The 221547-nt window shown below is 35.0% G+C and overlaps 10 protein-coding genes, 2 long non-coding RNA genes and 1 other non-coding gene across 17 annotated transcripts; 6 read left to right on the top strand and 7 right to left on the bottom strand.

Annotated features, from left to right (window-relative positions):
• Positions 1-15957: 15957 nt before the first annotated feature.
• LOC126820592 (uncharacterized) lies at positions 15958-18357 on the bottom strand. The gene is made up of 3 exons (XR_007680014.2): positions 18220-18357; positions 17546-17716; positions 15958-16101 (listed from the first exon to the last, which is right to left on the bottom strand). It is a non-coding gene; the product is annotated as an uncharacterized LOC126820592 (long non-coding RNA).
• A 1273-nt stretch (positions 18358-19630) lies between these two features.
• On the bottom strand, positions 19631-21570 carry LOC126820593 (uncharacterized). The gene is made up of 3 exons (XR_007680015.1): positions 21455-21570; positions 20245-20516; positions 19631-19700 (listed from the first exon to the last, which is right to left on the bottom strand). It is a non-coding gene; the product is annotated as an uncharacterized LOC126820593 (long non-coding RNA).
• Positions 21571-21678: 108 nt separating this feature from the next.
• LOC130012927 (protein Churchill-like) lies at positions 21679-27092 on the top strand. Its single transcript, XM_056101089.1, has 4 exons — positions 21679-21836; positions 21966-22101; positions 23319-23389; positions 24675-27092. Exons 1-4 carry the CDS (start codon positions 21798-21800, stop codon positions 24777-24779), a joined length of 351 nt encoding a protein of 116 aa, XP_055957064.1. The 5' UTR covers positions 21679-21797; the 3' UTR covers positions 24780-27092.
• Positions 27093-37643: 10551 nt separating this feature from the next.
• Positions 37644-40111, bottom strand: LOC126820564 (vitamin D 25-hydroxylase). The gene has a single exon (XM_050548596.2). It carries the CDS (start codon positions 40052-40054, stop codon positions 38561-38563), a length of 1494 nt encoding a protein of 497 aa, XP_050404553.2. The 5' UTR covers positions 40055-40111; the 3' UTR covers positions 37644-38560.
• A 4814-nt stretch (positions 40112-44925) lies between these two features.
• Positions 44926-52363, top strand: LOC126820559 (selenocysteine insertion sequence-binding protein 2-like). Its single transcript, XM_050548590.2, has one exon. It carries the CDS (start codon positions 45112-45114, stop codon positions 48034-48036), a length of 2925 nt encoding a protein of 974 aa, XP_050404547.1. The 5' UTR covers positions 44926-45111; the 3' UTR covers positions 48037-52363.
• Positions 52364-56935: 4572 nt separating this feature from the next.
• On the top strand, positions 56936-82439 carry LOC126820556 (ATP-dependent RNA helicase dhx29). The gene is made up of 29 exons (XM_050548585.1): positions 56936-57102; positions 57420-57496; positions 58133-58246; positions 60122-60251; positions 60927-61081; positions 61354-61479; positions 62220-62346; positions 62670-62927; positions 64405-64585; positions 64894-65020; positions 65732-65833; positions 66249-66389; positions 66989-67249; positions 67819-68088; positions 68587-68763; positions 69729-69818; positions 70342-70437; positions 71464-71553; positions 71868-72007; positions 72755-72928; positions 74364-74492; positions 74853-74928; positions 76118-76342; positions 76965-77101; positions 77716-77806; positions 78845-79141; positions 79991-80122; positions 81370-81466; positions 82052-82439. Exons 1-29 carry the CDS (start codon positions 57066-57068, stop codon positions 82111-82113), a joined length of 4119 nt encoding a protein of 1372 aa, XP_050404542.1. The 5' UTR covers positions 56936-57065; the 3' UTR covers positions 82114-82439.
• A 1574-nt stretch (positions 82440-84013) lies between these two features.
• LOC126820583 (synaptosomal-associated protein 25) lies at positions 84014-150974 on the bottom strand. 3 transcript variants are annotated; one of them, XM_050548633.2, is made up of 8 exons: positions 150901-150974; positions 147083-147236; positions 110634-110675; positions 109057-109105; positions 101973-102090; positions 100208-100345; positions 92046-92190; positions 84014-89551 (listed from the first exon to the last, which is right to left on the bottom strand). In XM_050548633.2, exons 2-8 carry the CDS (start codon positions 147179-147181, stop codon positions 89483-89485), a joined length of 660 nt encoding a protein of 219 aa, XP_050404590.1. In that variant the 5' UTR covers positions 147182-147236; positions 150901-150974; the 3' UTR covers positions 84014-89482. The 3 variants fall into 3 exon arrangements, with proteins under 3 accessions (XP_050404590.1, XP_050404589.1, XP_050404591.1); XM_050548632.2 differs by lacking the exon at positions 109057-109105 and adding an exon at positions 105392-105440; XM_050548634.2 differs by lacking the exon at positions 84014-89551 and adding an exon at positions 89658-90483.
• A 159-nt stretch (positions 150975-151133) lies between these two features.
• LOC126820553 (zinc finger protein 106) lies at positions 151134-171518 on the top strand. 2 transcript variants are annotated; one of them, XM_050548582.2, is made up of 19 exons: positions 151134-151224; positions 153609-153717; positions 154115-154173; positions 154510-154653; positions 155116-157414; positions 158479-158521; positions 158903-159762; positions 160187-160238; positions 160553-161999; positions 163220-163358; positions 164400-164534; positions 165408-165524; positions 166976-167164; positions 167505-167567; positions 168215-168334; positions 168715-168789; positions 170115-170186; positions 170536-170679; positions 170930-171518. In XM_050548582.2, the coding sequence occupies exons 2-19, from the start codon at positions 153643-153645 to the stop codon at positions 170984-170986; spliced, it is 6090 nt and encodes a 2029-aa protein (XP_050404539.1). In that variant the 5' UTR covers positions 151134-151224; positions 153609-153642; the 3' UTR covers positions 170987-171518. The 2 variants fall into 2 exon arrangements, with proteins under 2 accessions (XP_050404539.1, XP_055957388.1); XM_056101413.1 differs by lacking the exons at positions 151134-151224; positions 153609-153717; positions 154115-154173; ... (4 more) ...; positions 160187-160238; positions 160553-161999 and having other exon boundaries at positions 162013-163358.
• A 1416-nt stretch (positions 171519-172934) lies between these two features.
• On the bottom strand, positions 172935-184079 carry LOC126820580 (F-box only protein 44). Its single transcript, XM_050548628.2, has 6 exons — positions 183912-184079; positions 181646-181932; positions 179870-179986; positions 178684-178804; positions 174636-174762; positions 172935-174047 (listed from the first exon to the last, which is right to left on the bottom strand). The coding sequence occupies exons 1-6, from the start codon at positions 183926-183928 to the stop codon at positions 173892-173894; spliced, it is 825 nt and encodes a 274-aa protein (XP_050404585.1). The 5' UTR covers positions 183929-184079; the 3' UTR covers positions 172935-173891.
• A 9639-nt stretch (positions 184080-193718) lies between these two features.
• On the top strand, positions 193719-196065 carry LOC126820562 (cytochrome P450 2D3). The gene has a single exon (XM_050548595.2). It carries the CDS (start codon positions 194390-194392, stop codon positions 195896-195898), a length of 1509 nt encoding a protein of 502 aa, XP_050404552.1. The 5' UTR covers positions 193719-194389; the 3' UTR covers positions 195899-196065.
• A 5100-nt stretch (positions 196066-201165) lies between these two features.
• LOC126820586 (uncharacterized) lies at positions 201166-203724 on the bottom strand. The gene is made up of 3 exons (XR_008788178.1): positions 203593-203724; positions 202526-202685; positions 201166-201271 (listed from the first exon to the last, which is right to left on the bottom strand). It is a non-coding gene; the product is annotated as an uncharacterized LOC126820586 (transcript).
• A 403-nt stretch (positions 203725-204127) lies between these two features.
• LOC126820565 (arylsulfatase B) lies at positions 204128-212179 on the bottom strand. The gene is made up of 8 exons (XM_050548597.2): positions 211911-212179; positions 209091-209277; positions 208249-208433; positions 207884-207995; positions 207289-207384; positions 206163-206403; positions 205501-205652; positions 204128-204432 (listed from the first exon to the last, which is right to left on the bottom strand). The coding sequence occupies exons 1-8, from the start codon at positions 212160-212162 to the stop codon at positions 204167-204169; spliced, it is 1491 nt and encodes a 496-aa protein (XP_050404554.1). The 5' UTR covers positions 212163-212179; the 3' UTR covers positions 204128-204166.
• Positions 212180-213663: 1484 nt separating this feature from the next.
• Positions 213664-221019, top strand: LOC126820577 (macrophage mannose receptor 1). 2 transcript variants are annotated; one of them, XR_008788177.1, is made up of 7 exons: positions 213664-213823; positions 214833-214983; positions 217128-217243; positions 218241-218357; positions 219036-219189; positions 220097-220164; positions 220556-221019. XR_008788177.1 is itself a non-coding variant. In XM_050548622.1 (7 exons), the coding sequence occupies exons 1-7, from the start codon at positions 213760-213762 to the stop codon at positions 220765-220767; spliced, it is 912 nt and encodes a 303-aa protein (XP_050404579.1). In that variant the 5' UTR covers positions 213664-213759; the 3' UTR covers positions 220768-221019. The 2 variants fall into 2 exon arrangements, 1 of the variants encoding a protein (XP_050404579.1); XM_050548622.1 differs by having other exon boundaries at positions 217128-217273.
• Positions 221020-221547: the final 528 nt, after the last annotated feature.

Raw genomic sequence — 221547 nt, 5'->3', positions numbered from 1 at the left:
TAAAGTAACAATCCCTCATTCCCCGCATTCATTTTTCCATGGAGCCTAATATAAAACAATAAAACCGCTAGCCTTTTTTTGTAATGAGTGAAAGAAGTGGGGTTTAACGTTTTTGCTTGTGTAGGTTTTTTGAGAGCCATAAATATCTTTTAAAAAAATTTTTTACGATGGCATAGCTCTAATTCGTGGCGAAGAGCATACGACCCGATCACGATGTTCTACTCTGGCGATGCCGGGGTTAAATTCGAAACAATATTGTTTGCACAGTCCTTCCTTCTGCAAGTGTTCGGGGTGGGGAGTGATGGGGGGGGGGGTCACAAAATTTTACCCTGACCATTGAATTCCAACTGTCAATAAGGGTTCTTTTTCTTGAACGCCAATGTGTATATTTCGTTTTTTTGACCCATCCGAATGACTATACCGCCGTACTGCACCACCGCAGTTGTGTTCCCTTACCAAGAGGACAAACAATGCATTATTGTTGAGGTTTTTTTAAAAATGAAATCCGCTATGTTATTGTTTGTAGATAACCTTTGGCTTTGAATACAAATGAATTTTCAAGGAATCCAGATAAATATAATTTCCGACTTGGTCGTCGGGTGCAACTCTTAACATCGAAATTACATCGAACATGCAAAGCATGGGGCCGCAGTTTTGACCCCATTCCACTCTAATCCTATACATGTATCTAAATGAGCAGAAATATTGACTCTGAGCTTCTTATTTTATAAAATTCCCTTGTAGTCACCAAGACTTCACGCCAGATTTAACCGTTGTCTCCCCCCACCCTGGGGGGATCACGAGGCTCGATAGCCTGGAGGTCGGTTGTTCGATCCCTGCATTGGCCGAGAAAGTTCATCCCGATTTTCCGGCGTGGTTTCCCCTTGTCAGTGATGCAGGACGGAGGGTCTGACAAGGACAGCTGTCTAGTCGTTCGGATTGGACAAAAAACCGAGGTCCCGTGTACACATTGGCGTGCACGTAAAAGATCCCTTGGCAGTTGGAATTCGATATAAGAGTAGGCCGTAGCTCCGCTGCCCGGGCAAAATTCCCCTCATAGCACACTGTATGGCGTATGCCCGTCTTCATTAGACCTGGTTAGGAGCAGAACAGTATAGGACGTTAAACCCCATTTCATTTCCCCCAATATAATGGTTGATGCACAAACCCCCTTTCATTTCATTTAATCGGTCAGGTATATCAGATTGGTATCTTCGCATGGCCTGATGAAAAGAACCATCGGGGTTTATCAAGGCTGGGGCCGCTTTGGCATGCACGCAAGAGAGATTCGATTTCGGAGACAAACCGGTGGGGCTGATTTGGCATGCACATAAAAAATCAAATTACTCTAAATCCCATTGTATATGGGTTACAAATGGATTTTCTGTGACTATAGACACATAATTCCCCAAACTGACCAAGAATTTCGATTGTTCTATCGCTCTAAAACCAGTCGTTATCTGTGTTGACTTCAGAATAAATCAAAAGCTGTAATGAAGGATTTGAATAAACATATTTTTTTTTATCTAATTCAGATATTTACAACAACAAGGCATATATATTTCAAACATTCAATGATTTTAAAGTCGCTCGACAAAGTTCAATCTTCTAAGCTCATTCGGCGTGATAAATACGGTATTTGTAAAATGGATAATTAATCCACGACTGTGATGATCTGAATTGAGACCCAAAAAAGGTGTCTTTACCAATGTCATCATGAGCTTACTGTGTATTATTATGTTTGCTGTGTCTATGGGAAAATTGTTTGTAGCCTGCCATCACTCGATCCTTACTTATGGTATCGTATGGGCCTTTAATAACATATTTCAAGAAATTAGGCAGCTTTTCCAAAACATCCTGAGTTTCCTCCAACGTCTTGACCATAAAGCCAACCGATTCGTCAATTCTGACCATTGTTGACTTCAGATAATTATGCCCAATATTCAATGCCACGCCACTGATTTGCTTGGTTATATTCTGATCTACATCATGAGAATCATTCAACTTCGTGTGGAAGTGAGAATGATGAAACTCTGTTGGTGACCCTTTTCCTCTTCCAACATCCGACATAAAATAAAGTAGCGACGTTTGTGGCAGACTTGCGTTAACGCCTGGGTTTCTCTTGAGCTGGTGAGCGACAATGCTTGGCAACCTCTGGAATAAATGTTGTATATGATATAAACGGTTGTCAAGGATAGACGTTAGCTCTCGACTTCTTGATTTGGTGTCTTCCAATATACCAACCGTCAGTTTTTCAGATAATCGGATAGTTTCAGTTTTAATCCGGTTTTGTATGAGTCTATGCATGATATCTTCTGAATTCATTCCGTAACTTACAGCTTCCTGGGATTGGTTCCGCAATGTGCCATAGTCGAGAGGTTCTCCATAGATATATTTTGCAAAAGTTCCCACAATAAACATAAAAGTTACAACTTTGTTCTTCATGGCACTTGAATTCACAAAACGTTACAACTAAAATATGTTTAGCGCGACGGCCCAAATCAGTTATAAATGACAAAAATTTAATAAATGAATCTTTTTATAATAGAATTCTGGAATATATTAGTTTTGAAATAAGATAAATTTCCAGAAACTGTATATGAGATGAATATGATAAATTATCAATCGAAAAACAATATTCTAATATGAATTATTCAGTTCGATAAACGATTCTTTGCGCTTATCAGAACACACTAAATAGCCGATGATCCGATTATAATGAAGGATGCATATATTTTTTTAAATAGATTACATGGCATCATAATTTCTTTTTAAAAAAGAGGAGATTAGATGGAATTATAACATTCAGATAGTACATTGCCAAGCGAGATTTGACCGGCTGTCACAGAATTCTAAATTCATGCGATATCTCTGAAAATTATGCAAAACCCATTACTCAAAACTATATTTTATTATTTGATGCATTATAGCTCTTGTTTTATTTGTTGTTCTGAATTTTTGTAGTTTGATATAGAATACTGGTAAGTGGGGGCATCTAAACATTAAAACTTCCCAACCGTATCTCATACAAGCACAGTTATTGAAAAAATAAAGTCGGAAACCCAAATAAAACGACAAATAACTCACACTGAACAGTTGTCGGGGTTTTTTTTCCAATCTGAATAAAACACAGATCCTATTTCGTTTTGTTTTTATAGTTCAAAATTTCGTTTCACTTGTCTTTACTACACTAGGATCTGGAAGAGTTGTTACATTACCGACGTTTTGGTTGAAGTGAGGGATAAGCCATGAACGGAACTAGAAACGCCAACGCTGATTGATTAATCATCAATGTCTGACGTCATAGGGTCAAAAGCCGTGCGTACGACCCCTGACACGACCTTCGAGTACAACTTGTCAGATCTTCATGTAGTGTAGGCTATCGAAAGTATAAAAAAAAAAACGAAACGAAATATAGATTAATCAATTGCGTTTTTGGGATATGTGGGGACATCAAACCATTACATATACCCAATCGTATCTAATACATGCTCAATTATTGAAAAATAAATTCTTTGGGAGGAAACCCAATAAAAGGACAAATACATGCAACACATACTGAACAATTTATTTTAGGAATCCCAAAACGACAAATAACCCACATTGAACAATTTTATTTTCTTTTGGACGAAAACCAAATAAAACATCATATATAAACCACATGGTTTTAAACATTTGCTACATTATGATTTTTAAAATATGTTTCCCTATTACAACCAATGTTTACAGTATTGAAGGAGAAGAATGGTACCTTAATCTTTTGTCGTCTTTTATTATTTTTTTAGACACTGTGATAGTGCGTGCGATTCCTGGTAAAATACGTTTAGAAAATTCACTTTTACTGACGTCTTCGCTTTTATGTCCATGAAATTGTTCAAAATTATCTTTTACGCCAGTACTTGGACTGTTTGTGGTTAAAGGGTCTCTGTTATTTATTTCATTAACTTTAACAGCAACTCTACCATTCATGTCATTTGCTCCAAGACTTGTGGGTAACAATGGAGATTTTGGTGGTGTTGGTGATTCTTCTGGACTTTTTGGTTTGTAATAATATTTACGTTTATTCGGCAAAAAGTGGATAAAATGTCTTTCACAGAATGGATTCTCGTCTTTTTCCGTTATTGGCATACCTCTTCTTCGGCCATGCAGTTTTCGATCTGTTCGGACTCCAGCATTTAAGTTATGTGCGAACCCAACTGTTGGCAGACTATGTCGGATTCTAGACAGTTCCTTCCTGATTTTCACAGTTTCTTTGTTATAGATAACTTCCGCACTTCTCCTATATTTATTAAGGATTTTTTCTTGCATTGATAAACGTTTATCTAACAGGGAATTGACAACACGCGTTCTTTCTATAAGCTCAGCATCCAGGCGATTATAAATATCAGGTAGCAAAGCGTTATTTACTGGAGGTGCACTTACGCTGTTCTCCATCTGAACAGATCTAATAGGCCTACTGAACGAAATTCAATAATATAACCACGTTCACTGAAATGGTCAGTGCCTTTAGCTTTTTAGAAATAAATTTCAATACTTAAATTCGCTATATCATATATGTTTCTAAGATCCTATGTTTACACATGGACGTAATCAATCACATTTATTTGGAATTCATCAATAACTGATCAAGATTACTCAGAAATAATGGATTCACTCTTGTTTCACTCTACTTTAACGAAGTATCCATACTTGACAAGAAAATTTCACGTTTGAAACCAGTAGATTGCAGTCGTTACTATTCCAACAACTTCAGCTCTGATGAGAAAGTGGTCAAACGAAAATCGATTGCATTTATCAATAACTGGATTCATTAATAATAAATCTAGTTTAGATATAGTATTTCTCTGGTTATTACATAACGATTTAACACAACTTTAGCACAAATTACAACTCACTGTTTCCATGACCAAGACTATTGAAACGATTGTCAAGTTTGTCAAACTACGGTGTATATTTAATAGTCCACTTATTCAATAATTGAGTACTTTATGGTTTGCCAATTTTATACTCTATATATAACTTGTAAAATGAACCCCCCACTAACACACGGCTGATTTCGAACAATAAATTATAACCGCCATAACATCACGAAATAATGATATGTGCATATGTTTATATACACTGTCATTCGTATCGGATTATTATAATATAAATTCATCTTGGTTTTTGTGTGAGTTATTAAACGTGTGAAGCACAGTGAGGTAAGTCATAAAACAATAAATAAATCACTGCGTAGAAAGGTGTTGTCCGCGGTGTATATTTCAGAGGTCGTATTTCAACTTGGTGATAACAGGGAAGTAATTTGACCATATATAAATTAGGTAATGCGTCTGTTAGAATCTTTTCTGATATCTTACTGCGGTAACAATCATGCCTTTGGAAATTTATGAACCGCCAACATAGAGATACTGTTAATTTCACAAACGTTTGGTGTTATCTTCGTTCTCCCGCACTTCTTTCAGACAGAATTCAAGTTGAAATTGATCATATTTAAATTGGGTAATGCATCTGTTTTTAGAATCTTTTTATCAAACATTTCTGACATCTTGCTCTGATAACGATCATACTTTTGGATTTTTACGAACTGCCACCATCAAAGATACTATTGTTTCGTGTTCTTTTAATTCTCCCGCATTTCTTTCAAAACATAATTCAAGTTGAAAAGAAGTAACCAGTGTCTTTTAAAATTCTCTCCACACAACACAAAATGTTTATCGATTTAGAGCGTACATAATGACGTGAATATTCAAACATAACTTGAGTTCGCGACCTTTCAATCATGTACAACATTAGCCAGCCCCACCCTAAATATTTATCTACCATGGGTGTTAAGTCAATTTAATGTTCAGATTATAGTTAAATTTATCATTAAATCACTTTTATATGCCATTAATACAACATGGTATTTTACAAGTGGAATGAGGTTTACACAGAAACACGGACCTCAAACGATTTTCCTTCACACATAGTTATCATTAAGCGATATGTCAAATTCACAATATACTTGTTATAAATCAACATAGCCTAATTATTGTATAAAATGCCCAGACGCCCTTGTTTTGTTACCAAGCTCTCACTATAAAAGATTATATGTTCAATTAAACACAAACTACGTTACGTTGTCTTCCTTAAAAAGCCTAATTATTATATAATATCCAGATAGTTTAGTTGCCAAGTTCTCGCTGTAAAAGTTAAATGTTCAATTAAAAACTTTCTACGCTACGTTATCTTTTCTTCGTTAAAAAGCCTAATTACCTATTATATAAAATAATATCCAGACGACCAAGTTTTGTGTCCAACTCGTACTGTAAAAAGGTGAAATGTCCCAATTAAACACTTACTATACGTAACGTTTTCTAAGGATGCACATTGTTTTTTGTTCATCGAAACGCCTAATTATTGTATAAATTATCCAAACACTCTGCTTTTGATGCCCAGCTCTCGCTGTAAAAGATGAAATGTTTATTTAAACACTTTCTACACATAACGTTCACTATATAATGATGCCATTATTTATTCAAAACGTTGAATATTGACTAGAATCTCCAAACGCCCGTTTTGTTACCAAGGTCTCACTGTAAAATATTATATGTTAAATTAAACTCTTTCTATACACAAGGTCTGATAATGATGCACATTGTTTTTTGTACGAAAAAGCCTAATTATTATATATAACGTCCAGGCGCCCTGATTTTCTATAAATATGGATTGTTCAATTAAACACTTTTTGAGCTAAGTTTTTAATGATGAACATTAAAAATAAGTGTTAAGTCAGTCCACAAAAAATAGCTGCTGCAATTCCTTGAGTTTTTTATCTTACAAAAACTAGTAGAACTCCCGTACTTACATCTAACCAAAGAATGTTAATTTAAACAGTTTATCATTATTAGCAGTGCAATGCTTTGAAGAATTTCAACACTTTTGTCTATATAAAAAAAAAATAAGCTTCTCTTTTATTTCCGTATGCTGAATATGCAGTTATCCGTTATAAAGGCTACACACAATGTGTTTATACAATATACATGTATTAACAAATTCAATGATTTCACACAGCTTTATCACAGTATTTGAACATTATATAGCGTAGATTTCACACACCATCGATTCACTTTCAATGTTTCAGTCACTATTTAATAAATTAATGCACCTTTTTGTAACGGATCAAACTACTTCATTCAAACACCCCTCGATAAACACGTTTATATCCCTTTGCTTATCAATCAAGTAGACTTTCAACTCACTTCAAAGCTATGAATTTGGGGCGACGAGCCGTTAAGGAAGTACTTGATCGGTTATAAACGACAACGGAAAGGGTTTTCTGCCTTGTATTAAACGTCTCCGTAAATGCTGGAAATATTTATCAAGTAAATGCTACAGTTCTTATTGTTTATAAGTACAGATCTTGTTGGTATCGTCTATGAATCGAACTTAATATCTACTGGCTATCTTTAGTTTTGTGTCCAATATACATTTCTAATCACACATTTGATAAAGCCGATGCAGCTGTTATGCTTAAACAGTAAAATCTCACGTAGTTCACGCTGATGCCATTTGGCATTTGTTATTCTAAGCCTATAATTATATAGATTTTTCCAAAAGCGTCTTTAATTAAATTAATGTTGATTCACTGGCGCATGAAGGATATACGTACATGTATATAGAGTAGATAAAGGTTTACGTGATACAAAATAACAAGTAATGATTAAGGTTGAACCCATGCTTTGTATAATTATGATACATATTTATAGCTATAAGTACCCGGCGTGTCACTGTTTGCATTATCAAATTCATGTATAAATTATATTTTGCTATATTATTTCCATTTAAAAATGAAATAATTGTCATCTTGACATGCATTTTCATAAATCACTTTAAAAAATAAATGTTGTTTAAAGCTTCAACAACTGGAAATTGTTTAACAATCTTACTATTTATTTAGGTAGAATAAAGAAAATGGGATTGTTTATCGCCCACTCAACACAAACTAGTGCACACCTCTTTGGCTCTGTTTCTTATTATTATTTCCGGTTTCCCATAAAGACTCGTGGACGTTACCCCCCCCCCCCCACACACACACACACCGCCCCACACTCTTATTATTATTTACTTACAAAGAGCGACCCTTATTATATAGTCTAGTCTTGGCACGTAAAATAAGTATACCTAATTTAAATACGACAGAAAATATGTAGATAAATAATAAGATAATAAGAAACACAACACCAAATCAAAGATTTATACTATATAAATAAACAGCTGAATGGGGGTTGTTGAAAAACTCTTCAACAGGACAAGGCAATGGAAATACAAGAGAAGCAACGTCAATTCTTGGCTGTTATTAAATCGGTTGGATATTGAAACTGATAACGAAATAGAAATGTAACCGATGCGGTTTTACCCGAGTCATATGCACAAAGACCTTTCTTCTTGCTTCCAAGGCCACTTGTATCTTGTGTTTGTGCTATGGATTTTATATGTTAACAAGAAAAATTCATTTAAAATTCGTGTTAATTGGTCAGTCGTTACAAATGTTTCCAGGTATCTGATTACATTTTCCAAAACTAATTGGAAATCAATAAACCATGCCTAAAGGTTGTGAATAATAAGGTCTATCGTTAGGAGAAGGTCCAGTCGTTGTAGTTTTTTTATATCTTATTCGTTATCTAATACCTGCCATAGTGCCCAACCTGTACTACAAATCGTTTCCTAGTTTGATTCGTAATTTGTTAATTAAAAGGTGAAACAAGTTATAGTTGGGGTTTACGTATATAGATAATTAACAAAATAATATCTGCAACGGCATTGTTATTTATCCAGTTTAAGCAATTGCAAGAAAGACATGTCTTTACATTGTAAAAATTTGCATACCAAACATTCTTAAAATGTGTTCTTAAAATAACGAGCCTCGAAACTAAAAAAAAAGTATGACACGAAAATAAGAGACAAAACCTTTAAATAACTTGGTCAAAGATTGTATATAAAAACAAAGTTAAATTGAAAACAGAACTGTTTATCTAATTTAACAGTTAAGTAGAAATTGGCACTGGAAATCGGAATAAAAGCATAAACAGGAATTACTTATAAACATGTCAACGACAATGTATGTTAAAGGCACCCGTGAACATTCTACAAGACTTACTCTGCAGAGGCGGATTCAATGGGGGGCGCGAGGGGCGCCCCCCCCCCCCTAATTTTCGACAGTGCCCTTTTTTACTGCTGAAAGTGCCTTTTCTCAGACTCAAATATGTCCGTTCCCAACCCGTTGTAGGGATCCCAAATGACCCAAACCATCGACTCAAACACACCAGTCTGGGAAATATATCTTGGAATGGCTACAGATGCAAGGAAATGACGGATAATTTTCTTGGGGACCCCCCCCCCCCCCACAGCGGCGTGCCCCGTCTCCGCGGTCAATGCCTTCCTTTTGCAGCGCCCCCCCTTTTCAAAATTCCTAGATCCGCCCCTGCTCTGGGTGTGCTTTTTATACCGGTATAACAGAAATCTAGGTATACTCGAAGCTAAATGTGTAGTTTTACCTTGATTTAGAATTTTTCCAGATGCGCTAGTGCCTTTTATAGCCTACTTCAATCGTCAATAGAAATAACTAAAGCTATTGAACATTTTATGTGCGTGCCCAATATTCCTGATTTATGATTATTTTTACAGACAATATTTTTAAGAATTCGTGCAGACAGTTAATTTGATAGTTTAGATATAATTGTTTCAATTCAAATCAGTTATTGCCATGACATCACGGTACGATCAAGGCAAGTAAATCTGAAAAGCAGTCATTTCTGTTTAGCACAATAGATCCATTATTTCAGGTAATTACAAATGATATGTATATCAGGTATATTACTATATGACTTCTAAAGGTAATCGATAATATTTATTGGTAACCAGGTATACCCATAATTACGTTATACATGTGTTCTATACCGATATCACGCTCTATTATAGACCTGGTTTATATTCATTTTCATGATTTCAAGATTTTCGACACTCGTGTGATACCTTAACTACGTTAGCCGTTAGTCGACTTTTCTGAAATATGGGGTGAAAATATTTTTGAAAGGGTAAAAGGAGCAATATAACAAGCAACAAATAATGTCAAATTATTTAAGATATACTTTGAACTTTCGTTAAATATCGAAAACCCAATTACTCGCACACTTAAAAATAAAGCAACAACAAATTTGGCACCAATGTATAGATTCGTGGGAAAGTTTAAAATATCTAAGCAATGGGCTGGCAGACATCTCTTAAATTTTGCATACAATCTAGCTGGAATCCTCCTTGCATGTTACTGTAAATACAACAATATTTTCTTTTACCGACCGGCTGTGATCTCCAAGGCGCAATCATCTGGAAAACATAGGCTGAGTCAATGGATATATGTAACACGCACGATCTATTTCTTAATGCCACCTCCAGCTTTCGTCAAGGTCGCTGAATTGTAAGGTTAGGGTAATTGATTGTTGACGAGATTGTTGCTTAAGGTTTGTGTAAGGATTAGGGTTAGGGTTGGGGTTAGCGCTAACCCTGTTTACATTCACTAAATTTGGAGGTGGCCTTAAGAAATAGATCTAACCCACTTTGGTTAGTGCGATAAGGGAGTTATAATAAGCATGTTGTTATTAACTAGATGCATTTATAAGTGGCTACACAAAAAGCAGCATGTAATATCTAGACATATGGAAGATAATATAATTACATGAAGCTTGAAAGGTTTGTTTCACTTGTCAAAATCTTAGCTGTTCGTCTAGAAATATTAATGTAATGGGCACTGAGTTTAAGAAATTGTGCGATAAGTTATTCAAGGGACGTGTTGTTCTGCTTTCCTGTAGAAAACGAAGGGTCAAATAGACCAAACACAGACGTTTTCAGGCTTAGTTCCAAGCAATGCCAGTCTGAAATCCATTCTGCACATATATAGAACTATCTACTTTGAGAATAGAGCCCTGCCCAGAATGGCTGTCAAATTAGTGTACTATTTTTTTATGCCGATATAATACGCTTTATATTTTTCATACACTCAAAAACTAAATAAACATTTTCAATTTCATTAAATATGAACACGGAAGCAGGATAAACACTTCTCAAAATTCTCGAAGTATAATTAATGTTTTCAACTAAAATCGCCGATGTAGGAATTAAAATGTTGGTCAACCCGCTTCGTAATTGTAGACAGACAGCATAAGTTTCGCATGTCTGAAATCATCATTTTACATTTTCGGCAGATATATCCCCTCAATGATCCTTGAGAGACCCAATCTCTTCCATAAATCAATTCAGTCGTAAAACATCTAGCATTGAAATACCATAAAATCATTGACATATCAAGTAAAACCAGTATGGATTCCCTTAAGATTAATTTAACACATTTCTTTAAAGACAGTCTATAATTTAATTGAAATGGATTAGTTTATACAAAAGATCGATCATTGGGAAATGTGTAATTTATTCTAATCTCTAAGCATTTTGGTAAGTGTAGTATATATAAATATAAGAATAAGGTACGGTATAGCAATTCATTCTCAACGTGGACGATACAGAATCACAATGTAATGGATACACGACTGAATTTCGATGTGGCTTATTTTAAAGTCACGTATTTCAAGACGATGGCTAAACTGCTTATGAAAACCAAAATACTTCAATATATACGATATACGTAAATGCGAAAGGGTTACTCGAAGGTAGATAACTCCTGGACACAAACACAGCGTGGATTAACTTACAATGCGCGGACGTGTCAACAAAAGAACAAATAAAATCAGCCTCTTTCTCTAATCTTTTTGCACGTACTACATTCTGATTATTTGATTTTGGCACCATAAACAAGGGAATTTGGTTGAAATGCACTTTACTCTAGTCGACAGTTTGTCGTATACATTCAAATATAATTTAAGTTATGACCTTGGCACAGTCATGGTGCGTGACATAACCGGCTGACTGGTGCCCCGAACCCTCTCCTAGGAGTCAGTAGTAATGATATGTTAGGAACATGGTTTTGTCAAGATTGAATAAACACAATAATTTTGTTTTAAATCAAATGTATTATATACAAATGTAAAAACTTCGTCTATTTCACTGCCACCAGAATGAATGAAACCAATTTAGGCGAATCTATTCATTGACATCTTTGAGTATAGTTATGCCGTACCATTTTCACCATGGTAAGTGAATTCTGATATGACAATAGTGCTACCCACGCTGTACAGAAATAAACCAACGTTCTGTAACATGAGGCTCACGGAGATGGTGATAAACCCGATACGAGGATTGATTATAAACTATAACAGATGCCAACATATGATCACAACCAACAATAACAATGGAACTATAACTATCGATGCTACTGACAAATACACATATAGTCTCTGTTTTGCTCGGTCCTGTTTTCTCTTTAAATGTCGTCCTTCCCACTCCTTAACCAATTCCTGACAATCTTCATACATGAACATAATCATTCGCCATCTTTCCTCTAACACCTCGAGGGCATTCCGAAAATGTTTTTCAGATGTCACTCTTTCATATATTTTATCATATTCATCTGGAAATCTTCCATATCTCACTTCCGTAATCGTTTCATCTCGAGAAATTTTACGCTGAAAGAATAAACGAGAATCACAAATAAGACGCGACATTTTGAAAAGCTCAGGATCAATGACGGTTCTAAACATTCAATAGGGACTAAGTGAACTTTAAAGTTTCGAAACTTCTGATACCGTACTTCTCATTCGAGGAGTATAAAGCTAACAGATTTCTGTTATACGTTGGCAGTTAACAATGTACTTGGTAGTGACTGCTGGTGGTCCCGAGGTTATTTTTTACATAGTTCCACCCATGCTTCTTAAATCCCGGAAATGAAAATGGGTTTAACGTCCTGCTGTTCTGTTCCTAAACTGGGCTAATGAAGACGGGCATACGCCATACAGTGTGCTATGAGGGAAATTTTTCCCGGGAAGCGGCGCTACGGCCTGCTCTTATATCGAATTCCAACTGCCAAGGGATCTTTTACGTGCACGCCAATATGAACACGGGACCTCGGTTTTTCGTCCCATCCGAACGACCAGACAGCTGTCCTTGCCAGGCCCTCCGTCCTGCATTACTGACAAGGGGAAACCACCTTAAATCCCGGTCCAAACCATTTATCCAGTAGGCTTTATGAGGGAATGGTGTCGTCCACAACGCAAGGTATCCTTTCTCTGATACCATGCGCTTGAGGAGTTCAGTCAGCAAATTTTGTTGTATTATTGCTTCGTAACAGTATTCGTCACTTTGCAATCTCTTTCTAGATTATCGCCCATTTTCTATATATAATCAGTAAAACCCTCTTCCTATTGGTATATTTTAAAAATCTTTTTCGGTTTTGTATACAGCGAAAAATAAATTAAGAGCACGATTTGATGATGTAGCATACTGCCAAACTGGGCTAAAAAAAAGAAAGCACACATGATTGATTCCCATTTAATACTCACTCGATTTACTTGAAAGATATCATAAATCATTGTCGTACAAATAGGTATACTGAATCATTTGACATGCTTCATCAAACTAATACATTTATATTCTATTTTAGTCACTTGACATATGCATTGATGACTTTACAAGGAAATTCTCAATATATGTATGTTAAATTGATTTATGTACGTGACAAAGATGTAAAATCTTAGATTAAATTTAAACTTAAAGTGATCTTTGGGTTTTAAATATGTACTTACTGTTAATTTTAACTAAACAAAATTTCCAAAAAGTGAAGACCCCACCGCGAGTCCAATAATCACATCATTTTTAATTGAAAAGATTTTTAGCATTTTTTCGTTCTTCGTTTTTAAGTGTCCCAATTTCCTGAATATGAAACACCAATCACCTCTCTTTATACAAACCAAAGTGAGTAATACTTCAATTAAGTGTTCTGCTCCGATTACAAAATTATACTTTATCAAAATATTTAAAACATCTAATTACTGTTAAACTGTATAGATGGTTTATGTTATATTGATACTAATTTTAATATTTCCTGTAATATCTATCGTTTTTGAAATAAATACTGTGGGCTACGTGGTTTACGAAACGTTCGTATGCGTTGTGAAGATTTCCGTTTAAATAAACATAGCCTATTCTGAAGTTTGTACTGGACTTTTCTTACAAACTTATGTTTATTAACATACCAATACTTAAGTTACATTATACAGCCCAAATGTTAATCCAAGACAAAAAGTTTACCAAATCAAAGTTAAAATTCAGAAAATAATATGTGGACTTCTTAAATGGGATATATCAAAATACACAATACCACAACTGTGACGAAACATATAGAGTATCAGGTCTTTTGGAAAGAGTAAGCATGCTCTAGCAAGCCTGATATCTGATCTGATATCCATAAGGCGAACCTGATATCTGATCTGATGCGTATTTTAGGCTTGGATGGCTATATCTGATCTCCACTGGGAAAGACAATAAGGGTAGGCTTAAATGATTCCCTATAACCCTTCAATATGTCTGTGGCCTGTGAACCAAACATCTGTGGTCAGTATCAGTGGCCTATAATGGAAGACTTGTACCTCCCAACATAAAAACAACAGTTCTAGATACTCACACGTATACTTCGTTTTCTTACAACACCGTGTTCTGGTACATTTCCTGAAAGTTGATTTGTAAACCTTTCTTCTTTTTCTGCCATTCGTCAGTGATTACTTTACAGCTTAGTGTTTTTCATAGGAAGTTTAATCAAGAACCTTCTTATCAGTTATGTATTAGCCAAGTCCAGTCTCTCCAGGTATATTATCATGCGTTTCATTCACATTCCATTAACTGTGGTAAACATTTAACCTAAACCCACCATGTGTTTATGTCTGAAAATCGTACACGCGTGCGAGATCAAAATTAGAAAGAGGATACGTGATACTTGTATATACACCTTAACTGGTTAATCCGCGCTCTACACCTCTCTCTCCCTTGTTTATGACGCCGTGTGTTATAAACCATATGTGAAGAAAATACGTCCAAGTCTTTATTTGATGTTTCCTTACTCTAGACTAAATACCATAAATTAAATTTCTAGCTATGAGTTTTAGTAAATATAAATCCGTCAATTCGCAGTGTTTAAAGAAGATAACTTTTTCGTGTATAATAAAATATTTTGTAGCTATAAATAGTTGTATAAAACAAAGACATATTGTATAAATTCTGCATTTATATTAAATCTAATATTCTAATTTCTGAAGTGACAAAATAAACTTGAAAAATCAATATAAGTGAGCAACCATTTCGCACATTAACTAAATTCTAATTCTTTACATTACAAGCTTTCCATTCTAGCTCTTCCCGGTGTAAAAAGACCGACGTTCTCGTATACTATCGTGTAATATTTGAACATTGGCGTCTCTTTGAAACTATATCTTTCACTCTCATTAAATGTGTTCCATTTTAAATCAAAAGCCATTCACAGATATTCTGCGCATATGAAACTAAAATTTGGATAGGGGGTGAGCTAGGTATAGCTTACGCGGGGCACACCCCGGATTCTGTCTTAATCATTAATTACCTAAGTATTACCTGTAGTTAATATAAGATACCAAAGACGAAACAGAACATCAATACAGTGATTTACAACGATGCGGTACGCAACTGAGACGATAAGCCGAACATCAATATCTTAAAATGGTGTGCAGCCGAACATCAATAACCTACAACGGTGCGCAACTGAGGAGAAACTGAACATCAATAACTTACAATGGTGCACAACTGAGGAGAAACTGAACATCAATAACTTACAATGGTGCGCAACTGAGGAGAAACTTAACATCAATAACTTACAATGGTGCACAACTGAGGAGAAACTGAACATCAATAACTTACAATGGTGCGCAACTGAGGAGAAACTGAACATCAATAACTTACAACGGTGCACAACTGAGAAGAAACTGAACATCAATAACTTACAACGGTGCACAACTGAGGATATATTATTTTTAAAAAATAATAAACCATACAGATTATTTTAACTTTTATTTATTTTCCCAACCTCTGTATTCTCTGTGTGAGAGACATCTATCATCTATAACTGACATTTTTTCTTGTACTGCGTTTACTCTGAAGATATAAAAATAAACAAGATAACAATTTGTCGATTTACCATATAAAATGAGGTCAATCTATTATTAACACCTATAATACCTCGCCCTATCTTACCTATTTTTAGCGGTAAATTAATTAATAAGTCAATCTGTAACGGCTGCACATAAGTCATTTTACACAGTTAAGAGATGACACCAGAAAGAATTTCTGACCCAAAACCTATTTTTATATTTCAGTTAAATATAACTATAGAATTCAGGACCCTAAAGTAATTTATGAAACGAAAGTTCATAAGATGCTGAATGTAGATAGGGTTTGTCCTCTCGTGGCCACAAGCACCAAAAACTGAAGCCTCTATCACGTTCACGGGGTTTCAAAAAAAAATGCAGAACCCGACAATACTTTCCACCAATTTGAACAAAAAATTTCCTTTAAAAACTATAGTTTCTACTGAATTAAGTATTTCGGAAAAGTGCAATAACCCTGGAGCGGAACTGATTCACATCAGAGGGCGAGTGTAGGGGTTAATCAACAGGGTTCGTCGTCATATGACCCCATTACTTATTTTCAAAAAAAACGGTAAAAACTATATAACCCCTATCACTTCACTTCACAAGCCAATTGTTAGTTAACGGACAGATAAATCGACGGAACGGGTGACTGCATAATACACCTAGGATATAATACGCCCACATCAAACAGGTAACCAAAGAGAAACGTAACTGAACCGGTTTTACAAGTGTCCCATGTAGTACGGAGCTAAACCGGGTACTAAGTCAGCTGTGACATTTGGTTTGAAAAATGACGAATGCTTAACTGCCGGATACGTAGTCCTGTTTATTGGTGGCCACTAGCGCGGTACAAAAACGACATCAACTGTGCATATAGCATATTACAGAACATTTACTATAGTATATTTAGGGGCATTTCTGTTACTAAATAAGCAGGTCGGCAAGATATTTATAGTGTTATAATCAAATTTATTAACACACACCATTCCCTTCGTTATAATGTGATTATTTACTAAGGCGCCATATCTATTAGATTATTGTTGCATAATGGGAAATACCTTTACGTCTAATAGATCTGTGATTCAGACGGGTTTACATGGTATGGTTCAATCTGTCGATTCCTCACTAATAATACTGGTAGAAAGTTTTTATTTTAATATCATACTAAATGGCATAGAATGAGGTAACCGTTACTAAAGAGCTTTATGTAATATCAGACCACAGAAGACCATGAAGTGCGTCTATTAAACGGCTGGAAACAAACACGTGTCCATGTCAGAATTACAATTTAACGACGCGAGAAATGACGTGGACGTGGTGCTTATACCTGGTCTCGTCGGGAATTCAATTTAGATGTTTCCTTGGCAAACACGAAACTAATTTATAGTGACACACAATGGCGGTGTAAAATAACGTACAGAGATGACACATAAGAATTAAGTATGTACCCTTCGTGATATCCCCTTTTCCTCCTTCAGAAAATTGCTTTTCCTTTCTTTTCGCCTCTCCTTTTCTTTCTGTTTTTGTATCTTGCGATAGCTTTCTGCTTCTTCCTCAGTCATTCTCTTAGCATGCCTGCCCTTTCTTCTTTTAACACGTCTCTCTACCCCTGTTTCTATCTTTAACAAGAAAAGAAGGAAGACGAAAAACTGAGGTCCCGTGTACACATTGGTGAGCACGTAAAAGATCCCTTGGAAGTTGGAATTCGATATAGTAGGCCATAGCGCCGCTGTTAGGGCAAAATTTCTCTCATAGCACACACTGTATGGCGTATGCCGGTCTTAATTACCCCAGTCGGGGCAGACCACCTCAGCCTTAGATTTTGATTGCAAACTAATCAGTTCTGTCAAATTACGGCAAATCGAAAATTACTTTTTAACGACGGCGGCGACCTCCAAAATTTGATATTTTGGAATATTTGTGCAATAAGTTTGTTATTATACATTTTTGTAACCATTCATTGATTGTACATGAAGATAACACGCGAATTAATACTGACCTCAAACAACACGATAACCAAGAACAACATCATGTTCGAGTTTAGGGTCCAAGCAGATTTAGTGACAGTATCATAAAACAGGTAACTTGGATTAAAGTGTAGTCCAGTATAAACCTATCATACCTTTGATTGAGTAGATTTTGTTTTTGTGTTTTCAGTAATAGTTAATACATAATCTATTACATTATTATCATCTAGGTCTATCTCATTACAACTCACTATCTGTCGGTTAATACAGCTTATATCTTTACTTTCATCATCTGAAAAACATCCATAGTGATTATATCATTGTACCCGAAACATACATTTCCCTTGTCTGATTCATGGCTTTAGGGATAGTTATCTCTTTTCGCTCTAAACTACAGGTTTTAAGGCAGCCATCATTATGTGGTACACTTACAAGACGATGAGTGGACGTGAGCTGACGTTACCGGGCAACCAGGTGTGAGCGTATGTGGCTTGGAGATAGGGGCGCCTTCTCAACCTCGCGGATTTACTCCGGGTACTCCGCCCCCCCACAGGGAAGACCCCTGCGCGTGCGCTACTAAGATAATAAAAAAAAAATAAGACCTGTCTGCGATATCACCTTCGGTGGAAGAGGACGTTAAACACTAAGGACAACAACTAAATATTTTGTAGTAAGTACCCGGTTAGTAGCTCGTGTTTCAACGTCTGCTTCCACAATAGTACTATCCCAGAGAAGTAAATATATATTACCAAATCACACTTTCATAATGGGGAGTGTATGCTTAAAGACTTTGACAGGGGCCACTATGTTTAGCTTTTTATAAACATACTGTATGCGTGGAAACAAATGTAGGAAATATAATCTATCAGAAACGCACCAAATCAGTAATTATGATTATAAAGATGAACAGTCATTATTCACACTTGTCAGTGGTGGAGTATGGGGGGCCTGACAAGACACGCAGCGTCTAGCCGTTCGGATGGTATAAAAACAAGCGGTTGTCATGCAAGATATGCCCATGCATGAAGTTACGGTCCCATAAACCTATACTTTTCAAGTTTTGTAAAATCGGATAAACATTGTGACCTCACCTGTAGAGTATTCACAAACAAAATGGGGTCGGACAGGGGCGACGACGTATACGTCCACATGAAAATGTGGGCCTATAAAAACGAAGTCCCGTAAACGTTGGCGTGTACCCAAACAAAAACCATGACAATTGGAAATATGATAATTTTGCGTGAGTCATGCCATACTTTCACATCCTCAAATGTTTGGTTGTCGATTGTGAGTCGATAATCATCAGATCATTTATATCCCTTTCCGTCAAATTGAAATCCGCCCATTTTCGATAACAATGTTTTTCGATTTTGTTGACGTGGGCAAAGTTGAGACGGGGATTTCTGGTGCACGGACGCAAATAAAAACCCACATTTAAAAACGAGATTAATTCCCATTCCACCCACATGGGGATAAATATTCCACTAGATTTGACATGTTGCAGTTATTTATATATTACTTACCAATCAATTCTAAAATATCTAGACCAAAACTGTTTAATTTATTATTAGGTTTAAAAGATGCTAGTGAATTATATATCAGGGGTGTTGGTATCACAAAGTTGTCATTTGGAAACCTGGAAGAGAAAAAGAAGAGTAAGCGTCTGAATATATTAAAATTTGTTTCAAATATACTTCAATAATTTGGCTTGCATGTGTTCTAATTCTAAGACGTATATTTTAAAATGAACGGAGCTCTTTGATTTTGATTAAAGCAATAATAATTTTGATTTTAATTAAATCTGATAAGTTGATTTGTTTTGCGAAGTAGGCATCTGTCTACATTTGGCTCTATAGATATAGCCAATGTTAATATAATTAATTTTGCGATCAGCAGTGGACAGTATTAACCATAAACAAAACTAAAATTATTAAAAATTGCACTAACTTGTTAATATTTCAAAAAGAAAATTAAATCGTATAGAACTGCCTAGTTACTAATCGGAAAAAAAACCACACCAGATCAACCCAATTAAACATTTTATTTTGACCTAAATCAAAATAGTTTAGCACCAATAATAATATAAAAAGGTTTTAAAAAAATTGAATATTTCTGGTTCCATTACAGGTGATAATTCCAAACGAAAAGTAACTTAAAAAAAGATAAAATCCATGAATTACATCGTATTTTGCGAAAGACGCGGGTTTATTGCGGTTATATCTAAGCCTCTCCATGACATCGGTGTTCTTGGAGTTACTGGCTGACTAAGACTTAAATTAAAAAACGCAGGAAGATTTGGGGTTCTAAATGTTTTGAAGGGATAAAGATGGTCTAATTGTGGTGTTTTGAATCCATAATGTCTAGAACACGTTGGTGGTGTGTTGATCTTTGTCCAGTTGACAGGATCTTGGTAGTTATATCTGTCGTATGTTTCTCCATTTGTTTCGTTGTTCTGAAATTAATAATTTTAAAGCGATAATTTCATATTTTTAAGTTATATTTTTAAAATGTATTAAAATAAATAGATGGTATCTATAAACAGACATACCTTAATAAAGAATAATCCTATTATTATTAATCCTATAATTCACTATTGCCAGTTGAGAAATTGGCAAATATATCATTTTCAACTTCAAATTCAACGTTTGAAGATAGATTTTCCTTGGGGGGGGGGGGGGTAGAAAAACAAGGGAGGTAATTGTGTTATTATTTCCTGTGTGAATGATTTTTAAGTGTGAGAATGATATCTATGATCGTCTAACAGTGAGCTGACAAACTATTGAGCAAAATACATAGCAATAATTATGTTTTGACTTTCTTAGAAAATATGAAATTCTCGCTTTAAAATTAAATTCCCCTGAGGCTGAACCGTGAACGTCATTTGGGGGATTTTTATCCATAGACATGATAGAGTAGTACAATATATTGTGAAAGTTGGATCTCTAAATTTAAAAGGAATATCAGTCCCAAAATGGTTCAATTCCGTTCAGTATTTAAAGTCAAAGACATGATGAATTGATGATTTCCCGCATGCTCGGCTGGACAGGTGATAAACTTAACAATTTACTGAACGGCCAAAATCTTACCACCTGCCTACAAGACAAGGTAAAGGTTTACAAACCAAAAAACGGACAATTATCTACTCCTGTGATTGTGGCAAGACGACCATGAAAGGTGCAATCCACATACGAGACCAAAACTGACCAGAGTGTCAACAAGGCCGAGAGTTTATGTGGGCAATCCTATCCCAGCCAAAGTTACTGATGGAGCGATAGGCTAGAACTTAGAAGAAAAGATTAATCCCCGAAGGCCCCACCCCCACCCTTTTTAACCTCCACCCTTTTCAACTTTAGCCCTTTCGCAAACACGGTGCTAAAAACTTATGAATACCTGGAATATTATTTCTATATCACCGGTAGATAGGACAGGCAAGGGTGAATTTGTTATGTTTTGTAGACAGTGTAACGCCGTCGGTATTTTCATTTTTTTTTTGCAAAAAGTCGTAGAACGCTGTCATGCAGTTCATCGTCGTCTGCTAGCCATCGAGAAAGTAAACATCCGCTTTTTGTGAGTTAAGCTGTGATTGGTTAATTATAACCAATCAGAACCTGTAGTACAAAGGCATATTAATATGGCCGACTACTTTTGATCTAACTTCCGCAATCAGAAAAAGAAATCGATAGTTAGAACATTTACATTAAAGAAGAGAATTTATATTTTATAAACTTAGAAAATGTGCGAAGGGTGTGTTAGAGAAGAATATCCGGACAGGGTAACATCGACTTATCTTTATTTTCTATGCAAACCAAGACTACATACGACAAGAGTCTCTGCAGTACGACTAGTCTACTTTCGTTTTGTTGACAATATGCATGCTAAATTTTTTGTTTACTATTATTAGGGAACGCTATGTTTAGAAAGTGGATGCTACATGATGAATTATGCTGGTTGCCATGAATGTCAGGACAGAAGCACACCCAAAATTGTAAATAAAAAATCAGATGAAATCAATGATGAAGAAATGATAACATTTCAACGTGAGTAGCCTAGATTCCTCATCTAGTTTGAGTTTTATTTTTAATTTCCTTCCTCTAGTTATACAGTTGTAGTGCTAACAACCATGTCATTGTTTCAGAAATATAGTACGCAATCACAGGTGCTATTGGACATTCGCACGAATGACACTGCTAAAAGACCTAGAAATGGTTCCACTACTGATGTCTTCCGCCTTAGGCCTACACCAGCCACAGTAGTGGCTCGTCCTATAGAGTTCCTTGCGCAAGTTTTTTACTCAAATGACTACAAAACTGTTACTGGCCAATAGCTCCCTTAATTTACATATACACTGACCCAAAACTGTACTGCACATAGCTTAACATATAATAAACCAATTCCCATTGAAATAAAGGTGAAGCCTTACTTACCGCATAATTATATGATTTGATGAAACCCAACTGCTACGCGAAATTTCTAGCCTACTGAACTTAAAATGTCCGCCCAGTAAGAAACAGCATGCACACTTCATCTCACGTCAAACATCTCTTTGAAAACGCATTACCACAAAGAAAAACTGTTCAGTAACTATTTTAGTGGTCCAGTCTTCACTATTTGTGATAGAATTACTTATTTCAATACAAACTGTAATGATATGTGTTGACAATTGTGTGTTTAAACACAGTTTAACGATACATTTAATTGTTGCTACTAAAAGACTCTGCAATAATGGAATAATGATCTACAGTTTCACAATGATCCCCATAAGGTTTACGAAGTTGGGTGGCCATTAATTCCCATTTGTCCCTGTTTTTTGATAGGAACAACCCTTTCATTCTTCTCCACTTTGTAATAGCTATGAATAAGTATGGGGAGTAGCAAATATCCTAGAATAATGCAAAAAAGTTAGCCTATTTACCACCAGTACCTTATTTAAACAATAAGGCTATTGTTCTATATGATATTTACTGGGATATAAAAATGCTGTGATCAAAAGATACATAAACCACTATTATATGTAGGCCTATATGGAAGTACATAGTATGAATACAAGTAAAAATTTCTTTATTCTAGGATTAGACTAAAGCAAAGATTGATTACCATGGGTAGAGAATTACTCCTTGCCACCTACATATAGATTGTGACTATCCTTGGCATAATATATATGGAAGCCATCCATCTTTATTATTTAAAAGCATGAAAGATTTATAAAGTTATATTATCTGTTAACTGTTTACCATTTGATCTATATTAATTTTAGATGTCTGTTCAAAATGTAATCACCTAATTGGAGAACATGAACACATATTTAAAGTCTCTGGGGAATACCAGGTAAATAGATTGTTAAAACTATCATTAAAATCTAAGCAAGTAATGTGATAACTAAAGATGCATTATGTAAGAGCTAAATCTGCCTATTGCAGATCTTTCTTTAGGCCTGAAATATTATATAGACTATTAGACACTTATTAACAGAAAAGACCTTAATCAACTCTCTAGACCATCAGATAATTGCGATATTTAATGGTTTGAAACACGGTCGCCATTTAAACATACATTATGCAAGAGATAAATCTGCCTATTGCAGGTCTTTCTTTAGGCCTAAAAAATTATATAAACTATTAATTAGACATTTATTAACATGAAAAGACCTTAATCAACACTCGATGGCATTTTATGTGTCAGATTTTCAATGGATTTGAATACGAATTGCTGCTCAACGCTCACCGATGATTTTAATCAAAAAATGGATAATCGAACCATCTTTAGAAATGATGATCGAGGCTAGGCCTAAAATTCAAACGCTAATATCTCGGTTCAGAGAGTAGTCATTTTCAGCATATTTCCTTTACTTTATCTAGTTTTTAACTATTATAGTGAGAACTGACGGCTCTTTATCTAACCTTTCATAATGCCCCTTTAATAATTTGATTTATAAATGGATTATTGAGACTTTGTTTATTATCGTAACAATGGTACTTTCCAATCAAGACTATATTGTGAACACTTCAAAGCCTAATAAATTCATGCAGAAACAAGTAATTTGAATGAAATTTTCAATATATTCTTTTTTCAATATCTATTTTTGAACAATTATATCAAGAACGGTCAGCTCTTTATTTAAATCTTACATAATGCTTCTTTAAGTGATGAATAGATGTGCACTGTCATATTAATTGTTTAATATATTGCAATTTATTAATCAATTGGTGAACAGATGACCTTATATATGTATACTTGAAGAATTTTTAGAAACATATTAATTCGCTAACCTCTGATCTATAGTTTGGAAAATCGTTTTGGTGGAAATTTTCATTAGTGAATTTTAGACTGCCAATGAACATGTATGTCAGAAATAAGTACTCAGCAAAAGATTTACATTCAAGGAATTTCTAATATTTCACAATACAATCAATTCAAATTTGTAGTCTTTTTCTGTCAACTATAATCAGGGCCAGATTAAGGCATGAGTGAAATGAGCTGCAGCATAGGGTCCTGCACTAACAATCATGTAAATCCTCAAAAGTTTTGCAGATAGCTTTGCTTGAATGGATATTCCTATTTCCAGTGCAAGTAAAAACTTTAATATGATTGCTTTTCATTTCTTTTTTTCCAGTTGTATGAAATGTCTTGTATATTGTGTGGGACAGGTGAAGATCAAAGAAGTATAATGCCCTGTGATCCTAGAGGACCTCAAATGAACAATGACTTCATAGACTGACTTTATGCTATGATACTTTAATTGAAGCTACAATTATGAAAAGACATTGAAATACTCCCAGTATTGACCTTATAATACATAAGGACCATGCTTCCAGGAACAATTCATTGAAATAATTGAATTAAACAAGAGCTAATTCTGCCTATTGCAGGTCTTTCTTTAGGCCTTGAATGTTATATGTATTGTTTAATGGTCGAGAGCGAGACATTAAGTAATATATTGTAACAACAAGAGGGCCATAGGCCCGAGTGTTTTTACAATATATTATGCAATGTCTTAAGCTCCAGACCATTAAACGACTTAAAATACAGACACATGCTTTTACAGTGAAATATGTCACGCGAGTCCATTATTTCACTAGTATATATAATGTACGATTGTCAAGTTGCCCCTACGATTATTTGAGATAATGGTACGCCAACATCAAAGGGTGAGGTCACATCTGTATTTAATAAACTATTAATTAGACATTTATTAACATGACAAGACCATAATGAACTCTCGATGCGGAGGAAGAAGGGCCAGCTCTTTATCTAAATCTAATTCTTACATAATGTGTCTTTAAATATATGGTAAATGTGTACTTATATGAAACTATAAGTTGAACTATGCATGTAGACAGAAAATCAAATAAATCATATCTTCAGTAATCAGCATGGCATTCTTTAAAAGATCGGGATACAAGTTTAGAACAACAAATGTCAATGGGAAATACTCTAGGATTATATATATTGTATCAAATTGAATTTTATGTTGGCCTTCATTTTTATTTTCAAAACATCACAATGCACAAAACAATTTCTATAATGTTGATAAGTAATGTAATTTGTCATTTGGAAAATCTAATAAATTATGCTTTATTATTAAATTAAATTGGTATATCAAAAAAATTATTCTTTAAATAAATTGAAAATATAAGGTTGGAATTGTACATTATTCTTTTTAATATATATGACTTTATAGAAATAGTATTATTTGATATTCCTTGTATTTAGCTGACTGGTTGTACATTTTCTGTTGTTCAAATTACAAAATATAAATTTGTTTATAAACGCAAGCATTTTTTAAGCCAGAGGAGTAGCTTATGCAAGGATCATACCTCAAAATCCTTGTGAACCAGCTTAACCATCTGACACTCAGATGGTTAACAAAGCAAATTTCCACAAAACTTAATGAGCTCGCTAAAGCCAAACATTTTAAGCCGACACATGTAGACCTCTCATATAAGCCAGCTTTCGAACAAAATAATTCTTAAGGAAAGATAGCGAGCCAGGTTTTTATACGCTGCTGTGGACGTATATTATTATTGTGGCCCCTGTCTGTCTGGAATTTGTGGTCATTATACAGGTCACATTTTTTTTATCCGATTTTGAAGAAACTTGAAATATGGGTTTATTTCCCAAAGATCTCGGTTCATTTCGATATTGGCATGTATCTGATCGTAACTTCATGCATTATGGCCCCTGATTGTAAGAAATATCGCGGTTTTAGCCTGTGGTCTCTTTGGAGATCACAATTTTTATTTGATTATGGACACTCCAGATGTCACAATTTTTATCGATTTTAATGAAACTTGAAATAAATGTTTATAACCAAACGATCTCGGGTCCTTTCGATATTCGCATATAACAGATCGTAACTTCCTCGATTATGGCCCTTGATTGTACGAAAAAATCACAACTTTAACTTGTGGACTCCCTAGAGGTCACAATTTTTACCCAATTTTAAATATCGTTCAAATATATCATCCTTACATCCTGATGATGATTGAGTTTAAATTTCAGTTCCTTTGGATATTTGCACATAATATATCAGACCATAACTTCCTGGATTAGGTCGTGGGTCCTCTAAAGGTCATAATTTTTATTCGATTTTAAAAACTGTTTAAATATATTACCGTTCCACCATAATGAAGGTTTAGTTCTAATTTCGTGAAAATCGAAACGAAACTGCCAGACGAAATAGACGCTCCTTGCCATGTACGCATATTGTGTACAGGTATGTAATACCAAGGTTGTTTACCCTCTAGAGGTCACAATTTTAGTCTGATTTTGATGAAACTTAAAATATATCTTTATATCCAAAAGATCTCAGCCCCTTTCGATATTTGTGCATTTCAGATCATAACTTCTTGGATTAAGGCCCCCGATTGTACGAAAAATCGCTTTTTAACATAGATAATCAGGCTTAAAATTTTTGCGATTTGATTAAATGTATGGCACATCAGATTTAATTTTTATTTGTTATTAAATGTTTTTATAAGATGTGTATGGGAATGCATGTGTGCTGGACATAATAAAACATTTTTCTTAATTTTACTGACTTTTCTTTAAAACTATCCATGCGTTGTTTATATCATCACCTTCACTTTTTCTTCTTTATAATGTGGAATTGAATAGTGATCGAACTATGGGAAACAACTCTTGAATTACAGCAGTGTACAGACAGCTAAATCTGTCTACATTAATTTCAACATGAAATTCTGAGCTATTGAACATTCCGACGATCATAATCTTGAAAACTACACTTGTGCACATATAGTCGTCACCCCGTTTGTCCGTCCGTCAACAATTGGCTTGTGAATGGGTTTTTGTTTTAGTTTTAGTCTTGTGAAGCATTGTGTTTATGAGAGGACGACCGTTCTGTTCCGTGGTCTTTCGTGCCAGATTTATGCCCCCTTTTCCGAAACCGTGTGAACGCGATAGAGGCTACTGTTTTAAACGAAATTTAGAAAGGAAGAACTCAGCTTCCCACGATTCTCTGTGACTTTCCGTTCCGGATTTATCCATCCCTTTTTGAACCGATAGCGGCTGTAGTTTTTAAGCAATTGGTTTTTTTTTTTAAAATTGGTGTGAAGCATTGCAGTCATGACTCATGAAAGCCGACTTGTGAAGACGCGTTACCTATCGCATTAATCCCAAATTCCATATTTGCGTATTTTAGCGTGTATTAAAGGAGCTAAATCGCTAACATTTGGGACCTAGAAATTGACAAAAGTGGGTCGCAACGCATATAATACTGTAATATGAATGTATATAAACTGATTTACATTCAATGGTTTCCGTTTTTACTCCAATTTCAAATCAGTTATGTTCGGCGAAATAAGCCAGCAGTCTCAAGCGAGCGCAAATTTCTAGTGTCTGGTTATTCCAGTCTACATACGCAGTTTGATTTGGTGCAATGTGTCTAGACTCGTCCCTCGAGTCTCTTGATGCAACTGGGGCTGAAGCGCATTATGGTACACGATTCGTGTACCAATGGTAAAATGTTTATTTTGTCTTAAATATTGGATATCAAAAGCCCATATTTTCCCGCTAAGATCACAACATGAATGTTGATTTAATTTGACAAATAAATCGTGTTTTCAATGTTGAAGATTTTGGATGATATTGAGTTAGAGACTTGGCTACTTTAAGCTGTGAGAAATTTGATGATGGGAAAATGCAAATGGCCCATCTGGAATCATATGCGACAATACAAAATACAATAAGGTACAATACAAGGGGGTAGTTAAGGCGGATTAAGATCCATAAAAATATTGCTCATATAAATCAGTAACACTGTGAGGATCAGCACGGCGTATTAAACATTTACTAATAGACTAAATTAATTAATTGTGGGAATATTAATTATTTGGATTTAACTGAAATTCGTCCTACTACAATGTTATTATTGTTTAGTTTAACTGAAATTACTGGACTGGATAGAACTTAATAGAACTTAGAAGAGCTCTGTTGTTGTGATATTGCAGACAAGTTGTCTTATTTTCATTGTTTTATTAACTTAGCACACGCGCAGGGGTCTTTGCTGTGGGAGGAAACCGGGGTACCCGGCGTAAACCCGGAGTAAACCAACGGGGTTGAGAAGGCGCCCCTGTCTCTAAGTCTAAGCCACATACCCTCACACCAGGGATCGAAACAATGACTGCAAGCCAGAGGCGACCAGCCAGTGGGAGCACGAAGCGTGACACTCTAGACTACTAGGCCACCCAACCCCTCAGAAAAGCTCTGAATACATAAGTCGCTTCATATTCCCAAAGCAATGAGCAGATAATGCCCTTATCTTAGGTCTAATCAGACGAAACACTGCGAGGAGTATGGAGTCACTGGTGCTCACCCACTATATTGCCCACACACCGACACCAAATGACGTCATAACGATGATTGCATGTAGAAGTTTCGTAGTTCTAAATTTGTTTCATCGTGGACTGTATATTATAAAAAATTCGACTGAACCTAGAACCATGTACCGTATATACAGTCTGTATATACGGTACATGGTTCTAGGTTCAGTCGAATTATTATAAAAAATTCGACTGAACCTAGAACCATGTACCGTATATACAGTCTGTATATACATACCAATACCAATTATTATAAAAAATTCGACTGAACCTAGAACCATGTACCGTATATACAGTCTGTATATACATACCAATACCAATTATTATAAAAAATTCGACTGAACCTAGAACCATGTACCGTATATACAGTCTGTATATACGGTACATGGTTCTAGGTTCAGTCGAATTTTTTATAATAGACATGACATGAAATGCAATTAGACATTACAGAACTAGAAGCTCTGTTTACGCAAAAAACAAAGAAAATTTAACTATAGAATGTTCACAATGTTTCCATAAACTGTGTAATATGGACACTTGATTAGGAATCTTAGATCTATCTCCTTTTAGCGTGAAGCATATATGGCGGAGTTTCCTTATTAATGGCACAGGTGCCCTCAGTGGTCAACTTAGCACCTACTTCCTTAGAAAGAACAAATATTTGGAGAATATTGCTAAACATCAAAAAGATCTGCATCTGACCCAAAGTTTCACCAACACAATACCTTGGTCCAATCATATGCAGGATGTGGCTTAATTTTACCATATTCATCCAAGAATCTTTCTGGTCTGAAGGTCAATGGGTCATTCCAGGTCTTTTGGTCTAAATGACAGGAGAGGACATTGGGAATTACAATAGACTCTTTGGGAATCAAGTAACCTTTGACATAAGCATCTTTGATATTCATATGGGGCACGGAAAGTGGAGCGTTATTTCCTAATCGATATGCTTCCATCAATGTTGCTTCTAAGTATGGAAGATTTGGTTTATCCGACCATCTTACCATTCTCTTTGATCCGACCACTCTATCGATTTCATCTTGGCATTTCTTTTGTATGTTTGGTTGTAGTATCATGTAAAGAAATGCCCAATCTACAACATTTCCATTAGCAATGGAACCAGCGGCAAATAGATCGAGAATGATTCGGGTTAAATTCTGTTCATCAATGAGGTAATTTTTGGTAGTTTTAGTTTTTTTCAAGAACACGTCAATCAAATCTCTGCTTGCGTGTTCAGTGAGTTTCTTTTTGTGTTCATCAATATATCGACTGAATTCCTGTCTTGTTTCAGCAACGTCCTCGTTTTGATCCTCCAGCTTTCCTTCAATACCGGGTAAAAATCTGAGAAACGGTAATGTATGTATAGGAGACATAGACCCCTCGCCTTTAAATAGAGCACGGACCGTGTTAAAAATGTGCATATCTATTTCCTTACTATAATCCAATCTAGATCCGAACGAAACACGACCAATAACACTTGTTGTGGCCTTGATCAAGGCGTTCCTAATCCTTATCGCATCTCCACCACTTGTCGAGAGTCCCTCTATAATATCCATTATTTCATCTTTTATTATTCCTTCAAACGATATTAAACCTATATCGTGAAAGGCCTGTACAACCAAACTCCTGGCGGCTTTCCAGTCTTCACCATTGGCAAATGCCAACCCTGGACCTTTTAAGCCAGCTATTTTGTAACCCCATAGTTTTTCGGTCGGTCTGGCTATAAATACATCGTTTTGATCAACAATTGCTTCTTTGATCGATGCTTGGTCGTTTAAAAATACGGTTAGTTGGTTTCCTAAGTAAATACGGAAAACGGGTCCATATTTGGCCTTCATTTCTTCTAAGTATACGTGTCTCCTTCTCGTATATTTACCTCGCATATTGAAGAGATTGCCAACAACGGGCCAAAATGGCGGCCCGGGTGGAATCCCGGATCTTTCCCAAAATAGTAACACATATCCAATCACTAGCACAATCGCAAGAGCAATCAAACCAGACGACAAACACGTACTCCAAAAATCCGGAATACCAACCATATTGACACTAATGTTGTCTTCTACGTGAATGTTTTTTATCGTTGGATGAACGCTTGGCCGAGTGTATTGACGAACTAATGTTTATAATTTACATCCCACTTCTACTCGTTGCCACTGGCAACCTTTGATAAAACTGTCCTGTTTAATTGCAGTACATGCTTAAAAGTATCCGTGTATCAGAAATGTACAGAAAGAGTACTGATCATTTCTGATATACGGATACTTTTTTTTTCCGTTTTAGATATCTATCAAGCAATAAGTAGCGGACGTTTAATCCGACCCAGATCGCAATTGATAACTAGGCTCTAACCAATGTACATGAAACAACTAGTCAAAATCATAGTAACAAAACAAAATGGGGGGAACTACATGGCAGTTCAAAAACATATACAATGACATTAAATTAACATAACAACATATTACAAAAATCAATTATTATACATACCAATTGGCATCTATTTCATAATTTGGTTTGATTTATATTAATATGCAAAATATATAAATAAGAATATTGAATAATTATTTTAATTAATTGTGATGATAGATGGCGCAGTTCTCTTGCTGGACACTTCACAGGCATTGAAAATAAGCAGGATGAAAAAAAAAACGCCTAGAAAGTCATAAACTTTATTACAAATAAATTTCAACGGAAGAACCATCCGCCGATGCATACTTTCACCAGGAATGACCCACGTTTCGCATTTCCTATACACTACATTTAATAATATCGCAGTCCTCTACGCCATAGACATTGTTTTGACGATGTGGTCTAAACAAACACGTGATTGTTTTACGCTCAGAGTATCATAGCAAGACGTACGTGTGAATACTACTCAGGTCGTCTCTCCACTGCGAAATCATTCTACCATGAAATGTAACGTGAGGCTCAGAAAGGGATAAATAATGAAAGAACTTTTCGGTTGAAACGACTCGATAATAAATACTATTTTTCACATTTGGCTTCACACAATACTCGATAGAAATGTGATGTAAGTAACTTATTAGCACCTTTTCTCGGTGTATCGGTGAATATCAGGACAGTTTTGGTCGGGAGCCGCCTCGGCTCCGCCTCGGCTGGGCCCCTCGACCAAAACTGTCCTGATATTCACCGATACACCTCGGAAAGTGTGCTAATAACTACTACATAAACCACGTTCTGATTAAATGCATGGTTGCACAGGGGGGTTACAAGGGTGGGTTTAGGACAATAGCCTGGAATGTGCTCGTTTTATCACCGGGTGAAAATTTTGTATGTGCAGTAACAGAATCTCTTAGGCCTGTGTGCGATCTTCCACGGTGCCGAACACACGCAACTTAGTGACGCGTAGGTCTCACGCACCGGTTTACTGAAATTTCCCCCGTAGACTGTATATACGACGGGATGTGAGCTACGCTTAAAGTAGCTAAGTCTCTAACTGAATATTGAAAACACGAATTATTTGTTAATTTAAAGGCTCAATACCACTCTTGATGTAACTGAATAATATGTCCCAATCTTTATTCTGGTCAACAAATTGTACTATTTTACAGTATTCCAATTAATTGATGATACAAATTTCACCTTAACACACCTAATTTAAAAAAATGGAAAAATTCAACTAAATGATTTGAAAAGCCTAACGTAAACCTTTTCAAATGTGACTTGGATTTATGGAATTATGGAAGCCTATAACTACCATTCCTAATTTCTACTTTTCGCCTCTTCAGAACAAGAAAGTCGAAAAGTCGAAAAGTAGAAGTTACGACAAAATGTGAGGCGACAAGACGGTATACAAGCCAAAATCAACTCGAAAATAGGAAATTAAGAAATAAAACACTGCGATAATAGCGCCCCCCCGTGTTTTCTTAATTTCTACTTTTCGACTTGCATTTTGGCTTGTATACCGTCTTGTCGACTTTCGACTTAGTCATATTTTTGTATTTATTGATGTCAGTAAGAAGGCGCCAACACGCTATACAAGCCAAAATGCAACTCGAAAAGTAGAAATTAGGAAATTAACACACTGCGCTATTAGCGACTTATGATCTGTCGTACTGTCGAAAATGACTAAGTCAAAAGTCGACAAGACGGTATGCAAGCCAAAATGCAAGTGGAAAAGTAGAAATTAAGAAAAAACGGGGGGCGCTATTATCGCGGTGTGTTATTTTTTAATTTCCTATTTTCGAGTTGATTTTGGCTTGTATACCGTCTTGTCGCCTCACATTTTGTCGTAACTTCTACTTTTCGTGTTCTGAAGAGGCGAAAAGTAGAAATTATGAATGGTAGTTATAGGCTTCCATATGTAATGGATAATTTACACAACAGGTAGGACACTTAAACATCTAATACTTAGAATAAGGCTAATATTTATTTACTGGAGCTGTCAAGCCAGCAAGAGTGTTATTGTCCCTTTAAATCAACACTGATGTTTGATCTTACCGGAAAAGATGGAAATCTGATATCCAATATTTAAAACAAAAGAAACATTTTACCATTGGTACACGAATCGTGTACCATAATGGGTTTCAGGGCCATTTGTAACAAGGGACTCGAAGAACGAGGCTAGACATATTCCACGAGTCATGTCAAACGTCGACGACATATTCTTATCTGGAAAGCATGCGCAATAAATACTATCGGTGTAGACTGGAATAACCAGACGCTAGAGATTGCCATTCGATTGAGACTTCTGGTTATTCAAGCGGAAGGGCCATCTTTTCAACATGGCACCGGCATTGTCAAGGTTCGTAAAAGAAGAAAAAAACCTATTTTTAGCTTTTTCCCGTGCGGGCTACCCAAACTGTGTTTCCTTATGTGCGTTTACGGACACGGTTCCGCATGCGTTTCCGTACCGAACGCTACATGGTCCGTTTCGAAAATCCGCACCGGACGCCGCATACAGAACCGTATCCGCACCTGCACATAAGGAAACACTCTTACTAAAATTCTATGAAAGTGTTTATTTCCGTATCCGCAACCGGACCGGAGCCAGATGGAATCCGTACTAAAGGAAATGCAGCTTAAGTGTCACGCATGGGTTTACTAAAAATGCTCTCGTATACTGCCCATAGTAGCACGTGCGGCGGGTTGTGAGCTAGGCTTAAGACCTGTTTTGTGAAATGAAATGAAATGGAGTTTAACGTCCTACTGTTCTGCTCCTAACCTGGGCTAATGAAGTCGGGACCTGTTTTGTAAGGCGGTATCTGGTCATATATTACTCATCGTGCAAGGTCATGACGTGAAGCAAGTTAGTTGCGATGATTTGATTGCACGCAACCCTCGTGCGTCTCACCATAAAGTTAGCCCCCCAATCTGATCACATATACATGCATTCGTGGACCAAACTAACCGCAATCTAAATTATAAGGAACAATGGAACATTTGTTTAAAACTATTTCAGATAATCGCGTATGTGGTTTAGTCGTGAATTTTAAGATACGTAATCTAATATTGGATTTATATAATATATAAGAAAAGAAGAGGGCCATTTGAACCACTGAAGCAAGTCTGCTCGGATTCCGGCCGCCCAATCTAGTGACACAGAAACTCTTCGGGTCAGTGGCTTGAAAAAAGAAATCCATATTGTCCATTAGTTGCTAATTAAAGCAGTTCAGTTACAGTGCAAAAAGCCACCGCGTAGGTTAGTTATAATTGGATTATTCATAAAGAAGTTAAATAAATGTTTTTGAATACATTTGTTCAAACATTTTATCGGGACTCGAGAAGGAAAGTGGTCTGTACATAATTGCCGAATTTAGAAGGGTCGCCTTTATTCAATATTGGAATACAAGTGAGATACGGGTGTGGGTCCATTGGGTCCGGGTCCGAAATAGTCAGAAAATTCCTCATAAGCGTTCCATTTTTCCAAAGTTCATATATTATAACTCTTAGTTAAACAACACCAACTGTTGACATGAATAAGTTCATAAGCTGTAGTTTTGTGTTTTAACACAACAGACAGCATAGTCCTGGCTACGGTGGCCTTTTAGTGTTATACGTTGATTTATACCCTTTTCTTGTAATATATCACACATGAGAAATCGCAGTGAAAACTATGATAAATCAAAAAACCATGAAAAACCTTAATCCTTTTTCTCCGCGGTGGAACCTTTACGCGGTGTAAACCTTCATGATTTTTTCCCGTGCGGGCTACCCAAACTGTGTTTCCTTATGTGCGTTTACGGACACGGTTCCGCATGCGTTTCCGTACCGAACGCTACATGGTCCGTTTCGAAAATCCGCACCGGACGCCGCATACAGAACCGTATCCGCACCTGCACATAAGGAAACACTCTTACTAAAATTCTATGAAAGTGTTTATTTCCGTATCCGCAACCGGACCGGAGCCAGATGGAATCCGTACTAAAGGAAATGCAGCTTAAGTGTCACGCATGGGTTTACTAAAAATGCTCTCGTATACTGCCCATAGTAGCACGTGCGGCGGGTTGTGAGCTAGGCTTAAGACCTGTTTTGTGAAATGAAATGAAATGGAGTTTAACGTCCTACTGTTCTGCTCCTAACCTGGGCTAATGAAGTCGGGACCTGTTTTGTAAGGCGGTATCTGGTCATATATTACTCATCGTGCAAGGTCATGACGTGAAGCAAGTTAGTTGCGATGATTTGATTGCACGCAACCCTCGTGCGTCTCACCATAAAGTTAGCCCCCCAATCTGATCACATACACATACATTCGTGGACCAAACTAACCGCAATCTAAATTATAAGGAACAATGGTAATTTGTTTAAAACTATTTCGGATAATCGCGTATGTGGTTTAGTCGTGAATTTTAAGATACGTAATCTAATATTGGATTTATATAATATATAAGAAAAGAAGAGGGCCATTTGAACCACTGAAGCAAGTCTGCTCGGATTCCGGCCGCCCAATCTAGTGACATAGAAACTCTTCGGGTCAGTGGCTTGAAAAAAGAAATCCATATTGTCCATTAGTTGCTAATTAAAGCAGTTCAGTTACAGTGCAAAAAGCCACCGCGTAGGTTAGTTATAATTGGATTATTCATAAAGAAGTTAAATAAATGTTTTTGAATACATTTGTTCAAACATTTTATCGGGACTCGAGAAGGAAAGTGGTCTGTACATAATTGCCGAATTTAGAAGGGTCGCCTTTATTCAATATTGGAATACAAGTGAGATACGGGTGTGGGTCCATTGGGTCCGGGTCCGAAATAGTCAGAAAATTCCTCATAAGCGTTCCATTTTTCCAAAGTTCATATATTATAACTCTTAGTTAAACAACACCAACTGTTGACATGAATAAGTTCATAAGCTGTAGTTTTGTGTTTTAACACAACAGACAGCATAGTCCTGGCTACGGTGGCCTTTTAGTGTCATACGTTGATTTATACACTTTTCTTGTAATATATCACACATGAGAAATCGCAGTGAAAACTATGATAAATCAAAAAACCATGAAAGACATTTTCTCCGCGGAGAAAAGGTTTACACCGCGTAAAGGTTCCACCGCGGAGAAAAAGGATTAAGGTTTTTCATGGTTTTTTGATTTATTATAGGTTTCACTGCGATTTCTCATATGAGGTAAATTTCAAGAAAAATGTATAAATCAACGTATGACACACTAAAGGGCCACCGTTCCTGGTGTCGGACGTTAAGTCGCATGGCTAAACGCTTTATAATTTTTGTTAAAAAAACTCATAATTCCGAAACCGGAAGTGGTAGACTAACGCCACCTGGCCTATGTTACTCCCCGGTCCGAGCTACCCCTATACCCCAAATTTCAGACTCGGGGCAGACCTAGTGTAGCCGCCAACCCCGAACAGACCGGCTTCGCTCAGGGTCATAACTCCGAAACCGGAAGTGGTAGACTAACGCCACCTTTTATATGCTACTCCCCGGTCCGAGCTACCCCTATACCCCAAATTTCAGACTCGGGGCAGACCTAGACCTATGATAAATCTATAGGTATACACCAGTGGCGTCGTGCCTATTGGGGAAATAAAAATATTTTTATTGATATTATTAGGCTAAGACAGAAGACCTGTCTGTCTGTATTAGTCATCACACGGTCACCAGGAATTGTATAATTTGTCATTATCTGTGTTTAGTTTGTATTGCACTTTAAATAGTTTAGATGTCATTTGTTAAGGCATCGCTCAACAGCGGCCTCGCTTCGTACACTCTAGCATTTAGCCTCCATCCGGGAGTATGACGTCAACGTAACGGTTAATCTCCGCTCACGACGCCATATAAAAATTAAATCAGTCAACGAAATCCCGTTTAAATCCAAGCTGAATCCAAGCCATCCGTGGGTCCACAGAGTTGATTTTGTGCTTGTTGTGTAAATAAAGATCTAATTTATAATTTCTATGACATCTGAAGCCTAAATAAAGACTTGCAATAATCAGATTTAGCTCTTGCATAATGTATGTTTAAATGATCCATTTTACACATGGTGCCTTGAACATCGGGAAATAATGTTTTATCTATTGTTCAACAAATAACTATAGCATATACTACCCTTACTTTTATCGGTAAACTTCGTTTCAAGTCCGAGTGCGTCTAACATTTCGGTTTGATGATAGGAAAATACATCTCCAATTTGAGTTTTTAATTAATTAACTAAAATTACTATAGACCTCTTTGCTTTGTAAAAATCCAAATGGTCGATTTAATTAAATATATGTCTAATCTACAGAAAGAGACAGTGTTAAAATGTAACTGATGTAATTTTAAACAGTTGAAGGTTTACAAGCAAAACAAGAACAATCATTCGGACTTGGATAGAAGATAATCGCTGCCCCAGTATCAAAGGCATAGTTAAAAACACAATAGTTGAAATACAAACATAGTTTTCGTGAACTCTCTAATTAAAAATGCACGTATATATTAAAAATACTAACAAGTCACAATCACTAGGTCCTGAAATATCCATGTACACGTGTTCCTAAAAAAATTTTTTTTTCATTGCTATTCGTTTACTCACAAATGTAACGTATTGAACTTGGCTTCATTTTGTACAACAGCAACAGAATACGGAAATCCTTAATATAAATTAAAACTAAATTTTCTAATGATATTTTCAAGTTGTTTCTCTTGGGGGAAATGAAAAACCTTGGCCTAAGACCTTTGACCTCATATAATTTGAATAAATGCTCGATATAGTAATTATCCTAATGACGAGCTGAACAATCACAAGGTGATCTTAAAGCGAGAATTTCATATTTTCTAAGAAAGTCAAAACATAATTATATGTCTTTTGCTCAATAGGTTATCAACTCACTATTATACGATCATGGGCATTATTTCCCACCCTTAAAAATCATTGACACAGGAAATAATAACACAATTACCCCCCTTGTTTTCCTATTACCTCTATGGAATAGCTATGTTCAAACGTTTGAATTTGAAGCTGAAAATGATATTTTTGCCAATTTCTCAGCTGGCAATAGTGAATTAAAGGATTAATAGGATTATTATTTTACAAGGTAGGACTGTTTATGGATACCATCTATTTTAAGGCTTTATTTTAATAAATCTTAAAAATATAACTTAAAAATATGAAATTGTATCTTTAAAATAATCACAGAAACTTTAACTGTAGAACGTTCACATGGTTCCAATAACACGTGGCATATCAAAAGCATGATTGGGAATCTTACATCTATCTCCTTTTGGCGTGAATCAGATATGGTGATGTTTCCATATTAATTCCATAGGTACCCTCAGTGGTCAACTTAGCACCTACCTCCTTAGAAAGAACAAATATTTGGAGAATATTGCTGAACATCAAAAAGATCTGCATCTGACCCAAAGTTTCACCGACACAAAACCTTGGTCCAATCATAAACGGCATAAATGCAGGATGTGGCTTAATTTTACCACTTTCATCTAAGAATCTTTCTGGTCTAAATGCCAATGGGTCATTCCAGGTCGTTTGGTCTAAATGACATGAAAGGACATTGGGAATTACAATAGACTCTTTTGGAATTAAGTAACCTTTGACATAAGCATCTTTGGTGTTCATATGGAAGATAGAAAGTGGGGCATTATTTCCTAATCGATATGCTTCCATCAATGTTGCTTCTAAGTATGGAAGATTTGGTTTATCCGACCATCTTACCATTCTCTTTGATCCGACCACTCTATCGATTTCATCTTGGCATTTCTTTTGTATGTTTGGTTGTAGTATCATGTAAAGAAATGCCCAATCTACAACATTTCCATTAGCAATGGAACCAGCGGCAAATAGATCGAGAATGATTCGGGTTAAATTCTGTTCATCAATGAGGTAATTTTTGGTAGTTTTAGTTTTTTTCAAGAACACGTCAATCAAATCTCTGCTTGCGTGTTCAGTGAGTTTCTTTTTGTGTTCATCAATATATCGACTGAATTCCTGTCTTGTTTCAGCAACGTCCTCGTTTTGATCCTCCAGCTTTCCTTCAATACCGGGTAAAAATCTGAGAAACGGTAATGTATGTATAGGAGACATAGACCCCTCGCCTTTAAATAGAGCACGGACCGTGTTAAAAATGTGCATATCTATTTCCTTACTATAATCCAATCTAGATCCGAACGAAACACGACCAATAACACTTGTTGTGGCCTTGATCAAGGCGTTCCTAATCCTTATCGCATCTCCACTACTTGTTGAGAGTAACGCTATAATATCCTTTATTTCATCTCTGATTATTTCTTCAAACGATGTTGAACCTATTTCGTGAAAGGCCTGTACAACTAAACTCCTGGCGGCTTTCCAGTCTTCACCATTGGCCATCGCCAACCCTGGTCCCTCTAAGGCAGACATTTTGTATCCCCATAGTTTTTCGGTCGGTCTGGCTATAAATACATCCTTTTGATCAACAATTGCTTCTTTGATCGATGTTTGGTCGTTTAAAAATACGGTTAGTTGGTTTCCTAAGTAAATACGAAAAACGGGTCCATATTTTGCCTTCATTTCTTCTAAATATACATGTCTCCTTCCGAAATATTTTCCTCTCATATTAAAAATATTACCAACAACGGGCCAGAATGGCGGCCCAGGTGGAATCCCGGATCTTTCCCAAAATAGGAAGACATATCCAATCACTAGCACAATCGCAAGAGCAATCAAACCAGACGTCAAAGATGTACTAAAAAATTCTGGAATACTAACCATATTGACGGTAATGTTGTACGGTTTGTGCTTTATGCGGCATTCAAGCTTGGTTGCCGTATTAATATTATTCATGTAGGGCAGTGACACCTATTTATTGCATGACTGGACAGGAGTTTCATAATATATAGACAGTAAACATAGCGCTTGGCGGGTAATAATCCGAGGCGTGCATTGCTCGCTCTTTATGACGGGACCTCCCTATACAACCTTACAATGGGATACTTCCTCGGCCAACACCAGAATCGAACCCCGGACATCCTGGTTTAAGCCAGTAAGGCACCGTCTGAACCGTCGAATTGACTATAAACTACATATACTATTCAAAAAAAGTAGGGAATATTTGATTTTTAAGTGTTATTAAAGTCACCTAATGAAACTGAGGAAGAAACAAATGACAAAATGAAATGAAGTTCACATTCATCGATTTATTCCAAATGATCGTTAGACTAAGTAAGGCACAGACTGATCATTATAAGGGTAAAATGATACCCGGGGTCAAACAGCAAAGTTACCACAGCATCACAACCAAGTCAGTAACGGGTAAATCCTCCTCTGTTTGCCAAACAAGCATTGATCCGACGTGGCATACTCCTAATGAGACGTCTAAGGTCATTTTGGTCCAGATTGTCCCATTCCTGTTGCAACGCAGCAGCAAGTTCTTGGACATTGGCACTACGTTGTTGACGTTGACGTAACCTCTGTCCAAGCATGTCCCAGACATGCTCGATGGGGGAGAGGTCGGGACTCAGTGCTGGCCAAGGTAATGTGGTGATGTTCTGTTGTTGGAGGTAACTTGTAACGATCCTGGCCCTGTGACATCTTGCGTTGTCATCCTGGAAGATGAAACGGCGGCCATGACGTCGTGCGAACGGCACAACATGGACTGCCAAGATGTTGTCCCGGTAGTACTGGCCTGTAACACGCCCTGCAACAACATGTAAAGCCGTTCTCCCAGCAACAGTGATGCCTCCCCACACCATAACAGAACCACCCCCAAATCGATCACGTCTGTCCAAAAAATCAACAGTGAACCTTGACTCATCTGAAAACATCACATTGCTCCAGCGTCGATTATCCCAGTGTTGACGATCCCTACACCAACGACGTCTTGCCTGAATGTGATGATCTCTCAAACAAGGGATCACGCGAGGACGTCGGGCGCGAAGGTGACCCCTATGCAGTCGATTCCGAATCGTCTGGCCACTCACTCTCACACCAGTGTCTGTTTGAAGACGAGCGCTGATCTGATTTGCTGTGATGACACGATTTCTCAAGGCCAAGGTACGGATAAATCGATCCTGGGCTTGAGTTGTCGCCCTTGGTCGACCTGAGCGTGGTCTGTCCTGTACAGATTGTGTATCACGGTATCTGGACCATAGCCTGCTTATGACAGACTGAGAAACATTCATCGTCCGCGCCACAACCGCCTGTGTTGTGCCGATCTGTAGCATGCCAAGGGCACGTAACCTTTCATTTTGGGTAAGCCGACGCATATCAAAATTTGTTTTCTGGTCACTAAAACAATTAAACTGATGTTTCCACCCTGGAATTCAATGCCACAATGACTGTAACATTCAAAGTCAGAGTCGTGCAAATCTTGGGTTGGACTCCCATGATGATCCCAAGCATCACCTGCATTCCATGCGGTAGCTATTGGTGCGTTTTGGCGTCACATGTAACTGGAAATGTTTCTTCTGTTAGGTTCTATAGTGACTTTTTTCGTAGTCATTTGCATATTTTAGTATTATGCCCCCAAAATCAAATATCCCCTACTTTTTTTGAATAGTATATTTCGATTCTCGTTTGGATGCCGTCTCTCAAAAAAGACAGAAACACCCGATCTCCTGGTTAGGTACCCAGCGCCTTTTTTCACCCAGCCACCATGGCTCTCTATTTATGGACAGTAGGCTACTTGTAATACTGAATCATATGCACTATAATTACCTATAGTTACACACCTTCGGATGTTATTTCCTTTGATCTCCCATGCATGTTGTTATGAAACGTGTCAACCCGTTGTGACATCATCAGATATCACCCTCTGATGACCCCACAACAGATATCTGTTGCAATGCAAAAGGGACACAAATTCTTTCTTTTAACCTTTTATTCACTTTTTGTACAATGTTGTCAAACGATTGGGACGACGAACATTGTCAGGCCCATGTTATTTATTTTCTTCATCTGATCATCAAATTCTGGATTGTGTAGTATATCCACATCAGTTTTATTCGCAATCCGTAAATGTTAAAATTATTCCCATAACTAAATGCGGAATTCGGTGGGTAATATTCATCATTTTATTTTGTTTACTTTTAAAAACTCACTTACATAAATATTATACGTAGCTGTCTGAAATTGTTTCGCGCCTACCGCGCTCGATTTCATTGTATCATCATTCTTCCAATCCTTATTCTTTCTCATCGATGTCGTTTTCACAATGAATCATCCAGTTAGTAGTATACAGGTCACAATTCTATGGAATACAATTACTGCTTTTTACTGAGCGACGTTTCGACTAGGCTTCTCTAGTCATTATCAAGCTATGATAAAAAATGAAAATATGACAGGACAATATATACATGTACACCACAATGCTAATGTATGCTAATTGTATTCCATAGAATTGTGACCTGTATACTCTAGTTCAATTACTAAATGCCATTGAAACAGTTTATCAGTTAGTAGTACTTAGATAGTGAGTGGGTCGTGGGGAGTCTTTCAACTCTCACGAGACAGGCGGAATTAACATGCAGATGATGCAGGCATCGAGATACTGACCCATTTCTTATCCTCTCGTTCACAAGAATTCGCTCCCATTAATGAACGCAAATGCCACTGCCAGCCCAGTCCCAAAAGATTATAGCGGCATTGTTCCTCCACTTTTCGGAGATCTTATACTATCGCATCACTATCATATTCACGGTTATAGTGAACCGCTCAGTTCGCAGTACCACTAGTGTGTGGGGAAACAGACTGTACAAATTTTCTGCTAACTCTTACAAAACAAGCGGAATTGACAGGCAGATCTCAAGATTCTGTTCCACTGACTCCCATTTCTGATCCTCTTGTTCACAAGAATTTGCACCCAGCACAATTAATGGCCTCAAAGGCCAGGACATTGACTCAAATTAACGATCGGCGAACAACTACATGTATATAAGCAATACGATCTATGTTCTACCCGGACGCTCAGGCTGTTATTGCCAGTATTTGTTGACATTCATTGTGGGTGGGATTGTGGTTGGCACCCTAGATTTGACCCCCCTCCCCCTCCACAGGCTACTGCTAACGGATTTTTCGGACATTCTCTTTATACACTTTAGCATCGCTACGCACGACACACGATTTAGTGTAAGTAATGTAATAAAATTTGTTTACTAAAATAAATTGTGTGTAAATTAAGACATAAGTATAGAAACGTCTGGTTGGTATGTTACTTCGAATAGAAGCATTGCATAAAACTTGCCAAATGTTTTTATTGTACATGTATATTTTTGACCACATCTCTAACTTTACCGGAGCAATAAGGCTCCTTCCCAAAAACAGAATTGAACGCAGGAGATGTTCTCAAAAACGCAACCTGACTTCTAAGATGGTAATATGTTCTCCATGATTTTCATGTAACTCATGCTGCACGTGCTGTTCACCGGGACCAGCCCTATAAAATGCACCCCCATACCTGGTTGAATCATTCACACTACAACGTCAGCAGCATGCCACGACTCACACTTGGCCACACAGCCCAAGCCGTTGCCAATCACTTCCAGAGAGTATGGGTCCTGTGGTGTTCCAAAATCTTGGTACAGGGAGAGGAGGCGGCATCACAGCAGTGTGCTACATAGATCAAGCTCTCAGACCCCACGTCATACCACATTTCGCACGTCATCGAAACAACGTTTTACAACATGACAGCGCCCGTGCCCACACCGCCAGAGTTACTCGGGACTTTCTACATCAGAACGGTGTCAACGTTATGCACTGGCCAGCCCTAAGTCCGGACTTAAACCCGATAATTGAACATCTTTGGGATGAAATTCAGAGGAGATCTCGACTTAATAACGTCGTACCGAGACCAAACACAGCCGATGGATTGCGCCAGGATTTTTTGAGAGTGTGGTTCCCAATGGCGTTTATAACTTTATCAATCGTCTGGTCCACTCATACAGACGCTGCGCTGCCGTTATTGACACTCGCGGCGGACTAACCAGATACTGATGTATAGACTGTGTACAGACTCTAAACCTTCTCATAATATATATATATATTATTGTTTAATAAATGCCTGAAGAGCCGCTATCGCAGTGAAAACGTTAGCATAAAAATGTAGTTTTATTTTGCCATATTTAATTTCAATTATATATTACCAAAGAGCAGCTTTAATTAACTATTCTACTATATATCCAAATCAGGTTTTTAAATTATTTCATAGCTACCGATACTCATATATAGAGATATATTGTGGACAATTGAGTGTTGAGTCTGCCCGTAAATGTAATATAGTAGGCTACGAATCATAAGATAGACACTTTGGAAGATGTGTTTACAATGTGGAAATCGATGTTTTACGGTATGGCTAATTCTAAGACAACCCTGGGTTTTACAAAATGTCTGTGTCCCACTATAGATAATTAAGTGGGCCTACGGTATTATCTTAATGGTCCCAATGATCTATCGAATGTGGTTTCATAGTGGATAAAGGGAGACTAATCCATTTAAGTGTGTGACACGATTATTCAGCCTTTTGCGTCAATCGCTTATATTTGCAGGGTTTTTTTCATAGCGCATCTGCAAGTAGCAAATGCGGCTATTTCGTTTATGAAGCAGGTTCACCCTTCATCCATCCACTCATTATAAATTATCAGCTCTCTTTAGTCTGCTTTTTATGGTAGAAGTCTGGATAATTGGTCACTTTTCTGTAACTTCCGGGTGAAAATCAACATGGCTGCCTGGGCTAAGATTACGTAGCAAACATTGAATTGTCATTCGTTTCGCAACGCTGTGGTAGTGACAACGACAGTATTTGGTAGTAACGCCGTATTTACTATGAAGGAAACATGGATCACTTGAAATATCCATTTACACCGATGTCATATGCAGGTATACCAGCTTATGTTAAACATAAGAACATTTCTACTCCAGTTGTCAACAACAATTTTACACGCCCTGCTGTGGCTGGTTTGCTGCCAGTACCACAGCCGTGGAATGACACCCGGACGTTCAACGGCTTTCAACAAAGAGGAAATAATGTGAGACGTGTAAGTGAACAGACAGCAATTGCCCCTAGTTCAAATTTGAAACGTGAGACTGATATCAAAGTACCTGTTAAAATAAAAATGAAAGATAGTCAGTGTCAAACTGATTTTCCAAAGGAAATAGCAGATTTACACTTGAAAGAGTTACCGAATACCCTATTTTTGCCAGAGAAAAATGTGAAGAAAGAAGGGCCAAGAAAGAAGAATTCAATTAATAGTGATGGAGGACTAAACTGTCAGCAAGATCATTCAATGCATAAGAATGTGATATCGAGTGGAACTCATCCGTTGTCTCAACCAACTAAAGACCCCTTGAAAGAGACTGTATCTTACAGTATGATGGCTCAAAAACCTACCATTCCTAAGCTTGAAAATAAAATTACAAATGAAGCCAATTTATCAAGTGATGGAGATGGTAAATCAACTGAAAATGTTGGAACAACTAAAAAGAAACGAAAACGAAATCGTAAAAAAAAGAAACAAAACACTGCTAGTACCAATGAAGAAGTTATTGACAGTGTTGAAAGTGTTGAAGTAAATATTCATTTGGAAGATGAATTTGAATTTCCTGATCTTTCTGGCAAAAAACGGACTACTTTAAATAGATCTAATCCACACGCAATTAATACTTCTCATAAATTAGAACAAGCCATCAAAGACACATGTACGACTGAAACTCAGAATGGTGTAGTTAATTCTGAAAAAGAAAACTTGGTTGAGGTCGAAAATGTTGATTTTGATCCACAAAATGGCAATTTACTAGCATTTAAACAAGCTGGGGAAACCAAAAGTGCTAGAAAACGTAGAAAACGACAAGATCAAGCTAACAAAGCCGCAAAGGATGAGATGGCTGAAATAACTATTGAACAGCAGATGCTCCAGGAACTTGGTCTAAAGTCAAAACAAGAGCAGCCATCAGTTAAAGAAGTTGTTCCATCTGTTCCCGCTAAAACAAAATCTAACAAAAACAATAGAAAATCTAATCAGCCAATTGCCTTAGACTTTGCTGCTATGATAGATGCCTTAGAACAAAGGAGAGATGATGCTGAAACAACCAAAAATGCACCAAAAAAACCAGCAATACGCAAGAAAGTCAAGCCAGCAGAAATAGAACCTCCTCGACGCCCACATAATCCACTAGATTCAACCTGTCCAACTGTTAAAAGAGGAAAGGAAAGAGAATTTCCTAAACCCAAGAAACCAAGTCCTTTGAAGAAGGTTATTCTGAAGGAAAGGGAGCAGAAAAAGAAACTAAGATTATTAGATGAAGACCCTGAAGTGGCTTCAGGTGGAAGTCAAGTATGTGTTGGTGTTGTTAATACTGAAAGTGACCTTTCACAAGACGGAGAAGAGAGGACCAAAGGATCTGCTAGTGCTGAGCTTTCTCCTATAAGCCAAACTTCGCCTTTTAGTATGAGTCCCTTATCGCCAAGTGCCAGTCCCTTGCATTCAGGATTTAACAGTCCCATTGCTAAAGATAGTTCTAATCCTGCCCTGTTAAAAATCCACAGTAGAAGATATCGTGAATACTGTACACAAATTCTAGATAAAGACATTGATAATTGTTGTCTACAATTTCTTCAGAATTTGGTACGTTACCAAGACAAACAATATCACAAAGACCCCAAAAAGGCAAAAACGAAGCGAAGAATTGTCCTTGGATTGAGAGAGGTCACAAAACATTTGAAATTGATGAAGATCAAATGTGTAATTATCTCACCAAATTTAGAAAAAATACAGTCCAAAGGTGGCTTGGACGATGCATTAAATAATATACTAAACATGTGTACTGAACAAGAAGTACCTTATGTGTTCGCTCTTGGTCGTAGGGCACTTGGTCGTGCTTGTGCCAAACTTGTTCCAGTTAGCGTTGTGGGTGTGTTCAACTATGAAGGGTCCGAAAAACAATTTTGGCGTCTGATTGAACTGACTCAGAAGGCTACAGACAGTTACAAAGAAATGGTATCAGTTGTCGAAAAGGACTTACAAGAGAATCCCAATAACCGGATGGGTCCTGCTAATGTCCCTACTTTGTTTGCTCATATGGGTCATTCCAGAACACCATCAGGTTGCAGTGCTATATCCTTTACAAGCAGTATTCTTTCCGAACCAATTTCTGAAAACTACCCTTATTCTGAACCTGAAACTGATAGTAAAGGGTTTGAGGTGTCTAAAACTGGGAGAGGTGCATTGAAAGGAATCAAATCCTCGGTAATCAATGAGAAATCTGCTGCAATATATGAACTTGATGCTGGAAATGAAGCTGATACTGAAGACTTTGCTGAAGCAACTGAACCAACCAATAAACCCAAATATTCAAACAGTTTTAAAAAGGATGAAGAAGATCCTGAGGATGATCCCGATAACATAGAGGAATTACCACATATTGACTCAATACATTATGGCAGCTATGACCTTAGTGTTGAAATCCTTTCACAACATTCATCGCGCACAATCGAAAACAGTGAAGCCATGTCTACACATTCCTCCAAGACTTTACGCGATGGTAGTCCTACGCTGTTGTTAGACAAGTATACAGAACGACACAATCCAACACCCCATAAAATCATTGATAAAGATAGAATACAGAGTTGGGTGGAAGCTACTCAGTCGTGTACAGAAGAGACACATGTCGATGGAAGTGCTGACGAAACAACTACTCATCTAGCAGACGGAGAAATTGATCAATGTGATAATTCAGAAAAAGAAGATGCAGCCGTTAGTTAAAAAATAAATGCAACTACAAACCATATCATTTGTGATCATTTAACTATTAAATATATCTTGTTAAAAGTACTTTGACAATAAAGGATTTTATTAAAAAGAGAAAAAAGTACAAGAAAATTGTTGTGTTTAACGTAGCCAGATTTTTTTTTCACGCAAGAGGTCCAGAAAGATTAGTGCCAATATATTATAATTGAATTCTGAAAATACTGTTGTTTCGCTGTAGAATGTGGTCATTTGGTCGAAATGTTTTGTGTTATTTATACCAGTGATTTATCGAAAGGGCATTTTCTTGTGGTTGAAATAGTGTTTTCATGATTTGTGTGGAATTTTATTTGACTATAATGACGTTACCTATTTAATTTACAATAGAACAGGTAACCGAATAGTCATTGGTTTAAACTGACTTGGATCATGTTTATTCATACATCTTGGGAATATGTAGATATATTTTTATACAGGAGTATGTTTCAAACGTTTTTTGTAAAAATAATAATGGAAACAACAAACTTTATTCATTCATTAACTGTTAATATCAGTTTCTGTGATAACAATGATGAATGGTTTGATTAAATGAGTTTTTACATATATGATGTGTTGTGAACCAAGTGTGTACTAAATTTTAATAGGAGTATCTTCAGATAGTGTTTACATTTTGCTTTTTTGTCACAAATAATGACAAAATTAAAATAACTGAATACATGTACCGGTACATATTAGTTAAAATTGGCATTGGCACCTACACAGAAATTCACAGTTGTCCAGCCCCTACTAAAAATAATAGAATTTTATTCAAAAATTTGAACTTTATCCCTGAGTTTATCTGAACTGAAATTGAACCTTGTGTTTTAATTGTTTGAAATTTGAGTTTCTGTTCAATTATTATTTTAAAAAATAGATTTCCCTGTTATTTGTAGAAAGGCTTGTGTTGTTAAGTTTTGTTATGTAAGTGGTTTTTGATCTATGTTATTATTTAAGATATATTTTATGTTTTTGATTGGATATAAGTTTGTAAAGAAATATGGTGTATATATTTATCTGTAAATACTTGTTTGCATAAATCACAATTAACTAATCTGATGTGATTATTGCGCAACACTGTAAATGGAAGATTTGTGTGCCATGAAGTGATAGAAACATGTAATTAATCGGACAAATTGTGGGTCAAAATTGAATTGAACATCCATTAAGATTTACATTTTTGGCATTATTAAAGGAGCTAAGTCTCTAACTCAATATTTCCTTAATATTTCGAATTAAAAACACAAATTAGAATTCAATATTGGTCCATTTCAATCCATATTGATGTTGTTATGTTGGCGTGAAAATGTGGGATCCTAATATCCAATATTTAAGACACACTGAATGTTTTAAAATATGGTTTCGGATTCAAAAAAATCAATGAACAAAGAAAAACATATCCTAAATTACAATGCGACAGTAAATAGTAATGGCTGATTCACAAATGATAAAATAATAATAAAAAAATGTTTAGAATGAAGGAAGCAGGCGCAAGCGACTGTCATTTTCAGTTTGGGAGTTTATATATTTCACCGAACATAATTGTTTAGAAGTTACAGTTTTTTTTTTTATAAATTGAATATAAATCACTTTATATACACTCATTACATTAATATGTGCTTTTAGAGCCATTTATAGTTTTAAAAAATACAGCCATACACCCTTTAAAATGCAAAAATTGATTTCTTGTTTTTACAGTGTGGTCTTATTGCAAGTCGACTTACATTGAGGGGATAACTTCGAATTTACATGGTTGGCATAGTAATAATACATACAGTAAATTTTTAAGTGGGACATTTAGTTGAATTGAAAATTAATGGAATACAACACTGACTATGGTATGCTACATGTATACCTTTATTATTCTGTATTTATAGGTATGGAGTAAGTGTCTACATTATAGTCTACATGTAATTTGTGTGTGGTTGTTTTGATAATAGAGTTTATTTACTTCAACATCTTATCATTATACTATCATAAATAGGTTAACGATTATTATATTTGACCTTGTTATGATTATTTATTTATAAGATGTTCATTTAATTGGTAGACATTATTACACAAATATTTTGTCAAGAAAAATGTACATGTATTATGTGCCATTATTATTATTATTACACTAAAGGTTTGAGAAAACAGTAGCAGTCTTTACCTGCTTTGTTTTTAAGACAGGGGCACGTGTTTGATTTCATACACAGATTCTGGGATTTTTTACTGAAATTTATACATTTAATATTCATTCTAAAAATATGTGACCTTATGCCTAAGGGTTGTGACAAATCATTTCATGAATGGCCGGGTGCAGGCATATGCAAATGTCCAACTGACACCTTGCCTTCTACCTGATCTGATGAGCAGCCAATGAATAATTGTCAAAGTGAGAATTGAAATGTTATTCTGTTTATTGTATGCTTGTTAACCAATTTATTTTTCCTGTTCTTGAGAAATATCATATCAAGGGATATCAATAGATTGCTTAGTTATTCCTTGAATGAATATAGCTTTAAATTGTTATTTATTAGATATTATACCATACAGCCATATCATGGAGAAGTTGTGCAATTTTAAATTTGACATAAGCAAGTAGTAATTAGGGTTTAATTTGGCTCAATGTATGTTTTAAACAAAAATGGAGAAAAATATACATGTATGTCACCAAGTATTAAAAAGCCTTATATATAGGTAGGCTTGTATATTTCCACGACCCTAGCAAAAACTGCAATATTTTATTTTGTATTTATCAAAATTTAAAAACAAAACAACCATACCATTAACATTTTAATATCTTATTTATTATACACATATATACTAAACTCTGTAAATAACAAGTGATAATCTTAGGTCATTACATTATGTAAGTATGTGAATACTATTTATTATGTAAAATGGTGGCTTGACTTTGGCAGCATCATGACTATGAATAGAACGCATTTATGTAAATATTCAATTCACAAACATAATGTCAGTCTATGACCTGCTACTGTTGCTAAGCAAGAATAGTGTTTTGTGTTTTTAGAGGGGTCAATTATTGAGACTGATTTTCTCCCTGTTGGTAAAAACAGAGGTCCCTGTATACTTTGCATTGACAGTTGGAATTCAGTTTTTGTCCAGTCAAAATTTCCCTTATAGCACACCACATTGCGTATAGTATGCCCGTCTTCATTAGACCGGTTGGAGCAAAACAGTAGGTTGTTAAACCCCATAACGAGAGAAAAAATGATTGACTATAAATCAGTTACTGTCAGCATTAAATCTGATAGAATAATGGCCACTAAATCGAAAACAAAATTGCTGCTTACCGTACGCGACCAAATTCGTGTGGTGAGAATGGTGAATTCTTGTGAACTCTAATGTATTCGGAAACTATCTGCAAATTTCAAAATCGGTTTTGTGCTAAAACATGCAATTAAGTTCTTGGGATGGAATAGGCTACAGTTGACACCGAGACTGGCATTGAATTGAATCATGGAATCATTTATTTATTTCTTGTCTACTTTTGTTTGTATATCTCACCTTTTAAATTTTTGTATTTTATTACACAAGTTTCAGTTATTTTCTATTATTTTAGAGACTGTAGAGGTGAAATGTTACTTTTGAAAATATAATGGTCTATCACAATCTTCGCATTATGCGTTTGGTTGTCCGATGATGTATATCGCTATAATCATGACTAACGCCCATTCCGATTCAAGTAGTCGACGAAGTAGCCAAAACAAAAGGCATCGTCATCGGACCAATAACCCCGGCGATACAATAAAATAAAAACATCGATATAAGTGTATTAACTTGATATAAAAATGTGTCTTATTTCATTAGTTCAATTATGTAACGATGGGTTCACCAAGATTTATATCATGCTCTCAACAAACTACTGTAAATTTAAACATATTGAATCGATCTTGTAGTATTTTCAAGGACAGAAGGGATTAAGAAACGAAAAACTATGGGTGTAGGTATATTTGTTTGTTGGTTGTTAGATACATTGAAAAGAATGCACACATTTTCTCTCGCTGTTCGGCCAGTGAGCTTTAACTTGTTGCCAATACACTACATTCTTACATTCAATTCATAGAATTCTTTTCACTGGATTTAAAACCTGGACCAATATTGTACACCCAATAGTTTGAAGTGAACGTCTGTGAATACTGCAATTTATTTTGTATTAAAATTGAATAGTTTATTTTCATTCTAACTAATCTATTGCAACAACAATAAATATGTATAGAATTTTGAGACAGGAACGAACAATATTATAAAAAATATATACACTGTTGATTGTTAATGAATATTTGTGAATAAAGAAATATTTAGCGGATTTTTTTCCTTTGAAAACCAAAACAAAGAATTAACCAGGTCATTGCTTTTTAAAATGTGATCGTATTTTGCCGTCGCCCCTGTCCGTCCGTCCGGCTCTAGAGGCTAACATAACTAACTGGTAGAAGCAGCGTGAAATGCGGATTTGCCCAAAACCCTTATTGTCTCAATATTAAGTCCGGTCCAAAATGTGTTGAACTCCAACGGTTTAAATCAGTGTTTTTAACCTTTTTATACCCCTTGAGCTTTCATAATATATCCTCGCATCCGTACCTCCGGTTAAGAACCGCTGGTTTAAATTATATAAATGAATCCATTTTTATAGGAAACTTTCGAAAAGTACCCTCTTATCTTTATCGTGATATTCTTGGAGAAACCATTTACAGAGATCAGGTAAAGTCAAATTATTACACACTCTTATACATTTATCTTCAAGTTTACTAATTGCACTTAAATGCCACATTCTCATAGGGTTAGTTATTTCATTTGAAGACTCACCAGTCGTGTTTTGTGTGTTTTAACTATATTTCCAGTTAAATCTTTGTCTTTATTATTGGTTGTAAATCCAGAATCTGCTTATCTAGCAGTAACATGATTGTATACTCGGCAGTTCACCTGCCTGTGCATCGACAAATAATAAACTTGAGCAAGTTAATGACTAAGTCAATAAAAAAGGTTGTGGTGTTACTACGTAACAGATCAAAATTAAATTTGTTATACAAATAATACAGGGGGGTTGGATGGCTGAATGGTTAGTGTGTGCGCGCTGTATCATAAAGTCTGTCATTGAGTCGACTGGCGTGGTTTCGAATCCCCGGTTGTACGTGGAAAGGAGTAGGGTCGCCTGTCCAACCTTGTGGGTTTTCTCTGGGTCCCCCGGTTTCCTCCCACTGCTAAAGACCCCTACGCGCAAGCGAATTATGTAAATAAAATTAAACCATATGTTAGTCCCGAAATGACCTATTTTGTGTCGAGTGGACGTTAAACCCCATTTCTCTCTCTCTCTCTCTCACAAATAATACAAAAGGTTAAATATTTAAAATACAGAAAACATGTAAAAATATTATAAAGTGTCGCTGTCGAGTTGCTCACGTAATCTAGGAAATAATATCGGTGAGCTTTGAATAAGGGTGATATTCTATTCATGACGGTGTCGTGATTAATTTTAAAAGCGTACATTTTCGGACCTGCATGTACTAACAAAAACACATAATAGGCATAGAATATGAGTTATATAAGTAAATGGGCCATGTAGTATTAAAGTAGCTAACTTAATATCATCCAAATTCTTGGATATTGAAAACACGAATTATTTGTGATCTTAACGAGAAAAGATGGGCTTCCGATATTCAATTTAAGACAAAATAAACATTTTACCATTGGTACATGAACCGTGTACCATAATGAATTTCAGCGCCATTTGTAACAAGGGACTCAAAGAATAGGGCTATAGACATATTCCACAAGTCATGTCAAACGGTCACGTCATATTCTTATCCGGAGAGCATGCACAATAAATACTATTGGTGTAGATTGGAATAACCAGACGCTAGAGATTGCCATTCGATTGAGACTTCAGGCGTATTTATAGTAAAAACGGAAATGATTGAGTGTAAATCTACATTTACATTAGTATATGCGTTGCGACTCATTTGTGTAAATTCCTATGTCCCAAATATTAGCAATTTAGCTCCTTTAAAGTTAATAATCTTTTTCACTTGCTATTGTAACATTAATATCATGGAAAAGCCAGGCCTTCGCTTCTACCATTGGCGGATTCGGCGTGTTCAGTCTGAATGGTTATTGAGACGTAGTATTGAAGCCTATAATTGTATTGCGATATGTTGCAATATTTCTATCTCTGTGTTGCAATTTCTCAATATGAGTGATATATGAAAATTATGTATTATTTTGTAATTTGTAATGTGCAGTTTTCAGACTAAAATAATATTCATAATATCAACAAAAGACATGCGAAGTAACCGCTTGGCCAAATTTTATTTAATCCTCCAATTAAAGTGAATATATGTTGTTTGTGTATAATTATTTTTGGTGGTAAAAGCCAAAATCAGTACTATCCTCTTTTGAGCGACTATTCACAAATAATGACAATTTAGATAATTAAAGAATGAAATAGTTCCAGAAATTAAAATGAAAAATCATTGAAGTATCGTAATGTAACTTATTGTTTAGGAGCGCCTAATCTAGTAGGAAGGGCGAAAATCCGAGATCGTGTGAATGTAAATGAACCCCGGACAATTATTGAAATTCGGTGAAGAGTAGGCCTGTGCTCAAAACGTCAAACCCCATTTCATTTCATTTGTTTTAGCCTGTTGGTATTGGTAGTATAAATATAGTACAATAGATTAGCTTTTTTAGTTACTCCATTTTACTTTCCTCGTAGAAAGGTAACATGTGCGTGTTTTGACGCAGGCTAAAAGATTCAACTTTCGAACAGTGTATAATGTTGGGGGGCACGGATGGAATTAGATAAGAAACCTTATCTCTCAACCATGTTTGAAGGAAATTACTTAAAACAAATGTTTCAGTTCTAATAATCATTTTTGAAAATATTATCTGTAACCCAGGGGCCGATAAAATCTTAATCCGGATCTCTGGAACGTATTGAAATGAAATGGAACGCATTGAAAAGAAATGAAATGGGGTTTAACGTCCTACTGTTCTGCTTCGACTGGGCTAATAAAGACTGGCATATACCCCATACCATACAGCGTGCTATGATGGCAATAATTTATTTTGCAGGGACAGTGGCACCGTGACATCTCTTATATGAAATTTCAACTGTAAAGAGTTCGTTGAGTTGCTCGCCAATGTGTACACGGGACCTACGGACTACTCCTATATCTAATTCCAGCTGCCAATTACAGGGTATTTTACATGCATGTGTACACGGGGCCTTGGTTTTTCGTACCATCCAAAAGACTATGCATTGTTCCTTGTTGCCAGGCTCTCTGGAGGAGGTTCAAAGGCGCTGGCTCGCTAACAGAAGGTCCGGGGTTCGATCCCAATGTTGACCGAGAAAGTTCTCCAGGATTCCCCAGTGTAGTTTTCTCTTGTGTGTGGTGCAGGACGGGGGGGGGGGGGTCTGGTCGTTCGGATGGAACAAAAAAGTGGTTCCATGTACCGGGGCATGCACATAAAAGAACCGGATATAGATATAACTATAGGATACGGATATATAACAAGTAGTATAGATATAATCTTATTTACTCACTTGATATCCAAATAAATCTTGTCTCGCATATTTCATAAGTAGTATAGTTCGCCCTTGTTCGGGAAAGCGACATCATAATTAGGATTCCAAGTAGTTTCCGCGAACTTAATTCAAACAGTTCTGTTCAAGTGCTTTGATCCATCCTGCAAAACTGATATAGGGTAACCACGCCGGTACAAAATCCCGATGATCCTTTTCGGTCAATAACGGGATCGAACACGCGACATCCAGTTTAGGGAGCCAGTGTCTTACTAACCGAGCCACCGCGGCTCCCTATATAGTGTAACGCAAGTGATGCGCGATTCACGCTAGAGCGGAGAAGAATGCTGTCGCAAAAAAATAGTAAGTGCACCAAACATTAACATTTAACCCCCAAAAAACAAACCTGCACCTTTTCTTGGACTTGGGGCCCTTTTATTGTATTGGGGGGCTCCGATCAGGGGGTTCATATCAAATTTCCTCCAATTCGGTGTTTTCTTTCAGTTTTATTGTTTGAGATTTCAATAAGAAATTAATTCGTGTCGGAGAGCGCCTCCGCTATAATCTGCTACAGTATAATAGTATAAAATTAACTTATTTTTAAGATGTTACATGCATTAATAAAGAATTTAAGTCTGCAGGGTGAAACTAAAGGCATACAATCGTAGCCAAAAACAAGCCCATCAGTATATCTCAACGTTTTTGGCTACGTTCTCGTAGATTACTGAATCTGTGTCAAATTTTCTGTATATGGTCAAAATGTTTGGTGATCAACAAAAAACATTATTTTGATTAATTAAATCAGTTAGGCCTACTAATGCGTGTATATTAAAAATTGTTTTTAAAGATTTTGTCCGGTCCGACAATACACCCGTTAATTTACAAAGAAACGGATTTCGCTGAGCTCTGCGGCATAAATAAAAATAAATCAAAACACTTTTGCCCAGGTGAGTGGCTTCATATTTTGGAGTTTAGGTGTTTTTACAACAGTAGTTAACCAATTATAAAATGTAAAAAATATGGTTTTATGTAATAGTTTTTGACCAAAAGTTTAAGAATAGCAGCGGGCCCGGGCACACCCTTCATTTTATCTGTGCCTTACATCTGGGCCCTGATTCACGAAATCTTAACTAAAGATAAAATCCAAATTTTAGTAGATACTTCAGTTTTGATTGGCTAAGCACTAAAATCAATCTAATATTATCCAATCAAATAACTAAAAATTTTATTTTATCTTAGTTAAAATTTCGTGAATAAGTCCCCAGGGTGACAGCTAGCGCTTTCTTAATTTTTAGAACCGAAAGTAGAGTGTCAAACGTGTGCGCATGCACAGCTCTGAGGTGCGAAGTAAACTTCCGGTTGTTAGCCGACACGTGTATTTTGTTGTTGTGACATCTCAAAAACGGGCTTATATATTGAATTTTGTTTGATGTAGAAATTTCAGATGTTGCCACATACTTGCAAGTAACAAACAACATAAAGCATGGCGTCAAAAAATAAAAAATCGGCAAAACCTGATGGTAAAACGTTGAAATTTAGAATTCTGCAGATTACAAAAACAAAGAAAAATCTGACATATGATCGCTGATAATTAATGTCAATACAATAAAAATGCTAGCATAATAATTTATGATTAACTGATATTAATGTCTGATGGTATTTATGTATTTTTCCAAAATGTTTTTATTTTTGTCGTTATTGATTTGATGTTAATCGTGCCCACAGACAAGAGGGGAGATTTTTTCGTTAAATTAATAAATTGAAACATATATTGGCAAGAAATAAATATAAATGAACACAAATTCAATGATCGATACACTTTGAATCTGTTTTACAGTTGTTCCAAAGACCTACAAATCCGAGAATTCCAGTGTACTCACTGATACAGTTGAACAAGCTGAAGATCATATGAAGGTAGGCTGCTGTATCAACCCATAAAGATGCATTACATTACATGTATTTAAGATTTAGATAAAAAGAAATGACTGTTCTTGCAATAATAGTTCAAAAATAGATAAGGAAAATTAAATGTACTGAAAATTTCATTCAAATTACCTTATTCTGAGCAAACATATCAGTGTTTGAAGATGTATGCCCTACATAGATAGTTTCGTAACTATCTACTTGACAATCAAGACTAAGTCTAGCTTATAAATTAAATTATTAAATGGCGATCATATTTCAATCCATTTAAATCTGAGCCATCCGATGGTGTTGTTCTGTTAATAAATGTGTAAATCATATAGTTTATATAACCTTTAAAGTAAAAATAATCATCATAATGGAACTTTTAGTAAACTGATGAAAAGACCCGATGTACTAGACTACCAAGTAGGGGGGGGGGGTATCTAGGAATTTTTGCAGGAGGAGTTTGCCAGGAAGGAAATCTGACAGTTGACAATGCATGATGTCATCATCGTCTGTCGGTTTCTGTAGTTATAGAGTTTGACTAATGGCGTTAAATAGTGTCTTCAACATGTTTAAATGTGATTTCTTTGATCATTATAATATGCTATGATGACTAAATGAAAAGAATTTGTTTAAATTTAGGTTAGTATACAGAAGAAATTAGAGACTGACATTCTGAATCTAATCCAAGATGAAACACAACATTCAAAATCATATGGTGAACTATCCCGGCGGCTCACATCTAGAAAACTTGCAGTAAGTTTGAAGACTTTAGATTTGTTTGTAGGATTAGAGTCATTTCTTTTGTAGAACTTTGCTATAAATGTTGTACCATATGAACCGTATGTAAGAGTTACAACACTTTATTAATCTCAATTGATACAATGCTCATCATTTTAAATTCTGCTCAATATTCTTATATGTTTTGCCTTTTACTTCTTAAAAGTAGAAAGCCTAAATAAGTTGTAATGATTAATGAGCCTTTATAATTGATTTATAGCCTTTATGAAATTGTTGAATATCATTAATGAACTGAACTTTTTATCATTCTAATTATTGAATATTATTAATGATCTTTTTATCATAATAATTGTTGAAAATCATTAATGAAAAATACAAATTATTTTGTCAATCCAATCTTGATAACCATTCTTCTTAGCCAATCTGATTAAAATAGAAATTTATGTTGTTGTTAGTTAGTTGTATTTTACGTCCGCTTCTAACTAACAACAACATAAATTTCTAATTTATATTTCGTTTTTCTTTTATACCTTTTGATGGCCTTTAGACCCAATGACATCAGACATTTGATTAACCAATTGCAATAAGTGGCTATTAGGAAATATGTTTATTATGCTTTGTTATGTTTTGTATTACTGCGAACCTTATTTAACAGACAATTTGATTGACTAATCCCTGACATGATCCAGAACTCAGGTTATTTAAAAACTCTTCCAGATACTAGTGTAATGAAGCCAACTACAACGAAATTTGTAACTATAAACAACAAAATGAAATAGGATCTGTGTTTTAATCAGATTGTTCTCAGTCCAAACCAGGATTTAAAAATAGGACATTCTAGCTAGTTTGATAGCCTAGTATAAAGTTTAGGACATTCAGCAATCTAAAATGTACATTTTAAAGCTAACACTGTAAGTTTTTTTCATAAGATATGTCATTTTTGTTATTTGGGGTGATAAACTACATATTATTCACCAAAAAATGCCAATTTTATTTACCAACTATGTTCCAAACTTGGCCAAAAAGCATGATAATAAAGGGTGCTGATGACAACAAAAATCTAATTTTCTCAGTTATACCTGCATGGATTTCCATCAAATTTGGCATCAACAATGATAACGTAATTCCAAGTCCAAGAAACCCATGAATGAAATGCCATGAATATTTTTGGAAATACTATTTGTACTTGCTAAAAAGAGATATTGAAAATCCTTCCCTTAGATCGAAAGTAGATTTCATTATTGACATTTTGACACAAAAAACGTTATAGTATATCAACTCAAAGTATTTTAAAATATTTGTTGACAATTTACCTTCAAACGAGATTTTGTAATTTTTGGTAAATTCTTTGAATGCATCCACAACAAGTTTTAAAATACAACAATTCAGATGTAAAAGTAAATATTTACTTCAGTGCACTACACTACCCTGCTCAAAATCATTTTATACATCCAAAAATGGTAGTCTTCGACCATCAATAAAAAGAAATTCAGCGATGTTGCAGTCGTGATAGATGGTAGACCTGGATAATTCCATTTTAGAGGGAATTCCTTCTTACGTCATATATAGATAGACATCAATGGTCCAGTGTGAAACTGTTGTTGGAGACAGCCATGATTGTTTACTGCGAATAACGCGACCGATGTGTACGACATCATAATTTATTCAAGAACTGATCTAGGTCAGGGAAACTGTCTCGTTTGCTATAGATAGTTTTTTTTTTCCGCTTGCATCTCCATTATTACACAATAAATGGTCAGAGTGTTCTGTATCCTCTGGGTTATTTTACACATGGAACAAGTATGCAAAGTGTTAATAAGATTGGTGCTGAAAAGTGTGTGAGTATCTTAGACTACTCAACGCCCTTAATATAAATGTGATGTATTACAGGATGTATATAATAGTTTATCAGGAGCAGGATTTCAACAGAAACAGATAGAGAATGCTATGAATAATACTATCATGAAAGGTGGTGATCTTATTACAGCTCTTGATTGGCTCTGTTTAAATATACCTAATGGTGAGATTCTATTTTATTATTTTCATCTTATCTTCCGAATGTCAGTGGTGCAGGATGGAGGGCCTGGCAAGGAACAAGGTCTGGTCATTTGGATGGGATGACAAATCGAGGTCCCCTGCACATAAAAGAACCATTGACAGTTGAAATTTGACGAAGAATAGGCAGAAATGCTTGTTTTTGGGCAAAATTGCCCTCAAGGGCGTGGATTTGTCATAACTTTTATGGGTGGGGGGACGGACGAACCCTGAAACCTGGAACATTTCATTACAAAACCAAAATAATAATTATGAACAGTTTACTAAAGGGGGGAACGTCCCCCCTAAATCCATGCCCATGACTGCAATTAAAGTTTAACAGGAGATAACTCTGTTTATTATTCTAATTAACTTTAATAATAGTAATGGATGATGTAAGCTAGCGGATAAGCGTTCAAGAAAGGGGCGAGTAAGCAGATCTCGGACCTGGGGCAAAGCCGGGTATCAAGCTAGTAGTAAATAATATTAAATCCAAGACTTGATTAATTAACTGCTGGCTAGAAATACCATAAAGAATGTCAGGTGCTGTTGATGAAGAGCTGCAACCTAGAAGCGCTTTCTGGATTAAACCACTTTCGGTTCAATAATAGTCATGCTGCTTGGGAATCCCTACCTTTGAATATTGTTCATATATTAACAGATCAACTGCCAACAGGTTTCTCTGAAACATTATTACGAGAAGAAGAGAAGAAAAGAAGACCACAGTTTGATCAATCTCTTCAAGTACAGAAAACGAGCGTCGCTGAAGGAGGAGCGGATTCTCAAAATAAATCACCAACTAAAAAAAAGAAAAAGGTCAGTACATTCAGAAATGATTTGTGATTGCAGCAAACCTATTTGGAAAAAGACATTATATGCTTTGCAACAAAAGATTTGTAATCATTTGGGGGATCCTACCTGTTAAGTCAAACAAAAATTACTTTTAGTTCTTCAAAACTTAAAAATGGGGAATGAAAAGCTTTTGAACAGGGCAAACATTTGGACATTTATGATCGGAATCAGTGTTCATGACCCGATTCAGTCATTTGTGACCTCAACTTGTAATTGTAATTTACTAATCTTTACAGGGGAAAAATAAAAACAAATCACCAACCCAGAATAAAGGAGGTGGAATGAAGAATTGGATATTACAATACGCAGAACAGAGTTCTTCAGAATCAGAAGGCGAAGATGGTCCTAAAGTATTTAACCCTGTAAGATATTTTAAATGTCTGCTCCCACAAGCTGGGCTGAGTATGGTTTGTTTTGATAATGTTAGATTATTTTAACAAATCTTGGCTTGTGAAGACTTTGTCTATTACTTTGTACACTACTGCTGAAAGCAGAGCAGGTAACTTAATATTATTAATAATAAGCAGGATCTCTAGCGAGATTGATGTAGTTCGTTTGCTACAATGCCAACTAGATCTCAAATTTAAAGAGACTTTAGAACTTTTTTAAGATCTTTTCCGGCCAGTATAAAAATTGTCTTTGATTTGGCATTATTTAACAATATGTTTATAACCGGGGTGTTTAAATTGGATCACATGCAAAATCTGAGACATATCTGCCAAGAAATCACTACAGTTATGGTCGTTTTAAGATTCCATTTGAGATGGACATCTTTTAGCTTATGGTGATTTTCTAAATTTCAGCAATACCGTACAAAACCATTATTCAATTTTCGGTGATTAGCTGAGTCTAGGGTTATTTTTATTTTGAGGTTATCTGAAATTAATTAAAAAAATTTTTTAAAGTTCATACAATTTAGAGCAAATAAACCAAAAGGATCAATTTTAAAATCTTGCCTATAGATTAATAAACTGTGAATGGATAAAACTAATACAATATTTAATTTCTATCTTTTATGGTTTGATTTTAGAAATCATTCGAATATTCCTTATTTGCAGTGTTTTGATGGAAATATTGAAGAATTTATTTTGTAATTTTTTAGAATCCAAAGTATATATCATTACAAGAAAAACTTGAAGATGCTAAAGAACAGGCTAGTTTAGCTAAACAGCAGGGGAAGGAATCAATTAATAAAAAATTATCTAAAACAATACGAGAATTTATGGTCGGTAAGTATAACTGCTAAAATATACTCTACATCAAAAATCAATATATCATGTTATAATTAGTCTACAGAGTATATTGGCCCCCACCCCACCCCCCAAAAAAAGGGTTGGGCGGGTTTGTATTATCTATCTTCTAGCATTTCTAGCTGGATTACTGAGTAAGCTTCTTGAAAATAATACTGAAATTCAATATATATATATATATATTTTAAAACAGGTATAATGTACTGCATCTCTTTAGGTTCCGTCTTTATTAGCCCAGTCGGAGCGGAACAGTAGGACTTTAAACCCTATTTCATTTCTCTCCTTACGTTATTGTCTTACAGAAATGGCTGCATTAGAAACACATCCTGATTTTGATGCCTCACTAAAGAAAACCGCACCAGAGAAATCTGCAACTGATAACAATATTCAACAAGCTAATAATGGCGCTACATCAGCCACACCTGTCTCTAATACCACAGCATGTAACAATAGTATCAAGTCTACAAAAGATTCTTCAAGTAAAAATAAAGATGATGATGAGATGGGCTTTGTTTGTTTTGATGCTTTAGAAGAACAAGCGGCCAAGGCACCACCATCAGGTATTTTATTGTAAAAATCAGACAAAACTCCCCCCATGTTAAACATTTAGTGTTTATTTAAATGTGACCCACTCTGGATAAAGGATCCGCATGTCCCCCCCATCATACATGTATTTCAGTACTTTGTGTAGAGGTGCTGTGGGATGAAAATTGTGAATTTGAGATTTCTTCAAAAATACATCACTTGAATCAAGGTTCATGTCCCAAAAGCTCAAAATAAATTTTTGTCCCACACTGAAATACTATGCTGTGCGACATGCAGATCCTTTAGCCGGGGTGGGTCACAAATTGCTATTTATTTAAAGTCACTAATCATCCATCGAAGGATTTTGAATCCCTTGTAAACAACAATATTGTGAAAGTTGAATCTCAAAGTAATACGAATCCAAAGATGGTTGAATTCTGTTCGGTATTCACAAAGATATAATGAATTAAGAATTTCAAGAAGAAGACAATAAAACCTCACACATGATATGAAAAGAAGGGTGGAAGAGTCCCAATAACAGTGTACGCAAGTTTGCATCTCACTGATGCATCCAAGGAAAAACAGGAATCATTCCTTGTAGATAAATCATAGTAAAAAATCCCCGGTAACAAATCCATTTAATATTCACACAGTCTTGTTAATAAGTTTGTTACCGGGGATTTTTTACTATGATTTAAGAATTTCATAACATTCAACATTCTCTGCAGTGTTAGGTAAAATCTCTTTTAATGGTCCTCTTTTTGATCAAATTGAATCCAAGCCAGGAGATTATCTACTAACCAGGAGGTCTCGCATTTGCACCTTGTGCTGACTGAAAACATTCCACAATGGTGCAGGATGGAGGCCTTGACAAAAACAGTGTCTAGTCATTTGGTTGGCATGAAAATCTGAGGTTACTTGTACGTATTGGCGTGCGCGTAAAATTACCATTGACAGTTGGAATTCAAAATAAGAGTAGGCCTTTGCGCCGCTATCCGGGAAAAAAATCCCTTATAACACACTATATGGCGTATGTAGGATGTTAAAGCTTATTTCATAAAATTGTTTAATAGCATGTCCATGATAAGTTAAAGATACATTATGGGAGATTAGATAAAGAGCTGGCAGTTCTCAATAAAATAGTTAAAAACTAGATAATGTAAAGGGTATTTGCTGAAAATTTCAGTCAAATTGATTCACTCTGATCCGAGAATTAGAAATTGAATTTTCGGCCTGGCCTTGATCATCATTGCTAAAGTCTGTACGATAAAAAACATAGCCTTGATTATCCATTTCATGATTTAATCATGAAAGAAAGTTCAGCAACAAATCGGATCCTAATCTAGTAAACATCAAAGGCTAGCTATGACATCAAGAATTGATTATGGTATCGATAAGTTAATTAATGTCTAATTAATAATTTAAATAATATTTCAGACCGAAATAAAGACCTGCAATAGGCAGGTTTAGCTCTTGCATAATGTTTAAGAATGTTTCTATTTATTTAAATAGTACCCAAGTCGGCTGGTAAAGGTCCTGTCGAAGAAGTTAGAAACTTTGAATACACCAGACAGCAATGGACAGGAAAATCTCCTAAACAGTTCCTCATAGACTGGGTTAGAAAACATCTACCTAAATCTGATCCACCTAAATATAGTAAAATACAACTCAAGATGAACAGATTTAAAAGCAAGTAAGATATAGCTAATAATTTCTGAACTTGTTTTATATGTCCACATTTTACTCTCTTGTTGTTTCACCAGTATTTAACAGAAGCCATTGTCCATTATTTGGGCTTGTGAAACACGTTCTGGATTTGAACCATTCGTACCCCACTCCTTGGGATCAAAACCTTATGACCCAAAGTGCATGCGTCAGATCACTTGATCACCCAACCCCCTACAGGTGTAGAACATGAATCCGCTGTCAAATTATTGGCTAATATCAGGTTTAGAAGATGAGAAATGTAGAATGTTTATTATATATAATTATATATTACAGAGTTCGTATTAATAAAATGAAAGATGGTAGTGTGTTGGAACTAGTACCCAATATTTTATGTGAAAATGTTAAAGATGCTGAACATCTGGCCTCTACTTTAGCTTTATATCAACTCTGTAAAGGGCAGGTAAGTCACATCATGTTCTGTTATATTATTATAAAGAGATCAGGATATCTTTTAAATTGTCCAATCTGTAATGGTAAACTGAACAGAATTATATTGAATTTAAGATCATTTTTAAATATACCTTATGCAAGAGAAATCTGCCAATTGCAGGTCTTTCTTTAGGCCTGAAATGTTATCTAAATTATTAATTAGACATTAATTAACTTATCCAGACCATAATCAACTCTCGATGTCATCGCTAGCCTGGGATGTTTATTGGGTTAAGTTCCGATTTGCTGTTCGACTTTCATTCATGATTTAATCATGAAATGGATAATCAAGACTATGTTCTTTATCGTACCGACTTTAGTAATGATGATCGAGGCCAGGCCGATAATTCAATCGCTAAATTCTCGGTTCAGTGGATCAATTTGACTGAAATTTTCAGCAAATTCCCTTTACATTATTTAGTTTTTAACTATTATTGTGAGAACTGCCAGCTCTTTATCTAATCTCCCATAATGTAGCTTTAATTACTGCCAAACCAGTCCTAATTTGGATTTTTTGTGAGCAAGATTACCATAATTTAATATGAGAACAATTTCCTTAGTAGGAATTTGTATTAGGCGTTCTGTAACGAACATGAGAAATAATTTGTACGAATATATTTTGTTTTAAATTTGAAATTAAAATCTGATAATAATTCATCCAATATATCATGTTTTGTTTCAGCCAATACATCAAGTGTTACCTCCCCCTTATAGAGATGTGTGGTTAGATTGGTTAGAGGCTGATAAAACTAAAAAACAAGATGCTATTGATAAAGAAAATAAGGTAAAAAAATAAAAACTCAGATTTTACACTCGATTGAACTGGTGGAATAAGCAAGGGTCAGATTTTAAACTTGATTGACCTGGTTGAGGAAGCGAGGGTCAGATTTTACACCCGATTGACCTGGTTGTGTAAGCAAGGGTCAGATTTTACACCCAATTGACCTGGTTGAGTAAGCAAGGGTCAGATTATACACACAATTGACCAAGTTGAGTAAGCAAGGGTCAGATTTTACAACCGATTGACCTGGTTGAGTAAGCAAGGATCAAATTTTACACCCAATTGACCTGGTTGAGTAAGCAAGGGTCAGATTTTTGAACTGGTCTTCTGGGTGCTTGATTCCTCTCTTTCTGGCTACTTGGCAGATTTCACAAGTTTAGTCCTTATGTCATTGAATAGATTAATTATAACATTTCAGCCGAGAGATCAATACATAGCAAAACTCATGAAAAAATTAAAATTAGACAATAATACAACGAGTACAGATGCGAATGCCACAAAAAGTCCTGAAGACGAGGAAAGGGAAACAACTTGGGAAGATTTAGTAGATGAAGATATTGTAAGTAGTTGATATTAACTGATGTATTGTGATCTGAATTAATTATAGACATAAACTTGTCCTGGGAAGTATGTATGTAAAATCCTTGAAGTAGGAAAACTTATCTGTAATTCTATATATATGAATGAGTTTCTTTGGGGTTTTCTGCCCTGATTTCCCCTTATCATTAGTGCAGTATTGGTACTAATGACATCATGTTAAAGATCCCTCGGAAGTTGAAAATTGAAATAACAGTACGCCGTAGCACTGATACCTAATAAAAATTATCTCATTGCCCACTGCATTGTGTATGCGCTTCTTCTAGAGAGAAGTAAGACATCAAACCTCATTTTATTTCTGTATTTCAGAAATTGTTGAATAAACCGATTTTAAATGATATCTAATTCTGTAGATCATGTTAATGCAGCTATAGCTATTTGACACCTCTTGGTCCATTCAGCTACAGCTATTTGCCACCTCTTGGTCCATTCAGCTATAGCTATTTGACCACTCTTGGCCCATTCAGCTATAGCTATTTCACACCTCTTGGTCCATTCAGCTATAGTGAAAAGCATGGCGCACCTGATTTAATCATGAAACATTTTGTAAATATGTTACAGGATATTAAACCAGAGCCAAAGAAAACCAAAAATAAAGGAAAAAAGACAAGAATGAAACTAAATGGAGAGGATATATTTAATATATTAGATAAGAATGAAGATAGTACACAGTATAAAGATTTGTATAGTACACGTCAACAACTACCTGTATTTAAACATAAAGATATTATATTAGATAAATTAGTTAAAGATAATGTAATAGTTATAGCAGGTGAAACAGGTAGTGGTAAAAGTACACAGGTACCACAGTTTATTTTACAGGTAGGTTTATATCTAATTCTTTTTAAATAAAAATAGCGACTAAACAATCCCTAAAATAGAAGAATCCCTAGAATAGTGCTTGTCATTCTGGATCTCTGTGATACAGTCGGGAGGTGCAGGAAAAAAATCATTGTAAATAATCTAAATGACAAAAATTCCCCAGCAACAAACATAAGAAGACTGTGTAATAGTAGGGTGGTTTAATCTTGTAAGCATTTTGGGAGATGAAAGGTACGAGTTGATGGTAGGGCTAGTGTCTGAAACGCTTCCTGGATTAAAACACTCTACTATTACACAGGCTTGATATGTTATTTTCATTCCATTTATACTGACGGTCACTACATTATCATCTACAGACATATTAAAGTAAAAACGTGATCTGGACCTGTGACCGCATAGTAATTGTTTTCAGTTTTGACATTGACAATCAATGCCTTTCAAGCTATTTCTGTATATATAATTATACCCAAATCATGAATATTTTTATTATAAGATATGTTAGCTGACAAAAATTTGGACTAGTTTTGGTAAGATTTGAATATAGTAATTTTAATTTGTTCTTGTTTCAGGATTTGGTTAAAAAAGGTGATGGTGAAAAATGTAATATAGTTTGTACACAGCCACGTCGTATATCAGCCATTAGTCTGGCTACTCGTGTATCTCAGGAACTCGGTGAATATAAGCTTGGCCAATCGGATTCTTTATGTGGTTATCAGATACGTTTTGAATCGAAGAAAAATATGAATACGAAACTATTATACTGTACTACAGGAGTTATATTACGACAACTACAGAATAATCCTAACCTTGATGAAATTACGCATATCATTATAGATGAGGTAAATACTTTTTATTATTCTTTTAAAGATGTCTTCCTGGTATCTAAGCTCTTGATTAAATGTAAGCATTGCTTGGAGAATAAGGAGTTGTCTAATGGCGGCTAACGTATGTCATTGAGTCAAGTGGTGTGGTTTCAATCCCAAGCGTGTACATGATAAAAAATAGGGTTGCCTGCACAACCTCGTGGGATTTTTCTGGTTTCCTCACACCTATGCACAAGTGAATTATTGAAATAAAATGGTACCATAATGTTAGTCCTGAAATAACCTAGCCTGTGTCAAATGGATATTTAAAGACATCTCTCTCTCTCTCTCTCTCTCTCTCTGGGTTGGAGAATATATCCAAACTACACAGGAAAAAGTAGACATTTGAATGGGCTAATTAATTATTAACTGTACCATTTGATCTCTCCAGTGTACCCAGCTATACTTGATAAATCTATGTAAGTTTATTTCAGATGTTTTAAAACAAAGGTTTTATTTATGAAATCTTTTCAGGTTCATGAAAGAAGTGTACAGTCCGATTTTTTGTTGATTGTTGTTAAAAAATTACTTACTAAAAGACAAGATCTGAAGGTTATTTTAATGAGTGCTACATTGGACAGTCAGAAATTTTCATCGTATTTTCAATATTGTCCTGTGATAAATATACCTGGTCGTACATTCCCTGTTGAGGTAAAGTTTAATTATATCGATTCACGATGTCTTCATAAGCCTAGTTGTTGCGGAATAGTAGGACATCAAACTCATTTTATTCAGCTTTTTTCTGGCTAAAATATGAAACTTGCTTTTTGAAAACCTTTGTTTGTGTGGATTCTATGTTGATTTTCATATTCAATAAATCTGCTAGCTGAACACTGTAAGTTTAATTAAATCTTGACAGACAATCTGGTTTAAATTCTCAGCTGCAATTCAACTAGTCATTGGAGATGAAAATCCATTGCCATTTTAATCAAAGCTTACAGTTAAATTTTAATCAATTTGTAATTTTAGAAATGTTTATTAAATATTATATATTATTGATCTACCAAGTAGAAATGTGAAATAAAATTTCATATTAAATATATGAAATGTTATATAACCTTTTATATTATTGTGGTTTCGAACCCCCGGTTGTACGTGGCAAAGAGTAGGGTCGCCTGTCCAACCTCGTGGGTTTTCTCTGGGTCCTCCGGTTTCCTCCCACTGATAAAGACCCCTACACGCAAGCGAATTATGTAAATAAAATTAAAACCATATGTTAGTCCCGAAATGACCTAGTTTGTGTTGAGTGGACGTTAAACCCCATTTCTCTCTCTCTCTCTCTTTATATTATTGATATACCAAGTAGAAATGTTATATAACTTTTTATTGTATTGATATACCATGTAGAAATGTTTTATAACATATTATATTATAGATATACCAAGTAGAAATGTTATATAACTTTTTATTGTATTGATATACCATGTAGAAATGTTTTATAACATATTATAGATATACCATGTAGAAATGTTATATAACATTTTATATTATAGATATACCATGTAGAAATACTATATAACAATTTATGTTATAGATTTTTCATGTAGAAATGTTATATAACATTTTATATTATAGATATTCCATGTTGAAATGTTTTATAACATTTTATATTATAGATATTCCATGTTGAAGATGCCATAGAAATGTGTGGTTATATAGTCGATGATGATTCTAAATATACATATAGTCCTAGTCAACTTGTACAGGTAATATACTTAGAGTCCTAATCAACTTGTACAGTGATTTCTATATAATCCTAATCAGCTCGTACAGGTAATTTACTTGGTGGACAGATGGTTTGGTGTAGGATGGTTAAAATAAATGTTGTTTCCCCCACGCAAGGACAGTGTAATCATTCAGTTTGGGCAAAAAACTGAGGTACTGTGTACACAGTGGCGTGCACGTAAAAGAACCCTTTACATTTGGAAGTTGAAATATGAGTAGTTGGTGCAGAAAACTAGGATGTTAACCCCATTTCATTTCATTTATATCATTTTGTGTCTACCTATGTTTTTAGTCGGCAAGCATGATATTTTCTGTTATGATATTTTAAGTTATGCAATGAAATAGTTTGCTCCCAACAAAATATTATAATCTATTGTTAGATTTCCAAAATATTGCTACTTTATTTGTGTATCAATTCTACCCCCATCGTTTAACTTACCAAAAATAGTTTGGAATTAAAAAGGTATATATTTAGTTAAATTGTTTATATTACCTATTTATTAGGAAGAATCAGCCAATGTTGAGGTCACAGTTCAAGGTGGAGAATCAACAAAAATGGACGTTCATTGGACTAAAGAAAATATATCGAGAATTGACAGGGTATGGTATTTGTTTGTTTTTGAAAGATCAAGGTTTAACATAATTTTAACATAATTTCAGATACAGTTTACAAATATATCCTATTACAAACTGCACATAAACTACATGTAAATGTAAATCAATCATTTTACTAGGCAACTCGCATACACTTGATGAATCAGACCTCAGTCTTATTATAAATAGGCGACAGCAGAGTTCTTACAACAGTCATATCTGCCAGTCTTGACTGATTATCAGTGGAAATGACTGGCTGGAGAACTTACCTGTCTGTCAGATTATATGCCATGAAATAAATCAGGGTTCCCGTGGTCCTTGAAAATCCTTGAATATCCTTAAATTTAAAATGTCATTTTCAAGGTCTTGAATATCCTTGAATTTCGCGGAAATAGGAAAATATCCTTGAATTTCAGTTGAGATCCTTAATTTTGTTTCAAATGTCTTCAATTCCTTTTAAATATGAGATTATAACGATAGTTGGTAATGTTTTGGTTATTTTTAAGATGAAAAATTGTAACTTTAGGCTAAAAAATGTCATTGAAAATCCTTGAATTTGACGTATATTTATCCTTGAATATCCTTGAAAAAATGTTTGACGAAGCCGCGGGAACCCTGTAAATGCAAAATAAAAAAAAATGTGAAATTTATAGTTTTTATGTTTAAAAACATTTAAATATATATTATTTAAAAGTTGGGAAGATGCTGAAATTGTCATACTCTTTGTAAAAACATCTTGCAAATCAAAGATATATAAAATACGTCAAAAATGTACTGGCAAAACAGAATGTTCAGACTCATAAATAAGCACCACTAAATACATCAGAAATGTACCGACAGAACAGAATCTTCAGACCTATAAATAAGCACCCCTAAATCATCAAATTGTCGCTTTAGTTGGCTCTGTGTATCAGTGATTTTATAAGGGGCAGCCATATCATGGCTTTTGCATGATACTCATTGCTGCTTGGGACAATCTGAAATTGTTGATAAAAAAAAAATAGAAAAGTATTTTTGATGTATATTTTATAGACGGATCTATCAGCAGAGAAATATTGTCTACGTACAAGAAATGCTGTAACAAGACTTAACCATAATAGAATTAATATGGATCTCATTATAGTGAGTACAATATTTATATATGAACAATAAAATATAACAGCCCATTTTTCTAACGGTGCAGTATTAAATTTATTTTTTAAAAGTTTTATGCTGATATGGTTCACACATGTATTCAAGCAATTATTTTTTAATCTTCAAACTTATATGTGGACACAGAAAAATCCCAGATTTGCTTTTAACACCATGCTTTAGGTACACCTCTTCCAGTATGATTGGTAAAAAATGTGTACTGAAAACTACAGTATATATCTTTGGAATTTATTTTTTTTTTAAATTTCAAAATGAAATTTATTATATTATTGTTGTAATTTTAGGATTTAATCAAATATTTGGGTAATAAGGAGCCATATTGTGATATGGAAGGTGCAATATTAATATTTTTACCAGGGTTAGCTGATATTCAAGAATTAAATGAAGTTTTAACAACTGAGAGAGAATTTTCTGATAGAAACAGGTAACAATCAACCATCTGATTATTCTGAGTTTTATAGAGTATTGCCACATTCTACCTGTCTTGTGTGCTGTATATGATCAGTCAATTCTCTGCCAATCATCAGGAGATCAAGTCCAAAAAAAGATTTATACACCGTATATGATTATCCCCTTTTGCCAATAATCAAGCGATCGAGTTCAAAAAAAGAATTATATATGTGCACAAAATCAGAACACTGTAAGACCCCTTGGCATTTGCCACTGTTCGGGCAAATCTTTCCTCATAGCACACTATATGGCTTATGCCCATCTTCAGAAAAGTAGGACGTTAAACCCCATTTTCATTTCTGTAATAATCATTTTGGTGATCTTTGCATATGCTGGTTGGATTTCTGTTTTAAATTAAGGCAAGTTTACACAAATACTTATGATTCACATAAGTAGAATAGCTGATCCTGTGTAGATAGAATGTAGTGTTTCCAGTGGCAGATGTCATCTTTCCATTCCATTTTTGACCAGTATATGCATGAAATTGTTTAGTTATTTTGAATAATTTTCCTATCTGTAACTGTTTGGAAAAAGTTCAAGCTTGTTTAATCCTAGTCCAAGCTATCATTATATTTAGCTGTAAGTAGGAGTTGGTTTGTGCATGAGAAGTATGCTTACTATTTCTAGAACATATGATATCACTTCTCATTTGAAGAGTTACAATTTTTTCGATTGTATAAACTTGCTTTGTTGAATAAAATTTTTCATTTTATCATGACAGATATCAGATCTTAGCTCTTCATTCAGTTTTATCATCTGGTGATCAAACTAGAGCGTTTAATATTCCACCACCAGGTGTCAGGAAGGTTGTCCTAGCAACCAATATAGCAGAAACAGGTATTACTATACCAGACGTTATATTTGTTATTGATTCAGGAAAAGTTAAAGAAACCAGGTGAGTTGTCTTCAGAGCTTAAAGGGGGGAGGGTGGGGGGACATTCAGGGTTGTGCTAGCTTGCAGCTCTTTTGCTATAATCGCAGATCCGCATTAGAATGGTGATTTTTTTATCTATTCTATTATAAACTCTTTTGTTTTTCCCCAATCCAAGAAATATATTAACCTGTTAAGTTCGTAGGTCGTTATATAACGTCCTGGTCAACTGCCACTCACTGTGTGTTGGTCATAATATAACGCCTTGGAGGTATTTTCCCCAACCTATTCTTAGAACATAGTTCGTCACTTGGGGGAATCCCTTGGGAATTCCCCCACGATCGCAGCATGTGTAGGACGTTATATTACGTCCTGGACAACTGCCACTCACTGTGTGTAGGGCATAATATAACGCCTTGGAGGTATTTTCCCCAACCTATTCTTAGAACACAGTACATAGTTCTTCATCACTTCGTCAAATTAATTACACAATAGGGGGTAGTTAACGTTTTAAAAACGTCACACTTAACGGGTTAAAGTTACAATTTCATATTTTCTAAGAAAGTCAAAACATAATTATTTTTATGTCTTTTGCTCAATAGGTTGTCAACTCACTATTATACGATCATAGGTTATCTTTCTCACACTTAAAAATCTTCACACCGGAAATAATAACACAATTTCCTCCCTTGTTTTCCTATTCTCCACCATGGAATAGCTATCTTCAAACATTGGAATTTGAAGTTGAAAATGATATTATTGCCAACTTCTCAACTGTCAATAGTGAATTATAGGATTAATAGGATTATTCTTGGTAGGACTGTTTATAGATACCATCTATTTTAGGGCTTTATTTTAATACATTGTAAAAATATAACTTAAAAATATGAAATTGTAACTTTAAAGAAACTCTCATATTTCTAGGACTAGATTTTCTATTTTGAATCTTTTAACATTCGTTATAATGTTCTGCTAGCAAAATTTCAAAGTAGTGGTCCAGATTCCAGAACCTTTTTGACAAACACTCAACTCAAAGAAAATGTGGATGCAGCATAGAGCTGAAGCTGTTTTGTGATTTTCAATTGAAGTTGATATATATTTCAGTTTATGCTTGAAAGTAGAAGCACATGGGCCTTATTCGTAAACATTTAAATTAAACTTAAATCTGTTCTGGGATTTTTTTAAATCCAGTCAATGCAATTGCTGATTTTCAAAATATTTTAGTTAATTTTTTTTAATAAGGCCAAGAGTTATTGTTATATGAATATGTCATTTTAGAAAACATAGAAAGTTATTTATAGTAACATGTATTCAGAATTTTTAACTAGATGCATGTATACAAGTAAGTATAGAAAATGTCTCATTTTATAAATGTTTACAGCAATTCTCCACATATCTAAATACTGTTTTATGGCTATTGATGAAATTTTTAATGATTAAAATTGTTTTCGTCTTTCAGATATATAGAAACTAAACAGATGAGTAGTTTAGAAGAAGTATTTATAAGTAAAGCCAATGCTAAACAAAGACAAGGCCGTGCAGGTCGTGTTCAAAATGGTTTCTGTTTTAGGTTATTTACTCAAGCTATGTAAGTAGGATTTTAGTAGAATTTTAAAGTTTTAATTACTCAACTGATGTGGAATATATTTTTTAAATGTATCCACTTTAGATCATAAAGTCTGTAATTCTGTCAAGTGGCTTGTTTTGTGGTTTCGATCCCACACTTGTATGTGACTAGGAGTAGGGTAGCCTGCCTAACCTTGAGTCCATTGGTTTCCTCCAAATGCTAAAGTCCCTATGCGCAAGCAAATTATTTAAATAAAATTGGACTAGGCCTATGTGAGTCCTGAAATGACTTAGTTTTTTGTTGAGTGGAAGCTAAACCCCATTTGTCCATCACTCAGTAAATAGTGGCTGGTGTGGTGTGATTATATGTGATATATTGTAGGTATGAAGATTTCAAGGCTTACACTATACCAGAGATATTGAGAGTACCACTAGAAGAATTATGTTTGAATATTATGGTTAGTAATAATTATATCTGTAATTGGCGGTATCTTGTAAAAAAAAATTATATTTGACAGTCCAAAGAGGGGGTAGGCAGGGGTGGTCGACTCTACTCTTAAAGAACTTGCATGGTTCAGAGACAAGAACATGACAAATAGTTTATAAAGTCAATTTTCAGTGTTTCTTGTATGTGAAATAATGATGTGTCAAGATAGCTTGCAAGTTGCTACAGTAAATTAAGTCGCTGATACCAATCTTTTTGACGATTTCAAATTTTTCACTGCTTAATCCACAGTAAAATGTACTGATTATTTAACATTTAATTAAGAAAACCAAACCAACATATGTAGATAATCTAACAACCTGGATTCACATCCGCTTAACTCTTAACCGGTCGACGTCATTTTGACGTCATGACGTCAAGTGGTCAGGCTAAATAAAGGCTGACGTGAAATAATTTGTATGCCTATTTCAATCGACTACTGCCGAATAATTATAAATGATAGACTCTTGACAACAATAAAAAAGTTGATGGGGATAAGTTGATCTATAATTTGCAAATCATTCTAAATCCTTTTCATCAGAAATATCGTCTTCAGAATCGGTGTCATCGATAAAATCCGAGTCGGAATAATTCATAAGTATTTCAACCACTTCGAGCATCTTAAACCTTCCTGACATCGGTAAATCAGTTTTTCCTCAAAAAATGATGAACAAAGACATGTTTTTCTCAATGCACTTGACAAGACAAGTTCCTGTCTGTCACGCATGCAAGGCCATATCAATTAAATACGAAACTAAATACTCAAATGATGCTTATAAAAAAGTTTCTTCCTGTGGTCGACTTTAGTCGTCCGTGACCACTTTGTGACCACTTTGCTGTATAACGTTGTAGTGATTATAGTCGACAATGATCGGATAAGGGTTAAAAAAAAAGGTCCAACAAAAGATTTTAACCAACACATATAGGTGGCACTGGCTTGTTTATATCATCTGTAGAGGATGTGAATTTTCAATTAATCATAACTTTGTAAAGACTGAGCGTATTTGAAACAGCTTAAGACTGGTATCCCTTTTAAAAATCAAACTTTTACAATATTGTAGTTTACTAGGAACAATCAGTGACTTTAATTGTTCCAGTACAAGTAGTTGATTAAATTGATCAATATATGTAGAAGTATTCTAAACATTTTAAAAAAATTTCAGAAATGTAATTTTGGTCACCCAGTAGAGTTTTTGTCTCAAGGATTAGATCCACCACATGAACTATCGGTTATACGGGCCATGGATCTATTACGAGCTGTAGGTGCTTGTGAAGAGGAAGGTAATACTCTGACACCATTAGGTCATCATCTAGCTGCATTACCAGTACATGTTCGTATTGGTAAGATGTTACTATATTCAGCAGTATTTGGTTGTTTAGAGCAAGTGGTAAGTATTATGTAGACAGTAAACTAAAGATTAATTGTAGCAACAGATCACCTTATATTTCAAAGTGGCAAAAATGTTATTAATCCATTACACTCAGGGGTGGTGGGGTGGTGGCCGAATGGTTAACGCATGTATGTTGCATCATAAGGTCTGTCATTGAGTCAAGTGGTGTCGTTTTGATTCCCCGCTTGTGCATGACAAGGAGTAAGGTCAGCTGTCCAACCTTGTGGGTTTTCTCCGGGTTCTCTGGTTTCATCCCACTGCTAAGCAAGCAAGCAAATTAATAAAATAAAATTGAACCATACGTGAGTCCTGAAATGACCTAGTTTGAGTCCAGTAGACATTAAATTCCATTTCTCTGTCTTTCATATAACTCAGATCAAATCCAATTTTTTTGCATTGTGTAAAAACATAATACATGAACATATTTCCTTGAATGTGTTACTAAGATATGGGGATGGGGGGGCCAAAAGCTACTTGTAAATAAATTGTAAATAAACCTTTAGTAGTTAAAATTCAAAGGTGGTGGACGGGATCAGAATTAATCAGAATACATTGAGTTTTCATGAAAAATATTTTTTTTTTTTTTCATTATTTTTGATAATTTTATTTTTAATTTCAGGCTGTTATAGCAGCAACCATGACAGATAAATCACCATTTGTTGTACCATTAGGTAAACGTGAAGGTGCTGATGTAGCTAAACAAGCTTTATCTATATCGCTATCTGATCATCTGACTTTATATAGAGCTTTTATCGGGTAAGATTATTTCTATATATAATCATCAAATATATAAAACACTTCTGTTATATCTCTATCTAATAATTAAACATTATATAGAGAACTTGTTGGGTAATATTATATGTTTCAATCTGATCATCTGGCAATGCTAGTGTATAGAGTATATGTTGGGTAAGATTATGTTTTAGTCTGATCACCTGACATTATATATGGGGTTTATATTAGGTAGGATTATGTTTCAATCTGTTCATCTGACATTATATAAGGCTTAAGTTGGGTAAAATTCTGATCATTTAACATTATATAAAGCTTTAAGTTTTAATCTATCATGTGGCATTATATAGAGCTGAATATGTTGGGTAAGATTATGTTTTAATCTGACCACCTGACATTATATAAAATTTATGTTAGGTAAGATTATGTTTCAATCTGTTCGTCTGACATTATATAAAGTTTATGTTAGGTAAGATCATGCTTCAGTCAGATCATATGACATCACTAGTATGTAAAGCTTCTGTTGGGTAAGATTATTTTTCTATATTTTCACATGATATGCAGAGCTTAATTATATAGTATATTCTATGTATGTATGGTCATATTGGTATTTATATGAACATTTGCTTGTTTTACAGATGGAAGAAAGCTCAGAATCAAGGACGTAATGCTGAAGAAACTTACTGTCGAACAAACTTCTTAAAACGCAATACATTACTTGATATTGAGGTGAGTAGCTTTGGTTATTCATATAAATCATATGTCCTTTTAATATGTGATATTTTTCCATATGAAAATAAGAATTTACCCAATTTTCAGACTAGGAACCACTTTTTGGTAGAAGAGAAAAAAATATCTTTCTTGTCTATTTGGTAGAAAAACAAGACTATCAGTACTTTGTTATTCCTTCATCTTCTGGCTGCCATAACTAAATATTGTGGAAGTCTTTTGTAATAATGTAGAGAAAATTCAATACTATAATTTATGGGGTACAAATCTATACTTTTTCAGCGGGAGTCAGGACTTTCTCTTGTACTCTGCTTTGACTTATATATGGATGAATTATCACTTAGATACCATTATTATTATTTTTTTTATCGTTTCCTAGAAGTAAGCGAAAGCTGTTGTTTTAGTTATATTGTATAACCCGTTACTGACTGGCATTGAAATTCGATATAGTCAAAAGTACAAAGTCGGATTAAAATCAGGTGCTTTCAGCCCATTTTCCAATCCTACCAAGACATCATCCATTGATGTTGCGTTCATATCTCAGTTGACATTAGGGGGGGTTGGATGGCCAAATGGTTAGCTGTGCGCGCTGTATCATAAAGTCTGTCATTGAGTCGACTGGCGTGGTTTCGAATCCCTGGTTGTACGTGACAAGGAGTAGGGTCGCCTGTCCAACCTCGTGGGTTTTCTCCGGGTCCTCCTACTGCTAAAGACCACCACGTGGAGGCGAATGATTGAAATAAAATTGAACTGTATGTTGGTCCTGAAATGACCTAGTTTGTGTCGAGTGGACGTTAAACCCCATTTCTCTCTCTCTCTCAGTTGACATTAGACGTTTAAACATCAGATGTTCTGAATATGTTAGATCAGTTAATTCAGAACCACAAAGACAAAACGAACTAAAGATATAATTGCTAAAAATTGTCCTATTTTGGGTACAAATTGGTTTCCTCAATATAGAAAATATGTGAAAAGTTGTGTACCAATCTTTTAATTTTATAAAATATATAAATATATATATCATCTGTTATTTTACAGAATGTGAAGAATGATCTCATCAAACTAGTTGGTTCAATTGGTTTTGATACGATGTCTGGTCTGTCAAAATCAACAGAACAACTTGACACAGGGGTCATCGCTATGGTAAAAGCTGTGTTGACTGCTGGTTTATATCCTAATGTTGGTCGTGTAAGCCACACCCCTCCAGTAGATGCATGTCTGTATCCAGATAAGAAACTATGTATAGTAGAAACACAACATGCTTCTATAGCTATACATCCTTCATCAGTTAATAGATATATGGAGACAAACGGATGGTTGATATACCATGAAAAGGTACAAATTAATTCAAGCACGAGAGAGAGTGAAATGGGGTTTATCGTTCACTCGATAGAAACTAGGTCATTTTGGGACTAACATATGGTTCAATTTTATTTCATTAATTTACTTGCGCGTAGGGGTTCTTGAGCAGTGGGAGGAAACCAGAGGACCCGGAGAAAACCCACGAGGTTGGACAAGCGACTCTACTCCTTGTCACACTCAAGCGGGGAATCAAAACCACGCCATTAGACTCAATGACAGACCTTATGATACAACGCACATGTGTTAACCATTTGGCCTGCAAACCCCCCTAATTCAAATGACATCATAACTAATTTAAAGTCTTTGAGCTTGATTTGGATGATATAGGAATCCCTTACAAACTACAATACCGTAAAAGTTGAATCACTAATAGGAATATCTGTCCAAAAATTGTCCAATTCCGTTAAGATTTCCGCAAAATCTTATTGATGTGCCTAGTTTTAATGTGATTTAATCCAAGACGAATATTATCTAGTGTTGATATTTTGATTTTGTTGTCTTAATTAAATATTTAATAATTAATCCGAGTACATATTAGTGTGGATTAAGCCATGAGAAATGTAGTGGTTTCTCGATGATCAACTGATAACATCAGTATCATATATCTGTTAACAATTTTAGACTGTAAATACAAGAATTGAGTTTTCTTTGTGATATATATATTTTGTGAAAAACAGGAAATTCAATTTCTAATAATACATCTTGCTTTCAAAATTCAGTAAAATCAGAAATTGAATCCAGAAGTTGATTCCAGACTTCAAATTTAGGACTTATTGTATATTTGTGCTTAGGTATATGATTTTAAATATTGTTTATTTTTAGGTAAAATTAGCTCGTGTTTATTTGAGAGATGTTACATTAATATCACCATTTCCATTGTTATTGTTTGGAGGTGCTATAGATGTTCAGCATACACAACAATTAGTTACAGTTGATAACTGGATTAAATTTAAGGTACAGGTATTTCCTTATATCTTAAAATACAGATGTGACGTCATCCTTTGTTGTTGGCATACCATTATTTCAAATAATCGTACATTATACTAGATGAAATATTGGACTCCTGTGACGATTTCAATGAGATGCACGTGCAGGATAGTGTCTTTATCTTAAGTTGTGTAATGGTCTCAAGCAAGGCATTATGTAATATTTTAATATAACACTCAGACTCAGTATATTACTTAATGTCTTGCTCTTGATCATTAAATCATACTTAATATATGCTAGTAAAGTGGGAGACACACTAGCTGAAACATTCGGCCAAATCATTTACTGCCAAATTCATCACCCGATTAAGTGGACACCCATGGCGAATTGTTCGCCTGATTCACCAGTCGATTGCATCACCTTTCAGGTGATAAGTCACATGATTAAGCATGGCAGCGACAAAGAAAAAGCAAAAAATAACTGTAGCAGTGGGAATTTGTTTAATTTATGCCGTATTCGTCTCCTCCTATAAAATAATAAGCTCTGATTCTTTCTCAGATTCCAAGTTAAAGCAATAGTCGCCATTTTGTCTTTAGAAAATTATGTGACTTTCTCAACATCAGCGGTGATTGGCTAATGAATTCTACAATCGGTCGAATACTTCGGTGAACCAGACACACCAGGGGATTATAAATACGGCAAATGAAAATTCAGCTAAATATATCAAACATGTTTGATTCGAGTGATTCATTCAGGCAAATACAAATTCGGCAATGGAACACTGGACACACTAGGCAAATTTTGGTGGCGATTCATTCGGCCGAATGATTCGGCTAGTGTTTCTAACGCTTTAGAATAATTGATTTGAAGAATAGAGGGCAACATGCTATCCAGATTTTCTCTCCCTTATATTACTGTATATTTGATTTAAGATAACAAGATGTTAGAATCCTCTTCCTATCTTTCCGTTTCGTGGAGGAGAGGGGAGTTAGGAATCGTGTGTGGCTGAGTGGAATAATGTAAATGCTTTTTGATCATTAGGTCTGTCTTTGAGTCAGCGTGTATGGATTTAGTCCAAAGCATGTATATGACAAGGGGTAGGATCCCCTGTCCAACCTGGTGGGTTTTTGAAATAAAATAGTTTGTGTAAAATTAAACCCCATGTCTGTTAGATTCCCAAACATAAGTTTACAAAAGGATAGGGAAATATGGAGTGGGGAAATCTGAAGAAACTGACATTTAAATAGTATTTTGATCTGATGTTCTTTTTTCAGACCTATGCTAGAACTGGTGTTATATTTAAGGAGTTACGTAATTTATTAAGTGATTTATTACAAAGTAAACTCGAAAATCCCACATTAAACTTTTCTGGTAAGTAAAGATATAATGGACAACTGGGAGACTAAAGGGACATAAATCACACCGACAATTCAAAACTAGAATATAAATCACTTTCTTTAAATCATGATGCTAGTGTATTGATGAAATCTACAAAATGTACAAATTTGACTTCTGTATAAGGATTATTAATTTTGTCCAATTTCCAAAGTCTTTTTGTTATAACATGCATATATGATGTAAATACCTTGTATATTTGGCTGTGCATTTGATCCGGTCGATGCAGGAAAGTAAGATGCAAAGCCTCATTTCATTTAAGTTTTTTTTCTGTGCATTGATGTGCTTCCAACTGACATGGTTAGGGGAATATCTATTGGCATGCATGTAAAAAAAAACCCTTGACAATTGGAATTCTAAATAATGGTAGGCCATAGTTCCACTGTCTAAGAAAAATATCCCTTATAGCACACTGTATGGCATATGCCGTCTTCATTAGCCCAGACATTGCAGAAAAGATGGATGTTTAACCACATTTTATTTAATTTCATTCCCTTTGGAGTCATACAGGGTTTGATTCCTGTAATATGTATACATAATTGATGTATTTTTTACTTGTAGGTAATGAACTTGTGTGTATCATACAGAAATTATTACAGAGTGAAAAACCTCAAACTCTCTAGATTTTTATAAACTTTTATCATATTTTCAAAATTAACTGGTATTTATTAGATAAGATTTAATGTATTAATACCCCCAAAAATATTTTCAGTTGTTCTGTTCATTGTGAAATGTCTTTGATATCAAGCAAAAATTGTGAACAATACTAAAAATATTTTCAGTTGTTCTGATTGTTTTTGATGTCTTCATTGTCAAGCAAAAATTGTGAAGATATATAACAAATAATCCATTTTTCTTATTGTGTAATAGAATTATATAGTGAAATTTATTTATGGTGAACTTTATTGTATAAAAATTTTATAAGATGACTGACCTTTACATCATATATATACACTGATTTATATTGTAAATATTATTTAATGTATATTATGTTTATTGTATGATGTTATATATTTACTTATGTTGTACAATGAAATATTATATGTATGTTTAAGTGAGCAATTTTCATTAAAAGATGGAATATCAATAACTTGTGTAAATATATAATATTTGCTTTGCTTTTGGAATCTATTTCCTGACATTCCATGTCTAGGACAGGACCAATCCCTCATAATTAAAAAAATAAGTCTAATGTTCTAAGAAAGAAATAGTTTGATAAAAAGTGTTGATCTAATTAAGTGAAATGGAATGGGGTTCAACTTCCTAATTTCTGTTCCAACATGGCTAATAAACGAGCATACACTTATATCAAATTCCAACTGTCAAGGGTTCTTTTACGTGCACGTCAATGTTTACAGGAGACCTCTCATTTTGTCCCATCTGAATGACTAGACACTGTCCTTGTCAGGCCTTACTCTTATTTAGAATTCCAACTGTCAAGGGCTCTTTTACATTGCATGCCAGTGTGTGCAAGGTACCTCAGTTTCCATACCATCCAATCAACTAGACACTTTTTGTCAGGCCCTCTGTCCCTGCACCACTGACAAGGGAGTAACCATGTCAGAAAATTCTGAGGTACACTGGGGGCAAACCTGAGACATTCTGATTAGCCAGTCAGTACCTTTACTCACTGAGCCAGCGTGACTCCCACCCATAATAGACCCCTCACTCTTTCCTAAATATAAAATGTTACTATAAAGATTGACCGATGCCAAATGGATATGTAGGACTGATCACAAAGAAAATGTACTGTAAAAGAGAAGTCCATTGAAACATCTTGGAACAACAACTCGGCTTGTAAATGAGATAAAATGTTCAAACTTGGTGTGGATGTTCAACTGAGGTTGATGAGTATTTCAACTTAGGCTAAGCAGAAACAAGTAATTTGATTTGTCCATGCTTTGAGACACCATAAATTTGATTCTAATAGTCAGAGTGGTTAAAGTTAACCTAGTTTTATTGCATCAACACCTGTTACTGCCCAACCTTGTGTGTTTTCTCCCGTCTTCTGGTTTCCTCCCATTGCTACAGATCCCTACACTCAAGCAAATTATTGAATTAAAATTGTACCTGTTAGTCCTGAAATGACCTGGTTTATGTGGAGTGGACATCTCCCTACCTTCGATAATAGCCATTTTCTGCTTGAAATAAGCAAAATTACAAAAAGAAAAATATGCAAATACTGTCATCTGTTTTTGTTGGCATAGTGTAGGTGAAATCAGACTCACTGTTTGCTAGTTTATCTTTACTGTATAAAGCTATGTGGGTATAGGGTCATGGACGTAGCCAAGTCTGACAAGTTATATCACACTGGATAGTGATTACTTTTTCTATGAGAGCCATTTTTTTTTTATCCAAGACAGCAGGTTAATTTATTGAGTCATAGGGGACAGGATAGAAACCCAGTGACTTATTTACAGACTGGCAGTGCATAATAAAGTTCTGACAATTTATATAGCAGTCACCATAATTTACTCGATCATCCTTTTATTCAAAAGTGGAATGAAACAAAAAAATAAAATATTGTGTTTTGAAGAAAGAAATTTTAATAGTACTATCTACATAACATTGATTTGCTGAAAGAAACACAGACAGGCTACATACATTGCACATAATGATTTGAGTTTTTCGGCCATTTACATTGTAGGTACATTTTATACATATAGCATAGTTTGATGCATGATTTCATACTTTTATCTTTTTTTGGCACATCGGCAATTCTTGAATCTTGATAAATTGGCTTTGTATTAGGTCAAGAAAAATAACAACAACCTGTGTTTACAGTTACTTTGCCACAAAAAATAGAGGCAGTCAGTCAGAAAATCTTTTTTTTTCGTGAGGTTTGCATTATCTATTTCCAAACATTCTATCTTTATTACTGAGTAAAGTTCTTGAAAATAATACAATAATGTCAGTGCTTGAATTTGTCCACAAAAAAATAATGTCAGTGTTTGAATTTGTCCACAAAAAAATAATGTCAGTGTTTGAATTTCTCCACAAAAAAACACCCGGAGACTGATAATAGGCCCTGGCTGAAAACAATTGGGTCAGTTGGATATCTGTAAACATAAGTATTTTTTATTTTGACCATATACCATATATCGGACCTGTATAAGATATTTATATATTCAATGTAGGCTTGTTTAACACACTATAAATTTATCTTTCTTTTTTTTGGATATATACATATATTTTTTTTTTTACCTCTATAATAGATTATTTAATGAATTTGGGATGTTTCATACATGTTAAAAGTTTTCTTTTCTTTTTTTTTTTTCAACAAAACTTTTGCCTTTCTCTTTAGCTACCTGACGTTATTGAGCATCAAAATATAAAACCTTTCAAACTACAACAGTACAAGTGATATTTATATAAAATCAAACAATAACATTTAAACAATAATAATAATATTTTATAACGTTTTATGGTGCATAATTTTTCCTTTATAATAAATAATAGATTTCATTGAGTATTTTTGATCAAGAAATTACTAATTCAATCTTTGATTGGATTTAAATCATTCATTCGACATTCATTCTTTGTAAACCTTAGCTTTATTAGGTGATAACAACAAACCTGATACCAATTGCTTATAGCTCATACATCTGATTCAATGAATAAATGTTAAACTTGAATTTAGATTTAATACAGGTTAAATTCAGAATCTGAGTGATGGACATGTTCTTCTAGATATGGATTATAGCCCATATTGGCCATGGAATGAGTAACAAGTCACCTACAGCATGTCGACCGCACACACCAGCACATTAAGTGGTGGACAGATTCTGATATATATCTATAGATTATAGACCTTGTTGACCTATATTGAATAAGTAACAAGTCATTTTGCCTACTGCATGTCGACCACACATATCACCATACCAGCACAGTCAAGAGTGGACAGATTCTGATATATATATAGAGATTATAGACCTTGTTGGCCTTATACTGAATAAGAAACAAGTCATTTAGCCTAATGCATGTCGATACACATACCAGCACATTAAGTGGTGAGTAGATTCTGATATACATAGATAGCAGTTTGGCCTTATATTGAATGAATAGTAAGATCATGTAGCCTACTGCATGTCGACCCCACATACCAGCGCAGTGAGGGGTGGACAAATTCTGGTATATACAGATTATAGCCCATATTGGCCTTATACTGAATGAATAGCAAGTCATTTGATGCTGTAACAACCATAATAAATAAACATCTTAAAACAAGCCTGATATGACAACCAAGAAACATGGGACACATTTCAATGACATAATTTCAGATAATAAAACACTTATTTCATCTTCATATCCACACAATAAACAATACAACTGATTGAACTTCAGGTGATAATGTGTGACCAAATGTCTTGAAAGATGTTTATATATAGAGACAGGTACGCAAGCAGTTAGCAGTTCAAACATGAAATGACTGACCAATGAAAATGTGGTAGCAAAACAGTACAGCCAAGTGATGTGAGTTTAGTAAAAACGGTCATATTATTAATTGACTCTCATCTTGCAACGATGGCCTGCTAAGAATTACACAATTTAAGAATATATTCATTTGTAGATTTTCAAACCTGGAAATATGGCACTTGTCATGATATTGTCAGGCATACTGTCATGCTTTGTCAAAATAGCAGGTACTAGTTTTGTAGTTAGTGCCTGATATTTAGTCACATACAACTAAAATCATTATCTCCAGGTCTGATTTTGCATACATGACATATTCTTATACTTTTCTTAATATCAGCTTTTAGAAGCACAACATAACATCAACTGCATCAATTATCAATGATATATTTTCAGATTTGTTTATTTATTGTGATAATACTATAGTCATAGTGTATGGAATCCAATTATTGCCCTTGATTTAAGTTATATATACATTATAGATATAGAGAATGACCTATATTCAGATAAATACATAATATATAGCATCACTTTATATCTACATCATACCCAGAAATCTAATGTTTTTTTATTTTTATTTCATATCTAATAATAAGTTGCAAAAAGAATGAATGATTATTTACATAATGATATAATATAATTAGAAGCAATGACAATTAAACATATACAGTATATATATATATTAATAGATATTGTTATATACAGAGTTCTGCCTTGCAAATAAATAATTAATATGTTGAGAGTGTTCGTGGCTCACTGAATATAAACAAACATAAAACAATCCTTGTTCCCAACTGTAAAAACAAACAGAATTCTATATGAAATAAGAGAAAATTTCATGCATATTTCTAATCAAATGAAAATATAAAGCTCATATTTTTCTGGCAATCAATTTTAAATTAATACAAAATCTACACTCTGGAGTTTTAACTCATCCATTCCTTCCCTTGCATCAAACATACGCTTAGAAACAATGCACCTGTCGGGTATAAATTCCGGCTTTGATCAGCACAAATCCCTCAGGTGTCTGTCATTTTGTCTTTTATCTGTTTTTATTGATACATGTTTAATACAAATCCAGCACAAAGTTCACAATGTCTGATATTACCTAGTCCAGATTAAAAGTATAGCCTCATACATCACCACTCCTTTCTTAATGTCATTTATATTTCCTTGTAGTTTACAGTTAGGAACAAGATATGACTACAGTATATAGGTAATATTATTAAAGAATGGTTATTATTATATCATTGTCTACAAGAAAATATTTTAGTACAGCTTAATATCAATTTATGTATTATCAACTTTAGTTTAGAAAGTGTGAATTTGATTAATTTTGATGCATTATTGAAATATGGGATATGCCTTAATCTGCTCTTGTCTCAACTAACCCGCTTATTACAAATACTGCATTATTTTATGCAAGAAACCCCACCACCCTTCCCTCTTTAGTGATGTTGTTAGAGTGTGGGTGATACCTGAGTTTGCTACTCCTGCCTTAAAACCCACCCCATGAAAAATGCAACACAGTACACATCAACCATACTAATACTTTTAGTGTCAGGCGTATTGTATCCCGACAGAATAGGAATAGTTTATTTTCAAAGCAGTAAACCAAAACTACCTCCCTCACTCCAAGCTATTTGCTACTCCCCCCCCACCCACCCCCCACCCCACTAGGAATACTTCACGTTTAATAAATGCTACCTGATCATAATCAAAGTCTTAATACAGACCTGAAATGTATAGACAAGTCAGTTTACATGTTTCATATAACACATCATTACTATTCAGATTCATCTACACTGGGATTTTGTGTATTGGAAATAGTGTTCCATCTTGATTCATTCCTATCATGAAATTCTACAACAAACCATTCTTTATAACAAGTTTATTATATATTATAATACATTATATTATCTTGACCATAACCAAGTTCTAAAAACATATCATTCTCATTACTCCTCATTCTAATTAACTGTCATATTACCTGGTTTTTGACATCAAATGGAATGGCACTTAATGTCTCGTACACATTTTATTTAGGTAATATTGAGATGAACGGTCACAGCAGTTGTTTTATTTCTATCATTAGCTGTGCAATGCCAATGGGAGAATTTTCCTCAAGATAGCAGAGTTTAATCCTGGTCTACATTAAGGAATCCTATTTATGTGCAATACAATTTAAGTTTACAGGTCCTCATATTTCTGACTAGACAGATCTGTGACCTCTGATAAGTGAGAACCAGACCTTACTGGTTGAGTCCTTTGCAACCACTGCATCCAGGGTCTGGATTCAATAACATGGGGCCAATCAAAAGTGCAATTAAGTGACATGCCTCCAGGAACAGTTCCTCATATTTTTGAATGACTAGACAGAATAGTCAACTCCTACAAGTGAGAACCAGACTTGGAAATTCCTGCTGAGTTCATTGTTCTAAAACTAGTGCATCGAAGGTCTGGTTCAATAGCATGTGGCCAATCAAAAGTGCAATAGAGACACACGCCCTCTGGAACTTTCAAGAATTGGAAATTACTTGATCTTCAAGAAATCACTCAATATCAGTAGACAAATTTTGCTGATCATGAGATCAATGACACTAATGTATATAACACTGAATATCGATGGAACTCCTGACAAAATGTCTGGTAGTGTTGATCCAAGGGTAATAATATTCTACAGACCCTGGTAATGTCAAGAAATATTTCAATTATCATAACATATATAAATATACCTATTATTACCGTACATAGATATAACATTTATTATACTTTAAAAACACAATTAAACAATAAAGCAGTGTACCGTTCTTCTCTCATAACATTAACAAACCATGTTTTAAAAACATCATAAATGGCATTTCGTGAACAAATACATCAAACCATTTTAAAGTGAGCTTTATGGGCTCTCGTATCTGCACAAACAATGTATATTATAATCATTCTCAACAAAATTTAAAACGGTTTCATGGTCAGCTAAAATGTCTAAAAAGTTCATTCACTAATGCCATTCAGTTTTTACCAAGTAAAATATTTTCCTTAAATCTTCATTTGGAAAAGAACTAGACATTTTGAAAGAAGTTTGTTATGAGAAATTTACAGACATAATATAATCATTACAATTACAAACATGGAATATAAAATATTATTATTTGGATGAAGAGGAATGTAATACTTGTTCGAGGAGCCTTCACAGTCACCAACTGACAAAATACAAACAATCGTCAAGTATAGAATATATATAAGATTAATAATATTTATTTAAAGAAATCGTCAAAATCAGCACTAATCAATTCATATAAAATATATGCAAGTAATCAACATGAAGGATAAACTTACACCCTTTATACTCTTATTATAATTAATGGACAATTTCTGTTCTATGTCTTAAAGTAGACAGTTATATCTCTGTTGGGTATCTAATTGATAGTTCTATATACTTATCTCAGAATTGTTTAAGACACTTTCAAAACACTGTCTTTATTGTAACTTCTCACTCATTCAGTTAGTTGTGGTTCATTATTTTACATCCTCTTGTTCACAAATTAAAAAGTTCCTTGTTCCTAATCCGGCTCAGTCTCACTGTTTACGCATAATCCTTGTAGCTCGAGTGTTAGCTTCATCCACCCGCACAATTAGAGAATCAGACTTTTTTTATTGGTGAAGAAAAAGAGTAAGAGAGAGAAAAAAACAAAATCAATTAAAATTATCTACAAATAAAAACCATCTGATAAAGAAATGAACAAAAAAAAAAGAACATGCACATAGATGTGAAACCTAAATGAAAAATGTGCAAAAAAATAAGAAGCAAGAAAGAAAATTTTAAAATAAATAAATAAATATTATTGTGACCTAAGAGTATTTTGTTTTGGGCGTTTTGTTAATATCTGATAGTAACGATTATATTAACAAGCCTGATGATGTTGATTAATGAGTAAAAATGATATAAAAGCCATCTAAAAGCCATAAGAAAGTATGGAATTAAATTATATCTCCTCATGTCGCTTCTATATCTACAGTTAAATATATGATTTATACCATCCACGATCTATATACAATGTACTTAGAAATATGAGTAATTAAAAAAAGCAGATTAATTAATTAATTAACTAAGTATTATTATGCATGTCACCGTTGATCATATCAACCTGAAAGCGCTTATCAATATTGTGAATTTGCTTATAATGCAGATCAAATCAAATTATTTTTGACTAATCCCAAAATTTTTTTAAATCATTCAATAAACCAAAACTGAAAACCAATCTGCATCGAATTAATTTTGCTGTATCAAAAAAAAACCCCAAAAATATTCTCATTTTGGGAAGATAAAAGAAAACAAGATTAAAACAGTTAAAAGTCATGCTGAAGATAAAACTGAAAGTTCAAGACTAATTGTAAAAAGAAATAACGTGTAACTGATTTCAAAGAAAAAAACTGGTTGGTTTTTTTTTTGTCCAAATATTGTTAAGTGTTCCCGATACCACATTATTAGATCAATCTTGAAACAAGCTGCCTTAGGATTTGAGGATTTTCGTAGCCCTCTTATTAGCCTCTGAAATGCGGACTTCGTTCGAGGTGGCCTGGAAGATAAGGAAGGGGAGAGAAGCCATGGTTAGTAGGTTGTTACATTATTATATAAGGATGCAAGCAATGGTAGGATGATGGAAAAGATTAATCATTATTCTACTATAAAGCAAGTATTTTTTGTGTCCTGATTTATTGTTAATATCTTATAGTATTCATACAACCTTCAACGAAAAAAATTATAACCCAATATAGATCATAATCAGGCCAAACCAATTTCATATCTAATTCTTTAGGCCCCAAATTCACAAAACATTCTCAGACTTAAGTTACGAATTTACTCAAAATTGTTCGCCTTATTTTAACTAAAATATAGCCCTCTATAAAACTTTTGTTGTTTTAATTTATCAAATACATCAATAAGAAATTAAAGTTTTGTGTTTCTCATAAACAGTGATTGAAAGTTGAGTAAATTCTTAATATAAGATATGTCAGGGATTGCTTTGTGAACTCGGGCCAGCCAGATCTTGATAAATAAGTAGCCACGCAAGTGTCAGGAAGTACAGTTTATAAGAGCTTTAGCTGTTCACTAAGATTCAGGTTTTGAAATTGGTGTGGCTTATTGTTTTTGAAATGAAAAACATTACACATAAAAATTGCCTTGCTTTATAGTCTTTCATTGTTATATTGCTCAAATTGCAAGCATCTAGCAATTAGTAAATCCATCAGCAAAAGTGGAAATGGAAAAGATGTTTATTTCCCCCCAAAATTAGGTTGACAGTTGATTAAAATGAAAAATCTTTATAGTCTGAGTAAAGAGTATATATGTAATTCCCAATACTCTTAAGTTACTAAACAGTTAAATCTCCTGGTTCTTCATTCTTAACAGTATGAAGCCCCCCGTGTCAAAACTGTCCAGCCCTATCCAAAGATTTGAGTTAAAAATAAAACCCCTCTAGATCAATAACAGACAGTTAATAACAGTATGAGTTAAATATGGGTATTAATTTAGAAATTTGTTACATATATATATATAAGCATGCGTCGCTTTAATTTAGTAATTCTGAGTGGTCCATTTATATTTTTATTACTTGTTATATATCTATATATGGTGAAATATATTATAACTTGTTTAAAGATGGACGTTGAAAGCAGACACTTGTGGAGAGAAATAGATCTTGATCAGTTCAACGACATGGTTTTGACTCAATCATTAGAAACGCAGACTAACAAATCATCTATGTCTTCACATATTCTATTTTCATCCGCAAGAGTGGCATGGAGGGTTTTATTTTAAGGTTTAGATTTGATTGGATAGTTATTTTCTACCAAGTTTATTACCCTCTTCAAACCGACTTGATTACTACTGATAGAAACATTACAGTAGATATTAGAGATAATTTTCTCTAAGCATACTCAAATAAATTTATCCTTTTTTTGTCGGCCATTGATTTTCTCAACCACTTGAAATAACTCTTCTATAAAGAAAAGTCAACATGGCCTATAAAATCAAAATGGCTTAACATAATTTGTAGTATCGGTACATAAATAGCTGAATGAGAAAACATTTATTTGTGTTAAATTGTAGAGTTAAAATTTGATGGTCACATTTCTTTACCTTCTGGTTAATTCTGTCAATCTGTCGATTCTGTGAACCAATTTCACTACCCATATCAATGGCCATGTTTCTTAGATTACCTATCATACCACTCACTTCAGTTAAATTATCCTCCATTTCTGTCTCTCTAGCATCATTTGTCACTCTGAAATGAAATTAAATGGGGGTTTGTTTTTGCATGAACTTGGCACATGAAGATGGGCATATGCCCATGCTGTGTGCCATGAGGGAAATTTTACCCCTACACCAGAGCTACGACCAACCGTTATTTCAATTTCCAACAGTCACTGGATATTTAAGATGTTGCAAATAGTATACCTGCTGCCTTGGATATAAGTCCAATCCAAATGACTAGATCCTTTTTTCGTCAGGCCTCCAATCTGCACCCCCGACTGTTGGGGAAACCCGGCTAGAAATTCCTGAGGAATTCTCTCTGCCACCATAGGGGTAGTTAGTGAGCCAGCACCACACTCACTGTGTGACATTAAGTTGAACAAATGGTTGCCATGCAATATAGGCCCACATTTTGCAAGAGATGGACAGAGAACAAGCTAAAAAGGCGATTTTTCAAACAATCAGGGGCCATAATCCAGGAGGTTACGGTCCGATATGCATCAATATCGAAAGGAACTCGGATCTTTGGGTTATAAACATACATTTTAAATTTCATCACCAGCGGCTGCCAGGCAGGATACACCCACATTTTCGAGAGATGGATAGAGAACAAGCTAAGAAGAAAGTGATTTTTCGTACAATCAGGGGCCATAATTCAGGAAGTTACTGTTTGATATGCGCGGATATCGAAAGGAACTAAGATCTTTGGGTTATAAACTTATATTTCAAGTTTCAAAAAAATCGGATAAAAATTTTGACCTCTATAGGGTCCACAACCTTGAAATACCAAATTTTTACGCTATTTGCGAACGAGGGGCGGCCATTTTGTCTGTCAGTTTTGGGTCGATTTTCACGAAATTCGAACTCAGCCATCCTTAGGGTGTAACGGTGATATAATAATAGGTTTTTTTGAATCGGATAAAAATTATGACATCTATAGGGTCCACAAGCTAACACGCGATTTTTCGTACAATCAGGGGCCATAATGCAGGAAGTTACAGTCCGATATGCGCGAATATCGAAAGGAACCGAGATCTTTGGGTTATAAACTTACATTTCAAGTTTCAACAAAATCGGATAAAAATTGTGACCTCTATAGGGTCCACAAGATAAAAACGTGATTTTTCGTACAAACAGGGGCCATAATCCATGAAGTTTTGATCAGATACATGCCAATATCGAAAGCAGCTGAGATCTTTTGGGGATAAACCTATATTTCAAGTTTCGTCAAAATTGGATAAGAATTGTGACATGTAGAGAGTCCACTTACATTTCAAGTTTCAACAAAATCAGATAAAAATTGTGACCTCTATAGGTCCACAACCTTGAAATACCATATTTTTTACGCTATTTGAGAACGAACAGCGGCCATTTTGTCTGTTAGTTTTGGGCAGATTTTCACGAAATTCGAACTCAGCCGTTCTTAGGGTTTAACGGTGATATAATAATACGTTTTTTTAAATCGGATAAAAATTATGACCTCTATAGGGTCCACAAACTAAAAACGCGATTTTTGGTACAATCAGGGGCCATAATTCAGGAAGTTACGTTCCGATATGCGTGAATATCGAAAGAAACCGAGATCTTTGGGTTATAATCATACATTTCAAGTTTAAACTAAATCGGATAAAAATTGTGACCTCTATAGTGTTCACAAGCTAAAAACGTGATTTTTCGTACAATCAGTGGCCATAATCCATGATGTTACAGTCCGATACATGCCAATATCGAAAGGAACCGAGATCTTAGGGTGATAAACCTATATTTCAAGTTTCATTGAAATCGGATAAAAATTGTGACCTGTAGACTGTTCACAAACAATTGTGGACAGACGGACAGGGGCGACGACAATATACCTCCACATGAAAATGTGGGCGTATAAAAATTGTGACTACTAGAGTGACTACTAGAGTGACCACAAGGTAAAGCCATCTGGGGTCATAATCCATGAAGTTACGGCCCGATAAATACCAATATTGAAAGGAACTGAGATCTTTGGGATGTATAAACATATATTTCAAATTTCGTCAACATCGGATAAAAATTGTGACCAGTAGAGGAAACAAACAACTTTCTTCAACACGAGTAATGGAGCTGTGACACCTATTTAAATCCGATCTCAATTTTATTTTGCACAAAATTTTTTAAAATTTCTACAGTTAGCTAATCAATCTTCAGTATATGAGTTTGGCTCCAGCATGTCAACTTCAAGTGAATATTCTTGTAATTGATGTTAACTGGAAGTCTTTGCAATAGACAGAAATTAACAGACAATCAGTATACCTAATTCCGCTTACAAAAGGCATTACATCCCACTTCTACCTCGTTGTCAGTGGCAACCTTTGATAAAACTTTCCTGTTTATTTCCAATAAAGGCATAAAAGTATCCGTGTATCAGAAATGAACAGCTTTCCGGAAATAGTACTGTTCATTTCCGACAAACAAACACTTTTATACAAGCATTGAAAATAAGCAGGATGAAAACAAACGCCTAGAAAGTCATAAATTTTATAACAAATAAATTTCAACGGACAAATATCCGCCGATGCACACTTCACCAGGATTGACCCACGTTGTACAGTGTCCTTTACATTACGTTTAATATCATTGCAGTCCTCTACACCAGGGACAAGTTGTTTTGACGATGTGGTTGGCTCTTTGTTCACTGACTACGTCAAAACAACTTATTCTTTCAATATGGAGTGGAGTCTAAAAAACACATGACTGTTTTACTCCCAGGGTAATGCAGCAAGAGCCACGTGTAAATACTACTCAGGTCGTTTCTCCACTGCGAAATCATTCTACCACAAAATGTAACTTGAGGCACAGAAAGGGATAAATGAAAGAGCAGAAAGTATTTGTCACATTTCGCTTGACACGACTCCATAATAAATACTATTTTTCACATTTCGCTTCACAATACTCGATAGAAATGTGATGTAACTGAGTTATTGGCACCTTTCCTCGGTGTATCTGGGAAGATCAGGACAGTTTTAGTCGCGGGCCGCCTCACCGATACACCGAGGAAAGTGTGCTAATAACCACTACTTAAAACATATTTTGGATGGATTAAAGCCTCAAACCATCAAGAGGCTGACAGACATTTTCCTTATCTTAAATTATCACCAAAATAAAAACCTGACTCAAAATTGTTCTTCAGATAGTAATCTATAAGGTTAAATTTACAAAAAGTCTCTGTAAACTTTGTCTAGGATATCTGCCCAATGTCCCATCCTACTTTCACTTTATTTATTTAAAATAAAACTGAATACTCAGTTATATAAATATTGATTGGATCGTGAATTTTTCACTTATTCTCAATAAATGGCATAATTTCTATTAGCCTACAGCTACTGAACTAGATATGAAATAACATTCTAAAAATGCCAGAAAAACAACTTATTTTTTCATAGTTTTCCTCTACAAAATTAAATAAAAAAAAACCCTGCCATTTACTTTTTCTATCTAGTTACAAAGCCTCATGGTACATATAATTTGTTTTTCTGATTAAATTATTTTTATTTTGTCAGTCATGGTTGTGAAATACAGAAACAGGAGACAATATCACACAGCATGATTTATATATACTGTATAGATTTTGAAAGAAGTTTTCATGATGTCAACAGAAAAACAGGAATGAATATGACCTTGTAAAGTGCATGAAATTACTGTGTACAATACAATCTAGTAATTATTAATCTATATTAGAACCATCACATATTATACCATCATGATTATCCAGTAACCTTCGACTATCCACTTAAAGACACGATACCAGTGTAAAATATGCTAATAACGTGTATTTAATGGCTTTCCTGATAGTAAACCATTAAGCTACTATACAAATATTACACTGCTTTTTATTACACACTATATTCAACAATAGCTGTAAGAGTATGGTACTATATAGTGATATTATTCCATTCCTGGCAACTCAACTGGGAATGAATGAAACAGTGATATGAAACTTATTTTGATTGATCTATAAAATGTTAAGTGCCTTCAGACGGACTGAGATATCACCATTTAAGAAAGCAAACATTAACCAGTAAAGAAGCGAGAGAGAGAGAGAGAGAGAGAGAGAGAGAGAGAAATGGGGTTTAACGTCCACTCGACACAAACTAGGTTATTTAGGGACTAACATGTGGTTTTTAATTTTATTTCAATAATTCGCTTGCGCGTAGGGGTCTTTAGCAGTGGGAGGAAACCGGAGGACCTGGAGAAAACCCACAAGGTTGGACAGGCGACCCTACTCCTTGTCACCAGTAAAGAAGCAGACTGCCAACTAAAAGTACTCCATGAAGATTCCATGAAAAACAAAGCTTCTATCACCAAACAGTGATGTTGATTTTAATTTCATTTTCAAATGCCCAGATTTCAGTGTGAGAATATCATCCTACCACCCCGTCGGTCCTTTGGTCTATTAACAACAAAACACAAGGTAATCGAAGCCATGCCAGTTGACTCACTGACAGACCTTATGATCTAAAGCGCACACATTAGACCCAAAGCCCTGTATAGGTAAAGTTAAGACAACTCATTTACAGGCGCCATTTTGGGTCCCAGCTATAACGCCATACAAACTATGACGTCATGGCGTCATATAGCTTTACTTAACAAAACGTTTTATTTTGTTTTCTTTGTATAACGTTTTACGGGCTACAATTTATACTAAACAAATTGCAAAAGAAATCAATGCAGTTTGGTTCAATGATAAATATGTCAGACAAGATCATACTCAAAATCGGCTATGGCAAAGTGACATAATTAACATAATACAATTTGACGTTCTTCAGGAATTATCGGAGAGCGATATCTCGTAATCGGTGTCTTTCAGTGGTGGAAGGATACATGATTCCTTTTTAAATTCCTCAAACACAGAGTGGTTATGCAAGCAAAATGTGCTGAAAAATCGATCTTGACAAATACCATTTCATTTGGGGGTGTGCATTTCTTTCTAAATGACTGCCAAATTTGATAATACCACTTAATAAAAAGAAAAAAACCCAAAACATTAATTTAGTAATAAAGGGTCAGCGATAATCTCCAAAATAAATGTATGTACCTTTCGGTTGAATCATATCTAAATATCTTATTTTATAGAGTCGTAGGTAGGTTTTCCTTTTAGCCTTTGAATTTTCTTGTTTCACTTGACTAAACAAAACATTTTGTAGGAATGTATGCTCTAATAGATTGAACAAAAAGCCGATAAATGTTGAGATGTGTGGAACATACTCGAGGCAATTTGTAACAAATTTCAGACACGCTATATCTTTGATACTGGTTGAGCATCAGAACAACTTCATTCTTTTCATTGGAAATGGGGCGCGAATACCCAAAGAAGTCGGACAAACTCAAAACTAACTGCGTCCCCTTCACTGGACCCCTTCCATGTCTGTCTACTTGGGACCCAAGATGGCGTCTTTGTACACCTGACGTCATATTTTCATGACGTCATATGAAATTTCTGGCTTCACAGTTGTCTCAACTTTATCTATATACGGCTTTGATTAGACCATTTGGGCACCCAATACCCCCTAATGGTCATAAAACATATAAAGCCACTTTAAATGAATTAATAATTAAATACAAAGACCATCACAGTGTAAAATATTGTATACTTCCTCTTTACCACTACCAGACATTAATAAAGTAGAATAGACTTAAAGGTCATTATAACAGATGAATAATAAAACATTGATAATACATGTATAAAAGCTGAAGGTGAAATAATACAAACTAATAGGACTAGAGTGATTAACTACCACACTGACTATATTACCTATGTCATATATATATCATTAATGATAATCTACATATTAATCTCCCACACATAACAAAACGTATCAATATATCAATGGTCTGAAGCCTGGCATAAATATGTAAGTAAAACAGTCTCAGAGGTGCCTCATGTCAAAGCCAAACAATAAACAGAACCGTGAGTCAATAGAAATGGTAAACTTGTACAGGGCATGAGTAACAGGTTGTCTATAGACATAGAACAGAAACGAAGATATTACCATACAGAGAATTATATACTCTCTCCTGTTGTTTATAATTCCTTTCATTAAATCAATAGACTAGGAATTTTCTAACAACCCAAAAACTGTATTTACATACTTCTACTTCTATTCTATCTTATAACCAATGATAGCAATGTGAGAGAGAGAGAGAGAAAGAGAGAGAGAGAGAGAGAAATGGGGTTTAACGTCCACTGACGCAAACTAGGTCATTTTGGGACTAACATATGGTTTAATTTTATTTCAATAATTCGTTCGCACGTAGGGGTCTTTAGCATTGGAAGGAAACTGGGGGACCCGGAGAAAACCCACGAGGTTGGACAGGCGACCCTACTCCTTGTCACGTACAACCGGGGATTCGAAACCACGCCAGTTGACTCAATGACAGGCCTTATGATACAGGACGCACGTGCTAACCATTCGGCCATCCAACCCCCCTGATATGCAATGTAGCAGAAGGCAAATACACAACTTCTGAACTTCCTTCTTTATAATATATACAATCAACCCTAGACATAAGGCACCTGTCATACAATGTTTTTTGTTATAATATATAGGTTATGTGATAATTTGTGTCTGACAAAGTCTGTTTCGGGTGCCTTAAATTTTCACCCTGCTATACAACCAAAAAATGGCTAAAATAAGTCTTCTTTAGATAGTAATTAATTTTGGACTATTAAAACAAATCATGTAAGCTAAGATACCGAGAGAGAGAGAGAGAGAGAGAGAGAAATGGGGCTTAACGTTCAAACTCGACACAAACTAGATCATTTCGGGACTAACACATGGTTCAATTATATTTCAATAATTCGCTTGCGCGTATGGGTCATTAGCAGTGGGAGGAAACCGGAGGACCAGAAGAAAACCCATGAGGTTGGAAAGTTAAGATACCATTTTGACCTCAATACTAATGGATGGAAATGGAGTTACCATTCCGACAGCGACAGTCGATTACAACAAATTAAAAATGGCAGCGTGAAATCAATATAAATTAATTTATGTTTAGATCAGTCTGAAAGTCTATAATTGCTGTTTGTTCTGGTATATTGGACCTTTAACCTATTCTGTTTATCATTATAGTAAGATTAACGTTATTTAGGATTACAATTGTTTTAGATCTCACCATTTATTAAATATAAAATCTTACAGTACATCTATATTTTGATTAAAATAACAAACGGTAGATCTCATCGATCTATTTTTTCATACCTCGAAATTTAATTGCTGGCTCCAATCACATAGAAAGGAAATGGCTTATATAGATCTCACGGATCCAATTTTTTTTTTCCAGTTGCCAAATTCTTTTTGCGTGAAATCTGTATTTATCAACTTAAAATTTTTACGTCTAGATACAATCTTAAAATATTGATCTGATTCAATTCTTGTTTGTACATGTGTGTTTCATTGATTTTAATATTTATGGAACAAATAGCCATTTCGACTGACATATAATAAGTACAGTCTGATTAACAGAACACTTAAAACTCAATTATGGATTATTTTTCTTATGTCAGCAGAACAACCAAATAACTGTATGGAAGGGAAAATTATATATTAAAAGAGGCAGTCTTAGATTTCACAGGACACTGCAAATCAAACACGACAACAGGGCCCATGTGTCTTGACTGAAAATTCATGTCAAAATATGGAGTTATGAAAATAGCTTACATATATGGTTATCTGGAAACTTACAGAGGGTGAAATTGGGGATTCTGGAAATTGAAACCTTGTACGTCTTCAAATAAGTGTTACAGAGATTTAGATAGATGCACTAAACTGGGATAGAGAGAGAAATGGGTTTTTAATTTACTCGACATAAACTATGTCATTTCGGGACTAACATTGTTTAATTTTATTTCAATAACTCATTTGCGCTTGGGAAGAAACTGCAGGAATCGAAGAAAACCCACCTCTTGTCACGTACAAACGGGGATTTGAAAACCACGCAACTTGACTCAATAGCAGACCATATGCATATGATCCAACATGCACACGTTAAATTTCTGGGACTTCTCCTTTAATGCTCACCTTGTAATAAATCCACTGGACATAACAGCACCATTACCACTGTCAACAGTTATTCTAGGACCATTAGCGTTAACTTTTCCATCTTCATTAGCTTTCCATGTCTTATTGTAGTCTGATCCCTTCTCAAAGTTTTTGGCTCTGTGCAAACAAAATACAAAACAATCCATATTTACAACAAAATTAATCAGATTTACATGTAAATCGAAAAAGATATGTCTGTGAGTCCGAGGTTAGTATCTTGAAATATTAGTAGTTAAAAAATTTTTATATATTCCTTAGTAATGAAAAAATAATCTCTATGGATACAAGGTCCTGAAAGATGGTGGCATCTTCTTAAAACACCTTTCAGGCTAAAAATCACACTCGGAAAAAGAAATGAATAAGGATGGGGATGGGCATCTTCTTAAATACCTTTCGGGCTAAAAACCACACTCGGTAAAAGAAATGAATAAGGATGTGAATTCACAGCACAGCCTCTTAATACAATCAAAATATCTGTAGGATCACCTAAAGTAATGAAATCTTACAATTTTAGAAATAATTCAAGAATGAAACAGCGGATATCAATTTATCATCTGGGCTTATTTTATGGATTGAATCAACTTTAAAACACGATGGTACACATACAGCGCAAATATATCAATATATAAATAAGATCAAATTACATAGCTACGCAAAGATGGTTCACATTTTTCTTTTTTTTTTCATTATGAATTACATGTTTGGTAAAGTGCAGAAAAAGTTATTGCTTGTGTCTAACCAATCTGATCAAAATATAAATATCCAATAATACAGAATATTGCTTGTCACAAATAATAAGTCTGGCTACATGTTCAGCACACTGTGTGGAAAGAGATAGAAATAGAAAAACAAGGTTTAAAGGAGCTAAATCTCTATTCTTTGGCACCTACAAATGGACACAAATAGGTCGCAATGCATATAATAATGTAATATGAATGTATATAAATTTATTTACATCCAATCATTTCTGTTTTTACTGTAACTCTGGATCAGGTTATGTGCGACGAAATTGAATGGCAGTCTTTGGCTTCCGGTTAATTCAGTCTACACTAATAGTATTCTCCTGTTTAGGCTCATTCATCGAGTCACTTTATTACAAATGGTGCTCGAAAGCATTCTGGCACGCTATTCATGTGCCAATTTTTAAATTTTCATTTTGTCTTAAAGTTAAATATTGGATATCAGAAGCCCATCTTTTCACAGTAAGATAACAACATCAATGTTGATTTGAATTGACCAATAAGTCGTGTTTGCAATGTCGAAAATTGTGGATGATATTGAGTTAGAGACTTGCCCCCTTTAACACCCACTCAGCAATCAATAGGTTATTTTGGGACTAATATAATGTATACCTTTATTTCAATAATTCATTTATTGTGCACAGGTCTTAAGCAGTGGGCGGAGGGGGGGGGGGGATCCAGAGAGAAACCATAACGAAAGATTAGGTGACCTTACTCCTTGACATAATATAATACAAGCATGATATTAATAATCAGACCCATGACTTACATAGCGAAAATAAAGTTAAAATCATCTATATATAATAAATAAATTTATCTATTTTCTGCTGTAATAGCACAAATCTCCATCTACTGTACCACATGAAGATTTTTACCTATTAATGCGATGGGGAATGCAAACGTCCGAAGATTCTGGTCACATTTATATGTGAGAGAAAAATGGGTATCAAAAATGCTCTTCTACACAAATTTCAAAACTTTTATATATTGTTTTAATTATTTACCGTTTCCATGGCAGAACACAGAGACCACAGCATTTTTCCATACCCTCTAAATTCTTCTCAGCATCCCTCATATCTTGATTAATTTGATCCATTCCCTCATCAATACGGTCCAATTGTTCTAATCAAATCAAAAATATTTCGTTAAATTATATTCCAACAAAAGTGATCAAAAGTTCATTTTCTTTGACCTCAACAGAATATCGTGATTATTTATGTGTTTAAATAATTAATATATATTAAAATATAAACTGTTATGGTAATTAGAGTTGTAAAAATAATTATTTAGAATTGGATAATTTGTAAAGTGGGAGAAGAAATGGCTGGTTCCATGCAATCGATAGCTGGTGCTGAGTTTTCAACATAATTTTTTATTGGAAGCGATTATATATATGATATCTGAGGTAAGGACTATATATATGATATCTGAGGTAAGGACTATGTGTTAGTCAGGATTCTTCTGTGTACTTCAGTGTTAGGGTTCTGGTTTGATATTTATATTTCTGGAACTAAAATCAACAACATGCCGCTGGTTTCCGAGATTTGTATGGATGAGAACCAGACTGAATCGGGTCCCAGTCCTATATCCACTGCCAAATTATTTTATAAACCTCATACGCCTCGGTGTTGTTGTCTACGGATTGGGGGCATGTTATAATGAACTGCTGTATAGCATGATCTTTAAACCAAGTCTAAGTCCAATGTGTAACCCTAACAACTAAAGAATTTATTTGGAATATCACCTTTAATACCAATTAGTCTGGAAGACAACCATTACAGTTTATTTCAGGCTTTTTCTTTAATTCAGTATCAATCAATCACCTTTCTTTATTGATTTTAAAAACTCGAATATTTACACTGAATATGTTATTAATGTGTATGATGAATGGCCAACTTCAAGAGTTTGACATATTTATGAACAGGAATAAGGTTTATCCTTCACTGTGTTACAGAACAAAATTCATCAAAATTTATTTCACTCCAGTGGGTGCATTTACATCAGTATTATATAACTTATTTTATTGAGACAGTCAATAGGAGACCAGTAAATTACATAATGTAAGAACATTAAACAAAAAACAACCCTATTTTTTATTACCAAAGACATGCAGTGTCTCAATCGACTTAGACAATAATTTATAACAATATGCCCTAATTTATTCCTGGGCCTTTCTAGTGAGTGAATATAAATGAAACAATTCCGACATTTTTCAACTTTTCTATCACAAATTCTGAATAGTTGCCAAATTTTTGGAATTGGTGTTCGAGTTAGAAATGACATGATCATTCTTGATCAGGCATAATATTTAGACAAATCAGTAGTTTATTGGTGATGAAGCGTAGAACTAAATTGTTTGATTGAGTTTTTATCTTGTTTAACACTGGAAGCCAAGTAGTCAGTCTTTTTACCATTCATAGAATTATTATCAGCTCACAAAAATCTCCCGATAATACTGTGAAATGAAGAAAACGGAAAAGATCTTGACATGACATCGAGTCTATGACGTGGGTAAACGACACTGATATAGACACCCGTGTATAATTCTACCTGATTGTTGATAAATGATCTATGGTTATAATAGAAACCAGTCGGCCTCCTACTATCATTGTCCTCAAAACTCTCTTAAAATAGATTTCATCTTTGCCATTTCCTGCATAAAGTCATTATTATCGGGGTTTTTTTTCTTTTAACATATACAGAGCTGGGAGAGATACCAAAAATAAACATGTAATCAGGATAATTTCTTCGTAATAATCATTTTATACAATATGGCAAGTCTAGCATCCAATATAATACTGCCAGATAAAAACTAGTGTGTCTTTGAAGACTGTGAAATGTTATATATTAAAAGATATAAAATTTCTACCAACAAGAGTTAATAATATCATGCAACATAATGACGTGCAAAACATAGATGAAGAAATAAATGAGAGGTGATTAAAAAAAGATCAATCAGACTTGAAAACATTAATCCCAGATTAACTTTTATATCCTACCCTAAATGACTTTATCTCTTTTAATATATCTGACAATTGTTTTTTTTTTACTTATATCTACCTTGCAATGAGAATATTAAATAGAATTTCAAGTACAGTTAATTAATTGTAATACGCATGAAGAAGAAATGTTATCAACAATAGCACGAAATTCAGTGATGTACAGTAATATTCCTCTTGTCTGAAATATCACCAACGGTGGAAGTGGGCATTAAGCCTTACGGTCGATATTCATCTATAATTACTTTAAATGAAGAACATGAAAGAAATAACACATTGTTCTTGACAAGGTGTTATATTATACCCAAAAGTTGGCCTGTCAAATTGTTGTTAGTCAAATTATCGACAAATATCTATTAAAGATGGGTTCCCGCGTACAAACTGGGTGATTTAATGGTATATATGGACTAAAAACATATTGAAACTAATTAATTTGTCATAATTTTGCTTCAAATCCTTCTCAAACATTGTAATTGCGATGGAATGTCCTACTATAAAAATGTTTACATCACGTGACTTGCCTCTCTTAGAAGTCAGAGGAGAATTCATTGCATACATAAGACGATGTTGTCTTTAATCGCTTACTATTTATTACAAATATCGAATCCTAATTAAATTTTCGGATTATCCACAACCCGCGTGCTGTACGTCGAACTCTTCATAAAGTTTATCAACTTGTACATCACGCGCTCATGCGTGCAGAAATTCCTAATCGTCAGGCTGTTGATTAGGGGAACCCTTACATTTTTGTCCTGTATACGCTCCATGAGTGTTTTTCGGGGAATCCAGTATTTTTCTAGTAAGATTGGATATCTCTACTTCCCATATATATACCAAAATTACCATACTTTTATTGGAAATAACCACCGGATAAATACTTTTCTGGGAACCCATCTTTAAAGTATACATGTATTATAACAGAATATCAAGATTTTTTTAAACCACTGTAGTTCTGTTTCTGAGTGGAAAGTTAAAAATATTTTAGACACTATACAATTTAATTTCCTTGAGGGATTGGCGCATGATATTTCTAATGTCACAAGAAATGAAATATTGTAAAGTTATAAAATCTAAATCACTGAATGCAATATTCCATGAAATGTTATTTTGGGGAAACCAATTGATTCTATTTTAACAGTTTACAGAAAAACAATTCTTGAACACATTTACAGTCCATGCTACAATTACTATTATTATTCAATGAAAGTGTCAGAACAAAATTTGGAATATTTAAATATTCTGAGGCATACATTTAATCCACTTCATTCAAACATATACATTCAAATTAGTAGTTACTTAGTAAATACATCTAGACTCAAGATAATTATTGAAAATCAATATTTTCAAAAATGTATTTTACTATTTTATGGTGAGTTCAAACATAATTATGGATGATGAGGGTTTTGTTTGTGTTTTGTACCTACCCCCTTGCTCATCTAACATAACAAGAGTTTTAACTCCCACTTCTTGACTCTGAAAGATAGTGCATTAAATAAACTCAAACAAAACTAAACTAAATATAAATTAAACCAAAAATTGAAAAGGGTGGAGATTATGAATTGAAGTATTCTTAAACAAATAACCAATATCGATCCCTGGGTCTACTTTAAACACTTTGTTTATTCTGTCTATGTTTTGTTGTGCAGTCTTCCAACTACTTACACTTGTTCATTTTCAATTAAGTATCTGTGCTGTTCAAGTAACAGTTTTATTGGATGCAGCTAAATCATTTTTTTTTCTCTCTTTTTAATCTCTGATTTCGACAGGCAGTCATTTTTATGGGCAAATACATTTCAGATAGTGTCAAAAGACCCTATCTTAATAATGTTGTACGTCAATATAGTAGACCAAAGATTTCCCCACGAAATGTCAAGTTTGACATTCTTCTTATCGGTTATTTGATTAATAAAATACTTCAAGTCCAGAAAAATCATCATTAGCAGAAAATGTGCTAAGTGAATAAAATAAATCTATAAAAACCAAAAAAAAGATAAAAATCAGAATGTGTGAAGAATAATCAGATTTTCTTAGAAACTGTTGATCTAAAAGTCTACTTGCTTTTTACAACAAATTCTTTTTAAATTTAATTTGGAAATCTTTACATGTAGATAGAGGTAGGCTCAGTAGTTGTGAGATCTGTGCCAATTGAACGCTTTCAGACATCATTAATAATTAGTAGCAGATGTACAATTTCTGTAGACGTTTAACATTAAGTTTCTAACAAAGTCAGACGTGTGCCACTTGTAAGATGTTAAAATATTGCTTTACCAAACACACAACATTTTTTAAATATAAGTTATAGTGACGAAAATAAGAGAGAGAGAAATTGGGGTTTAATGTCCATTCAATTAGATAATTTCAGGATCAACAAATTATATTTCAATAATTCATTGTGCGCAGTGATCTTAAGCAGTGGGAAAAAACTAGAGATATCAATGAAGGTAATGGAGCTTAATTTAAGGTACTACTTTTTTTCACCAACCATCCTAGTGAAGAATACATGTACACATACACCATGGAGTGATCCATGACAGAAATTTTGTCCGGAAAGCAGTGCTAATGGTATTCAATTTCTAATTGTCCTGGGATGTTTAATGTGTAGTCTGGTATATACAGCTAGAGATACACAAGAAAAGCCACGAGTTCAGTGTATGATATAGATCCCTCACCACTCCTAGCTCACTTAAACAAAACAGAGAGAGAGAGAAAATGGGGTTTAATGTTCCCTCGACACAAAATAACGTCATTTCAGGACTAACCTATGGTTCAATTTCATTTCAATAATTCGCTTGTGCATTTGCGTCTTTAGCAGTGGGACACACACAGTTGGACCGGCGATCCTACACTTTGACTCCATGACAAGCCTTATGCTGCAATGCGCACACGTTAACTATCATTTCCCGCTGCCCCCCCCTTTAAACCAAATCCCTTAAAATTAACTGTTTGCCGAAAATAAGAATATCCTTAGTTATCTTCTTATTTTCTGCCACTGAAGTGTGCTATTTTTATATTTATCTTTCACAATATCCACTGCTGTTCAATTACAATGCTTTTGGTTTTAACTTTTTCTTCTATTATGTTTCTATTTTTAGGAGACGATACTGTAACTCAATAGATTGCATTCAATTTTATTGACACGAATAGTAGTGGTCTTGAAAATTGCTACTCGATAACAAATTACGGATAAAATGTCTATTTAAATCCGAATTTGGCTTAAAAAATTATCCCAGCTTTACACTGAGATATAAATAGCCTAGATGTTATTCAAAAACAGCCATTTCTAAACATGGTATCGTTGAAATCAGTTCTTTACGAAACTATCATGTAAATTTCAGTAATGTAAAGGAAAGTGTAATCATGGGCTACAGAAGATCCTTTTAGCTCTATTATGCCTGGCTTCTAGATAATATATCTTGAAGTTTTATTTAAATTAAAAAACAAGCATGGACCAAGACTCCGGATATCTAGAATAAAATTAGCTCCAATGTTTCAGATAAAGGTACACAAACAGAATGCAGCCGAAGTAGGGGCTTACTATTTTTGCTATGGAGTAGTAATGATAGAGAGAGAGAGAGAGAGAGAGAGAGAGAGAAAGAGAGAAAGAGAAGAAAGAGAGATATGGGGTTTAATCTCCACTCAACCCAAACTAGGTCATTTTGGGACTAACATATGGTTCAATTTTTAATTACAATAATTTGCTTGTTTGTATGTAGGGGTCCTTAGTTGAGGGAGGAAACCGGAGGACCCAGAGAAAACTTACGAGGTTTGACAGGCGACCCTACTGCTTTTCACATACAACCAGCGAATCGAAACCACGCCAGTTGACTCAATGACAGACCTTATGATACAACGCGCACCATTCGGCCATCAAACCCCCCTTGAGTAGTAATGGATGTTGTGCATGTGACAGGGTATACTTAATTCTTTTAAAACCATTGATATGACTTCTTATCTATTTAAACTTATGAAACATTTATAAAAAAAAAAAGAAAAGTACTTGTGGAAGGTGAGGAGGTCAGATTTTCCAGAAATTCTAAAGGGTCATACCATCTCTAGTGGACCAAATTCTCAGAAAGTTGTCAGGTGACCCCCCTCAGAAAATTATATAGTACATACAAATTTATGTAAAACTGTAAAGTTATAGGACTCGAGCATTAATATTGACTGAGATATGACCTTTTAAATCATGGTACCCTTTTCCAAGTTTTGAAACTACTATCCTATGACTCGTTTTTAGCTAGTTTTCTGTGCAAGACGATTTTCAAGGCTAATACTTAACTATAACATATATTTTTTCAATATAATATTCTGAGCATGTCACTTAACAAGCACTGGTCCACTTGACATGGAATGACCCTAAAATCTCATTCGTCTAGATAGAAATGAAATGAAATGGGGTTTAACGTCCTACTGTTTTGCTCCGAACTGGGCTAATGAAGATGGGCATACGCCATACAGTGTGCTATGAGGGGAATTTTGCCCGGACAGCGGCACTACGGCCTACTCTTATATCGAATTCCAACTGTAAAGGGATCTTTTACATGCACGCCAATGAGTACACGGGACCTCGGTTTTCCGTCCCATCCGAACGACTAGACAGCTGTCCTTGTCAGCCCCTCCGTCCTGCATCACTGACAAGGGAGAACCACGCCGGAAAATCGGGATGAACTTTCTCGGCCAAGGCAGGGATCGAACACCAGACCTCCAGGCTAGCGAGCCAGCGCCTTACCCACTTAGCCACCGTGATCCCCATTCGTCTAGATAGACTTAATATTATGATTGGGAAAATGCAAACTGGGGTTGTTAGCGATTGCTGTCAACAGACTTAATTTTGAAAAAGAATGCTTTTTGTGTTTGGCTGAGAAAATCTACAGCAATATTTGAACATTTTACTAATTCAATAATCTGTGATTAGATCATTTGTGACCATCAGGTCAAATAAACAACAAAACAAAACCTAGAAATAAATTAAAAGTTAAAAATGTCAGGATTTCAACAAAAAATTAGCTAAAAGATAATTAAAATTAATCAATACATGCAGGTGATACGAAACAGTGTCTGTTGTATGTTGGCTGTTACTGTGTCTTACCTCCTTGTTCATCCAACATAACCAATGTCTTGATACCTGCTTCTTTACTCTATAGAGAGCAAGCAATTAATGGAAACATTATTTTAAAACAATTTATAATATGAAAAGACCAATATTTAATAATGAATGTACACATAATTGAAATATTTTCAAATTGGAAAAACATTTTATGGTCATCATAAAAGAGTCATCATCTATTATCATCCTTACTAAAACAATTAATGTAAAGAATTTTGAATAATATCCTTTTGAAAATAACCTTAAGACCTGAGTAATCAACAAAAATTCATAAACTGACTTGTAAATAATCTAAAACGTGTATATCTCGACAATGGCATGGTAGTGTTGTTTCAAAATTGGGACACAATCATATTTAAACATGCCCGACGGAACTGTATAATCAAATCATGTCAAATCAAAAATTATTTGTTTTACCAACCAACAAGTACATCAAAATTTTGATCAGTGTTGAAGTCTTAATTATTATACTACGACATGTCCATTTCTCATCAAAATACTTTTCAATATTTGTATTTTCAACGAAATCTCTTTCAAGAGAACATTGTTTACAATCAATATATAAAAACTAAACTATCACGTTGTTTAAACCAGCGAGTTAAAACAAGATGATTTTAATCTAAATGAAACCTTTGCGTTAGTTTTTGAAAGGAAAATTCTATTTCTATCATAATGACAAACCTAGAACAGGAAATAGTTTGTTCAATTTGTTGTCATTCCTCACAAAAAATTCTATCTTGATCAAGTTAAGATTATTATTCATCAGTAAGGCCACACAAATTTGATTTTCTGTTCATCAGAGTATTGATAATATACTAGATGGGGAGGGATAACATTTTACCCAAAACAAATTGCAAAAGTAACCAATTGCAGTTTGGTTCAATGATACGTGTCAGACAACATCAAATGACATAATTAGCATAATTCAATATGGTGGTCTTCAGGAAGTTTCTAATCTATCTTACAAGATAGTGAATGGTTATATACGGGGACAATGCCATTTTATTACCAAATTTGACAGCCATTTGAAAAATACATTTTTTAACAATTGTTTTGGTCAAATTTGTTATTTTCTGAATATTTCGCCTCTATAACCAATTTGTATTGTAAGATTTAAAAAAAAAAAGATCTATTTATTGTCCCACCACTGAAACGCACTGGATACGAGATATCACTCTCAGAAATGTCCTGGAGACCGCCATATTGAATTATGTTAATTACGTCATTTTAAGTATGATGTTGTCTAATATAAGCATGATTGAACCCAACTGCATAGGTTTCTTTTGAAATTTGTTTAGGGTTAATCTACTTTTGAGATTATCTTGCCTAGCTATATAGTCACTTGAATCAAATGAATGATGTTTTGGTAAAAATCTCAAAACCTAAAAAATTTGGAACTAAAAGCTTTTGAACAGTACAAACAAGTACTTTTGATTTCTAAGTAAGAACAGAAAATCAAATTGATGTGGTCTAAAGGGATATGGCCTAAACAAAATCTTTCTAATTAGTGTATTAATTCTAAACCAGACTGATTTTATGTAAACAAAAATTAAGTTTACCTCCTCACACATCTGCAACATACGCCTTGTACTTTCCAATGACTGAAAAAAAAAAAATTATAATAAGTTTTCCGAATTTAACTTTTAATGCAAACTATTGCTGCATTTGAATAAAACAAAAAATATTTTATTATGCAGGCATATTATCGTTACAACCTGTGACTTCCATCAGTTGGTTTATCCATAATTCCTTGTGAAGATGCTACAAAACTGAGTTCTTGGTGCATATTTCTTTAAATAATTTGGGATGGTTCACTGGTCATACACACGACACCACTGAAGTTCAGAATCCCTTTTCATAAGTGTTGGTGACACTGACAACTTTTCTGCTTTTCAGCAGATAATGACAAATTCAGTTTAGTATATAAGATATCTATTCTAAGACATAATCAATTTCTCAAGGACGGAATGTAAAGAGGTCAGAAAATTGCGCCTTAATTTAACATTTAACTTTGTAGGCTACTGCAATTAGATGGCATTTATCTATAGACAAATAAAATTTAATGTCAACTAACACAACTGCAGAGTATTTCATCAATTCTGTAAAAAAAAAAAATAAAAAAAAAAAATTGGTAATTTCGATGTTTATCTGAGGCTCATAAAATATGTAGCCCTAACTAAATCAATTTCAATAGAAGAAAAAATACCCAAATTGACTGCCTTTCACCGATGCCCAGACATGCTGGAAAGATGCTGGGGAAATTAAATCGTATGTGAATTGATATGGGGTTTACCATCCTAATTAGGTATGCAAGTCTGAGCTGAGACTTGGATGAATTAGTAACCATTTGGATGAATTAACTCAACATTAATTCTAATTTTGCTTTTTGCTGTGATTTTGAAACAGACTAGAACAGGTCATAATTTCAGGACTGACTACATTGTAACCACTATTTCTGGACTGCCTGACTACATTGCAACCCTAGTGGGTGGAAACTGTAGAAAACCTGTGAGATTTGGCCGGAGACGCCATCCAGTTCACATATAATTGTGACATTGATCACTGAGATTGCAGTAATAAACCATTATCTGCAGTGCCTTGTTTCATGTATAGGTCCCTTTAATTAAATAAATGACTCTGTCCAACTTGTTTCATGTTTAATGTCTAGACATGACAACACTAAAATCAAATAAAACATTAGGTAGTCTGAAAACACTAAAGTGTGAAGCGTAAAAACTAATTAATTAGCAGTGACGTTAACTTCCTGTATCAGACATTTATCAAATTACATGTGCAGACAGAAAAAACTGTGTGGCAGTGGGGTAGGCATTCTGATCATATTAAATAATCATGCCTATGGATTATTGATAATCAAAAAAGGTTATTAATTTACAGATCCATCCGAGATATTATTTTCAGAACTAAATGGATTAATAATATGTGGATGTGTTTTATAATCTTGGTCATGGTACTTTTATATGTACAAAATTTTAGTCTGCTATGATCACGATTATCCTGTCACTCATTCAATCAAATAATGGACTGAGGTTACTTAAAAATGCATTTTGTAAGTGCCAATTCTTCGTTATTTAAATTCTCATTTAGATATTTATTCAAATGACAAGCCAATAATTAACTCTCTAGATCATCAAATAGCTTAGATATTGATTGGATTAAACCATTCGCGCCATTTAATCGGTTAACGAAAAAATGGAAAATCAAAACTTCATTTATTATCATAGCAATGACAATCAAGACTATGCTATTTTTCAAACATTCATAACTTTGACTGAAATTTCAATATATTCATTTTTCATTATTTATTTTTAGAGTATTATAGGGAGCTCTTTATCTAAATCTTACATAATACATTTAAAAATTTACAATTGTATAGATAAACGTGCCAGTATATGTATCGTTATGTAAGCGTGAAATCAGGGAATTTATGAAGTTTTACATAGTTGCAGAGGGCAATTTTGATGCGTTAATTTGCTCTGTGAACTGGAAACATTTCAAATCTTAGATCCGCAGGTAGATGTAATGTTTAGATATAGCTGACTGTCAACAGTTTAAGCCAGAAACAAAACTTTTGTTAATCAAACTGACTTCTGTTTAATTTTAAGACAGGAATAAAACTTAATCTAATCAAATATACTTTGTAGATCGCTTATCAAAATTACACATCACATTAATCCAATTCTACACTCTAATATGACCTAAACCAATGAGGTTTAGTGATTTTATGACTGGTCAATGGACTGGTCAGTGAACTTCAACATCGGGGTTTATAGTGAAGCTGTGGTTTATCTATGTAAGTTTATTGATTCAGAATGGAAGCTATTAAAACAAAAAAAAATTCCCCATTTTTATGCGATATTGTAAATTTGGATTCACTTAGATACAGTTGATACACAGTTTATATATTTTTTTCACTCTGTTAATATTGAATGACCCAAGTTGACAAAACATTTAGTGCCAGGACGGGTTCATTTAATCTGTTTATCAGTTGTGTTTATTGGGACTAAATATGGCCATTATTATCAGACAATCATTAATGATTTGATTAAGTTTGTCATGATAATATGTACCTAGGGAGAAAATGGCTGAAATTAGCACATTGAGTTAAAGATAGACTTGATATCAGAATACATAGTTATTGAGCTATCTATTTCTACTAAATACCAGGGGTCTTATCCACAAAAACAAACTAAAATATTTTAGAATTCAGCTCATTCATTGGCCAATAGGTACAATCTGTACTAGGATTTTACATCTCAACCAATGAAATAGCTGCCTCCTTAAAATATTTTAGGTCATGTTTTCGTGAATTATGCCCTACATCTAAAGCAATGGTAACAAACATATTAAAACAATAGTCAATACAACCACTGGTGTTTTTACTTTGGACTTCTATTAATCCAATAATTATAATAATACATCAGATCACTCAAATTTGCATTGATTAAGATTCTGTTCAGATCAATCTATGCAGCTTTAAGTGGAGAAATCTTGAGGTTACTATATCAAGTTGTAAGAACAAACTACATTCGCTCGTTTTTCTAGAGGTTACTGTATCCAAGTCCTATCAACAAACTCAAGGAACCTGGACTTAGTTACTAGTGGTTACTGTAGCAAGTCCTACTAATAAACTCAAGAAACATTGGCCCAGTTCCTAGAGGTTACTGTATCAAGTCCTACCAACAAACTCAAGGAACATTGCCTCAGTTCCTTGAGGTTTCTGTAGCAAGTCCTACCAACAAACTCAAGAAACACTGGCTCAGTTCCTAGCGGTTACTGTATTAAGCGGTAACAACAAAGTCAAGGTACATTGGTGCGGTTCCTACAGGTTACTGACCCTTTCCCCCCCCTGGCTGCACCAGTGTGGATTCTTTCGATTTTGCAACAGGCAGAAAATTACAGAAAAATGTCTTTTAAAACAGACAAAAGGTTTTTAAATCACTCATTGTGTCTAAACTATATAAATAATTTATATAGATAGAAAGGTTGAACACAGTGTGACAATAAAAGCTACTCATATATCTTAAAAACCTGAAGTTATTTCTATTGAGAACACACACAAGAACACACAAGCAACTCAATGATTGATCACTTGGCTAAAATGCCAAGGATACATTAAGCAATACAGCGTACCGGATAATATAAAGTCATATTGGGATATAATAATAGTATTCCCTCAATTCCTGGCATTTCAATTATTTTTTCTAGAAATACAATATAAAGCACTTACTGGATAGGTCACTAAACCAAATACATTTTGCAATGGAAAAAAATTTAAATCATACATGAATAAATTATTGAATCTGAGCTACAGGCTATGTTTTAGTTGGTATATTTTAGTCTGAATTATGTACCACAACAAAACAATGATTACTAAATTATGCATTTATAATACAATTAGTATATTGACCAGTTATTGGAAATTACGTAAAATCAAGGCAGTTATGGGAATGAGTGTGGCATGGCAACTGATTACTTTGCCTATACTGAGTGAATATTAAGCCATGAAAAATAAAATAATGTCTGGAAAATGTAGGATTGTTACATAGATTAACGAGAAAGTACATGTATGTTGTAGGTGAAAAATAATGCATTGTTTTCACAAGCACAGAATCTTTTATCTCTAATATAAAGATGCAAGATATTTACAGCTACTGCATAACATTTCAAATCTTTCTATTCTTGAATCATATTTACTCTACATCACAGCGTGTAATAAAGTGCATTGAAGTTGACCTATTGTTTTTGAATTTTGTTTATTAACACAAGGACAATGTTGTGTAGGTGGCCCTCATATCCGCCTGGTACCGCAGAAGTTTTTGTAAACTTAATTCTTTCATTTTGTTTCTCTGGTCTTATTTTGTATCTGCTGTGGGATTGTCTATCTATCGTACAGTTTGTTCTGTACTCGTTTTGTTATATAGTTACCCATGATTTTAATTTAGCAACCTCTTGTATTTACATGTATATTAAAGACAATATGTTCAATATCTCAAGTCTAATATACTGGACAACCTTTAAAATGAAGTCTGCTTTTCAAACACAGGGAATAACAGAGATACCAACATGACTTAAAGGATAGAGCCATGACTATAATTATCTAACACTGAGGCATTGATCCTTTCATTCACCTAATAAATTGATTATTCCATTCAGTGGCTTTCTAGATAAAACTCAATTCAATAAAAATAAATATTTTACACTAATCGATCAGTTTCAAAATCAGTTATTTTTAGAATGTCTAAATCATAATAAACCTAGATTATGTGGGTAGAATGCAGACATTTACGTTAAGCACTGAATAATTTCTTATAAAGAATAATTTGCTCAACTAAACTTTAGACATGTAGGAAGCAGACTAAAATGATCGATTGATTACCGTTATTTAGAACAGGTTGTCATGAAATGCATGGAAATTGATTATTTTATTATTTTTTTTTTGATATTTAATATTTCTATTGTTTGTATGATCTATTTATTTATTATCGTATTCGACATTAAGTACCTTTATACAGGAAATGAATTGTAAACAAACATGATTGGATATATTTTCATATTAAAGTACACAGACACAATGAATTTATCTCTTTCTACATACTTCTATTTCAGGATTAATATGGGGGGGTGGAAACTTTAAATTGAAATTTTCTATTCTGTTTCCTTTAAACACTTATTGGCAGATTTAGCATGAGTCATTGAGTCGTCAATACTTCTGCTTCCTAATCCTATTTTGAATTCTTGAAGTAGCTAAACCTCGATGTCGGAAAATATATGGTATTGAATTAAGTTGAATGAATGAATGAATGAATGAAATGAGGTTTAAACTCCTACTTGTCTGCTCCAACCTGGCTACGGCAGTGTGCATAAGGGAAATCTTTCCAAGAAAGCAATTGAATTCTACTGTCAAAGGGTTCTTTTATGTGCACGCCAAAGGGTACACAGCACTTTGTTGGGTTTTTTTTTTTTTATTTCGTTCCATATGACTAGATGCTGTTCCTTGCCAGGATCTTCATCCTGTACCACTTATAAGCCAGCATCTTTCTCACTGAGCCACCTTGGCTCCGGAATTAAGTTGATCTGATTTTTACTTTAATTAGTGGTCGAGCAAGCTCTATAAGCTAACAATTAAACTGGTATTCTGACATATGCGGAAGTCATTAAGTTGATCTGATTTTTTCTTTGATTAGTGATAGAGCAAGCTTTATAAGCTAACAATTAACATGTATTCTGACATATGCGGAAGTCACCTTGTTTACTAATTTCAGCTTATGTTTTGGTCTACAGTGTTGACAGCAGAACACAAAATGGGTTATATCTTTTATCCACTGTTCGCACAGTTTTTTAATGAAGACAGATTGCCATTCATCAAAGAGAGAAAGAGAGAAATGGGGTTTAACATCCACTCAAAACAAACTAGGTCATTGCGTGTAGGTATCTTTAACAGTGGGAGGAAACCTGAGGATTCAGAGAAAACCCACATGATTGGGCAGACAACTCTACTCATTCTCAAGTACAACCAGGGAATCAAAACCACCTCAGTTGACTCAATGACAGACCTTATGATAAAATGCACACATGCTAAACATTCGGCCATCCTTGCCCCGTCATTCAACAAACATATAAAATTCAAAATTCTTGACCCAAAAGTACATAATAGTAGGGCTCCATAATGAGGATGGATGATTTTTTGGTGATACTCGACAGACGTTCAAGAATACGAACCAATCAGAAAATTCTGCAAATTAATTACCAAGAAGTATGAATGTTAGAAATGAGAATTGCAGAGGGATTTGTGATATTGATTATGGCTTCAGGTATTGTCCATAGGATGACCTCATTATCACTTTATTGCTCATTACAGATACATGTAACATCTACACTGGTTATTGTTACTCTTATTAAGTAAATATCACATATCGTCATCTGCTACGTCAATCAATGATTAATAAGTAATTATTACAATATAATATCATTATCTTAAAAATATTCATTTCTGTAACACCTGAGATAAAAATATGCCACAGAAGATTGGCCTGCATTATATTAAAGGAAATGTTCCACTTTTAACTGTGTTTAATTGTCTGTGATTGTCATTTGAGGCCAATTTGATCCCTTGCAAACTACAATATTGTGACAGTTGAATCTCTAACAGGAATATCAGTACAAAAATGGTTTAATTCTATTCAGTATTTACAAATATATATGATGAATTAAAATTTTTTCAAGATTCAAGATAGACAATACAAACCTGTTATGGTCAAAACAAGCCATTGTTATTAACTCAATCTGATTAAAATACAAATCTATATTTTGTTTCATATTTTTATACTTTCGATGGCCTACACTACCGGTTGTAGTGGAAGGTCGCATCAGAGGTCATACAAGCAACTTTTGATTAACCAATCAGCATTGATGTTTCTAGTGGGTTACCCACAGTTCTGTGCACCTCACGCCAAAAACTTGCCGTAAAAGACTGTTTCACTGGCTAATCCCTCACATCATTCAGAACGCGGGTTTAGATCCTAGTGCAGTAAAGACAAGTGAAACGAAATTTTGAACTATAAAAAAAGAAACGAAATAGGATATGTGTTTTAATCAGATTGCTATTAACTAGTCCTTTTTTTACTGAAATATACTGGTATCTGTGATTTCTTCTTAACTTTTTTTTCAAAGCTACATCCTGGGTAAGAATATAATTCAATGATTACTTTGAAGGGATTCAAAATTACTCAAATGTGATGATCAGTGGATTTAATCCCTTCAATGATGATCAGTCATTTTAATTATTAATATTAACAGTAGATTTAATATCAGAATGCAGTAAAAAAAGTAAGACCATTTAATTAATAGAAAATTTCATCTGCCTTGTCTTAAATTCAATAGCTGATGAGCCTAATTAATAACTGAATGATTATTTAGAAATTTTAAAGCAGCAATATTGTTATTAATTTATGAAACATCTAGTCTTTGTAAGGTCATTACATTTGAAAACTCTAATTCTTAAATTGGTTCGTTACCAAAATAACTTTGTTTCCTACAGTAAGTGATGTTATCGAGAGATAAATAATGGACAATATTCAAGAATATTTAAGTACCAGAGCTAAAACTGATATAATTTCTAAATTAATATGTATATTCAACAAAGGATGCCATAGCTGATCTACTAAGCAACTGTTTTCTATTGGTTGACAATAAAGAAGGCCAAAAGTTATCCTACTTTACGAAAACAAAATTGTGAAAAAAACAACAACAAATCAGAAATAGAACTTTACATTCATTTATTTCATTGATTTATTTTTGTGTATATCAATAGAATATAACACAAAGAAACCAACATAGTCTCTGTAGAATCAAGTCTTTAATCAGAGTTTTGTGTACGTAACATGTTCTCATTGATTATATTATAGAACCTTTTATCATAGAACATAACGTGATACAGGTTTCACTTCTATTTTAAGAGTTTTCATATGCACCATAATCTATCTCTGTCACTAGCCTATTATTTCAGCTTTCTGTCAAGACACTGTGACATATCTATTGATTACTGTTCTTGATTGGTTTTTCTAAAGATTATTTTTGTATGGTATAAAAAAAAAGTTTCCGTCAGTCGAGGGAATGAAATGTACTCATTGTAACACTTGATGCCTTCACTCTTCGCGAACATATTGGCATGTTTGCTAATGCTTTCGAAATCAAACCAATACACTGTCAACTGCAGGAAATCACGAAAAGCGTGAAGATTAATTCAACAAAACAACAACAGTGTGTGATTATTTATAAAAAAGATTTCCAAGAAATCAATTTTAAAATGGTAGAGACGGGCTGGTACGGTGAAAGTGAGATTATCTGTGTAAAATGGAATAGGAGTGGGTAATGATGTTTTATGGGGATTTTTTTCTAACATCACCAGCCAAGTGCCATTGACATCCTGTCAATTCCAGCTTCCAACACATGTAACATAAGACCAAATAATGCCAAAGATTACCAAATATAGCATCATTCAGTAGGAACCAGCCATTCAATTTATAGCATAAATAACAGCTACAGCAAACAAAAGGAAATGTTAATTTGTTTATATATGGTAATTCTAGAAAATTGCCTGAATTTTATACCAGAGAATAAGCAATAGAAACTTTTAACTTATACAAAGCGGAATTCAGAGTGGCCAGACTAATTATATAAAGAATAAATAAAATTAACAACATAGGTCGTCTATGCACCATAAATGGGGAGATCAGACGGTCAAACAAATATAAACAGACATAGCACAAGGCATAATTAGTTTGTCTGACCTCTTTGGCTTTACAGCGGTACACAAGCCACAAATATATTAATATTATATATTATCTAGGGAGAAGGGTAATTTACATAGGCTGAGCCTGTTTTACAATCCCAATCAGACATCCTGAATAAAAATATTGCTTAAAAAAATCAAAAAAACACCACAAACTGATGACTTTTGGTGTTTACATGATTTTGCCATAATAAGTTTAACTTGGTCTGAACAAAAGTGTGGGGGAAATAAAACACTTTAAATGCTATACTGTTAAATACCTCTCTTCAAGAAGGGATTATTATCTGGGCTGGTTTAACTTTGATGCCTGAATTGCTTGACTTAAAATGTCAGCAAAACTGAACCATGCAACGTTAAAATTCACTCTTTGAGGTAAACGTCTTCTTGCAATCCATAATTAACTTATAAGCTCTGACCAACAATGTTAACCAGTTTCACTGATGGTCTTGGTAGATAACACTATAATCTTCTGATTTAATAATGTCTGCAATTTAAAGCAGTTACCCTTTTCTTGTCTAAACAGCATACTAAAACTGCATAATCTCATAGCTGATCTTAACAGTTTCAGGTCTTTATTTTAAATTTGAACATGATTCTAATACACATGACATGATTCCAGAACAATTCTTTTGATTAATTTCAACATGGTGAATTAAATCATCTGAAAGGAGAGATTGTGGTTTAATGTCTCGTCAACACAATACATGTACATCCATCAGTTTGATACTTACACTTATGGTTAGTGGTGTAATTTGAGGTATGATAATTTTGCCCAAACAGCGGCATTTCAACCTAGTCTTCTTTTGATTCCAACTGTCAAGGGTACCTTTAGTTTCCAAACAATGTGTTCACAGGATCTTACTTGAAAAATCTTGAAGGTTCTTTTATCTTCAGGTTGAACTTCCGACAATGTCGTTGGTTGTCAATGTCACATGTGAGCCAATCCATTAAGAAAAACAGCAAAGAGTGCAATTTCCTATGATACTCAGATCTATAGAACCATAGAGAATAACAGTGTGTAACAGACTGTAGGTATACTAGGACAAGTTCTTCCGAGTTGACTGACTCGCTAGCCTGGAGGTTGCGTGTTTGAACCCTGCATTGTCAATGGTGCAGATTGGAGGGCCTGACAAGGACAGCTGTCTACTGATTTAGACGGTACGAAAAACCGAGGTCTTGTGTACACATTGTTGTGAACATAAAAGATCCCTTGGCAGTTGGAATTCAACATAAGAGTAAGCCATAGTACCGCTGCCAGGATAAAATTTCCCTCATAGCACACTGCATGGCGTATACCGTCTTCATTACCCAGTCGGAGCAGAACAGTAGGACGTTAAACCCCATTTCATTTCATTTCTTCAGATTTGTTTCAAGATGTTTATCTTTGTTTTGCTTCTTCTGATCTGGAAAATCGGTTTTCAGGTTAGTTGGCAAAAAATTCTGATCACGCTGTAACATAATTCTTTGTTCCTTTTAAACAACTTTCCGCACTGGTCCAAAAGGCAACATTCGAGATATAATACCATTATAAAATGTTTTTTATCATGTTCTTTATGTTATAATAAAACCCATTCCTGGCTGTATTAATCCAATTGATTCATCGATACATGTAACAAGCCTACTTCTGAACTTGCTGAACTCATGTGGATGTTCAGTTGATAGTAAATGTATTTGGTATTCCATATTCATACAAATTAAAAAATAATGATAATGAGAGAAATAGTGCTAAAATGTTAGTTATTAACTTTGGTTATTACACTGGTCTAATATTTTATTTATATCCAACTTTAACATCAGATTTCGGCTGCAATATTAATACTTCATTCAATAAGACTAGAAATGAGAGATTGGTATTAAGGACTGGTATTATAGGTGTTGTTTAGATCACATAAAAGCATTGTTTGAACCACCAATAGTACGGTCAATTAATTTAAATCTCCACTGGTTTTTATCTGGGAAAACCCAATACCCAAAGCAGCATTTCGCTTCATTTAGCCCATCTTGCTTTGACAAAAAAAAATCTTAGCATAAAAAAATCATCAATACTAATCCAGTTCAAAAAAGTTAAAATCAATTGTTAAAATCAATATTTAAATTCAACTGTTGTAAAATTACTGTTAATTCAAACAAGTTGGTCAAGTTAATCACTGACAAAACGTATGTGGTAGATCAATATCTAGAACAATGTTAAGTCATTAGACAAGTTAGTAGGTTATTGTCCCAAGTGAATAGATATTTAGACTCTTCAGATATTCATCAACACAATGAACATGTAGCAGTATGTTTGGGGGAATCCTAGAGAACATCAATTGTCTGGTGTATTACAGATTATTAGTATATAGCTTTCCTCTTATCATCTAGGTCATGTTGGTTGATAAATGTTGACATCCAATAGGGAAAGATAACTAGTTTAACATCCATTCTATACAACTAGGTCATTTTTGGAGAACCATGGTTGGTAGTACTGCTAGAAGCCATTGTTTCAACCAAGCACCCTATAAACAAACTTTTGCTCTCATTGTCGATGACAAGTAATTGTTGACTCATATGCATGAAGCCATAAGATGTGCCTACTCTACATGTATCTGGAACACCTGATGCATATCTGAATTATTTGGGAAGTTCACCTGTTATCTATTGAACCTTTGCATATCTTTATATCATTTATCAATGGCGTATGAAATTAAAGACACTAAAATGTAAGTGTTTATGACATGATCAATGTTCAACAAGACAGATGGTTGCATTAAACAGTTCGTTATACATGCATATGCATGATATGCGGATAAACTCAATGGCATAAAATATTAAGCAGCTCTTGGTATTGTTTAAAATCAGTGGTCAAGAACAAAGTATTTCGATAGATTAACATTGAATGGGGTCTCTTTATCAGGAATCTTGTTTTTAGCTCTGTAATGATTTTCATTTTAATAACAATTGTTGATTATATACGACTCTATGACAACAGACTTGTTGTATAACACTGTACATCAATAAATGATCATCCATCCCAGATGTTATCTTATAATTGTATAATCAATCTGTATTTAAACTGTAAATTGAAAATGTTGTCTGTGAAGGATTAAATGATACAATAAATTTTTATCCTCTATAATCTGTATATTGCTCTCGAATGGGTTGCCCTAAAATTGTTTAACTGGAAAAAATTGAATTTCTCACAAACAACTTTTAGAGTGTCTGTAAATTTTTTTACACTGTTTTCGTGTGGCTGCATAAGGATATTTCACAATCAGCTGTAGCCACTGCTGCATACAGGATTTTTTTAATTGCCTAGGGAGGTACTGTCATCTAAAAAAGTGCAGAGAAAACTGCTCTTGAGATGGTATTAATCACCATGTAAGACATTTGATATATCCAACATGACTGGCAATGAATACTAATACCGGTAGAACCAAGAGAGGTTTTAAAGTAGAATTTAGCTGTCAAGTGTCGAGTGAAAACCATGTGTTATTAACATCACTCTAGTACTTAGTCTAATTATCGAGTATAGTTCATAAGTCAATCGCTTCTCTCTAAGGTATACAATATTAAAATAGTCCAAGACAAAAGATTATTAGTTGTCCACCCACCTATAAAATCCAATCCAATTAACTTCCATTACATCTTGTCAGTTTGTGGCATATATTTTACCGAAAGATCCATGACATTTAATCTACGTCTTATATAGTTTAACTTGACAGCATGACACAATTCCTGTAACAATGACACATGCAACAGTCTGTTAATGCTCAAGGGGAGTTGCATGTTTTTTACGCTTTAATTTCGAACTCACTTTCACTTTAAATGTAAGAAAAATATAAATATGTATGAGTGTGTGGGATGTAGGAAAAGTCAGAGATTTCTTCTACAAGCCAAGAATAGTGTGGAAATACAGTTATGAATGAATAAAACAGGATTTAACTTCCTATTTTCAGCACCAACCAATGTAGACGGGCATACGCCATGCAGTTGCTATGAGGAAAATTTTGCCCGGAACAGCTACATTTCCATTAACTGTCAAGGGTTCTTTTTAAGTGCAACCCAAACAGTACACAGTTTGTCCTCAGTTTTAGTCTCATCCAAAATACCTTTTCTTTGCCAGGCCCTCTGTCCTGCTAGCGTTATACTCACTGATCCACCATGGCTCCAAAATGTAATAAAAGTGTTTTAATACTTTGAGAGATTTGCTTGATTTTTTCTTTTGCATTTAAAACAAGAGCATCGCTAACGCTGCAATATACGTCCACATTCCAGCTTTGATTGATATGGTACTTTTTAAAATGAAGAGAATGAAATATGAAATGGCTGTAATATGATCAGAGGCAAAGAAGGCTAGGCGTCTGGTTTGTTTTGCCAAATTTACAGAAATGAAATGAAATGGGGTTTAACGTCCTACTGTTCTGCTCCTATACTGGGCTAATGAAGACGGGCATACGCCATACAGTGCGCTATGAGGGAAATTTTGCTCGGGCAGCGGCACTATCGCCTACTCTTATATCGAATTCCAACTGCCAAGGGATCTTTTACGTGCATTCTAATGTATACACGGGACCTCGGTTTTTCGTCTCATCCGAAGGACTGGACAGCTGTCCTTGTCAGGCCCTCCGTTCTGCACCACTGACAAGGGGAAACCACGTCGGAAAATCCAGATGAACTTTCTCGGCCAATGCAGGGATCGAACACCCGACCTCCAGGCTAGCGAGCCAGCGTCTTAACCACCCAGCCACCCCAAATTTACAGACAAAATACTAACAATAAAGTGGGTGTGACACTGCCCCAAGAGGTCGGGGCAAGTATCAAAATAAATAGTTGCTGTCTTTATGGTATAAGGAATAAATATGCAAAGTTCCAAGATGATCCATTCAGAATTGCAGCCTGTAGACGATAAATACAAAAATTGGGCATGGCTCTGCCCATGGGGGTTGGATATGGAAACAATATAAATAGTTGCCGTCCTTAGGGTATAAGGAATAAGTACTCCAAGTTCCAAGATAATCCATTCAGAATTGTGGCCTTTGGGCGTTAAAGGGAAAATTGGGCGTTGCTCTGCCCCTGGGCATTGGGGCATTCACCAAAATCAATAGTTGATGCCCTTAGGCTATAAGGAATACATATGCCAAATACCAAGTTGATCCATCCAGAATTTGGGCCTGTAAACGATAAACATAAAAATTGGGCATGGCTCTGCCCCTGGTGGTCGTGACATGCAGTTGTCGTCCTTAGGCTATAAGGAAAACATATCCCAAGTTCAAAGAAATCCATTAAGAATCGTGGCCTGTAGGCAACTCACAGAGACACAAAGAAACTAGAAATGGGCGTGGCTCTGCCCCTGGGGGTCGGGCATGCACCAAAAACAATAGGGATCTTCCTTGGGGTATAAGGAATAAGTATACCAAGTTTGAAGAAAATCCAGTAAGAATTGCGCCCTGTAGGCGACACAAAGACACACGAAAAGAAAATGGGCGTGGCTCTGCCCCTGGGGGTTGGGCATGCACCCCAAACGATAGGGATGTTCCTTAGGGTACAAAGAATGTGTATGCAAAGTTTCAAGATTATTAGTTAAGAAATGTGGCCTGTAGACGACAAACAAACAAATACTAGAAATGGGCGTGGCTCTGCCCCGGGGGGTCGGGCATGCACCAAAAACAATAGGGATCTTCCTTGGGGTATAAGGAATAAGTATACCAAGTTTGAAGAAAATCCATGAAGAATTGCGCCCTGTAGGCGAACCACAGACACACACACACACACACACACACACACACACACACACATACATACACACACACACACACACAGACAGGGGCGACGGCATAATACGTTCACATTATGAATGTGGACGTATAAAAAGTGTTAATCTCTAGTAGAAAGTTTGGTCTTTTTGCAGTTCTATTTCAAATTACTGATGAGGTTATAAATAATCTATCGCTTATGACGTAGTAAAGCCAAAGAAGTATGGTAACTAGGCAAATGCCGTAAAAGCTTTAATCTATTAAGGATTTTCTTTTTTTTATTTTGCTAAGTAATGAGAGTATAAAGTATATTGAATATGATGTAGCAAAAAAAACCAGAGATGAGTTCTTTTAGCCCATAAAGATTGGGCAAATATAGTAAAATTATTAATCTCTAGATTATAATATACATGTAGGATGACAAGGGTTCAAATGTAATATGTACAAGTGTATTGCTTACAACATAAGCGCTTGCAAAGTTAAACATTTTGGTTCTATTTCATCCATAGAGTTTTCATGTAGTATAGCTTGAGATTTGTACTATAAAAGATGTAAAGTGGGCAAATGTAGTAAAATGGGTAACCTCTAGAGAAATCTAGTCAGTTTATTAACAAATAATGAGAATAAGTGTTGATTAGTATACAGTACTGTGAGTTTCAAACTAACACCATCAACAAACTGTCATTTGTTTGATAGCTGGCCTACTTTTTCCAGTTTTGAATCACAAATTAAACATAACCAGGAAGTTGATTTTATTAACATGAAAACTTTCAACAACTGTCCTAATATCCAGATCTTTAAACTGAAGAAATTAAACAAGAGAGGAATCACCGACTATCCTAACCTACTGATATTTATTGATATGAAATCAAATCAATTAAAAAAGACGATTAAATTGGCATCTTCAAGTTGTCATTAAATGTGCAAATGAAACCCTACTAACAACTGTTTGTTATTCGGTTGAATTTAAATATAGACCACTTCACTTGTGCCAGGTCGTTCTGTATCTTAATTAACAATCTGTGCTTAAAAATCCTCCCCAGAAAACTGGTATTTTATCAAGGCTGACATTCTTAAACAAACTGATGTAATAACCATAAAATTATAACAAAATAAATGAGATGGAAACCAAGTTTACATAAAATAAATGATGTATATAGGCTTCTATAGATGATTTTATCCATAGTAAAAAAGTTATTATGAAGAGTATAATAGTGTGATAAAACGTAATAAGCTAATGGAATACAATCAAAAACAGCATGGTACAGACAGACAGTCATATATAATTATTCAACACTGTTTTTTTATGCTTGATTTTCTAATATATAATGTAGGAAAAGAGTTCAGGGCACGTAAGACCTATGTAAATAAATTGTTTTTCTAGCAGCAGAAATAGAGGAAATGAACTTCAAAAACGCAATAAACAACATAAAAGCTTTCCTTATTTTTAAACCAATTTGAACTCCTGATGCTGCCATCTATCCAAAGATAATATCTACTCTTAAAAAAAAAATTGTTTCCAAATCACTCATTTCATCATTTTGTCAGGGAGTATCTCTAAAAAATATACCCATTTGACACCAAATTAAAATGTTGTTAAGACTATTTTCATATAGGGGAAAATCCTTTATTCATCCGAGGAATAATGACAAATATTTTTCTCAAGTTGAAATTAACAGTAAACATGATTTTAGTATAATTCATAAAATTCATGCATATTATCCCCCAGTCGAATAAGCTTGGAGTGGAACTTGTGCCAAAAAATCATACTTGACAAATTTAAAAAACTTTAAAAAAAAAAAATGTTCAATGGGTAAATAACCCCAAACCCCACCCTGGCTAGTAGAGTGGCACTGTATGAACCATATTCTTTTAGTTTGATCTATTTCTTAAGACCACCTCCAGATTTGGTCATAGGTCACGAGATGTAAACAGGACTAGTGCTAACCCTAACCCACAATGTCATCAACAATCAAGTGCCCTAACATTATATACATCTCGACAACCTTGACGAAATCTGGAGGTGGCCTTAAGAAATAGATCTAGCCATATTCTTCCATATAATGTGCACAAAAACTGGCAAAGAAAAGCGGCGATTTTTCTTGGCAACAATTTGCAATTTACCAACCGAGTCTCACTATCTGTCAGTGATACAAAATCAACCAACAGCATAATTTATACCTTATCTGGTCAGTAATTCCTCTACTATTGTGAAAAAGTTACCATCCTTACCATGGTTTGAGATAAAAAAAAAAAGTAAAACAAATAAGGACAGTATACAGACTGATACTCATGCAGATTTATGGAAAAAATGATAAAAAGAAAGATATTATCAATAAAAAAAAAAAAACTAAAAGATTTACTTCATTTGTGGTATCCTCAATGCCTTTCATCAATGCCGCATTTTCTGGGTCCATATTTTCATTCTCCAAAGGAGTGCCTCCGATTCCACCATTAGTAACAGCTGTATCCATTTTGTTAAATTAAGGTTTTACAGTACGCAGCACATGATAAATACTAATAATATCACAAGAAATGTTGTTATATTTCACTGTGTCCACAGATAAATGACATTTTTACATTTTAAGAATGTTTATTTAGTGAATTTCAGATTATGAATCCTTTGATTCTCAAAAACTGTCCATCCTCAAATAGTCTCATAATATTATCACCTTTTTTGTTTTTTTTGATTTAATGAACAGTAAATTCAATGAACAATCTAGTATTCTGTGAGTTCAATAGGAAGTTAAAGTAAATATTCGACATTAAATATCATCTCCCATTTCTTCCAGTTAGAATAACACTTGTAGTTGAAGACAAACTAATAAAATGGGTTGCACTTGCTTCAAACAGATAAAGTTGTTAGCTATATCGGTAAGAGCACTTGAGACGAATAGCATGTAATAATATCAGCCTTCTGGTCAACTCGCCTAAAGACTAATAACCTGCTCTTTACATGAAGTAATTGTTATTGCCTTCATTGATTAACTTTAACAGACTAATCTTAACGAACAGACAGGTATAATCTTCTTTAACAGTATTAGATGTTTTCGCTGTTGGTACCAGTTAAATCCTACTGTGACAGTCACAACTCTCATCACAGTGCACATTGCCGCTCAATCACAATGACGAGATCTGACTAGCAGAGAACTTTTCTCGCCTCCAACGTTACGACAGTCCAGATACGTATATTGAATTGAAATATTTCACAGAGCGCAGACTGGCTTCTCAACAAGGTATGGAATTAATTTTTCATGGCTGGTCTTTGAGCTAGATACGTCTATAATATAGAGTATTGTGAATTCTTACTGTCGTGTCTGCTAATCAATGCTATTTAGCATGACTAGTGTATTGATTAGATTGTTACCATCTATTGCTGTGAGAAGCTTGTGATATCTGTCATCCCATGTGACACGCTATATGGCATAACATCGGCCCCGTTATAATGCTATTACAGGCTTCTGCCTTAATACTTATAGTTATTTTCGTTATGTTTATATTCCAAACCTGTCTACAGTAGACAACCACTACAAGTAGAATCAGGTAATGTGATTTATATGATATCAATATCTTGAAATAGATCCAATACAAAAATTAATAAAAGGATGAGCTAAATGAATCTCCATTAATGTATTTTTCAATTTTAAAAATATCGCAAGAATTAATGGAGGAAAAAAAAAAACATTGACAGAAACATATTTCTTTATTTTAGATAAAACCGGTTTGGATAATTCATGTTAGAACTAGAAGTGCATAGACCAAATTAAAATGGATTTTTACTTCCAGATACATTTATTCATCAATGTATCATAAGTATGAACATTTAATCCATATTTTTCTACATGCATCTAGCCAGATGTACAGATTACCAACATTAGGTAAGTGCTTTACAGCCTCATATATTTATAACAGTTTTATGTCATAAAATGAATAAGGATGTATGGGTAAAGTAAATCATAAAATTTCTCTGTACATGTATTTAGAATTTAATTTGTCTGGTTAACAGTGTAACGTAACATTATTTTTTACTATTAACCATATTTATAAATTCAAAAACATATCTTAAACATACATTATGCAAGAGCTAAATCTGTCTATTGCAGGTCTTTCTTTAGGCCTGAAATGTAATCTAAATTATTAATTAGACATTAATTAACCTATCCAGACCATAATCAACTTTAGATGGCATCACTAGCCTGCGATCTTAGATGGATTATGAGCCGATTTACTGCATAACTTTCCTTCATGATTTAACGATTAAATGGATAATCGAGACTATGCTGTTTATCGCACTTACTTTAGTAATGGTGATCAGGGCTAGCCGGAAATTTCAAGCGCTTAGTTCTCGGTTCATAGTGGATCAATTTGAATGAAATTTTCAGCAAATTGCCTTTACATTATCTAGTTTTTAACTATTATAGTGATAACTGCCAACTTGTTATCGAATCTCCCATAATGTATCTTTAATTTGTGAAAAGTTACAGCTCCAGCCACTTTGTTGGCCATGACAATTGTAGTTTTTATTCTTTTTACATTTTTCTTTTTATGAAACTGATTTTAATCATATCGGTATGTTAAATTTAGTAAGTATGTTTCAAAACCCTGCGACCATGAAAACCATCATTTAATCTCTATAAAGAGCATCCCAGAATTTTGATAAGCTTCATTCTTTTTATCTATTAGACAATCCTAGCCAATATCCAAATAATCACTTGAAAACTATTATCTGCTGTGTGTGCACTTGGTTTTGGGATCAAGTAAGATAAATCTGCGACAAATGTTGAATTTTGAAAAAGAAACCTCTTCAATATAAAATCTTGATAAAAGTATATTGTTTCTCATATAAAAACTAAATTTTCATTAGTTAATACTAAGATATTCCATTAGTAATAAATTTATATCAATTTTTGTTTTCACGCTATAAGCTTACTGTTCTATTTTTGTCTTAATACAAATTCCTTTCTCTATATATGTATTCAAAAATCTATTAATTTGCTGTTAATTGGTGGAAAATCAGCATCCTGCTGCATATATATTATTGATTTTTGCCCTTTATTAAACAATAATTTCCTATTAAGGTGTCTAGCCTGACTCAAGTATTGCTTGATAATGATGTAACAATACAGAGGCTAATAATTGCTTCCTCTTAACAGAAATGGCCACCTATTGCTTTTCTATGTGCGATATTGATACTAATCCACAAGACATCGTGGATCAATGAAGCTTTTATCTATAACCAAGTCTACTTCACATTATGTCGATTGACTTTTCTCATAGAACTCACTCAAGTATACAGCGAATTTCCTACAGTATACAAATCTTTTATTTAAAATGTGGCCTAGTTGCTTTACGTAAATAAAAAAATATCTGTCATGGGTCATGGTGATCTTAACAACAGTATTGACTAGAAAACTATTTTGTAATGCTTGATGGATAAATAATTAGCACAACAAACAAACTTCCAACATTATCTTTTCCTATCAAATGAATAATTGATTAGCTGTTTCACTCAATAACTTTCACTCAAAGTGAGATGTAAGTCCATCTTTTTCCCTCTGGTTCATGGGTTAGATGAAAAGAAGGTACCTCTGAAAGTCTTATTTTTTTTGCTTTCAAAAAAAAATAAATAATACACTACCGGTAATTTTGATTTTTTAAAATAAAATTTTTCAAAATATTACAATTTGAATACAGAAGTTTGAATGTACAGGTCAAAGTACAGGTCAAGCCAAAGCAGTTTTTCATTCTATTTTATCCATGCATGCATTTTTATAAATATTCCAAAATCACATGTATACCTATAATATCAAATGTATCGGTATCATAAAATTCATAGTTTTACTTTAAACTTAATGAAACGGGCACTAACATTTTTGTTGCTACATATAAAACATTTATTAAGTGTTACATAACATGACAGAAGTTGGAAAATAGCTGTCATCCATTTAGAAACCTTTCCACTGGATATAAATAATAGATTAACAGTATATGTTAGAAGTCTAGTAGGTTTTATTGCTTATCATATCAATATATCTATTTTCTGTTCAATTACATCCTTTGTTTCATACTGTCAGGTAATAAAGGGCAAAACATCTAACACCAAGAAGAATAATCATCAGTGTATGATAAATGATACAGCCCGACCGACAGATTGTCCCTAACGTTTTGTCTGCTAGTATACATGTATGTGCACTGCTGACAGACAACCTCTTGCCGCCAAACCATCTAGCTTACTTAATACATTTTCCAATGCATTATTTGACAGCAGAAATAGTTTATTTTAAGTCTTGATGTGTCATTTTAAGCAATAGGAATCCCTTGCAAAGTACAATATGTTAAAAAAATAAATTTCTAATACTATAGGAATATTGGTCCAAAATGGTTCAATTCCCTTCAGTATTTACAAAATTATGTTGAAATCAAATTTCAGTGATCTATGCTGATCACTATGTAATTTGCTGTTGCCATTTTGTTCTGGGCGAACAGAAATGATAGGCCTTTTTTAAATCCAATTGAATCCAAGAGAAGAGGTTATCTAGTGTTATTATTTTGATTAAACGTTAAGTAAGTAATCTGAGTATATATTAGCATGGATTTTGCAGTGAGCAATTTGATATATTAGCGAAAAATACAAATGATGCATTGTTAGCCTTTGGATGCCACCATATTTCGCTTTGTATCAACAACTCATGGGTGAATACTTAAATAAACGTGATAGAAATTTATTGTAATAAAAAATTAGTTTGGCTTGTCGTGCAAGTTCTGGCCGATTGATTGTCACTAAAATCTCTGCTATGGAAAAATGTGCAGATGACATTGATATTGTAAACCAAGCTAGAGACTTATTATATTATGAAGATCTGTTCAAATCTTAGTTCATTTGACCAATCAGATTGCTGTCGGACGATTATATCACCTTAGATTATATATAGAGGGCGAATACACATCCTCAGATAAGCCTGAAGAGGTCGTACTGAACGAAACTAATCGCTCCTTGAGAGAAATCTTGGAAGGCTGTTCACCAACTTACAGATTTTATTTGGTTCAACTGACCAATCAGAGTACAGTCGGACAATTATATCAGCTCAGGTGGCATAATTGATCAAATTTACATGGAAGGCAGATAATCGAACTTGGTTAAGAGGGTGGGGGGTATATCTGAAGTTAATTATCAACATTTGAAAAAATCCTTAATTCACATGTCCCTTTAAGGTCATATCAATGGGTGGCACAATCAGAATGCACGAATCCATAACGGCTCCTAATTACATTTTGTCTGCTAACACTTTAATATTTCTGTTCAAATTCACACAAGGAATTTGAGTGAAAATATCAAACATTAGCTTTTTGAAAAGCTGAAGACATATCTTTCCATTTCAATGATGTTTACACTTACATAGTCTAGTGAGATAGAAAGTTAGTGTGCACAGAATATTATGTGTGCTATGAACACACCAAAACCGTACGAGTTCATACTCAATTTAGATACAATCTGAAATCAAGTGAAAACTGTAAGAAAAATGTACTTTGTTTTTTATCTTTTTATACCATGTAAGAAATAAACAGCAGAGCACTTGAAAAATCAATTGTTCAAACACCAAGATATGAAAACAGAAATGTTGCATTATGAGAGTACACAAAAATCAAAATCACATTTTAAAGGAACATCAAGAACAGGCATGTCGTAAAAATATTATGGCTGTAATCTGCTGTTATTCTTACTGCAAATCAGAGAGGTTAAAGCTGAACATTATCACTCTCAACAAGAAAGTAAACATAACTAGTTTTGGATATCATATTCAAAGTCGGTTACAGTAATGCACTATTTACAAGTTTTCATTAAACTTTGAAAATCAATCAATTCTGGTTTAAATTATGGCCACTTAAAATTTACATTGGATTCTATTGATTTCCACTGCCGTTTAGAAAATAGTCCAAGCATTATTCAAATCGCTTGATTCTAACTTAGTTACAATAAGTGCAGGGGGACTTAACCACACACAAACAAATACAAATAAACTTGGTTTCTACTGCCATCTTGTGATGTATGGAGCAGAAAAGTAGGACATTAAACCCTGTTTCTTTTCATATCTTTAAGTGCATTAGATATATAAAGTATGCATTTTTGACCTTTGAAAACTATGAACACTCTTTCTTGTTGTCTTTAATTTAAAAGTTATAACAGCGATGGCCAGGCATATAATGGTAAGTAGAATCAAAATAATTATTAACCAAGTAGTAAAGATCCAGAAAGCACTAATGTCTCTTTAAAATTAATTAGTCAGTCCAGATGTAAATGTCTGAAAAAATTATGACTAATTGCATGTGTTTTGTAAAAAAAAATCGATTGAATGGTTTGCATTAGAATATACAATGTGTCGTAATTCCTTCCAAGTATTTCAACATACATGTAACAGTAAAATATAACTATAGATTACAAACTGCAACATAACAGTAAAATATGAACTATAGATTACAAGCTGCAGAAAACATTAAATTGTCTTTCCTGTTTGGAATCTCTGTATGTCCTATAACAGAGTATACAGGGCATTAGGTAGTCAAGTAGTCTAATGCAAACTCTTTAGATCGTAAGGCCTGTCATTGAGTCAAGTTACTTGACAAAGAGTAGGGTCGCCTGCCTAACCTTGTGGGTTTTGTCCGGGTCATCTAACTTCCTCTCACTAAAGAAACCTACATGCATGTGAATTATTGAAATAAAATTGTATCAAATCGTATGTTATGACATTGTTTGTGCTGGTTGGACACTGTATACAAATTGGGTACTGTAACATCAAAACTAATATTAGATATTTAAAAAATCCCCGAGCAACAGCAGTACTTAAGAGACTTAGGTAGACGTAAGAGGTGGTTTAATCATAACCAGAAACGTTATGATGATTAAACTACCCCTTCCTAAGTCTGTTTATATGGCTGTTTCACGAGGTTTTTTAAATATCTATTTATGCTCCGCCAGCATCATTGTTTGATCCAGCAACTACACAGATCTATCGGCCTATCTAGCATTTGCTATTCTAATAAGGGAGTGTTGGCTGTTGCTATTCCTCCTTTTGTATCCAAAAGACTAATATTAGTTGCATTCCAGAAGAGACAATTAATGTCAAAAAATGACTGAGGCACTACTTTAAATTTTGCATTGGAGACAGAGAGAGAGAGAGAAATGGAGTTTAATGTCCACTCGACACAAACTAGGTCATTTCGGGACTAACATATGGTTTAATTTTATTTCAATAATTCACTTGCGCGTAGGGGTCTTTAGCAGTGGGAGGAAACCGGAGGACCCGGAGAAAACCCACGAGGTTGGACAGGCGAAAAATTTTGCATTGGTGTCATGCTAATAATTGATGATATACACTATTCATTTCATTTTCATTAAAAGCCATTTCTCTCATTCAAAATGTTTTTAACAGTTCCTAATGACAAGACAAAAAGAATGAATAATTGATGCTCTCTTTCTAAAAACCAGCTCCCTCATGTGTAATGATACCAGATCATCACCTTTTAAGTTGTTTTTAAAAGCACGATCAATTTGAAAAAGGAAGGATGAAAAACAATTTTATTGGGGGGTAAGATCAGTAAAACTAGATTTTAAAGAAAATAGAAAATCAGTGTACAATATGATCTAGAACAATATAACCTAACATGCGTTATTTCCTTGGATATACTTTCAGCCTGATGTAATCTAGCGTAAACAAGGAGTGTAATTGTGAATGGAGATGGAATATTGGAGAATAATTTGAGTACTAATTAACACATATTGTAGCAAGAGAAAATTTGAGCTGCCATCACGTAATGTGCTGTCGTATCTTTATCCAAGTAATTTACGTGTATTTGTGTATTGATAGTGTGCTGTTTGATGAGACTAGAGAAGGAACTGGTCGAGCGGTTCTATTAGAACCAATCTATACAGCTAATAATATGGAAACACAGTATTTAGATCAAGAGGAAATGTGATTATTTTCAAATTTATATGAAATGATAACAAGTAATCAGTACTGGTTGGTGGTAAGTATCTTTTTATTTATACAAATATCTCTCTTGGGTTCTATTATTTAGTACTTTTATCACTGTTTACGTTTAGTTCCATGACAATAACAAACACAATCCCTTTAATCCAGAAAGGTGGACGCCTGTGAATGTTTTGTGTGCGCTTTAGGTCATAAGGTCTGTCATTGAGTCAAGTGGCGGGGTTTTGATCCATTCTCCAGTTTACTCCCAGTGGTAAAGACCCCTATGCGCAAGCGAATTATTAAAATAAAATTGAACCATATGATAGTCCCAAAATTACCTAGTTTGTGTCGAAAGTTCTTTAACTTGTTTAATTATAACATTGATTTAAAAATCCTAAAACTTAAAGCATCATTAAATGCAACTTCCTGGAATAATATTCCCTGTTTAAATATGTGTCGATAAGTTACCATAATCACTGGCCATTTTGGTCGGCAATACTATATACCGGAAAACACTGGAAAACAACCGGAAAACACCAGAAAACAACCGGAAAACTATCGGAAAACACCATGTTATACTGAATACCGGAAAACCACTAAATACCGGAAAACACACTAAATACCGGAAAACACACTAAATAGGTAACAAAAAGCATGGTCCTCTGTTTGCGGGGAGTTAGGTTTAGGGTTAGGGCTACGGTTAGGTTTTTCCGGTGTTTTCCAGGGGACCAGCGGTGGGTTAGGTTTAGGTTTTTCCGGTGTTTTCCAGAGGACCAGGCTCCGAGTTACCTATTTAGGATGTTTTCCGGTATTTAATGTGTTTTCCGGTATTTAGTGTGTTTTCCAGTATAACATGGTGTTTTCCGGTAGTTTTCTGGTGTTTTCAGGTATATAGTATAGCCCATTTTGGTTGCAAATTAAATTAAAGTAAATTCCCTTTCTGTGGTGCTGTATTTGAGAAATATTTAGGGTAACTGCATGTTTCAAATCCATATAAAGATTGGACTAGATTTGTTTTTAAATTACTAACATTTCAACTTTAAATGATAGAATTTGCTTTTTTATTCATAATTGTGAAGGAAGATCAATGGCATAAAATTCTCATTTTACTATTCCCAAGTTTTTCAATATGATGAAACTAATAAGAAAATATCAAGAAGTATATCTTTAAGAAGATACTGATGACTCATATTCCTTAAAGCAATGGTAATGAGCATGTCAATTCATGAAATACTTCTGCCCTTGTGAGTAAATGACTATAGTTTTCATTGGTTTACTATTAAAATAATTTACACAAACCTCTGGTAATTTTTATTTTGTATTTCTATTAAATGGTTAACTGTTACACATCTCTCAAACAAGCATTGATAAAGCTTTTTGGAGACCCAAGATTCAGTTTAATACAAGTGGCATTGGTAGAGAAATTGAGGGTAGAAATCTTGAGACAACTGTATGAATTCATAACATCTGTTTGTTTTTAGCCAACCTCTAAAGAAGTTGAGGTAAAAAACTCGCCCCACTGTGCATTTCATGTGTCATCGGTAATTCGCTCTGGAGATCGTATTGGAAAAATATATTATCTAATGGCTGTTTATCGTGATATCAGGTTTTCTGCCAGGGGAATATTCAATGTCTTTTTACATTTACCCAAAAGCTGATCAGTGAAACCATCAAATATAGAATGCAAATTAATACCTCGGATTACTAGCGTTGAAGACAGCGCGATTTAGAGATTCACAATCCCTGTCAAGATGTTTAAATTGTGCTGAACATATTTTTAACAATATCAGATACTATCTTCATAACAGAAACAGCATTTTTGCACAGAAAACCTTTGGTTTGTCATTTCTATTACACGAACAGCATTTTTAAATATTTTTTTTTTTATTTTAACATTATACTGAACATTATTCACGATTAAAGGGTTAAATTAGATTGCATTTATTGTATTTCTTTCTTTTTTTCTGGTTTTAAATTGCTCTAACTTCTAATTAAACGCAATGACAAACCTTATGATCTAAAGTGCTCACATACAATAGATTGTTTAATGAAGTGATAATGTGTGTGTAACCATCACTTCAGGAATATACTTTACATGTATGTATAGGACAAAGAAATGATAAGAATAATACAAATAGCCCATACTGAATTACTTCCCTTTAATAATAATAACAAAATTGTATCGAGCGGTGCAAAGCTTTTCATGACTGAATTTTATGAATGGATCTTTAAATTTATGATTTATACCCTGTGATTTTTGTATAATCCTATTCACCTTTTCAAACATACATGTATGTCTGAGGAATATATATTTTTATAGGATGTCTTATAATTTTGGATCAATAGACTCTTGTATAGAAATTTTTTATTTACATGGTGATTGACGTCAATGAAATCTTCAAAATCGTTTTTCTTTGATTTTCATACTGAAATATTTTCATTACGGTACATAGCAATCTATATCTTATGAAGATCTTTTCATTATGAAATTTTGTTATGTTTTCTTTCAATATCAATTCTTTTTTCTATACATGTCTTCAATAAATTAGAAGCATGTTCTGTCTGAGCAATGTTTTATTATAGTCATAGCAAGTTGTATGCCAATTGACCATCATCTTTAGCCGGTTTGATGCACAAATGTCTTCATTAAACAATATTAAATGCAGAAAAGTAAGGCATTATAAAGTCTAACATCTTGCTTTTTGGCACTTAACCCATCCCTCATTATGTATGGAGCCAAATCGTTGCCATATTAAGAAAAAATATGATGGTTTAAATGGCAAAATTATCAGTCAAAATGGCATTTTCGAGATTTTTCAAATGTAAATATTACATAACACAAAATCACTATATTAGTATCAAAACAAAAATGTAAATATCTAGTAATGTATTTTCACTTTATACTTTTCGCATTTGAAAATTCACTGTTACTTTTTCATCTTTGCATTTTCAACCATCAGATTTTCTCCACTGCATTTCAACTATCACAATTTTCTCCACTGCATTTCAACTATCACAATTTCTCCAATCTAACTGACCATATAAGGAAAGGGGCGTTTTTCCAATTTCGACTTAAGCTGACGTCATAACTCATCTGTTTTTATCGTCTGGACTAAAATTAATGCTCCCTGAAAATAGGCGATTATTCTTAATAGTAAGGGAGTATTTCAAACACAAAACTGTGGTTTTACAAACATATTCTAATTTTGTGAGATATTTAAACGTTATTATGAGAGAAGTTATTAGATTAATTCAAATTTTTAATATCAAACTTGTTCGTCCTAACCAAATCACTTAATACATCTAAGCACCAATATTGTAAATGTTAAATCATTAAAGGCTCCTTTAACTCGGGCACATGACATCATAAATCAACGTTGATGTAAGTGGCTAATGCATTCGGAGTACCTTATCATGATCGATTGAAAAGGTAAATTAAAATATTCTGGGATGCCGACCCAGTGAGAACAATAATGTACAACTGTTTTCCAAGATATTTTATTTCATTTTTTATCAATGTAAATTTATTGCATCGTCTGATAACTGTAAAGCTTTTCTTAATTGATTGAGGCAGTCAGACACCTCTTCATTAGTTACACATATTTCAGATATAATGCCAGCAATCTGCTCATATTCATGCCGATGTTCTGTCAAAGATTTGTCCGGTCTATTAAGACAATGAGCTAACCTCAAGGTTCGATGATATAACTCATTAAACAAAAAGTTGTCTGACATGCCAACCAATTTATTTGATTTTTTCCAAAACAATAATCAATAAAATCGGACAATCTTGAGAGTCATGAATAACCAAATGGAGCATTGATTGTAGCCGAGACGTTAAATATTGACTTCCTATGACATCAACTTCGGCTGAACCTGGAACCACACCCTCTGTCCATTTGATTGAAAAATTTTGGTGGTTGAAAATACAATGCATGGTGAAATTCTTATAGTTGAAAATGCAAAGATGAAAAAGTCACAGTAAAAGTTAAAAGGTGAAAAAACATGAACAGATTTTTACATTGTTAATTTTTGTCGAGCAACTTTTGTTTTGATACTAATATATGTCCATCTTTACCATTTTGACTATGATAATTTTGCCATTTTAACCATGACATTTTCTCTTAATATGGCAACGATTCGACTCCATAATTATGGTGTAACTACATGTACATACATTTTGAGTTTCATCACTTTTTCTGCACTTAGCCAGCTAATCATTTCAATACCTAGGTCATTTCAATTTGTTACAAACTATAAGTTTACAACAATAAAGGATAAGGGGAAATAACTCCAACATTTATTGTCTGAAAGACAGACAAAAGGGATTCAAATTAAGATTATTTGTCATGTTTATGAAATTGTAAATGATTCATAATATTTCATTGCCTCATAAAATATTGAATGATTTTAAGTTCACACAATACATTTCTTTGGACTATATATATCATATTCATTGTATATATATAAGAAATATGTGGTTAATGAGTTCATGGGGTTGAAGGTACATGTACCAACACTGTTTCTGTTGGTGAAAAAGTAAGGTGATTGAAGTCAACAATATATCTTAATTGTGTGAGCAGGAAGAAGTTAATTAAGATAAAGTACAAGTATCACAATATAGATAGTCCACTATATAATCCTATACTCTACAATAACTGCCAATTTGCTACAATTGCGACCACCACGATAAATATAGACCAGATAACAGGACTTGGGGGAATTAAAATGTTGAAAGACTAGACATTCCTATTTTAACTCACAGACCTATAGTGTTTAATACTGTTCAGTAAAAACCATTTGTTAGCAATACATGAACTTTAAACTCTTGTGGTTCTATCCATGCAATTATTATTTCACTCAGTTCTAGACTCAACGATTCACTTTGCAATTATCAACAATACCTGTGTCTGTAACCATATTACTCTAATCATGTATTTTGATTTTGATTTTGATTATTACCAAAGTAATAATAACAGTTGTGTAAACCGGTCTTGAACATCCAGGGTCCAGGGTTTTAATATATGGCACGGATGTGAGGGTTGTTAGTTAACTTCATACATAGGCCCTAAACAGGCCCCGAAAAAAGCAGTGGTCCAAGGTTGCCACAAACTGGTGAGGACCTTCAGTTAGGACTAAACTTATATGTATTTTATTGATTTGTTATTTTGTATATTCCTATCATGGTCTTGAATGTTTTTGATGGAGGATCCCAATAGACCTTATGTGCCGCAGTCTGTATTTCTACAACTCAATCTTTTTTAAAACCTGGCGTTAACAAAGGATTGTAAACTACAGTGGTCTGCTAGATGGCATTAAAACCAAAACTTGTGTAGGCCTAGTAGTCTAGATCTTATTAATCGGACAAAATATCTAGAGGTGGTCTCATCAATATTCTATTCTATCATCCCTCACTACAGCTTTATACTCTACTATTATCCACCAACACACCAGCCAACAATTGATTTTTCTCCAGCCATTGGCAATGCTACAGCTTCAGATCACTGTTTCAAGCGTTAGCTTTTTTTTTCACGTCTTTGATAAAAAGCAGAAATTAGATTGAATTTTTTCTGAAAGCCAACACCTTGCTGTAAATTAATATCTAGAACTGGAATCCAATGTCTTAACATTTTTTTGATAAGCTTACATTTGATAAAGGGTCATAACTACAAGACCTGAAAGATCATGCAATAAACTGTTGTCTGTCTGATGTACTCAAATAGCAGGGACTAAACTATCTTGAAAGTTGAAAGATTACATTGGATAACTAGCCAGCAAGTATTACTTTCCCTTCATTAAAAGTGATGTAGGTACCGGTAGACCTACATCTATAAATGTTGGCTTATATTTTCTTAAAATGCTATTTGTAACAAAATATTTGCTTGTACAAGACATAAAAAATTGCAACCATAAGAAACACTGGTTTTGATTTTAAAATTGAGATCTTGAGATAAGGAAATATGAGTAATGAATCACTCTCTCTCGTGATTTTATTTGAAGAAGAGTAGCAAGCATCACAGCGTGCAAAGTAAAAACTTGTCACTGACTTGCACCATATCTAACTAAGGCCCGGGAATGAATGATCACTGTTATGACAAGGCCTAAAATCCAATGGCAATTTATTAGGGGCCCAATTTATTAGGCTAAATGGACAATGCAGTTGTTATATGTCAACAAAATAAAAATCATTGTAACAAGAGAGAGGGAGAGAGCAAGAGAGAGAGAGAGAGAGCGAGAGAGAGAGAGAGATTAACACCAACTCAACACAAACTAGATCATTTTGAGACTAACATGGTACAATTTATTTCATTTCAATAATTTGTTTGCTGCGTTCAGGTCTTTAGTTGTGGAAGGAAACCTTAGGACCTAGAGAAAACCCATGAGGCATGACAGGCAGCCCCACTCCTTGTCACTCACAAGCCGGGGAATCGCAACAATGCCACTTGGCTCAATGGCAGACCTTATGATCTAACATGTTAACCATTCGGCCCCCGCCCCCGCCCCCCCTGGAAATACACAAGACAACTCTATGGAATACAAAATTACATATATTATTACTGAGCGACATTTCTACTAGCTCTCCCTCTAGTCTTTATCATTCAACCAATGATATTCCATGTCAGGTGTAAATAAATATAAGTTTGTATGTACCACGTCAAAAGCTCGTAATAGTATTATTGATTAAATGATTTTATTGTAAATAACATGTATGTGGCAAATAATAACATGGAATAAATAGAAAATGGCAGCCAGTTAAAGAGTGTTCCAATTCATTACATTTAATGTATTTATGATGTAGAAATTCAATAAATTTCATAGATCTAGAAGAAATAATCTCATGGATCATACGTACGAACAAGATTGATAATCACTATAGTATAATGTCATGAAAGCTTGTCTACATGTATATTCATGATGTGATAGATACAATGTCTGTTCAATACACAATTTAACTAAGGCCTCCTCTACAGTTCTACCATCAGAATATATTTGATAACATTAACCCAACTATGATTTAGATGAATCGGTATGAAACAGATTTTACATTTTATTGTTTTCCTGTTTAAACAATTCACGAAGAACTATGTACCGGTAGATTTCATTTAAATTTAAAATGTCTGAATTCTGAAGTTTCTTAAATTGTATGTCCTGTATATCCTGCAATTTGCAAGATTTCAGGTCATTCTCACTAGCCAACGCCCAACAAAGCTAATCTTGGCTTTAGACACTGCAACTGCTCATAACTAGAGTTTCTTAGACCACCCAGTTACATGAATAGCTGTGCACCCCCAAAAACTAGTATACAGTCCTAAACCATTCCCATATGTCCTGGTTTTGATTTTAATCTTTAATAGTATTTGTTATGCAGGAATCTTCCATTCAATTTTCCGGGTAATGAACTAGCATATGAATCATGAATAAATGAAGACATGCCTCCACAAGACAGAAACCATGAATTGCTTAATTGACCGATTTTCTATTTGAATACGCTAATATCAATTTACTATTTGAATACGCTAATACCAATTCTCTGTTTATCCTAAAATACATCTGATTTAGTTCTCTTAGACAAGTTATTTTCAACAATGTTTTGCTTTCACAATATTGATTAGAAATAGGGAAGATGAGGGAAGACAGGTACAGACGTTAAGATCAACAACTGATAAGATTAAACCTATCTTTTGATTCAACTAACACACATTCTTTTCCAATAAGTTTAATTAAGATTTTTTTTCCATATGCCTATTTATTTATAAGACTTGGCTACTTTACTGAAAAATTGTAAATTTATTTTAGGTTTAAATAAAAATAACATTTATGTTTATATAACAAATGTCATTTGGTTTGGATTTACCAATTAATGAATTAATGAACAAAATCTATATTTAGTAACAATTTGTATGAGTTTCTTTTACACCACAGACATATCTCTTAAATTATTAACTTACATTATTAATTCACACCAAAAATAGACACACAATATCATATATTGTATCGGTACTAGTAACCTTACATTTTGTAATGTTCTTTGAATTCAGTTTTAAGCAAGACTTGAGAAAATGTCCAGCAATAATAAGTGTAAACTTAAGTAAAGTAAAAATTACTGTTTCTAAAATATTTTCCCCATTTATTTTCACTTCAAAAAAATATTAAACAGACATTATGCAAGAGCTAAATCTGCCTATTGCAGGTCTTTCTTTAGGCTAGACATGACCATAATCAAGTCTCAATGGCATTTGATGGGTCTGATTTTCCAGGTTGGAATCCGATCTGAGGTTCAACGGCTGTCGATGATTAACCCTAAAAATGGATAATCAAGACATTGATTATCATTGTAAGAACTGTAACAATGACAATCGCGGTTACAATGTTATCAAAATGGGAATTTCTTCACTTATGCATCAAGTAATTTGACTGAAATTTTCAGCATATCCCTTTTACTCATTATCTATTTTTTTTTAACTATTATAGTGAGAACTGTCAGCTCTATATCTACAATGTAATCTTCCATAATCCTGCTTTAAGTTTGTTATATTTTACAGAAACTAATAGTTAAACTTGAAGTCAAATCATGAGCTTGAAAACTGTGTGGTTCTGTGGGCTTAATTTCAGTGTGGAAGACCTAATCTCATGTTAAAATCACGATATAAATATTTAATATTTTGAAAAGGTTAGACCAGTTGTTTAATATCCTTTATCTTATAATACAACAAAGAGCTGACCTGATGATACAGTCTGTCCGACACAACTTGTACATTGTGGATAGTTCATTGTGAACATATGTTTTGCTACGAAATCAATCAATTCAAGTTGTCAATAACCATAAATAATGCAAACAAACACGTAGAACAACAAATACGGAGAGATTTTATAATATATACACCTCTACAAAATATGATGTACAATGCTCACAATACTATATGCCTGTGGAAAGCCTTTTTATAGTATAAATCAAAAACATTATTTGTGAAAATAAAAGCTAACAGTGTAATTCGATTATCTTTGAGAGTGATGCATTGGGATTGAAAAATGTTTTTTTTTTTCAAAATGTGGAAAAACAGTGATGGTCATAGATAATTGTTCATTTAAACTTTTAAAGAAACATTTAAATCTAGCATATTTATCTCTGCAGGGTGTTTTCTAAATATACAAATAAAAAAGTCCAGGTAATACTAAATGTATATATCTTATACATGTAAGGGTTTTGCTCAATGAGGTAACCTGTGTACCAGTACTGTGGCCTTACCCATATACATTTTGTTTATAGCATTTCATCATATTTATATACAACTAGCAGTTGACCCAGCGTAGCACGGGTATACCCATGAACCAGAAGTAGCAGAACTCTGAAATCGATGGTGGTAGTCCATCGTCACCAGCTGCAGGCCTATGTTACTCCCCATTCCGAGATACCTCTCTCTATATTCCAATTTTCAGCCTCGGGACAGCCCTAGTGTAGCCATCAACCCCGAACAGACAAACAAACGACAGTCACAAATATTAGTATAGATTTGTGGGATTTGTTTTCTTATCATACGATATGGGTCCAGGAACAGCTTTATTGGAATTGTGTGTAACTCTAAAGAGGTGCTTGATTGTCAATGCAGAATGTTCCAAATCAATGGAATTACAATCGTGTGACATGAAATTGAGTTCTGTGATACTTCTGCCAGTCCCAAATATAGGCTATGATTATTAATTCTGATAATATATCAAATTAAGCCATGCCTCTTCGCTCAAAATTTTCATGTTTACTTGATTGCCACCTATCAATGGATGAGTGAATTTAATTTTGGAATGTTCGATCAAGTATTCCCACAATTTCGACATAGTCTGAAAGTTGATATCAATCAGTGTTTAATTACTAACACTAATTAACAGTCTGGATTAAGGTAGTTTACAAACGTACCGTACTTCACTTGTCTACTGTTACTGTTACCTTGAAATATGATGATGAATAATGTTGAAAATTGCATTGAGGTTTTACATCTACAGTACTCTGCTTTTCTCAACAGAGGGAGTCCCAGTGGCTCAGCTAGTAAGAATGTAGTACACTAATTTGGAGGTCCCATGTTTGATCCTGGTGTGGGCCAAGAAAGTTCACCAGGATTTTTGGCGTGGTTTCCCTGCCAAGGGAACGTGTCTGTCTAGTGATATTTCCCATATAACACACTGTACGACATATGATTGTCTTAATCAGCCCAGTCGGTGCAAAAGTAGGATGTTAAACCCCATTTTATTTCATTTGTTGTCAACAGAAGAGAAAGAACATGGTTACATTAGAAATCTCTTCCACTGAATCGTAATTATCACTCATATTCAAATAAGAAATGTACCGGTATTTCAAAAATATTGCTAATAAACTGTATACAGTAATCCCTTTGTTAATGAATTGATGTAAATGTACGTCACAATTTTATGTTGTCTTTAACTGATGTTTTATTTAATACATGTGTACATGTAGTAATACCAAATCTCCCTTAAAAATAATTTTACAAAAATCAATTAGATAAAAATAATTCTCTCAGCAAATGATGCCATATTGAACCTTGTGTAAGCCAAATGGCCAATAATAACTTTCCTTTTTTAAATTTAACATTAATACATGTATACCCATGGTGTTCAAAGCATTGTTTACATGAATTAAATTTTGAAAAGTGTATGGTACCTACTTTTAGTTATTATCAAAAAAATGTCAGAGGGGACAAATTGTGAAACAGAAACATTGACAATTATAACAATAAACATACTCCTTGGTTAGATACATGTAACATTTCAGCCTTAGAAGGATAGAATAGAAATGATTATTGTTCAGTCACAAGATCCTAGAGAAAAGACCATGGTGACATGAAATCAAAAGGAAGTATTATGAACTTTACATGGCCATCAGTTAAAATTGATCAATTTTAGGGGCATTTTTTAGCATGTATGGTCTGCGTTTAACTCCAACAGATGGTGTTTTTTAAGAATAAAAACATGAACCTGTGCCAACTATGATCATTAGCTTCTACCTGTGTCTTTTGTGTCTTACATTTTATGTGAATTCAAACAGAAAGTGGCATCATTTTCTCCAGAAACCACTTTTGAGAAATATCATAACACACTATTCTGAGAAAGACTAATGTTTTTAATTCAATTACCGTATTGGTAATATTCAACGATGAACTCAATGAAAAACTATGCACCCGTCCAGCCATTAAAGCTCACGTCTTAAAGTTCAGTTAAGATGGTTAAAGTCTTGACAGATTTCCAAAATTAAATTGAAACTGTGTATAAATAGCAAAGAGTTGATAGTCTAGTCTGTTCCATGAAGTTAATCAGTTTCCAAGCTATCCAAACTGGATCACTGTCTGGACATGTATAACGTATAAGCATGTAAATGTTTCTTTGAAATATCACACTGTGGGAAATTAATAGAAATGGTATCCCGATCACAAATATATCAAAGTAATAATTATTTTCAGAATATTTAGTGCATAGCCTATGCCGAATCTGTTGATGTTCATTGTTTCAAATAGGGCCCCAGGGGTATGCAATGAATGACAACACAATGCAAGTGTTTTTTTTAAACTACAAATTAGTAATGAATAATGAGCTACAAACTTATATAAAAAAATCAAGGATTTTTTTGGAAACACTGCAATTTGGCACCCTGGAATGATTTACAAGTGAAAATGATGTGTAAAATTTCAAATTCAATGGAGATATGGGTACCATTTGCCTTGTATTGGTCTTTCATGAAGAAGAATATATTTTGTTATAGGGACACCCCCCCCCACCAATCCCGCTTACTGCTCCATAAACGCTTCAGTTGTCCTTATTTTTATCTGACATAATTCATATTGCTGACAAGTGCCCATACTAATCAGATTTGTGCTGACACAAATATTCATTATTAACATGGTTTCTTGTAATACATGTATGTGGGCCTAGAATTTTGAATGAAGAAACAAAGACTAGAAATTTGTAAAACCAAATTAAATTACTGCACTTACTTCATCAGTAACCAAATTTGCTTGCATCTGCAACTCCTGTAATTCTGTCCTCATAGTATTATCTTCTGTTGGTAAAGTTGCTGGTGGTGTTGTAGCCATCTTGATATCTCGAGTTTTCTTAATTCAATTTAAGTATTAAGTGCAACTTGAAAAACTGAAAGTATAAATATAAACATTAATAAGAATGTGCACATTTAATCTTTTTAAGATTTAATAAATTTATTTGAATTAACATTTTATTTCCTTTAAATATGCCTGTTTATTTCATTGATAAGATTCAAAAAGTATTAGGGTAATTCCCTGTCAAGTGGTTCAGTGGTTGTCATATTAATACTAGTCATATTATTTTTCAGTTTTACATAGGGGTAACTTTACATGTACAGTATTGTACGAACCTATAACATATTTTTTCATAACTTTAGGGAAATTGGTCTATTTGGATACTGAATGACCCATGAATGAGCTGAACCGTAATCATGCCGATTATATCAAATGTCTCTGAGGTCACGATTGTTTTCAGTAGATCAGACAGCCGTAGTTTATTGGATTATAATAAAACTCTACCTTAAACATACATTATTCAAGAGCTAAATCTGCCAATTGCAGGTCTTTCTTTAGGCCGGAAATGTTATCTAAATTATTAATTAGACATTAATTAACTTATTCAGACCATAGTCAACTCTCGATGGCATCGCTAACCTGCGATATTTACTGGATTATGATCCCATTTGCTGCTCGACTTCCATTCATAATTTAATCATGAAATGGATGATATGATGATGATCAAAACTATGTACAGACTTTAGTAATGATGATCGAGGCTAGGTCGAAATTTCAATTGCTTAATAATCTGTTCCTACATGTAGTGGATCAATTTGACTGAAATTTTCAGCAAATTGCCTTTACATTATCTAGTTTTTTAACTATTATAGTGAGAACTGCCAGCTCTTTATCTTATCTCCCATAATGTATCTTTAACATAGTATGGTAATTTAAATGTACATGTATAGGGTGTATATATTAAGTCCATTAGTACTGATACTATACATGTAACTGTTTAAACAAAAATTAATATCTGTTAAAACTGTCATTCGTTTGCTGTCGATTTCTTTCTTCTGACATTTGTGTAGCACAAATCCCTTGATTTACTTGAAGATAGGTTGCCAGGCAATGAAACATACGCCAACAGCAGCTAAGTCGTCCGGGCAGTCAACATGTGTTGTCGAATATTTTTTCTTTTGTCAGTAAAGAGAACATTTACCACACATGAAAATTTGATTGCGAGTAATAACCCATGAAATAATTATCAGAAAACATTAGAATTTGTTTCGATTGTTTGTCTCATGACCTTAAAACAATTTATATTAGCTTTAGCCTCTAGAGTGAATGAATGCATGAAATGGATATTTAGCCTCTAGAGCTCCAACAATATATTTCAAGAGATCAAGGGCCATAACTTTGGCAGTAACTATCGGAAATTGCTGAAAATCAATAGGCTTTTTCGTCTCATGACCTTAAATACTGTGTATATATTTAAAGTCAATCGGATATTAACTTTAGCAATTGTGGACTACAGACAGCCGGACGGGGGCGATGACAATATACGACCACATTTCAATGTGGGAGCATAAAAACTGAAATTGAATTCGAGAAATCAAATCTGTAAAGTCTTGTGGCCTTTATGAATTTTGATATAGCAAACAGAATATCAAACTTAATCAAGATTGTTATTACATACGGATCACAATTCTCGGTGAATATCAAAATTAATAATTATTATCTCTGCCTGTCTACAGTCTGTACACTGTGTGTGTTGGCTGTGTTGGGTTTTGCCCTAATAAATGATTAACAGTGTATTAATGTAAATAGTGAATAAAACAAAATCTGTGTGTAATTTCTGTTAGGTTATGTGGACAGTTACATGTACAGCAAGTAATTGTCTTCAGAGTCAGACCCTGAAAACTTTTAGTAAGCCTATCAGATATTCAACTTTCACTTTTACACGATACAACCAATCCATACAACGGTCACATCCGACCAACTCATCATACAAATGGTCAGATGGACAGTTTGTTGTATGGATAGGACCAGCTCTATTCTCATCCGACGGACTGGTGCAATGGCCAAACAAATTGCGTTATATTAGACAACGATTTACCGTGTATGACGTCGTATCTGACTTTGCAACCAGAATTCCTGATTAAAGATGTCTTTTTCTTTCGCTCCGAGTACTTTGACATCCTCCAAAATGGATCTAAACCTATCCGTGACTGAATTAGAATATCTAATAACTCTTTATAGGATAAGTGGACTTTGTGGAACCGGCAACATCAAAACTACACAAAGACGGGGATGAGAAGTGTCGCCTTACTTCCATTTCACTCAGTCACTAAGAAGAAACAAATGTTGCCATACTACAATGAATAGAACCATTGACGTGTAAACAGTCCGCCAAAATGTTGCATCCCACAATTGTATGGATTGGTTGCTTCAGTCGTGGTTATCAACACAACATCCCTGATACAAGGGTGAATTAGTCTACCAAACATACAATCTTTTTAATTTTGACCTTTTATACCCAAGTTACCCTCTTACAGATATATTAATTCTATAATTAAAGCAACAATAAACATTTTGTTTCACAAAACCATGGATCTGTTTTGCAAAATGTGATGCCATTAAAAATTGAATCCTGATCCCATACAATGAATTGACTATACATGTACTAGAATTTTTAAAGGTATTGTCTTGTAGATTTATGACCATTATTGCAACATGTAAATCATAAATTATCATAATCATTTTAGCGTCCATTTTCTTTCCATAGTGAGCAGTTGGCTAAGAATCAATCTTTTTATTGATTGATGATACAATATAATATGTACATATAAAGGCCTTAATCCTGAAATGCAGTCAGAATCCTTAATTTGCAAAGGGGGGTTACTCTTGTTTTGAATAATCTTTTTCTGGTGGTTTATGTTTACAAATTTTCTTTCAAATGCTTTACTAATTAATACATATATCTTACATCCCTCTGTTGTTTGAAACCAATCCTATTTAAAAACTGGCTTTTAATTACGGGATTTCAAGTAGTTGCAGGATTCCCATTTGAATTACATGTAGGAGCATTCAAATCAAATCTACAATTATGTACAGTACATGACATGTACCTGTACAAATTTGATTATCTTATTAAAAATGGATTGTTTAAGATTTTGGGACATTGTATGACATAACACCAACTTTGTCACTTTATAATTTTCAAATGTTCATTCCAAAAGTCAATATATCTAACATTATGTAGGCTTACTTTCAACCTATGACCCTATGTTCTTGTCTCTACACAAGTAAAGAAAACAAAACCGTCTTCGATTATTGTGACTATCTATACTATAACACTATAAGTGCATGTCCTTTTGAATGAAAACATCCCTGGCACTGGAAATCTTCACTTCTGCCCCAAGTTGGTTGTTTACTCAAATATGCAAAGTAGAGTGACAAATAAAACTAAAGAAACCCAACTGTAGCTAACACCAACTTGCCTATGTTTTAGTTTTCTTCTTCACGTCTAGTTTCGGAAATGATGACTGACATTGTAATGAATATGACTAACTAAAAGACAAGAATGCTGTCTGCTAAAAATTTATTAGAACCAGCCCACTAATTTTCGAGTTATTTATCCCCTATTTACAGTCAAGTTTATCTGAAAATGTATACATCTCTTTCTATAAATGGAATCAGTGGAGTTTAATAGGGATGCTTACTGTTCACTTCATCAGTTAGGGTGAAAAATAATCAGAGAATTGACACGTACTTACCAATAATTATTGTTTATTTCCAACGATTATGAAGTCGTCTCCGATAAATATGGCCGAGTGGATGACGTCATAAGGTCAACAATATTGGGTCACCACAATACGATTAATCTGTATTTTAACTTATTGTAATATTTTAAAGTCTTTGGCACATAAATGATACGATTGCATAATATTGTGATTTAGTAAATATTAAATAAAATTATTCATGTTTAAGATTTTCTCCCAGCGTGCAACAGTCGTAATCCAATATGGCCGCGTAATTTTAGAAAAGAAAAACAAAGTGATGAATTTATCATTTTGAAAGGATACCATTGACTGATAAATGTAAATATATTGTTGTCAGTTATTTGTCAGTAATTTATATCTATTATTGATTTAATGAAGTCATTTTAAATCAGTAATCCTGCTTTATTTCGTATTTTTGGGTTGGAAATCAAAACGAGCACCTGCTCAGCTTACCTTACTGAAGTTACTGACTCACTGACAGTAGTTCAGTGAAAGTAAAAGTAGATAAAATGAACGATGTACCTGTACATGTACTCTATCGTCTCCCTCATGGACTACAACACTAAGCCTCCCTTGTACTTCAAAAGTATGAATCAGACAATGGTTAATAGTAATTGTAATATGTAACAGGCCTTGCCTGAGTAGAGCGAAGCTGATGTGATTGTTGTCAAATAAAACCTTCATAATAAAGTTTCCCCAATTGAAAAAAGAACAAAAAGGTGTGAGGATTTTCATTGACGTCAAAATTATCTGACGTCATTTATTCCACGCGTCATAGAAATATTTCTTAGAGACCCAAAATCTCGCTTGGGCGAGATTTGGTAAGTTGACATGCGCTGACATGCGCATTGACAGACATGCGCATTGCCTGTTTTCCCCAGTGTATCCGGTTCCTGTCTGAATTTTTTTTTAATCAACAGTCTGTGGGTGACATTTTCAATTACGCTCCTGTGTTACCGGAAAAGAGCTTTGCTCAAGCACCGCGCTTCGCGCGATGCTTTAGAGCTTCGCTCTATATTAGTCTCATCAATGAAAGATAAAATAAAATTCCCTTGAAATTTGTCACCCACAAACATAGTCGAGTAGGCTACAAAAAACAATACCACAGAAAAATGAGCCAAAAAATCAAATTATTCAAATCTGACCTGCAGAGGTAGACACATTCGCAAGAGGTAACTAGATAACAAATCTTATCTCTCAACCCTCCGTGTTTCGAGATAAGAGATGATGCTATTACCTTCAACGTAGCACATGCGGAAGCGATTACCACCCGGCATTTGTAAACAAAATTGACAATATTTTTAATCAAAACAACGATTGATTATTGTTATTTATAATATTTCTGCCACACCGAACTACAATTAAGCATAAAATCCTACCTGAAATGGGTACAAATCCCCTCTTTTTAAATCAAAGCGACAGTAGATTGCTTTTTCCGACATTTTAAATTTACGTCTGTAACACATAAAGGCGGGGCCTCGTGTGCAATAGCCAATCAAAGTACTAATCTGATCAGAGTTGCACAGTAGTAATACGCCGTAATTATGAACGTCCGAATCAATTTTGATAAAAACAACGCTTGATTTACTTTATTGTCAATATTTGCTGATAAATGAATGTTGTTTCAGTAGATTGGACTGCGTATGTGTAATAAGTACTAATAGTATAAGATGGTACATACATTAATAAAGAAATTGAGTTTGCCACTTGGAACTAAGGCATCCAATCGTAGCTAAAAACAAGCACATCAGTATAACAAATGAATGTTGTTTCAGTAGATTGGACTGCGTATGTGTAATAAGTACTAATAGTATAAGATGGTACATACATTAATAAAGAAATTGAGTTTGCCACTTGGAACTAAGGCATCCAATCGTAGCTAAAAACAAGCACATCAGTATATCTCAGCGTTTTTAGTTACCTTCTCGTAGCTAGAGGTAACCTAATCTATGGATGCAGGATTTGCAAGAACTGTTAGTACTATCATTGTAACCTAGGTATTCTTGTGTATTTAGCACAATTTCTTTCACATTCATTTAATATCAAATATTTGTTTAAAAATTCGCAAAAATTGTTTAAAATAGCCAAAAATCATCTAATTTGTACTTGTGTTCAGTATAAAAAGAGAGAGAGATGAGGTTTAACATCCAATCGACACAAACTAGGTCATTTTGGGACTAACATATGGTTCAATTTTATTTCAATAATTCACTTACACACGTAAGGGTCTTTAGCAGTGGTAGGAAACCAGAGGACCCGGAGAAAATCTGTACAACCGGGGAATCGCAACCACACCAGTTGACTCAATGACAGACCTTATGATACAATGCGCACATGCTAACCCTTCCGCCATCCAACTCCCCGTCCAGTAAAGCTGACCATTCAATTTTGAGTGTCCTATTTACAAGTATTTAATTTCTCGATCACTGTTAAAAAATAAACAACCCAATTTATTATTAATGTATAATGATTAATTTTTGAACAGTGATCGAGAAATTAAACACTTGTAAATTGGACGTCTTGTAATTAAAGACAAAAAGTGATATGAATATAAAGCGGGCTCAAAATTTTAAGATTTTAATAGTCTTGACTATTCTGTCCATGTCCTCAAAAATAGAAGAAAAAAACGCTAGGTATGTACATGTAAGTACCAAAATATGTCTGCACATTGAAAATTAGTCATTTTCTTATTTATATTTCAGACATGACCTTGTACTCGACCTTTCCAATGAAAGGATGTCAGATTCGAAAGAAAAAGAGGCAAAATCATTAGGTTGTGATCTATGTAAAACATCCTATAATTCTGAAAAGGTATGTTTATACAACATTACATATCTCTTCATTAAATTTCTTGTATGATGATGGATACTTTTTAGTTACACAGTAATCTAAATAGATGATCCATGTACATGTCTAATATGTAAAAAAACTTTGTGGCTCGGTGGTACCAGGTGTGATATAGGTGTTAGCCAAGAAAGTTCCTGCACTGCATGGTATATGCCCGTCATCATTAGCCCAGTTGGTTCAGAACAGTAGGACGTTAAACCCCCATTTCATTTCATTTCTCTAAAGAAATAACCTTTAACTCATAAGTTATATTACAGGTCCATGTACATGTAGAGCGACTTTGAAATAATCCTTAAATCTAGTCCATAAACGATATTATAAGCGATTAAACATTTCAGTCCAGTAATAATTTATTTTCCAGGATTTGAAAGAACATTTATGGTCATTGATTCATCACACTAAAATCGAAGACCAGAAAAGGTAGGAACAGCCTTTTACAAACCATGGGTCACACAAACATTTAGATGCACCATACAACTCTATCTTGTAACCCCATCTACTTCAATGAACAAAAGTCCATATTTGCTGGTTTGATTCATTAAGCATATGTTATTTGAAAAACTGTTAATATATTGTGAAAGAAAATAACAGCCAAAAAAAGGTTGTGCACTAGATAATAAAATCGCTTAAAAAAAGCGTCGCTTGTAATCATCCAATGAGCCATAGGTTGGACATTCCTAGTGTACAGTATACATATAAATGTTATTGTCATTGATTTTGAATGTAATTTATTAAGAACATCAATTTTATTTTTAGAAATTCAACTCATTCATGTACATTGTGTTTGAATGTTTGTAAAACAATACCAGAATACAGAAAACATCTTCTCAATGCCAGACATAAAAAGGCTTTAGAGAAATTTAACAGAGCAGCAGAAAATGGAAAAGATTATGTATTTAGGTAAAACGCTATATTTTGGTTTTTAATCCCACACTTTCCATAAATTTTTCAATTAAAGCTAATTTTGTTCCGGGTTGCATTGAACTTACAGTTAGTGTATTTAACTAACAATGAGAAAATCCTGACCTGAAATCCTTGCAACTCCTCTTTCTACTTGTTTTGCGTAATGTCAGTGTTGTAATAAGAACAAAATTGCAGAAAAGTTCTAGCCTCCTAAAACACATTTCAGCCATTATTTTATTGCTAATATAAACAATAAGTTTTATATTCAGTTGACCTGACTTGACCTCATCACCTAGCAAGTAGTGCATGGTTTTAAAGAGAGCCAGCAACAAACACAGGATCAAGGAAAGCCACCAACTTAATTATTAGATAGTACTTTGATTTTCATAGTGTATTCTAACAAAATTTTTAGTAAGGAACTAAATAATTCATTTTTGTATCATTAATTGTATTTTCCAGTGATAGCGAAAGAGAAGATTACGCTGACAGGCCTAACAACCAGTATGCATGTATGGACAATAATCCATCTGATCGAACACATCCTTGGTGGAGCAGACGCACAGAAACACACACAAATCAACCTCCACCATATTGGAATATTCCTCCATGGCAAAGGCCTCAGAGTCAAAGAGATTTTATTTATTCATCCCAAAATATAGGACCAAATGGACGATTTAATGAAGACCGAAGTGGAAGGACAAATTCTTATAAACATAGTCACATGACAAATACACACAAGCGCTATGAGGATGATGAGGAAAAAAATAAGAATGTAAGGGGAATGAACTCTGAAAAAAAATCTAAACACACCTCTTCTGAGGTAGATAGAAATACTAATTCCAGAAAAGGTGGATTGGTTAATTGCAGGAATTCTAAAGAAGACGGATCATCTGGAGAATTTGAAAACCCTTTCTGGCATTCTACTAGTGACTGGCAACCATCTATGCCACCACCATTGATGATGATGCAGCCCTGGCAGAATAACGATGCCTACTTTAATTACCAAAACTATGGAGAGACATCAGGGTATGCATATAATAGAGACTTCGGCAGATACCATGGTAATAATTGGAATAAAAATTATTGGAAAAATAACGGTAATTTTTATAGAAATTCAGGCTATGACTATGAATATAATGATGATGATGATGATGATTCACAAGAAAATTATGAAAAGGGTGCAGACGACAACACAGAGCCATCCAGTGATCTTTACACAAGTTTTAACGGACAGGAGAAATTAATGGAGCCTGTCATCGACAGACAATATAAATGTACTAATAATAAGAGTTTAACGGTTGGATCAACCAATCGTAAAAGACACAGTGATGGAAAAGGGTATAAACGCCCTTCAAAGCTACGATACAACGAATCAAGAAATTATAAGAATTCATCATTAACATCTATATCTGCATCAACTAAGTCAAATAAATTAGTGACAACCCAAAAGTTCAAACAGAAAAATGTAAAATCCCCAAAGAAAAAGTTGAACAAAAAACTGAATTCTTTGGCACAAAAGAAAATGGATGTCTCCAGAAAGGATAAGAGTAGGCCCAAGTCTGTCTCTTCATCTAAAAGCTTGTCACTCTCCTCTTGCCATACAAAAAGTACTCCCCAAAATATGCCTATCTCAACAGGGAAAAAGCAGGAATCTCCAGTTGAAACTTTGCTGAATGCCCCTTCAACTTTTGAATCCAAGAAAAAGTTATCTTCAACTGCTTCTCTTCTTAAAGATCCTCCAAGTCCTCTAATTTCTCCAGACACAAATACAATTAGTGGTATTGATGCTGAAAGACATATTTCCGATACAATCAGTAGTCCTGCCCCAATACCAGACTGCAACATAAAAAATAAATACTCAGTGAAAGAAAGGAACCCAAATAAACCAAATCCAAATATCCCGATAAAATCACTCACAGTAAAATCAAGTAGCAGCAATAAAAATGATAGTGGACCCAGGTTCTTGAAACCAAAGAGTTTACTGAAGAGAAACTCTCCAAAAGTAAGGCCAGTGAAAGATTCAGTGAAGATATCTACTAGTTTATCGAGTGATAATAAAAATACTAAAAGTAACAAATCCAAGTTTGAGGCATCTGTTGTAAGTGAAGCTCTAGTATCTTCGAGTTCTTCCCAAAGCCACGATGATGATATCATCATTGTAGATCCTAAACCTCAAATTCGACCAGGAACTAGTAGACAAAACAGCGGTGAACCCTCGACAACCATTGATATCGATGCTGCAAGTTGTAGTAAAGACCATTCTTCTGATTCATCAAAGTCTAGAACCATCCATGATCTTTGTTCTCCTTCAAGACGAGAAAGAATGACAGCTAGTGAACAACCTGCAGATAAACCCCAGAAAGCTCTAGCCAAGGAAACGTTATTGAAGTTGGTCAACTCACCGCGATCAAGAAAGGAACGAATGCAACTAGCCACCATGTTAAGAGATCATGCACAATCCCATAATAGATTAGACTCATCAAGAATTAGAAGTGATGACTTGGATATAGAGCAAGTTAAACATGACTTCAACAGTCTGTGTGAAAGTTTTGGAGGATCAAGGAATAATCTCCCATCTATTAAAATAGAAGATCTTACCCCTGAAATACAGTTACAAATAGCACAGTTAATAGAAGATGATTCTGAGTTGTCTGTTGATGTTCAGTCTATGTTGACTAATACGATAGAAGACAAGTCCAATAAAGATGATTCCGTGGTTCATATGGATGGTGATGATAATAAAACAGCTGAAACAAAAGTAAGTGTGAATGATTTATGGTCATGTTATCATTTATACAAACAGAACAGATTTCATGGGGTCCTGAAATGATACAAAGGAAATCTTTTTTCTGAAAATACACCAAGGGAATCGTCATAGTTCAGAAATCATACCATGGGAAACTTGTTGTGTAAAATTAGACCACAGGAAGCTCATTTATTAGATCAGATCACATGAAGATTATTCATTAAAGATGAATTATGGGAGTTAAGATATAGAGCTGGGCCCTGTTTCACGAAATTTTAACTAAAGATAAAATCCAAATTTTAGTAGATACTTCAATTTTGATTGGCTAAGCACAAAAATCCATCTAATATTATCCAATCAAATTACTAAAATTTGGATTTTATCTTAGTTAAAATTTCGTGAAATAGGCCTCTGAGGGTTCTCACTATAATAGTTAAAAACTAGATAATGTAAAGGGAATTTGCTGAAAATTTCAGTGAAATTGATCTGCTCTGAACCCAAAATTTAGCGATTGTATTTTCGGCCCAGCCTTGATCATCATTACTAAAGTCGGTACAATAAAAATCATAGTCTCGATTATCCCTTTCATGATTTAATCATGAATGAAAGTTGAGCAGCAAATTAGATCCTAATCCAGTAAATATCGCAGGCTAGCAATGACATCAAGAGTTGATTATGGTCTGGATAAATTGAATAATGTCTAATAAATAATTTAGATAACATTTCAGGCCTAAATAAAGACTTGCAATAGACAGAGATTTAGCTCTTGCATAATGTATGTTTAATTTACACCAGGGGAAACGTTTTGTGTGAAATTAGACCACAGGAAACTTGTGTGAAATCACACCATGGGAAGCCTTTTGTGTCAGATTAGACTATGAGAAGCCTATTTCTAAAATTAAACAAAGCTCTTTGTTATGAAATTAGGAGTAGCTTTTTTCTGAAAGTTTACTAAATTCAGCTTATTTTTGAAATTATATAAAAGTAAGCTCATTTCTAATTTCTCAAAGAATACAAGAATAAGCTTACTTTGTAAATATATCTAATTATATACAATGTATTTTATTTCTTTGCAGCAAGATGACAAGAAAACATGTATCCAGTCTACAGTTAAATCAGGTAGATTTTCTCATTTTGGTTCCATGTTTCATCCACAGAATATTCATTTTTGTGGTGACAGTAGAAAAAAAATACCTCAAACAGTCTTGACTGACTGTTATTGAAATTGACCAACTGAAGAACTTATCTGCTGTCAATCAATTCACATGCTAAAAAATCAGAATTGCAAGAATTTAACTGTGAATTACAGTGTTAAAATTACAGTTTATATATAAAATAAATACAAAGATTTATCATATTATTTGGGAAAATATCTTGCTAATCCAAGGTGAACAAAATACATCAAAAGTCCAGGTATCCGCTAATATAGGTTTTTCATTTTATTATTATTCCTGACATTATTTCTGATTGCATTTAGATTTATATGCTTTATATTTCCAGAGCCTGAATGGTTGAAAAAATCTAAGAAAGAAGCTCCAGTTATGGACAAAACACATTGCTCCTCAACCCAGCCTCCAGCCGTGTCGATAGATTCCCCTTCTATTTTACCAGAATCTACAGTAACATTAAGCACACCACAATCCAGTCCTGAAGCTACACCATCTACAAATAAACAGTCCATGGCAACGTCGTCATCGACTATGGCAAATAGACCCCCTACAACACACCCAAACTTTTATCCCCATCCATATTTTTCTGGAAACTATCCGTATCCTCCCTTTCCTCCGCATGGTTTCCCTCCTTTCCATCAACCGATGCAGTTCCCAAATCAACAACCAAACATGTTTAATCCATCATTTAACCCCATGTCTATGCCTGGATTCAATATGTTTCCTTCAATGGGAAATCAGTACCGACCTATGCCAGAAAACATGCAATCAGCACCACATACTTCCAACCATGAGGACCAATCTCATCGAATGTCACCCGTACAAGCTTCCACAAGTGATAATAATGACAAGTTACTAAGTCCACATCAATCATCAAACCTACTGGCACAAAAATCACCAGTCAAGGTTGAGACACCAAGAAAAGAAAAGATTTATCAAACTACAGCAACTTCACCAATCAAATTTGATTTGGATGAACCAAGTGAAACGCAGGACATACTTGCTTTTGATGATACAACTCCTCCATCTGCAGAACAGAGATCTGTCATGAAAGTATTAATAAGTTTGAGTTCCAAAGAAGAGAAGATACAATCTCATCTTGAATCTGTGGATACTACAGAAGAGCAATTAAACCAGATTTTAAAGAAAACAATGCAACAACTGAATGATTGTAGAGAAAAGAGAAAGAGGGTAACATTTCTTACTGGCAGTTACTCTTAAGAAAAATACTAAATACCATATTTCAACAAATATTGATTAAAACTCCATTTGAGAAAACACTTACCCAATAAAAATCCACACAAAAAATAATCATGATTTTAAATTTGTCTGCTATCTATTTAAATAGAAGTCATTATTGCCTCTTAAAGAAACGGAAAGAAACTTTTGTTGTATGGCTAGCCATATTTACCAAATATGTAATAGTATAATAATTTGTCATATTAACATACAGTAAAATCTAGATGTTATTTGACTTTCCCAGAATACAATACCTGGTTTATATATTAATAATTATTTAGGAGATATTTAAAAATGCCCACACAATATTTACTTACATTGATATATTGTTATGTTTTATATCTCAATTGTATGTAGAAGGTCTTATATCTTTCAGTTACTAGATGAACAGAAGGCAATACGTATAAAGAAAAGTAAACTTCTAACAGGTACCCTAATTTTTCTTTTTCTCTCAATTGTCGTATATTTAGCTATGATTAATCCCTTAGATCATTTACTAATTATAAGGATGTATTTGATGAAAATTTATTGATCAGAACTGGACCATTTTTGGATTGGTATTCCCTTTAAAGATTCAACTTTTACAATATTGTAGTTACCAAAGGATTCAAAAGAATTCATCAAATAAAAATCATTAGCTTTTATCTCCACATTTACTCATGTCTTAAGTACCGTAATGTTCTGACAAAGATATATTTAGAACTTATTGTATATTTGTCAATATGTTTTACTATGTTTATAGATTTTATAAAAGATAGTGATGATGTAGATAGAGATGACGTGATAGCTGTCAATCACAGAGTATCAAGTTGTGATATAGGTGTACAGATATCTTATCCACTCACATCTTCGCCATTTGTTGAACAACCATTAACTTTAACAACTACAGAAATCTCTCACGATTCTGTCCCAAAAACTGAACCAATGTTCTCCCCCAGGTCATTAGTGTCCTATAATTCTCATGATTCTGATTTCGCGAATTCGGAAAGGACTAGTTCACAATCATCAAACATTAACAGTGAGGTTATTGTGGAATCGGATTGTAGTTCCGGAGATTTAAACATGGATTTTATCAGATTGTCAAATGAATTGGGATCAGAAGATGAAACCATGGCAACAGATGACCAAATTAAAAGAGAAGCTGTGGAAGAAAGTTGTAGTTCTGATGTGGAAACGTCCAGTTTGGAAACAGTTGCTGTTGTGTCTCTACAATCTACTTGTGAATCTCCTTTTGAAAAGATTCAAAAAATGTCCTCTCCGAATACCTCAATTCGTTTTGAAAATGTACATGACAAGATTATTTTTTCCCCATCAAAACATGTTCCCCCTGCCATTACCGATCAACCGGGCAGTTTGATGATGAGTCCGATGGGAGACAGATCCGGTGAAATAGATGTATTCTTGTCTCCAGTAAAGAAAGAAAAGTGTGAATCCAGTCCAGAATGTGCGAGTAAAAGTTTTAGGAAAAGAAGTGTGTCAGAATCAGATGTAGATAATAAAAGTGATATATCGCCCAGTATTTGTGGTCGGTCAGTGAAATATCTTGGTGCCATAACAGGCTCTCCTGATAGAGCTTCAATAATCAAACAAATTGCTGCCAACTTCGCGGGTGTTACCTCTGTGTCCTGTGTTCGTGTCAATCAACAAACCACCCCAACCAAAACTACAGCCGAACACAGGGAAAATGTTGAACAAGTGAATCCCATAATGACGTCATGTGATTCTGTTAATAACTATCAACACTGTGTAGATAGTACCGAATCTAGTGGTGATCTCAGAGATTGTTCAATAATATTAGAAAAACTTGAAATGGAGTCAAAAAATTCTGAAGCAAAACAAACGGAAAATCAATTAATTGATGATAAATGTACATCGATACTGAACCCAAAAGCATCAACCATGTCTCCTGTGAAAAAGATTGACTCCCCGCATAAAACGGGGCCATCTACGTCTAATGATAATTGTGTGGTTATAGATTCTAGTTCAGAAAGTACTTTCGATGAAGAAAATATTCCATTAGCTAGTATCAAGCAAAAACTACAGACCCAGCAATCAGAATTGTCAACACTGTCGATGGAATTCTCTGAGACTGATTCCGATGAAGAAGATATGGAATTAGCTAAAGGTTATGAAGAATATTTTCAGTTTCTGGAAACATCGGAATCGGACAGTAAACAAGATGAAAACAAGTAAATTGAAAGGTTTTTTTCCCCTAACTGTCTGTAATGTTTTGTATAAAATACCCTAGATAATCAAAGCCTGTCAATCATTCAGCGAAAAATGTGCCAACTAATTTATCACAAATGATTTTAATCCACAGACACAAGCCAATCTTGCACCGAAAAATGTCTGTGTGTAGAGTTAGTAAGGGCATTAATGATTTCAGTGTATTTAAATTTGAATTAATATTATCTTACTAAATACAATTATGACTGTTTATTTAGAGATGATAAATGGTGAAAATTAGGTAAGGTTTGTTATATATATATACTCCTCAAAAAAAGTAGGGGATATTCAGAAACAATACAAAACTGCAGAAATGCACTGCTGTTTTTATTAGAGGTAACCAGTGTAGGTTAATAACAGGCCAATTGCCTACACATGAACATAAACAGTTCATATGGGCGGCTTATCTGACAGCCCCATTTCACTCGCAAAGAGATACACCATCAAAAGTGAAAATGGACGTTTTTGATTTTTGTCTTAATAATGAGTAATTGCTCCACCAATCCTCAGACATTCAGCAATTCGTCGTGGCATGCTTCTAATCAACCGTCCAATCATGATTTGGGGCAATCTGACCCACTCTCCTTGCAGTGCCACGGCCAATTCTTGCAGTGTTGTCGGTTGACGTTGACATCGACGAACACGTCTCCCAATCAAATTAAACGTAACACACTAAAGTAAAAAGTACTTGTTTTTTAAGAGTATATATGAATATGGTGGCAAAATTATCAATGTATTAGAGATTACTTGTTATTTTGGGCACCCTTTAAATAATCTGGAATTGTCCTTTAAAAAAAGTAGGGAAAATTCATAAATTGCCTTTAAGAAAATGGACATACATGTAAGTTACCTTAAAATACAGATGTGACGTCATCCTTTGATGTTGGAGTACCATTATTTCAAATAATCGTACGGGCAATGTGCCAAGCGTAACTTGGTAAAATATTGAACTCGAGTGACGTATTTCATTGCAAAGCACGTGCAAGTGTCTGTATTTTAAGTTGTTTAATGGTCTCGAGCTTAAGACATTACGTAATATATTGTAAAAACATTCGGGCCTCACGGCCCTCATGTTGTTACAATATATTACTTAATGTCTCGCTCTCGACCATTAAACCACACATAATTCTGTGAATTATTATTCATAATAGCAGCGATAACATTATGTCATTTAATCTTTCAGTTCACATCTATCCACAAAACATCCACATACTAAACAACCTTTTGATGGACCTAAAAATTCTGTTTGTGGTTTAAACATTATAAAGAATGATGTTTTTGTATGTTACAAGGATTATGGTGTTAGGAGATATTCATTACAGGTAAATATTCATATGGGCATACATTTTTTTAGACGACCAAAGAGTTGTTTTTAATTCTTAAAGGTAAGACACAGTTAAAACATGAACGATAGATAATTACCCAGGTTACCCAGGGTGGAATTCAATCGGATTAAAATGAGACCCATCAAAATATTTAACCAACACTTACAGGTGGTGCTGGTTTATTTATCTAGTTGGCAGAGGATGTAATGAATCATTATAAATAGTGAACGGAATTAAACCATTTTGGAGAGAGAGAAATGGGGTTTAACGTCCACACGACACAAACTGGGACATTTCGGGACTAACATGTTTCAATTTTATTTCAATAATCTGCATGTGCATAGGGATCTTTAGCAGTGAGAGGAAACCAGAGGACCCGGAGAAAAACCACGAGGTTGGACAGGCGACCCTGCTCCTTGTCACAACTGGGGAATCGAAACCACGCCAGTTGACTCAATGACAACCTGATGATACAGCGCGCACCTGCTAACCATTCGGCCATCCAACCCCACCAAACCATTTTAGACTCTTATTCCTTTCACAATATGGTAGTTAGCAAGGGATTCAAAACCACTCAGCGGCTTGGATATATAAGAAAAGACAAAATCCAACAAAAACAACAAGCGTTTGAACACCGAAGGCAATAGTTCAGAACAATAGATTGATGTCAATAGTTCTTTTGAAAGAGATAAACATCTAGAACCGATTTCTGCCATTTTCTCTGATTAATATAGGGGAGTTGGGTGGCGGAATGGTTAACGCATGCATGTTGGATCAGAAGGTCTGTGATTGAGTCAAGTGGCGTGGTTTCTATTCCCTGCTTGAATGTGACAAGGAGTGGGTTGCCTGACCAACCTCATGGGTTTTCTCCGGGTCCTACGGTTTCCTCCCACTGCTAAAGACTCCTAAGCGTAGATCAAAACATTGAAATAATATTGAACCATATCTTAGTCCCAAAATGACCTAGGTTTTGTCAAGTGGACATTAAACCCCATTCCTCTCTATCTGATTAATATATTTCTTGTAACTTTATTTTAGTCTGGAGAACTGATGAAGGAGTATAATACAGAGGGCAATATTATACAATGTATGACAATAGGGACTACAAGAACTGGTGAAACAAGACTATATATGGCTGGCCCAGCATTATGTATTATGGCTTATGAGATAGAGGTAAAATCAAGATAATAAATTAGTAATACACACTGATAAAATAACAGTCCTAATTATATTTCTGCTTCTTTGATCATGTGTAAATATGATGGTACTTTTTGTAAATCTGGAGGCTGGGGTAATCTAGAGGTGTAGGGCAATGGGTTCTCGACTAGAATGTCTATGGCCAAGAAGAGAAGTACTGAAAAGAAACAGGGTTTAACGTCCTAGAGGTAGGAAGATCCTTTGGGTCTTTTAAATCTTTGGTCTCACTTGTTAATGATGGGGTTACATGGCTGACACGAAAAATGTGCCCAGTCGTTTGGATGGGCAAGCACATTAAAAAACCCAAAGCAGTTGGAATTTGAAGAAATGAAATGGGTGTTTACTGTGGAATTTAAAGAAGCGTATGTGGAAAAAGCCACTGCCTAGGCAAAATTCTGCCCTTTGGATTGTGCATAGAAATAAAATTTACCATATCAAAATGACCAAATATCGTGTTGTGATTTTCAACCACATTCCATTCTGTAGATAAAATATGATATCTGTAACTTTATATTAGTCCGGGGAACTGATGAAGTAGTAATACCAGAACTAATAGATTAACTTTTTGGGGAACACCATATATTTAACTTTGCAAAAGACACCAATAAATGGTTATATTATAGGTTTTCTAAAATACAAAAGGACATCAAAAGCAATTTGTCGGCATAAAGTGGTTATAGTGAAGAACTACAGTTTAATTATAACTTGCTGCAAGCCCTAAAGGAATATGAATTGTTATGGATAATAAAGCCAGAATAAAGATCACAGCATATTTTGAAGAAATATGTGTGGGCTTGATGTATGTATAGTTTCTATGTTGTGTTGTTATGGTCTTGTATTATTATTTAGGAATCATCACCAATGTGTACAATTGATGTATTGGAAGAAGTGAAATGTTTACATTCAGATTATGGACATGTATATGGTGGATTATCTAATGGAATGTTAGAAGTTATCAGATTACAGGTCAGTACTTTCGTTTCAATAGTCTCTTCTCTTACAGAGGGCTTGGATGGCCAAATGGTTAGCACGTGCGTGCTGTAACATAAGGTCTGTCATTGAGTCGGGGGGTTGGATGGTTGAATGGTTAGCATGTGCGCGCTGTATCACAAGACCTGTCATTGAGTCAACTGGCATGGTTTCGAATCTGTGGTTGTACGTGACAAAGAGTAGGGTCACCTGTCCAACCTCGTGGGTTTTCTCCGGGTCCTCCGGTTTCCTCCCACTGCTAAATACCCCTACGCGCAAGCAAATTATTGAAATAAAATTTAACCATATGTTAGTCTCGAAATGACCAAGTTTGTGTTGAGTGGACATTAAACCCTATTTCTCTCTTTTCTCTTACCTTTAGTTCCATCATTTCATAATTTCATGATCCTGTAAGACAACGTTAGATCATATAGACAACTAATTCTCCATAAACCACATTCTGTTTTTATGGCTTGATAATTATAACGGAAGTGAATGGTGGTTAAGTATATCACCTAAATACAATCAATAATCTGATGACTGTTCCACTAAATAAAAATACATTTCCTGTTTCTTCCCGAATTCAGTGTATAATTTATAAACTATTGCTCAATTAGCTATTGATTTATGTATAAGTGTATTTAATTTCTCAGTCAAAATTAAATTTATTATATTATTCAAGTCTATGTTGACATGGGTTTTCATGCTGTAAGAGATGTGAATGAAAATTTGGTCCTCACATACAAGACCAAATATAGATAGCAAAGTGTATGTACATGTGTTCACAGTTTAGCCAAATCTTTGGATCAGAATATTTCTATCTACTGAAGGCTATCCACATTCACACTGGTACACAAGATGTATTCTTATCTAATAAAGTTAAAGTCTGATACTTGTCTCAATCTTTGATATAAAAACAGCAAGTTGGGAGATTATCTAAAGTTGCTATCTTTTTTCTCATTGATTAAACATACATTATGCAAGAGCTAAATCTGCAGGTCTTTCTTTAGGCCTGACATGTTATCTAAATTATTGATTAGACATTAATTAACCTATCCAGACCATAATCAACTCTAGATGGCATCGCAAGCCTGCGATCTTGGGTGGATTATGAGCCGATTTGCTGCTAAACTTTCATTCATGATTTAATCATGAAATGGATAATCGAGACTATGTTTTTTATCGTACCGACTTTAGTAATGATATCGAGGCTGGGCCGAAATTTCAGTTGCTTAGTTCTCGGTTCATAATGGATCAATTTGACTGAAATTTTCAGCAAATTCCCTTTACATTATAGTGAGAACTGCCAGCTTTTTATCTAATCTCCCATAATGTATCTTTAAATGTTGTATAATCGATTTTAGCATAAATTAAGTCATGAAAATATGTAGCAAACTATTGCTTTGTGTGAGAAAATGTATGTAAAATGAAGTTTGTGTATATTTTAGGCTAATAAAAAGATTGATACATATCAGAGTGATGATCAATGTATTCATTGTATAACATCAGCTAGAGAAGGTGGATTTAAACTGTTGTGTGTTTCATCACAGGATGCTACTATAACTGTTTATGATGCTTTCAGTGGTTTACCTGTTAGGGTATTAGAGGGACATTCAAAAACAGCTTTCTCTGTCAGGGTTTGTATTTGCTTTTGATTTTTATGGTGTGTTCACCTCAAAATGACAAGATAAGTCAGAGTGAATTTGTAAATGTCCAATGGTAAATTGAGCGCATTCAGACATCAAGCTTATGTTGATTTTTTAACATTATCCCTAAATTGTCACTCGGAAATGCCCTAGGGTAACGTCAATCAAAGACACACCTCTTTTTGTAAATTTGCTGTGAATAATTCCATTCAGTTGAACAAAGAACAGAAATCTTTCAAATCTGCTTCGTTACTGTCTTATCGTGTGTTACCACAGTAAATACAATCACTTGGTCTATAAATGTTTAACTGTGTGTATATTTATGTTATAGGTGACTATGAATAAAGTATATAGTGGATCAGGTGATAAAACTGTCATGGTTCATGATTTACATGTAAGTACAAAATATACACACTATTTCATGGTGCACTTCCTACAAATTTTTTTTATCCCCTATGAAATATTTACTAATGTTAATTTATGAAATATTTAATAATTTTAATATATGAAATATTTAATAATTTTAATATATGAAATATTTAATAATTTTAATATATGAAATATTTAATAATTTTAATATATGAAATATTTAATAATTTTAATATATGAAATATTTAATAATTTTAATTCAATAAAATCATCTGATGTTCAGAGAAAAAAAAATGGATAAAAGAATGTACTGTATTGCTTTGAAAGATTAACAGTATCTACGATGTCCTATGTGGAAACTCCATTTCTTTCTCTTTGTTATCCAGAATATCCTCCATTGTCCATAAGGTGATTTTCATTTCCAAATACTGAAAACATGTTGTGTTTATTAAAGTTGTTTGGATGGGACAAAAATTCGAGGTCCTGTGTACATATTGGCATGCACTTAAAAGGACCATTGACAGTTGGGATTTGAAAAAAAGAGTAGGCTGTAGTGCCGCTGTCAGGAAAAAATTTCTTCCATAGCACACTATAGCGTATGACTATCTTCATTAGACAGCTGCAGGTTGGTGTAGAAATATAGGATGTTAAACCCCATTTCATTTATTATAGACTGGAGATTTAGAACATGTTTATAAAGATCATAAAGGAATGGTTACCAGTATATATGTAGACGGTGGTTTATTGTTCTCAGCCAGTTATGATAGATTTGTTAGATGTTATGATACAGAGGTAAATATTTATATCACATTTACACATAATATTATCAAACTACAATATTGTGATAATTTAATCCCTAAAAAGAATATCAGTCCATTCAGTTCAGTATTTACAATGATATGACGAATTGAAAACTTTGTGACATTCGTCATCCTATCCAGACGATTACAAATAAACGAGCGTCGCTTAAGGGTAAAATCTTTTGATAGGCCTCTTTTTAATGCAATTGAGATTATCTACATGTGATGTTGATATTCTGTTTTTTTTTTTCTTTTTTAATTAAATAATCAGTTGTGATTTAAAGTGATTTACAGTCATTCATTTATATATAGATGTAAAATATTTTCCTATGTTTGATATCACATATATAAATATTAATACTTTAATTACAGAATCAGACATTAAAGTGTATGTATTATGGAGCAGGTCATAGTGTTGTATCTAGATTAGTTGTACATGATGGCAAGGTAAGACATTGTTTTAATGTTAATAATTTAATCAATTCACTTTGGAATGTATTATCAAGCCAAACAAATATAGTTCATCTCTCAGCTATCATCATTCATATGACTTTAGTAAGGAGAGCTAAAAAAAAAGAAAAAAAAAAGAAGATCACGTGGCTAAGTGGGTAAGACGCTTGCTCGCTAGCATGGAGGTCGGGTGTTCGATCCCTGCATTGGCCGAGAAAATTCATCCAGATTTCCTGGCGTGGTTCCCCCTTGTCAGTGATGCAGGACGGAGGGCCTGACAAGGACAACTGTCTAGTCGTTCGAATGAGACGAAAAACCGAGGTCCCGTGTATATATTGGAATGCAGGTAAAAGATCCTCTGGCAGTTGGAATTCGATATAAGAGTAGGTGATAGTGCCGCTGCCCGGGCAAAATTTCCCTTATAGCACACTGTATGGTGTATGCCCGTCTTCATTAGCCCAGCATAGAAGCAGAACAGTAGGACGTTAAACCCCTTTTCATTTCATTTCATTTCATTTTATAAAAAAAAAATGTGTCTACTCCTGTTTCTTTCAGTCCTTGGCATTGTATATTTAATGGCTTTACCATACCATTTATATTATACGATAAACTTACCGTTTATCTTAATCACATGATGGGTTCTCAGTTATATGATAGGTATCTTTAAAGGATTACAATGTGTCTTTATTACGTAAGAGGTATTTGTTGTAATTGTGTAATAGGTATCCATAACAAATTACCATTTGTTTTAATTATATAACAACTTTTAATGTCCTTAAAGGATTGCAAGTTGTCTTAATTCGTAGGTAGGCAGACGAAGTGACTTATCTTCCTACCGTAAGCTATTGACGATAAGTCACTTCGTCTGCCTACCGACGAATTATGTGATAGGTATCCTTAAGGATTACAATTGGTCTTAATTATGTGATAGGTATCCATAATGATTACAATCGGTCTTAGTTATGTGATAGATATCCTTAATGATTACGATCGGTTTTAATTATGTAATAGGTGTCCTGAAAGGATTACAATCTGTCTTGATTAAGTGTTAGATATCCTTCAAGAATTACTATAGTCTGTATTATGTGATACATATCCATGAAGAATTGTGATCGATATCCCTAAAGAATTGCAAAATAGATGCCCATAAAGAATAGTGATAGAATAGATATCCGTAAAGTATAGTGATAAAAATCCATAAAGAATTGTGACAAAAATCCATATGGAATTATGATATATATCCCTAAAGAATTGTGATAAGATATCCTTAAAAAAATTGTGATAGATATCCATAAAGTATAACATGTATTTATATGTTACAGCTATATACTGGTAATCGTGATGGTGAAATATCTGTTATACATATAAATCATCAACAAGTCTGGCCATGTCAGGTATTATTACAATATTAATCATATACAATATAACAGATTGTCTGAAATTAAGTGAGGTTGGGTGGACGAATGGTTTAACATGTGTGCTTCAGAATCTTGTTACCCATGTTCAAAAATCTTGGCACCAACACATTCATATCTCGGAAATTAAAAATCAGAATGATATATATTTTGTGTGCTATATTTCAGAGTGATGTACTCAGATATTTTGTGTGCTATATTTCAGAGTGATAATTGTTCTTATAAATTTTTTGTGCTATATTTCAGTGTGATCATTGTACTCATATATTTAGTGTGCTGTATTTCAGAGTGACAATTGTACTCATATATTTTGTGTGCTATATTTCAGTGTGATAATTGTACTCATATATTTGGTGTGAAAGATCATCTGTTACATCATGTTTTAACTGATCATCTGACACCAAACTCATTTATGACAAAATGTACCTGGAGAGGATGTAAACAATGGTTTTCTACTCAGAGAGAATCAAAGGTATCTATAAAGTTATGGTAGTTCAAAAATTCCCACTTATGCTGTTCATATCGTCGATCATCAATTTTGAGTATATTGCAGACACATTTTACATTTCAAGATCTAAAGCGCCACAGAGCAGTCAGACTGAGTGAATGTTCAGCGCTATAGAAAATAATTGTTATTATTGTTATAAGGTTTGATACAGAGTGAAGTAAGGCTGTAGTAAAAAAAAAATGATTTATTGGATGTATTTTTGTTTTTATTTCAGAATGTAGAAAGTCACATGTTAAACCATTTACAATCACTTGATACAACAACAGATTGATAGTTATCGGTATAGTCTTCCATGAATCGAGACTAAAAATATATAGAAATGGTGTTCTCTGGTACATTTGGACATAATACAGAGGAATTGGACATATAAGTTAATGAAATGAGATTGGGTTTAACCGACTGAGCTAATGTATAAATTAATACATGCTAAGATTTATTTACAGTGCTATTACAAATTAGTATGGGATTCTGAATGTAAAAGAACTAAACTATTGATAATTGTCCAGGAGGAACAATAATACATCATGACACTGGGAGTCTTTATTGGACAATAAATGTGTCTTAATATTAATCGAACTATAGATTCTTTCCAGTATTTGCATTTATTCCAGGCATAATAATTTTATAGCGTCTTTTTAACAAGACTAGAAAATATGAGGAAAATATATACAGAATATTTTGGATGATGCTTTTCCATTTTTTTCTTTTTTTTAAAATAGCAAACATTGTTTGTTGTCAGTTTATTTTATTGTTGTTTTTTTCTTTTATGTCTGTGATATGTATATAAAAGCAATTAACATTAATTTCTTCTTTCTTTTTCTTAAAAAAACAATATAATGAAATGAAATACTTGAGGCCATGTAAAAAAAAAAACTCTGGTTTTCCGAGGAAGGTTTTTATTTTTCCGAAGAGTCAAGTGACTGAATGAAATGTTGTCACAAACATCGCATTTGAAGGTTAAATATTGAGCAGGAGAATAGATAGTTGTCATCTCATGATAGGTCAGTTACTTAACTATTATGCATGTTCTTGAAGCAACAATCGCAAGTTCTACAACATCTAGATGTTGCTCGATTACTCTAGAATTCCCGAACTTATAGGTATGTTATCTCCCTTTATCACAGACACATGAACAATAGTGTTGTCAAATCGGAGGTCGTGGCACAAACACACCCAAATCAAACATGGCGACCTCCATGGAAACCTTTACATTGAACAAACCTTGAACTTTGCAACTCGATTATCAAAAGTAAACATTTTAGCTGGAAAGCGCGAGACTTGGTATTCACCATGGTGTTTTCTATCAAGGAATCTGAAAGGTCCCCAGCTGGGTCAGTATCAGACAGAAAATTTTACCTGGAAAGCACGAGACTTGGTATTAGCGAGGTGTTTTCTATCAAGGAATCTGACAGGTCCCCAGCTGGGTCAGTACCCAATCGAAATTAGTGCCGAAATATGCGGGGTATTATGTATACGTAAAGGGCTTGATAAGATGCCTGAAGTTAAAGCGAGATCAAGCGTTGAGTACTTGATAACTCATGACACAGTAGTCCTTACTTGACACTTCCCAATTCATGTGGAAATTTTCAAAGATTTACGCTTTGTACTGTATAAAATATGACCATGCGATAATCTATGAAGATGTTTTTATTTCTTTAATATCCAAACTATAAGAAGCAATATAATGATGTGTGATTTGCATTTTTCCGAAAATATCAAATTTCTCTCGGCTTAATCCATGCTAATATCTACTCGGATTAATTACTTAACATTTAATTAGGAAAACAAAATCAAAACACCAATGCTAGATAATCTCCCAGCTTCGATTCACAGCAAATAAAGATGGTGGCCGTGTTTTCATTTCACCATCTCTTTGAAAAATACTGAACGGAATTGAACTATTTTTGACTGATTAAACTCACAAAATTGCATTTACAAGGGATTTTATAGCGCTGAAATTACACATAGGGTCTTTAATATATGATCCTGAAAAAGTCAAATTCAGTCTTTATTTTTGTTCCAGTTTTAATTCACTGCGAGAAAATCTAGAAATTTTCTGTTGACTGTCAAATATTTGACACACTGACTGCTTAACACTTGCCAAAACCAAAGCCTCTGTTGGCTAGACAAAAGGTTGGGGTCAAATTGAACACGAACTTCTTAAAAATGATTGATTTCTTGAGATGGAATTCTATTTAACAGATCCCAAAAAACATAAAAATAATATATATTTTTATTTACAAAATTAATAATACAATACAGTAGAAAATAAATATTTTTTTAAAAAAATAACAAATAGTTTTAAAGCTACAAAGCAATTATCAAAGTACTTTGATTGTCAGGAGCTGCTATGGCTTGACGAATATGTCACCGGCTTACTAACCAGGAGGTTCTAGGTTCAATCCAGTTAGATTTATTTCTTAAGGTCACCTCCAGATTTGGTCAAAGGTCAAAAGATGTAAACAGGGCTAGCGCAAAATAACCTCAAAGCTAACCTTGGATCTAGACAATTTGATTGATCAATAAATTCACATGATCTGAACATTGTTTACAAAAAAAATATGTCAAATACTGATGCAATATAACAACATTAGAAATAAAATGCAACTGATATCTGATTCCAATCAGATTAATTTGTCTTAAAGACTGAAAGTTTAACACAACTTTTTGAGACATTGAGAAATAGGATATTGAGCAAAAACAACACATTATTTTAAGTAATGTATGGTGGCTAGCTAGGATCTGTTCACTGTTGTAAAGACTAGTTTCTATACCACTGGCACATTTATCAAGTTCAGGGGTTATTTTTGAGATTTCACAAATTAATTGACTGGGTGGAGCATTTACATTATTATTGAGTATTGACCAATCAAAACATTCTGGAGTCACTCTTGAGTATCACAAACTGTATCACATTAGCTCACCAAGTACAAATTACATGTTTCCATTTATTGGAGGTGGTAAATCAAGAAGACTTGCGAGAGAGCAAGAGAGAAATGGGGTTTAACGTCCACTCCACTCGGGACAAACACATGGTTCAATTTTATTTCAATAATTTGTTTGCGCGTAGGGTTCTTTAGCTGTGGGAGGAAACCGGAGGACCCGGAGAAAAACCACAAGGTTGGACAGGCAACCATACTCCTTGTCACGAAGAAGACTTGTAAAATTGACTGTTTTTATGTATTGGAGGTTGTAAATGAAAACTTTAAACGCAAGATACAAAGTGTAAACTTGGCCCCATAACGTCCAGCCCAGAATCGAGTATCTTTACCAGAATGAGACCATCTTAAATACCGAACACCTTTACCATATTGAGAAATCGGGAAGGCTAACTGCAAAAACAATTCATTTGATATGATAAATTCATGTGTTTCTGATGAGGATCTAGAGAGAGGAGGCATACTGCCTTTTAAGGATACACTCATGTTTGTTTTGTGTGGGCCCCATAAGTATTTTTTTTCAAAATTTAGTATCTTTCTAGGATTGGGCGTTTTTAATTTTCATACTTTTTTTGGAAATAACTACCCGATAATACTTTCGTGAAAGTGTACCTTTCAACAACCCACCAAAATTTCATAAAGTTAGTTTTATAATTGTAATCTCAGAGTGTTATCTAGGTTTTGTTGTAAAAGGGCATAACTCTAAAAGTTACAATTGTAAATCAGCCTAGCAAAAAACAACCTCCAATTCCAATTGTGCTACTATTCGACAACTTCAAAAGAAGCATTTTCGGCTATTAAAATTTTTCTCACCATGCAGAACTCATCATGGAGAGTTGCTTTGGTATCACAAACATTTTCACTCAGACCCCCTCACTCCCATTACTTTGAGGCAGGCCATGCCTCTGTCTTGTGTTTTATTAAGAATTTGTAGACCTACAAAAATTCCTTCAATAACCTATTATATTTATAATAAATTACCTTTTTCCATTTACGGCCAGATGGTATATCTTCATGAATCATGTGTTCATCTATAACTGATTTAGATTTATCTAGTAACTGGATTTTTAACTTATATTCACTGCCACAGTCAAATCTACCACAAAGCCTATAGTTTTAACAATGAAATAATAAAATAGAATCTATGTTGGGGAATGTTTTATTAAACAAGCGGTTGCCATGCAAAAAATGTTTTTCAATATTTTTACCAATTGTGGAACTTTTTCCAACCAATGTGTTTTTGCAAAGTGACCTCATTTACCCCATATATACTCAGCCAAATTAAAAACTTGACACTGATGAATTTCAACAAATTTTGTTTTCTGGTAAGTCAAATAAATTTTAAAGTGCTTCTAACGATAGTAAGTAGTAAGAAGCCTTTAATTTCATAAAATTGTAAAGTCACGTGGATCACGTGACTTTTGAGCATATAAAGATGAAAAACACGTGCAAACACAAACTCGTGAGGTCAATCGATGCAAGTTTGCTTAAACTGAACACGCACACCTAACTTGAACTGGAAAAAACAAATTAAAATTGTTATTTTCATCTTTGTTAGAAAATGCTGCACCTTTCAAATGTAGAACGTCTACGTGCTATAGGTAGGCTCTATGCTGGTCAGTCTGTGGTCACTATTGCAAGAGCCTTAAATTGTTCACGCCAGACAATAATTAATCTTAGAATGAGAGTGCTTCAAACTGGAACCATTGCCGACCGCCCAAGGGCGGGAGCGCCACGTGTGACGTCACTCCAGGAAGATCAAGCAATACGATTACGTCATCTTAGAAACAGATTTGTCACTGCAACCTCCACAAGTTGAGAGATGTTTGGTGGAAGGGTACTGCACAAACTGTTCGAAATCGCTTGCAGGCTGCTGGTCTTCGAGCTCGGAGGCCCTATAATGGACCAATATTGACACCTCTTGTGTGGGCCACAAGACACATAAGATTTACTCAAAGACCAAGGAATTCTGTTGTCTTTAGTGAGGAATCTCGATTCACTTTGAGATTTGCCGATGGCAGGGTCCGAGTGTACCGCAGACGAGGTGAATGTTACGTTCAAGTATGTGTCAGAGAAGTTGATCGATTTGGTGGCGGGAGTGTCATGGTTTGGGGTTCTTTTTGTGCACATGGACGTTCTCCTCTTGTTGTTGTCCAAGGGAACTTAAATGCTGTCCAGTACAGGGATCAGATTTTGCAACCTGTTCTTCTTCCGTTTATGCAGAGACATTGGCCTGGACTAACGTTTCAACAAGACAATGCTCGACCCCATACAGCAATTGGTACCTAGAATTTTTTAAGAAATGCCGGTGTCCAAGTCCTGGATTGGCCGTCACTTAGCCCCGACCTTAATCCTATTGAACACATCTGGGACGAACTGGGTCGACGTGTTCGTCAGCACGTGAATCCACAACTGAAGTTGCAGGACCTTCAACATGCTCTTGCTGAGCAGTGGCGACGCCCTCCTCGGGTAGTGTTTACTAATGTTCTGAGATCCATGAGAAGACGTTGTGTGGCAGACGCTATAGGAGGCCACAAACGTTACTAAACACTTTATTCTGATTGTTCTCCAAGTCTGGGAATTTCATTTTGGGGGGTACTGTGACATCATGAACGTTATCAATGTCAAGGACATTCGGCGAGACGTATTCTTGCTTTCTGTTGATGTCAAGGTCGTCTGTGCACAACATAACACTAAAATAGTTGCCTTAAACCAAATATTAAAAATCTAGTCCCCAAAATCCCGAGTGATAAGTTTTTAATTTGGCTGAGTATATATGCCAAAATTACACGAGAGACAATGTACCTTTCAAAACTTTTTGGGCTGGGGGGAGATGTCAAATGTAGACCTATACTGCACATGAACTTGAAGATCAGTCATCTTGTACATAGTTAAAAGAGGGCTTTTGCATTACGCTGTGAAACAGATTATTAAGAATAACATTAAGCCATTTAAAGAGAGAGTGAGAGAGAAACGAAGTTAACGTCCACTCGAAACAAACTAGGTCATTTCAGGACTATCATATGGTACAATTTTATTTCAATAACTCACATATGGATCTTGAACAGTTGGAGGAACATAGAGAAAAGCCACAAGGTGAGGCAGATGACCTTATTCTTTGCCATGTACAAGTGTGGGATCGAAATCGTGTAACATTTGACAGACAATGACAGACAATATGATCTAAAGCGTAAACACATAAGATCATCTGACCACCCAACCCCCCTCGTCATATAACCAGCGGCTGCCAGGCAGTATACGCCCACATTTTCGAGAGATGGATAGAAAACAAGCTAAACAAAAGTGATTTTTCCTACAATCAAGGGCCATAATTCAGGAAATTACAATTCGATATGCGCAAATATCGAAAGGAACCAAGATCTTTGAGTTATAAACTTACATTTCAAGTTTCAACAAAATCAGATAAAAATTGTGACCTCTATAGGGTCCACAACCTTAATATACCATATTTTTACGCTATTTGAGAACGAGGGGCGGCCATTTTGTCTGTCAGTTTTGGGCCAATTTTCACGAAATTCGAAGTCAGTCGTCCTTAGGGTGTAACGGGGATATAATAATACGTTTTTTTAAATCGGATAAAAATTATGACCTCTATAGGGTCCACAAGCTAAAAAAGTGATTTTTCGTACAATCAGGAGCTATAATTCAGGAAGTTACGGTCAGATATGTGCGAATATCGAAAGGAACCGAGATCTTTGGGTTATAAACTTACATTTCAAGTTTCAACAAAATCGGATAAAAATTGTGACCTCTATAGGGTCCACAACCTTGATATACCATATTTTTACGCTATTTGAGAACGAAAGGCGGCCATTTTGTCTATCAGTTTTGGGCCGATTTTCACGAAATTCAAACTCAACCGTCCTTAGGGTTTAATGGTGATATAATAAAACGTTTTTTTTAAATCGGATAAAAATTATGACCTCTATATGGTCCACAAGCTAAAAACGCGATTTGTCATACAATAAGGGGCCATAATTCATGAAGTTACGGTCCGATGTGCGCGAATATCGAATGGAACCGAGATATTTGTGTTATAAACTAACATTTCAAGTTTCAACAAAATCGGATAAAAATTGTGACCTCTATAGGGTCCACAACCTTGATATACCATATTTTAACGCTATTTGTGAACGAAGGGCGGCCATTTTGTCTGTCAGTTTTGGGCCGATTTTCACGAAATTCGAACTCAGCCGTCCTTAGGGTGTAACGGTGATATATTAACACGTTTTTTTAAATCAAATAAAAATTATGACCTCTATAAGGTCCACAAGCCAAAAAACGCGTTTTTGCGTACAATCAGGGGCCATAATTCATGAAGTTACGGTCCGACATGCGCGAATATCGAAAGGAACCGAGATCTTTGTGTTATAAACTTACATGTAAAGTTTCAACAAAATCGGATAAAAATTGTGACCTCTATAGGGTCCACAACCTTGATATACCATATTTTTTCGCTATTTGAGAACGAACGGCGGCCATTTTGTCTGTCAGTTTTGGGCCGATTTTCACGAAATTCGAACTCGACCGTCCTTAGGGTTTAACGGTGATATAATAATACGTTTTTTTAAATCGGATAACAATTATGACCTCTATAGGGTCCACAAGCCAAAAAACGTGTTTTTACGTACAATCAGGGGCCATAATTCAGGAAATTACGGTCCAATATGTGCGAATATCGAAAGGAACCAAGATCTTTGGGTTATAAACTTACATTTCAAGTTTCAACAAAATCGGATAAAAATTGTGACCTCTACAGTGTTCACAAGCCAAAAACGTGATTTTTCGTACAATCAGGGGCCATAATTCATGAAGTCACGGTCCGATAGATGCCAATATCGAAAGGAACTGAGATCTTAGGGTGATAAACCTATATTTCAAGTTTCATTGAAATCGGATAAAAATTGTGACCTGTAGACTGTTCACAAACAATTGTGGACGGACGGATGCGACGACAATATACGTCCACATGAAAATGTGAGCGTATAAAAACAGAGATATAACCTACCAAACTGATACAAGTATATCTGGTTGATACATGTCCATCAAAACAGCAAAATCTGACTCCATTAAATTTACTACTTGAGATTTTTTACACCATTGATAAGATGTTACCCAGTTCTTTATAACTAGAAAAAATATCAAAGAAAACTGTTATTAAACACAACCAGCGGTTGCCATGCAAGATACGCCCACATTTTGCAAGAGATGGAGAGAGAACAAGCTAAAATTAAAAAACATGATTTTTCATACAATCAGGGTCCATAAGCTAATCCAGGAAGTTATGGTTTGAAATACACGAAGATCTAAAGGGAATGAGGTCTTTGGGATATAAACAACATTAGGGTGTAACAGATAAAAATTGTGACCACTAGCGGGACCACAAGCTAAAAACGTGATTTTTCATACAATCAAGGGCTATAATTCAGGAAGTTACAAGATCTGATATGCGAGAATATCCAAAGGAACCAAGATCTTTGGGTTACAAACATGTATTGCTACTTTCATAAACCTTGATATACCATATATTTACACTATTTACGTACGAGGGGAGGCATTTTGTGCAGCAGTTTTGGTACAACTTTCACGAAATTCAAACTCAACCATCATTAGGGTGTAATGGTGATATATTCAAAAGGATTTTTAAATTGGAAAAAATTGTTACCTCTAGAGTGACCACAAGCTAAAAACGTGATTTTTCGTACAATCAGGGGCCATAATTCAGGAAGTTACGATCCGATATGTGCAAATATCGAAAGGAACCAAGATCTTTGGGTTATAAACATGCATTTCAAGTTTCATCAAAAGCAGACGAAAATCAATGAAGTTTTGATCCGATACCGAAAGTAACCAAGATCTTTTGGAGATAAACCTATATTTCAAGTTTTGTCAAAATCGGATAAGAATTGTTACTTGTAGAGTGTCCACAAACAAATTGTGGAAGGACAGATGGTCGGACGGTCAGGGGCGACAACAACATACGTCCTAATGAAAATGTGGGCGTATAGAAATACTTCATTGTAAATCTTCATATTTTCAGATGTGAAAAGTAGTCGTTCATTGACTGCTGTGGATATTTCCATCTGAAATATGATGAGTAGTTCTAGTGACCTATGATCACAACTGACATTAAAAAAATGTTTTGACAAACACCAAGTTTTGACATAATTAATAATAGGCCTAATTATACTCACTTGGTTCACCAGATTCTTCAAAAGCTTTAGGTGGTATCGGACTAGCACCTCGAGGTGATACTTCAACATGAAAACCATCGCCTCCATCTTTATCTATAGTCCAGTGTTCAAACTTCTCTGGAATTCAAAACAATTTTTAATTTTGGATGTTTAGGCCTGAAACTATACAACATGATGCCACTCCGTCCTGCACCACTGACAATCCAGAGGAACTTTCTAAGCCAACATGGGGATCTAACCCTAGACCACCTGGTTAATAGGTACTATACACGCCAAGCCACGCGTAGAGAGAGAGTGAGAGCAACCGAATTGGATAGCACTTTGGACTACATACAACTCCAGTTGTTTTAAAATGATTGAACCAGCGGCTGCCAGACAGGATGCGCCCACATTTTGCAAGAGATGGATAGAGAACAAGCTAAACAAAAAGACTTTTTTTCGACAATCAAGTGCCATAATTCAGGAAGTTACGATCTGATATGCGCAAAAATAGACAGGAACTAAGATCTTTTGATTATAAACATATATTTCAAGTTTCATCAAAATCGGAACAAAATTGTGACTTCTAGAGGGTCCACAACCCTGATATACCATATATTTACACTATCTGCGTCCGAGGGGTGGCCATTTTGTCCAGCAGTTTTGGTACGATTTTCAAGAAATTTGAACTCAACCATCATTAGGGTGTAACGGTGATATATTCAAGCGTTTTTTTATAAATCAGATAAAAATTGTGACCTCTTGAGCGACCACAAGCTAAAAACATGATATTTCGTACAATCAAGGGCCACAATTCAGGAAGTTATGGTCGGAACATGCACAAATATTGACAGGAACCAAGATCTTTGGGTAATTAATATGTATTTCAAGTTTCATCAAAATTGAAGCAAAATTGTGGCCTCTAGGGGGTCCACAATCTCGATATACTATTTGTGTAAGAGGAGCAGCCATTTTGTCCGGCAATTTCGGTTCGATTTTCACGAAATTCAAACTCAGCCCTGATTAGGGTGTAACGGTAATATTATATTCAAATGGTTTGTTAAATTGGATAAAAATTGTTTTTTCGTACAATCAAAGGCCATAATTCAGGAAGTTACGATCCGATATGCACAAATTTTGAAAGGAACCAATATCTTTGGGTTATAAACATGTATTTTAAGTTTCATCAAAATTGGATCAAAATTATGACCTCTAGAGGGTCCACAACCTTGATATACCATATTTTTACATTATTTGCATACATGGGGCGGTCATTTTGTCCGGCAGTTTTGGTCCGATTTTCACGAAATTCAAACTCAAGCCTCATTACAGTGTAACGATGATATTTTCAAACGTTTTTTTAAATCGGATAACAATTGTGACCTCTAGAGGGACCACAAGCTAAAAACGCAATTTTTCGTACAATCAGAGGCCATAATTCAGGAAGTTACGATCTGATATACGCAAATATCGAAAGAAACCAAGATCTTCGGGTTACAAACATGCATTTCAAGTTTCATCAAAATCGAATAAGAATTGTGACCTGTAGAGTGTCCACAAACAAATTTTGGACGGACAGACAGGGGCGACGACAATATACGTCCACATGAAAATGTGGGCGTATAAAAACCGAGTAATTGGTTTTATATTCCTCAAAGTGATTTGAAATAATCACAAAATGAAATCTAACCTATGGCACAACAATTCTTGATAAACTAACTTGTATTTCATACAATATTATGTAATAAGTTTTATATTTTTCAAAGTGATTTAAATTACAACAAAATGAAATCTAACCTGTGGCACAACAATTCTTGATAAGATTCTGTCCATATGTTTCATTAAAGTAAAGTTCCTTGTACGTGTCTGGAATTGGATGTAAGACATTTTGTGTGGAGATGCCACCATTTCGACACTTCATTTCCCACAACATGTTCTGTTGAACAAATCCATTAAATCTTTTATCAACGAGAGGTATATTGGTTATTAAATCACGTAGAGGAAGATGGGACAAAATCTGGATCAATATATCATCATTCAGTTCAACATATTTATTTGTTACTGGTGACGTCTGCCCACATGTCCTGAAACAATGATCCAACATTACATTTGTTAGTATTGTCCTATCTGTTATGAATACTTGGATTCTGGCATATCTGTATCCTGAATGTAGATAACCAGAACTTTTGCATGCCATTTTTTGGTCAACTTATTTCTTATATCAAGAAATCTAAGTTTGATATCAAAATTCATGGTCATCGATAATTCGCGTGGTTTTTTTTGTTATCAATAATTCTAATATGTATGATATCAGTGAGTCATATACATATTTGTGATTTCAAAAACTTGTTTCAATAAATTTTACTTGATTGCCAGGCAACGAAATATGCGCCCACAGCAGCTAAGTCGGCCGAGCAGTCAACAAGAGTTGTCGTATATTTCTTCTATTGTCGGTAATGAAACATTTATAATACACTAAAATCTGATTAAGAATAACAACTCATTAAGTAATTGCTAACGTTTAGTATACGAAACATTTAATATCATGGATTTAGTTGTTCAAGTTATCAAAATTCATTCTGGGGGTATAAAAATGAAGCCTAATATTAGTGGTAAACAGAATTTAAATGAATCTGATGTATAAAACTTCACTACAAAGGTCCTATCTGAATTCTAATTTAAATTTTGACTGTTTAAAGTTTACATTGTTTTGTAGTCTTTGTTGCATTGTAGGCCTACTGATTTCACACTATAATCTTTAATCGACACGCCAAGACTACGCAGGGTCACGGTTAGTTACTATACTTGTAACGTTAAACTGTGTGTTTAACATTACAATTGATACAGTCTAAGACTCCTTACGCAAGTTCAAATAGGTTCAAACGCACAATTGTCAACACATATCATTACAGTTTGGATTGGAATAAGTAATTCTATGACAAATAGTGAAGACTGGACCACTAAAATAGTTACTGAACAGTTTTTCTTTGTGGTTATGCGTTCTACATTTGCATAGCAATGTCTCTTGTAATGACGTATTACGCAAGCTGCAATGACTCCGGCCAGTTGAAATTTCGCGTAGCAGTTGGGTTTCATCAAATCATATAAATATGTGGTAAGGCTTCACCTTTATTTCAATGGGAATTGATTTATTTTATGTTAAGCTATGTGCAGTACTGTTTTGGGTCAGTTTATGTGTAAATTAAGGGAGCTATAGGCCAGTAACCTTTTTGTAGTCGTTTGACTAAAAAACTTGTGCAAAGGAGCTCTGTAGGATGAGCCACTACTGTGACTGGAGTAAGGCAGAAGACATCAGTAGTGGAACCATTTCTAGGTCATAGTGGGTAAGATGCTGGCTCGCTAGCCTGGTACCGGTGTTCGATCCCTGCATTGGCCAAGCAAGTTCATCAAGATTTTCCACGAGGTTCCCCCTTGTCAGTGATGCAGGATGGAGAGCCTGACAAGGACAGCTGTCTAGTTGTTCGGATGGGACGAAAATTCGAGATCCTGTATACACACTGGCATGCACCTAAAAGATCCCTTGACAATTGGAATTCGATAAAAGCATATAGGCCCTAGTGCCGCTGTTCGGGCAAAATTTCCAGCATAGGCCTACTCATAGTAGTCATAGCACAGTTCAGAGCAGAACAGTAGGACGTTAAAACCCATTTCATTTCCAAGACCACGCCAGGTGTCCCTCCTATTAAACAAAATTTGCATCCACCAAAAGGCCTATGGGTAGGGCTAAATCTATTTGTTAAGGCTAGCTCATTTTTTTTCAAGGTGGGTGAGATGCAAATAAGGTTTGGGCACCTGATTGTTGGCGAGATTGTAGGTTAGGATAAGGGTAAGCATTGGGGTTAGATCCAAAGTTAGGGTTGGGATTAGCGCTAGCCCTATTTATATCTCGTGATCTATGACGAAAAATTGAGCTGGCCTTATCATTTAGCACTCATCCTACTGGTAGGCTACTTCTATTTTTAGTAACTGGCCAACTTCCTCACAAACAAGCACAGAACTGCAGTTACCGGTACTCATTTCAGTTACTCATAGTCATACGTACTTGGGAGCGCTGGACATATTGTATACAACAACTAGGCAATTAGCCAGATGCTTGTTCTTCTGTCAGCATTAATTATTCACAAAACATGTCTTCTAAATCTATTAAATATCAGGGATCATTCAGTGATAATCTTCCGCGATTCCGAGAACCATAAATAATGGGAGACAACTTCCGTTAATAATGGAGAAAAAAATGGGTAAGTAGGACAAGGACCACTGCTTTAAAGTATAATATTATACTCTTCATAAAAAAAATAGGGGATATTCAGAAACAATACAAAACTGTGGAAACGCACTGCTGTTTTTATTAGAGGTAACCAGTGTATGTTAATAACAGGCCAATTGCCAACAAATGAACATAAACAGTTCATGGGCGGCATATCTGACGGCCCCCATTTTACTCGCAAATACACCGTCAAAAGTGAAAATGGACGTTTTTGATTTGTGCCTTAATAATGAGTAATTGCTCCACTAATCCTCAGATATTCAGCAATTCGTCATGGCATGCTCCTAATCAACCATCCAATCACGATTTGGGACAATCTGACCCACTTCTCTTGCAGTGCCACAGTCATTTCTTGCAGTGTTGTCGGTTGACGTTGACGTCGACGAACACGTCTCCCGATCAAATTAAACTTACACACTAAAGCAAAGATACACACTAAACAGTAAATCTTATGCAAGAACCGATAGGAAAGCAAACATGGATAGATAAACCAGCACGCGGCAGTTTTCATCAACCCTTCCTTGAGGTGACAAATTTGACAATGAACCCCTCCCACGTGTATGGCGCTAAATTGCGTGTCGCATGTAGGCCTACATCTCAGTAATTCTGTTGAGGCGATAAGTTCTTCATCTGTGAACATACTCTCAAAGCATGTCAAGTGTTCATACTCCATGACTATTTATCATATCAAAACCTGTATAGGTATTTGCATTTCAATATCCCCTACTTTTTTTGAAGAATATATATTAAAAGGCCCAGACGTGTGGTGGCTGAAAGCGTCCATTTCGATCGGCGGGTTTCTAGATACAACGCGAGAGTCGCCGTTAAGCCACGCGACGAAAAAGTCGCCGAAAAAATCGCTTTTTCGTCGCTCTGGCTTAACGGCGACTCTCGCCTCGGAAGTTTATAGTTAGTTACATGCGCAATGGCTACATTCTACGCACACAGATCACCAAATTAACTATTCAAAAAAAGTAGGGGATATTTGATTTTTAAGTGTTATTAAAGTCACCTAATGAAACTGACGAAGAAACAAATGACAAAATGAAATGAAGTTCACATTCATCGATTTATTCCAAATGATCGTTAGACTAAGTAAGGCACAGACTGACCATTTTAAGGGTAAAATGATACCCGGGGTCAAACAGCAAAGTTACCACAGCATCATAACCAAGTCAGTAACGGGTAAATCCTCCTCTGTTTGCCAAACAAGCATTGATTCGACGTGGCATACTCCTAATGAGACGTCTAAGGTCATTTTGGTCCAGATTGTCCCATTCCTGTTGCAACGCAGCAGCAAGTTCTTGGACATTGGCAGGACGTTGTTGACGTTGACGTAACCTCTGTCCAAGCATGTCCCAGACATGCTCGATGGGGGAGAGGTCGGGACTCAGTGCTGGCCAAGGTAATGTGGTGATGTTCTGTTGTTGGAGGTAACCTGTAACGATCCTGGCCCTGTGACATCTTGCGTTGTCATCCTGGAAGATGAAACGGCGGCCATGACGTCGTGCGAACGGCACAACATGGACTGCCAAGATGTTGTCCCGGTAGTACTGGCCTGTAACACGCCCTGCAACAACATGTAAAGCCGTTCTTCCAGCAACAGTGATGCCTCCCCACACCATAACAGAACCACCCTCAAATCGATCATGTCTGATGACGTTAACGTCTTGGAAGCGCTCGTTTCGACGACGCCACACCCTCCTACGTCTGTCCAAAAAATCAACAGTGAACCTTGACTCATCTGAAAACATCACATTGCTCCAGCGTCGATTATCCCAGTGTTGACGATCCCTACACCAACGACGTCTTGCCTGAATGTGATGATCTCTCAAACAAGGGATCACGCGAGGACGTCGGGCGCGAAGGTGACCCCTATGCAGTCGATTCCGAATCGTCTGGCCACTCACTCTCACACCAGTGTCTGTTTGAAGACGAGCGCTGATCTGATTTGCTGTGATGACACGATTTCTCAAGGCCAAGGTACGGATAAATCGATCCTGGGCTTGAGTTGTCGCCCTTGGTCGACCTGAGCGTGGTCTGTCCTGTACAGATTGTGTATCACGGTATCTGGACCATAGCCTGCTTATGACAGCCTGAGAAACATTCATCGTCCGCGCCACAACCGCCTGTGTTGTGCCGATCTGTAGCATGCCAAGGGCACGTAACCTTTCATTTTGGGTAAGCCGACGCATATCAAAATTTGTTTTCTGGTCACTAAAACAATTAAACTGATGTTTCCACCCTGGAATTCAATGTCACAATGACTGTAACATTCAAAGTCAGAGTCGTGCAAATCTTGGGTTGGACCCCCATGATGATCCCAAGCATCACCTGCATTCCATGCGGTAGCTATTGGTGCGTTTGGGCGTCACATGTAACTGGAAATGTTTCTTCTGTTAGGTTCTATAGTGACTTTTTTCGTAGTCATTTGCATATTTTAGTATTATGCCCCCAAAATCAAATATCCCCTACTTTTTTTGAATAGTATATTTCGACGCCGTCACCCACCAATGTAGGGCGACGGCTATTCGGGGTTGGCGGCTACACTAGGTCTGCCCCGAGTCTGAAATTTGGGGAATAGGGGTAGCTCGGACCGGGGAGTAACATAGGCCAGGTGGCGTTAGTCTACCACTTCCGGTTTCGGAGTTATGACCCCCGAGCGAAGTCTGTCTGTTCGGGGTTGGCGGCTACACTAGGTCTGCCCCGAGTCTGAAATTTGGGGTATAGGGGTAGCTCGGATCGGGGAGTAACATAGGCAGGTGGCGTTAGTCTACCACTTCCGGTTTCGGAGTTATGCCCCCCGAGCGAAGCCGGTTTGTTCGGGTTTGGCAGCTACACTAGGTCTAAAATTTGGGGTATAGGGGTATCTCGGACCGGGGAGTAACATAGGCCAGGTGGCGTTAGTCTACTACTTCCGGTTTCGGAGTTATGACCCCCGAGCGAAGCCGGGTATCCTGCTAGTACTTGCATAAACAGGGCTGGGTTTCGACATAGAAATTAAACATACATTACGCAAGAGCTAAATCTGATTATTGCAAGTCTTTATTTAGGCTTCAGATGTCATAGGAATTGTAAATTAGATCTTTATTTACACAACAAGCAGAAAATCAACTCTGTAGACCCACGGATGGCTTGGATGGCTTGGATTCGCTTGGATTTAAACAGGATTTCATTGATTGGTTAAATTTTTAAATGGCGTCGTAAGCTGAGATTAACCGTTACGTTGACGTCATACTCTGGGAAATTTTAGATCGAGGCTGAATGATAGAGTGATTGAAAACGTTACTTGATAATCGAGATTATGTAGGTGGAGTTAACGCCTGTCATTCAAACGGCCTGCATTCTCGTAGACGGTGAAGAGGGATTGTGTAAATAAAGATCTAATTTATAATTTCTTTGACATCTGAAGCCTAAATAAAGACTTGCAATAATCAGATTTAGCTCTTGCATAATGTATGTTTAAATTACACGACAAACAAAATAGCCACCTACGCCCTCATCATGGAGATGTATATGTATAGGATATTAACCTACCTGAGGTTGATATGGTAGAGAACGCGCGGGATATCCGACATATACAACGCCATTTCACCCTTAAATTTAATGGGCTCTTCCATTAAAAGGCAACAATGATTGGATAATTGCTCGATAGTTTCCGCCAAATAGCGAAAATTACCGAAGTAATCACGTGTAATTACGTGCATGTTTTTGTTTATACGTCGCCATTTTGGACTATTGTCGTATTGAATTGAAAGCAAAAACAAAATGGATAGTAATACGAAGTCAGACGAATAATCAATCCTTTTTAGCCAACATATTGACGATGGAATAGATGTGAATGCAAATATCGACGAGGATCTATCCAAAGCCTGCAGAAAATATGGACCAAAAGGCATTCTTTTCCAAGAATTCTGACAGTGAACCATGATTGAAGTAGCAATGCAAAAGCTTTTTTATATTTTTGAATCGGACTAAAACTGAATATCTACTAGCATTCCAGCCCCCTTCCCATTTAAGAAACCAAAAAATATTTAAAAATCGGTTAAGAAATAAATAAGTTGTTGCACTTTTAAGACCCCAAATTGATGGATGTCAGTATACACTTTTTTTTAAAATATGCCAAAAAAGTGACCGAAGACCATTTCTCAGCAACTATTGAAGATATTGGCATCAAATTATCAGGAAATATCCTGATATAATTTATTTGTTTTGATATGGGGTCTGCAACATGGATTAAAAAAAAACAAATTTGGTTAATTTGCGTTGAAGACTTTTTTAAGATAGAATTCACATATGATGGACCTCAAATTTTGGGTATTGCTTTATGCCGGCAGAATGAATCCAACTTCCTAGTATAGACTGCTCCTCGATTTGTAGGTATCTAGGGATCTTTATTGTTCGCCGCTAATCCGTACATACGACCTTGTTTTTCATTCAACTTGTCAGGTTCTCTGATCCGCAAAACAAAGTGAATTCTGGGGATGGAGCACTGGACATCCCATACTCATCCAGCCCATTCTCTTTTCCGGCAACAGGGAGCCACAGTAGCTCAGTGGGTAGGACATTGGCTCACTCAACTTGATGTGCCGTGTTCAATTCCTGCATTAGCCGAGCAAGTTCATTGTGTTATACACACCAGCCTCCCCCCAGATGTACGACGGTTGACCTAGCAAGTGACAAAATAGTCATTCGGATAGAATAAAAAAACTGATGTCCCATGTGCGCATAAAAGAAACCTCGACAGTTGAAATTCGAAATAAGAGTAGGCTGTTGCGCCGCTGTTTTGGCAAAGTTTCCCCTCATAGCACACTACAATGGCGTGTTCCCCCTACCCACGCCCCCGCCCTCTTCATAAGCCAAGTAGGAGTAGAACATTAAACCCCATTTCATTTTCTTGTATCAGATTCCATATGGCTGTCATTTGATCACCAACAAAAGAGAAAGTTATCCAAGAGATAATTTTTAAAAAAATTTAATTTTAAGGAAGTGTTATTAGAATCAATAAAATATTGTAACAATACAAGAGAAACCGTGCAGAAGACTTTATACTCCTAAAAAGTGCACTTGAAAATCGTGCCTCAGAATCAGCCCACTGTTAGCAAAAGGGAAACTTGGTTTGACACGTTCACAATAACAAGAAAGCTGCTGTGGTCTGCACCCACATCGGTGGAGTTATCTTTTCTTTTCTTCCACATGATTTGTTTTCCCAAGCTCTGGCACTAGTTCCAACGGTTGGTGAATGAAATACAGGTCAATATAACTAGAAAAGGGGTCATTTTATGAGAAAATACGTTTACTTCCAGTGACGAGCGTCGTTTTTGCCTTTTTCTGATAATTTTATTTTTTCAAAATATAAAAAATCAGTCGTAAATACGTTTCTGAATGTCCAAACCACGCTCGACATAAACTCTGTTTTCTCCTCTTCACGAAAAGTAAAGGGTCATCGGTGTTCGTGGTCATACACCTTCCCGAAGTCGCGGAACAAAAACGGCAGATTTTACGGTCAGATTTTTTGACAGTGATAAAAAAATAGTATCAGTGGCGCCCATAGCGAGCTTTTGCATTGCTAATTGAAGGTTTTCGGTATGTTCAGAGAAGGATTTGACCGACTGTTTTAAGTGGACTGTACGTCATCAGCGGTTGATATGAGCCGAATATATTGACCTGAGATGACGTCATTAGCGGTTGATATGAAATATCAACCTGTCATGACGTCTTCAGTGGTTGATATGAACGAATATATCAACCTATGATGATGTCATGACCGGTTGTTATGAGATATAACTGCTATGGACATCAAAGTAAAAACTACCGCCAGTTGTATATCAAAACATACACACTAATGGCCTTCATAAAAATTCGGAGGCAAGTCGGGGTTGGGGGTCTAACACATGCGGCATCGATAGAAGAGGGTCGCCTTTCCTTTACCCCCCCCCCCCCACACACACACATACACACACAAACCACGCCCATCTACACACTAAATGTAAGTATAGAAATTCCACACATCACTCTGTTATTGTTGGTTTGGGTGATATAGCGCCACCAAACACCATTGACACCCCGATCTTTCAAAATCTTGTCGGGGAGGACCAGCCAGTAGTCGCACTCTCACTCAGACATGAGGGTAAAAAGAGCTCCTGTAAACTTTTGTGAAGAATCTACAACCTCAGCAGCATGCGACGACTCACGACAGTTCAGAGGAACCAAGCGCTTGGAAGCCCCGACGCAGGCCAGACTGCCCTAGCCGTTGTCAATCGCTTCCAGGTCAATGTTCGGACCATCTACAGGCTACAGCAACGCTTTCGGGTCACCAACACCCCGGATGATCACCCCCAAACTGGTAGACCAAGGGTTACCACAAGGCGACAAGACCGCCATTTTGTGTGACAGCACGTGCAGAATCCCTTCACACAGGCATCTGGGACAGCACGTCAGACAGTGGGAACACACGGAAGACCCATCTGTACCGATATAGTGCGCCGACGTCTCACCAGAGAGAACACCCATTGCCCATTGCCGTAGACCTTACCGTGGACCGATCCTCACCCCACGCCGCCATCGAAGTGAACGTCTACGGTTTGACCAACAACACCAGAACTGGCGACACAGGCAATGGAGAACTGTTCTGTTCACAGGTGAAAGTCGGTATTGCGTATCAACTACAGATGGCAGGACCAGAATATCGCGTCGACGTGGCCAGCGTTATTCTGACCAATATGTCATGGAACGAGACTCATGTGGAGGTCAAAGCATAATGGTTTTGAATGGAATCGCCCTGAACCAAAGAGTGGGTCCTGTGGCGTTCCAAAATCTTGATCCAGGGAGTGGAGGCGGCATCACAGCTGCGCGCTACATCGATCAAGCTCTCAGAAGCCACGTCATACCACATTTCTCACGTCATCGAAACAACGTTTTCCAGCACGACAACGCCCGTGCCCACACCGCCAGAGTTACTTGGGACGTTCTACAGCAGAACCGTGTCAACGTTATGCACTGGCCAGCCAGTTGGTGCGGACTTCGACCCGATTAAACATCTTTGGGATGAAATTCATGGGAGACTTAATAACGTCGTACCGAGACCAAACACAGCCGATGGATTACGCCAGGCTTTTCTGAGAGTGTGGTTCCAGGTGTCGATGGCGTTCATCAATCGTCTGGTTCACTCCATGTACAGCCGCTGCGCTGCTGTTATTGACATACTGATGTATAGAATGTGTACAGACTCTAAACCTTCTCGTAATGTCTTGGAATTGTGATGAATTAATCACTAATGTGTCAACATATTGTTCACAAAAAATTGCTTTGATTCATTTAGTAAGTCGTTTTCTAGACTGATTTGATTAAAGTGCCTCTCTGATTTTGAAATCGTACTGACATTATTTTTGCTGTTTAGTATATTAGCGTAATTTTACTTATCCGCTCTCTAGATGCCACCATTTATCAAACCTTAGGATAATGATTCTCATTGAGAAGACAATTGCATTTCGGCATAATTGCATTTGTTCACACTTGAATCTTATGAGCTACGGCCTACTCTCCTACTCTCAAAGGATCTTTTACGTGCACGTCAATGTGTGCACGGGACCTTGGTTTTTTGTGCCATCCGAACGACTAGTCAGCTGTCCTTTTCAAACCCTCCGTCCTGCATCACTGACAAGGGGGAACCACGCCGGAAAATCTGAATGAACTTTCTAGGCCAATGCAGGGATCGAACACCCATTTAGCCACCGTGACTCCCACAAATAAATGACATTTTTCTTTTAAAATTAAAAAATAATTATAATAATATACGTACTTTTCAAGATACCACTGTTAAGTGTTTATTGTGTTACGTTAAATATTAAATTATTCATATGGGGTTTAAGAGACGTTTTGTAATTAATTCGAAGAAGAAGTGTGGTCATGTGTGTTAAAATCCCAGCCGTATGGAACATGATAGCCCCCATATCAGCGAGTCGATACATGATAAATCGAGTGTCGCATGCTTCCATAGCTCCCCACACACACTGCTGAAAGACCAGTGGCGTACCCAGGGCCTCTCTAAGTAACAGTGTAAAAGAAATCAACGTGTAGATTCGAGCTAATGTCCGTGTAATGTAGCTCAGGAAATTGAATGTTATATCGGAGTTCAAATCAGCGCCACAAATCTCTATTGACACCTGATGTTTCAAAATTGTCCTGCATCCGCACCCCCGGGCACCCACAAACCCACTCGGACAGAGGAAAAAGACGTTCGTACCCACCTCAAAGAAAATTTCACTGAAAGACTCTCAGCTGAATGTGTTTCAAAGAATATCTAAAGTAAAAAGATGTACGATATTTAGTATTCTCAAAATGATCTTTTTAGAGTCGATTGGATGTTGAAAACAAATTATTGGGAAATCGAAATGAAAGTGAGTTGACCGTTTAGCGCTGCTGTCCGGACACAACTTCCCTTACAGCATACTTCAAGGGCGCATAAATATGTAATACGTTAAACATCATCTCATTGTTTAGTTTGTGTAAACTAAACTGCAGCACACTGCAAGGGCGCATATCCGTCATCATTAACCCGGTTGATGTAAATGTGTAATACGTTAAACATCATCTCATTGCTTAGTTTGTGTAAACTAAACTGGGTTCTTATGACGGGGGATTTGAGTCAAAAGTCAGTGCTATGTTGTTAGTGCTTTTACATCTACAATGTTGCAAATGTTGAATGTAATGTGTGAATTGGAGGACGTTAAATTTAACAAAATATTGTAATACTGAAAAATACATCGTGTAAATTGACATCTACGTTTTGTCATTAAACATTTCACATTAGACATTTCAAAATTTCCACAACACGCCTATAACTCCATCTACCCAGATCTTTAAACACTGAACTCTCACATCTTCTCATATGACACGCGCACTATGTATTGTACCGTTCAACATTTCACTTTTACATCGTAACACAGAACTCACGACATGAAATTAGCCAGTATGCAAATACGTTCAGACGGTACCTATTTTTAATCACGTGACATCTCGCGTGAAGAAAACATAATTTTCAAGCAGGGAATTTCCCCCGGCATGAGACCTGCAACCGGGTGTTGATTTCATGATTTTTTTTCTACATAAAGAAAGAAAAGTAAAATATCTTGGCTTCCACATATAACACAAGATATTGTTCGTAGAATTCATAGACTTTCCTACGAAGAATTTACTCTGAAGTCGCAAGGGTTTTGTGTGAACGTGTGCGACAGTCCATGAGCAATGTGGACATAGAAAGTTGCCACAACAACCATCCTGCCCTTCATGAGAAGTATACATAATACAAAATATAATAGCTTAACAAATAAAAGGAGAAGAATGAACAATGGCCCATGGATGGATATTATATAATTTATAAACAGGATAGCATTATAATGCAAAAGATGACAGCACCAAAAAGAGACAGTCATACAGCTTAGATCTCGCGTGATTAAAAATAGGTACCGTGTGAACTAATTTGCATACTGGCTAATTTCATTACTTGTCCTGTGTTACGATACACAAGACATATGTCGAAGGGTACAATACATAGGGCGAGTGTCAAATGAGAAGATGTCAGAGTTCGGTGTTTAAAGTTCTGTGTAGATGGACTTCGGCTTATTGTGAAATGTTTAATGACAAAAAGTAGATGTCATTTTACACGATGTATTTGTCAGTATTACAGGATTTTTTACTTTTGACTTAGTCCAATTTACACATTACATTCAACATTTGCAACATTGGACATGTAATAGCACTAACAACATAGCACTGACTTTTGACTCAAATCCCCCGTCATAGGTTCTCTTTATCTGGTTTCAACATTGTGTACGGGTCAAAAAGGGGGCATACTATATAAGGTCAGTAAAAGTACAACTACCTAAACGTGTCCTTGTAACCTCTATAGAACTAATTTCCCTAATACAACCCGCAGACATAAGCTATCATTGGGCTTATGACTAACTGGTGTATATGTTTGAGTTATAAAACACAACGAATGGCCTTTGGACTGTTTTGTTTTCTGATGTAATTATGGAGTAATACAAATACAAATGTAACTTTGCTTATGTGTGGTGTTTGTGTTATAGTAAAAGCTCTCTACGGCACAGCATTGGAGTATTTGTAATATAAAGAGAAGGGATCTATTGGGATTTAAACTAAACACAGCAAGAATTTCTCGCCATTAAGTGAATGTTGATCACTCATATAGACCTATATATTGTGTGTTTTGGTGAGATCGCTTTACAAACATGAGCAACTTGTGGGAAATTGTGTCATCATATGTGGATGCTACAACTATTTTAATAGCTTTTGTATTCTTGCTTATTATTGGATTTGTGCTCTCAAAGCAGGAACGATCTGGTATACCCCCTGGACCGTCATATTGGCCAATTGTTGGAAACATACTGGAAATGAAGTTAACATTTGCATGCAAGAGGCATAAATATTTCGAACAACTTCAAGAAAAACATGGCGATATTTTTCGAATTTATTTTGGCAGTCAACTGATGATAGTTTTAAATGATTTCGAATCTGTTGACGAAGCTTTTGTTAAACAAAAGGATGTTTTTAGTATTCGACCAGCAAAGAAGCTTTGGTCAGTTAATCGGACTATTCAAAATGGGAAGGGAGTTATCTGGTCGAGTGGACAAGAATGGAAAGATGCGAGACGAATGGCCCTCCATACCCTTCGTGATCTTGGAGTTGGAAAATCGACACTTGAGGAAAGGATTAAAGACGAAACTAATGTTGTTTTGGACTTTTTGTTCAAATCAGAAGGAACGTCTTTCTGCGCACATGAAATAATGATGAAGGCTACCACCAATATTATCAGTAGTGTTGTATTTGGTAAGAGATATCACTATGATGACCCAGGATTTCTAAAAATCATGGAAGTCATAGACGCAGGATTTAAGAGCGATGGACCATTTTCACCCATCAATGAGTTTCCACTGCTTCGATTTATGCCATTTTTAGCGTCCAAATTATTGGCCATTACTAATGCTGTTGAGCAGGCAGCGAAGTTTATTTCTGAACGCGTTGAGGAACACAAACGGGCTTTCAGCAAAGACAATATAAATGATTTTATTGATGTTTGTCTAGATATCGGTGAAAACAGTGAATCCTCATCAATTAGTGAGGGGTGCCTGCGAAGAAGCATTTTGGATCTGTTTCTGGCTGGTTCTGACACGACAGCTACCACCCTTGATTGGGCACTACTTTTTATGATCCTCAACCCGGAAGTGCAGAAGAAATGTCAAGAGGAAATCGATGATGTGGTCGGTGATAGTCGCATGGTCGGTTGGTCTGATAAATCTAAAATGCCGTACAACGAAGCTACACTTCTAGAGGTTCAACGCATTGGAAACACCATACCGGCATCACTTCCGCATACAGCCTCTAGAGATACTGTTGTTAAAGGTTACCTTATCCCAGCAGGATCTTTGGTTTATGCAAATATGTATGCCTGTCATCTCGATTCTAGATATTGGAAGGAACCTTTGAAATTTAAACCAGAACGGTTCATTGATGATACAGGGAAGGTATCGAAACATAATGCTTCTTTTATGCCCTTTTCAACTGGCCCAAGAATGTGTGCAGGTGAACCGCTAGCTAGGATGGAATTGTTTCTGTTTTTTACTAACGTTTTACAGAGATTTTCTCTTTCAACCCCGAGCAGTGAAACACCCAGTGCTAATGGAATATGTGGGCTGAGCTTGTCGCCACCACCATACAGTATTCACGCCAAGCGGCGATAAACGAATAATTCTGCTATAATTATGACTTTCTTTTATAATTGTATTATTATTATATCTAACAATTATTAGGGGTGGGAGTTGTGAATGTTCCTCCATTTTATACTGTATCCTATTCACCAATAAAGGAAATAAAACAAATCAATAATAAAGGTACTTTTAAAGCTTCAGTTGTTAAATATTAAATTTTGGTATGGGATTTAGAGACATTTTAAATAATTTGATCATGGACGAAGGGATGAAGCTCTAAGGGGCTTTAGGGAGTGGAAAAATATTGGTGCGTGACCGTTTGTCTCGAATCCCAGTTCACCAAACCATATGGACCTAAATGACCCTCATAGCGGTGGCTTTCGTTTGTGGTTTTTTGTTGGGTTTTTTTTTGGGGGGGGGGGGGCGAGAACAACAAGTTTTCAACCAGTTGTGTCAAAACTAACAGTCACTACACTAACATGGAATCAATTTAATTTTTAGTTCACAGGGGCCTTGATCAATAAAAATCTACTCAATTCTTGAAGATGATGGATTTTTTTTATAATTCCAAAACTTAAATATTTGGAACTAAAAGCTTTTGAGAAAAGCTCTACATGTAAATGTTTTTACTTTGTAATAAGTTTTAGATTAGGGGCCCATTTTTTAATAGGTACTCCCCTAGAAAAGACATGTGGGTAGGCTAACCATGGAATATCGACAGGTTTTATTGTTTTTAACCACTGGGCCAACGTTCAGATTGCGATAAATGTGAATGTCGTACTCATTTTCCGCTGTGGTGCTTACTCAGATCTGTTCAGGCAAAGTTATTGAGTCTCATTTAATGGACACTGCAGATGAATCTCATGGTGACATATTTAGATTGTTTTGCATATGTTTCAATTCATCTTAAGTTAAACGATTGTATTTGGTACCTGTGTTGCCTGCGTGTAATGTCGATATACGTCTTTATATCCATCTGTAATATGTTAGTATAATGAAAATACAAAAGAAAATATTTATACGACATGCACGGTTTCTAAAATAACCAATGCAGCATTTATCAAAATAACCAATGCAGCATTTATAAAAATAACCAATGCAGCGTTTATTGAAACAATGTCGATTTATTCTATATTTCTATCAATCTGATAGAAATATAGAATAAATCATCTGCTTACGAAATTATTTACAAAATGATAAGTACAGTGTTTAAAATTATAATTATATAAAGACTTTAATAATTATTATATAAAGCTTTAAATTTCAAGGAGGAATGTATATTATCAAAGAGCCGTATATATGTAGAGCCGTTTGACAGCCCACCACTAGTGATCTCGGTCGGCATAATATTCAGGTTAGATACTTTTGGAGAAATGGTTTTTTGACAATGGTTTTGCAAGATCCATGGTATTTGGAGATTAGTATTTGGGAATTTGTTGTTCGAGATTTATGTTTCTTATGAAATGTAAATTTAAAAGAAATTTTATCTTTATATTAAAATATAATTATATTAAACAAAGATACAATTTACCAATCTGATATGACAAATGTCTGGTTTGTAAAATAAATATTGATTTTAAGATACAAATTTTAATTTTAGTATATAATGGCCGAAATACGACAGCAATGAAAGAAATAAGAATTAGAACTATGAATTAAGAAATAAAGAGCTGCTTGGTCTTCCATACATTTGTAGGATTTCAGTGTAATTTAATCCCACTTGCGCTCATAGTAGCACAGGTCACCAAGAGGTTAAGAAGACTCGTTCATGACTGGGAAATGAAACATAGATAACAACCTGTATACAGATATTATTGAGAGATATATATATGAGATAGTACATGTTAGGTCAGATTTGGTAGCCGCGTGGACTCAGTGAGTAAGACGCTGGCTTGCTAACCAAGAGGTCGGTATTAGCCGAGAAAGTTCTTGAGGACTTTCTGACTTGGTTTCTCCTTGTTAGCGGTGCAAGGACAGTGTCTAATCATTCGGATGGAACGAAAACCCGAGGTCCTATTAGAGTAGGCCGTAGCGCCGCTGTCCAAGCAAACTTTCCCTCATAGTACACTGTATGGTGCAGAAAAGCAGGACGTTAAATCCCATTTCATTTCATTTCTAATTCAGATTAATGAAATCATCGATAAGGAACCCAACATTAAATGCTCATAGATCAATATTTAACCATCTTGATCAACCAGAAATATTATAATGTGAAAATATCATAAAGTTACTTCATCCAACCTTACACTTACAATATCACATATTTATTAATATCACACTTTCAATTTCACATATATTATCATTTTACCCTTTCTATATCACATAGTTACATATAGTCTCACAATGATGATTGTCATTCAAAACGTTACATCGTCCATATAACAAAATACTTCTTCCATATTCCAAAATCACATCATCGATATCACAAACAGTACACTTTCAATATTAAAAATAGCGAGAAATGGGGTTTTACGTCCACTTGACACAAACTAGGCCATTTCGGGACTAACATGGTTCAATTTTATCTCAATAATTCGCGTGCGCGTAGGGGTCTTTTAGTAGTGCGAAAAACCCCTTGTCAGGTAGAAGCGGGGAATTGAAACCACGCCACGCCAGACCTTATTACGCAACGCGCATGCGTTAACTATACGGCCACCCAAGCTCCCAATTTCAATATTAAAATTTTACATCTTTCAACTTCTAACGTTACACATGCAATATCTTAATGATATAGATTTCAATATCACACCTTCTATATTCCAGAATCACAGATAACTTCCAATATCACAATTGTATGGTATTCTTCAGTATCCCTTCATGTATTTTCCAGAGTTACAGAACACATTCAATATCACAGTGGTACAGTACCATTCAGTATCTTATCAGCTATGTTCCAGAGTCACAGATTACATTCAATATCACAATATTTATACAGTATCCCATATTCTATATTCCAGTCACTGATCACATTCAATATCATAATGTTTATACAGTATCTCATATTCTATATTCCTGACTTACAGATCACATTCAATATCACAATATTTATACAGTATCCCATCCAATCTGTTTCACAGAGAATTACGAGTCTCGTATAATATCTCTGTCATAGATGACTGCCTTAACACGTGCTGTCACAGCACGCCGTGTGAATCATATTGGCTGAATGGCGCGTGCATTGTTTACATAAGACATAACTGCTTCGGAGAGAATGCTGCATTTTAGTCAATTTAATACCCATTTACACTAAATCGGAAATAATTTTTACCTACAAATACGTCAAACGCCTTTATTTATTTTTTCCAATATATACAAAAAATGTTTTAGAATTTAATTTGTCGCAGGAAAAAAGTTAATATTTCTAGCTCATTAAGCCGCATCAATGTCATCCTTATCAGTGATTGTCGCGGCCAAGCAAATATTCACTGCGGATCAGTGTGTATCCCATCTTCTAAGTTCCAAAGTCATAGTTCACTTGCAATAGCACATAGCTTCATTGTCCAAGTCAGTATAATTTTACTATTGCATCTGCAATGTCATATTACGTAATGATGAAAACTTTCAATATCAAAAGGTTCCATTTTCGATATATCACAATGTTACAACTTTCATATCGTTACGTTAAAATACATTTTCAACATCACAAATTTTAATGTTGCACTTCCATATCATAATGTTACAAAATGGCACTGCGATCCTAGTTGCGTTCTTTTCCGCTACACGTCATCGAGTTGGCGCTGAACCATTTACCAAATTTCTTGATTCATTGTTATTTTAAGGACATTTTGTGAATAATTGATATTTAATATTTTACTTACCTATATGTATATTAAAAACTGTGTCAGGACTTAAAATTATCCATAAAAACTTACCGTTTTAAAACAGTTTATCAAATTTCATTGACTAAGAACTGGTCCCCAAGCGCTACTTATCTTGTTATATATTGTATTTCTTGTGGGCAGCTCTCTTCGAAAAAAGCAGAAGTCGCCGCCATTTCATATACCCTTACCCTAAGGAAGACCATCAGCGCCACCAACACCAAAAAACAGCGAAACCAACTTTGTATATTAATCTAATGTATTGCATGTATTTTTTAATAAAACTAGGAAATATCACTAACCAAATTTATATTATCCTAGGTCAGTGCTTATGTGGAGAATTGACCTTTCCTCATAATTCTTAAACCTAACCCACAATCTCGTCAACAAATACATGCCCTAACCCTATTAACATCTCGGCGACCTTGACCAAATCTGCAGGTGGCCTTAATAATTAGATCTAGCCCATCATTTGGTCAATTCCAAGATGGCGACGATGAGGTTATGCTCGGTTCCTGGTTATTTTGTTACCCGGTTAGGATTAACTGTACTTACTTTTGTCTGAGTAATGGTCTATTTTGGTATTCGCTGCTATTCTCCAAGTTGACTTATGTACAGTTTTGCCAATAGAAAAAAAACCCAAAACGGCTTACTTTTTTAATTCATTAAAAGCTTAATGACTTCCTTAATAATTCATTTTTTTTAATTCATTAAAAGCTTAATGAATTCCTTCCAGGATCTGATTTGAAGAAATATATATCTTTAGATTATAGACTATACAATTTGAAAAACTGCGAAAAAGAAAGAAAAACATTAATGTAAATTAAGATACACTGTTATTCAATTGCTATAGAGTCATCTGAAACAAAGAAAAGGTGAATTTATTGTCTTTTCCAATGGAGAACCTGTAAAATTAATAAGATTAATGCATTTAATGTAAGGAGATGATATTAAGCTTCTTAACAACATTTGACCTGGGGTCTTTCTTTTAAATATAAATCTGAAATACCCCATAATAAGTTGAGATAAAAATCTAATATTTACTTTCGACATCTATTGAACACACAAATGGAAAGCGTAAGTGACATGGTCTATCACCCCATTGTTTTCTATGATTGCCTTCTAAAATCATGCAATCTTCTCCATCCTTGGCATTGTTAGGTTCACCTGAAAATATAGACCAAACTACATTTTGCATTTTCATATGGTCAAGATATTTGTACAAATGTCAACTTGAAATTGTTTCAAGATAGTATTATCACAGTCAATCGCTCATGCTTATTGGAAAATAATAACGGATTATGTGGGCCGTTTAAAGTGATGCACCGGAATCTGAGAACCAGACTACTTTTTATATGGCTTACAATTTGTGCGCACATTAAATTTTTTTGTACGTTCGTTGCAAAGCGTGTGTGCACTGTATACTATATTTTACTTTAACATTGAACTGAAATAACATACATTTTTTGAAAGAAAGTTTGATTTACCTTCCCGCCAGTTTGTATAATTTAATAAATCACCATCCAACCATCTAAATTCACCTTCAATCTCTCTATCAGTTCCTCCAATCCATATATCTTTTTTACCTCTGTAATACAGTTACATTATGTATTAGTCTGAATATTTGAGATCTTTATTGCCAGTTGTCCGAAACCTGTAGTAATATCGGACTTCCTTGTTGTGTTTCCTTTGTGATCGTAAATAAAACTACAGGTTAGTTCGTTTCTACAACTTTATTATTAAACTGTTTCCAAGGCTTCTATGTTAGATGATAGCTGCAAGGAATATATTGGCTCTGACGAATTTGGCTCAAAACGCTCTTTTACAACCCCCTAATTTCTTTACGTCATAGACGGACCTTGGCGTTAATTTCCTTCCCATATATGGAATAAACATCCCAATTCTCCAAAGAACGGGAGGGGGTGGGGAGAACATTACCTTATTTGGTCTAACAAACACATGTCATAAAAAGATAGAATTTGATGGATATTTTGACAATGGTAAGGATTTTACCAAAGTATCATTGTTTTTTATATATAAATATATCATTCACTATATTAGTACGTGGGATTTGACTCTATAGAAAGTGTAAACTAATAATTAGTTACCAACTTCAGGGGTTTCAATTTTTTGGAGAATTTTGCAAGGACACAAATCATCAAAAACCTTATCTTATACATCGTTAGAATGCTCAGTTACGTATCTTTACAAATACATGTTTTTCGAAAGATCTTAATGTTAAAAGTTGTATCCAAATCGATACCACCAAATATCGATAAGTGCTATAGACCTATAGTTTTCTTTAGAACTTGGATAGTTAAGTTCTAGAAAGTTCGAGGATGTATCTTTGGAAAGACATTCGAATAGTGTACCCCGAGTCGGAATCGGAGTGGTAGTTCCAATAAATCGCCTAATACAAACAGGGTGCAAGGGCTGATCCAGAAATGTTTGCAAGAGGGGGGTTTGCCAGGTTCCTGTTAGGGGAATTTGACAGTTGACAATGTATGATACCACCATCGTCTCCAAATTACGCAGCCATATATACACACTGAGCTATTTAAAGAGAGAAATCCAACACCCCGTTGGACGTCAATTTTTATTATGAAATAAAAGGATCACACTGTGATTCAATTCCATTGATGCAAAGCATTAATTGTGATATCATATATCACATATGTCTAAATCATTATATCGCGCTTTAAATGACAATCCCACTCCAACGTGACACTTTTGTTATAAAATGTTTTGTTTTACATTCGTTTTGGGTGCAAAGAATCGTCTCGTAACTTGCCCACCCATTCGTTTTTAAGGTGGGGGGGGGGGAGTATGTACCCTTTCTTACCTGATGGCACTTATTAACATGTCATCCATTCGTGTTTTTAATGGAGCTATTATACCACCTAGTTGTTCACATAATCTTGATGCTCTCCGAAAATTTAATGGCACCGCAGTATATACTAACTTTTTATTCACATTTTGCTGAAAAGACATTCCTTCTACACCTGAAGATTAAAAGAACCATTTTTAAAAAAAAAAACGACATTAAGACAAACCTGCCATCAAGACAAATTACATACTACACAGACATTGTAAGCAAAACATCGGTCTTGACGGTTGTGGTCTCCCGAATGTGTGTATTCTCAAATAAATTATTTACTGCCAGCCTTTTACATAACTCCTCCAAATATTCTTAAATTTCATTCATTATCTATCACTACGTATATCAATGTACTTTGAATAATTTATATCAATCATTCCCTTCAATTTAATCATGTATTTTCTACACTGTATGTAGGCCTACTTTTCATCACGAGAGAGAGAGAGGGAGAGAGAGAGAGAGAGAGACCACAGGGCTATTGCTTGAAAGGGGGTGTTGATTATTGAATGGTGACTTGGTAGCAACATTTCGTGCCGTATTATGGAACGGCCACCAGAGTAAACGGAACGGAAATAACATTACATTTTAATTAAAAGAACCCAGCGATGTTTGATTCCTGTCATTGGCTTTAAAAGTTTAATAATAAGAGTATCAGCTGAGTATGGCATTACCCATACCTACCCACGAAAATTGTATAGGGTAGACTGACTGGAAGTTTAATTGAGGGGAACCGGGGTGGCTAATAGGAGGTCTCGGTTCGCTCCCGGTGTTCGCCGATGATGTTCCTCGGGATTTCCGCCATGGTTCCCCCTTATCGGTGGTGCAGGACGAAGGGACTGGCAATTCCATTGGCTATTCGAAAAACCGAGGTCCCGCGCACGTAAAAGAACCCTTAACAGTTCGAATTTGACATGTTGTGTATGACCCTCTTGTACAAAAATAGGACGTTAAACTCCATTTCATTTCATTTGGTAAGTTGTTCTCCGACTGATTTTATAGCAAGGATCTAAGAAACAAAATAATGTTCTTACCTAGTTTACTGAATGCAATAAATAAAAGGATATGATGCACAGCCATCTTTCTTTTAAAATGAAAAGAATATCTTGAAGTATCCAAAGCAGAATTGTCCGTTATATTCACCATATAATTCATTTACCACGACGGTATTGAACTCAAATGATACATTTAGTAGTCAAAGTACACTCGGGACTCCTACCATTTAGTCATTTCCGATATAAGTAACCAGGTCAATAGGGCCAGTTAGATGTATGTTGAGTAAATAATGATTCAGATTGGTATCATAACTATATAACGCGTTTATCTATGACCATTTTTGGAAAAGAAAACGATATGCACATATTGACAAATATAGAATAAACTGTTATAAAGTTATTCAGAAAACGCCGACGTTTGGGTGAATACTTGCATGTGGCCCAGTAGACGATCTCATGGTATAATGTGTTGGTGGGGGGGGGGGGCAAAAAGGGTGGACAGACGGACACATGCCACTCAACAAAGCTATACGTTATGGTCACATTTGGAAACATTTAACATTAACTTCAAAATAAAATTTTAAAAAAACAAAGTTGAAAGTTAATAATGTCTTTATTCCCATGGGCCCCAGACACCACCTCGTAAAGCTGGATTACAGTTGGGATCAGCTTCAGGAAATCTGACAGGTACCGCTGTTTGACTGTAGTATGATAATCTATCTAACATCTTGTCAACTATATCAGGATATTCCTCAGATAAATCATGGTTCTCGTTAGGGTCCTTTAATATATTGAACAACCAGACATTCTTGTCTTTTGGTGAAGAATCAAGCCGAGATTCCTTACGTATTTCTGGTGGTGCAATCCAGCTACCATTACCTGATAAATATAGAAGAATTAATTGTCAACTGCTTAAATTAATAAGAAGTGGTAACAGATGTTCTTTTAGTCGACACCCGTCACCCATTATAGCTAATTGAAAGGATAGTTTGGATATGGATTGTATAAGCAGAGGCTGCTTGGTAGAAGAGAACCTCAGATCTTTGTGTTGAGGGCTGTTCTTGGGTTTACTACGTCCTCCATGAGAACATAATACACATAAAACTTACTTATTAACTTCTATTATCCCGCCCCTGCCTTAGCTACGCTACCGGGTCTATGACCAATACCGTGTGTGAAATAGCTTTATTTAACGTCCGCTTCCACCGAAGTGATATCGCAGACAAAGACCAATACCTCATCAACTACATTTATATAGAATATAAGAAGTTGTCCAAATTGATTTCAGGAATATCTTGATCGTATCATACCAGAAGTGAACAAGTTCAAATAACAAATCCTTTGACCTGGTTTCTGATTATGACAATATTGTTAATCATACAAGAAAAACCCAAAACTGGTTCAACTTATCAAAACAGGCATTGTTGTTTAGCCGCTCCGTGATGTGACTTATAACTGATGATGTAAATATATGACGTTTCCATTAATAGGTCTTTATAGTCATGCGTCGGGATTCATAATACGGCTCTTTTGTTACGACGTCGCTCGTTTAATAAATGGCATACCGTCAAACAACCAAAGTTCCAGATAAAAGACTAGATATTGTAGGACAAAACTGTTTCCAGAATATGTGTCTACTCTTTGAAGGGAGCCGCGTTCGATCTGGTGTTGACAGTTGGAATTCGAAATAAGAGTAGGCCGTAGAACCGCTGTCCGGACAAAATTTCCCTCCTAGCGTATGGCGTATGTCCATCTTTAATAGCCCGATCGGCGCAGTACTCCAGTAATACGTTAAACCCCATTTCATTTCTACTCTGTTGATATCGCTGTATGAATCCACCCCACCCCACTCTTACACAAAACCTCCGGACTCTTCTCCTTTTCACAGGATACAATGCTTGCAGATTTTCAGGCCACCTTTATGTTCGAAACAAAAAAGAATACTACCTGGATCTCCTGTCATCAGTTTCCAATCACCAAGACGAAAAGCTGTTCGGATTCGTGTATCAAATTTATTTGGAGATACCCTGGATCCTCTGTGGTAATACATGGGATCTATGTTATGTAAAAGTTCAGTTCTCTTACCAATTTCTCCTTCACTGAAATAATAAAGATTTTGTAATGAAATTTTGTTTCTTAATCTTAGCAAGGACTTTGAACCAGTGTTTTAACGAAATAGGAATATGCTGATTTTAGTTTTAAAAACACTGGACTAACATATAAAACGAGTGAAGTTGGGCATCGGGATGGGGATGATTCAAATACCAATCCAGAAATATTCGTTTTTGTAAGTTATATTGGCCTACACTAATATAAACTATAAAAACGAGTTTACTTGGGGATGGGGATGGGGATGGTTCAAGAAGTATTCGTTTAATTATGTAAGTTATATTGGCCTACACAAATATAAGTTATAAAAATATGTTAAATTTGAGGGAGGGGTCAAACACCAGGCCAGTTTTGATTGACATTAAAGCAAAAGGTCTAAATAATCGAATAACAAATCTACTCGAAATTAATCTTTAACGACATAATGTAAAAGCTTAGACCTAATGTGTGACAGAATTTCTCAACATTTATAAAAGTCAAGTATCAATTTCAAGAATTACCTAATTGTTTTCCACTGGTCGAACCCATCTGGCTTGGTATCATTTAAAGATCCACCAGCAAGGTTGATAATTGTAGGAAACCAATCAGAAACGTGGATAAGATCTTTATTGACCACACCTTTTTGTTTTAATAACTGACTGTGAACAAAACCAATGCCGTGAACACCACCTTCCCATAAAGTTGCTTTCCATCCTCTTAGTGGCCAGTTGTTTCCACCAGAATAAACCAGCCCTCCATTGTCTTATTGTTAAAAAATCAAAACAAATAGAATTGCTGAAAGCTGTCGTCTTTTTGCATTTTTCGGACAATGTGGAATTTTTCAGGGCTTAAACCACACCAGTATGTACTCAAATTAATTGTTTAATTAAGAAAGCCATTCTAAAATATCAATGATAAATAATTTCCGGGCTTGGGTCGAATCAGATTAAAAGAGGTGGCAATGACTTGTTTATATCATCTTCAGAGGATGTCCAGAAATATTCAATTCATCATATTTTTGTGAATACGGAATGAAACTGATCCATTTCTTGACTGACATTAATTTTAGAGATCCAACTTTCAAAAAAAAATGTAATTTGCTAAAGGATTCGGATTTTCCGACGTGGTTTCCCCTTGTCAGTCGTGCAGAACGGAGGGCCTGACAAGGACAGCTGTCTAGTCATTCGGATGAGACGAAAAAGAAGGTCCCGTGTATACATTGGCGTGCACGTAAAAGATCCCTTGACAGTTGGAATTCGATATAAGCGTAGGCCATAGTGCCGCTGCCCGGGCAAAATTTCCCTCATAGCACACTGTGTGGCGTATGCCCGTCTTCGTTAGCCCAGTCGGAGCAGAACAGTAGGACATTAAACCCCATTATTATTTCATTTTCATGCTAAAGGATTCAACTTTCTAATATCGGAAATCAAACTAGAACAAGTATTTCCTTGTACGTACAGTCAAAATCCATGGCACTCGGTATGGAAGACAATCGAAGTCACTACCCTTGTTAATTAATACAGAATGGCCACACCACAACTGAAATTTACACCTAAATATACAGTTCTTCAGCCAATGAGTAAATTCACATCCCTGATAGTCAAAGTAATATACCTTATATGGAAGTTTATGAATATCAGTTCTCACCTGTGGTGAAAATTAAAATGGTATTATCCCATAAACCAGCTTCTTGAAAGGCATTTGTCAAATTCTTTACTCCTTCATCCATACAGGATACCATTCCTTAAAAATGTACATTCTTTACATCATAACACGATATTCACCATATCATAACACAAAATTCGTCACATCATAACACGATATTCGTCACATCATAACACGATATTCATCACACTATAACACGATATTCATCACACCACAACACGATATTCGTCACATCATAACACGATATTCATCACATCATAACACGATATTCGTCACATCATAACACGATATTCATCACAGCATAACACGATATTCGTCACATGACTCACATCATTAAACGATATTCGTCACATCATAACACGATATTCATCACAGCATAACACGATATTCATCACATCATAACACGATATTCGTCACATCATAATACGATATTCGTCACATCATAACACGATATTCGTCACATCATAACACGATATTACATGATAACACCTCTCTCTCTATCTCTCTCTCTCTCTCTCTCTCTCTCTGTATTTGGCTTTTATTCAGGCTTTAAACTACACTGTTATAATCATCCTACCTGCATAGGTACGTCTGTTTCCATCTTTAATAAATTCATACGGTTTCATATATTTAGCAGGTACCTCTAAAGGTTCGTGTACAGCTTGATAAGGCATATACAGAAATAAAGGCTGAAGAAAACAATATTCACAAGCATAATTAATACCCCGCCTTTTGTCTTGTTGTACAGGGCAATTGGTAGGGGAGGGGGGATATGAAAGTTAAGTTAAGTTGGCAGACAACGAAACAAGTAAGAAACATGCTCTATTGTCAGACATAAATATAAGTCGGGGTGTGGAATTTAGGTCGTTATCACGGTTTACAAGAGCATTTTAAGCATGATTAACCAAAATATGCCAGAGGCTGCTCAATCAAACTAAATACCTTAGATTTATTATGATTTTTAACAATATCAATAGCTCTCTCTGTGAACAGATGAGTTGAATATTTCCCAGTTTCTGTGATATCTGGTGATCTGCCCTTGGTCATATCAATGCCACAATATTTGTCTTTTGTAAGAAAATTACACGTATCGTGATTAAAATAATCTTCACTGCCGGTTAAATAACCTAAAAGAAGAATATTCATGAATAAGATTAATAAAATATATTCAAGCTTTTAGAAACAGCTCTGTCTTGTCTTGTTGGAGCTAGATACCAGCTACGACTTGTCCTGTGATACCAGGTATGACTTGTACTGTTGGAGCTAGATACCAGCTATGACTTGTCCTGTTCGAACTAGATACTAGGTACGACTTGTCCTGTGATACCAGGTATGGCTTGTCCTGTTAAAGCTAGCTACTAGGTATGACTTGTCCTGTTCGAGCTAGATGCCAGGTTTTCATCAGAATTGTGATGAGCTTTATAGAAAACAATGGAAATGGTGAATCGCGTTCAAAGTTGTCTGTTATACTTGCCCTATCTTTCCATTTCTCTGCTGTTCAAACTCATAGAAAATACCATTAAAAAGTGAACGACAAGTAAATTAAATTGATTAAAATTTAAGCTATATATGACTCAGCGAAATTGTCCCACATTTTGCATACATTCTAATCTGAATATTCACGATGTCAATGTAACTGTATAGATATATCACTTAAAATCAAAAAATAAATAGTTAACGACAGCCACACCCCGCAAAGGGTAAAAGCCATATTAGTAAGAATTAATATCTGCAGATATCAATATTTTCAATCTTATTGTTTGTCATATTTCAAAAATAGTTACCGAAATAAGAATCAAAACCACGATTTATTGGTAAATATTCTTCCTTGTAGAAACCAAGATGCCATTTTCCCACGGCATGAGTGGCATATCCGGTCTGTCGTAGTTTATCAGCAAGAGTAAGATCTTCTAGAGGTAGAGCATTAGGTTGACATGGCCAGATGATGGCATGCTGTAATCCTGTATGTATCTAAACAATTCAAACAATTATTTATTCAATTACTGGTTAAACATGCATTATGCAAGAGCTAAATCTGCCTATTGCAGATCTTTCTTTAGGCCTGAAATGTTTTCTAAAGTATTAATTAGACATTAATTAACTGATCCAGGCCTTAATCAACTCTCGATGGCATCAGATTTCTCCGATATTAAATAGATTAGAATGGTTCAGCGATACTTTGATTTAATCAGATATGGAGGACCGAGACTTAGCTTCGATCAACCAGTACGGTGGTTGAAATTATTGCACACGTCTGTCAAACCTTCAAAGGCTTATATCTTCGCTTGCAATAGAGTAATTTGAATGAAATTTTCAAATTATCCATTTTACATCATCTACTTTCGAACTATTATAGCCAGAATGGCTAGTTCTTTATCTAAATCTTACATAATGTATCTTTAAGTTTCATTTTTATAAATGAAATATTGATTGATCAGTTGATAAAGAGTCTCCTATATTTTAGACCCATGGAATATTTGTGGAATCTTAAATAAGTGAAAGATTTAATGCCTTACTTTTCTGCAACCTGGATAATGAAAACGAAAAAAATGAAATGAAATAGGGTTTAACGTCCTACTGAGCTAATGAAGACAAGCATACGCAATACAGTGTGCTATGGAGAAAAATTTGCCCGGCCTACTCTTATATCGAATTCCAACTACCAAGGGATCATTTACGTGCACGTCAATGTGTACAAGGGATCTTGGTTTTCCGTCCCATCCGAACGGCTAGACAGATGTACTTAAACAGGCCCTCCGTCCTGCGCCACTGACAAAGGGAAACCAATCCGGAGAAGCATGTGCCATCTAGTGTGCTATGGCGGAAATTTTGCCCTTACAGGAGTATTTTATTTCTACTTCCAATTGTTAGTGGATCTATAATGGTGTACACGGATCTCGGCGTTTCGTCCCACCTTAATGACTAGAGGCTTTTTCTTGCAAAGGGGGAAACCGCCTGCAAAATCCCAAGAAACTTTCTATCACAACAAGGTTTGGATTTGAGACCTCCTTGGTGAATTGAGCATCAAACTCATCGAACCAGTGTGCTCGTAGCTACATCAAATACTATTTTGCCAACTCTTAGGATATAGGACAATATTCGTTTCAATGTAAATGTGATAAATTTACTTAATATAATTTAATAAAATGTGATAAATTTTTACTTTAATAAAATGTGATAAATTTTTACTTTAATAAAATGTGATAAATTTACTACTATCCAAAGCACAAATTAGGCTTATCAAGGCTTATCATGCATCATGGACTTAAGAAATGACGTGAAAGCGGAGAGCTATGCCGGGCTCAAATAAAACAAAGGCAGTGCACATGGCTATTGTTACGACGAGTCGTAAAAATAGTCCTCAGGCTATTGTTACGACGATGCTTTCACAGCCCTCCATCGGTGAAGTTAAAAACTGAATAGTCGTAAAAATAGTCCTAACCCTAACCCTAACCCTTCCCATCTCTTAATTGCTGCCTTCAGTTCTGAAAACGTTGAAAATACTGCTCCTTTTTCAAAGCTGGTGTTGGGGAGATTGGCAGCCATTTTGGAATTCGTTCTAAACTTGGCTCAGACTCGTCGTAACAATAGCCACTTTGTATAACAAATTACCCTGGTATCGTATCTACAGGGGCGGATCCAGGAATTTTTGCAGGGGAGGGGGGGTCATGTTCCTAAGACAATGTATCTCCCCCCCCCCCTCGCGCATGGTTTCTATCGTCATTTTGGCGTATATACATACACATTGAGCTTTTTTATAAACAGAGAAATTCAACACCTCGTTTGACGTCAATTTTTATTATGAATTAATACAATGACATTTTGATTCAATTTCATGGATGCAAAGCATTAATGTGTACAAGTGCACTTTTCGTGTATTTTCTGGAATCTTCGTTGTTGATTAAATGAAGACAAGATTGTTGATGGTTGTTAATAGTTCTCTATATTCTTTGGTAAACAGTAATCAACAAATATCACAACAGACAATTAATATAACAATTATTGGTCCAATGCTTAATAGTAAATAAGCTCCAATGTGGATATGGGAATTGACATAAACTTATGTCTCCAAATACAGGTAAATAAGGTCTGTCCTTAGGTATGTGATCTAAGTTGATCTCCCAAGACACGTGTGTAGCCAGCTCTTCCCAAATTCTGTCATTTTGGGTCTATATATCCCCATGCATCGCCTAGGGCATTAATCCTATAAATCTACAAACAATATACCCTGGTAACTAAACGCTATAGCCCGTTGACGTTAATTATAATTTATAAGCTCAATTTAAAGTTTAAAACAAAGAATACTGGAGACAGGTGATTAATGAAATATATAAGACAATATGAAGTAGATATAAATGGTGGGTAATTAAGGTGGATTAAGATCCATTAAAATATAATTGACTGAATTATGTAATACTGTGCGGATTAGCATGACGTATTAAACATTTACTATTGAGTTGATTTACAAAAAAAATTATGTGGCTGAGCAACCCCCCCCCCCCTGGATCCGCCCCTGATCTACCAAGCATAAAATGATGCTATCCTTTCAGAAAGCTACAAAATCGGGGTGTTTGAATGCCTTCGATGTTTTTGATATAACTGACCTGATAACGCCCTGATAATAATTGACTTCTGGTTGGTGAACAGATAGGTTGTACATAATAATTCTCTAATTTAACACCTTCTCCCGCCAATTTATCTAATGTAGGCGTCAATATTTCAGAACCATGGTAACCAATGTCATTAAAACCATAATCGTCTGCTACTACTAGTAGTATATTAGGCTGTTGACTTCCATAAATACATTGTATTATAAGTAAAAAAAATACTCCTAGAATTAAAAATAAATTCTGCATATTCTACTATTCGCTGTTTCCTGATGCTAACACGATCGGATATTAAATTGACCTTGACAATTTATTATCAGACCATATCGATTTAATCTCCGTGAACTTTAACCTCCCATCTTCATTAAAAGATAAAATGTGATAGGAAAAGTTTAATATTTATAAGTTTTACTCCCGCCTTTTACTCCCCAGCAAATTAAAAAAATAAACGACCAATCAGTTTACATGCTCGGTATTTATTATGTTTCAAACAAAAACAAATAGACGGATACTGAACATTACAATGTATCTTACTCAACAGAATTTCCCTAATTGGTTGAGAACGAACAAACATTCTTCTAATGGAGGGGCGGGCGGGGGCGGAGGCGGTGGTGGTGGTGGGGGATCTATAGCGCTGGGGTAAAACCAGAGAGCCCTTAAGAGGAAATAAATGTGCTGGGGCGAGACCTTTCTTTGCCCCCCCCCCCCCTTTCCAACACTAGTAACATCTAGATGATTCACTAGCAGATTGCGATAAATGCGAAAACTTTTATACATACGTGTATAGGGTTCAAAGGAACAATAAAATATTTATGCATAATTGCCCATTTCAATTTTGAATTTTGATATTCATGGGCCTTGGGGCGGTGCACCGGCTGCACCCGCCTCTCGGGGGGGGGGGGCTGACTTGAGGACCTAGAGAAAAGCCATGCGGTTGTACAGGCGACCCTATACTCCTTGTCACGTAGAGGCTGGAGATCGAAACCAGACCAGTTGGCTCATTGACAAGTCTTAAGATCTAAAGAGTACGCTTTAGTCCGTTCGGCTACCCAACCCCACTCAAAAACAGCAATCTCCGTGACGGAAGTAAAATGTTATAATAGTAATTACTGTCTGTTCCGGGCGACACTACGACTCGAAAATTATTGCTTGCTTAACATGTACTGATGGTTGCTTATGAATCATGCTCTGAAAACGTAGATTGGATTTTAACGGAAATCCTTTAATTATATTTATAACATGTCTAGTAATTATGACAAAGACGATACGAACTCCTCACTGCTCATGTTATTTGGTCTGACTGATATAACAGACCCCCTCCCCTCCCCCACCCCAAACACCAACTGACACAAACAAACACTGCCCACAAAGGGTTTTTGCTACCTGTTCGGATAGCATAGAAGTTGATAAACTGGTAAACAAATATTGTAAAGAATGATTTGAAAATATGTTTGAAGTTCACATGTGAACATTTCTGTAAGCTGTTCGTAATAGCAATTGAAAATGTGCACCGCTTCGCTCGGTATGTAAAAATAATAGTCTCAAAAATTTCAATTAAGTTCTTTCCTACAAAATGTTTTACTGGTGCTATGTTGATATATTTGTATATTTTACGTTATATTGATTACGTTTAAATTTCATTCTTAGATTAAATAGCCGATCGGAAACCAGGCGCGGGTTGAAGAAGCCTTAAGTTATTTGTGAAAGCATTATTTGTGAAATCACTGATCTGTGATGGAGCTTGAATTTATGAAGCGCGCAATGTAACTCTTGTCATTTTCTTGTATATAAAGTTAAGTAGTCGGTGAATTGTAATAATATCAGACATCCTATAGACAGTTGTAAAATGAATATCATTCACGGGTCAGCTCTTATTTTTGGATTTATTTTATTAACTAATGGACAAAATGGTGAGTTCTCTAAATATTTTTTTTTTAAACAATATTTTATTCAAGTTGTCCGAATGGGATCGGGGAACAGGATTAGACTATGTAAAACCCCTCCCCCTAAATATTCACAGTTAAAATGGCAAATATATACATATGATATAAATATAATAAAATTGATGAAAATGTACAGTATATATAATAGGTTATTATAGTTATACCACTCTGTGGTTATACATAAACATTTTGTTAATAAACCAGGCAAAATTGTACATATAACTGAAAATAAAATACTATTTGGTCGAGATTAAAATCTGTTTGATATATCAATAAAGTTACGGACTTGATTAAAAATATTATTGTTAAAATCTAGACAGTGGATTATGGAGCCGAACAGGAGACAAATTATGTTGTAGTATAAATTGTTTAAGCGGCATTTAGTAACTGGATGAGAATAACACATGACACAATTATATGGAATACAAGTTACTTGAAAAATTTATTTCAGCGACGTTCCGACGGGAGAACCCTCGTCGATAAGTCGCTGAAATAAATTCAAGTAACTTGTATTTCATATAATTATGTCATGTGTTATTATGTCTAAAATTATGTTGTATAGTTTGTCTAGGGTTTCCGTTCGTGCATTTGAACATCGCAGTAGGTATAGTGATCGGAAAGTTTTAAACATTAATTTAATATTTGCCTTGCTATGAACTGAAGGCACCAAACTATGACCAGTGTTATTTGAATATTCTCTTTAATTCAAATGGTTATTTTGGGGGATCGGTTTTATGGTTCATTTCCGGATTTCTAGAAATTTTAATCATTAAAATTAATGTATTTTCATTTTTATCTGTTTATTTATTTTTTGATCGAATTATCAAATATTTACCAGGAAACAAAATAAAAAGTATCTATTCCGTCATATTATGACGTTTGATTTAAATCTTTAAACCATTTCGTTTATATTTGAAGTGTTCTGTGAAAACTGGAACAAATCTTTTAATATAGTTTAATTTTCCATTATACACAGAAGTATGGAAAACATTTGAAGGAAGATTTTATGGACACTTTGAGCAACCTAAAACCTTCTTTAAAGCTCTAGAAGTTTGCCAAAACATCGATGGCATAATTGCCCCTGTGAGAACTCAGCAGGAATCACAGTTTTTAATACAGTTAAGAAGGTAAGATACGTGTCAATGTGAAAACAAGGTGGATAATAAAAATGTCCAGAAAGTAAAACACCCACCTTCAAACAGTTTACTTTATTCAGTTCATTACACTCGGTCCATTTCTATAAAATATATAACATCCAAACAGCAAGTAGTATCATAAAAGGGTGTGTGTGTGTGTGTGTGGGGGGGGGGGGTATTAAGATTTCGAATTCAACCTACTGGTTAAAAGTTACTTTCTTCATAAGTCAATTCAGCTTAACGCCTTATTCCGTCTGAATCCAATTCAACATGATTTTGGGTATTGGAAAGAAATAAACATTTTCTGATCGATATTTTGGTTTTTGTTTTTCCATTTGTTTGCTTGCTTAAAGCGGAAATTTCAAATTTTCTAAGAAAGTCAAAACGTAATTATTTCTATGTCTTTTGCTCAATAGGTTGTCAACTCACAATATACGATCATAGGTGTCGTTCTCACACTTAAAACTCATTTACACAGGAAATAATAACACAATTACCTCCCTTGTTTTCTATTCCCCACCATGGAGTAGCTTTTTTCAAACGTTTGAAAATGAAGAGGAAATTGATATTTTTGCCAATTTCTCAGCTGGCAATAGTGAATTATAGCATTAATAGGATTATTCTTTAACAAGACTGTTTATGGATACCATCTATTTTCAGGCTTTATTTTAATAAATTTTAAAAATATAACTTAAAAATTTGCAATTTCCGCTTTAAAATATCCCGTCAAAACCTTTGATTATTATTACATCAGTAACGCTAAAACGTATGTATTTGGTATTCATATGTTGTGTTAAATCTCAGTTTCTGTTTAGCAAAGCGACCTCCAGTCACCCAAGATGTACGCCAAAATGACGCTAGAGACCATGTATCTTTCAAAAATTTTCTAACCCGGGCGGAGAGAATCCCACTCCCGACCCACCAACCCCTCGCCGAGTTTGTTTTCCCAGGGTCCGGAGGGCTCTGTCACGGGTCCGGGTATTTATTGTTGTAATCGATCGATGTTTACGGGTAAAACGTCAATGCAGCTTGTCTGCTACTGGTTGGCTTACCTCTAAGTCAGAAGCTATTACATTAAGGGGGGCTGGATGGCTGAATGGTTAGCGTGCGCGCGCTATATCATAAAGTCTGTCATTGTGTCGACTGGCGTGGTTTCGAATCCCCGGTTGTACGTGGCAAGGAGTAGGGTCGCCTGTCCAACCTCGTGGGTTTTCTCCGGGGCCTCCGGTTTCTGCTAAAGACCCCTACGCGCAAGCGAATTATGTAAATAAAATTAAACCATATGTTAGTCCATATGTAATAATGTAATTATATATAAATGGAACAAACTATTGATTAAGGTGCCCCATGTTAACACTAATACTGACACTAACTCTAAAACTAACGTACTGACCTCACCAACTGTATTCCAAAATAACCAGCATAAAATCAAGTGAATGATAGAGGGTTTCCGACTTTAATAACAACGATGAGTGATTTGTATTTAACATTTAATTAAAGATGCATTATGGGAGATTCGGTAACGAGTTGGCAGTTCTCACTATAATAGTTAAAAACTAGATAATGTAAAGGCAATTTGGTGAAAATTTCATTCAAATTGATCCACGATGAACCGAGAACTAAGCGACTGAAATTCCCATAAGCCTTGGTCATCAGTACTAAAGTCAGTACGATAAACAGCATAGTCTCGATTATCCAATTAATCGTTTAATCGACAAGGAAAGTGATGCAGTAAATCGGCTTACAATCCACTAAAGATCGCAGGCTAGCGCTGCCATCTAGAGTTGATTATGGCCTGGATAGGTTAATTAATGTCTAATTAATAATTTAGATAACATTTCAGGCCTCTTGCATAATGTATGTTTAAGAAAACAAGTCAAAATACCAACGCTAGATAATCTCCTGGCTTGCATTCATTGGGATTTAAAACAGACTCACCAATTTCACATTTGGTTGATAAAGATGGTGGCCATCTTGTAACATAGGGGGCAGCATAGATCCATGCAATTTTTAATTCGTCATAGCTTTCTGAATACTGAACGGAACTGAACTATTTTGGGACTAGATACTGATATTACTGTAGTTTGAAAGGGATTCTATAGCTCTAAAATCATGCATGTATTTTTTCTAAACAGTGAAATTGGTGAAAGTACTAAAAGACGATGGATTGGTGGAACTGATAAGAATAGAGATGATGGTAGTTATATCTGGTTAGATGATAGTCCCATCACGTGGTCGAACTGGAATAGAGGTGAACTATACATTTATTCAGGATCAGGAGGTGGATATTGAACCGGATCTGAGGTTCCCGGCTAGCACAAACTAAAGAAGCGAAGTGTTTACCCCACGGTTGTTTTTAACGTCTTCCGAAATGGCTGCTATCATGCAAGTGATAGCTGGTGCTGAATTTTCATTGAAATCTTTATTAATTTTAAAGCTTATTAAAGTTTACGAAAATGAAAGGGTGAGAGTTAGGTCCATCGTTGGGGCCCGGATCTCTGAATCACGTGATATTATTAACCATTCGCGAATCACGACTGGTTCTATAGTTTGTGTGGGTCTAGAATCAAAATCTGTGTGTTTTTAATAGGCGGTGATTAAGATAACAATAATGTCGTACCCCCGCGTGGTCAGGTAGTGTAAAGTCTAATATATATATTGTTTTTAAATAATATTCGTTTCCATATTGATTTTTTTTTTTCACATAGAGAAAAATTAATGTTGTAAAAGCAATTTTTTTTTATCAAGCGTAAATACGTTTTGAATAATAACTGTGTGTAAAGTGTTTTAAACTTCATACGCCGTTCATGAGATTGGAGGGAAATGTACTACCACTGTTTATTCATGAAAGCACTTTACTTTATAATATAGGTAGTCTCGGTCACCCAGAGACTATAATATAGGCCGTTTATCGGGATCAAGTAGCTAGTTGTGTAACATGTCTATTGCTAGAACACAGCCAAGCACAATATGCTCTAATTACCAATTCTAACTGACAGGGGTTCTTTAACATGCACGCCTATGTGTACAAGGGGCGTCGGGTTTTCGTTCAATCGGAACGACCAGGCGATGTCCCTTGTCATGCCCTTCGTTCTTCACCACTGACATGTGGAAATCACGCCGGAAAATCACCAGGAACTTTCTCAGCCAAAACCGGGAGCGAGTCCGAGAATGGCAGCACCTTACTCATTGAGTCAACGCGGCTTCCTGTCATGCTGGGGCTTTAACGATAAATGTTAATATTACAGATGAACCTATTAATGCTGGTGGTAAAGAAGACTGTATGGTAATGGAAGCAAATGGTAAATGGAATGATATTGATTGTGATTTGTTTGAACATAAATATTTCTGTATGATTGCAAACAGTAAGTTTTGATTTGATACACATAGTCTTCATAAAATTGATATATAATTCCCGATGTGACCCCACAATTAACCGATTTTACATTTTGGAGGCGTGGTTGAGTGAAGTGCTTCTTTAATAAGTACACGCGTATCACAGAGTAAAAATACTGCCACTCGGTGTATTTTTACTCTGTGCGCGTATTATGGGGCAGGAACCAAGCATTACGTCATCGAAGTCATCTTGGAATTATGACGTCATATCAAATATCGATGTCAAGGAATGGACATGAAGAGTTTTGTGTTGATCATACTTAAATTGGTGGAGCCTTGTGCTATTTTCGAAGAGCGTCGCCGCCAACAAGAAGAACAGCAACAAGATGAGAAACGCCTCGGGCACAGTTCCTGGACCAAAAATCATTCTTCGGTTGTTGTGGGAGTGTAGGTTGCGGGGGTATTTATTTGTAGACATTCAAATTTCTTGGAACCCTCTCCATCTCCGTCCTGCACAATTGACAAGGGGAACAGAAATTGAAAACTAGCAACAGAAATAGGGCCTACATATGATGACTCGCATCAGACTATAGGGCCAGTATTCTTAGTCTGTGTGATCAAAACTTGAATACGTAAGCAAAATGTGGGCCTATACTATGTATAAACAGTAGAAACAAATTAATTGGTAGTACTAATTTCTTTTCCAGGTCCAATAGGCTGGACATCCTTCTTTCCAGGAAAAGAATTCCGGTTTTTTGACCTTCATCAACATACCTATTCAGAAGTGAAAAATATGTGCAGATCATTTAATGGGGAAATTCCTTCACCAGATACAAACCTATCTATCTTAAATGCTCTTAGGTATATTTTTTTTTTCAATTATTTGATTTTAGATCGGACGAGTAGAAACCAAGAGAGGTCAATTTTATTTCAATAAGGATAAGTTTTGAATCCCATACACCATCTTGCTATTAGAGAGGTTCCGGTCACTAAAGCTTCTTGGTTTAGATGCACTCAGAAGAGATCGAGAACGAGGTGATTCCCCTTTTGCAGAGAGAGAGAGAGAAATGGGATTTAACGTCCACTCGACACAGACTAGGTCATTTCGGGACTAACATATGGTTTAATTTTATTTCAATAATTCGCTTGCGCGTAGGGGTCTTTAGCAGTGGGAGGAAACCGGAGGACCCGGAGAAAACCCACGAGGTTGGACCCCTTTTGCAGGCTACGTCATCAGTTCTCGAGGGCTTCCCCCACGGCGGCAGACGAACTAACTCGTGAAAACGTCTTAGAGATCCTTGTGGTTTAATTCTATTTTTTTAGACAATCTTTTTCATAATTATACCGAAAGACGTTAGGCACTGTTTGACTGGTCGAATAAAAGCGAAATGATAGAACGAATCGACACTTTCAAACAGTGCACGTTTTGCTCTATTCAGTTTTCAGGAAATGTGTTTTATGGTGTACTTATTTCGTTTATGGCTACTAAATTTTATTTTGATGACTTTATACCCGACTTTAAACCTGGTGGACGCTGTTTAGGATGCCCGCTCAAACACTGTTACGGCACAACTACAACTTAGCTAGGCCTGAACTGACCATCGCGTATGTCAAGAATGAGGATTTTTCTGAACCGTGAAAGTGCGTCACGTCTTTTGAGAACGACGACGACTTCACCTCGTTCTCGTTCTCGGAACGCATCTGAACCTCTCTAATAACGCTAATATTACACGAAATATCACCGAATAAATTGTCTTTCAATTTGTAGATACCGGATAAAAAGTGTAGACTCAAATGAAACAAACCCGGTATGGATTAAATCAGACCAATCAAACAGTAAGCTAGTTTTAAGTAATTTTATTAAAATTTAAACAAAAAGTTTTATAAGTGAAAATATATCTATATTTAAATAGACAAATATGCAGACAATGTCATTCATTTCCATACTGTATTGATCTTCCAGTCGGGTTTGACTCGATTCCTTGTGCATGTGCGTGGGACGGGTGAAAAGGCCTCAGTTACGTGTTACAATTGTTGGTGATGTCTAATAGCAAGTACAGAAGGACTGTACCACACACAAACAAATCCCATAACAGTAATGAGACACATGGGTCAAAAAATCTAAATACGTCAAGACACTTAATTTGGCATGATTTCACATTGATCATAGGTATAGGCCTAATAGTACAAAGTTGTTTCATGTATCAAAAACTTAAATTTCTTACAGATCAGTGTTCGTTTGTGGGTGCTGATGAAGTAAAGATATCTTCAAGATCTTGTAGTGACAAAATCAACTTTATATGTGTGAGAAACAAAGAAATGCCACCAATTAGGTCTGAACCAGTAGAACCAAGTACGTTCCCTATCTTTAATACCTTTAATGAGCGTGACCGTAGAGGCTTTGGGTTCGTGACAGTAGCGGCCTTAAACTTAGTTTAAGTCAGGCCAAATATGGCTGCTACAAATTTTGACCCAATTTAATAGTTAGTCTCGGTCACACAGGACCTAGTCTTCAACGTGCGGAATCACACTGATCCGCAGTGAATATTTGCTAGGCCGCTACAATCACTGATAAGGATGACATCGATGCGGCTTAATGAGCCAGAAATATTAACTTTTTTCCTGCGACAAATTAAATTCTAAAACATTTTTTTTTATGTATTGGAAAAATAAATAAAGGCGTTTGACGTATATGTACACTGAAAAAAAACTTGTGTTGAAACAACACAAACTTGTGTTATTTTCAACACAAGTTAGGTGTCTCTATTTAACAACACAATCTTGTGTTAAATGTTGAAACAACACAAAACTTGTGTTAAATGTTGAAACAACACAAAACTTGTGTTAAATGTTGAAACAACACAAAACTTGTGTGAAAATCTACACATTATTTGTGTTGAAATTTCTGAAACTTGTTTGTGTTGAAATTTCTGAAACTTGTGTTGAAATTTCTGAAACTCGTGTTGTTTCGTACAAACTTGTGTATAACAAAAACGTGTGTTGTATTTTACCAATTTATATCCAGTATAGCAACCTTTCGAATGCAACCCCTTCCATTCGTTCTGTTTAAACTGTAATTATTGATAAATGACATAATAATTTTGTTTGTTAAATTATTATTTATTCAATAAATGATATGAAAAAATAAATTAATGCCTAATTAATACCAATACAGACATCTCGAAGGTTAATAAACAAAGTTAATTCCAATACTAATAA

The sequence above is a fragment of the Patella vulgata genome, chromosome 5, assembly GCF_932274485.2.
Source record: "Patella vulgata chromosome 5, xgPatVulg1.2, whole genome shotgun sequence".
NCBI classification, from domain to species: domain Eukaryota; kingdom Metazoa; phylum Mollusca; class Gastropoda; family Patellidae; genus Patella; species Patella vulgata.
Note: the sequence above shows the minus strand (reverse complement) of the source record. Positions and strands in the feature narration are given on the sequence as shown.

Bases quoted from the DNA above. Each gene is read 5' to 3' on its own strand.
- LOC130012927 (XM_056101089.1), top strand. From the start codon at position 21,798: ATGTGCGAAGGGTGTGTTAGAGAAGAATATCCGGACAGG. The intron at 21,837-21,965 runs GTAACATCGACT...TACTATTATTAG, and splicing joins GAGAAGAATATCCGGACAGG to GGAACGCTATGTTTAGAAAG. The intron at 23,390-24,674 runs GTAAATAGATTG...CTTTTTTTCCAG, and splicing joins AAGTCTCTGGGGAATACCAG to TTGTATGAAATGTCTTGTAT.
- LOC126820564 (XM_050548596.2), bottom strand. From the start codon at position 40,054: ATGGTTAGTATTCCAGAATTTTTTAGTACATCTTTGACGTCTGGTTTG.
- LOC126820559 (XM_050548590.2), top strand. From the start codon at position 45,112: ATGGATCACTTGAAATATCCATTTACACCGATGTCATATGCAGGTATA.
- LOC126820556 (XM_050548585.1), top strand. From the start codon at position 57,066: ATGGCGTCAAAAAATAAAAAATCGGCAAAACCTGATG. The intron at 60,252-60,926 runs GTGAGATTCTAT...ATATATTAACAG, and splicing joins CTGTTTAAATATACCTAATG to ATCAACTGCCAACAGGTTTC. The intron at 70,438-71,463 runs GTATGGTATTTG...TATATTTTATAG, and splicing joins ATATATCGAGAATTGACAGG to ACGGATCTATCAGCAGAGAA.
- LOC126820583 (XM_050548633.2), bottom strand. From the start codon at position 147,181: ATGGCTACAACACCACCAGCAACTTTACCAACAGAAGATAATACTATG. The intron at 102,091-109,056 runs GTAAGACACAGT...TGATTTGATTAG, and splicing joins TATGTTGGATGAACAAGGAG to AACAATTGGACCGTATTGAT. The intron at 89,552-92,045 runs GTAAAGAAATGT...CAATAAAAAAAG, and splicing joins TTGACAGAATTAACCAGAAG to TCTGATTCTCTAATTGTGCG.
- LOC126820553 (XM_050548582.2), top strand. From the start codon at position 153,643: ATGTCAGATTCGAAAGAAAAAGAGGCAAAATCATTAGGTTGTGATCTA. The intron at 158,522-158,902 runs GTAGATTTTCTC...TTATATTTCCAG, and splicing joins CCAGTCTACAGTTAAATCAG to AGCCTGAATGGTTGAAAAAA. The intron at 167,568-168,214 runs GTAAGTACAAAA...CATTTATTATAG, and splicing joins TCATGGTTCATGATTTACAT to ACTGGAGATTTAGAACATGT.
- LOC126820580 (XM_050548628.2), bottom strand. The intron at 178,805-179,869 runs GTGAGTATAATT...TATTTTTTCTAG, and splicing joins TGAAGAATCTGGTGAACCAA to TTATAAAGAACTGGGTAACA. The intron at 174,763-178,683 runs GTAGGTTATATC...TTAAAACTATAG, and splicing joins GATATACTTGTATCAGTTTG to GCTTTGTGGTAGATTTGACT.
- LOC126820562 (XM_050548595.2), top strand. From the start codon at position 194,390: ATGAGCAACTTGTGGGAAATTGTGTCATCATATGTGGATGCTACAACT.
- LOC126820565 (XM_050548597.2), bottom strand. From the start codon at position 212,162: ATGCAGAATTTATTTTTAATTCTAGGAGTATTTTTTTTACTTATAATA. The intron at 207,996-208,248 runs GTATTTAGTTTG...TGTTTTCTTCAG, and splicing joins AAAATCATAATAAATCTAAG to CCTTTATTTCTGTATATGCC. The intron at 207,385-207,883 runs GTAGGATGATTA...TACATTTTTAAG, and splicing joins AAACAGACGTACCTATGCAG to GAATGGTATCCTGTATGGAT.
- LOC126820577 (XM_050548622.1), top strand. From the start codon at position 213,760: ATGAATATCATTCACGGGTCAGCTCTTATTTTTGGATTTATTTTATTA. The intron at 214,984-217,127 runs GTAAGATACGTG...TTTTCTAAACAG, and splicing joins TTTTTAATACAGTTAAGAAG to TGAAATTGGTGAAAGTACTA. The intron at 219,190-220,096 runs GTATATTTTTTT...TTCAATTTGTAG, and splicing joins TCTATCTTAAATGCTCTTAG to ATACCGGATAAAAAGTGTAG.